This window comes from Salvelinus alpinus, chromosome 22, assembly GCF_045679555.1.
Source record: "Salvelinus alpinus chromosome 22, SLU_Salpinus.1, whole genome shotgun sequence".
Classification (NCBI taxonomy): Eukaryota; Metazoa; Chordata; class Actinopteri; order Salmoniformes; family Salmonidae; genus Salvelinus; species Salvelinus alpinus.
The window spans coordinates 27,656,030-27,900,663 of record NC_092107.1 but is presented as its reverse complement, the minus strand read 5'-3'; the positions used below and the strand labels follow the sequence as shown (position 1 = coordinate 27,900,663).

The window sequence follows — 244,634 nt, the reverse complement described above, 5'->3', positions numbered from 1 at the left end:
GGAGTGGGGGAGGGTAGGAGGAGAGGAGGTATTTTGTGCAAGTATTACTTAGATTACTCTCATTTTGCATTTAATTAAATAATGTGTAGCCAATGAGGTAAGATAATTAGTGTTACTTGCAGGAGGGAGTATAAGGATCTGATTTATTTATTGGATAATATAACACAAGGCCTACTTTTGTAGTTGGTCACCCAGTCGTAGGTCAACCCTATGATCTAAAAAGTAATCAAGTCCAAAACCTTGGATATGTACGGTTTCTCACTCCTGGCCTTTTGCAGCCTTTCATCACAGAACACAATGAAGAGCTTACAGTGTATGTATTTGACTGATTTGATTTGCTGTTCCAATAGCTGCTGTCTGCGCTGGGACAGTAAGTGACAGTGTGATTGGCAGACTCTGAATGGAGAGGAAATGAGGGAGAGCGTAGGATTTCAGCAGAACCAGAGCAGAGCAACATCTAAAGACAGCTAATTCCCTGAGCGCAGAGCTAAACCATAACAGGCACAATGCGATCTTGGGCATATTAGATTCCTCAAGACATTACACAAATTGACAAAGAGAAAACTATTTTTGTGGAAGAAGCCTCATACAGGAAAGGATTGTAGAACCTACAGTATTTAAATGTATCAGATGCTATGAAATAAGATTTCACTCTTGTGCATAATATTAAGGCAGTATGAACGCAATTATTCATGGTGTCGTCTTTTGATTCTAATCATATTGGTAATATTTGAGTATGCATGACCATATTTGTTTACAGTGTGTGTGTGTGTGTGTGTGTGTGTGTGTGTGTGTGTGTGTGTGTGTGTGTGTGTGTGTGTGTGTGTGTGTGTGTGTGTGTGTGTGTGTGTGTGTGTGTGTGTGTGTGTGTGTGTGTGTGTGTGTGTGTGTGTGTGTGTGTGTGTGTGTGTGTGTGTGTGTGTGTGTGTGTATGTGAATCCTTATAGTTTATTTTGTATACAAGGCCAGCATTGAGAATTTAAACCTAGTTTCTATGCCAGAGGCTACTTAGAGACACAGCATACATTTGTTTGTTTGGATTCTAATGTTGTCTCAGTAAAAACACCATACCACACAATGTTGTTGACATCATTCTCATGGTGAGACAATCGATAGCTGAGGGTCGACACATGCTGGGAGGACGGAACCAGAACTAAGGCAAACTAAGACAGTAGTTGTGACTGAAATGGCACCCTATTCCCTATCTAGTGTACTCCTTTGGACATAACCCTATGGGCTCTGGATTAAAGTAATGCATTATATAGTGAGTAAGGTACCATTCAGATATAGCCAGTGATGTAGCCAGTGAGACCAGTTACCCAGAGTCTGCTCTGTGTCAGCACAGTGGGCCACTCTTGTTCAGTGCTCATCACTCTCAGTTGTAGTAAAGCAAGGCATACCTATTTTACATTAATGTCTTCTGTCAGACACTTATCCAGGGCGACTTACAGGAGCAATCAGGGTTAATTGCCTTGCTCATGGGCACATCAACATATTATTTTCACTTAGTCAGCCTAGGGATTTGAACCAGCGACCTTTCAGTTACTGGCCAAGTTCTCTTTCGCAAGGGAGCCCTGCATACACAAAATGTACAAAATACAATACACACACACACACACACACACACACACACACACACACACACACACACACACACACACACACACACACACACACACACACACACACACACACACACACACACACACACACACACACACACACACACACACACACACACACACACACACACACACACACACACACACACACACACACACACACACACACACACACACACACACACAAAACGATTTCCCTCTATTTAGCCATAATTACCAGTTTCATTAACAGGCTTTGAATAGTCATGAATCTGAGCCAGTGTGTGGTCCCACAAACAGCAAAGAGGTTTCAGGAGAAAGAAAGCACGTCCCCCCAGAAACGATACACTCCAAGAGGAAACACAGTGGAGAGACGACCTGCATTACCATTCAATCAGTAGCATTCCCAATATCTTAGCACGGGCAGCATCACTTAACAATTCTATATTATGTCCATAAACCCCTCTGTCTACTGCCATGTTTGATTTGAAAGTGTTGCTCTCTCTCTCTCTCGTGCAGATTTAGCTATTTCCAGAGTGCAACATGCTAATGAGAAATAACTCACTGTATAGGTCATATCTGTAAAATATGTTTTTCAAAACGTTATATTTTCTTCTCCAATTTTTTTTTGTATTTTGGTATAATAATCCAGACATAAAAGTGTTAAAGGAGTGATTATGATGAAAGGTTTATTTTTCGAATACTTTTTCACTAATAACATAAGCAACCTATTTACAGTTCTACGTGTAGGAGCAATATGATGTTTTCATTGCAATGCTAGTGCTGCACCGTGCATGTTAACAAGACTGTTAGCGTTCACAATAATTGTTAGTGAGTTTGTAATGGATTGGAAACGGCTGTAATCGATTTGTCCGTTGATGTTGTTATCAAAGTTAAGGAACTAAACACAACCATTGTCATACGAAGGTCATTTACATGAGGGCAGTATTACATTATATACGGTAACGATACAAACTTTCCACAGTGCTGAATTCAGTTGTTCCAGTTGCTGTCGCTAGGAGCTGTCCGCGGTGCTGAAACGACGATGGTGAGCTGACTTGAAGAAAAAGAACGGCATACCCAACGAGAAATCGACTTAGCGAGCGTTGGAATTGAACAGTCTCTGTCTATCAGCTGATAACGACATCAGGACATAGCTCTCATAAGAGTGGAGCGCCCTTGCTGCTCAGTGTGCGATCCCGACGTCTCACGGCAAGTGGCTTTTGCAGAGCACGAGCAGTCTCTATTTCATTTTAAGGAAAAGTGTTGATCCCAAGGACATTATTTTCTGTTAGCAGAGGACCAATACTGAAAGGAAGCATGAGTGCGGCACGAGATTACAAAGTCGTTATGATGGTTCTCTTTGCAATGATGACGGACATAGGCGCTGAAGGTAAGATGCTCAATCATATAACGGAAGACTATTTGGTCGCTTGTGCACATGTTTATTGCAATGCAATTCTGTTCCCGACCCGCCGGTGTTATCTTGCCACTGTATCCAATTATGAGTGACTATTTTTGTTGGTAGGCCATCTGGGAAACTATGTGTTTGTGTTTGTGGGAGCACAGTCACAGTTGGCTATCGGTCGTGTTTCCTCCTATACTGAGGTTTAAATGGTCCCCGTACAGCAATTCTTCTCAAATAACTCATGTGGAGAAGAGGATATATCGTTCTATTAACGGCAGATGTTGTAGCCTACTATTATATTGTTAGGGTATATTATAGTGTTAGGGGATACAGTAGCCTATGTATTGCCTGCAATGAAGAATTCACCACAAGCCATACTAATTGCAATTGGCTATTCGGTTAGTTAAACAGATTCATTTCATTTATTTAAAGAAGTTATACATTAACTAGTGATAGTAATTTAGAAATCATTTAAGCAAATTCCAAATCCAAACTTTAAATAATTATAAGTATTGTAACAACTTAAACAATCGTAGACTAATAAAGTGTGGTAAACCTATCTTAATTTGTGTCAAATATCATGTCCTTTGAAGTGTATTTTAATCGGTAATCATTATAGGCCCATATATAACCTACATGGATTGAAAATGTAATTAATTCTTGCTTGGCAGTGGGCCAATCATTTTTAATAATTCATGAATATCGTGTCAATGTCTATCTCATATTTTAAGAAATGTGTTCAAAGGAGATCTAATCATGAAATAAGATGTATATTAGTTCTAAGAACGTTGGAATGACCTACATTGGTTTTACAGCTGGCTGCACTCTTCCTGCCTTTGATTTGACAACATTACTGAATAAAGTACTATCTTTTTGAAAATCCTCGAGCTGCGCACTGTATGGGTAGGGGGGTTAGGATAGTTTGGAATAAATAAACCTATAAAGACAACCAGACAATATTTTCTTGGCCTGCATCTGATAATTCTACCCACATAAATATTTGTTAAAAGGTTGGTCTTGACTTGCACCCACGGTGTACTTCACACGAGTCTCACGTAAACATGCATGTCACACAACGTCGATCATGGCAGACCCATCATACATGTACAGTATGTCCAATCTGCAGAATATGTTTGGTTCTGTTTTTCCCCCCATATTTGAGTGCCCCTGTGCAGGGGCTGGAACCTATTACATTTCAGTTTGTGTCACATCAGGAAGGATTGAAATTCCAATGAAATAATTAAAATCCTAATTGAAGATAAATACTGTGCAATATTTAAATAATTGGTCTTTCAATTCATATCCTGAATTTACTGAGAGAAAATAAATATTTTGAGGAGATGTTTAGAATAGAACGGTATGAACAAAGGAAGAAAAAAAGGAGCGTATCTATGTTGTGGAAAAATATGTCAGACTTCGGCAGAATCATGCACATATTTATCTGATAAAGTAATACTTCAACCTATTATAACCCCAATTTATACAGATTTTTAGATCCACGAATACATATCCGATATTATAAAGACTAATAGCTATTAAACGGCTCCTTCACGCGTGCAGCTGGGAAAACCTGGCCCCAGAGGGAATGTTCATATTCTGCATTGATCCCACATCACAGTATCAGCCTGACCTTTTGACCTCAGAAGTCCGTGGGCCTCCCTGTCCTTATCAGTCACCTTCTATTGAACCTCTGAAGCTGCAATTTACTGCAGAACAGAAGCACCTGTAAAAGCACTCTAGCTAATGTGAGGCTCCATCAGTCCAGTTTGAGCACTGAGCGAGAGGTTCAGTGAGCTAAAAGCTGGAGCCCATATTAAATTTATAGTATTGTGCTGTGCTAAAAATGGGTGACAAATTGATGAAGAATGGGTGAGGGTAATATAGGTTGACTTAAGGTTGGTCAGTAATCCTCCATCTTTTTTTGTTGTTGAATCAATGTACTGTACACTGAGTGTACAAAACATTAAGAACACCTGCTCTTTCCATGACATAGACGGACCAGGTGAATCCACGTGAATGCTATGATCCCTTATTGATGGCACTTGCTAAATCCACATCAATCAGTGTATATGAAGGGGAGGAGACAGGTTAAAAAATGATTTTTAAGCCTTGAGACAATTGAGACATTAATTGTGTGTATGCCAATCAGAGGGTGAATGGGCAAGACAAAATATTTAAGTGCCTTTGAACAGGGTATGGTAGTAGGTGCCAGGCACACCGGTTTGAGTGTGTCAAGAACTGCAACACTGCTGGGTTTTTCATGCTCAACAGTTTCCTGTGTGTATCAACAATGGTCCACCACCCAATGGACATCCAGCCAACTTGACACAACTGTGGGAATCATTGGTATCAACATGGGCCAGCATCCCTGTGGAATGCTTTCAAGACCTTGTAGAGTCTATGCCTCAATGAATTGAGGCTGTTCTGAGGGCAAATGGGGGTTGCAACTTAATATTAGGAAGGTGTTCCTAATATTTTGTACCCTGAGTGTATTTACAATCTGTCCATAAATCTAGTTATTCTCATAGGCTGCATTAATTGAGGGCGGGATGCAAAAGCCTGCGTAGTTGTGTGTCAGGGCCTCTAATGTCAACATGCTGTTTCACAGCACATTGTGTGTTTCTACTCGTTTTATGTTGTGTTTGTGAAAATCATAGGGGAGGAAGAAGTTTGTGTCTGCTCACAGCGAGAAGGCATAACCTCTGCTACTCCTCTCTAATTATAATGAAAATTACAATACAATCTCAGCGCTATCATTGATAGTGCAGGGTGCTGTGTCTTTATTGGCCGATAGGGGGCACATGAGGCCAGTGATGCTGCCGCTTTTGAGCGTCCCCTCTTGATATGGTCCTCAGGGTGGACTGTATTCATAATGGGAACAGGAGAGAATCAGTTCCCTCTCCCGGGAACATCCTATTCCTCTCTGCCCCTTATACTGTCCCTGTGCGATGGATCCCTGTGCGACGGATCCCTGTGCGACGGATCCCTGTGCTCGGACACTTCCCACAACTATCCGGCACCACCATGAGGTATGCGTGGGAGGACAGTGGACTGGAAAGGGGAGTTTTGATCTTATTTTATTAGGATCTTTTAGTCTTCATTTGGACTAATCTTCCAAGAGTCCTTAAACATTAAAATACAATTTATAATAGGATCACATTATCACATATAACACACTGTTACAAGCAGACATAACACACTGACATATTGACCAGATAAATACTCGAACTGTCTAAAAATATAGATTGATTCCTTCATCTACCATAGTCCCACACATCCTTCCAATATATTTTATTTAAATGGTTCTAAAATATTGTTTGAATTTATATATTAAAACGTTTCTGGTTTGCTCAGATACATTATTCAATTTCTTTATTGCTCTAAATCAAAATGTTATTTTGCCTATTTCTCTTTTCTGTCTGGATAACACAGATTGTGGACAATCTATTTCTAGTATTTACTGAATGTCTGCCTCTTACCAACTGAATACTGTTGTGAATAGAGTTTGGCCGTTTTAAATGAAATAAGCCTGTTCTTTTCAATGATCTTGTTGCTTGATGACCAACCAAGAGCATTGAGCATGACTACAAGAGAAGAACCATATCTCCACCTTAAAACAATCCTTGCTGCTTTGTTATGTGCAATCTGCAGCCTCCTATTTGAACTTGCTGATGCATGTCCCCAGACCACAGAACAGTAGTTCACCTGACAGCCAATTAATGCTTGGGTTGTTTGCTTAAGAATCTTTCCCAGTAAATTTTTAGCTATCCTTCTGATCATGCATGAAGTTTAATTATTATTATTTTTTTTACATACAGTGGGGAGAACAAGTATTTGATACACTGTCGATTTTTCAGGTTTTCCTACTTACAAAGCATGTAGAGGTCTGTAATTTTTATCATAGGCACACTTCAACTGTGAGAGACGGAATCTAAAACAAAAATCCAGAAAATCACATTGTATGATTTTAAGTAATTAATTTGCATTTTATTGCATGACATAAGTATTTGATACATCAGAAAAGCAGAACTTAATATTTGGTACGGAAACCTTTGTTTGCAATTACAGAGATCATACGTTTCCTGTAGTTCTTGAGAAGGTTTGCACACACTGCAGCAGGGATTTTGGCCCACTCCTCCATACAGACCTTTTCCAGATGCTTCAGGTTTCGGGGCTGTCGCTGGGCAATACGGACTTTCAGCTCCCTCCAAAGATTTTCTATTGGGCTCAGATCTGGAGACTGGCTAGGCCATTCCAGGACCTTGAGATGCTTCTTACGGAGCCACTCCTTAGTTGCCCTGGCTGTGTGTTTCGGGTCGTTGTCATGCTGGAAGACCCAGCCACGACCCATCTTCAATGCTCTTACTGAGGGAAGGAGGTTGTTGGCCAAGATCTTGCGATACATGGCCTCATCCATCCTCCCCTCAATACGGTGCAGTCGTCCTGTCCCCTTTGCAGAAAAGCATCCCCAAAGAATGATGTTTCCACCTCCATGCTTCACGGTTGGGATGGTGTTCTTGGGGTTGTACTCATCCTTCTTCTTCCTCCAAACACGGCGAGTGGAGTTTAGACCAAAAAGCTCTATTTTTGTCTCATCAGACCACATGACCTTCTCCCATTCCTCCTCTGGATCATCCAGATGGTCATTGGCAAACTTCAGACGTGCCTGGACATGCGCTGGCTTGAGCAGGGGGACCTTGCGTGCGCTGCAGGATTTTAATCCATGACGGCGTAGTGTGTTACTAATGGTTTTCTTTGAGATTGTGGTCCCAGCTCTCTTCAGGTCATTGACCAGGTCCTGCCGTGTAGTTCTGGACTGATCCCTCACCTTCCTCATGATCATTGATGCCCCACGAGGTGAGATCTTGCATGGAGCCCCAGACCGAGGGTGATTGACCGTCATCTTGAACTTCTTCCATTTTCTAATAATTGCGCCAACAGTTGTTGCCTTCTCACCAAGCTGCTTGCCTATTGTCCTGTAGCCCATCCCAGCCTTGTGCAGGTCTACAATTTTATCCCTGATGTCCTTACACAGCTCTCTGGTCTTGGCCATTGTGGAGAGGTTGGAGTCTGTTTGATTGAGTGTGTGGACAGGTGTCTTTTATACAGGTACGAGTTCAAACAGGTGCAGTTAATACAGGTAATGAGTGGAGAACAGGAGGGCTTCTTAAAGAAAAACTAACAGGTCTGTGAGAGCTGGAATTCTTACTGGTTGGTAGGTGATCAAATACTTATGTCATGCAATAAAATGCAAATGAATTACTTAAAAATCATACAATGTGATTTTCTGGATTTTTGTTTTAGATTCCATCTCTCACAGTTGAAGTGTACCTATGATAAAACATTACAGACCTCTACATGCTTTGTAAGTAGGAAAACCTGCAAAATTGGCAGTGTTTCAAATACTTGTTCTCCCCACTGAGATTAGTTATTTGAGACGACCATGATAAGCAGTTGTTTAGCTGCACACCAAGTAGTTTGGTTTCTGCCACTTCCTCAATTTGTACTCCCCCCATACTTAATTGTATCCCATGCTGTGTTGGACTTTTCCTGGTGGAACAGACCAACAAAACTTGGTTCTTGGTGTTCAAAACAAGTTTGTTCTGGCAAACCCACTCCCTGATATTTCCAAGATGTACTTGTAGAGCTTGCTGTACCTGTTATACTGATTGTCTCGCTGTATAAATTGTAGTATCATCTGCAAATATAGTAGCTTGAGTTTCAGATAAAGCATAAGGAAGGTTTTTGATATATATTAAGTAAAGAAGTGGTCCAAGGCAGCTGCCCTGCGGTATTCCACAGTTTAAAAGGGGAAGAAAATGACCCATTGATATAGGTGTACTGTTTCCTGTCAGTTAGATATGACTGTACCCAATTCAATGCTGTTCCTTAACATAATGCAATAATCTTGTCAAAATTATTTAATGATCCACTAAATCAAATGCTGCACTAAAATCTAAAAATAGTACACCCACAAACCTTCCATTATTCATAGCATTGAGGTACTGGTCAGTCATGTCAACCAATGCAGTGGTAGTGGAATGGTTGTTGCGATAAGCATACTGATTGCCTGTAATCAGACCATTCTTTTCCATCTACTCCTATATTTGTCTACTCACAATACCCTCCAATATCTTACTGAGTGAAGGGTCGATTGGTCGACTATTGGCAGGAGTAATGGGTTCTTTGCTGTCTTTCGGGATTGGACACAGTTTAGCATGCTTCCATACATTTGCAAATGTCCCCTTTTCCAGTGACCAATTAAATCAGTTTTTCAGTGGAGCTGAAATCTGGGGAGCATTATAGCAAAGTAAAAAGCAGCAAAATGATTGACAAAATCAGCTGTTTTTGTTATTGTTCTCCCGTCAACATCCACACTAGATGGGCATGATGAAATAGATGTACCAAGTCATGTCTGTGAGCTTTGGGGTCCCGCTCTGTGTCTGTTTTCTCCATATTGATGCCCTGATAAAAAAACTAGCCTAGCGCTGAGCTAGAGGTCTGGAGGTCTGGAGGTCTGGAGGGCTGAAGGGCTGGGGATCTGGAGGGCTGGAGGTTTGGAGGGCTGGCGGGCTGGTGGTCTGGAGGGCTGGAGGGCTGGTGGTGTGGAGGTCTGGAGGGCTCGTGGTCTGGAGGGCTGGAGGGCTGGTGGTGTGGAGGTCTGGAGGGCTGGTGGTCTGGCGGGCTGGTGGTTTGGAGGTCTGGAGGGCTGGTGGTCTGGCGGTCTGGAGGGCTGGTGGTGTGGAGGGCTGGTGGTCTGGGGGTCTGGTGGTGTGGAGGTCTGGAGGGCTGGTGGTGTGGAGGGCTGGTGGTCTGGAAGTCTGGGGGTGTGGAGGTCTGGAGGGCTGGTGGTCTGGTGGTGTGGAGGTCTGGAGAGCTGGTGGTCTGGAGGGTTGGGGGTCTGGAGGCGACTCCCTGCATTGCCACCTCTGCCATCTACTGACACAGGTCTGATAGGAGATTAGTATGGCTAGCTGGGGGGGGGGGGGAGAGAGAGAGAGAGAGAGAGAGAGAGAGAGAGAGAGAGAGAGAGAGAGAGAGAGAGAGAGAGAGAGAGAGAGAGAGAGAGAGAGAGAGAGAGAGAGAGAGAGAGAGAGCTGAGACAAATGGCTGGTGCAGGAAAGACTGGCTACAGCTAGAACAACATCAAACACATGCACACACACACACATGCACACCCTTGGAGTACACACACACATGGAAACACACACACATGTACACAGAAATGAATCCTCCTGTTTTAACTTATTGAATCGAGTAGATCTGAACACAGAAACATTTTCATGTGATGTAGTGAATTGAACAAAAGCGCCCGCCCATATTCCCCGTTGGTATCTGTGTGGGCACAGAGCACAGCTTTTCATTTTCAATGATCAATTACCCCAGACAACCATACGTGTGTGGAAGGGTATGTTTGAGAACAAGCTTTTGTGTGTGTGTGTGTGTGTGTGTGTGTGTGTGTGTGTGTGTGTGTGTGTGTGTGTGTGTGTGTGTGTGTGTGTGTGTGTGTGTGTGTGTGTGTGTGTGTGTGTGTGTGTGTGTGTGTGTGTGTGTGTGTGTGTGTGTGTGGAATCAGTTTGGGAGATGAATCAGTTTGGGAGATGATACATTTTCCAGATTTGAAGTCGTTGTCAATCACTCTGTATTGCAATATTAGAACAAGTGTCATCAATCGAAAGCCATGTGTGATGTCTGAGGCTTGGCACACAGAGTCCAATTATGAAGGCCTCATCTTTGCTGTCTTTTATGTTTTATTAAGTTAAGCTTTCCATGTTGGAGCTCTGAGCTTGACCTGAATATGCTACTATCACTACTTTCTTCTAATTGTAGCAGTTGTTTTTCTCCCTATAGCACACAAACACTGCATCTGTCTGTGTGTGTGTGTGTGTGTGTGTGTGTGTGTGTGTGTGTGTGTGTGTGTGTGTGTGTGTGTGTGTGTGTGTGTGTGTGTGTGTGTGTGTGTGTGTGTGTGTGTGTGTGTGTGTGTGTGTGTGTGTGTGTGTGTGTGTGTGTGTGCTTGCAAGGAGAAATCAGAATCAAGCTCTGCTCAGCTTTTTTAGCTCCCCCCTAATTACTGGCTATTAAAAATCTGCGCCCCCATTTATACAGCCCTCTTCTAAGCTTGTCTTTAAGAGTAACATTTTACTGCCATTCATGTTATATAAAAGAGTACGAATATAGATCTTGGAGGTTGTGATGAGAGGTGATGTTTCGTCCGAGAGGATGCCACGTTCCTTGACACGCTGCAGCTGGTGTAGATATTGTAGTGAAGATGACAGACCTTTTATGAAAACGATCAAGGCACAAGGCGAGACCCAGATGCAGACACAGGAGGCAAATGGTTGGAGTCTTGCAATGTTTATTCATCCAAAAAGTGGTATGCAAAGAGAATGGTCGTGTACAGGTAAAAGGTCAAAACCAGTTCAGAGTCCAATAGGTACCGAAGGGCAGGCAGATTCAAGGTCAGGGCAAGCAGGGTGATCAAGCAGGTGGGAAAGTAGTCCAGAGTCAGGCAGTGGTCAAAACCGGGAGGACTAGCAAAAGAGAATAGAAAAGGAGTACGGAGAAAAAGACACGTGACTAAACATACAAGATGAACTGGCACAGAGAGACAGAAAACACAGGGATAAATACACTAGGGAAAATAAATGGCACCTGGAGGGGGTGGAGACAATTACAGGGACAGGTGAAAACAGATCAGGGTCGTGACAGAAAACAAGGATATTGAATATAGGCTAAACAGGCTAAACTTCCACCCAGCTTCCTTCCTTCCTTCCTTCCTTCCTTCCTTCCTTCCTTCCTTCCTTCCTTCCTTCCTTCCTTCCTTCCTTCCTTCCTTCCTTCCTTCCTTCCTTCCTTCCTTCCTTCCTTCCTTCCTTCCTTCCTTCCTTCCTTCCTTCCACTCTCTCTCTCTCTCTCTCTCTCTCTCTCTCTCTCTCTCTCTCTCTCTCTCTCTCTCTCTCTCTCTCTCTCTCTCTCTCTCTCTTTCTCTCTCTCTCTCTCTCTCTCTCTCTCTCTCTCTCTCTCTCTCTCTCTTTCTCTCTTCATTCCTCTCTCCTTGTCCCCGCCGCAGAGAAAAAGCAATTTGCTCTGTGTGTCAGTGATCTGACGCAATCAGCATTACTTCACGGCATGTAGGGGGGGGAAAAAAGCTGGAAAGAGGGGACATCTCCTTTAATTAAACACCATAGATGCTTCGAGATTTGATGAAGATTATATAATTTGGGAGGTTTGAAAATGTTCAACACATGCTTTTCTATTACCGGTGATTAACCTGTCCCAACGAGCTCCTCCCTGTGCCATCAGAGGCTATTCAGACCATGTATACCCTCAATTGTTTCAGAGTTTCCCTTTTGACACAATCAATTGGAAATGAGTGTTATTGTAAAGCAGCCGTCTGATCCAGTCTCCCGGGGAAGGAAGGAAGAGGGCTCAGTCTGATCCAGTCTCCCGGGGAAGGAAGAGGGCTCAGTCTGATCCCGTCTCCCGGGGAAGGAAGGAAGAGGGCTCCGTCTGATCCCGTCTCCCGGGGAAGGAAGAGGGCTCCGTCTGATCCAGTCTCCCGGGGAAGGAAGAGGGCTCCGTCTGATCCAGTCTCCCGGGGAAGGAAGGAAGAGGGCTCCGTCTGATCCAGTCTCCCGGGGAAGGAAGAGGGCTCAGTCTGATCCAGTCTCCCGGGGAAGGAAGGAAGAGGGCTCAGTCTGATCCAGTCTCCCGGGGAAGGAAGAGGGCTCCGTCTGATCCAGTCTCCCGGGGAAGGAAGGAAGAGGGCTCCGTCTGATCCAGTCTCCCGGGGAAGGAAGGAAGAGGGCTCAGTCTGATCCAGTCTCCCGGGGAAGGAAGAGGGCTCAGTCTGATACCGTCTCCCGGGGAAGGAAGAGGGCTCCGTCTGATCCAGTCTCTCGGGGAAGGAAGGAAGAGGGCTCCGTCTGATCCCGTCTCCCGGGGAAGGAAGAGGGCTCTGTCTGATCCAGTCTCCCGGGGAAGGAAGAGGGCTCCGTCTGATCCAGTCTCCCGGGGAAGGAAGAGGGCTCCGTCTGATCCAGTCTCCCGGGGAAGGAAGAGGGCTCCGTCTGATACAGTCTCCCAGGGAAGGAAGAGGGCTCCGTCTGATCCAGTCTCCCGGGGAAGGAAGAGGGCTCCGTCTGATCCAGTCTCCCGGGGAAGGAAAAGGGCTCCGTCTGATCCAGTCTCCCGGGGAAGGAAGAGGGCTCCGTCTGATCCCGTCTCCCGGGAAAGGAAGGAAGAGGGCTCAGTCTGATCCAGTCTCCCGGGGAAGGAAGGAAGAGGGCTCAGTCTGTTCCAGTCTCCCGGGGAAGGAAGGAAGAGGGCTCCGTCTGATCCAGTCTCCCGTGGAAGGAAGGAAGAGGGCTCAGTCTGATCCAGTCTCCCGGGGAAGGAAGGAAGAGGGCTCAGTCTGATCCAGTCTCCCGGGGAAGGAAGGAAGAGGGCTCAGTCTGATCCAGTCTCCCGGGGAAGGAAGGAAGAGGGCTCAGTCTGATCCAGTCTCCCGGGGAAGGAAGAGGGCTCCGTCTGATCCCGTCTCCCGGGAAAGGAAGGAAGAGGGCTCAGTCTGATCCAGTCTCCCGGGGAAGGAAGGAAGAGGGCTCAGTCTGATCCAGTCTCCCGGGGAAGGAAGGAAGAGGGCTCAGTCTGATCCAGTCTCCCGGGGAAGGAAGGAAGAGGGCTCAGTCTGTTCCAGTCTCCCGGGGAAGGAAGGAAGAGGGCTCCGTCTGATCCAGTCTCCCGGGGAAGGAAGGAAGAGGGCTCAGTCTGATCCAGTCTCCCGGGGAAGGAAGGAAGAGGGCTCAGTCTGATCCAGTCTCCCGGGTAAGGAAGGAAGAGGGCTCAGTCTGATCCAGTCTCCCGGGGAAGGAAGGAAGAGGGCTCAGTCTGATCCAGTCTCCCGGGGAAGGAAGGACGAGGGCTCAGTCTGATCCAGTCTCCCGGGGAAGGAAGGACGAGGGCTCAGTCTGATCCAGTCTCCCGGGGAAGGAAGGAAGAGGGCTCAGTCTGATCCAGTCTCCCGGGGAAGGAAGGAAGAGGGCTCAGTCTGATCCAGTCTCCCGGGGAAGGAAGGAAGAGGGCTCCATCTGATCCCGTCTCCCGGGGAAGGAAGAGGGCTCCGTCTGATCCCGTCTCCCGGGGAAGGAAGGAAGAGGGCTCAGTCTGATCCAGTCTCCCGGGGAAGGAAGGAAGGAAGAGGGCTCAGTCTGAATAGATCTTTTGACACATCCCAGGCGGTGCGGCGAGGTACTGAGAGGACGGTGGAACTGAACGCTGTCATTCTCTTCTCCTCCGTCTTCTTCCCTCTGCTTGCGTGTCTCTCTGAATCGAGCCACTGCCCCTGAGAAATATTTACCCTAGCTTCTGTCAGTGAGGTTTCCTGAAGGCTGTGTTCATCTGGTTTACTATATCTCCATCTCTGAATGGAACAATACGTCTCCTTTGTGACAAAAGTCCTCGAGTTATAGTATATGAGGATAAAGTCACAAATATGAGTAGACATCAGAGTAAACATCCGAGTAAACATCCGAGTAAACATCCAAGTAAACATCCGAGTAAACATCTGAGTAGTTCTACCTGTTTACGCTCCATTACTGGGAATGCAGCCCCCTGTCATCTTCAAACGTAATTTATGAACATTAACGCTATTCATGTGTGAATGACTGGTGATGTCACATAGCAGCCTTTGGTTTCTCTCCCGGCTAGCTGGCTGCTGAGAGGCTTGGGGACGTTCATTACAAATCAATGGCCAATTTGGTCTGCACTATGGCCGTATGTCCCCATGCATTACTCTCCAGGCTGTCTCCGCCTGGCTCTACTCCATAATGTAAATAAATCCTGCCTCCCATTTGTATTGTGTTGCTTGGGCTAATGACCTGACGCACACAGTCAGTAAGAGACATAACATCATGCTTGAATTGAAATCCACTAGAAAAGTTTCCGGAGCTAGACGTTTTTTTTTTCTTCTTATGTGTTCTTATTAAGATGAAGTTTGGTGTTTCTTTTTTCACACACTCCTCATCTGCTTTTCTATTCCCTCCTCCCTCGCTACCTCAACCGTCCTCACCATGAAGCTCAGTCAGTCTATCGATCTGACCACTGAGGAGGAGAGCAAACGTTAGTGCAGGGAATCAGTACCAACCCATCCTCTCCTCTCCTCTCCTCTCATGGATTGGGAAACTGTGTACACCTGGCTAATTGGGGCTGGCGTGTGGTGAACATGCAGAGCTGAGGGCCTCTCTGGAACCATTAGGCCCTTGGACAGCTCTCTTTCTTTTCCCCACGTTTGGTTCACACTGCCAGGTCGTGTCTGGAGGGCTCTTCATCTAGACGGGCGAACCAGGATCAGACCAGACCTGGAGGAAATCAGCTGTGGTCGTGTGCACAGGCAGCAGGTAAGAACTTTCACAGGAAGCAGGTCAACACTTCCACAGGCAGCAGGTCAACACTTCCACAGGCAGCAGGTCAACAGGTCAATACTTCCACAGGCAGCAGGCCAACACTTCCACAGGCAGCAGGCCAACTCTTCCACAGGCAGCAGGCCAACACTTCCACAGGCAGCAGGTCAACACTTCCACAGGCAGCAGGTCAACAGGTCAATACTTCCACAGGCAGCAGGCCAACACTTCCACAGGCAGCAGGCCAACTCTTCCACAGGCAGCAGGCCAACACTTCCACAGGCAGCAGGTCAACACTTCCACAGGCAGCAGGTCAACACTTCCACAGGCAGCAGGTCAACACTTCCACAGGCAGCAGGCCAACACTTCCACAGGCAGCAGGTCAACACTTCCACAGGCAGCAGGTCAACACTTCCACAGGCAGCAGGTCAACACTTCCACAGGCAGCAGGTCAACACTTGCTTAACTCGTCTGAAAGTAAACAACACACTTTGTTTCTTCTCATCAGACATGTTTTGGACCTTCGTGCAGGAGAGGTCAAGTAGATAGTGGCAGTGCTGTTTGTTTGTTCTTAGTTGGTCAAATCCAGTCATGTTGTTTTATTTACCATGATGACAACCACAAGACTGACTGTCCTGAATCCATTTGGTGGAATATGGGCCCTCTACCACTTGTACTGTAATTGTAATTTACCACCATCACACCCACCTCACACTTGGCTTTTACCATAAAGTCTCTCAGTCCCCATAAAGATGTGATTAATGTGTTGCTGTGGATTTTGCTCACTTCACTCTATATGCTTTAAGGCAGTCCTACGGGACTCTTGCTCCTGCTCGGAGTACAACTTAGACGTCCATGGCTTACGTAAAGGACATCACATTGTTACTAGCAATAGGCCGAAATGCAAAAAGATAGTTAGTTAAAGCTGTTACTAGATAACAAGAGACCTTCCTCCCTCTCCATTCTCTCTCTTTCTGAATGAGCATTTTTAGTGAGCGTTATTAGCCAGCTCTGTTCCTGCCCTTCGTAGTGGGGATGTATGCAGCTCTGTTCCTGCCCTTCGTAGTGGGGATGTATGCAGCTCTGTTCCTGCCCTTCGTAGTGGGGATGTATGCAGCTCTGTTCCTGCCCTTCGTAGTGGGGATGTATGCAGCTCTGTTCCTGCCCTTCGTAGTGGGGATGTATGCAGCTCTGTTCCTGCCCTTCGTAGTGGGGATGTATGCAGCTCTGTTCCTGCCCTTCGTAGTGGGGATGTATGCAGCTCTGTTCCTGCCCTTCGTAGTGGGGATGTATGCAGCTCTGTTCATGCCCTTCGTAGTGGGGATGTATGCAGCTCTGTTCCTGCCCTTCGTAGTGGGGATGTATGCAGCTCTGTTCCTGCCCTTCGTAGTGGGGATGTATGCAGCTCTGTTCATGCCCTTCGTAGTGGGGATGTATGCAGCTCTGTTCCTGCCCTTCGTAGTGGGGATGTATGCAGCTCTGTTCCTGCCCTTCGTAGTGGGGATGTATGCAGCTCTGTTCCTGCCCTTCGTAGTGGGGATGTATGCAGCTCTGTTCATGCCCTTCGTAGTGGGGATGTATGCAGCTCTGTTCATGCCCTTCGTAGTGGGGATGTATGCAGCTCTGTTCCTGCCCTTCGTAGTGGGGATGTATGCAGCTCTGTTCCTGCCCTTCGTAGTGGGGATGTATGCAGCTCTGTTCCTGCCCTTCGTAGTGGGGATGTATGCAGCTCTGTTCCTGCCCTTCGTAGTGGGGATGTATGCAGCTCTGTTCCTGCCCTTCGTAGTGGGGATGTATGCAGCTCTGTTCCTGCCCTTCGTAGTGGGGATGTATGCAGCTCTGTTCCTGCCCTTCGTAGTGGGGATGTATGCAGCTCTGTTCCTGCCCTTCGTAGTGGGGATGTATGCAGCTCTGTTCATGCCCTTCGTAGTGGGGATGTATGCAGCTCTGTTCATGCCCTTCGTAGTGGGGATGTATGCAGCTCTGTTCATGCCCTTCGTAGTGGGGATGTATGCAGCTCTGTTCCTGCCCTTCGTAGTGGGGATGTATGCAGCTCTGTTCCTGCCCTTCGTAGTGGGGATGTATGCAGCTCTGTTCATGCCCTTCGTAGTGGGGATGTATGCAGCTCTGTTCATGCCCTTCGTAGTGGGGATGTATGCAGCTCTGTTCATGCCCTTCGTAGTGGGGATGTATGCAGCTCTGTTCCTGCCCTTCGTAGTGGGGATGTATGCAGCTCTGTTCCTGCCCTTCGTAGTGGGGATGTATGCAGCTCTGTTCATGCCCTTCGTAGTGGGGATGTATGCAGCTCTGTTCCTGCCCTTCGTAGTGGGGATGTATGCAGCTCTGTTCCTGCCCTTCGTAGTGGGGATGTATGCAGCTCTGTTCCTGCCCTTCGTAGTGGGGATGTATGCAGCTCTGTTCCTGCCCTTCGTAGTGGGGATGTATGCAGCTCTGTTCATGCCCTTCGTAGTGGGGATGTATGCAGCTCTGTTCATGCCCTTCGTAGTGGGGATGTATGCAGCTCTGTTCCTGCCCTTCGTAGTGGGGATGTATGCAGCTCTGTTCATGCCCTTCGTAGTGGGGATGTATGCAGCTCTGTTCCTGCCCTTCGTAGTGGGGATGTATGCAGCTCTGTTCCTGCCCTTCGTAGTGGGGATGTATGCAGCTCTGTTCATGCCCTTCGTAGTGGGGATGTATGCAGCTCTGTTCATGCCCTTCGTAGTGGGGATGTATGCAGCTCTGTTCCTGCCCTTCGTAGTGGGGATGTATGCAGCTCTGTTCCTGCCCTTCGTAGTGGGGATGTATGCAGCTCTGTTCCTGCCCTTCGTAGTGGGGATGTATGCAGCTCTGTTCCTGCCCTTCGTAGTGGGGATGTATGCAGCTCTGTTCATGCCCTTCGTAGTGGGGATGTATGCAGCTCTGTTCATGCCCTTCGTAGTGGGGATGTATGCAGCTCTGTTCCTGCCCTTCGTAGTGGGGATGTATGCAGCTCTGTTCATGCCCTTCGTAGTGGGGATGTATGCAGCTCTGTTCATGCCCTTCGTAGTGGGGATGTATGCAGCTCTGTTCATGCCCTTCGTAGTGGGGATGTATGCAGCTCTGTTCCTGCCCTTCGTAGTGGGGATGTATGCAGCTCTGTTCCTGCCCTTCGTAGTGGGGATGTATGCAGCTCTGTTCATGCCCTTCGTAGTGGGGATGTATGCAGCTCTGTTCCTGCCCTTCGTAGTGGGGATGTATGCAGCTCTGTTCCTGCCCTTCGTAGTGGGGATGTATGCAGCTCTGTTCCTGCCCTTCGTAGTGGGGATGTATGCAGCTCTGTTCCTGCCCTTCGTAGTGGGGATGTATGCAGCTCTGTTCCTGCCCTTCGTAGTGGGGATGTATGCAGCTCTGTTCCTGCCCTTCGTAGTGGGGATGTATGCAGCTCTGTTCCTGCCCTTCGTAGTGGGGATGTATGCAGCTCTGTTCCTGCCCTTCGTAGTGGGGATGTATGCAGCTCTGTTCCTGCCCTTCGTAGTAGGGATGTATGCAGCTCTGTTCCTGCCCTTCGTAGTGGGGATGTATGCAGCTCTGTTCATGCCCTTCGTAGTGGGGATGTATGCAGCTCTGTTCATGCCCTTCGTAGTGGGGATGTATGCAGCTCTGTTCCTGCCCTTCGTAGTGGGGATGTATGCAGTTCTGTTCATGCCCTTCGTAGTGGGGATGTATGCAGCTCTGTTCCTGCCCTTCGTAGTGGGGATGTATGCAGCTCTGTTCCTGCCCTTCGTAGTGGGGATGTATGCAGCTCTGTTCCTGCCCTTCGTAGTGGGGATGTATGCAGCTCTGTTCATGCCCTTCGTAGTGGGGATGTATGCAGCTCTGTTACTGCCCTTCGTAGTGGGGATGTATGCAGCTCTGTTCCTGCCCTTCGTAGTGGGGATGTATGCAGCTCTGTTCCTGCCCTTCGTAGTGGGGATGTATGCAGCTCTGTTCCTGCCCTTCGTAGTGGGGATGTATGCAGCTCTGTTCATGCCCTTCGTAGTGGGGATGTATGCAGCTCTGTTCCTGCCCTTCGTAGTGGGGATGTATGCAGCTCTGTTCCTGCCCTTCGTAGTGGGGATGTATGCAGCTCTGTTCCTGCCCTTCGTAGTGGGGATGTATGCAGCTCTGTTCCTGCCCTTCGTAGTGGGGATGTATGCAGCTCTGACAGACTCAAGCTATGATAAAGGAACAGATTGTGTAAAGTCCTAATAGTGTTCTGTTGGGGTTATTCTCAGTGTCCCTCTGTTCATTGCCACATATGTACATACTTTGTAGTCATGCTGTTTCACAGCTTTTGCTTATTAACAGTTAGCCAACCCATCATGCTCTCCTTGAGGATGATATGAAAGCAGAGACTGTCATGCAAGCTGCTGTGGGGAGATGTTGCCATATAAATACTACAGAGACCCCCCCACCCCCTTCTGGTTTTCAAATATGTACATCACAGTTATAAAACATGTTTTTTATTGTACATGGTTGTAAATGGTAAAGTGTAAGACATGGTAAGTTTAAATGGATGCTTTGCGCCTGTGAGTTTGATTCTTCACAACTGATTTAGGGAACATAACACAGAGGTTGTGAGTGAATGTTGGCCCTGAACCTTTTGAAGGATATTATTTTAGGAGGAATCACTCTGGGCTTATCAAGGTTGGCATTGGCAATTATATGAGTAGAAAGGGAGACTAAATGTCCCTTCTCCCATGCCTGTGGAGCAGAACAGTCTGTCTGTCATGAACTGACCATATGAAGCGCTCGTGTCAGATATCCTCGGAGCCCTAGTCTCTACGCTAATAAAGATGAATAATGCAAATCCTTGGAAATGGCGGCGGATCCCATCGGAAGGAATCAGCATCGTCGTTATTTACCTTGCTGTCAGGCTGGCTCTAGCTCAGCACAGAGAGGTAAACAGATGGCCACTGAAGGCCCCAAGAATGGAGATGCATAAGTAAGACAAATGCTGCAGCTCAGGGTTTAGGTGTTAATCTTACGACATACACTTTCAGTTCAGGTTGTATACAGAATAGTGGGGTTTTATACAGAGGGATTCATAGAGACACCTGAGGCTGGACTTTTAGCCTGTTCATTGAGCATAGCTTACCTAGTTTAGATAATGTGAAGAATATTTCAATGGCTAAAGTTTATTAATTTTAATCTTCCTTTTCAAAGTTGACACAAAAGCTGGCACTGCTAGTTATGTTGGGAAGACTGCTGCATTCCACGTCAATAATAGTTGAATTTCAAACAAGTTTTCTTTCATAGGACATTTCTGAAAGTCAATGAAAAGAGGTTATTTACCCAGTATGCAGGACACATTAACTCTGCAGAGAAAATGCTGTGTCTTGAGTGGTTAGAGGATGTGAATGAGCCACACGCAGAGAGAGAGAGAGAGAGAGAGAGAGAGAGAGAGAGAGAGAGAGAGAGAGAGAGAGAGAGAGAGAGAGAGAGAGAGAGCCCTACTACAGTGACAACCACCTGCATTCATCCACAGAGCATCGAGCTCTATTCCAATGTAGAAAATTACCGTCTGTCTTCTCTCAACATAAAGACACTCAAGCAGCCTTTTCAATCAATCCTCCATTTTCTCTGCACCACCTGGGCATGGATGGAGGAGAAAGGCAAATGAAAAGCACTTAGTTCAATCCGTTCCCCAAACACTTATTTATTTAGAATTATACAACAGGTGGGTCTAATCCTGAATGCTGATTGGTTAGGGTAATTTGCTTAATATTTGTAGAAAGGAGGCAGGCCTGAGGGACTGTACATGGTTATTTGGACATGGGTCTTTGTGTCTTTCTGCCTTGGTCAAACACCCTGTCTCTATTGGGCTCTCGGAAACCTGAATAATAGACAGGGAATCTCTGTTTTAGAGACATTTCCCTTCCTTGAAAGTAGTAATTTGAGGGATACAATTAATCTAGTACTGTAATTGAACATAACAATGGTGAGGTTGCCTGTTTGGTGGTTTATCCAACCCCCTCAGCAATAGTGTTTCTCTTAAATCTTCAATCTGAAGCTCTTCAGGGATGTTCATGGATCTCTCTGTAGCCTGGTTTGTTTCCTCGCTGACTATACACATCTATCTCATAGGAGACAGCTATTGACATACACTATGCTGTCTGAGATATTGATTACTTACCAGGGGACACATTGCTGTGCCCCTGTTGACCTCAGACTTCTGGATGTCTCTGTGAAACCTGTATTTCAGAGAACTGCTCACCCAGAAGAAGTGCTATATTTCCTCCAGCTCAGTCACCATCAAACTGGAAAAAACATTTCCTTTGACGTGACAAGCCATTTCAAGGTACATAAGTTGCTATTGGGGTATATAATTGTCAAAGCACACGACCTTCCATTTGAGATAATATCTGAACTAAAATACACAAATCAATTTGTGGTTAAAAGGCAAAGCCATAAACTAGCAGTGCTCTGGGTTTTGAGGAGCAGTGAAGCTTGCCACCCCTGATCAAGACAAATAAATGTCAGAATACATAATTGTTAGATCCATTAGAATACACAGTTTGAAAACACAACTAAATTAGGGATCTCCTCTGGAAACTCAGGGTCTGAACTGTGCAGCTCCCAGGGAAATTGACCAGCTGCTCACTGTGGCCCTGCAGCTCTGCAACCCTGCCCCCGGTGGAACCTCCATTAAACAACGTGTCGTCCTCAATCCCCAGCCGGCTCCACAGAGTCACAGAGCCACCATGGCCGCCGCAATGCAATCTACTGCCACCGCAGTCAGTTGACCGTGCTGAAACTGGCCCTAACCTCTGTCATAAAAGATTGGAGGCGTGTACGAGGGCCCTCTGTACTCTGATTTAAAGGGTTCTCGAGTGGAAAAGATGGAGAGCGCTGGAGAGATCGGTCCTCTTTTGTGAAGGCCATGACTATCGATTTTGAACGGGTCCACTGCATTCATTGTGCGGAGGGTTTAGCAAGTGAATTTTTATTCCCGTAGCTCATAGAAGTGGGCTGACCAGAACTTTTAGATTGAGATACTTGAAATCTGTGCTTGAAATGTTATTCTAGTGCACAGTCATTTCCCGATAGAAGATGCAGCTTCAGCTGTCAGTGTTTCATTTGTTTTGTGGTGATGATGGCCCCCACCGTCCACCCTGTGATTAAAAGGCAATCTGATTGTCAAACTTACGATATCATATGACCTTCTATGACAGGTTGAATTGCCAAATCTTATTGCTTTGACTTTAGTCCCCATGACAACACAGCCGGGTACAGTTAAATCACTGTGGGCGGATACTATTGTACAGAGGGATAGAAACACCTTTGAAATGACTGACAGGCACCCTCATGCCATGGAGAGAATGAAACAAGGATGCTATTGCTCTAAGGACAAATCAAATCAAATTCTATTTATCACATGCGCCGAGTACAACTGGTGTAAACCTTACAGTGAAATGCTTGCTTACAAACCTTTTCCAACGATGCAGTTTAAATGATTATTATATCTTTTTTATAGTAACTAACATAAAAAATAAAAGAATGGAGCTATATAGAGGCAGTAGCAGTAGCAGATCAACAGCTCTGTGAAAAGGAAGGATGTGCCAATTAAATATGTTGTTGCTAAGGGACTCTGTGTCTTATCCTTCAGCCTAATTTAATTTTGTGTGGAATTAATAACAGTCTTGCTTTATGTTTGTTGTATGGAAAGAGTTGAGACAAAATGTGTTGTGACAAAATATCATGCGCACTGCATCCACAAGACTGCTAATAGGTAGGAACTGATCAAAAAAGGAAGGATCTCTTCCATGAATAACACTTAGAAAGTCTTGTGCTTTCATGCAGGAAATCTGTGCATCAGTCCTTTGAAAAAGGCACGTTTTCATTCGTGAGTGAAGGGCTATAGCAATCTCCCTGTTGCAGGAGCCCTCTGTAAGGAAGAAAGGACAGGGGGTGAATAGAAAATGAAAAAGAGAGAAAGAGAGAGTGGAATGTGGTGTTTGAAGGAGAAGAGTTCCAGCCAGGAATTGCTTCATTCCATCTATGTAATTGTCCTTGGTTCCATTGCTGGTAGTGGTGATGGAGGACTGTGACGCACGCACGCGCGCACGCACGCACGCACGCACGCGCGCACGCGCGCACGCACGCACGCACGCACGCACGCACGCACGCACGCACACACACACACACACACACACACACACACACACACACACACACACACACACACACACACACACACACACACACACACACACACACACACACAGCCAGACAAGTGTTTAGATTTCCAAAACAGCCCTGCCTTTGACCTCCCTCCAACCCACTCTGGGAGCAGGCAGATTACATTGATAGTGGTGTATTGTTTTCATTGATTTGCTATACTTTGCAATATGTCACTCATCTGTGTTTAACTGGGCGCACTGAATGCTGTCCAGGGAGTACAGTGGTGGACCAGTGGCCCTCAGCAACAACACAGCCTGGCTTCAGCTCAATTACCCACAGTTAATTAACAGTCACTCTGCTGTTGGAACTACTGTGAACAAAAGTGACGAATGCATTGTTTATGTACTGTACTGGATGAATGTTTAGGACCTATTATGGATGTGGAATTGCTGAAAACATTATATTTCTAAACTATTAAACATAATCGATATGAGGCATTAGTGTACATCAGTGTACATTAGGCTGGAAATTAAATTAGAATCTGTATGCGTGAGGCATACCTATTTGGACAGTATAAGGTCTGTCGGTAATTGTATTGATTTAAAAAGTAAGCATAGCAAGCCATCCTTTTCCCCTACATCCCTTTTTATCTCCTTCCCTTTTTTTTATTTTTTTATTTATTTCACCTTTATTTAACCAGGTAGGCAAGTTGAGAACAAGTTCTCATTTACAATTGCGACCTGGCCAAGATAAAGCAAAGCAGTTCGACACATACAACAACACAGAGTTACACATGGAGTAAAACAAACAAACAGTCAATAATACAGTAGAAAAATAAGTATATATACAATGTGAGCAAATGAGGTGAGATAAGGGAGGTAAAGGCAAAAAAAGGCCATGGTGGCGAGTTAAATACAATATAGCAAGTAAAACACTGGAATGGTAGATTTGCAGTGGAAGAATGTGCAAAGTAGAAATAGAAATAATGGGGTGCAAAGGAGCAAAATAAATAAATAAATACAGTAGGGGAAGAGGTAGTTGTTTGGGCTAAATTATAGATGGGCTATGTACAGGTACAGTAATCTGTGAGCTGCTCTGACAGCTAGTGCTTAAAGCTAGTGAGGGAGATAAGTGTTTCCAGTTTCAGAGATTTTTGTAGTTCGTTCCAGTAATTGGCAGCAGAGAACTGGAAGGAGAGGCGGCCAAAGGAGTAATTGGCTTTGGGGGTGACCAGAGAGATATACCTGCTGGAGCGCGTGCTACAGGTGGGTGCTGCTATGGTGACCAGCGAGCTGAGATAAGGGGGGACTTTACCTAGCAGGGTCTTGTAGATTACCTGGAGCCAGTAGGTTTGGCGACAAGTATGAAGCGAGGGCCAGCCAACGAGAGAGGATGGCACTGTGATAGACTGCATCCAATTTATTGAGTAGGGTATTGGAGGCTATTTTGTAAATGACATCGCCGAAGTCGAGGATCGGTAGGATGGTCAGTTTTACGAGGGTATGTTTGGCAGCATGAGTGAAGGATGCTTTGTTGCAAAATAGGAAGCCAATTCTAGATTTAACTTTGGATTGGAGATGTTTGATGTGAGTCTGGAAGGAGAGTTTACAGTCTAACCAGACACCTAGGTATTTGTAGTTGTCCACATATTCTAAGTCAGAACCGTCCAGAGTAGTGATGCTGGACGGGCGGGCAGGTGCAGGCAGCGATCGGTTGAAGAGCATGCATTTAGTTTTACTTGTATTTAAGAGCAGTTGGAGGCCATGGAAGGAGAGTTGTATGGCATTGAAGCTCGTCTGGAGGGTTGTTAACACAGTGTCCAAAGAAGGGCCAGAAGTATACAGAATGGTGTCGTCTGCGTAGAGGTGGATCAGAGACTTACCAGCAGCAAGAGCGACATCATTGATGTATACAGAGAAGAGAGTCGGCCCAAGAGACTTTTGAGTCATTTGAGAGTCATTTGAGAAACCAAGGCTATTGAGTCTGCCGATGAGGATGTGGTGATTGACAGAGTCGAAAGCCTTGGCCAGGTCAATGAATACGGCTGCACAGGATTGTTTCCTATCGATGGTGGTTAAGATATCGTTTAGGACCTTGAGCGTGGCTGAGGTGCACCCATGACCAGCTCTGAAACCAGATTGCATAGCGGAGAAGGTGCGGTGGGATTCGAAATGGTCGGTAATCTGTTTGTTGACTTGGCTTTCGAAGACATTAGAAAGGGCAGGATGGATATAGGTCTGTAGCAGTTTGGGTCTGGAGTGTCCCCCCCTTTGAAGAGGGGGATGATCAGCTGCTTTCCAATTTTTGGGAATCTCAGACGACACGAAAGAGAGTTTGAACAGGTTAGTAATAGGGGTTGCAACAATTTCGGCAGATCATTTTAGAAAGAAAGGGTTCAGATTGTCTAGCCCGGGTGATTTGTAGGGGTCCAGATTTTGCAGCTCTTTCAGAACATCAGCTGACTGGATTTGGGAGAAGGAGAAATGGGGAAGGCTTGGGCGAGTTGCTGTGGGGGGTGCAGTGCTGTTGACCGGGGTAGGGGTAGCCAGGTGGAAAGCATGGCCAGCCGTAGAAAAATGCTTATTGAAATTCTCAATTATAGTGGATTTATTGGTGGTGACAGAGTTTCCTATCCTCAGTGCAGTGGGCAGCTGGGAGGAGGTGCTCTTATTCTCCATAGACTTTACAGTGTCCCAGAACTTTGAGTTTGTGTTGCAGGAAGCAAATTTCTGTTTGAAAAAGCTAGCCTTGGCTTTTCTAACTGCCTGTGTATATTAGTTTCTAACTTCTCTGAAAAGTTGCATATCACGGGGGCTGTTCGATGCTAATGCAGAACGCCACAGGATGTTTTTGTGTTGGTTAAGGGCAGTCAGGTCTGGAGAGAACCAAGGGCTATATCTGTTCCTGGTTCTAAATTTCTTGAATGGGGCACGCAGGCATTTAAAAAAAATAACCAGGCATTCTCTACTGACGGGATGAGGTCAATATCCTTCCAGGATACCCGGGCCAGGTCGATTAGAAAGGCCTGCTCACTAAAGTGTTTCAGGGAGCGTTTGACAGTGATGAGTGGAGGTCGTTTAACCGCTGACCCATTATGGATGCAGGCAATGAGGCAGTGATCGCTGAGATCTTGGTTGATAACAGCAGAGGTGTATTTAGAGGGCAAGTTGGTTAGGATGATATCTATGAGGGTGCCCGTGTTTACGGCTTTGGGGTGGTACCTGGTAGGTTCATTGATAATTTGTGTGAAATTGAGGGCATCAAGCTTAGATTGTAAGATGGCTGGGGTGTTAAGCATGTCCCAGTTTAGGTCACCTAGCAGCACGATCTCTGAAGATAGATGGGGGGCAATCAGTTCACATATGGTGTCCAGAGCACAGCTGGGGGCAGAGGGTGGTCTATAGCAGGCGGCAACGGTGAGAGACTTGTTTTTAGAGAGGTGGATTTTTAAAAGTAGAAGTTCAAATTGTTTGGGTACAGACTTGGATAGTAGGACAGAACTCTGCAGGCTATCTCTGCAGTAGATTGCAACACCGCCCCCTTTGGCCGTTCTATCTTGTCTGAAAATGTTGTAGTTAGGGATGGAGATTTCAGAGTTTTAGGTGGTCTTCCTAAGCCAGGATTCAGGATTCATTCTTTTCATGTATAGCAGCTGGTCCTCTCTGCCCCTTCTCTTCTCTGCCTCCATTACACAACCTCCTCATCTCTCTCTCTTTCTCTCCTCTCCCTCCATTACATGACCTCCTCATCTCTCTCTTCTCTCCTCTGCCTCCATAACGTGACCTCCCCATCTCCTCTGCCTCCAACACATGACCTCCTCATCTCTCTCTCCTCTCCCTCCATTACATGACCTCCTCATCTCTCTCTCCTCTCCCTCCATTACATGATCTCCTCATCTCTCTCTCATCTGCCTCCATTACATGACCTCCTCATCTCTCTCTCCTCTCCCTCCATTACATGACCTCCTCATCGCTATCTCTCTCCTTCTCTCCTCTGCCTCCATTACATGACCTCCTCATCTCTCTCTCCTCTCCCTCCATTACATGGCCTCCTCATCTCTCTCTCCTCTGCCTCCATTACATGACCTCCTCATCTCTCTCTCCTCTCCCTCCATTACATGACCTCCTCATCTCTCTCTCCTCTCCCTCCATTACATGACCTCCTCATCTCTCTCTCCTCTCCCTCCATTACATGATCTCCTCATCTCTCTTTCATCTGCCTCCATTACATGACCTCCTCATCTCTCTCTCCTCTCCCTTCATTACATGACCTCCTCATCTCTATCTCTCTCCTTCTCTCCTCTGCCTCCATTACATGACCTCCTCATCTCTCTCTCCTCTCCCTCCATTACATGGCCTCCTCATCTCTCTCTCCTCTGCCTCCATTACATGACCTCCTCATCTCTCTCTCCTCTGTCTCCATTACATGACATCATCTCTCTCTCCTCTCCCTCCATTACATGACATCATCTCTCTCTCCTCTCCCTCCATTACATGGCCTCCTCATCTCTCTCTCCTCTGCCTCCATTACATGACCTCCTCATCTCTCTCTCCTCTCCCTCCATTACATGACCTCCTCATCTCTCTCTCCTCTCCCTCCATTACATGACCTCCTCATCTCTCTCTCCTCTCCCTCCATTACATGATCTCCTCATCTCTCTCTCATCTGCCTCCATTACATGACCTCCTCATCTCTCTCTCCTCTCCCTCCATTACATGACCTCCTCATCTCTATCTCTCTCCTTCTCTCCTCTGCCTCCATTACATGACCTCCTCATCTCTCTCTCCTCTCCCTCCATTACATGGCCTCCTCATCTCTCTCTCCTCTGCCTCCATTACATGACCTCCTCATCTCTCTCTCCTCTGTCTCCATTACATGACCTCCTCATCTCTCGCTCTCCTCTGCCTCCATTACATGACCTCCTCATCTCTTCTCTCCTCTGCCTCCATGACATCCTCATCTATCTCTCCCCTCCCTCCATTACATGACATCATCTCTCTCTCCTCTCCCTGCATTACATGACATCATCTCTCTCTCCTCTCCCTCCATTACATGACCTCCTCAAGTCTCTCTCCTCTGCCTCCATTACATGACCTCCTCATCTCTCTCTCCTCTGCCTCCATTACATTACCTCCTCATCTCTCTCTCCTCTGCCTCCATTACATGACCTCCTCATCTCTCTCTCCTCTGCCTCCATTACATGACCTCCTCATCTCTCTCTCCTCTGCCTCCATTACATGACCTCCTCATCTCTCTCTCCTCTGCCTCCATTACATGACCTCCTCATCTCTCTCTCCTCTGCCTCCATTACATGACCTCCTCACCTCTCTCTCCACCTCCCTCTCCTCACCTCTCTCTCTCCATCTCTCTCTCCTCACCTCTCTCTCCACCTCTCTCTCCACCTCTCTCTCCTCACCTCTCTCTCCACCTCTCTCCTCTGCCTCCATTACATGACCTCCTCACCTCTCTCTCCACCTCCCTCTCCTCACCTCTCTCTCCATCTCTCTCTCCTCACCTCTCTCTCCACCTCTCTCTCCTCACCTCTCTCTCCTCACCTCTCTCTCCACCTCTCTCTCCTCACCTCTCTCTCCATCTCTCTCTCCTCACCTCTCTCTCCTCACCTCTCTCTCCACCTCTCTCTCCTCACCTCTCTCTCCTCACCTCTCTCTCCACCTCTCTCTCCTCACCTCTCTCTCCACCTCTCTCTCCTCACCTCTCTCTCCTCTGCCTCCATTACATGACCTCCTCACCTCTCTCTCCACCTCCCTCTCCTCACCTCTCTCTCTCTCCATCTCTCTCTCCTCACCTCTCTCTCCACCTCTCTCTCCTCACCTCTCTCTCCACCTCTCTCTCCTCACCTCTCTCTCCACCTCTCTCTCCTCACCTCTCTCTCCACCTCTCTCTCCTCAACTCTCTCTCCACCTCTCTCTCCTCACCTCTCTCTCCACCTCTCTCTCCTCACCTCTCTCTCCACCTCCCTCTCCTCACCTCTCTCTCCATCTCTCTCTCCTCACCTCTCTCTCCACCTCTCTCTCCTCACCTCTCTCTCCTCACCTCTCTCTCCACCTCTCTCTCCTCACCTCTCTCTCCACCTCTCTCTCCTCACCTCTCTCTCCATCTCTCTCTCCACCTCTCTCTCCTCACCTCTCTCTCCATCTCTCTCCAAATCTATACGGAAAGGCAATTTGGAGCAGCATTAACCATGACTTGACCTCTGATCCTGCTCCATGTTGTTAAGCATCCTACAGTAAAGTGCTATGCTGTTGTCCAACACACACACACACACACACACACACACACACACACACACACACACACACACACACACACACACACACACACACACACACACACACACACACACACACACACACACACACACACACACACACACACACACACACACACACACACACACACACACACATTAACCCTGTGGAGTTCTTCACCTGCCAACCTCACACAGAGACAGGGATTAACCCTTCCCTTGCTGTAAAACTTTTCTCTTTCTTTATTCTGTTTCCCCCTAAAACATGACCTTTTACCTGTTCAACAAGCGCTGACCACTGTATGTAGTTCATGTGATTGGGGTCCAGTTGATACCCCTTTCTTAATAAAATGTTGTGCAATGTCTCTTTGAATTACAGCAGTTATGGTGTGTCTACATTGACAACTACTGTGTAGACGGTAGCTATATAATCATTTGGAAGACAAAAGTAAACCTCAATATGCAATATAAAGTAATTTCTCAAAGCCTAATTTCTCAATGTTCACCTTATTTGAAAGCTGGAGTGTTTTGAAAGCAGTGGTGGAAAAAGTACCCAATTGTCATACTTGAGGAAAAGTAAAGATACCTTAATAGAAAGTTACTCAAGTAAAAGTGAAAGTCCCCCAGTAAAATACTACTTGAGTAAAAGTCTAAAAGTATTTGGTTCTAAAAGTAAAAGTAAATGTAATTGCTGAAATATACTTAAGTATCAAAAGTAAAAGTATAAATAATTTCAAATTCCTTATATTAAGGAAATAAGACGGCACCATTGTCTTGTTTTTAAAATGTACACATGCCCAGGGGCACACTCCAACACTCAGACATCATTTACAAACAAAGCATTTGTGTTTAGTGAGTCTGCCAGATCAGAGGCAGTAGGGATGACCAGGGATGTTCTCTTGATAAGTGCATGTATTGGACCATTTTCCTGTCGTGCTAAGGACATTTATCATGTAACGAGTACTTTTGGGTGTCAGGGTAAATGTATGGAGTAGAAAGTACATTCTTTTCTTTAGGAATGTAGTGAAGTAGAAGTTAAAGTTGTCAAAAACATAAATAGTCAAGTAGAGTACATTCCCCCAAAAACGACTTAAATAGTACTTTGAAGTATTTTTACTTAATTAAGTACTTTACACAACTGGTTGTAAGATTGTCCCTGCAGTAGTTACCTTCAAAAGCGGTCGCAGTAGGTAAACTGACGGGGGCAAGAAAGTATGTTTAACAGAAAACAAAGTGCGCTGACAATAACCTCTGGGTTTTCACCTTGTTATGAGCTCCTACTGCTTTCACTGATGCTCAGCTATCTTGAGGATTCTTCCTCAGAGAGTTCCGACGCGCGGTAACACATTTTTTTTTAACCAAATGCAATCTTTGTCAGTGAATGCATTAAAGCCACTGAAAAGAGAGAAATGCTTACTCCTTTAATTCAGTGCACTAGCCTTGGCCTCAAAATGTCTCGTATATTATTAATGGCCTAGCACTGAATTAAGGTAGAAATGTCAAGAGGAACCACCCATTGCTGGAGCATGTTTTTTTCAGGGTGTTCTTTAGTTTTTAATAAAAGACTACCAGCTTGCTTCAAGCAACTACTAACTGTAAATAAACAAAGCTGTGCTTCAGAATGAGTCACACTGTGTGGTGATTCATAACATGGTGGTGCAAACACATACCATCTATGGTTACTCCTCATTAATCTACACTTAGCTACTGACTTTCAATAAATGTCCTAACCTGCTCATCCTGTCCACCATCATGGTAGATGGTACGCCATAGTTGCATCTCGTCATAAGGTGTATAGCAGAGGCCCCAGTCAGCCCCGTGCTGAAGAGAAGGCAACACTGTGTAATAATGACTGTTTTCACACTCAGACCATATGAAGTAGAAACTGCAATTAGCGTGTTTCTCATGGCTCATTGAGTCCATTCTCACTCTGAGGTGGACTCCATAGAAACACAGACTGAATCCACTGAGGTTTGTCTCCAACAGTCCCCATCAGTTCCCCATTAAAGTGTCGTTAAGCCCAGGTCATGCTCACTGTCTCTGTCTTACTTGGTTCACTATGGCTGTTACCACCTACACGTCATGAGGACGATGCCACAGAGACTACAGCAGTATGAGTACATGTAATTCTTTGCCACGTCGTTTAATGACACTGCCAACAGACTGAGGCTGTAGCCAACATCTGACTGACTTTTATACATCTTAGGCCTACATATTTGACACTCAATCCCCTCTATTTGCCCAGAATTCTATGAAGAACACTATGTTGTCTCCTTGAAAAAGATGCATTTGACCTCAATGGGACAACCTGGTATTGTAAGAAATCATATTGTTTCCATGGAGTTTTAGGGTGATGAAATGTAATGGAAAGCAATAGGGAGGTACAACATTGCACAGACTTCAAAGGGAAGTGAAGTTCTGACCCGTGCTTTCAAAGTGATACTGCTGTTATAGGCTCAGACTCTCTCTTTCTCTCTAGCTGTTGCATCTGGTGGTTTTCCAGCTAAACCATGCTCCTTGATCTCAGTTTACAGAGAGGAGTGGAGGAGTGGACTCCTAACAGGAGAGAACCAGGTGGCTGGGAGATCAAAGAATTGCTCTGCCTCAGAGCAGAGGTGAGCTGGGGAGGCTGCTGTTTCACTCTGGGGCTGGTCCAGCTGGTGGGCTGGCAAGGCGGGGCTAGCTATGGAGGATGGTGTGTACACATTCATTACAGACACACATCCAGTACTACATGTTTTCTCACCAACTAGGAATACAAATCTATTTCTGTGTGTTGAAGTCACTGTTGATCCCAGGCCAAGCAGCCTCCTTGCTGTGAGGGAGACTGCCTTCTCTGCTCCTGCTAATTCAATCCGCTCCAGTTGAATGGACTGTGTAGACCGTTCTCTCAGAACATGATTAGTTTCTCCAGCAGAACGAGGGTGGATGAACGCTCTGCTAGGCTGATTCTACCATCGCCTTCTGGCATTACATGTTTTCACTGCTTTATTGGTGTGTGAATTTGTTTTGCTCTGTTTCTGTGTTTGTCTTCCTTCTTAGGGGCTCATTTTCCTCCTTAGTTCGGTTATATCTCCACTTGGGAGCGCACGAAACAACGCTCCATAGTTCCTTCAGAAAGGATGGTCTCAGTCCGATTCCATTCCTACTGTGGTGCGTTTTCTATTTTTATTTTTATAATACTTTTTTTATTGTCACACACACTGTGTTGTTTTAAAGTGTGAACCATAGTATTATGGCACCCCTGGAGCAAATTAGAGTTAAGTGCTCTCGTGTCTTTGGCTATGCCGGATTAAGTGATATGACATGCTTTTCTATAAAATAATTTCTCTGAATAAATATTACCTGATTAAGCTAATCAGGTAAATGTATTTAACTAGAAAGTCGGGGCACCACGAAATAATGTTTATAGAGCTGTTGTCTTCCGAATAAACTCTTAAAGACCTAGTAATCTTTTACATCAGTAGCAGTCAATATTTAATCATCACTTTATTCAGTCTCATCTGAAAGTTATAAATTCTTGGTTATCTTCACGAACCCTGGCTAACAAGTTGAATCAGCAATACAAAATTTGGTTTAATTATTTATTTACTAAATACCTAAATAATCAGAATCAGAATCAGAACAGAATTACATCTACACAGAATGGATCATACATTGATTACAAATTATGTCATGAAGGAAAACGTCCCTAGCGGACGGAACAGATATGACGGCTGGTTACACAAAGAATGGGGGTTGGGTTTTTAATGAAAGAGCGGGAAGTCTCTATCGGGCCGTAGGCAGCTATGCTATCGTAAATACAGTATCTTATGCATTCTAAATAACCGCCCATTTGAAAAAGGAAAATGCAATAAATATTTACTCTAAGCTGCGCTTTGGTAGATTGGTCGTAGATAGAATGCTGGGTTGTCCAGCATTGATCTCTTGTCCTCTGAAGAATGTCTAGTGGTGAACTGGAGCGTGGTAGAATGGATACTCTGTTCATCCTCTCCTAGCCCACGTTTACAGCTGCGGTTGCTAACGCAACGGCAAGGAGGTATCACTTCTTTAGTGAATAAGAGTTCAAAGTTCATACCAAGTTGCCATACGTCAAGCTCATGCTATATTCTGGCTGGTATAGTCGAAATTCATCCTTTCGGCGTGTTGATCGTCATCTTCACGTTAAAATTCGATGCTCATTGGTAGATTATTCACCGGCTCGGGTAATCAAACCTTTCGGTTACTGGCCCAACACTCTAAACGCTAGGCTCCCTGCCGCCCTACCAGAACCAGAGCTGCGCAGTATAAGGCCTATTGGTTGTCTGAATGCCAGTGTGTGATTAAATGCATGCAGTACCATACCTTGATTTCTCTGAAACATTATGTGAGTAACACTAGCAGCGCATTTATGAGTGCATCTGATGCAGATTAGAGGAGACAAGGGCTATACCGGGGATATAGGCTAATGAATATCTTCTATTCCCGTTGCAGTCAGAACGGCTATTTCCTCCCGCATGTTGTTGGAAGACCAAAGCGAAAGTAATATAAGGTTTGGGACACAAGTTATGCTTCATGATAATCATAGATGGATTTAACGTGAGGATATACAAATGACTTGGATGAACACGTGGTTTTGTTTAGGCATTTTAGTTTGGTAATGTGAAACCAACCCGGACCAAATAAAAAAATACAAAGTAATAAATAACCGAACTTTAGCTCAAAGCCATGTGTGAAAATGCTCTTAGCTCTTAGTTACATGGACTGATAAGTAAATGTCCGGAGAAGCATTACATTCTGGGGAAGAAGAGTCTCCTGTAGAGGGGAGAGAAGAGGAGTTAGGGGAGAGGAGGAGGTGGGAAGAAGAGTCTCCTGTAGAGGGGAGAGAAGAGGAGTTAGGGGAGAGGAGGAGGTGGGAAGAAGAGTCTCCTGTAGAGGGGAGAGAAGAGGAGTTAGGGGAGAGGAGGAGGGGGGAAGAAGAGTCTCCTGTAGAGGGGAGAGAAGAGGAGTTCGGGGAGAGGAGGAGGTGGGAAGAAGAGTCTCCTGTAGAGGGGAGAGAAGAGGAGTTCGGGGAGAGGAGGAGGTGGGAAGAAGAGTCTCCTGTAGATGGGAGAGAAGAGGAGTTAGGGGAGAGGAGGAGGTGGGAAGAAGAGTCTCCTGTAGAGGGGAGAGAAGAGGAGTTAGGGGAGAGGAGGAGGTGGGAAGAAGAGTCTCCTGTAGAGGGGAGAGAAGAGGAGTTAGGGGAGAGGAGGAGGTGGGAAGAAGAGTCTCCTGTAGAGGGGAGAGAAGAGGAGTTCGGGGAGAGGAGGAGGTGGGAAGAAGAGTCTCCTGTAGAGGGGAGAGAAGAGGAGTTAGGGGAGAGGAGGAGGTGGGAAGAAGAGTCTCCTGTAGAGGGGAGAGAAGAGGAGTTAGGGGAGAGGAGGAGGTGGGAAGAAGAGTCTCCTGTAGAGGGGAGAGAAGAGGAGTTAGGGGAGAGGAGGAGGTGGGAAGAAGAGTGTCCTGTAGAGGGGAGAGAAGAGGAGTTAGGGGAGAGGAGGAGGTGGGAAGAAGAGTCTCCTGTAGAGGGGAGAGAAGAGGAGTTAGGGGAGAGGAGGAGGTGGGAAGAAGAGTCTCCTGTAGAGGGGAGAGAAGAGGAGTTAGGGGAGAGGAGGAGGTGGGAAGAAGAGTCTCCTGTAGATGGGAGAGAAGAGGAGTTAGGGGAGAGGAGGAGGTGGGAAGAAGAGTCTCCTGTAGAGGGGAGAGAAGAGGAGTTAGGGGAGAGGAGGAGGTGGGAAGAAGAGTCTCCTGTAGAGGGGAGAGAAGAGGAGTTAGGGGAGAGGAGGAGGTGGGAAGAAGAGTCTCCTGTAGAGGGGAGAGAAGAGGAGTTAGGGGAGAGGAGGAGGTGGGAAGAAGAGTCTCCTGTAGAGGGGAGAGAAGAGGAGTTAGGGGAGAGGAGGAGGTGGGAAGAAGAGTCTCATGTAGAGGGGAGAGAAGAGGAGTTAGGGGAGAGGAGGAGGTGGGAAGAAGAGTCTCCTGTAGAGGGGAGAGAAGAGGAGTTAGGGGAGAGGAGGAGGTGGGAAGAAGAGTCTCCTGTAGAGGGGAGAGAAGAGGAGTTAGTGGAGAGGAGGAGGTGGGAAGAAGAGTCTCCTGTAGAGGGGAGAGAAGAGGAGTTAGGGGAGAGGAGGAGGTGGGAAGAAGAGTCTCCTGTAGAGGGGAGAGAAGATGAGTTAGGGGAGAGGAGGAGGTGGGAAGAAGAGTCTCCTGTAGAGGGGAGAGAAGAGGAGTTAGGGGAGAGGAGGAGGTGGGAAGAAGAGTCTCCTGTAGAGGGGAGAGAAGAGGAGTTAGGGGAGAGGAGGAGGTGGGAAGAAGAGTCTCCTGTAGAGGGGAGAGAAGAGGAGTTAGGGGAGAGGAGGAGGTGGGAAGAAGAGTCTCCTGTAGAGGGGAGAGAAGAGGAGTTAGGGGAGAGGAGGAGGTGGGAAGAAGAGTCTCCTGTAGAGGGGAGAGAAGAGGAGTTAGGGGAGAGGAGGAGGTGGGAAGAAGAGTCTCCTGTAGAGGGGAGAGAAGAGGAGTTAGGGGAGAGGAGGAGGTGGAAAGAAGAGTCTCCTGTAGAGGGGAGAGAAGGTGCCCGCTGTGATAAAACAGGAAAGGAACATTCCTTCATTTGTCGAGGTCATTATCTATGTGTAATTATCTATGTTTAACATGCTGTCAGTGGTTTAGGCAGCACTGCTTTCACTCTGCACTTACGCAAAGCTACAGTATTTGTAGGGCACAGGAGTCAACTACTTTTTTAGATTAGCTTCTATTGAAGACTCTGGTTTGAAGAGTTGTTTGTATAGACATCTGGCGTTAGAGTAAGCATTAAGCTCACTAAAGACGTTTTGGTTCTGAACCTCTTGTGGTGTATAGTTTATTTGTGTCTCAGATTGGGACAAGAGTGATGTGAGCCGTATGATCTCAAAGCTCCTGATTCCCACAATAGCAGAATGTGGAGATGGTTTCATAATCAGTTCACTATGATGAGTCCTTGGTTGCACTGTGGTGTTTTAAGCTCTATATGTTTGACCAGTGAAGCAAGTCCAGACTGTGGTTTTCTCACAAATGCTATCTACTTGCTGCATGTTTTCACAGACGTCATTAGACGCAGCAGCCCAAATAAATCATAACAAACATAATTGGGTTTTAATGTGCGTCTCTGGTTGTTTTTACCCAACGTTGCAAGAGCTTGTTTTTAAATGAGCACTACATGTTAATCAGTAGCATCTTGATTATGATTAGTTGAGCCACAGTAATGGTACACCCAGTCACGAGTCATTTCATTATTAATTAAGAAACACTTCCAAATTCTCTGGAAAGCAGAAGGATGTTGGGTGATAGCATCAGTTCTCATCACCCTCCCTCCCCCTCCCCGACACTCTGATGATGCATATTGAGCCGTCTACTAGGCAGAAGCCAAAACAAAATGAACACCCACATCACAATATCAACACAAGAGGGTGCATCCCCAGATGTATACATTCATTTAAGTGTTTGTATCAAATAATCTATACTAAATGATTAAACCCTATCACATTAACCCTAATAATCAGTTACAATAAAACTCAACAAAAAAATGATCAATGAAGTGTTGCTTTAATTTGTAATTTATATTCCCTTCAAAAGAGCTAGACTAGAGAATAGGCCTACAGCTCAGTCATCTCCAATCTGATTTAGACCACATTTTCTCCAACGTTTTGACTGGTGTCTAATAGCCTAATGCAAATTACATAAATAAAACTGATTCTTCCTGGAGATGTCAGGAGCTCCAATATTAATACGAGGGAGACAGGGAGGGAAACCTCTCTTTGCTCCAGGCAAATATAACTCTCTTATAACGTGCTCATACTGTACAGTGATATTGATTAGTCCAGTCAAACACATTAGCAGTGATAGAGGATTGCTGTATCTTCGGTCTCTACCTGTCATGGGGAACCAGCTCTGTGTCAGTCAGTCTATAGGGACCAGACTTCTCTGCATCAGTATCTACGTCTCTACTTCCGATGGGTTGTTAGATAGCAACCTTGACTCCAAGGACTAACGTTGGCTCTTCTGTTAGTTTGGGAGCATTAAGCCCCAGCTGTAGGGAATCCAGCCCTGAACACGAGCCAACATGTACACGAAGTATACTGAGTGTGTGTACTACAGTGTGTGTGTATGTGTGTCTGTACAGTGTGTGTGTGTGTGGGCAAAGTTATTGACTATTTTCTAACGTCTTCCAGGTTTATGGGTACAGATGGGAGGCTCTTTGACACTGAGCCATCACTCACTCACCGTTCCTTGGAAAGCATTCCATTAGGCTGCGGTACGGTGGTGAAATCCCCTCTCCCCTCCGCTGGCATGTTAGTTCAATCTGCTCTCTTGCTCAAGGTCAGGCCATTTCATTGGCCTCCCGAGAGCGGGCCTTGACAGCTGATCAGGAAGTGTATTGACACACAGGCACATAGCCAGGTTGAAGAAGAGAGCAGAGCAGAGCAGGTGTCTATAGCTCCAGCACAGGCAGATCTGATCTGTGGTCCATTTCCTCCAGGGGTCATGTGCTTTACGGCTTTGACTACCTGCCCCATCTATAATGTTGCCCCCTCGGGTCTTCTTTTCCCAATCTCATCGCTGGCTGCCTCTACATCTCTACATCTGTGAGGAAGGCTTGCAGGGGTAGAACTGAGGTCACGGGAGGCTCTCTCTACTGGACTATAGGTGTGAGGTTGAGTATTTCCTTAGGGAATGGTGGCCTTGCTAAACCCCACATGCCTCCAGGGATCTGGTGGGGTCGCTGGGCGGTATTCATAACATTTAAAGGGCTCCGTGGCTTCTGCCTCTGTCCCGATGTGGCTGGCCTCCTCCTGGAGAGACCAATGCTACACACTCCTCCTGGAGAGACCAATGCTACACACTCCTCCTGGAGAGACCAATGCTACACACTCCTCCTGGAGAGACCAATGCTACACACTCCTCCTGGAGAGACCAATGCTACATAGTCCTCCTGGAGAGACCAATGCTACACACTCCTCCTGGAGAGACCAATGCTACATGCTTGGCTCCACACACTCTTTAATTAAGGGAAATCATTGCACTGCAGACAGATCTAGAGGACTTTTCGTAATGCAGACAGATCTAGAGGGATTTACATGATGCAGACAGATATAGAAGGCTTTACGTAATGCAGACAGATCTAGAGGACTTTACGTAATGCAGACAGATCTAGAGGACTTTACGTAATGCAGACAGATATAGAGGACTTTACGTAATGCAGACAGATCTAGAGGACTTTACGTAATGCAGAGAGATCTAGAGGACTTTACGTAATGCAGACAGATATAGGGGGCTTTACGTAATGCAGACAGATCTAGAGGGCTTTACGTAATGCAGACAGATCTAGAGGACTTTACGTAATGCAGACAGATATAGAGGACTTTACGTAATGCAGACAGATATAGAGGACTTTACGTAATGCAGACAGATCTAGAGGACTTTACGTAATGCAGAGAGATCTAGAGGACTTTACGTAATGCAGACAGATATAGGGGGCTTTACGTAATGCAGACAGATCTAGAGGGCTTTACGTAATGCAGACAGATCTAGAGGACTTTACGTAATGCAGACAGATCTAGAGGACTTTACGTAATGCAGACAGATCTAGAGGGCTTTACGTAATGCAGACAGATCTAGAGGACTTTACGTAATGCAGACAGATCTAGAGGACTTTACATAAGTGCCTTAAACACAGCTCAATAGTGATTAGCCCTACCGTCTTTCACCTAGAGCTGTCTTTGGACATGAAAAACCCTGTAAACGATGTGTGTGTGTGCGTGTATGTGTGTGAGTGTGTGCAGTGGTGTAAAGTACTCAAGTAAAAATACTTAAGTAATTCTTAAGTTGTTTTTTTGGGTGTCTGTACTTTACTATTTACTTTACTTACTTTTACTTTCCAATATTCCAAAATAAAATATTGTACTTTTTACATTTTCCCTGACACTCAAAAGTACTCATTACATTTTGAATGCAATTCACACACTTATCAAGAGAATATCCCTGGTCATCTCTTCTGCCTCTGATCTGGTGGACTCACTAAACACATGTGTTGTATGTAAATTATGTCTGAGTGTTGGAGTGTGCCCTTAGCTATCCGTTAAAAAAAACATTAAAATTGTGTCGTATGGTTTGCTTAAGATAAGGAATTTGAAATGATTTATATACTTATATTCTTAAGTATATTTGACTAATTTCATGTACTTTTGATACTTAAGTATATTTAAAACCTAATACTTTTAGACTTTTACTCAGGTAGGACTTTACTGCGTGACTTTCACTTTTACTTGAGTCATTTTATATTAAGATATCTTGACTTTTACTCAAGTATGACAATTGGGTACTTTTTCCACCACTGTGTGTGTGAGTGGCTTTCAATGATAGAAATCAGAGGAAGCTTAGGAAGAAAGAAGGAAGAGCCTCTGGGACCTGTCTGAGACGTGATAAATAATTGTTTGTGGAAAGGCCTTGGCGAGTGGCGTGAGGCATGGAGGGAGGGTGGTGGTAAGGGGGTGGATAGCGGGGCAGCCTATTGAAATGTCAGCAGGATTATGTATTGGTGGCAGCCTAGAGGCCATGGAGCACAGCTAGCTCTTCAGGAGCAGTTTACTACCACTCATCTGGCTGTGAGGAGGAAAGGTCAGCAACACAGGGAGGGAGCTCTGCCTCCTCCTCCATCTCCTTGCTAACTCTTTATTCCTTCTGAGGAACACATCACTGCCCATGTGTGAATATTTAAATTCCTCATTACTTTGGAATGATTACTTTAGCATTCACGCCATCTGAATACATATGAGTTCCAGGTTTGGGGATGTGTGTTCAGGCGGATTCTTGAAATTCAGAAAATGCACCCCCTATTAAAACATATGACTTCCAGGTTTGGGCTGATTTGTATTCAGGCAGAGCAGGAGAGGCTTGGTGATTTCCAGGCATGCTAAGCAGACAGGTCCAGGATGAGGAAGAGTGCTCTCAGAACAGTATAATGAGATGATGATGTTCCACTGGAGAGGACGCGCTCAAGCCATGGAATGATTAGCACGGCCAAGTACAGCAGAGGCTCAATAAGTTACTGCTCAGTGAAGCACGCAAAGGTTATTTTCAGGCTGGTCTTACGGCTGCATACTATACATCATGGGCCAATTTAGGAACTGTTTGCACCTGTACAATGTCTGCTTTTTTCAGAGAGGACTGAAGAGAAAAAACAAAGAGAAAACTTGACACTTTTTCCGTTATTTCATTTGCACCCTTTCCTTGTAATCTTCATCAGACCTACACCATTTTGACTGCAAGTCTCCCTTGGTCTTGTAACAACGACTGGGGACCTATCCATCTGACACTGAAGCATGATCCAGCTTTTCTTCTCTAGTTTGTGTCATCCTGTTTTTTCTGCTTGAACAGCAGCAGCTAGTGTCTTAAATATAACTGGTCATTATCATTCAGGTCTTAACCATGGGGATGTGGAGGGGATTTGCAGTATCTGGTCCCGGATGACAACGGTGAAATCCCATTAAACCTCCTGTACTTCCTGAGACAAAATACTCTCCTTCCTAACCGCTTTCCTTTCCGTTTGGACTTGATATCAGCTTCCCAGATCCCGCTGCTGCTGTGGAGAGATACTTTGCTGTTGACATTCTGCTCTATTTCCATGCTCTCTGGTCTTCCGTTTGAACAGTGTCATAGTAATGATCTGATTCAGCACAAACATCTTTCATCACATCATAGATCTCAGGGACGGCATCTTCTGTCTGCAAAATAGTCCCAAAAATCTACTAAAAGAAGAGAAAATCCAACCCTGTTCTCTGATTTAAAGTTGTCTTGCCATAAATGTCACTTTAACGGGCAGTATTTGTCTCTCTCCTACCTGACCACCACAGGGTTCATGCTGGCTAATGCTATAGATCCCATTTTTGCCCAAGGGAGGGTAGATTTACTCACTCCACTTTTAACCTTTTAGCTGTTTTGTTTAGCAAAGGTAAGGAGCAATTCTGAGTATAAATATTACAGATGTATACACCACTGCCACCCACCATATTGGGTTAGTATGGAAATTGGCACCCAATCTTAAGAGAAACACTTGCTCAGTTGTCAGCTGTTTTCCCCCAAGCTATCCTCCAGTGTTTAATGAAGATATTAAGGTACGGTGTGGGAAGTGAGATTCTGATGAGTACTACTACCTACAGTCACTTTTAAATAGTACAGATCACAGGCTTGAGGGAATTTGTACATCAGCCTTCCCTCTCTGTTTTATCTCTGGCAGATACTTTTGTTTCGGCAGCATCAGTTTTTCAGATAAATCCTGCAATGTCCTGGATAAACATCTGAAGAGAAGCTTTGGAGTTCTAATTAGAATAGCGCAGTGAGCTACAGGCTAAGGGCCAGACAGACATATTTTCCTGCTTTCTTCTTCTGGAGTTTGACACCTCAAACAACAGCAGTTATCTTGTCGGCTACTGGCTGCAATACACAGTTTTGATCTTAAATGGTGCTCCAACAAAAGAGTGAAACGGCTAGTTATGTGAAAACGACACCTTCCTGTACCTGTGCTTGTATCATTAAGAATGATTGTCAGGATTGAGAGAGCCACAACTCCAGATAGTCTATCTGACAGTGTCTGGCTTCACATCTCTGTAGATAAAGCCAGTGTAGCTGTGGTACCTTCTCCCAATGATCTGATCCCACACTAAATACAGCTACATACTACAGTGTACCAAATCTAACCTGATGTTCATGTCTGGCTCTGGAAGACTGGGAGTTTTTGCTGCTCTGAGAAAATAGTGCTACTAGTAGTAAGCTACCTATGCAGAATTTTTGTCCTTCAAAAGTCACATTGAAGGATGAAGTTGAAATTACATTTGATTAAGCTTTAAGTTGTTTTTCAAATCCATTCTTGGGAGTAGATATTCACGAGTATTGCAGTGCTTCGAATAATACTTTCCATATCTCCATGTCACTGTGGCCGTAGGTTGTTGACAGAGTTTCTGATAAACAGATGAGCTTCTCTCTGTGCTCGCAGTAAACCTTTGAGTTTAGCTCTATCTGTTAAAGGTCAGTGTTTCTGTGAACAGAGTAACAGGCTGCAGAGGCTGATTACAACCTGGAGGACAGTACTCATAACTCTACAACACACACATACACACTCCTCTTTCTCTCAACTCCTCCACTCAGCACAGGAAGAACCCACTCACGTTACCTCACAGAAGAGCTGAGGAGAGAGGGAGAAAAGTGGATGGATTGAGTGGCAAGAGGAGGGCCAAGATAGATAGGCAAAAAGGATCGTAGGAAGAAATGAAATCGAAAAGGAATTGAAAGACAGGAATTAGACACTGTGAGCTTTGGAGGAGGGGGTGGAGTGGTGGATGCATCTGTGGCTAGTCTACACATCAGGAGAAACCAAACTGAAGCTGGAGTGGTTGTGAATAAGAGAGGGAGAGATGAGAGAGGGTGTAGGAACAACAGTTAGTGAACAGCATGGGAGAGCCCGGAGGCTGCAAATGAGTAAGGATGTGAGGAGTACTCAGCTCTGAGTGGACCCTGTAAGGATGCAAGGAGTACTCAGCTCTGAGTGGACCCTGTAAGGATGTGAGGAGTACTCAGCTCTGAGTGGACACTGGAAGGATGTGAGGAGTACTCAGCTCTGAGTGGACCCTGTAAGGATGCGAGGAGTACTCAGCTCTGACTGGACCCTCTAAGGATATGAGGAGTACTCAGCTCTGATAGGACCCTGTAAGGATGCGAGGAGTACTCAGCTCTGACTGGACCCTGTAAGGATATGAGGAGTACTCAGCTCTGATAGGACCCTGTAAGGATATGAGGAGTACTCAGCTCTGAGTAGACCCTGTAAGGATGCGAGGAGTACTCAGCTCTGACTGGACCCTCTAAGGATATGAGGAGTACTCAGCTCTGATAGGACCCTGTAAGGATATGAGGAGTACTCAGCTCTGAGAGGATCCTATAAGGATGTGAGGAGTACTCAGCTCTGAGAGGACCCTGTAAGGATGTGAGGAGTATTCAGTTCTGATAGGACCCTGTAAGGATGTGAGGAGTACTCAGCTCTGAAACACTGACCTGTGTTTCTTTTTATGCGTGTGTCTTTCATTTCGCTCTGTTTACTAAAAAGAGAGCACAAATTACAAAAATTTGAAAACATTTTGTCATGAGAAGTCTTCTTGCATTTTCTTCAAGTTCACAGTTTGTAGTAAAGCACTGTATGCCTACTTTAACCAGCCTCTGTGTGATATTCTGTGGTTTATCAGGATGTGTTTGATCCTGTAATGTTGGGGCTCCATTCAGTCTGTATCGCTGAAACGCTATAGATCGCGCAATAGAAATGTAAAGGTAATTTTCGAGTGAGCCGACAAGCAGAGAGCTCTTAGCGCAGCGAGCTGTCCATAATGCTTTATATGTGGAGTTAGTCTCTGGCTGGGCAACTGATCCTGTAATTCAGAGGACTGATTAGCTGCTACGTGGAGCACAGGGCAGCTAGCCTCTTTATCTTGTTGTTCTATTGGGCCCATGGGGAGGGAGAGGAGTGAGGATGAGGGATGGTCCTGTTGTGCAGCAGGATCCCCACAACCAGACTGCCTGTTGGGGAGTGTCTACAACCCATGGATGTCACCTAAGGGCCTGCAACTCAGACCCAGACTACGCCTACTCCTAGACTAAAATACATCTAATTTTAAAGTGCTTTTGAGACCGTTATTATGCTTCATCTGGGTCCAGGAAACCAGCCCCTAAAATGTTTCTTTTGTGGTGAGATTCCAGTCGGCTGAATCCTCAGTCTGCCTTCAACAATGATGTCTGCAATGTCCTCCCACTAGGGCTATAGACCGCACTTAGCAACATAATGGACTTCTCCATACTGTGATGGCAGATCTGCTCCCACCAGACGTATTACCTGCGTGTTATATTCTTTAGACCATTACTGCAGTCGTGTCACTAGGCTTATTATTCAAGGTGCAGGCTTTTGAAAGCGCTGTCAAACTGTGAAAATATTAGATTCAATGCCTTTGTCAAAAGACCTCTCCTTAATATGAGTGTCAACCTGAAGCCTTTGTTTGAACCAGGCAGGTAGAGATGTGCAGTCCTCAGATGACAGAAAAGGAAGGTGTTTAAAGTACCTGTCTCTGTTTGACTTTAACTAATGGAAAAGCCTGACTGACCCAGAGACCTTGAACTGGATATCAGTGACAGTCTATTAAAGAGGAAATGGCAAGGATTCTGCTTTCATATTCTCGTTCTCATATTCTCATATATTATTCTCATTCATGAGCTCATATGTTGGAGTGAATGTAGGAGCCCCCATCCTGCCCTCATATCCGGCAGCAGAACTGGATTGACTATAGCGACACACTGGATTGACTGAGTTTGTTAGGGTTGTGTTTTTCTCTCCAGTGTAGACAAATCCAACAGGTTTTTTATCAGTTTCACATCGCTCAAGGGCAATCCCGGTCAGTCTGTCTCCCAAATCAATCAGTTTATCAGCTCACTTGCCTCCCAGATCTCTTCTCCTTTAGGCTGGAGAGATCTGGAGAGATCTGGAGAGATCTGGAGAGATCTGTTGAGATCTCCACTCCACCTCAGAAAGTTTGATCTCCATCACAAGTAGCGCTGTTCCCATGTTCTCCACATGACTGATCTATCCATTTTATTGATCCTTTATTCATACAGGTGATCCCATTGAGATTGCTTGTGTTTAAAATAAAATAAAATGTTATTTGTCACATGCTTGGTAAACAACATGTGTGGACTAACAGTGAAACGCTTACTTGCGGGCCCTTCCCAACAATGCAGAGAGAAAGAAAATAGAGAAATAATAGAAAATGAATAACACATAATAATAAATACACAATGAGTAACGGTAACTTGGCTCTATACACATGGTACCAGTACCAAGTTGATTTGTGCCGGGGTACAAGGTAATTGAGGTAGATATCTAAGAATAGAGTGACTAGGTAACAGGATAGATAACAAACAGTAGCAGCAGCGTATGTGAGTCAGAGTTAGTACAAAAAGGGTCAATGCAGATAGTTAAATAGTTAGCCAATAGCTACACGGACTAACTATTTAGCAGTTGAATGACTTGGGGGTAGAATTGTTCAGAGTCCTGTTGGTTCCAGATTTGGTCCATCGGTACTGCTTGTCGTTTGGAAGCAGAGAGAACAGTCTATGGGAACAGTCTATGACTTGGGTGGCTGGAGTTTTTGACCATTTTTAGTGCCTTCCTCTGATACCGCCTGGTATAGAGGTCCTGGATGGCAGGGAGCTCGGCTCCAGTGATGTACTGGGCTGTATGCACTACCCTCTGGGCTGTATGCACTACCAGCCTTGCAGTTGGATGCCAAGCAGTTGCCATACCAAGCGGTGATGCAGCCAGTCAAGATGCTCTCAATGGTGCAGCTGTATAATTTTTGGTGGATCTGAGGTCCCATGCCAAGTCTTTTCAGCCTCCTGAGGGGAAAGAATTGTTGTCGTGCCTTCCTCATGACTGTGTTGATGTGTTTGGATCATGATAGATCCTTAGTGATGTGGACACAGAGGAACATGGTGTTTAAATGTGAGTGTGTCAGTTTCAGTGAGTTTAGGGGGTACAGTATGTTGTGGTACTATAGGAGAAATAGGAGCCTGATGGAACATCTCTGAGGACGTGCACTACCTGCACCTGCACAGCCATCACCCAGCTGCAAATAAACAGCTGCAAGCCACTATCACCGCCATGCACAAACAAGCTTATTGAATTAAGGCTAAAAGCCGACCGGCCTGCAAGCTCCATAATTATAAGCCAAGAGTAATCAGAGGAGAATAATTTATGCTTTCTTAGAGCCAGAAACTAAAGTTGGGTGGCTGAAGTGGTTGCTTGCTGTTGTCACAACAGACCCACTGGCCACTGACGTCAGTTCAACGTCTAGTTTTGATTTACAATTGGTTGAGTTGTCAACTAACGTGAATTCAAAGTGAAATCAACAAAAAATGTCATAATGTCTTTGTATTTAGGTTAAAAGTTGGATGAAAATAATAATAATGCACATACGTTGATGACTTTTTGCAAATCCAATCAGTTTTCCACATTGATTCAAGGTCATCACGTAGATTATTTTGGTTGAAATGACGTGGAAACAATGTTGATTCAACCAGTTTTTGGAATCATGCTATGCTGCAATGGGTAGATAGCTAGGTGCTAAAACAGCAGCAATCTGGAATCTGGAATCTTGACGTTTGCTAATTTTCCAAATCAAACATTTGTCCCATAACAATTGCAAATGATTATTTAGAGATGTTTCTCTGTGCTAGTTCATTCAATAGCACATGGCAACATTGGAGAAAGCTCCCCCAGCATGTACAGTTATGGTATACAGTCTATCCATCATCCCTCATCCCGCTCTTCCTCCCCCTCTCCCAGCCTGCTTGCCCAGCGCCCATGTCTCGGCCGGCTTGCCCAGGCGGGACGCTGGGTGGTGCCCCTAGAGGGGGGGGGGGGTACTGTCATGCCTGTTCCCGCTCTTCCTCCTTCCTCTCTAGGATTACGCAATCAAGCCACCATCAGTACGCACACCTGCCTTTCCCCATCACGCGCATCAGCTCTCATTGGACTCAGCTGAACTCTATTACTTGTGTTATTGCCTTCCCTATATCTGTCTGTTCCCTATCTTTGTTCCCTGCTTCGGGATTGATGTTTGTCATATGTCCTTGTTTACCCGTGTGCTGACGCTGTTCCTGTCGTGTTCTATGTCTGTTCCTGATTAAATATTTGACTCCCCGTACCTGCTTCTCATGTCCGGCGTCACTCCTTACAGAAGGTGGGTATTTGTTTTGGAAGATGAGGAGCTTGAGGGGGCAGGCAGGAGTGGTTGTGTGCCCATCTGTGATTGAATCACTGTTTGTGTGTCTGGTCTCAGTTATCTAGATGTGTCAGACAGACAGCCAGGTGGTGGTGGTGCTGTGGCCTGTCTGTCTGGCAGGCTGCTCTGATAAGACTGCCACATCTGTCTGGCACAGGATGCTATCACACAACACACAGTTTGATCCCAACATAGATGTTATCCTACCAGATCACAGGGCTCCTTCTCTCTTGTGATCCTGTAAAGGACACAAACAATGAGAGAGCGAGAGAGAGAGAGAGAACGAGTGAGCGAAAGTGAGTGAGACAGAAAGAGAGAGACAGCGAGAGAAACAGAGAGCACACAGATCCTGTGTTGTGAAACAAATTAGCCTTGACAATTGCATTTAATGGCATACTTTCTGTGGGAATGGCTCCATTTACAGGGACACTAGTTCTGGACCCTCAACAAATGTGAACAGTGCAGTGCATGGTTGGTCGGCAGAGCCAGTGGATGTGTTAATTCATTTGGTTCACTGTAACAGCCCTCTGCTCGGAGACTATAGGCCTACAGTAAACATCTGAAAGCAAGCTTTTTATCAGATTGAACAAAGAACAATAGTGTGTTTAGATCCCCAACAGATCAGTGTTGAAGCCTTCCAATTGGTATTGCAGAGCTCTCTAGTCTACACCCACTGGTGAAGTCGATATTTTGCCATGTCAAATCTTCAGTAAAAGCCACAGTTCTATTTCAGTCTCCCTCAGTCACTCTGCCCTCAACAATGATACCTGCTGTATACACTGAATTATTTATTTCAATATGACAAGTGGTGAAATACAATTCAATTGATATGAACTGGGCCTTTGGTTGCAATATCTTATTTACCATATAGGATTCATAATTTAACATAAGCCAAGATTCATATTGCATATAACTTTCTGTTTTTTCAGCTTTCTGTTGGAACTGTGAATCATATATATATAAAACATGTATAATGAAAACATGTTGTGGTATCGTACATCGCCCACATTAATGCAAAACTGCTGGGTGCATTCAGGGTCAGCCTGAGAGTGTTCTGCTCTGCAGACCTGTCCGTAGCCCGGGGCTTTGTGAGTTCTGTGTCTACTGCCTTCCCTCCCTCTGTCCTTGTCCATTGAATCTCATTCTGCCTTTTATGCTGATATGCAGAAAGCTTTGGTGGAATTTGAAAGTCATTATCAGCATCTAATACTTCCCTTTTTATTTAGCTCCAATTCTAACTTTTCTAATCACGAAAACCCCCATAGAATATAGCCCCTAGACAAACAGACTGCAATGTTTATTATTTTTCTAATGTTTTATCCCTTAAGTCAACTTTCCTCCCACACTCCCATGATTACAGCTTGCACTTGGGAAATCAAGAAAAAATCTTGCACTCAGGCAAGTCAGACAAACCACAAGAAATAACACAGGTGACTTGACTGCCTATTTTCCTGTTGAGTGCTCTCGCAGTGGACAGACACCACGTTTAGTTCATTAGTCATTCCTAGCCACAGGGTTTCCTCTAGGTCTGTCCCCTGTGTCAGACAGATCCTTGATGCCTTCTCTGTTTCACACCACTGAACACACACACACACTGCTGCACGCACACACACGTTATCACACCTGCTAGTCCGCCTCATTGCTCACAAGGCCTGAACGTCTACCAACACCACATCTCAGTAGGTCCTGCCATGTTGTGCTTACTGGGCCACTATCAAAGGTGAAATAGATTGACACGATAAGCCCTCATATTTTCTAAGCAACTTTACACACTGAAGGCTGGTTAACAGATTAGACATATCACAGGTATAGATATAGGATCTTAATTGGATCACCCTGTTGTTGCAGGAAATTCCTTGCAAACTGTAACATCTGCTTCCAACTCACACTCTCAAACACATAGATCCCTTGAATGCAGCTCACTCTCTAGATCCCAATCACCTGAATTCTGATCACCTGTTCACACACCTGTATGTCATTATCACACACTATTTAGTTCAGTTCTTTGCACACCATCATTGTGAGGTATTGTTTGTTTTGTGACACACTTCTACTTGGAGCACTGGGGTCACTGTCATGTTGTCCTCCAGTGGATGATAGTTTTTACCTTTCCCTGCCTGTACTTTAGCCTATCGGATTTTCTGTTATCAACATATTGCCTGATCTCCAGGACGACGTTACTAGCCTTTTCCCTGCCTGTACTGTTGCCTTTTTGGATCCCCTGTGTATGACCTTCTGCCTGCCCCTGGACCCAGCTACCTGCCTCCTCCTGTGGTCCTTTACAAATCAACACCTCCTGCGCTTGAAACCAGCTCTCTGCCTCTTCTTGTGTTCATTACTTGCGGTTAAAAGTATTTGTATTTGCGTTAAAAAAGCCACTTAAAAATGTCAGGCTTGATTTGCCCTAACAAGAAATCTATCAACCCCTACAAAAAAAGTCCATTAATTATAATGCACACAATAATTCACATTTCCTGTTGCTGCAGGATAATTTTCCTGCTGTGAGAAACTGTTCAAATGAAGATCCTACATCCTATGTGTATGGCGCGTACTGTACAGTATCTTACAGACCTCAGTAGAGCTAGTGTAGTGCGCCCGCTAAAGGGTAATTTATGGTCATGCTAACTGCACTAAGGAGATTTAACCTGCCAGATTGTAACTCATTAAAACCATGTTTTTCCTCTGTCTCTCCTCTCTGTCTTTACTTCACTTCCCTTATTCTTATTTGTCACTTTCACCATCCCTCCTCGTGTCCAGACTCTGCTCTATCTATTTCCCCCCTCTCTCACCCTCATTTGTGCTGTGATCTGAGACCTCTCTCAACCTGTCGGAATAGAGGCCCATCTCTAGGCTCATCTTGCTGTGCCTGAAAGCAGTAAACTCTCATGTTTGCGTCTGTTAGTACACTGAAGACAGGCAGCCAGGTGGAGCACCACTACACCAGTGACACTAGAGTCGGCTCCAAGGGTTTTGAAGCAGCACGCTCCACCCAGAGAACGATGTTATTCCTGTTTACGACATTCTGTCATATATTGATATCAAATCAAACTTTATTTGCCACATGCGCCGAATACAACAAGTGTAGACTTTACCGCGAAATGCTTACTTACAAGCCCTTAACCAACAGTGCAGTTCAAGAAGAAGAAAATATTGACCAAGTAGACTAAAATAAAAAGTAACACAATAAGAATAACAATAATGAGGCTACAGTATATACAGGAGGCACCGGTACTGAGTCAGTGTGCAGGGGTACAGGCTAGCTGAGGTAATCTGTACATATAGGTGGGGGCGAAGTGACTATGCATAGGTAACAAACAAACAGCGAGTAGCAGTAGTGTACAAGGGTGGGTGTCAATGTAAATTGTTCGGTGGCAATTTTTAGGAATTGTTCAGTAGTCTAATGACTTGGGGCTAGAAGCTGTTGAGGAGCCTTTTGGTCTTAGACTTGGCGCTCCGGTACCGCTTGCCGTGCGGTAGCAGAGAAAAGTCTATAACTTGGGTGACTGGAGTCTCTGACAATTTTATGGTCTTTCCTCTGACACCGCCTATTATATAGGTGCTCTATGGCAGGAAGCTTGGCCCCAGTGATGTACTGGGCCATTTGCACTACCCTCTGTAACGCCTTACGGTCAGATGCCGAGCAGTTGCCATACCAGGTAATGATGCAACCGGTCAGGATGCTCTCGATGCTCTCTGGTGCAGCTGTAGAACTTTTTGAAGTTCTGGGGACCCATGACAAATCTTTTCAGTCTCCTGAGGGGGAAAGGTTTTGTCGTGCCCTCTTCACGACTGTCTTGGTATGTTTGGAACATAATAGTTTGTTGGTGATATGGACACCAAGGAACTTGAAACTCTCGACCCGCTCCACTGCAGCCCCGTCGATGTTAATGGGGGCCTGTTCGGCCCGCCTTTTCCTGTAGTCCTTTGTCTTGCTCAAAATGTGTTGTCCTGGCACCACACTGCCAGTTCTCTGACCTCCTCCCTATAGGCCGTCTTATTGTTGTCGGTGATCAGGCCTACCACTGTTGTGTCGTCAGCAAACTTAATGAGTCGTGGGTGAACAGGGAATATACAGGAGGGGACTAAGTACACACCCCTGAGGGGCCTCAGTGTTAAGCGTGGCAGACGTATTATTGCCTACTCTTCCCACCTGGGGGTGGCCCGTCAGGAAGTCCAGGATCCAGTTGCGGAGGGAGGGGAGAGTCCTTAGCTTAGTGATGAGCTTTGTGGGCACTATGGTGTTGAACAATGAGCTGTAGTCGATGAACAGCATTCTCACATAGGTGTTCCTTTTGTCCAGGTGAGAAAGGGCGGTGTGGAGTGCGATTGAGATTGCGTCATCTGTGGATCTGTTGGGGCGGTATGCAATTTAGTGGTTATGCTGTGTGTTTTCTGTCTTGAAATGTGAGAAATTGATGTGTACTTTTGACGGGTAACCTTAATGTTATTCAATGATAATTCCCACATTTTTGGGGGGGATGATGCCTAACTTAATTATTTCCACTACTATTGGCACCACATACCCCAAACTAAAGTAGGGCCGTAAGGTGAGGAGAGGGTCAACAGTGAGATCTGTTTATTCCTCTAGTCAGAGCCCAGTCCAAAGCTGCATGGTAGTGATGGAGGTGGTGTTGTGTCTGGTGAGGCTGTGATCCTGTCTGTGGGTGTAGAGTGGCTGTGGCAATCTGGCAGGTGATCCATCAGGGGGCTGTATACAGGAGGCAGAGAGAGAGGCAGCAGCAGCAGAGGCAGCAGCAGCAGAGACAGCAGCAGCAGAGGCAGCAGCAGCAGGGTGCTTGATCTTACCTAACGCTGCCAGTCACTGATGGGTCCCTGGTCCCACCGTGTCTCCATACGCTGTCCAGCCCCCATACTTAACCATCTAATTACATTGCAGCCTGTCGGCAGCTCATTTGTATCTCTGACTCCCTTCTTCTCTTTCAGGCTCCTCTTTGGCTCAGGGTTCCCTTTTTAATGGAAGCAGAACCTAGTCTAGTGAGCTATCTTTGGATCTCCATCCTATCTATCTTCCAATCGCTATCATTAAGTATGCACCTCTTTCTTTCCCTTTACATCATTCCTTCTCTCCATCTCTCCCTCCTTCATTACCCTCTGCTTACTCTTGCTATCCTTAAGTCTCCTCACTAACGCTCCTCTCTTTCACGATTCTCACCCAGCCTCCATCTCTCTGCCACTCTCCATCTCACTGTCCCCCTTCTATCCTCTTCTGCTTTCTTTCCTCCCGAGGCACCCACTTGCTTTCAAAAGGTCTGTCATTGCTGAATGCCTCAGTGTGTTATATGGGTTATGATGGTGAAACCTGGGCTTGATTCTATAGCTTGAGGACTCTTTTCTGAGTGTATTTAACCAGCTTCTCAGGCTCCATCTCAGTGTTTTGTTGTTGTGGTCTAGTACTGTCTTTTTGCTAGCTAGGACCATCTCCTTTAAGTGCTGCCTGTCTTCCCAGTGGCCTACTTGGTGTGTGAACTGCTGACTGCTCATAACTTGCAGATAGTAGTTGACACATCAACCAGGATCAAGGGGCAGGGCAATTTGTGACTTGGGGGGGGGGGGGGGGGGGGGGGTTCATCTCTCCTAGGCAATCAGATATTAGTACAGGGAGGCGTGCTCTCCACCTCAGCTAGGCAATTAGCAATTATTGTTAGTTCTTAAGTCTCCCCTGGTTTCTCAGCAGCAGCTGTAAGCAGTGATTGTGTCAGTGGCAGTTTTGTTGCAAAAGTAAGACCGTCGCTGAAACAAATATGGTTCTGCCGAGTTGTTTGAGGACGGCTACACACCATTCTCTCTCTTGAGTATCTTACAGATTATCTCGTTATTTTGTAGCTTGTCAACTATGTGTGTGTTTTCTATACCTGTTCACACCTCTCCATGTAGTCTTTACAGACACTCCCCACCCCTTGGTTGCAACCCTTCTAATTTAGTACCCTGCGTGCACAACCCATATGGAATTCAGGGTCTATGGCAGCGTTTGGAACTGCCGATCTGCGGTCAAGAACGCGGCGTTCATCTCAGCCTATGCTGCCCTTCAGTCCCTTGACGTTTTGGCCCTGAGGAGACATGTATCACCCCAGAGAACACTGTTACCCCAGAGAACACTGTTACCCCAGAGAACACTGTTACCCCAGAGAACACTGTTACCCCAGAGAACACTGTCACCCCAGCCGCTCTCTTCATCTGACTATGTTTTCTCATATTCCGAGATCATCTGGTCATTGCGGTAGTGGTATTGGTCTACTAATTTCTCCTAAATGTAGATTTTCTCCCTCTCTCACCTGTCCATCTCCTCATTTCAATTCCATGCTGTCAATTTTCCACTAAAGCTTAACATTGTCATCCATCCCCCACCAGATGCCCTGAGAGTTCCTCAATGAGCTTGACACCTTGATAAACTCATTTCCTGATGGCTCACCGCTCTTCGTACTTCAACCTCCTGACGTCTGCCTTCAATTCATTTCTTTCCAACTCTCTTTCCCCTCCTTGCCTCTTGACCTCACCTTTTCCAAATCCCCTCCAACTCACAAGGCAGGCAATACGCTTGACCTCATCTTTACTAGAGGCTGCTCACCTACTCTCACTGCAACCCCCTCCAGGTCTCTGATCACTACTTTGTTTACTTTTCTGTTTTCCTTTCCTCCAACCCTAACCACTCAGCCCCTACCCAGATGGCCGTGCACTGTCGCAATCTTTACTCTCTGCCACTACTTTCTCCTCTTCTATCCTATCATCTCTCCCTTCTGCTAAATCCTTCTCCCTTTCTCCTGATTCTGCCTCTTCAACCCAACTCTCCTCCCTTTCTGCATCCTATGACTCGCACTGTCCCCTTTCCTCCCGGTCGGCTCAGCCCTCCCCTCCTGCTCCGTGGCTGAGTGACTCATTGCGAGCTTACAGTACAGGGCTGCGGGCAGCTGAGCGACAATGGAGGAAAGCTACACTTCTAAACTACACTTCTAAAGTACCTATCATCCTTTCACTCCCTCCTGTCTACCTTCTTTTCCTCTGTAGCTGCTGCTAAAGCAATGTTCTACCACTCTAAATTCCACGCTTCTGCCTCAACTCTTTTCCACCTTCTCCTCCCTCCTTAATCCTCCACCCCCTCCCTCTTCCCTCTCTGCGGACGACTTTGTCAACCACTTTGAAAAAAAAAGGTTGACGACATACACTACTCATTCACTCAGCCTATTGAGTCCACTGGTCTCACCAACACAGAACTACCCTATGCCTTGACCTATTTCTCCTCTCTCTCCGCCCAACACCCTGCCCGCTCGACCTCATCCCCTTTTCCCAGACCATCACTGGAGACCTTCTCCCATTCCTCACTTCCCTCATCAACTCTTCCCTGACCACTGGCTGCGTCCCCTCTAATTTCAAAATGGTCAGAGATGCTCCCCTCAAGAAACCAACACTCAACTCATCTGATAAAAAAAAAAAACTATCTCTTTTCTTTCCAAAACACTTGAGCTTGCTGTCTCTGATCAACTTTTTTCATCATCTCTCTCAGAATGATCTTCTTGACCCTAACCAGTCAGGCTTCAAGATGGCCAGGACAGCTCTTCTGTCCTGACACCCCAATGGTGGAACCAGCTTCCCCCTGAAGCTAGGACAGCAGAGTTCCTGCCCATCTTCCAAAGCCCTACCTCTTCAAACACTATCTTAATAATCCTCCTCCTCACCTCAACCCCCCCAACAAAAACACTTAACCAGCGCTTGACCCCCCCCCCCCCCCCCCCCCCAGCAGCTCTGATTCTACTGACTACATTATTGAGGAACACTTTTACTTTCTATGCCTGTGATATGAGGTTGTTCCAACAAGCTATGCACTAACTGTAAGTTGCTCTGGATAAGAGCATCTGCTCAATTATTAAAGTGTAAAAAAAATGTTTGGTGACAGACAGGAGTAGAGACAGTACAGGTGCAGAAGCTTCTATTACAATTAAGGGCTCAGGACTGGTGCATCTGCTCCTGGCTCCTGATATCCCACTGCAGTACACCTGAGGGACAGGGCTTCAGGATGGTGAGACTGTATTTGATAGCAATATAAATAGTGAAATTGAGTGACTGTGACAGTCAGGCTCCGGGCTGGTTTACTTAGGGGGTCAACTAAAGTATCTTGTCAAGAAAAGGCTTACAGGTTCAATAACCTTTTCTGTCCAGCTTTGTATCTAAATAGAAACATACTTATACTCTTATCTCAGTCTCTGCAGCAGGGCTCTCCAACCCTGCTCTTCTGCAGCAGGGCTCTCCAACCCTGCTCTTCTGCAGCAGGGCTCTCCAACCCTGCTCTTCTGCAGCAGGGCTCTCCAACCCTGCTCTTCTGCAGCAGGGCTCTCCAACCCTGCTCTTCTGCAGCAGGGCTCTCCAACCCTGCTCTTCTGCAGCAGGGCTCTCCAACCCTGCTCATTCTCCAGGAACTGGGTTGGAGAGAACCTACACCACGGTAGCTCTCCAGGAACTGGGTTGGAGAGCGCTGCTGTACGGTATGTATTCACGGAACTAGATGACAACCATGACTGTGCTGATGAGATGTTGGTACATTTCACAGCACGTTAGTTCTTCCATTACATACCAGGCAGCCAATGTCTCAAACAGTGATGAAGCCAGATGTGGCAGCTGTTGTAAGTGGCTACAGTACCATTCAAACTCTCAACAGCTACAATAATCATCAGCATAATTATTGTAGCTGTTGAGTTTGATAACCCCCCCCCCCACACACACACACACACACACATTGAAGTAGAAATTTAAAAGGGTTAGGGTTTAGGGTCGTAACGTCCAAAGGATTCCAGGTAGCATAAACCTTTTTCCCCCCTCTCCTTCACTAGTGCTGTAGTTGACTTTTTTGGGGGGTGACACCGTCTACTTTACCTTTGTTTTAAAGACGTAACAAGTATTTATTCAGGCAGACAAGCAAACCCATTCCCAAAGAAACCTTTGGCATTTCTGTCTTTGTTGCCAGTGCTGTGTTGTGTGTTTAGCGAGAGGGGCCTCTGTAGTGTGATGTGGGGGATACATGGAGCTGTATTGACAGACAGCTGCATTATGGTGTTGTTACCCTAAAGCGTTCTCTTTCTACACTGACTTTCCATCTGTTGGCTGCTTGGCTTCCTTTCAGCTCCACTCATCCTTCAACCAGTCAGCTCCACACAAACAGGTTTATCAGCAGATTTGGCTATCACGCTAATTTGCACCTGTGGTCCCTCATCTGGAGTTTTTAGAGTACAGCACCCTGTGTGTGTGTGTGTGTGTGTGTGTGTGTGTGTGTGTGTGTGTGTGTGTGTGTGTGTGTGTGTGTGTGTGTGTGTGTGTGTGTGTGTGTGTGTGTGTGTGTCTGCACTGCTGACATGGCCTTGCCATAACTCCACTCTGATCCCAGCCCTGGCTGATGGAGTAATCACTCTACCCCACAGTCCTGTTTCCTGAACCTGTCAGGCTCTTGGCATCAAACAAACTGCAGTGATGGACTAAGTGGTTTTTATGAGCCACAAAAGCCCATCTGAGCTAATTGCCTCATTGACCACATAATGGTTTGGACCACTTCTATGGTATTTAACACCAGCTAATCAGCATTGGCTTTGAATCAGATGCTAATTGATCATGTGGCTATAATTGTTTAAATTATGTATTTTTTACGTATGTCCTCAAGCAAGAAAAATATCAAACCAGATAATTTAACTGTGCCTACAGATGTAGGATCTTAATTTGATCATCAGTTTGCGATATAACTTTCTTGCAATGGGTAACATGTAAAACTTGTAGAGTATTTGAGGTTGTACACCCAACAGTGTACATTTTCATTATAGCCCTGGACAAACACACCTTATTCAACTCAAAGGCTTCATGATGAGTTGGCAAGTTGAATCAGGTGTGCTTGTCCAGTGTTACAATTAATAAAACATGTACTGTTGGGGGGTACTCGAGGACCAGGTTTGGGAAACACTGGGTTAGATGAATCTCCAATCTCCCCAACACACTAACTCTTGAGGGACGTTTTGAGTTCCAGTGGCAGGCAGACAGTTGTTGGCTGTAGAAGTGACTGAGCTTAGTTGAGTATGAATTCTCCTAGATTGCTCCACTGTGAGCGCTAGCCTAGCAGGCCCGTTCTGTCGTTCTCTGTGTTTTGGCACAACCAGCCAGCGAGGGGAAATTTAAATGAAATGAAAGCGTGTCTGGATTAGAGCTTGTTAAGGCAGAGAAGAGCCTTTAATTGCCCTGGCTTTGTGCAGCTTCACAAAGAGCCAGCATCGCTAATCTGGAGCTCAGGGGTGAATGTTTGCAGCAAACAAAACAAAGACGTACATTAGACAGGGCTATCTAGAAGAAGAAAAATAACATTTCCTGGAAGACGATTTAGAAGGAATTGGCATAAAACTGCAGGATTTCAATTAGAGAAGCTGCTGATAGCAGAAAAACATTTTTCCTTTTAAGGATTCCAGGAGGGTCTGGTTTTATAATGATATAAAAGCACCTGGTTCTTTGAGGAGTGGACAGTTCTTTGAGGAGTGAATGAACGTCATTCATTTCGAGAATAGGTTAATTTAACGTCTTAATTTTTGCTCTTTGGACATAGTGTATATCTCTCTGCAGTATTTTCTTAGTGTATACTGGTAATCTGAGATTATTTTTCATAATACATTATTACCTTACTGCCATAGCGATGGCAGATATGTTCCCAGCCTCTCCAGTTGTGATGTGGTGGTCTGGTCATCCAGTTTCTCTGAGTTCTTAGAGGCTGCGACACAGAAGGAAGAGGGACTTGATAGGGCGGCGCACACAAAATAATAACGTGGTTTTGATTAACCACTTTAAGAGTAAGCATTTGACCAATGGGTCCACTTTATAACAGTGTCCTGGCTACCACAGGATTCAATATGATGCCTTCTCTGATTTACAAACATCACATTGTGTCTTCTCAGTCAATGGGATTGTGTTTTGTGGTACATTCTCCCTGATAGAGATGTTTCAACATACAGTAACAAAAATATAAACGCAACATGTAAAGTGTTGGTCCTATGTTTTATGAGCTGAAATAAAAGATCCCAGTAATTGTCCATACGCACAAAAAGCTTATTGCTCTCAAGTTTTGTGCACAAATTTGTTTAAATCCCTGTTAGTGAGCATTTTGTCCTTCACCAAGATAATCCATCCACCTGACAGGTGTGGCATATCAAGAAGCTGATTAAACAGCATGACCATTACACAGGCGCAACTTGTGCTGGGGACAATAAAATGCCACCCAATGCCACAGATGTCTCAAGTTGAGAGGGAGCGTATATTTGGCATGCTGACTACAGCACTGTCCAACAGACCTGTTGCCAGAGAATTAAATGTTAATTTCTCTACCATAAGCCTCCTCCAATGTCATTTTAGAGAATTTGGCAGTACATCCAACCGGCCTCACAACTGCAGACACGTGTGACCACGCCAGCCCAGGACCTTCACATCCAGCTTCTTCACCTGCGGGATCATCTGAGGAGGGGAAGAGGGGGTGCTGAGGAGAATTTCCCCCTCTCTGGCGCTCAAGGGTGCCAGGCTGTCCTTCATTATGCACACCTGTCACCATGATTACTCACAGCTGCGCAATATTGGACTCCCCTGCACTCTATTACTTTGTTGATTACCCCCTCTATATCTGTCTGCTCCTCAGCTTGTTCCCTGTGTTAGCCTTGATGTCTTTATTTTTCCCCTGTCCAGACGCTGTTCCTGTTCTGTTTCATGTCTGTTGTTTATTAAATGTTCTCCCTGTACCTGCTTCTCGTCTCCAGCGTCAATCCTCACAGTGGGGAAAAACTCATTCTGATTGGCTGGGCCTGGCTCTCAAGTAGGTGGGCCTATGCCCACCCATAGCTGCGCCTCTGACCATTCATGTGAAATCCATAGATTAGGGCCTAATTTATTTATTTAAATTGACTGATTTCCTTCTATGAACAGTAACTCAGTAAAATCAATAGTCTTTCCTTGTTTTCCCATGTCCTCCTCTTACCACCATCCTTCACTGGCTACTACAGTGCCTTGCAAAAGTATTCATCGGCCTTGGTGTTTTTCCTATTTTGTTGCATTACAACCTGTAATTTAAATACAACTGTTCTGAAATGCCCCAGAGTCTACAACACCAGTAAGCAAGGGACACCACCAAACAAGAAGCACCATGAAGACCAAGGAGCTCTCCAAACAGGTCAGGTACAAAGTTGTGGAGAAGTACAGATCAGGGTTGGGTTATAAAAAATATCAGAAACTTTGAACATCCCACGGAGCACCATTAAATCCATTATTATAAAATGGAAAGAGTATGGCACCACAACAAACCTGCAAAGAGAGGGCCGCCCACCAAAACTCATGGACCAGGCAAGGAGGGCATTAATCAGAGAGGCAACAAAGAGACCAAAGATAACCCTGAAGGAGCTGCAAAGCTCCACAGAGGAGATTGGAGTATCTGTCCATAGGACCACTTTAAGCCGTACACTCCACAGAGCTGGGCTTTACGGAAGTGGCCAGAAAAAAAGCCATTGCTTAAAGAAAAAAATTAGCAAACGCATTTGGTGTTCGCCAAAAGGCTTGTAGGAGACTCCCCAAACACATGGAAAAAGGTACTCTGGTCAGATGAGACTAAAATGTAGCTTTTTGGCCATCAAGGAAAATGCTATGTCCGGCGCAAACCCAACACCGCTCATCACCCCGAGAATACCCTCCCCACAGTGAAGTATGGGGGTGGCAGCATCATGCTGTGGGGATGTTTTTCATTGTCAGGGACTGGGAAACTGGTCAGAATTGAAGGAATAATGGATAGCGCTAAATACAGGGAAATTCTTGAGGGAAACCTTTTTTTTTATTTTTTTTTTTATTTCACCTTTATTTAACCAGGTAGGCTAGTTGAGAACAAGTTCTCATTTGCAACTGCGACCTGGCCAAGATAAAGCATAGCAGTGTGAACAGACAACACAGAGTTACACATGGAGTAAACAATAAACAAGTCAATAACATGGTAGAAAAAAAAAAGAGAATCTATATACAATGTGTGCAAAAGGCATGAGGTAGGCAATAAATCGAATAATTACAATTTAGCAGATTAACACTGGAGTGATAAATCATCAGATGATCATGTGCAAGAAGAGATACTGGTATGCAAAAGAGCAGAAAAGTAAATAAATAAAAGCAGTATGGGGGGTGAGGTAGGTAAATTGGGTGGGTAGTTTACAGATGGACTATGTACAGCTGCAGCGATCGGTTAGCTGCTCGGATAGCAGATGTTTAAAGTTGTTGAGGGAGATAAAAGTCTCCAACTTCAGAGATTTTTGCAATTCGTTCCAGTCGCAGGCAGCAGAGAACTGGAAGGAAAGGCGTCCAAATGAGGTTTTGGCTTTAGGGATGATCAGTGAGATACACCTGCTGGAGCGCGTGCTGCGGGTGGGTGTAGCCATCGTGACCAGTGAACTGAGATAAGGCGGCACTTTACCTAGCATAGCCTTGTAGATGACCTGGAGCCAGTGGGTCTGACGACGAACATGTAGCGAGTTTCAGTCTTCCAGAGATTTGAGACTGGGATGGAGGTTCACCTTCCAGTAGGACAATGACCCTAAGATACTGCTAAAGCAACACTCGAGTGGTTTAAGGGGAGACATGTACATGTCTTGGAATGGTCCAGTCAAAGCCCAGACCTCAGTCCAATTGAGAATCTGTGGTATGACTTAAAGATTGCTGTACACCAGCGGAAGCTGGAGCAGTTTTGCCTTGAAGAATGGGCAAAAATCCCAGTGGCTAGATGTGCCAAGCTTATAGAGTCATACCTCAAGAGACTTGCAGCTGTAAGTGCTGCAAAAGGTGGCTCTACAAAGTATTGACTTTGGGGGGGGGGGTGTATAGTTATGCACGCTCAAGTTTTCTGTTATTTTTTGGTCTTATTTCTTGTTTGTTTCACAATAAAAAAATATTTTGTATCTTCAAAGTATGTAAATCAAATGATACAAACCCCCCAAAATTTATTTTAATTCCAGGTTGTAAGGCAACAAAATAAAAATGCCAAGGGGGTGAATACTTTTGCAAGCCACTGTACTCAAAACATTAGAAGGAAGCAAAAAATATTGCTGCATTCTTGGAGCTAGAAACATAAGCATTTTGCTGCACCTGACATAACATCTGCAAAACTGTGTGTGAGACCAGTAAACTTTGATTTGATGATTTCAGATCGAAACATTGAAACAACGCTGCAACAAGCACTTGTAAGAAAGGAGCATGTCCTTGCCCTCTCCTCTCCTGCCTGGGTAAACTAGCAGGCTCAGTTCACCTCAGCAGAGTTCATCAGTGTTCTCCTCTCAGATCCACAAATCAATACAGCTCCACTGATAGCAGGTGTCCTTGCATTGATCTAACTTGCTTGGGCTTTGTCCCTGGTCATTATGGAGATGAGAGATAACCTGCTTGGGCTTTGTCCCCGGTCATTATGGAGATGAGAGAATGACCTTTTCCAAAGGTGCCTGGCTGGGTGTAATTGGGTGAGTGTAAAGGACATGGTTTTACAGGACCAGAGGGAAAATGACCTCTGTGTGAATGTGTTCTGGCCTCAGCCTCTATTCTCTCCTGTAGAGTAGCACAGTATGAGTCATAATACCCATAAACCGCTAGGTTTTATGGGTATTATGACACCTCCACTGTGGGGCTCTATTAGTTTGTGTACTACCATAACTAATCAATATGAGCTATCCCCTAGCCCTATATTGTCTGAGTTTTGTTAAGTCAATATTACATTTCAGACATGCAACTGTGAAATTGATGGTTGATACGATATTATCTACCTACTCCTCATATACTGAGGGTGGGATTTGAGCTCCAAAGACAGAGAGAAATCTAATCAGAAGGTCTTATTGTGCATGTTGCCATGCAGAACACACTATTTTGACATCTTTGGTTGGTATTTCTTTTCACACACCACTTGATTGATTTGCTCAAAGCTTGGAAGCTTCCCATCATTTCCTTCTCACTTCCTGTTTGCATGTTGAATCAGTATCTCATGCCGGTGCTGTAAGTGACCTTTTGTTGTATGTGATAAACTGTAACATGTCAAATATGTTCTATGTGCTTCCAAGACAAACAGATGATCATACTTTGACGAAGTAAGGCTGGAGATAAAATGTCTCTGCTATTCTGAAATCTAAAAATGTATTTGGATTATTGCCTCGCGAAACTGCGGTACGGCACTGTTGTGTGTGTGAGTCTAGTGCCCTGTTATGCATGCTGTCTGTAGCTCTGCGCTGTGTGGAAAGCTTGGTCTGTGTAATGTAAATGATAACTGGGCTACAGCACAGCATCTCTCTGATTTCTCTGCCCACGTAATTAGAGTAGACTAGCAGCACATCGTTATCGCTGTACCATCTCAAAAGATTCATTATCAGGCCCTGTGTGTGTTATACTTAAGTGGGTGAAACAATCTAGCAGGACACAAATCAAAGACATTACATTTGAGGCACAGTCAGAGTTTTCCCTTTTCCTCTTCATTCTTACTGGTTTTATATCTCTAGTGCACTTTTAATATGTCCTCCATAATAGGAATGCATTGGTCAAGATGCTCCTCACGATAAGTGTGTGTGCGTGTGTGACTTTGTGGGGTGATTGATAAGGAGGAAAACTGTGCGGTTCAGGAGGAGGTGCGAGAGAGAAACCACTGTCTGAAACAGGGTTTGGAACCGTTCCACTGTTCCGACCAGCAACATAAAGTTTTGAACCGTTTCAAAAATATATTTTGTACAGTTTATGTCGTTCCTTTCTGTTCCTTTTTAAACTTCTGAAATCATAATTGTTTTACATTTAGCTCTTTATTAAATTACTTCACAAATCAGGCAGTGTGGATAAAGCAGCTTGCTATGGAGCTATGGCAAGCTATATCTCAGTGAGTTGTTTACATGCGTGATGGAAAGACAAGTGTAGGGCGTGACAGACATTTTGCGGGAAGGGAGAGAGCGAGAGAGGGTGGAGGAGGAGGCTTTGCTTGAAACGCTGGACATCTTGGAATGACATGAATTATCTGAATTAAAGGCGCTGCATGTTCAATCTTCTGCAGAAGTCAGGGCATTCATACTTCTTGCGTTTCGCGGAGCAGAGCTGTTGTGAAGGAAGTTATCAAGGAAGGGAGTTTGTGTTTATACAGGACCCCTCCCCCCTACTGTCAACCAATCATGTCAATGCGGAGCTATACAGAGCCCTCCGCACTGTTACAAAATTTGGGCGGCGCACGGCCTCTGCGTGCCTCCGGAGGCATCACACCATCCATACAGCGCCTCCCACCACATTTTCAGATGAAGCATAAATTGGCTTTTAGGCCCACATAATTATACCTAATGAGGAGCGGCTTCTATGGAGGAACTTTAAATGTCTTTGAACTTCAGAGTTGGCTTAACGTTGGACCAGAGAAGCTAGCTAGCTTCACCAGGATTAAAAAGAAACCTTACATTTTTTGTAGTTAAAAACCTCTTTGGACTAGGTGGGACACTAGCGACCCACCTCGACAACATCCGGTGAAATTGCAGAGTGCGAAATTCAAAATACAAAAATCGTAATATTAAACATTCATGAAAATACAAGTGTCTTACATTGTTTAAAAGCTTAACTTCTTGTTAATCCAACCGCATTGTCAGATTTCAAAAAGGCTTTACCATGCGATTATCTGAGGACAGCGCCTCGCAACACCAGCAGAGACGTCACAAAAATCTGAAATAGCGATAAAATAAATCACTTACCTTTGAAGATCTTCCTCTGTTTGCAATCCCAAGGGTCCCAGCTACACAACAAATAGTTGTTTTGTTCGATAAAGTCCTTCTTAATATCCCCAAAAAGTCAGTTTAGTTGGCGTGTTTGATTCAGTAATCAATTCAGTTCCACTCGTTCAACATGCAGACAAAGGAATCCCAAAAGTTACCGGTAAACTTCGTCCAAACAAGTCAAACAACGTTTCTAATCAATCCTCAGGTACCCTAATATGTAAAAAAATTATACAATTTAAGACGGAATATACCGGAGATAAATAGCGAAGTGTGCGCCTTCATCCACGCGTGCCACAAGACTACAGTCCAAATGAGAGCCACCTTGAAAAACTACAACTACTAGCTCATTTTTCAAAAAACAAGCCTGAAACCCTTTCTAAAGACTGTTGACATCTAGTGGAAGCCATAGGAACTGCAATCTGTGAGGAATTTCTTTGAATATCCCATAGACAAGCATTGGAGTGGCCTGTGACATCAAAAAAAATAATTCCGGATGGATTCTCCTCGGTTCTTCATCTGCCATATCAGTTCTGTTATACTCACAGACTTTATTTTAACGGTTTTAGAAACTTCAGAGTGTTATCTACCCAATGCTACCAATTATATGCATTTCCCAGCTTCTGGGCCTGAGTACCAGGCAGTTTACCTTGGGCACGTCAGTCATCCAAACTTCCGAATACTGCCCCCTAGCCTTAAGAAGTTTTAAAAATCCAATGTGAAATGTGATAACTATAGTATATCTAGCTAGCATTGAAAAAGTTAATCCATTAATCTCTAATAAAAAATCTCTCTCCCTATCGTCTGAATCATGCTTGTAACTTCATGCTGCAGCTATGCTTCGAAGGGGGAGGGGCAGGTAGCCTACATGCACACACTGGCAAAGATTTTCAGCTGGTAGGTAGACGCTGGAAGAAGTTCTGGTCGACAGAGGGAGGGCTTTGCATAGGTGCTTCGTTGCTTTTTTAGTGGGACTGGAAAAAAATGCCCGGAACGTAAAATAACGTTATTAACCGGTTCCCATGCTTTTAAAATAACAGTTCTGTTCCGGAGCCATATAGATCACTTTCTTTCCCTCTTCTGAAAATCTTGTTATTTTCCGGTTTTCGGTTCTGTTCCCTGAACCGGTTCCAACCTCTGGTCTGAACACATTCCCCTGTGTACTACTGTTGATTCAAGAGCGAGAGCACTATTCAGCTTTAAGATCCTCACCCAGGCCCAGACCCAGGCCCAGACCCAAGGGAGACCCAGGCTACTCAGATTAAAATAACACCATGGTGTTCAATTATTCATGGTACGGCGTAGAGATGATGTAGCCAACTTTCAGTCAATGTGTGTGCGTGTGCATAATGTAGTTTCAAAACAAAATGCAAGAGTATTGGTCTTTTCTTTCAAAAGGAATCTACTGGATTTCTTTCAACTGGATTGACCGTGCCTCCCTAAGAAGGAGTTTTGCTTCCGTGTTTTGTGAAGCCTTGAGCCCAGACCTCATAGCCACGATGTTAAAGTTTCTCAGAACTTTAATCAATGGAGTTTATATTGAATTCATGGTTTATTCAAGATAAGCCTATTTTTTTTCTGGCGGTGCCTTTAGAAAACTAAAATGATAAACATCAAAGTACCGCTGAAGCTTATTCCCTTCTCTGTGAATCTCTCTGTGCCTGTGTCTCCTGAAGTATTGGCTTCTGACAAAGGGAAAGGAGAAAGGGGGAAAGAGGGAGATGTGCAGAGGGTTTATAACAAATACCCTGTGGTTATACAGGTTATTCCATATACAGTGGGGAGAACAAGTATTTGATACACTGCCGATTTTGCAGGTTTTCCTACTTACAAAGCATGTAGAGGTCTGTAATTTTTATCATAGGTACACTTCAACTATGAGAGACGGAATCTAAAACAAAAATCCAGAAAATCACATTGTATGATTTTTAAGTAATTCATTTGCATTTTATTGCATGACATAAGTATTTGATACATCAGAAAAGCAGAACTTAATATTTGGTACAGAAACCTTTGTTTGCAATTACAGAGATCATACGTTTCCTGTAGTTCTTGACTAGGTTTGCACACACTGCAGCAGGGATTTTGGCCCACTCCTCCCTACAGATCTTCTCCAGATCCTTCAGGTTTCGGGGCTGTCGCTGGGCAATACGGACTTTCAGCTCCATCCAAAGATTTTCTATTGGGTTCAGGTCTGGAGACTGGCTAGGCCACTCCAGGACCTTGAGATGCTTCTTACGGAGCCACTCCTTAGTTGCCATGGCTGTGTGCTTCGTGTCGTTGTCATGCTGGAAGACCCAGCCACGACCCATCTTCAATGCTCTTACTGAGGGAAGGAGGTTGTTGGCCAAGATCTCGCGATACATGGCCCCATCCATCCTCCCCTCAATACGGTGCAGTCGTCCTGTCCCCTTTGCAGAAAAGCATCCCCAAAGAATGATGTTTCCACCTCCATGCTTCACGGTTGGGATGGTGTTCTTGGGGTTGTACTCATACTTCTTCTTCCTCCAAACACGGCGAGTGGAGTTAGACCAAAAAGCTCTATTTTTGTCTCATCAGACCACATGACCTTCTCCCATTCCTCCTCTGGATCATCCAGATGGTCATTGGCAAACTTCAGACAGGCCTGGACATGCAATGGCTTAAGCAGGGGGACCTTGCGTGCGCTGCAGGATTTTAATCCATGACGGCGTAGTGTGTTACTAATGGTTTTCTTTGAGACTGTGGTCCCAGCTCTCTTCAGGTCATTGACCAGGTCCTGCCGTGTAGTTCTGGGCTGATCCCTCACCTTCCTCATGATCATTGATGCCCCACGAGGTGAAATCTTGCATGGAGCCCCAGACCGAGGGTGATTGACCGTCATCTTGAACTTCTTCCATTTTCTAATAATTGCGCCAACAGTTGTTTCCTTCTCACCAAGCTGCTTGCCTATTGTCCTGTAGCCCATCCCAGCCTTGTGCAGGTCTACAATTTTATCCCTGATGTCCTTACACAGCTCTCTGGTCTTGGCCATTGTGGAGAGGTTGGAATCTGTTTGATTGAGTGTGTGGACAGGTGTCTTTTATACAGGTAACGAGTTCAAACAGGTGCAGTTAATACAGGTAATGAGTGGAGAACAGGAGGGCTTCTTAAAGAAAAACTAACAGGTCTGTGAGAGCTGGAATTCTTACTGGTTGGTAGGTGATCAAATACTTATGTCATGCAATAAAATGCAAATTAATTATTTAAAAATCATACAATGTGAGTTTCTGGATTTTTGTTTTAGATTCCGTCTCTCACAGTTGAAGTGTACCTATGATAAAAATTACAGACCTCTACATGCTTTGTAAGTAGGAAAACCTGCAAAATCGGCAGTGTATCAAATACTTGTTCTCCCCACTGTATATCTATGGTAATACCATCTGATCCTTACAGTATGCTGTTTGCTACCTCTTCAAATACATTTGTCTTTGATAGTACTACTGCAAATTCTTATTGTAGATCTGATTCTGAGACCCTATTATCAGTCAGACATTTGATGTAAAGCCTCAAATACTAATTTAATTTTAACAATACTATTAGTATTTGAAATGCAGTATTGTTTAAGATGTTTTACTTTTAAGGATCTACAGTACCTACAATCTCTGTGTGTGTATTTCCAGTCTTCTCTCCCCTGGCAACAGCTTTCACATGTCATTGCCATACCGAGTGTGGATTTATTTAATACCAGCCAAGGAGTGGATTATTTTACAAAACTCATGCTGCTCCTGTAAGAAGAAATGTGTACATTGTGCTTTTTTAAATGTATTTTATTTTTTACACGTCATAGAAAAGAGGGTATATAAATATAGTCAGTCAGTTCAGTTCAATTTGTGGTATGCATTTGTTGTGGTTGTGTTTCAGATGTATTTTGTGCCCAATAGAAATGGTAAATAATGTATTGTGTCATTTCAAATTAGAATATGTTTCTAAACACATGGATTCTCCCATGATTACGTCTAGTCCTGAATGAATCGTGAAAAATTATGAGTGAGAAAGTTACAGATGCACAAATTTCATACCCCCAAGACATGCTAACCTCTCACCATTACAATAACAGGAGGGGGGATGATGTTTATGTCTCTGTAACTTTCTCACTCATCACTATTCAGGATTATCCGTAATCATGGTAGCATCCACATTAATGTAGAATGATTTAGAAACATATTTGGCCTTTGGCCAGTCATAGCTGGGTAATGTTCTTTAATACGGTTAAGTCAGTTGAGCCTGATAGGCTCCATTCTCACCCCAGAGGTGGTTCTCATCGAATCTTCCTTCCACGTCTGCCCATCACAGTCCCATCTTGATGCGGCAGATGTGGGCAACCTCAGCTGTAGATGCTTTGTACAGCTTGACCAGATTAAGCAGCTGTGTGGTGAAATCACCTGCGTCCTTGGTGGGGTGAGGGAGGTCCTTGGCAATCTCCTTCATCTTGTCTTGTCTTCTGGATGTTGACCTCTGGGTGCCAATCAGCATGACCAGGATCATCAGGAGCTGGTCGAGGTTGTGGATTTGGGAATGTTACCAGGGGTGCCTGGATGAGAAAGGTTATGTCGGGTCCCCTTTTGGGCCAATTCTTGTTGTTTGTTGGGAACTGGCCCCTACCCCCAAGTCAATCAGGTTCAGGTCAGGATAGATAGGCGGTTGGACCGTTGGAGCTAGGGCCGGAGCAGGAACAGGAGGCACTGGCTGGGGAGGTGCAGGAGAAACAGGGGTGGAATATGTGGGTGGAAAATCATTGTCGTCGTCATCCCTATTTCTTATTTTTCTCTTATTGATTCCATCTATCCTTCTTTCTTACTTTCTTGTACCATTATGCCTTTAACTTTCCTATTAGTCCTGTGTTCTGCTTCTCTTTCCCATTTCCTGAAATCATCCCAATCTATCCTATTTGCTTTGCCATTCTTGGTTGTCTCAAAATCCTGCAACTTCTTCCTACATTCTGCTGCTTAATGCACCTTTCAAGGGAAAATCTTCTATCTTGTGCCTGAGCGGTACCTGTTCCAGAATGTCCCTGCCCCACTTACCCGCCATTACCTCCAGTCAGCAGGTCAGACAGGCAAGGCTCTCCCTTGCTGCTCTTGGCTCCCATTGTGGAAAACTCTGTCTACACACACATGCTCAAAAACAAAAATAAACAACAATATTTGTTTAGGAACGACTTCCTTTTCTAAGAATTGGTTAGAAAAAAATAGGCACTTGTTCTGAAAAATATGTTTTTGCTTGTCTATGTAACACAGGGTTTTGTTCCCAATAATGTGCATTTACCCGGGAATATCTCTGCTATAAAACAGGGTTTTCTCCAGACACAGTAGAGCCCTCCTTGCACTAAGACATGGTCTTCTTCACACATAGTGAAAACTCACACACAGTGAATTCTCCTCTGCACACAGTAGAGTATTCTGTCACAAAGACAATATCTATGTTTTAACGTGCACTTAAGTTGCTCCACCCTTCATTCTATTGTTTGGGGTGGCGTATCCGTCCACTGACGCTCACTGGCAGGTTGAAGGGGGGTCCCTTCTGCTCCACTCAGGAGGAGTGTGGGCTCCCTGAGCTACGTCTAATGCGGCCCCTGTACGTTGCTAACCTTGGTATCCCCGGAAATGATCGGCAAACGGAGTCAGCCATCCCATCCTCGTAGCCAAGAATTGTAGTGGAAATTCAAACCAGAAAAGAAGAGACTGTCGATTCTTCAAACAACAGATTTGCACTATAAACTCAGCAAAAAAATAAACGTCCCTTTTTCAGGACCCTGTCTTTCAAAGATAATTCATAAAAATCCAAATAACTTCACAGATCTTCATTGTAAAGGGTTTAAACACAGCTTACAGACGGTAGGCAATTAAGGTCACAGTTATGAAAACTTAGGACACTAAAGAGGCCTTTCTACTGACTCCGAAAAACACCAAAAGAAAGATGCCCAGGGTCCCTGCTCATCTGCATGAACGTGCCTTAGGCATGCTGCAAGGAGGCATGAGGACTGCATATGTGGCCAGGGCAATAAATTGCAATGTCCGTACTGTGAGACGCCTAAGACAGCGCTACAGGGAGACAGGACGGACAGCTGATCGTCCTCGCAGTGGCAGACCACGTGTAACAACACCTGCACAGGATCGGTACATCCGAGCATCACACCTGCGGGACAGATACAGGATGATAACAACAACTGCCCGAGTTACACCAGGAACGCATAATCCCTTCATCAGTGTTCAGGCTGTCCTCACAGCATCATCGGACTGAGCTTGTTGTCATTGCAGGCAATCTCAACGCTGTGTGTTACAGAGAAGACATCTTCCTCCCTCATGTGGTACCCTTCCTGCAGGCTCATCCTGACATGACCCTCCAGCATGACAATGCCACCAGCCACCCTGCTCATTCTGTGCATGATTTCCTCCAAGACAGGAATGTCAGTCTTCTGCCCTGGCCAGCGCAGAGCCCGGATCTCAATCCCATTGAGCACGTCTTGGACCTGTTGGATCGGAGGGTGAGGGCTAGGGCCATTCCCCCCAGAAATGTCTGGGAACTTGCAGGTGCCTTGGTGGAAGAGTGGGGTAACATCTCACAGCGAGAACTGGCAAATCTGGTGCAGTCCTTGAGGAGAAGATGTACTGCAGTACTTAATGCAGCTGGTGGTCACACCAGATGCTGACTGTTACTTTAGATTTTGACCCCCCCTTTGTTCAGGGACACATTATTCCATTTCTGTTAGTCAAATGGCCGTGGAACTTGTTCAGTTTATGCCTCAGTTGTTCAATCTTGTTCTGTTCATACAAATATTTACACATGTTAAGTTTGCTAAAAATAAACGCAGATGACAGTGATAGGACGTTTCTTTTTTTGCTGAGCTTATATGTCTTATACCAGTATCCGCCTACACTCCAATCATAGCCCACTACTCTTCTTCTCCATTGATCAAATTGGCCCTTCTATGGTAATGCTCTATTCTGCAACTATATCTTCTAACTTCTACCTCAGGACCCTGTCCTGGAACAACATAGATAATGTATTTACATCTGACGATTGCAAACCATGGCATATCAATTAATATGAATTTAGTACTTTGCCAATAATTCTCATTTACCTCGGAATACCTCTGTTATAAAACAGGATTTTCTCCACACACAGTAGAGCCCTCCTTCTCACTAAGACAAGGTCTTCTTCACACACAGTGAAACTCACACACAGTTAATTCTCCTCTACACACAGTAGAGTATTCTGTCACGAAGACAATATCTATACTTTATTGTGTACTTTAGTTGTCCCTAAAGAAAGTCAGTCCCACCCTTCATTTTATTGTTCGGGATGGCGTATCCGTCCACTGACGCTCACTGGCAGGTTGAAGGGGGGTCCCTTCTGCTCGACTCAGACGGAGTGTGGGCTCCCTGAGCTACGTCTAATGCAGCCCCTGCGCGCAGTTAACCTTGGTGTCCCCGGGAACGATCAGCAAACAGAGTCAGCCATCCCATCCTCGTAGCCAAGAATTGTTGTGGAAATTCTTACCAGAAAGGAAGAGACTGTAGATTGTTCAAACAACAACTTCTTATCATAAGATATGCAAATCTGGAGCAGTTAAAACTTCTTATGGCTGCAATCCCGTTAACGGGATCGATATGACAACAACCAGTGAAAGTGCAGGGCGCCAAATTCAAACAACAGAAATCTCATAATTAAAATTCCTCAAGCATACAAGTATTTCACACCATTTTAAAGATACACTTCTTGTTAATCCCACCACAGTGTCCGATTTCAAAAAGGCTTTACAGCGAAAGCACCACAAACGATTATGTTAGGTCACCGCAAAATCACAGAAAAGCCATTTTTCCAGCCAAAGACAGGGTCACAAAAAGCAGAAATAGAGATAAAATGAATCACTAACCTTTGATGATCTTCATCATATTTATATCCAAAAACCTCAGTTTACATTGACGCCATGTTCAGAAATGCCTTCAAAATATCCGGAGAAATTGCAGAGAGCCACATCAAATAACAGAAATACTCATCATAAACTTTAATGAAAGACTTGTTCTTAATGCAACCGCTGTGTCAGATTTCAAAAAAGCTTTACGGGAAAAGCACAATATTCAATAATCTGAGAACAGCGTTCAGCCACAAAAGGAAGCCATACAGTTACCCGCCAAATTGTGGAGTCAACAAAGTCATAAATAGCATTATAAATCTTCACTTACCTTTGCTGATCTTCGTCGGAATGCACTCCCAGGACTCCCACTTCCACAAGAAATGTTCATTTTGTTCAGTAATGTCCATCATTTATGTCAAAATAGCTACTTTTGTTAGCGTGTTTGGTAAACAAATCCAAAGTCACGAAGCGTGTTCACTGAAAGCAGACAAAATGTCAAAAGGTTCCGTAACAGTCAGTAGAAACATGTCAAACGATGTATTGAATCAATCTTTAGGATGTTTTTAACATAAATCTTCAATAATGTTCCAACCGGAGAATTCCATTGACTTCAGAAGTGCGATGGAACAGAGCTCCCTCTCATGTGAACGCGCATGGTCAGAGCATGGTCAGCTCATGGCAGATCTTACTCATTCCTCTCTCCTTCGGCCCCACTTCACAGTAGAAGCATCAGACAAGGTTCTAACGACTGTTGATATCTAGTGGAAGCCGCAGGAAGTGCAAACTGACCCATATCCCACTGTGTATTTGATAGGCGATGAGTTGAAAACCTACAAACCTCAGATTTCCCACTTCCTGGTTGGATTTTTGTCTCAGGTTTTTGCCTGCCATAGGAGTTCTGTTATACTCACAGACATCATTCAAACAGTTTTAGAAACTTCAGAGTGTTTTCTATCCAATACTAATAATAATATGCATATATTAGCAACTGGGACTGAGGAGCAGGCAGTTTACTCTGGGCACCTTTTCATCCAAGCTACTCAATACTGCCCCTGCAGCCATAAGAAGTTAACAATCCACTCAACAGTGCGGAGTTAAGAGCCCAACGAACAAGAGTTGGGTCTCAGCTTTTATAACCTTTGTCTACGTGGCAGTTTAGCAGGTGTGTGAGATCACGATGGGAACATAGTGTACAAACAAATAAGAACGTCAGTTTTATTACTTCTTTCTGCTGATAGAATTGTCGCTGCAGCTCAAGCTAGCCTCTGATCTCTTCATGTCTCCACACAGCTGTGCCCTTGAAAGATACGAAAATAACAAGATGGACTCAAAAACTGTGGTCGCTCTCAGAGGCTCTTTGTCTTTGGTTACGTGACCAAGTTACTTAAAAACAAGAGAGGAAAAACACTGGCTTCTTCTTACATGAGAGAAACAGACAGTGGAAATGTACAGATTCAAGGCTCATACAGCGCATTACAAAGTTTGTAATTTCTACCACCATGCTGTCCCAATACTTTTGGAACTCACTGTATGTGTTCTGTCTGTGTTGTTCCAGGCTCCTATTCTGAGGATGGGACGTCCGTCACACAGAGGGGACAGTCTGAGGGTGGAGGCCCCAGCCCGTATCCCAACACACGGGACACTGACAGAGGGATCCCCCTAGTGACAACCGCCCCTCCCCTGAATGTCCCCAACCATCACACTCTCTACAAAGGCTTCCTCCTTCAGGAGTCCCTCCAAGGACAGCGGCATTTCTTTGAGGACAGTGGGGGTGTGGATACCCACCCCACTATGCCACCATCAGGTCCCCACTTTGCCAGAGACCCCTCCTCCACTCACACGGTGCCACACAAGGAAGCGCTGGCTTTCTCCGATGTTGCCTCAACCACTACCACTGTGGCAACAGCCACGTCACCGTTGGCAACACAGGGTAGCTCTGTTCCAGGGGGGCGTGTCTCTGTGACTCAGAGAGGGGCGTTGACCAATAGCAGGGGGAGGACAGAGGAAGAAGCTGATGCCATGGATACCCTGACCACTCCTGTCATGCACACCTCTGCCCTTCCTCCCCACTCAAACACCCACAACCTGCCTGCTCCTATGGGTGACAGGCACTCTGAGGTCCCTTCCCCATCCACCATGACTCCCCCAGCCTTGACCACTCTAGTGGAGAAGGATAAAGGGAAGTCAGCAGAACACAACATGAGCCATGCCAGTGATGGTGCAGCGATGGACACTTCTGCAGTATCTGGTGATGTGGATGATGAGACCACTACGACCACTATAACCACAACCACCACCATCACCACCAGCCTGCCCAACCCAGGTAATGTAACACATCCATGTAGCTACACACTTCTAATGATCACCTACTCTTAACCAGAGACATACAGTGTACGAATTACTGTCAAATACAATATCCTGCACCACACCCAACACCAGTTTCCATGATTCTGTCTTCATTGTGAAGATACTGTATAATGAACAGCATGCTCAGATTCTCATTATACAGTTTTAGAGATAATCCTGGGCCTTGGTGGGTTGTAAAGTGGCTGAATTTCACTCTCTCCAACACAGCAGCTCTGTGTCTGTCTGTCTGAGACACCACTGTGCTCACACTCTCAATCCTCTCTGTTTGCAGCTCACATATCTAAACAGCCAAGGGGCTTAAATGAATTACAACATCAGTATTCCTGCTCCTCTCACACTCAATCAAGAGTGGAAACCAGATTGCAAACATGAGATATTGAGACACATTTGTGTTATGGTGGGAGTGAAGGAGAATTTTCAGCCTGGTCTCATAGACTAGATAGACGTAACATAGTAAATGTAAATACAGGACACTCAAATTATTATGATATGTTACGTTTGGTATGGTTACATAAGACAGAAGGGAAGGGAAAGGGTTACCTAAGGCAAAAAACAAAAGGAGGGTGTTTGATTGGAGTCGATATGTTGAAGCATAACATGAACTTCTAGCAACCCAAAGGTTGCATGTTCAAATCTCATCACTGACAACTTCAACATTTTAGGAAATTAGCAGCTTTGCAACTTTTTACTTACCACTTTTTAGCTATTTGCAACTACTTAGCATGTTAGTCAACCCTTCCCCTAACCTTAACCTAACCCTAACCCTTAAAATATATCCCTAACCCCAGCCTAGCTAACGTTAGCCACCTAGCTAACGTACGCATTAGCCATCTAGCTAACATTTGCCAAGTATTGCAAATTCATAACATTATTGTACAAATTGCAATTAGTAACATATCATACGTATTGTAATTTGCAACATGTCATACATATTGGAGGATGGACATCCACAAATGAATACATACCATACGAAACGTAACATATCATAACCACTGGAGAAAGACAGATTTACGTTTACTATGTTACATCTACTCCTAAATCTAGGTTGGAATCTTAGAGTGGAACGCTCCAGACACAGGCTTTGCTTCATTTGTGCTTTACCCACAGGGACCCCTTCACAACTAATGAAGGGCAGGATGGGGAAATCTCCCAATATGTCTGAGACACACACACACACATAGGTACACACACACACACACACACACACACACACACACACACACACACACACACACACACACACACACACACACACACACACACACACACACACACACACACACACACACACACACACACACACACACACACACACACACACACACACACACACACACACAGGCACACACACACACACACACACACACACGCACACAGGCACACACACACACAGGCACACACACACACACACACATAGGCACACACACATAGGCATTCACACACACACGCCTATACAAGCACCTACACACGCACCTACATACAAGCACACAGTAACTTCCTGTTGTCATCCCTATCTCTGGAGGAAACTAGGAAGACAGAAATCAAATAAAGCTGTCGAGCGGAAACACCTCAAGGCGACCAGAAAATTGTCTGTGGTTATTCCCTCCAACTGATCTGTCCCTCGAGCCACACAACCAAAGAGGATAGAGTGAGAGGGCCTCTGTTGATTCGGGCAGAAGATTTGAAAACCTTGAAACACTATTAACGTAGGGGGGCTGGTGTGAGTGAGTGAGAGAATGGGACCAGGGAGGGATCAGGGAGGGTTAGTCTTACTTACTTAGGCCAATCGCTCCTTTGGGAGCATAGGCCATTGACGACTCCTCTCCATCAAACTCTGTTCTGGGCAGCCTTCTCCAGCTTGCTCCACTCCATGCCAGTTAATGAAGGGGTGTCACTGGTCTTCAATGTTTTTCCTTCTGTCCTTGCAGTTCCCTGTATCTTCAACCTGACAGCACCAGAGGGCTACATAGAGACGCCCCAGCCGTCCAGCTCTCATTACTACTCCTCTGTGGACTGCACCTACACCGTCACGGTCTACATGGGCTATGGAGTAGAGATACAGGTCAGATCGCCACTATTATTGCCAGAAGCGTGTTAATTTTGTACATCAAAAACAGTGATTGTCTATAAAAATATGGTGGATTAAACATAGGAACACACAAGACTGACACATCCTGTCGAGAAATTACATCAGATACCCAAATGCAACATCCAAAATGGCAATTTTGGCTCACGGGCAATACCACACTAGTGCTTCAAAATTATGATGATGTTCACTCAGTTCCAAGGTATTTACTGTTATTGTGCAGCGACTGACCTTTGGAAGCTGACACAGTGATTTAAACAGGGAATCTACCTCCACCTGAAGCCCCTCATCCACATGATTACTTCTCCAGCTCAGCTTCTTTCTCTCATAAAATATACAATAGCCATTACCCCACTGCTCTTCCAGATGCTTGATCTAATATATTTTGGATGAAATTAATATGTACCGCAAATCATTCTCAATGATGTATCCCAGCTGCTCCATGTCTTCTGTGAAAGACCAGAAAATGAGGAGGAGGAGGGTGGAGAGAGGTGAACTATCTTCCTCTCCACTGTTCTTCCTATCATTGCCTGCCTGCGCTTGCTAACACCCGGGACAGCAGCACATGTATACCCTGAGTGTACATAAAATTAGTGTAAAAACATTCCTAATATTGAGTTGCACCCCGTTTTGCCCTCAGAACAGCCTCAATTATTTGGGGCATGGACTCTACAAGGTGTCTAAAACGTTCCACAGGGATGCTGGCCCATGTTGACTCCAATGCTTCCCACAGTTGTGCCAAGTTGTCTGGATGTCCTTTGGGTGGTGGACCATTCTTGATAGACAAGGGAAAACTGTTGAGTGTGGAAATCCCAGCAGTGTTGCAGTTCTTGACACACTAAAATCGGTATGCCTGGTACCTACTACCGTACCCCGTTCAAAGGCACTTAAATCTTTTGTTCCTAATGTTTTTTCCACTCAGTATACGTCTCTCTTCTCTGATCTCCTCGTCTTGAATTATTCAATGTGACTTAGATGTAAGGAAGCTTCTTCTCTTAATGAATTACTTATGGATTATGTCCAGTCTTTTTGCTTGTTTACGAGACTCTTTTAATGCCTTCCTGTTAAAATGTCTCCACAGCTCCTCTTAACTTCGTTAAAGATACCTTACCCTCAGGTTGATTGACTAAATAATGTGGCATTCAGACAATGCGTGGATCACCCCTCAACGCCCCTCTACGCCCATCTACACCTCCCCTATGCCCCTCTACGCCCCCTACGCCCCTCTACAACCCTCTACACCTCTTTACACCCCACTACACTCAGTCTACACCCCTCTACACCCCTTTCACCCCTCTACACTTCAGGTGGTGTCATCCTGTTTCTAAAAGACTGGGTTGATAATTCCTTTTATCTGGAAATCTTTTGGATTAATCTACTTCAAAGGACTTCTCTAGACCAGGGGGCTTTGTAGAATGTGGGTCTTAACAACTCCAGTCTATCATTCATTTTAGCGTAAGCTGGATTTAAATGGTTGCCTTGATGTAGGCAAGAAGATAAAGACTGATGTGGACTATTCCTTGAGCAGCATTTGTTTATTTGCCCTGCTTTGAGGTCTACGGCCCACACCTGCCTAGTCCACTGCTCCATCAGACCAAAGGGTCTCCAGTATTTACTGCTCCGGCCCTGCCTCAGGGCAGAGGAAGGGAGGGACGGTGTCGTGGCTGAATCATAATTAGTTAGGTAACATAGATAGATAAGATGTTATTTTCATCATATGCTTGTGAGATACTTGTCATTAGAATGGTTCCCTTTGGACTATAGGGTTGGCAGTGCATTTTCCCTTCTGAGCTAGGGCTTAGTCACTTGGGGCCCAGAGAGGGGAGAGGTCAGGCTTGTCTTCATATGTCAATGTATCTGTTAAACCATGTGGTGCTATGCAGAATATCAGAAGGGGAGGAGGACAGAATGGAACATTGTCTTCTTATGGGAATGTGTCTGTAACTATTCCTAAACCATGTGAAGGGATGGCGTTATTAATGGGGAACCAGTTAGTTATCTCATACAATGTCTGTCCGCCAGTCACTCCCTACTTTTCTCATTGGGGGAAGGAGTATGGCAGTGTCTGGAACCATTGTATGTCCCCTCTGAGGTTGCCCTTATCTTGACCTAGTATATGACCTAAGAGGCTCACTGTCTTTCCTGAGCTTATCCAGGAGGGGGTGTATTTTAGATGGGAGTATCTAGAATTGACAATTGATATATGCCATTGGATGAGGTAATGTTTTGGTACCAAGCATGAGATTGAAACCTCGTCTTAGGAGACCAAACTGAACGATAATTTATAGCTAATGCTATCTAGCTATGGGATACTCCTCTTTCAAGTAAAAGGTTCTTTGTAAGTTGAGAGGGGTGTATCTTGGCTATAAATGATACTAAGAATTGTTTTGTAGACTCTCAGAGAATTCATTTATAGACACTGAATTGATCTGAGAGTCAAAAAGGGCTATGGTGAAGCTCATATATTATTAAAGATGGACTTTATAATATAACTCTGACTTGTGTGTGGTTGGCTCTTATTATTGAGTAATACAGGAAATTACCACGACAACGGAGAGAGACATTTGCTTGAAAAGTGTTTCTAGCTCTCAAACTCCCCAAGTCTATATAGTATACAGTACCACCCTCACAACTCCACACAAAGGCAAGACCCATCAGGTTTACCATGTGCCGTTATATACAGTGTGTTTAAGCTGCAGTCTGGGAGGAGGAGTGGGAGGTGGTTGAAAGTCAGAGACCCTCTGTTAACCACCCAACAGTGTTGTCATGTGAAAGTAGGATAGTCAGGATTGATTCACTTTCCGCTGTAGTCCCACATGGCTGTGTCAGTTCATAGATCAGTGCACTGTAGGCCAAGCTAAAACATGTCCAGCCCAGTAGTTCTGTCCACTCCAGAAGTGTGCAAGTGGTGAGAGAGGACCTTTAAGCAGCTCACTGAAGCCATGGTGGGTAGAACTGAAGAGTATCGACTGATGGGTCAATATTCCCAACTACTCTGGCTTAAGTGGACCTCGGCACAGTTCAATAAAGTACAGTTCTATCTGCAGTCTCTGTCTGGGTTGATGGCAGAGATTGATTGGGATGCATTGGTCACTGCTTGGACAATTTAACAAAGGGTGGCGCAGTCTGTCAATTCAATATTCGGTAAGAAGTGTCACCCTGATACTGTTTGGAGGGCTGAGGAAGAGTGCTTCACTAAAGAGTGACTGTCTGGGATGATATGGCATATTTAAATATATGGAACTATTGACATCTTGACATACTTTACAATTAGGGCTACAACAAAATTGCTAGAAAATATATACATGTTCAAACACATTTGTTTCTCCATTTTCTCTCTGTGTGAGTCGAGGATTTGTTTCTCTCATATGCAAAATAATTATCCACTGTGCACACACTTCGTAGTGAAATGACATACGTGCGCCAAAGACTGCAGAAGATTACATAAACCTGGGAGCAGAGGATCATTGATTAATCACTCTCAGCCATGAGCCACACACAACTGGAACATGTAGGCTACATATTGCATGTAGATCCTTAATACCATAAACATGACGTGTGTCCTGAACCTTTGACACATTTTTTAGGTTACGGTGTGTCAGAGGGGAAGAGGAGGCATGCAGCGTTCAGTCGCCTGCAACGTGCTATTTGCACATTGGCTCCCTCCCTGACTGAACAGCAGTAGAGTTCAGGCTCTAGCCTACAGGGCTTTAGCTGTTCTTAGCCAGACGCACTGACTCCCAGTACACTAAAGCACACGGCTCAGACCTTTTACTGCTGGAGGGACAAGAATCAATACCCTGGCCCAATCCACTCTCATCTCCTGATAGGTAGTCCACAACTCAATCATAACTAGGGAGCTGGAGGTAAGTAAAAACAAGGGCCTGTTAATGACCTGTCATCATCTGTGGGAGAGAGCAGTATCTTCAGCACTGAGTGCTCACCAGTAATATGTACTGTACAATAACCCAGTCTTAGGAGTAGCATGTGTGGTGTGTGTCAAAACAATATCTCTATCCCTGAAATGTCTGCATACACAATGGCTCTGGTGTTTCAGCTCAGGTAGAAAAAGCTGTCAAACAGCTGCCTCCACACCTCCACATCCTATAAAACATAATTTCTACTTCAATCCAGATTTTGGAGAAGCTGGTGTCACAGAGGCCTCTCCTCTCCTCCCCTCGCCTCTCCCCTCCTCTCTCCAGACCAGGCCTCTCCTCTCCTCCCCTCGCCTCTCCCCTCCTCTCTCCAGACCAGGCCTCTCCTCTCCTCCCCTCGCCTCTCCCCTCCTCTCTCTGGACCAGGCCTCTCCTCTCCTCCCCTCGCCTCTCCTCTCCTCTCCTCTCTCTGGACCAGGCCTCTCCTCTCCTCCCCTCGCCTCTCCCCTCCTCTCCGCTCTCTGGACCAGGCCTCTCCTCTCCTCCCCTCGCCTCTCCCCTCCTCTCCTCTCTCTGGACCAGGCCTCTCCTCTCCTACCCTCGCCTCTCCCCTCCTCTCTCTGGACCATGCCCCTTGTGTTTTTCCTTTGTCACAGTGTATGTTCTCCTCCTGTTGTGGGCTGACTGATGCCTGTTAGGCCCTCCATGGTTCCACAGAGGAGCTGGGAGAAGTGCAATTAGCAGATTCCACATGGGCTCTGTGAATACAACACTGGGGGAAAGAGAAACAAGGAGATGCACTTAGTGGCAGTGAGAAAGCCCAGCTCTCAGTGATCTCACTGTGCTTGTTTGTCTTGTCAGCACTACTGAGCACCGGTACTTTGCACCACCTGGGTGACGGTGTGAATAACTCGCTGTGACTACGTTGACTGTTGTTCTCTCACTGCTCTTTCCTCACTGAGACAAGAGGGGATTTGAATCACAATTTATAGTCTGTTTCAGCCCAACAGCAGCCCAGATACTTAAAAAGTCTCTCAGACACCCAGTTTGTGAATGTGGGCTTTCCAGCTAAGCCAACAAAGGTCCTTACAAGACTGTAATGTCCTCTGACTCAGAGTGAAGTGCTGGTTATTTTCAGCATTATTTATTTCTATCCCTAACACTTAACTCAGCGGGACAAGTGGCAGTGATGGCAGCCATGTTAGTTCACATTCTGAGTTTCCTCTCATTTTGTGATGTGCACCTGCTGTCTCCAGGCAGACACTGACAGGATCAGGCAGTAGATGAGATGACTGACCGGTGACTGCTCCCACATGGTGACACTCACGACACCACAGCCACTCTCTGGAAGTGGCTATAGTCACAGTCACACCTGCTGCCACACAGGCCAATCTCCAGTGCCATGGCTGATAGTCAGAGAGTCATAGAGGGAGTGTGAAATGAAGGAAAGAAGAGAGGGAAGGAGGGAAAGTCCATTACTCATCTCTCCTTCTGCACTCTGTTTGCCTCTTTTGTACTTTGCTATTGTTGGGAGAGGATTTGAAGTTCACCAATGTGACTGAGGCAGGGCTTTTAGATGTGGAGAGTGCAGTACAGCACTTTAGAATCCTTTCTGGTGTTTTCTTTTAAGATGCATTTTTTCCTGGTCAAGGAGTCAGTGTTGGTGGGTATCATCAGCCTGCTCACCTGTCTTGGATTCAGTCTGCAAAGCAGCTCCTCTCACTCTCCTGTACCTACCTCTCCCACGTCACCTTGTTGGAGACTTAACAGACGATTTTCAGAGAGGACATAACAACAAAGAGACAGAGTCGATGAATTAAGAGATCAGAAAGGGATTCAAGAGGTCTTCTGATATTTAGAGACAGAACAAGGAGGACATAGAGAAAGAAAGGAAAGAAATAAGGGAGGGAGAGAGAAAGATGGAGAATTTGGAAGCAGAGTTGGCTTCCAGAGTGTTTCAGTTGGATGACTAACAGGATCAATGTGACACAATGTTAATAAATACTGCCGTAGGCTCCTTCCTCCCTGTCAGGAGTTGTTCTAATGTTCGATCAGAATGTTGTTCTCTTAATTCAGCTCATTTGGACAATGAGATCTGGAAACAGCAGCTATTAACATCAGTAACACAGGCCAACAATGAGAATAAGTGGACAGCTAATGCTTTTCTGATGCTCTACTCTCCACCTTCTAAATAATAGTGTAGAGGAGATGCAGATTTACCACTACAGTACATGTACTTCATACAGAAAAAGCAACTTTCAATGAAAAGTTTCTGTGTGGAACAGAGGTGGATTATTGGACATCTATTACATGAAACAACATTTGCCACTGAAATGCTGTCACACTGAATATAAAGTATTCCATATTTATTAGGTACACCTGCTCTTTCCATGACATAGACTGACAAGGTGAATCAAGGTGAAAGATATGATCCCTTATTGATGGCACCTGTTAAATCCATTTCAATCAGTTTAGATGAAGGGTAGGAGACCGGTTAAATAAGGATTTTTAAGACTTAAGACAATTGAGACATGGATTGTGTATGTGTGTCATTCAGAGGGTGAATCACCAAGACAAAATATTTAAGTGCCTTTGAACGGGGTATGGTAGTAGGTACCAGGCGACGCTGCTGGGTTTTCCATAAGCAGCAGTTTTCCCTTGTCTATCAAGAATGGTCCACCACCCAAAGGACATCCAGACAACTTGGCACAACTGTGGGAAGCATTGGAATCAATATGGGCCAGCATCCCTGTGGAACGCTTTCGACACCTTGTAGTCCATGCCCCGACGAATTGAGGCTGTTCTGATGACAAAAGGGGGTGCAACTTAATATTAGGAAGGTGTTCTTAATGTTTGGTATACTGAGTTTATTACGATAGTCCTCTCACAGCATGGCTACAAATGATTTCCATTCACTCCATATAACCTAACTCTTATTTTCACGTTGTTGCTGGCTTTTCCTTGCCCTACGACTTTTTGTCCCTTGTCTATAATTTCCCTGCTTAATTCAGGCGTGCTGCATAAAACCAATTTTCCGACAGGCGTGTAGGAATTGTGGTGATAATGAGATCGAAACGGCTGAGGTGAATGTTAAAATGAGATAAGTGCAGACGCGGAAAGCGTGTGAATGTTCCATCTCTTAGGAGGATGAGTGAAGCTTAGCCTGTGGGTTTTTTACCTTCGTTGCTCTTATACCCTCTGTGGGATGGGAAAGCTAGCTGATAGGATACATTCAGTAGGAGTTGTCTGAGCCTGGACCTGAGTCTTTCGAGGCCACTGGATTTCCCCTCCCCGAAATGTTCCATACGCAAAAAAAACTTGCTTATTTCTCTCAGATTTTGTGCAAACATGTTATTTCATCCCTGTTGGTGAGAATTTCTCATTTGCCAAGATAATCTATCCACTTGACAGGTGTGGCATATCAAGAAGCGATTAAACAGCAGGATCATTACACAGATGCACCTTGTGCTGGTGAAATTAAAGGTCACTCTAAAATGTCCAGTTTTGTCACACAACACAATGCCACAGATGTCTCAAGTTTTGAGGGAGTATGCAAATTGGCATGCTGACTGCAGGAATGTCAACCAGAGCTGTTGCCAGAGGATTAAATGTTCATTTCTCTACCATAAGCCGCCTACACTGTTGTTTTCGAGAATTTGGCAGTACGTCCAACCGGCCTCACAACCACAGACCACATGTAACCACGCCAGCCCAGGACCTTCACATCCTGCTTCTTCACCTGTGGGATCATCTGAAACTGAGGAGTATTTCTGTCTGTAATAAAGACCTTTTGTGGGGGGAAACTCATTCTGATTGGCTGGGCCTTGCTCCTCAGTGGCCCTGCCCAGTCATGTGAAATCCATAGATTACTAATGAATTTATTTCAGTTGACGGATTTTTTATATGAACTGTAACTTAGTGAAGTTGTTGAAATTGTTGCATAATTTTTTTTGTTCAGTATAGTTTGGTCCCTGCTGTCCAGTTTGCTTCCACATACTGTAATCTCTTCTCTCTGGAGACAACTACTCAGCTCTTCACCTTCAGCCGACCTTGGCTCAGCAGGAACAACCTCAACAGATTTGCATTCAACCAGCCCCTTGAACCAGGATTACACAGCCATCAAATAGAAACAGGCTTTAAGGAAGAAAGACTCGGCTCAGGGTGACACTGTGTTCAATTTCCTCTGGAAGAGCTTAACTTTTCTGCGCTACGGATACCGAATACGGGTTCACTTTCCTAAACAACTGCTGAATTGCAGGGCGCCAAATTCAAAAATATTCCTAAAAATATTTATAATCATGCAATCACAAGTGAAATATACCAAAACACAGCTTAGCTTGTTGTTAATCCACCTATGGTGTCAGATTTGGAAAATATATTTTACAGCGAAAGAAATTTTGTGAGTGTAGCTTTCAATGCTACATCAGCTAGCCCCAAATTAGCATGGTCACGAAAGTGTGAAAAGCAATAAAATGAATCGCTTACCTTAGATAATCTTCGGACGTTTCCACTCACGAGACTCCCAGTTACACAACAAATCTTCTTTTTGTTCGATAAATATTACTTTTATCACAAAAAAACGCCATTTGGGTTGCGCATTATTTTGAGAAAACAAAAGCCGTGTTCCGTTCGACAAATCCCAAAAAGTATCCGAAATGGTCGTAGAAACATTTCAAATGTTTTTTACAATCAAACCTCAGGTTGTCTTTAACAAACATAATCGATAATATTTCAACCGGAGCATAACCTATTCATTAAGAGGGAAAAGGAAAATGGTGAGCTCCTCCCACGCGCGCAGGAAATATTCAGAGGACACCTGACCTCTTTTGAAACATCTCGCTAGTTTTTCTAAATAAAAGCCTGAAACTATGTCTAAAGCCTAGTCACAGCCTGAGGAAGCCATTGGAAAAAAAATCTGGTTGATATCCCTTTAAATGGAGGTTAGACAGGCCAGGAAACAAAGATTTTAAAAAAAGAAATCACTTCCGGGTTACTTTTTCTCAGGATTTCGCTTGCAGAATAAGTATTATTTTTCTCACAGACAATATTTTGACAGTTTTGGAAACTTTGGAGTGTTTTCTATCCTAATCTGTAAATGATATGCATATTCTACGATCTGGGCCAGAGAAAATGTCAGTTTACGTTGGGTATGTTATTTAAAAAAAAATAATAATAATCTGACCCCTAGCGCTAATCACTGCTTCTCTCTTACCATTGAGTGGCCTCAGGTCTCATGTAATAGCAACTGTCGTCTGTGACAGCCTTGCCAGACCATTTCAAGGACAGGCATATGAATGCACACAGGAAATCACACAAAGTATCCCTTTTTCAGTGTGTGTGCCAGGATTTGTACCTTGTGATTTACACAAATCTTAGTTCTTTTGTGTATGGTATTATGTGTGTTGTATATGGTCTGTATGTTGTGTAGCAGTGTGTTTTGTGTCCAGTGTTGGACCAGGTGTCACTGTGTCAAGTGGCCCAGACAGAAATACCTCAATATTAACCAGCAGAACCATGGCTCTCCATGGCCCTGACTGTCTCTTTATCTCCCCACCCCTCCCATCTCCTCCTCCCTCTCCTCTCTTCTCTTCTCTCTCCTCTCCTCCTCATGGCCCAGTTCTCCTGTCTGGACCAGATGTTAGTGCTGGTGCTCTATCACTTCCCTACCCCCTACTTAATCATTGTCTATAATTAGCTAGCAGCCCACATACTCTAGTACTCTCACAGACACTCACACAACGTGGGACCATTTGAAGGAGGGAACGGAGATACCTAATTAGAGGAGCTTTCTCCTTTATTCTCTTTCTTTCATTCCTCCCTCCTCCCTCTGTTCCTTCTTACATCTGTAGAGATAGAAGGGCAATCTCTGGAGAGGGGGTGTGGTTTGCTGCACGGAGAGATACAGAAAGCAGAAAGCATTCATCTCGCCCCACATGCTCTCCAAAATCTGGTGTTTATTTTATTGGAAAGTGTCACTTGAATTATTTAGAGTTATTTCATTTTCATGTGTTGCTTTTAAATATATAGTAAGCAACACAGAATGTTGTGATTGGGACATAGTTGTTTACTCTGGGGGAGGAGCCTAATTAGTATTGTAGTAATTCGACTTTAAGGGATTATGATGCTTTTAACCTTAACGTGCTGTTGACCGCCTGTTTGCATATCAACAAAACAAACCATGTCCGTGTTGTCAAACAGACGTGTGCTGATCCAGGGATTAGATCAGTGTTAGGTAGACAGTCGGGACTAATGCCAACACAAACTGGATTATCCCAACAGTATTCTGGAAGTATTCCATTGACATGGGGATTTCAGGATAATGTGATTAGGTTGTGATGACCTTTGTTTAATGGGACTTTTGTCCAATGCTGTAGCCATGAGTTAATTAAAACTACATCAACTTGTTGTTGTGCATTCGGAAAGTATTCAGACCCCTTGACTTTTTCCACATTTTGTTACGTTACAACCTTATTCTAAAATTGATTAAATTGTTTCCCCCCCCCCCCATCAATCTACACACAATACCACATAATTACAAAACTAAAACAGGTTTTAGACATTTTGCAAATGTAAAAAAAAAACAACTTTAATACCACATTTACATAAGTATCCAGACCCTTTACTCAGTACTTTGTTGAAGCACCTTCGGCAGCGACTACAGCCTTGAGTCTTCTTGGGTATGATCCTCTCACCTCTCGTCACTGCACAGCATTTTCAGGTCTCTCCAGAGATGTTTGATCTTGTTCAAGACCGGGGCTCTGGCTGGGCCACTCAAGGACATTCAGAGACTTGTCCCGAAGCCACTCCTGCGTTGTCTTGAAACTGTGCTTAGGGTCATTGTTAGGTTTAGGTTTCCTCCAGACGTGAAGCTTGGCATTCAGGCCAAAGAGTTCAAACTTGGTTTCATTAGACGAGAGAATCTTGTTTCCGAGTCCTTTAGGTGTTTTTTGGCAAACTCCAAGCAGGCTATCAGGTGCCTGTCTGGCCACTCTACCATAAAGGCCTGATTGGTGGAGTCCACAGAGGAACTCTGTAGCTCTGTCAGAGTGACCATCGGTTTCTTGGTCACCTCCCTGACCAAGGCCCTTCTCCCCCGATTGCTCAGTTTGGCCGGGCGGCCAATCCGGTCTCGGAGCTCTACGGACAATTCCTTTGACCTCATGGCTTGGTTTTTGCTCAGACATGCACTGTCACTGTGGGACCTTATATAGACAGGTGTGTGCCTTTCCAAATCATGTCCAATCAACTGAATTTACCACAGGTGGACTCCAATCAAGTTGTAGAAACATCTCAAGGATGATCAATGGAACAGGGTGCACCTGAGCTCAATTTCGAGTCTCATAGCATAATACTTATGTAAATAAGGTATTTCTGTTTTTTAAATGAGCAAACATTTAAAAAAAAGTTTTTGCTTTGTCGTTATGGGGTATTGTGTGAGGAAAATGTTGACAGTTGTTGCTATAGCAGCACTGTCCTCATAAGAGCACAATCACAGAGACTTGATATAGTTACGTGTTTAATAAACCCGTCAGACGACACCTCATCATTTCGTGCTAGCTTAGAGGCCCCACACAGTGCACCATGCACCTCTCACCCTTTCTCTTTTTATCTGGTCTCTCATTCACGTTAGGGCAGTTTGGTGTTTTTTGTTCTGCTGTTTTTCATTTTGCTCCTTCTATCTGACACGTCTATTACGCTTTTGGAACAGAGCTTTCACAGGTCAAGGCCTGGAACCATCTTCTGTCACCCAACGTTCACCAATCATACTCTGGAGTTCCAGCTGATGGGTTCTGACATATATTGGACTCTGTGTTAATTGTCTGTCATTTAATATATACAGTCTTTCCTTTTTCCATGTTAGATTAACAGCCCGGAAAACTGACTTCTGTTTCTTCCCTTCCTGGGGGAAGGTACTGTAGTTGATAAGATTTTGTATGGAGGGACATGGAGGCATATCTTTTAAGTGTTTTTATATGAGAGTAAACTCAGTGAAGTGACATTGAGACATATCTCTGGATTTTTATATGAGAATAAACTCTGCAGAGTGACATGGAGGCATTTCTCTTAGGTGCCATCGTATGATGGTAAAACCTCAGTGAAGGAGGCAGGTGGCTTCATCGGACCACATTTCTCTGTCATCCTCTTTACAAGTCTAAGTACCTGTATGTATTGATGTGTGTCCTTTATTGAACTGGTCCTCTCTGTGTGTGTTTGTCCATGCAGGTGATGAACGTGAGCCTGTGGGAGGGGGAGCGGGTGACGTTTGAGGAAGTGGGGGGCGGGGAGCCCTCTGTTCTGGCCAACGAGTCTATACTGTTGAAGGGCCTGGTGGTACGCAGCTGGAGCAACCAGATCACCATCCACTTCCACAGCCAGAGACAGGCCCAGCCTGGGTCCTTCCTGCTCAGATACCAAGGTAAGACCCGAGTGCAACCAAACGCTAAGCACTAGCACAACCACCAACCAAGCACCACAGCACAGCACTAGACCATCAACCTATTCAAATACTGCACAACAACAAACCAAGTTTCAGAATGTGACTTGTAACCAATGTGAAGTGACAATATAGACAGGGCCTGAGAGGTTGATTTATCCTCTCCTCCCTCCCCTCCTCCAGCAGCCTCCTCCTGTACACTGGGGCTCACCCTCCTGTAAACTGGGGCTCACCCTCCTGTTATCCCTTGTCAACATAATGTGCTCATGTTAGCCACAAAATAACACCGCTGTCAATTGGCAGTATAATCAGGTGGGGAAATTGCTGTGATGATGCTCTTCTAATTGTCATTTACCAGAGATGTCAGAAGGAGACTGCATGCAGTTATGAGCCCTGTTGCTTACACATTGTGATAAAATAGAAAAGCAACTTTACAAATATTTATTTCAGATTCTTTTGTTTTTGTGAGTTAATGAACTGTGGCAGGTTTGTAAATGGGGTAGTACCATTCCGAACAATGCCTAGATTACCGGTTGAATAAGAATTGCATTTCCCGCTCACCCATCCCTCTCTGAATCATGCTATGCCCCCCCTCCTCTCTCTCTTATTCTCTCGTTTCCTCTCTCTCTCTCCTTTGCGAGTTGTGTGGGTGGTATTCACCACCCAGTGAGGGGGACCTTCATGGCTTTCTGTGGCAGGCTTCTGCTGCTCTATTAAATAGCATGGCAATCATACGGCAGGGCGCGGCGCAGCGCCACCGATAATAACTTTCTGCTTCTTTACAAAACTTCCAATTACCTGACACAGTGGTCCCCCCCACCCCATCCCCCCACCCCCTCCTCTGCTCGACCTGTTTGATATTCTCTGAGCAGCGCGTCGTGCTGATCTGGGCTGGCTATATGAGGGTGGCCTATAACTATTTCCCCCTGTCTGTGACGTACAGTATGGTGCATTCTGTAGCTGACAGAAATAAAATAACTTAGGGGAGAGTAATTTGATGACATCTGGTATGTTCATAGAGGGAATCTCTCTCTTTTTCTTTTTCTCTGACTCTTTATCTCGCTCTCTTCCTCTCTCTCTCTCACTCCCTCCCTTCCTCGCTCTCGCTCAATGTTAATAATAAAAAAATTGGTTCTCGGGGCATGCTGAGTAATTAGCATATAATGGGGTCACCTTAATCACAAGTGCATTAAATCTCAATGAAACACTGCCTGGAAACAAATTGACTTCCCATTAGAATACATCAAATGTAAGTTATGGATCCATAAATCAAGTTGTCAGCCATCTTTCTGCATGCCTCTGGCAGAATGAGAGTTATCCTACACTAAGACAGTGCTTGGTTAGGGGAATTATTTGCTCAAATACCAATATTCATGATTTTCCACTTACTTTGGCCTTTGCAGTTTTTTTATTTTGGTATAGGCTGCCTATACAAGCTCTGAAGGCAAAACATTGCTCTTCTAATTGCTTTGGAGTCACTTTGAGGACATCGCCATGCTTTTAAGAGCATACTACAATGTTCCCTGTTAGTTTCCATACATTTCTAATCCAAGGAGCCTCTTGATTTGTTCAGAAAGATATGTAATTTGATATTTAACACTTAAACACCAACGTCTATGTTAATAACATTTCATCTCAAAGTAAGATAAAGTCTGATTATCTGCCAGGTGACATAAGCAGGAGAGGGAGAGTGATAACATGTTCATTTATACACCATGACAGTTTACCTGTATTGAGATGATTGCTCTGATATTACAATCTCTTTGCTCTGCAAAGCACCTTGTCCCGTAATGAGGTGTGGAGAATGTGATCAGACAACCAGTGAGCAGGAGACTGATTTGTTTTAAAGATGGAAACCAGGCTAGTGTCTGTGATTAAATCATGATTCATCATCATCTCCTCTGGCTGAGGTGACCGGTAATGAATTCAATACTGTCTTACTAGATCATTCCTGGAGGGAGATTGATCAAACAGTGAATTTGAGGGAACTAAAGAGTGAGTTGTGTTGATCATTGTGGGTGCTATGAACATTTGCTCAGTATTTATGAAGCACACATACTGTATGTAAATGAGTTCTATATTGGTATTTTTCATTTAAATCAACTAGCCTAGGATAATTGTAATGCTTGCTCTCCTGTCTTGTCTTATCTTTTTGCTTTCACCATTTTGAGTACCTTAAATACTTCTCTCTCTGTCTCTCTCTCTCTCTTCATGTAGTTTGCTCTACTTCATCATACATCATTAGAGCTGTATGTTAGTCATCTAGTGTAGAAGGCCAGTTCTGAGCATCCATCACTGACACAGTGTCCTGTAGCTCTATTGGCATGGAAACACACTAATGGTTATCAAAGCTTCAGCTACCATCTCCCATTTGGCCAACAATGATAAGAGCAGTAATTACCTGTGGATAGATTTTAAGCAGCAGGTAATGATATGGTAATATCATCATCATCTATCAGTGGAGAGAGTCTTTATTTACCAGCTGCTCTGGGACTAAGATCAATGAAACAAGAGGAAAACAAGAATCAAGTGGAGGAAAACACTCTCCACACAGATTTGGGATAAAAGTTGGTGATCAAGACCTTGTTCCAACACCTCCGCTTGGCAGCTGTTTAGTAACAGCCTTTCAAAGACTTGGGAGAAAGTGTGAAACTCAGCACGAAACCTTCCCAACACTTGTTTCCCTTCTTTGTCTCCTTTTCTTCATAACCACTATCTGAGAGTATTGGGGCATCATCCTCATCATTAACATCAAGTTACTTGCCTGGTAAGTTTAGAAGTTAGACACCTAAGAGAGTTAGAGAGGGAGAGAGAGAGATGAAGAAGGAGAAGAGAGGGAGAGAGAGAGAGTGAGTGTGTGTGTGAGTGCCATGCGTGTATACACATACACAAGTTAAAGTAGAGGGCAGTCGGCAGAAACATGTCCCTTCCCATGTCCTTCCAGCTCCAAGGACTTCCTACCCCCTGGGGTACCACTCCAGCTCCACAGGCTTCCTGCCCCCTGGGGTACCACTCCAGCTCCACAGGCTTCCTGCCCCCTGGGGTACCACTCCAGCTCCACAGGCTTCCTGCCCCCTGGGGTACCACTCCAGCTCCACAGGCTTCCTGCCCCCTGGGGTACCACTCCAGCTCCACAGGCTTCCTGCCCCCTGGGGTACCACTCCAGCTCCACAGGCTTCCTGCCCCCTGGGGTACCACTCCAGCTCCAAGGACTTCCTGCCCCCTGGGGTACCACTCCAGCTCCACAGGCTTCCTGCCCCCTGGGGTACCACTCCAGCTCCACAGGCTTCCTGCCCCCTGGGGTACCACTCCAGCTCCAAGGACTTCCTGGCCCCTGGGGTACAACTCCAGCTCCAAGGACTTCCTGCCCACTGGGGTACCACTCCAGCTCCACAGGCTTCCTGCCCCCTGGGGTACCACTCCAGCTCCAAGGACTTCCTGGCCCCTGGGGTACAACTCCAGCTCCAAGGACTTCCTGGCCCCTGGGGTACAACTCCAGATCCAAGGGCTTCTTGGCCCCCTGGGGTACCACTCCAGCTCCAAGGACTTCCTGCCCCCTGGGGTACAACTCCAGCTCCAAGGACTTCCTGCCCACTGGGGTACCACTCCAGCTCCAAGGACTTCCTGCCCCCTGGGGTACAACTCCAGCTCCAAGGACTTCCTGGCCCCTGGGGTACAACTCCAGATCCAAGGGCTTCCTGCCCCCTGGGGTACCACTCCAGCTCCAAGGACTTCCTGCCCCCTGGGGTACCACTCCAGCTCCAAGGACTTCCTGACCCCTGGGGTACAACTCCAGATCCAAGGGCTTCCTGCCCACTGGGGTACAACTCCAGATCCAAGGGCTTCCTGCCCCCTGGGGTACAACTCCAGATCCAAGGACTTCCTGCCCACTGGGGTACAACTCCAGATCCAAGGGCTTCCTGCCCCCTGGGGTACAACTCCAGATCCAAGGACTTCCTGCCCCCTGGGGTACAACTCCAGCTCCAAGGACTTCCTGCCCCCTGGGGTACAACTCCAGATCCAAGGACTTCCTGCCCCCTGGGGTACAACTCCAGCTCCAAGGACTTCCTGCCCCCTGGGGTACAACTCCAGATCCAAGGACTTCCTGCCCCCTGGGGTACAACTCCAGCTCCAAGGACTTCCTGCACCCTGGGGTACCACTCCAGCTCCAAGGACTTCACGCTGCTGTCGGTCTCTCACACAATTGTTTATCAGCCCCTCCATCGCTTCCCCACTGAGACAGTCCCTCTGATGGTGCAAAGACTAGGTCAGATCAGGGCCAACCCAAGACCCATCCACACACATTTTACATATACAGTAGACCCATCCACACACATATTACATATACAGTAGACCCATCCACACACATATTACATATACAGTAGACCCATCCACACACATATTACATATACAGTAGACCCATCCACACACATATTACATATACAGTAGATGGGTTTAGAATACAAATAACACACTTCTCATTTTATGATTGAACATTCATGAGACTGTAGTCCACACAGATCAGATCAGTATTATCTGTATAGTTCTTGTGATTTAATGTGGAAAACAATATTTGTTTCACCCTTCACTCTCCCCTACACCACATTCCCCAGTGTTCCTCAGTCTCCTGCCAAATGCTGCTGTTAGCCTGCCTGCCAGGCATTAGGTCTCTACTGCCTCTCCTGTCAACAAATACATCTCAATTAATCCACCGATGAAATATGGAGAAGGGCGGAGTGGTTGCCGAAACGATCAATAGTGACTTAACTCAGCTTAGAAATTCCTGCCCAATTTCAGCGATACAGCGGTTATAGTTTTGGCACGCCCTCTAAGGTCATGTAAGACTAGATGACACTGGTTTTCATAAACAGTGTCATTGGCTTGAACCCACTATCTCTACTGACCAGATAAATGTCAAAACAATTAACTGTAATTCAGAACAAACCATGAAGCTTCCAACAATTGACAAGAAGGTCACAGCAATCTTCTATAGACAATTTGGGTCCCGAGACAAAACCAGTTGAGAACCACTGCTCTAGAAGATCATTTGAGGTTAAAAACAGACCCTTTTCCATAAGACAAAGCCCTTCAGGTCCAGCCTCCATTGCCATTGAACCCTGAATGGCAGTGATAATGCAGGACCATAATGATTGGGCTAATGATTACTTGTGGTGGACTAGGGCGTCCATTGTAGTGTATATGCGGTGAGTGATTAGAAATACGTAGTTAGACAAAAGGCCAACGGTGTCCTCCCATATACCATTTATGCATTTGATTATTGCAATCACACATAGGCCTATGTGGGCACATACACACATATACACTGAAATACAGATAAATATACAACTGCTTTCAGACAGCGACAAAAGGGATGCCAGAAGCTCAAAACATGAATCCTATCTCCACCCACACATGTACCACTTCAAAGTTTAGTCTGCTCTTTCCTTAATTATATCCTAAACTCTCCTGTACACATCAACTAAACATTTTGGATTTGTAAAAACCTGCATTTACAGAACCAGGTAATCAGGCAGGAAAATCTGTTTTTGAGATGGAATTGGAGTCTTTTCACCTACAGTTGAAGTCAGAAGTTTACATACACTTAGGTTGGAGTCATTAAAACTCATTTTTCAACCCCTCCACTAATTTATTGTTAGCAAACTATAGTTTTGGCAAGTTGGTTAGGACATCTACTTTGTGCATGACACAAGTAATTTTACAACAATTGATTACAGACAGATTATTTCACTTATAACTCACTGTATCACAATTCCAGTGGGTCAGAAGTTTACATACACTAAGTTGACTGTGCCTTTAAACAGCTTGGGAAATTCCAGAAAATGATGTCATGGCTTTAAAAGCTTCTGATAGGCTAATTGACATTATTTGAGTCAATTGGAGGTGTACCTGTGGATGTATTTCAAGGCCTACCTTCAAACTCAGTGCCTCTTTGCTTGACATCATGGGAAAATCAAAAGAAATCAGCCAAGACCTCAGAAAAAAAATTGTAGACCTCCACAAATCTGGTTCATCCTTGGGAGCAATTTCCAAACGCCTGAAGGTACCACTTCATCTATACAAACAATAGTACACAAGTATAAACACCATGGGACCACGCAGCTGTCATACCGCTCAGGAAGGAGACATGTTCTGTCTCCTAGAGATGAACGTACTTTGGTGCGAAAAGTGCAAATCAATCCCAGAACAACAGCAAAGGACCTTGTGAAGATGCTGGAGGAAACAGGTACAAAAGTATCTATATTCACAGTAAAATGAGTCCTATATCGACATAACCTGAACGGCCGCTCAGAAAGGAAGAAGCCACTGCTCCAAAACCGCCATAAAAAGCCAGACTATGGTTTGCAACTGCACATGGGGACAAAGATCGTACTTTTTGGAGAAATGTCCTCTGGTCTGATGAAACAAAAATAGAACTGTTTGGCCATAATGACCATCGTTATGTTTGGAGGAAAAAGGGGGAGTCTTGCAAGCCGAAGAACACCATCCCAACCGTGAAGCACAGCATCATGTTGTGGGGGTGCTTTGCTGCAGGAGGGACTGGTGCACTTCACAAAATAGATGGCATCATGTGGAAGGAAATTTATGTGGCTATATTGAAGCAACATCTCAGGACATCAGTCAGGCAGTTAAAGCTTGGTTACAAATGGGTCTTCCAAATGGACAATGACCCCAAGCATACTTCCAAAGTTGTGGCAAAATGGCTTAAGGACAGCAAAGTCAAGGTATTGGAGTGGCCATCACAAAGCCCTGACCTCAATCCTATAGAAAATTTGTGGGCAGAACTGAAAAAGTGTGTGCGAGCAAGGAGGCCTACAAACCTGACTCAGTTACACCAGCTCTGTCAGGAGGAATGGGCCCAACTTATTGTGGGAAGCTTGTGGAAGGCTACCTGAAATGTTTGACCCAAGTTAAACAACTAATTGAGTGAAGGTAAACTTCTGACCCACTGGGAATGTGATGAAAGAAGTAAAATCTGAAATAAATTATTCTCTCTACTATTATTCTGACATTGTACAATCTTAAAATAAAGTGGTGATCCTAACTGACCTAAGACAGGGAATCTTTACTGGGATTAAATGTCAGGAATTTTGAAAAACTGAGTTTAAATGTATTTGGCTAAGGTGTATGTAAACTTCCAACTTCAACTGTATATCTGCATTAAATACACAAATGGCTGTCATTGAATTGCACATATTTTCCACACACGGATGCCTAAGTGGGTAAAGTGTTGAATGAACAGGAGAGCATTTTAGATTGACATGAATTAGTAGCAGACTCAGTAGTGTGGCTGATGTGTGTGTGGTGGCAGAGGGAGCAGTGGGATTGAAGTGGAGTGTATCTCTGTCAAACTCTTTCAATCGTGGCCTTAGTCCCTTGTGGCCGTCTTCAGACACACTTCACATCACAGCCACCAGGCGTGCAGTACGTTAGACAAGCGTCCCCCGACACCCTGTCAGACAGACACGTCAGAAATGCTGCCACTGGACGACGCAAGATTAAGACCCACTGACCCTCAACACCAATCTTTGTTCTCTCATCTAGTCCCCTCTCTCTCTCTCTCTCTCTCTCTCTCTCTCTCTCTCTCTCTCTCTCTCTCTCTCTCTCTCTCTCTCTCTCTCTCTCTCTCTCTCTCTCTCTCTCTCTCTCTCTCTCTCTCACTGTTTGGTAACCTACAAGTCTGGTTGCTTATCATTCCCTTGTAGTGAGAACCCCATGTTTAACTTAATCCTTTTTAATGAAAACCATTAAAATGGTGGCAAATTGATTTCAAACTTACACTGATATAATGATATTTTTAAAATTAACTTTGTCCTCGCCCAGTTAATAGTGATCCATCTCCTTATTATTAAACTATCGTTGAGAAGTAATTACAGCCAGAGGATTTCACGTTAACTTAATAGTAGAACAGAATAGATTCTTACTAAATTCAATTACCACCATATTAATGTTTAATAAGAAGGGAAATAGCATGAAATTTAACGGCAGCAAACATAATTACGTATTCAAAAGAGCCGGTCAAGCATAAACAAGGCATGGACTGATAAGAACCAAACCCTGCTTAACAACAATAAACAGGGCTTGTCAATGAACACACAGCAGTGTAATTATGAATTAACTACTGTTAGGATTTGAGTCATTTCGTTTTGTAAGGTAAAGATAATAAAATGCACCAAATTCCAAAGTACCGCCAAACTGCTGACTCTAATGCTCTAATTTGTAAGGCACCGATAAAATAGAACAAAAATAAGCGGAGGAGTCACAGAGGAAAGTTCATGAGAATGTTTGTCATTGCAGTTCCTTGTCAGGGTTGATTAACAGGCCATCTGTGCATCCTGATTCTGGTCTACATATTTCCACAGCAGAGCAGAAGTGAAGACATTAACATGTCCGCCACGCATTATTATGTCTAGCAATCATCATCCCACTCAGAGAGGTAGCATGACCGATTCTCCTCTACTGCGTTTCATGTGTTTGCATCCTAGTGATTCTGTCCCCACAGGTTAGTCTGTGATGATGGGATGTTTTAAGTCTATTGGTGATAGTGATCCATCCAGGCCAGCACAGAATAACCCAAACCTTTGGCTAAGCATCCAGCTAATCATAAAATAAACAAAATATAGGGTTCATTTGGTGACTTTTTCTGTGTGAGACTTGAACTCTGCTCGATGCCCAGTGAATGTGGAACAGACATCAATCAAACCCCAACATTTCACAGACCCACACCCTCTGTGTGTCCAGTCAGTCTGTCTTTCAGTCATTCGATTGTGAACCTTTGAAGTTCTGCTGTATTTCAGCCCCTCCTCTCTCTCTTCGGTCCTTTTCTTTATAGACCCCACATCACAATCTCATTAGCATTAGCAAAGACATATAAAAACTGAGGACCGTGGGTTTTTAACTGCAACGGCAACCGATAGTCTATTCACTTTTAATGAAGTTATTATATTTGCTGGCAGTTAGCTCCTATAGCAACTCCATGGTGCTCCATGGTGCTCTGCTGTAGTGAGACATTTCATGGATTCACATTATTACACCATACGCCCATTACCGAGAGAGCATGAAAGCATGCTGTAAATTTAATGAAGCAAGAGCTTTTTATTGCCTTTGTGCTTTTGGCACCTGAGGTTTGAGTGGGATTGAGAGGTGTTTTGCTACTGTAGTATTTCCATGGGAACGAGATAGACTTGTGTGTCTATGAAGTCTCTGTATGACCAGGGTACAATGTAAGAGTTTGAAGCTATGCAATCAGAAAAAAATTATTTCTGTTCGTGCCTAAAACTTTCTGCCATTATTTTAAGTGTACAGCATAAATATGGTACCCTATTTCCCAACATGGGAATATGGCAGAGAGATGCATGCTAGTTGCCAGGTAGATTCAATGTCATTCTCGCATGTGTTTTCTCCTTTCTATGACGGGCAGAAGGACGCCCTTTCCACACCACCACATCATTCATATCCCTTAGGTGCCTTCAGACTCACAGTCACAGGTCTGTAAGGTCATTTTACCCTTCCTTTGCTTTCGCTGCTCCGTGGAGGTTAATGTGAGGCAGCGTTTAATCCAATCTAAACACTGAAACAGATTTCCCATATGCCCCTGTCCTTTCTCCTCAGTGAGCCTGTCACACACGGTTATTCTCAATAAGGCCTGATGAGCCTGGCTGCAAATGAATCCCCTCTGTGTTTCATAATTAATGCCCGTGGATGGTGTGGAGGAGGATGCATCTTCCATTAGGTCATGTAAAATACAGGAGTCGTAATAGACCGTCTCTGTTAGCGAGCTAGCGCTGCTGCGTTATGAGGACAGGCCTCTCTCCGATTGCAGGCAGAGAAGAGTCAAATGGCTGAGGGGACTGAGGTGACCGCTGTGACGGCAAACTGACACCCGTTCTGCATTTCTTCTTCTGTGCTAAGAGACGACAACGTGTCTGGAATTAGTAATGAGACTGGGTGCTTAGCAGCATCTTCAACGTTTGGTTTGATAGGGTTGTGAATGCATAAATTGTGAACATGTTTAAGTTCTGGCAGAGCAGGTACATGAGGAGGAAAAACTAGCCTGAAAATCCTGCTAACATTTCATTATAAATAGGTTGTGAAAAGGTTGGTAATGTCTTTACCTAGTGGGTAGCTTGGGACAATAAAGTTCTATCTGCGTTTCTGTCTAAATGTAGTTATTGACATAGCTTGGTTTTGTTCAATGTTCTCTACCTGTATAGTACTCTAAATATCCCAGTTCATGTTGTTAAGTTCAAAAGAACACAATATAACAATTGTTGACACCATTCAAACCAATGAGGGTTCATAACTTTAAAGTCAATGATCTCAGAATCAACTTTTTGTAGATAGAACCTTATAGTCCGAAGCTCTCGTAGTGACAAAGTTTTACAGACAACACTGTAAAGTCACAATTGTGGTAAAAACGTGGTGATATTTTGTAGGCTATATTTGGTTCCACTGTCCCTGTGTGGTGCCCTGAATGTGGACTGAGCGTGTGACTGAGCTCTATGGCCCAGTGTACACCCTATCATACCTCTCCGGGGTGTTGAGGGCTACTCAGAATATAAAGATGGCCATTGAATCTGCTAGTGCTACTTAGCCGCCAGCTAATCTCCCAAGCCAGTTGTTCCAACGGTATCGTTACCAGTTGTAGTGAACCCATCTCATTTTATGGCCTCTATAACACAGTGGGAGGAGAAAGCTGTGGAGACAGTGGAGAGGAGGAGGCTGGCTGCCAGTGTGATTTAGTACCTGGTTGGGAGCAGCTCCACGTTAGGCCAGCCTCCAGTGCCCCCTCTGTATTAGTCTAATTGAAACAGAAACAGCAGGGTGATGATGCTATAACAACACCCCCACGCCTCCACCCCTGAGTCAGGCCCTGCTGTGCTGATACACTGCACCCCACAATAAACCATAAATAAAATGGATAGCCGAGGGGCGTGTCTGGGCCCTGCTCATTGGCTCATTGACTCAGAGGAGCGCTTTTAGCTTTCATATTGCATGCACTAGAAAGATTAGACAGCCGTCAGCAGCAGGCCTCTCCTCTATCTCTGTACGACCCTCTCCTTCTGGCCTTTTATCGCTGTTGGTTTTTAAGTGGGGGAGGACGGAGGGGAGGAGGCGGTATCATTTAGCCTAGGTCCAACAGGCTGTCCTCAGGACAGACAGGCTCTTACCCAGCCAGTAAGGCCCAGGGAGATAGACCTGGACCCAAGTTTTACTCTCAGAGGAGCTCCTGTGAAGCGTACTGTGACTTGAACTGAATGGTCTGAACTGTACAGTATGTGGCATCACTTCCTCTATGGGTACCCTGTTACTGTCATCATATCCTCTATGGGTACCCTGTTACTGTCATCATATCCTCTATGGGTACCCTGTTACTGTCATCATATCCTCTATGGGTACCCTGTTACTGTCATCATATCCTCTATGGGTACCCTGTTACTGTCATCACTTCCTCTATGGGTACCCTGTTACTGTCATCACTTCCTCTATGGGTTCCCTGTTACTGTCATCATATCCTCTATGGGTACCCTGTTACTGTCATCACCTCCTTGGCTATGTCTCCTTGAGACAGAATCAATGGTGGAGTGCTGCACTGCCTTCCAACCGGATAACAATGAAGCTGCAACAATTACAGTCAGACAGACAGACAGCCTGGAGCAAGAACCACACATATATCTGTTAAAAATAGCTGGGGATGAGGGGAAAAACACTACCAGTTCTTTGTTAAAGATCCTCTTGTGGGTCATTCTTGATTTACAGACAGTACTCCAGGTCCCTATTACATGTTCACAGTTTGAGTAAAAAACAGTACTGTTATTGATCTACGTCCCTCAGTGGGTATTCAGCCAAGCAATGCGTTCTGTTGAGCATGATACACATTAGGAAGCCATAGTGTATGTGTGTGTAGTGTGTCATGAATGTACCTGTATGGAGAGGCAGGGAGGAAGGCAAAAAGGCCAGTTTTATGGCCTCCATTAGGTATATGGCCAGACCAATCCATCATCCTGAGACACTAAGGTTATGCTCTGGAATAACACAGGTCCTATAGACATGTACTGTACTCTGGTAGGATAGGGTCTATGACCTGTCAGTGTTCATCCTCACACTTCTCTCTCTATATTCTTTAGGTTTGGTTCCCCTCCCTCTAAAATGCTTTATGATGAGCAATAAAGTATTTTTCTGTTGTTACACTTTTATTTTGAGTCAGCTTGGATGCTGTTAGTCGCCGTTTGTGTCCAACTCTCGTTCTCTCTCTCTCTCTCTTCTCCTCCCTCTCTCTCGTCCCATAGCCTTTGTGTTGAGCTGTACCTTTCCCCAGCGGCCGGCCTGTGGGGATGTGTCTGTGAGCAGCCTCCACTCTGGGGGAGAGGCCTACTTCTACTGTCTGACTGGGTACCATCTGCAGGGAACCAACACACTGACCTGTCTCAACGCCAGCACCCCCTACTGGAGCGGCACAGAGCCGCAGTGCCATGGTGAGGGCTGGGGATAGCTAGCTACACACCTCTCACATCCATTTACCACAACGGGACCAGTACACCTTGCTATGCACACAGACTTTCTCCACAGTTGTTGAACATATTAATAGACCAAAACACTCTTCCCCTCTCAATCCTTATCACAGTCTTTCAAAATGAATTCACATTCCCTGTGATTTGTCCTGTAACTATTCCTACCAGAGCATCAACACAGTTCTTCCCTTTGCAACAAGTGAGGCGTATAAGTACATAAACACGTTGTCCTCGCTGGAGCAATTAGTTCCACTAGAATGATCTCACACTTACTCAGTTTGGTGTTGCTCAAAAGTTAATTGGGGTTTATTAATCATTGATTTGGGCCTTAATGGTGTGAGCTGCAGTGTATGTTGTACTGGGGTGGTGAATGTTAAACAGACAATCCTATTCAGTCAGACCTCTCCTAGGAAGTAAAGAACTGAACAAAACAAGCCACGAGAACCAGAGACTGCATCATATTTTCTCTTCCAGGAAGTTCACCTCTTGAGTCTGCTTGTATTCATCTTGCATAACAAGCACAGATTCAGACAGGGTTCAATCCCCAGTGTAGGACAGTTCAGAAGCAGACAGTTTAGATGTAGGATCTCATTTTTCTGCTCAGATGAGCTCCAGTGATGAATAGTGAGTGAATGTTTTAGCCCTAGTCAGATAAGATAAACATTTGGAACAGTGGATCTCTCCATTGTTTTAACAGTGAATGGACAGCAGGGAGGCTCCCTCCGAGCGTTGGACATCGTAAAGGCATAGTTTCGAAAATGTGTGGGGAGAGAGTATAAGGATTCTCTCTCCTTATATTGGGTGACCAAACAAACCATTTAAACTGTGTGTGTGTGTGTGTGTGTGTGTGTGTGTGCGTGCGTGCGTGCGTGCGTGCGTGCGTAGGTGCGTGCGTGCGTGCGTGCGCGTGTGCGTGCTTGCGTGCCCCAGACAGTGGTCCCACAGCATGGTGTCTGCAGGTGTGATTACTGATGGCAGGGCAGAGTGCCACAGGGAAGGTTAGGGCTGAGGCTGCTGCTCTGCTTTAATTAAGCTTCGTGTCTACCTAGCTGACCTTCACCTCGTCTGTTGTGATACACTGATATCAATACCAGACCCACTCTCTCTTTTATTCCCTTTACACAAACTCAGAGCTTGCTCTTACTCACCACCTCCACTCATTGTGTTTTCGTGGTTTATCTCTAGCCATTGTTCCCCAAGGTATTCTCTGTCGTTACACATTCTGTTTGACTGGGATTTAAGCAAATGTTTTTCCCAGACTAAAATACCTCTCTCTCTACTTCTTCTTCCTCCTCCAATCCCATCCTCCTTCTCTCCTCCCATCTATCCCATCTTCCCCCTTCTCTCCATCCTACCCTCCTCCTCCCATCCTCCTTCTCTCCTCTCCTCCCATCTTCCTTCTCTCCTCATCCTCCTTCTCTCCTCCTCCTCCCCCATCTTCCTTCACGCCTCTCCTCCAATCCTCCTTCTCTCCTCCCATCCCTTCCTCCTTCTCTCCATCCCATCCTCCTTCTCTCCTCCTCCCATCTTCCCTGTCTCCTCCCATCTTCTTTCTCTCCTCCTCCCATCTTCTTTCTCTCCATCTCCCATCTTCTTTCTCTCCCCCTCCCATCTTCTTTCTCTCCTCCTCCCATCTTCTTTCTCTCCACCTCCCATCTTCTTTCTCTCCTCCTCCCATCTTCTTTCTCTCCATCTCCCATCTTCTTTCTCTCCCCCTCCCATCTTCTTTCTCTCCTCCTCCCATCTTCTTTCTCTCCCTCTCCCATCTTCTTTCTCTCCTCCTCCCATCTTATTTCTCTCCATCTCCCATCTTCTTTCTCTCCATCTCCCATCTTCTTTCTCTCCCCCTCCCATCTTCTTTCTCTCCTCCTCCCATCTTCTTTCTCTCCCCCTCCCATCTTCTTTCTCTCCTCCTCCCATCTTCTTTCTCTCCTCCTCCCATCTTATTTCTCTCCACCTCCCATCTTCTTTCTCTCCTCCTCCCATCTTCTTTCTCTCCATCTCCCATCTTCTTTCTCTCCCCCTCCCATCTTCTTTCTCTCCTCCTCCCATCTTCTTTCTCTCCCCCTCCCATCTTCTTTCTCTCCATCTCCCATCTTCTTTCTCTCCCCCTCCCATCTTCTTTCTCTCCATCTCCCATCTTCTTTCTCTCCTCCTCCCATCTTCTTTCTCTCCATCTCCCATCTTCTTTCTCTCCCCCTCCCATCTTCTTTCTCTCCTCCTCCCATCTTCTTTCTCTCCCTCTCCCATCTTCTTTCTCTCCTCCTCCCATCTTATTTCTCTCCATCTCCCATCTTCTTTCTCTCCATCTCCCATCTTCTTTCTCTCCCCCTCCCATCTTCTTTCTCTCCTCCTCCCATCTTCTTTCTCTCCCCCTCCCATCTTCTTTCTCTCCTCCTCCCATCTTCTTTCTCTCCTCCTCCCATCTTATTTCTCTCCACCTCCCATCTTCTTTCTCTCCTCCTCCCATCTTCTTTCTCTCCATCTCCCATCTTCTTTCTCTCCCCCTCCCATCTTCTTTCTCTCCTCCTCCCATCTTCTTTCTCTCCACCTCCCATCTTCTTTCTCTCCATCTCCCATCTTCTTTCTCTCCATCTCCCATCTTCTTTCTCTCCACCTCCCATCTTCTTTCTCTCCTCCTCCCATCTTCTTTCTCTCCACTTCCCATCTTCTTTCTCTCCTCTCCTCCCATCTATCCCATCTTCCTTCTCTCCTCCCATTCCTACTTCATTCTCCATGGGCATCCCAGCTGCTTGTGGTGGCATTGTCCGGAATGCCACGGTTGGACGCATTGTGTCACCCGGTTTCCCTAGCAACTACAGCAACAACCTGACATGCCATTGGCTGCTGGAGGCCCCAGAGGGACAGCGAGTGCACGTCCACTTTGAGAAGGTGGCCCTGGCAGAGGACGATGACAGGTGTGGTGTCAGTCAGGGGGTTCACTTCACTACAGTGTTCAGTCAGACCTGGGTTCAAATAGTGTTCATTTTCTTCCAAATATTTTGACCTTTGATTAAGCGTGTCTTGGGTGCCAGATGAGTGGGGTTTGCACTTAGAGGGATATTCCATTGGTTGTATTGCACCATGCTAACTCAATAAAGTACATAGCTTTAAAAGAAAGAAAATACTGTCTGAACCCAAGTCTGCTACAGTGTTCTGACCTTAGTGCTCTACTCCAGTACACTATCCAGTTCTAAGTGTTCACTTGAGTTTAATAATCATTCAACAAGCAGCCAACAGAGTCCTACTGCTGGCTCTGTGACAGTTGGACATGATTCTCACTGCAGGCTCATGGTTCTGTTGTCACACATGTCATATTACCAGTCCATTCCTCTGCTACACTTCAGGGCATCGCCTCATCATCTGAGATAGAGATTCAGTGGAACATCTGTGTCTCTGTGTCAGAATGGAAATCCAATTTTGAGAAAATGGTGAGAGAGGAAAGGAGAAAGAGAGAAATACTGAAATAATCGGATACATTTCACTTCAATCACCTTCCTACTTTGTTTTTTGACTGTCTATTCATGTTCCTTATTGGAGTCTTAATGCTCTATGATTGCATCTATAAGCTGTTGTGAATGTTTGTAAGGCAATATAACACTTCACAAGAAGGTGCTTCAAGTGAATTAATTGAATTGACAAGGACACGCATATTTGAGTTAAGATAACGTTGTTTTTATGAGCGGTAGCAGCTGTGTCTGGAGACAATAACAAATGTACTTTTAATCAGGTCAGTAGGCTAGCTGCTCAACTGTACTGAATGATATCATTGGCCATTTGTGCAGAACAGTCCAGCCCAATGCTTTAATACTGTATAATTTTCCTTCCTGTTGCGTCATCTCATTAAGGGCTTCCGTCCAGGTAGCTGAGTTAACTCTGAAAATGTGCCCACAATGCATATTACAAAGTCTTAGAAATCCAACCAGGTACTGATGTGTTTTAATTTCTCTTTCAGGCTTCTGATCAAAAATGGGAAGAACATTGACTCTCCTCCGATGTATGACTCATATGAGGTGGAGTACCTGCCCAACGAGGGCCTGGTGAGCACCTCCAGACCCCTCTTCATAGAGCTCACCACTGACGGAACAGGCACCTCCACCGGCATCGCCATCAGATACCAAGGTAGACACATCCCCATGGGCGCTAACGCAACTCTTCAGGTCTCGGTTACACCTGACCCCCCTTTGACCTTCTCCATCTCACAGAGACCCATCCAGGTCATGGCACCAATGTTACTGACTGGGTTAGAACCAAGGTTCACTTTAAACTGCGTCCGTGCACGCCCACGCACTTCCTCCATGACTGCCACGCAGAAGAAAAGCAATGCTGCGCAAAGACGCAAGAGATTGAACTTCATTGAGTTTGCAATATATAGATCAATGTTTTTTTCTGTGATCGAATCAACATTATATTAGCCCTAAAAGAAATCTAACTTTACAAGATTGAGTCTGTGATTTTGTTATAGACAGAGTTAGGGTGCAACGGAGTAAAATGCTATTGGCGGGGGTAGCCCACGAGTGGTCTTTCAGTCAACCGCGTGTGAAAACGCTTTTCAGATCAGTTTAAGATCAGAGTCGCCTGTGTGCACATTTGTAGATATTCTTTGCTAGTTATTGAGTTATTAGCCCAGTTATAGATAAGTATAGGTCAGCAATGGGGAGTTACTGATTAAGAGATTCTTGCAAGAGCACAAAACGTGTCGGCTACATTTCAAGCCGGTTTTGAAAAGCCAGTCAGTTTAAACGCTTATGTCTTAATTAATTGAAGGGGCAGTGTTGTATTTTGAGACATGCAAATACTTTTTGAGATATGCAAATAAACCAATAGGCAGAGGGGTAGTCTACAGTGTCTAATTCTCTGTATGGTAATAATTGTATATTTCATTTTGTAAAGTGGTTTCTTGCATCATACAACACAATACAATGCAATTTACATTCACCTATTTGGCCCATGGTGTTACAGACCAAGTCAAATCATGAATTAATGTCAAGCCCTTCATAATGTAAAACCATTTTTAAAAGTCTCCTGCAATGTAGGTCTGCATTGAACACCACATATAGGCTACTGTAGGCAATATCATAGAAATCAAAAGCTCCATTGGTTTTGTTGGTAGTCCTACATTCAATCAATCAATCAATTTTATTTTATATAGCCCTTCGTACATCAGCTAATATCTCGAAGTGCTGTACAGACACCCAGCCTAAAACCCCAAACAGCTAGTAATGCAGGTGTAGAAGCACGGTGGCTAGGAAAAACTCCCTAGAAAGGCCAAAACCTAGGAAGAAACCTAGAGAGGAACCAGGCTATGAGGGGTGGCCAGTCCTCTTCTGGCTGTGCCGGGTGGAGATTATAACAGAACTATGCCAAGATGTTCAAAAATGTTCATAAGTGACAAGCATGGTCAAATAATAATCATGAATAATTTTCAGTTGGCTTTTCATAGCCGATCATCAAGAGTTGAAAAACAACAGGTCTGGGACAGGTGGCGGTTCCATAACCGCAGGCAGAACAGCTGAAACTGGAATAGCAGCAAGGCCAGGCGGACTGGGGACAGCAAGGAGTCACCACGGGCGGCAGTCCCGACGCATGGTCCTAGGGCCCAGGTCCTCCGAGAGAAAGAAAGAGAGAAGGAGAAAATTAGAGAGAGCCAAGATTTTCAAAATTTTCATAAATGACAAGCATGGTCAAATAATAATCAGGAATAAATCTCAGTTGGCTTTTCATAGCCGATCATTAAGAGTTGAAAACAGCAGGTCTGGGACATGTAGGGGTTCCATAACCGCAGGCAGAACAGTTGAAACTGGAATAGCAGCAAGGCCAGGCGGACTGGGGAGAGCAAGGAGTCACCACGGCCGGTAGTCCCGACGTATGGTCCTAGGGCTCAGGTCCTCCGAGAGAAAGAAAGAGAGAAGGAGAAAATTAGAGAGAGCCAAGATTTTCAAAATGTTCATAAATGACAAGCATGGTCAAATAATAATCAGGAATAAATCTCAGTTGGTTTTTCATAGCCGATCATTAAGAGTTGAAAACAGCAGGTCTGGGACAGGTAGGGGTTCCGTAACCGCAGGCAGAACAGTTGAAACTGGAATAGCAGCAAGGCCAGGCGGACTGGGGACAGCAAGGTGTCATCATGCCCGGTAGTCCTGACGTATGGTCCTAGGGCTCAGGTTCTCAGAGAGAAAGAGAGAACGAGAGAGCATACTTAAATTCACACAGGACACTGGATAAGACAGGAGAAGTACTCCAGGTAACCAACTGACCCTAGCCCCCCGACACAAACTACTGCAGCATAAATACTGGAGGCTGAGACAGGAGCGGTCAGGAGACACTGTGGCCCCATCCGAAGAAACCCCCGGACAGGGCCAAACAGGAAGGATTATGCTACATTATGCTCAAATAGCCACAATAGCCTATTGGCTACTGTCTAAAACTGTAAGGGTACAGCCTCAGTGTTCACTGTAAACTCGCGCCGGAAGTTGGACAAAATCCTCCCAATATTCATGTTTCTGCTCACAAGACCTCAGATTTGCTCAGTGCCCCCAAAAATGAGAAGGAACAGTGGTTAGAACGTAGGTTCCCTGTGTGCCACAAGACCAGGCATGGGGATCTAACACAAGTCTTCAGGTCTCTGGAAAGCGTACTCAAGGACACTCAAACTTCCCTCACACACTCCAGCAGTGTAAAATGTGTGGAGCTAAAACCTGTTGTTTATGAAACGCATCATGCCCTGCAGACTAGTATAAACAAAAGACACTGCCTCAGGCCCTCTCCTCATCTTTCCCTCCTCTAAATAATTGGAATGGAAATAAGTCAAACATAAGAATCAATGAAAGTCCTCTGCTCTATCTAGTTTAGCTACAAACTCTCAAATGTTTTATTTTTCTCCACGCTCATGCTCAGTCATCCTCTCCACGTGTGGCAACTCATTCTTATAGGTGCCTTTTCAAAAGGCTGTTCAGAGCTTGGAGTCAGAGCCACATCACAGGTCCTGGAGTCATTATCCAATCAGATCAATTTAATCTGATTAGAGCTTCAATTTACTGTAGCAAATGGGATTACGCTGTGAGAGAGCAGCGCTGCTTATTCTAATGGACCGTGTGTGGGTTGTCTTTAACAGCATTACCCTCATCAATCTGACACAGGGTGTAACTGATTTAATAGTGCTCCTCTCACCCTGATTTTAACCATTACATGTCAGTCAGTGGGTTGACGCAACAGACTTCCAATAAAAATTAACCTCTGGGTCTGCTCAGTCCCTGATAGGAGGCGAGCTAACGGGCAACGTCAATGACCCACTGCATGGCAGACATGGGGCTCAGTGACACAGTCTGGCCTTTTTTCTGTGACTGATCCACATATCCTCTCCTTCATAGCGTTTGCAGTGGGCCACTGCTACGAGCCGTTCGTCAAGTACGGTAACTTCACCAGTAATGACAGCACGTGGGCAGTGGGGACGGTGGTAGAGTTCACCTGTGACCCTGGCTACACCCTGGAGCAGGGCTCTGTCATCATTGAGTGCATGGACCACAACAATCCCCAGTGGAACGAGACTGAGCCCGCCTGCAGAGGTATGCTGTGTGTTTTTGTTCTGTGTAGGAAATGAGCTGTATCATATTGTTGAACAGAGTATTTTTGCTTACTCTGTGTGTGTGTGTGTGTGTGTGTGTGTGTGTGTGTGTGTGTGTGTGTGTGTGTGTGTGTGTGTGTGTGTGTGTGTGTGTGTGTGTGTGTGTGTGTGTGTGTGTGTGTGTGTGTGTGTGTGTGTGTGTGTGTGTGTGTGTGTTACAGCTGTATGCAGTGGAGAGATGACTGACTCTGCTGGAGTGGTCCTGTCTCCTAACTGGCCAGAGGCCTACGATAGCGGCCAGGACTGCATCTGGGGGATTCACGTGGAGGAAGACAGGAGGATCATGCTAGACATCCAAGTGTACGTATCTTAACTATCTCATATAACATGTTATACAGATGCAGAAGAAGGATGTTAGCTATGGGAACCCTTTTAGCAACGTCCTGGCGTCACATTCCCCTCCCCATAGCAGTTCAAGTGGAGGACGCCCCACCACAGAGTAGCTCTAACCTTTCTAAGAATCTTAACCCGCGCATGAGCTCTGCAGCACATCTCTGCACTCAGATCATTAGGAGAAGCTTTACAGCTGATGTACAAACACAGGCCTGACTTCAAACAGAAATTGCCAGTGCAAAGGACTACCCCACTGTGACTGGTTAAACAAATGAAAGAGAAAAGGGCTGAAGATAAAATAATATCTTGCTCTTGGATGGGACACATAAGTGCCAGCAGACAAAGGTTAATTACCAACTGGAGCGGAAACTAATTATTTAACGGGGGTTCGGACAGAGGTGGTGTGTGTTCTGCTGAATCAGATAGGTTGAGTTGAGCAGAGCAGGGGAGAGGAGTGAGTGTTTTCCGTGATAGTGATGTCAGGTGAAGGCTGGGAACAGAAGACCCTGCTGTGTCAGACCCTGATAGATTAACCATGCGTACAATCATTTGGCTTCCTTAATTAAGAACTGGCTCATTTGCATATGTTGTCTCTCTTGCTCTTCTCTCTCTCTTCGGAACGCCTCAGCTGTGGTTGTACATTCTGAAGCATTGTAATAAATGGCATCCCCCATGTTTGGTACAAGAAGCTGTCAACATAATTAATTTCCTATTCATATAGAGGGGAAGCGATTTGGGCAGATATGACTTTCAGGGACAACGGTGAAGCGCGTTCAGCTCAACTTCGGAGCGTTGATGAGAATTTAGCCTGAGTGTGCATGTGAGTGAGACAGAGAGAGGGCTATCTAAGGATAATCTACAGGATTTCCTCGCCATTTCCTTCAGTTTTGATGTGAACATCAATATCAGCATATGCTGAACAAGGGGAAATATGAGAACCTAACATCTGAAATCTCAGTTTAACGACATCACTCAAACCACTGTTATCCTTCACTACATCCTCAGGGAAAGCATTCAGTCTCTGATCATAGTGATGAAACCAGTGCTGCACAAGGAGTGATTATGCTTTGAGTCCAGTCACTGATAATCTGAACACACAGACTCTCGTGCCATGAACCTGCATGTTCCATGTCTGATGCCTCCCTCGTGGCCCACTAGTCACGCCAGCGTTCTGGAACACAATTGCATGGTGTGCCTTCCTAAAGCTCATTACCATGGTTTAGGAACATTTTACCATGGTAATGAGAACACTCTCATTCCTCTATAATCATTCATCACCGCCCAGCGTCCTGTTCACCGCTCCCACAATCACACAGGACCTAATGACGGCTGGGACACTCATTCAGGGGCCCTTCTAATGACGGCTGGGACACTCATTCAGGGGCCCTTCTAATGACGGCTGGGACACTCATTCAGGGGCCCTTCTAATGACGACTGGTTCATCCCAACCAGGAGGGCTAGCTAGGTGCCCGTTAAGGGCTCAGGTGCAGGAGGAGGTGCTGTGAACGACATGCAGGTGTGGAGGATGGTACACCTGGGGTGTAGTTCAGCAGCCTAAGTTCAGATGCTCCAAATGTTGACGGAGTGCTCCAACGCCTAAATAGTGTTTAGGAGTGTATGGGAATGGGATTTAGCTGTGTCTCTGCCTTGATGCTGTGTCTCGGCAGTTCTAGTTCATGTAAATAATTTGTACACATGCATGCATACATTCACGTACATACCAATATACACACACTGTATATACCACCCCAGTAGTCCTATGGCGTTAATAAGGGAGGAAATAGTTTGCAAGTCAAATATGATGTAATAGACAGACAGTGATTTTGGTAGTTTCCATATTGGCTTCCATTACAGTGTACTTTGCCTTTGGTGAGAATTTAGTGAGAAGAGCGACAGGATATTTGATGCATTGATGCATCAAATATTAGTTATAGCACTTATCTTGATTAGGTTTGTCTCCCAGGGCTGGAAGTTGGCAGGAGAACTCATTGACTTATTCCATCACTAGTATCGCTGATAAGTGTGTTGACTCTGAGCCTGCTTGTCTGGATATGTTAGCCTAGCACTGGGAGTTGAGGCGGAGTGAAGGGCAGTGGATCTGGATCCCCGTCCAGCCAAGATCTTACAAGCCAGAGAGGAGTGGATTAGAAATGGGATATTCCATCAGAACATTCATTCAGGTTAGTCTGTGGGAATTAAGAGGTGCAGAGGTGAGATGAAAGGAGAAGATTCTAATTATCATTGAGCAGCCATCATGACTCACAAATGACTGCGTTTAATTGAATTGAGGGGTATTCATTTTGCTCAAACTAGCTAGAAATGGGCAGGTGGTATTTATATTTTACTTGTCCTGGACATGAATGTCAAGTTTTCTCAGAGGTGGAGAATAGAGAATGCCGTTGCAGATGAGGAGTTGTCTGAGATAATGCATTCTGAAGGAACATGGTGGCAGGCAGCTGGGCCTGTGGGCCGAGTCAATCTGAGCCTGTGTTTAAATTACACTAAATCAAATCACTGCCACACAATAGAAAGCATGATTAATTTTCGCTGCAGATACGGCAGCACAGCTATGCAAAGGCTTGTTTAACTTCATCACAACAAATTTAATGCAAGCTGATACAATTTCTCAATCTGTCCCGCTCTGTTGAGGTGTGATGCATTTTCAGGTGTCAATTAATTACTGCAGGTTGAGCTTTTTCTGGAGCTGTAATACAGATGCATCAGCAGAAAATACCCACCGGGCACACACTGGTTGAATCAATGTTGTTTCTACAGCATTTCAATGAAATGAAGTTGAACCAAAGTGGAATAGACGTTGAATTCACGTCTGTGCCCAGTGGGTAGGCTAAGCTGTACTGACATTTAATTAGTCTGAAACACCTGATCTTTGCCAAGTCGTATGTGCATCATATCTTTAATGTCTGGATTCTGAACTCAGTTTACAGAGTGCAAACAAGTTGATGAGATTGAGACATTTTTACACTCTCTGTTATTCATGTCATACAATACACTACTGAAACACGACTGTATTACAGAACCAACTCTCTTTATCGTTCAAATTTTTCAGGATTCTTTTCTGTTAGGCTCCAGAGTGATTAATAGTTCAATTGCTTGCCTTGTAATGAGTTTTATCATGAGCCACTGGTGATTAATTTGAGACAGGAAAGAGTAACAGGTCACTTCCCTATTCTGGCGGAGTGTGATTTCCTCCCTACTTTACATCCTGTCCTGGTGCTTAAGCAGAGGGCTCTGTCTCAGGTGACACATTTAAAACAGGAGATTTTTTTAAAGTGATAAATTACCACATGGTTTTGTCACTTTCTTTTCAGTAGAGCTATGGTGCTCCAAAGTAAATGGAACATTTAAACGGAACGTCTCAAAGCAAGAAACGTATTTTAGTGAGGATGCTTTCAAGTTTTTAAAACAGATACAGGAAACAATGACAAAGAAACTATATGACAAATGAGCTAGTAATGTGAGAGTGTGCATGAAAACCAAATATATTTTCCTTCTGTCTTTGTGCTCCAGCCTCAACATAGGGAAGAACGATCTGCTGACGTTCTATGATGGAGATGACCTGACTGCTACGGTGCTGGGCCAGTACGGCGGCTCACGGCCACACTTCAAACTCTACACCTCCATGGCCGACGTCACCATTCAGTTCCAGTCTGACCCGGCCACCAACATCTACGGCTACGGCAACGGCTTTGTGGTGCACTTCTTCGGTAAGGCCCCGGAGTGAGTTAGGAGAGAGTGTGAACAGAATTAAAGAGTTAAAGAGACAGAAGAGCAGTGAAGAGGGGAGATGAGTAAGGAGGAGGAGAGTTCTAGAGGGTTCAGGAGGAGGAGACTCTCTTAAACATAAAAAGGAAGGGGCCCCTTCCATCAGCACGGTCGTCACGACACCGGAGCGGAGCCAGCCCATAAAGCAGACATCTGATAAGACGTAATGAATTCCATGTAGAGAGAGGGAGAAAGAGGAGGCAGCGGAATACTGATGACTGGGAGAGAGAAGCAAGAGAGAGAAGAGTGAGCGAAAGAGAGAAGCGAGAGAGGGACAAAGGGAAGGCAGAGAGAGAGAGAGAAAAGGCAGAGAGAGAGAGAGATTTATAGTCTGTTCATGCCACTGACAGAGATGGAAAGCAAGGCCCAGCCAAGTGGTGCAGCTGTCTGGTATTGTGCCCGTCAGAGACCCAAACACAATTACTGCGTGTGTTTGTCCACATTAGCCTCGTCTGCAGGGTGCCATGCCCTCTCTGGCTTCTGCTGTGGCTAGAACGGGCACCGCCAGGCTGCCTGGCTGTCAGACCTCCTATTGCATGGCACTTGTCACACTAGATTGAAATTGCTACAAAATGGATGTCCTCTATTGTGTTTGTCCTGAGGTTCATTCATTTGAATGCAAAACCACACCACTCAAGCTCTGTGCGCTCTGTGAAGTCAGTGCCTTTTTCTCTGGCTTCCTTTCTCTCTCCCTCGTTCATGGATACAGAGGTGCCTCGTAACGACACGTGTCCAGAGCTCCCAGAGATCACCAACGGCTGGAAGAGCACCTCCCACCCTGAGCTGGTCCATGGCACTGTGGTCACCTACCAGTGCTACCCAGGTTTCCAGCTGGTGGGTACAGAACTGCTCATGTGCCAGTGGGACCTGACCTGGAGTGGAGACCTGCCCAGCTGTGAGAGAGGTGACTACCACACACACACTGGCACACAGAAGGTGCATTTTAGGTGTGAGAAGCAGTTTCAGTTAAGGACAGGCTAAAGCAGAGGCTGATGGGTTAAAGCATTCACTGCTTTTCTGAAAACACACCCCTTTTTACTGTATAGACCAATGTATCAGTGAGGTGAGTAGGCTCTGTGTTCCAGCTCCTCCACACATTACTCCTGTTCTATCCAGACGACCTGGATGCTGCAGAGTAGAGACAGGATAGTGTGACAAAGCCCTTGGTCTTGGTCACGTCCCACACAGTGACAGGCACTGCATCACTGACCGGTAACAAGACACAGGGGTTTGGAGACTCATTTGGACGTCTGTCACGTGAACATTGTTACCATGCTGACCCTTATCCTTCTAGGCCCAGGATTGGGTTCACGGTTTGCTGTTGTGTGGGACTGAGACACAGAGATAATCTCTTTATTTTCCAGCTCGGTGGTTTTGTGTCTGCAGGCTTTAATTAGAAAAAGGCCCAGGCACCACTCTGGCCCCATCGGATAACCACAAATAAGCATTGACAACTGCTAATGATTTAAAAAAATAACTAATTGTATTCCCTGCACATGAGTAAACCTGTTTTTTTCTGTGTCTGTGTGTGTGTTTGTGTCTGTGTCTGTGTGTGTGTGTGTGTCAGTGCTGTCGTGTGCCGACCCAGGTACTGTGGAGCACAGTCGCAGGGTGATGTCCAGCCCGCGTTTCACAGTAGGCTCCACCATCCAATACATCTGTAACAAGGGCTACACTCTCTCTGGAAACAGCCTGCTCTCCTGCTACAACCATGGCTCCTCCGGACCTAAATGGAGCGAGAGGCTACCCAAATGTGGCTGTACGTACCCCCTGGGCTTCAGCCTGCTAAAACATCTCCATCATACACACTTCCCAGCAAGCACGTGGTTCCTTGGACATTGTGGGTATATACGTATTGGTTTCCCATTGGTTCTGGGAACAAAGCTGGTAAAACAGATTTTTTTTTAAAGTTCTGAGAACGGAAGTGAAAATTTCACCTGTTCTGGGAACATACATTTTTAGGTTGCAGGGAGGTTCTGAGAACGTTTTGCTATGTTTCCCTGAATGTTTTCCTTGGAGATTTTATTTCTGTTCTGAGAACAGAAATTATAGGTTATTTGAAGGTAATTAAATAACATTATGAGAATATGTTTCAATAAGACTTTTAATAACACAACTGGCTTAGTTTGGGTTAACCCGTTTAACTCCAAGCAGAGATAGGACACATGTCAATTAATTTGTTTAGGACTCCCTATTGTTATTTATAATAAGGGTTACATGGAGAAAATCTGACTTCTCTGAATTGAAAATGGATGACCCTCCCTTCAGCAAAATATATTTTACCTAAACCATCACTGAACTCTTGAAAAAAAAAAACAAGTGACCCTCTTCTACAACCAAAATAATGAAAACAAAGTGGATAGCAGAGGACATGTCTACTGTTTACCCTCACTTCCTGGACAGAGCAAAGCCTTAGATCTGCAGTTTTATAAACTGTTCTTCATCCTGTAAACGGTAGATGGCAACGCAGAAATTTTGATAGCGCACAGGGATGCGGGATAAAAGGTTGTGGGTTCGCAGACCACCATGGACAAGAGTAGGGGTAGAAAGATCTTATACCGCTGTGAAATACCTTTTCAATAACCCCAACTATTGTATTTTCAGCTGTTTGAAGCTAGTGTACAAAACTGAAAGTAAAAGATGCAAAAATGAAACTTAAGAATGAGAAGCATAGAAATACTGCACATAGAACTGATCTACCGCTTTTTAGACTTGCTTTCAATGAGAATGGCAGATCTATAACTCACATTTCTATGTGAATTTGGTCAGGTTACCCAAAAAGTGACATATTGTACCTTTAAAATCAGTTGTGTCCAATTAGTGGGCAGCCCAACACACCTATCAAGATAGAGAGAGTTTTGTTGACTGACACTGAGAATGGAATGTATATGTTTTTAAATAACATTCTTAGAGCTTTCTATGAACTTAACACATTTTTTCTTGTTCTGAGAACATGACTTTGAATAGAATCATGAGAAAACCTGCAGAAAACGGTATGCTTAAGTACTGAAATTCCCATAGAAGAACGTTGTTTCTTAAAGCTAGAATATGTAACTTTTTTGGGGCGACCTGACCAAATTCCCATAGAAATGGGAGATAGATATGTCATTCTCATTAAAAGCAAGTCTAAGAAGCTGTAGATCTGTTCTATGTGCTTTATTTCTATGCCCATTCTTGCATTTTTGTTTTTACTTTTGTTTTTGTACATCTGCTTCAAACAGTTAAAAATACAATAACTTTGGTTATTGAAAATATATTTCACAGCGGTTTATATGGTACAATGATTCTCTACACAATACAATGCTTGTTTTTTCACAGAAATTGAAATTAGGCAAACTATTATAACGTTCGGAGAACATGACTTTAAATAGAACCATGAGGAAACCGGCACAAAACATTATGCTGCAGTACAACAATTCTCATAGAGAAATGTTTCTTAACAATACTGAACAATTTGAGAGCATTACTTTAAATAGAACCATGAGGAAACCTTACGCTGAAGTAGTACAATTTCCACCTGGTTTTCAGAACGTTATGTGCTAGCTGGGAATCCTGCACCATTCACAGAATATTGTGGGAAGGTTGTATGCAAAATAACCATAGGACAACCACACTCTCACCAAGCTCTAAGAAACATACGGTTTTCAGAACGTTATGTGCTAGCTGGGTATCCTGCACCATTCACAGAATATTGTGGGAAGGTTGTATGCAAAATAACCATAGGACAACCACACTCTCACCAAGCTCTAAGAAACATACGGTTCTCAGAACGTTATGTGCTAGCTGGATTGGCAGTGTTTCCAATTCATACAATACACCAAGAGTTTTACTAGCTGTTTACAAAAATACATTATATGATGTCGACTGTGTGTGTGTGTCCTGTCCTCTCCTCTCTCAGCGGTGACCTATGAGCCTTGCAGGAACCCTGGTACCCCGTCTTACAGCACCCAGATCTCAGAGAAGCCTCTCTACCAGGCCGGGGAGACGCTGAGCTTCTCCTGCCTCAGAGGCCATGAGCTGCTGGGGGAGCCTGTCCTCCGCTGTGTCCCTGGACACCCTTCACAGTGGAGCAGCCTACCCCCTGTCTGCGGAGGTAGGAACTGCAGACACATACTCCCCTGTGTGTGTAGTTCACTCTAGCATTGTTCACAGTAGTTCATGATGAACAATATATCTGTCTGTATATTTTAACATCTGTGTTCTGATGTTCTCCATTTCTTTACAGCCTCCTCAATGGAGTTTATAAATGAACGCAGGTTAGACGGTAAGTGCCGTCAAGTCTGCACAGTAATCGTTAGATCTTTCAAATTAAAATATCAAGTCAAGACCAAATAAAAAAAACTAAATACAGTACTTCACAGCAACTTCAAGTGTGCCACATTGCAGTGTGCATCTTTAGGTTATCATACCAATTGAGTGTGTCCCTGTTGATTCCTCTACCTCTCTGCTCACCAGCTGCCAGTGCAGACTACATCATGGAGCGAGCCAACATAGCTCTAACAGTCTTTATACCAGTGGCCCTCATCATGGTCTTCATCATTGGGATCTACCTCTACTTCTCTAAGTAGGTCTAGTATTCTTACTTTATATAGATAAAAAAATACTTTGAAAGTATGAAAGCTGTCATCATCCATAGTACCTAGTAGTCTATCCAAGGGTTGACTTGGACTGAAAATAGGTGCCGGTACAGATTTTAGGTGCCGATACTGTTTATATTTAGGTGCAGGAGCTCCACAATAATTTTGAGCTCAAGCAGTAGAACATTTGAGGTGCTGGTACTCGGTGAGCTCCTGCCCAAGTATACTATGCTGCCCTTGTGACACTACAGTGTCTTCGGAGAGTATTCAGACCCCTTGACTTTTTCCACATTTTGTTACATTACAGCCTTATTCTAAAATGTATTAAATGTTTTTTCCCTCATCAAGCTACACACAATACCCCATAATGACAAAGCAAAAACAGGTTTTTAGAAATGTTTGATAATTCATTACAAATAAAATAAATATTTAGACCCTTTACTCAGTACTTTGTTGAAGAACCTTTGGCAGCGATTACAGCATAGTTTTCTTGGGTATGACACTACAAGCATGGCACACCTGTATTTGTGGAGTTTCTCCCATTCTTCTCTGCAGATCCTCTCAATCTCTGTCAGGTTGGATGGGGAGCGTCGCTGCACAGTTATTTTCAGGTCTCCAGAGACGTTAGCTTGGGTTCAAGTCCGGGTTCTGGCTGGGCCACTCAAGGACATTCAGAGACTTGTCCCGAAGCCACTCCTGCATTGTCTTGGCTGTGTGCTTAGGGTCGTTGTCCTGTTTGAATGTGAACCTTCGCCCCAGTCTGAGGTCCTGAGCGCTCTGGAGCAAGTTTTCATCAAGGATCTCTCTGTACTTTGCTCCATTCATCTTTTCCTCGATCCTGACTAGTCTCCCAGTCCCTGCCGCTGAACACATCCCCACAGCATGATGCTGCCACCACCATGCTTCACCGTAGGGATGGTGCCAGGTTTCCTCTAGACTTGAAACTTGGCATTCAGGCCAAAAGTACAATATTGGTTTCATCAAACTAGAGAATGTTGTTCCTCATGGTCTAAGATGTCTTTACTGTAGGTGCCTTTTGGCAAACCCCAAGCAGACTGTCATGTGCTTTTACTGAGGAGTGGCTTCTGTCTGGCCACTCTATCATAAAAGCCTGATTGGTGGAGTGCTGCAGAGATGGCTGTCCTTCTGGAAGGTTCTCCCATCTCCACAGAGGAACTCTCGAGCTCTGTTAGAGTGACCATCAGGTTCTTGGTCACCTCCCTGACCAAGGCCCTTCTCTCCCGATTGCTCAGTTTGGCTGGGCGGCCAGCTCTAGGAAGAGTCTTGGTGGTTCCAAACTTCTTCAATTTAAGATTGATGGCCACTGTGTTCTTGGGGACCTTCAATGCTGCAGACATTTTTTGGTACACTTCCCCAGATCTGTGCCTTGACACAATCCTGTCTCGGAGCTCTACGGACAATTCCTTCGACCTCATAGCTTGGTTTTTGCTCTGACATCCACTGTCAACTGTGGGACCTTATATAGACAGATGTGTGCCTTTCCAAATCATGTCCAATGAATTTAATTTACCATAGGTGGACTCCAATCAAGTTGTAGAAACATCTATCTCAAGGATGATCAATGGAAACACGCAGCACCTGAGCTCAATTTCAAGTCTCATAGCAAAGGGTCTGAATACTTATGTAATTAAGGTTTTATCCATTTTAAAATAAGGCTATAACGTAACAATTTTTTAAAAAGTCACTGCATGTGTGTGTGTTCTCTAGGGTTCAGGGGAAGTGTCTTCCCATGTCCACCTCCTTACCATATGACCACATCCCAGGAGAGTCCACCTTCGACAACTCCCTCTACAAAACAGAGACTACGGTACGTTCTGATACAGAGATATTCACTGGTTCTTTAAGATGCCTGTTGGAATTAGTAAGCCCCCCAAAAGGTTGAAATCAGGTGCTGTCATCCGTGTATGAGATGATGCACTTAAAGCACCATCTGGTTTGCCATATTGCAGGTTCATTCACCAAATCTAATGTACCATTAGGTGATGTTATAGAAATAGGTTTGAGGGGTGTAAATCTATACTCCGTTCACCTTCAGTCATTGACAAGGGCCATTTCATTGCACCTGATGCAAACAAAAGGTTTCCTAGTTCATTTGACAAAGCATAGCTTTATTTTTGTGCAATGACATTGTTCAGACATGGGTTCAAATAGTACTTGAAAGATGTCAAATATTTTACCCAGGTCTGATGCTTTCATGCTCATGCTTTCAGATAACTAACAATTGTCTCTCTGCCTGTTTGTTTCTCTATCCTTTCATGACTGCACTCCTGAAGAATAACGAGGTGAGACCAAGCGCTAGGCTACAACCTGCTTATTTAGCCTCCAGTCTGTCTGTCAATCAGTCTTCATCAATTCCACACTCTGATTCTGCAGCCGGAACCTATTGCACACTGTGAGCTTATTGAACTAAAGCCCACAGTAGGTTGAGCACATTTCAATGGGTCAGAGGAGAGGTACAAACCTCTCAAATAAAATAAAAAATAGAGTCAAAGTTTATTGGTCTCATACACAGTTTTGCAGATGTTATCGCAATTGCAGCAAAATGCTTATGTTTCTAGCTCCAACAATAATGATCAATACAATACAATACACACATAATCTAAAAGTTAAAAAGAAATATCAGAACGAGCAATGGAATATAAATAAATATACAGTATACTGTATGTATGTGAATTGTATGTATAGACAATGGTGTGTGTATATAGACAATTTAAAGTCATTGTCCCCTCAGGTGAAAATGGAAAAGCCTCACAGTTTGGGCTGACCACTTCCAGACACTAAACGTATCCCTGTGATATCCCTATCATAGTCTACAAACAGATGTCAGTTATCACATGGCTCATTCACAAAAAGAGGAATGGCCTTTGTGATCATAGGAGGAATATGATCTACTCTACTTCTGTCTCACTATACCTTCTTGTGTACAAGCTTGTACCTAATTCAGAACTATGTCCTCATTTCACAGGACACACGAGAGTATGAGGTTTCCATCTAGAGGCACAACTACGTGTTTCAGCATTGACAGGTCTGGTCTCAAGATGGTTTGCCTTGTGGAAGTTTGTCTGCACTCCTCAGACCCCCCCCCCCCCCCCCCTTCACACGCTTGCCTCCACCACCTTTCCCTCTGTCTGCTGAACATGTCTCTGCCCAGCCCACATTGGCCATCACTGCAAAGACTGGAAAACATTATTATTTTTGTAGAGCTTTAACAGCAATGGCCTAACAGCAGTGTTTGTACAGTTTTTATCCTGAGATGATCAAACCCTAAAGACGTCAGTCCAATGTCGACCTCACAAATGGGAAAGCTGAGTTTGTATCTAGTCCAAAAAATGGAATGTGTAAATACAACATGATATGTTTGTCACACAGCTTGTTGGGAATTTTTATTTTGAGGCAAGACACACCACAAAAGAGCTAGATTGTTCAAGTGATGATTGGAGGGATATCATAATAACTTGGACTCTTAAACCTTTCAAATACAATGGACAATTTAAACATCTTTTCAATTTTTTTGTACAATAGCTGCAAATTGTAAAGTTGACCCTCTCAAAAACATGTAAACACACCTCTTTTTTATGCAACCTATGATTAAAAACATCTGAATGTGCCTTAAAATGAAGGCCCTTATTAAGCAATGTTCATATCATGTATATTTCTGATACTGCATTGATTCATCTGAGATTATTACATTGTTGATTTCATATGGATCATAAAATAGAGATGTAGTAATGCAAAGAAAAAGTAATTTAATTTCTTCTCATTCACTTTGTTCACAATTGTATGTGTGTCTTTAACATGCTGATTGAAAGGTATTCATGAATGATATTGGATTGGCAAATCTCTGAAAAAGTCCATGGCAAAGTGTATATAAGTTCTAGTGCCATTAGTTTTGTGATGGAAACCAGGGAAGGTTAAATCTTAAGAAGTCACTGTTGTGGATTGGGGATTCTCAAAAACTGATGCAATGTATTTGCCTAAAATAATATAGCTTATTCTATAGGAGAATGCATCACCATTCAAACTCTCTTTTTATCATTGTCACATGATAATATTTATTCACACAAACAGGTGTGATGACAATGATTATAATTCTATAATCTATTTTTGATTCATTGTATATATACTGATTAACTCAGTTCATTAACAAAACGTCCTCAATAAAGTTACTATTCAGAAAAAAATTGACACACAATCTCATTAAATCATTTATTAAGGATTACTGGTTCACTTCGAGATGCATTTAGCCTTTTTGCCCTCTGAGTCGTTCATCTGAATTTGCCCTGATATGTATACATGAATAAAGAAGAGCTGAAGGAAGCAAGAATGTCCTTCAAAGAAGTGAAGAAAACCGCATAACACCAAGCACACTGGAGGAAGCTTTTGTCAGATGACCCATGCTGCTCAATGAGTCAAAGTAAGTCAAGTATACATGATTGTAGCTACCTCTGACAGTGTAGAGGTTTTGGGGTTGGAGGTGTAGCAGACTCATGTCCGGTGTAGTGCACTAGTTTGTAGTTCAGAGAGTAGCAGACTTACGGCCAGTGTAGCGGCGAAGGGGTGGTCTTCCCGTATAGGCTACATAAATGTATACTGTTCGCCATACATTATCTTTATCCCTATAGAGCCCTATACCCACCCTGGGTAAGATTACCAGTGTAGACAAGACCAACAACACGCACTGTGGTCTGGTACCATCTATAGTTAGGTAATTTATGTTTGAATAATAGTCTAACATGTTCTGATATAAGTAGACATTTATAACACACAGCGATGGGGAATAAGTGGCGTAAATATATTCCGGACTGCTGGGGAAACTGTGACTCGCTGTATACTTGTGCCTCACACTTTTGTCTTGTCATGTAGTATCACCACCATCTACTGGTCACCAAAAAATACTGCAACCAGGGAGGGGTTTAACTGGCATTTCCTTCTAAACAACTTCATTTTTTTAAAAGATTGACAATGAGTCAGGTCTAGAAAACTTAGTGGACTCTGTTCGTAACAAATTATTGTTTTGGGAACAGAACCCTGTATAGAGATTAGATGTTTCCTGATCTGTGAGAAAAATAAGCAGAATGTTGTTGACTCAGTTTTATCTTGCTCCATCGTTTTCCTCTGCCCTGCCAGTGAACTTTCACTTCTAACCAAATATGGTAAGGAGAAGAAGCATCGATATAGATAGAACATTTGACAACAGAGCAGACACACTGGCACCCAGTCTACTAAAATGGGGGGACTGAACCAAAAAATGCTTATGGTAAGATATGCTGACAAATACTCCTCAAATAAGACAACATTATGTACAGTACTAGCTATCCTCATTCAAATTCAGTCCAATTTTTTCGAGTAGCCTAATAGCAACAATAACTTTGATTAGACCAACCGGCCGCCAGATGGCGCCATTATTCATTTTACGGCGTTTACCCTAATAATACTGCCATCAGCCGACGTGTTGGGCAAAACTTTGATCTAAGACAGCGATTCTAAACTGGTTTTGCCTGGGGGCCCAAATTTGACAATGACAATTGAGTCGCGACCTATTATCATGGACTGTTGATGATAACATTTTATAATGTTGTATTGCAGCTGCCTTCTTGGGCAAGTTTCATTTGCAAAATAGACTCTGTTCTCAATTATGGTATTAAAGAAAGTCATTAGGCTACACAGCCATATTAACTGAGAACACATGTATTATCAATTCAAGAGAATAAGCCATTTAATTAGGCGACCAGTTCAGGAATGGGGTGTAATAAATTATCAGACTCAGAACATGACATCAAAACCAGGACAGTAATGTTAATGAACAGTAACACATACCAGTTCCATAATGTTAAAGAACAGTAACACATACCAGTCCTGTTTATTTTGTGTGTGTGTGTGTGTGTGTGTGCGTGCGTGCGTGCGTGTGTGGCCTATCAGTGGGAAAGCTGGGGTGTTTCTTTAGTTAAATAAGTTTATTGAAGTCTGGTTGACAGGGCAACTCGGAGGTCATGCTGGCTGTCCAGTTAGTTTTTGCTTTTAGGTTTCAGCATGGCCATAGCAGAGAAGCCACTTTCACACAGATAGGTAGTGCTGAAGGGTAGCATGATTCTGATTGCGTGACAGGCGAGAGCAGGATACTCTCCCATTACGCTGCTCCAGAACTTTGGCAGTGTCATTTCCGGGAAGGGCATGCTCAGTCCGCGATCAAACGACAGCTCCACCAGAAGAGCCTATTCGATGCTTGGCAACGTGACGCTTCCTATCTCAACTCGAAAGGGTCCGGTATCCAGTCGTCTTGTCTCCTGTTCTCCTCTGGGAAAGAGTCGCAAAACTTTCCCAGCAGTTTGACAAGATGCTATTTAACGTTTTTTTTCAGTGCGTCGCTGTGCGCTTTGTTGATCAGATTCTGCATTTCGAAATCAGCATTGGGAAACATGTCAATCCTCCCGTTAGAAACATGATTAAACTTAATCTTGAAGGCATCCACTTTGTTCATCTGTTCAAATCGATTGTGCCCCCTCCCCTGTATATAGCCTCGTAATTGTTATGTACATTTCTAGTGTTACTTTTTGATTTATTGGATTTTTTAAACTTTAGTTTATTTAGTAAATGTTTTATTAACTATATTTCTTGAACTGCATTGTTGGTTAAGGGCTTGTAAGTAAGCATTTCACGGTAAGGTCTACACCTGTTGTATTCGGCGCATGTGACAAATAACATTTGATTTGATTTGGATATGGGGAGCGAGCACCAGCAGGGGCTTTATCATGCAGAGGCCCGCTGGCTTTCCAGAGGTGACGTGTTGGGTCGCTTTTATGAGCTTCGAGTGGAGAGGTTTCAGCGTTTCTTTCGGAAAACAAGTAATCTCTGCCCGAACATTTCGATTGTGAGGATTGGTTCGCGCAAATCGCCTATCTGGCGGATATTTTGATCATCTGAATTCTCTCAATGTGTCTCTGACAGCTAACCTACATGAGTTAAATGACAGCTAACTATCCAAATGTGCAATGCCTGCAGAACACATCTGCATAGTTAGCTGTCAAGCAAGCTAGCTGTCAGAAGAAGATCTGTATTATCTGATTGGACGTGTCACATTTAAAACTAAACAATGTTGCAGAATGACATTTTTATTGGATCAGTGTGTGTGTGTGTGTGTGTGTGTGTTTCGTGAAATCTGTCATTTCATTGGATTAGTGTGTGTGTGGGGGGCGATAACATTATTGTATTGGTCAGTGAGGGAGTGCAGCGCGAAAACCCTCCGAGTCCGAACGTCGCTAGACATTTCACAACTGCGACCCTACTGCACGTGTAAAGTCACCAACAATAAGCGGTGGAGTGATATCCTTTCAAAATAAAAGTTTTGGTGCAGCAGTTGCTTTTCAAAATAATTTATACAAATCAAATTGTATTGGTCACATACACATGTTTAGCAGATGTTATTGCTGGTGTAGCGAAATGCTTGTGCAACAAGTAATATCTAACAATTTCTCAACAAATACCCAATACACACAAATCTAAGTAAAGGAATGGAATTAAGAATATATAAATATATGGATGAGCAATTTCAGAGCGGCATAGACTAAGATACAGTAGATAGTATAGAATACAGTATATACATATGAGATGAGTTATGCAAAATATGTACATTTTATTAAAGTGACTAGTGTTCCATTTATTAAAGTGGCCAATGATTTCAAATCTGTGTATGTAGTCAGCAGCCTCTCTGTGCTAGTGATGGCTATTTAACGAGGTAGAATCTGTTTTTCAGTCTCCCGGTCCCAGCTTTGATGCACCTGTACTGACCTCACGAAAGAGAAACACACACACACGCACACGCACACACACACACTGCGCCGATTACAACAGGTGTAGACCTTACCGTGAAATGCTTACTTCTGGATGATAGTGGGGTGAACAGTCAGTGGCTCAGGTGGTTGTTCTCCTTAATGATCTTTTTGGCCTTCCTGTGACATCGGGTGCTGTAGGTGTCCTGGAGGTTTTCCCCCGGTGATGTGTTGTGCAGACCGTACCACCCTCTGGAGAGCACTGCGGTTGTGGGCGGTGCAGTTGCCGTACCAGGCCCAACAGGATGCTCTCAATTGTGCATCTGTAAAAGTTTGTGAGGGTTTGAGGTGACAAGCCAAGTTTCTTCAGCCTCCTGAGGTTGAAGAGGTGCTGTTGCACCTTCTTCACCACACTGTCTGTGTGGGTGGACAATTTCAGTTTGTCAGTGATATGTATGCAGAGGAACTTCCACCTTCTCCACTGCTGTCCAGTCGATGTGGATACGGGGCTCCCTCTGTTGTTTCCTGAAGTCTATCTCCTTTGTTTTGTTGACGTTGAGTGAGAGGTTATTTTCCTGACACCACATGTCCTGTTGTTTTTTGATAAAGAGCAAATACCTACGCATTTTTAACAGAAAAGTTGATTTATTTTATTTATTGGTAGTTTGTTCCGTTTTTGGGGAATCCTGTTTCCGTCCTGCACAGTAGGATGCGGGATGCACATTACATTGTGTGATCGCCAATATACCATATAATAAGAAAACTCTGATATGATTGTCCATATAGATGGAGGGCATAGCAAAGGCTACATTGAAATGAGGGTAGTTTTGCTTGCAAGCTTCGTCGGTGGTCAGTCACAAATAGAGGGGAAGATAGCTCGTTAAAGTTGATCAAGACAGGCAAACTGGTGTAGTTGTCTAGCTGTTATTTGACAATTTACCAGCTCTAACTAATTATTCAAGTTAGCTAGCCAGCTGTCTTTGAGGGCTTCCCAAGCGCATGCATTTTTATTAGTTTAGTTGTCGTCGTCTCTAGTTACCACAGCCACAAAGTCGTAATTATAGCTCAACCCGCCTATTTTTACAATTTATCTACCTAAAATCTGCAACTTTAACCACACTGCTAAACTTTTGCCTAACCTTAAATTAAGACCAAAAAGTACATTTTAGTTTTCATGAATTTTTACGATATACCCAATTTGGACTTTATGGCTTTGGTAACTAGTGACAACTGTTTATGTGCTGCGGCGGCCATGTTTTTCAACAATATTGAAACGCGCATGCTCAAACGTAATTTCACTCGCAGTTGCGCCAACTCGGAGAGGATATTGCCGCTATCAGCATTGATGCATTTGATTTTTCATAACAAAAATACTTTTCTTGAGGACCCTGCACTCTTGGAAGAATAACAACAAAACGCATTTTGCAACCCTTGGTTGGAAATAACGCTTAATTTGCCATCATTTTACATGTTGTGTATTCTGACTGTTGACAATGCAAAGTGGAAGCGAGCGGGTTTGCAGAATTTTCAAGCGTCTTCTCTTAGCTAGGAGCAGAAACAAGAACCATGGCTAGGCCTCACAAATATATTCACAGTTGTTCACCAACCTGACAATAAGACAGTTCAGAATAGGCTCAAAGTTAAGGTTTGTGAGAAACTCATAACATTCGTGATATTCTTGCCATTAGTTAGCAAGCGAACATTGCTTGATGGCTGGCGTGGCAAACTAACGTTATAGTAGCTAGCTAAGTTACCGAGGGTACAAGACAGTTGGCTAAATAGGTACTTTGGCTATCAGTCTAGTGTGTGCCTATATCTTATTCAGATACAGCAGCTAGTGTGGGGGGTCGACAGCCACACTGGGCGTGGAACGAAACTAGCTAGCTAAGCTGGTTCCATAGCATAGGATTCTTTGCAAGAAGTCGTCGACTGCTTTGCTGGGTGAATGTGGGACAAAATGGAGACGCCAACGATTGTGTACGACTTGGATACCTCTGGGGGCTTAATGGAGGTGAGGCATGTCACCACAACGTTACTAATTTCAGTTAAAATGCAACCTTTTAAGTTTGTTAGCTATCTAACTAGCGAGCCAAATGGACATGGTTAGCTAGATAGCAAGATGGAAGCAAATAGCTATATTTTGAGGCTGTAATTCTGTCCTAACGCCGTTGGCTAGGATGAAGTTGAAGACAAAACACCTATCTTTGCAATGTGTAACTAGCTAGTTTATGGGAAACGTGCTATTACTCGAACTATAGCTTAACTACAGTAAAATGTAAAACTATTTAGTTGTCAGCTGTTTTGATCACTGCTGCAGACTCAAACGTTACAGTAAATACCCTAGCTTCCATCAGTAGGCGATTTATAGTTTACTGACCTAACTAGCTATTATCAACAATTATGTTACTGACATGATACTGAATCATACACATAACTTTATTTGTTTGATGTGCTAGCAACAACGTCAATAAACCTAAATGGGCAGTGAAGGTAGTTCAATTTGGCGATCCAGATTTCTCATACGTGTTCAACTTGTTACAGCAAATTCAAACACTGCTCGCACCCCCCAAGTCAGAGGATGGCGAAAAGAGGAATCGGAGGAGTGAAAGGGACGTTCGGAGAAAGAGCAGGGCCACCAACCACGACACCTGTGATAGTTGTCATGAGGGAGGGGACCTTCTGTGTTGTGACCATTGTCCTGCTGCCTTCCATCTACAATGCTGGTATGTGTGAAAATGATACTTGTATCCCACTAGCTTGGTAAGGATCGTGCATGGTTTGCTGGATTCAGAATGACTCTGCGGCTGTCCTGTTTAGACAATCCAGCTTCTTGAAGAACCGTGCCGTTGTGCAAAATTCCACACATGAGATGTGTTAAGTTAAATGGGGGGGGGGGGGGTTGCTTTTCAACCATGCTACGAAGATGATTGTGACACAGGAACCAGGACTTGGTTAAAATTAGCCGCTAAATGGTTGCAGCCAGCCCCCGCTTAGGTCTGCTTGGCTCCAGGCGTCGGCTCTCACCAGCTCTGACTGAGAGAACGCTGGCTGAAAATGGAGTCGAGGCTGCTCTTCGAGCGTGTGCCTATGTTTACAATATGGCGACCTAAAAAGAAAAACGTTTTATTCCAGCGCCATTTTACCGACGTTTCGCTTGACATTTAACAGGAATATAATTATGGTATTACAGCTGATCTAACGTGCTTATAACTCGATTTGAGATGAGCATATTATGTGCATTTCGGGGACATCCATTTAGACATTTCCAACACACTGTTGTGCAAGATCTGGATATGTGTCATGTTGGTTGGTAGCTACAGTTTTTATCATATGAGCCAATAGTGCAGGTTTTGGTTGTGAGCTAGGCTACAGTACAAGGCTTTCCACATAGAAGACTGAGTATAATCTGTCTTTGCAAATAGAACATTTGCATATCCCCTTGGGTGGTCATTGACTGTAAAATGTGACATTGCTGGTAACTTTAGCTATGTGATTTTAATTTCAGTTCCATCATACAATCACATTGACAACTTCCAATGCAGTAGCTGTATATCTTCTAGATTAGAAACAACAGAAAGCATTCCAACAATTCATTGTGGTGTCTGGCTGTATAAACGGTGTAGTAGAATAGAATCATAGAATAGAGTTTATGAGCATCACAGCTAGGTGTTGTTCGTAGACCACCTAAAGCGAGACCAATTCAAGACCATGATTGTAGTTGTGTGAAATCGCCATGATAAGTTAAAAATGTTCTGTGTTCATATTTCAAGAACATGTTCTTTAGACATTCGGAATGATGAGATTAAATGCATGCTTATGGCAAATAGAGAGCCACTCTACATATTACCAGTAACCCAAGTCTATAATAGATAAAATATACAAAATATGTTACAACTTCCCTGGTCTCCCCTTACTAACAGTGAGCATGAAACTTTCAAACAATTTCCCATTTTTCAATGAATGTAAAGGACACTAATATTACCAGTAAAGTAGGAAGCCCAGGTTTCAATAGGCCATAAGAAATGAATGTGTCAAGAAAGGAGTGTGGATATTTGCGTTGACCGAATGGGAGCTGTCTCTGGAAGCGTTTGAGTCTTCATTGACCGAGCAAAACATTTTCTGACACTAGTCTTGAGTACAACAACATTGTTGTTGGGCATGTTAGTAAGTGCTTAATTTCCCTGTGTTGGTGATTTAAAAGAAAGTTAAAACTGTTTTCAATATTGACTCCTGTTTTGGCAAGTGGGCACGCCAGGCAGTGTCACATTAATCCCACTAGATGGAGACAGGCATTTAGAAAAGAAGCTCTTCTAACAGTAAACACTCAAGCGTTAAAGTAAGGTTTGGCGTTAGGTATTAAAAGGTGTATTTTGATGTGCTATGTTGTGGTATTTCGAAACATAGACCTGTTCCAGCACAGGTCAATTACATCATCACAATACAGTACTCTCTGAATTGATCTCTATTTTGAACTGATATGCAGACAGGACACTTCATTTGTAAATTACCGCAATAAGAAACAATATTGTTGCTTTGATCATATCAGAAGATATCCTCCTCACAATCTCCAAAACACAACAGCCACAACAGCCATTTGTTTGGATGTCGTAAAGGACCATTCGCCGAAACTGAAGAGATATAGCTGGCTAACAACCACCTCTTCCACGTGGAAAAAACGATGGACAGAAACCTGCTAGCTATCTGGGATTTTCTACAAGGAATCTGCCTCCCCCAAAAAAGCTTCTCCCAAGTGGGTGTGACACCTACTTCCTTTGCCTGCTGCACTGCTGCTTGGATTCCACCTGGCAATCTGTTCACTGTCTGCCCTGGCCTGTCGTCCCCCCCTTCTCACGAGCTTTCGCTCGCCTCCAGCACACACGCACTGTTGGGGTGAGTGACTCTGAACTTACAATGGCTAGCCCCAAGTCGTTCGATTATTTTATTGTGCTTTATGCTCTTTGCCTCATGAGTCCTGGAGGCTTTCTTGACTGTGAACGTGCTTGTTTACCCGACTGTGGGACAGACTGTTTGTTCCCACACTCGGGACTCTGACGCTATTGGTTACACAGACTCTTGGCCTCCCATCCTATTCTAACCACCTCTCTCCGGGTTTGTATTCACATTGCCTGATGAAATTACTGTACAATATGATCTTGTTGCCATCTAATGCACATTCAAATGTCATTAATCAACACTGCAGAGCTCTCCCTGTCCTCTGCTGTGCCCTGATTTGTATTACTGTTGATGATATCTAGAAATGTACATGTACACCCTGGCCCATGTACTGTTGCTAGAGCACAAGTCAGATTTGGGGCTATCTGCTTCACTGATTTAGCTTATTACCTAAAATCTAACCTTTCTGGTTATAACCTTTTTCGGCAAGACAGATATTCCAACGGTGGTGGAGTGGCAATCTTTACCAGGGAACACCTTCAGTGCTCGGTTGTCTCCACCAAGTCTGTCCCCAAACAATTTGATTAGCTGGTTTTAAGCATTAAACTTTCAAATAGCTCTTTGTTGACTGTTGCTGGGTGTTATCGTCCTCCATCAGCACCGGCCTGTACCCTAAATGCCCTAAGCTCTCTCCTGGCCCCTTACACTAAGTCTGAATTTGTACTGCTAGGTGACCTAAACTGGGACATGCTTAAACCACCTGACCAAATCCTAAAGCAATGGGACTCCCTAAATCTTTCTCAGATTATTACCAATCCCACAAGGTATGACTCCAAACACCCAGAAAAGGTTACTCTCTACTTGATTTTGTCCTCACAAATAAACCTGATAGGTAACAGTCTGGTGTTTTCTGTGATGACCTTAGTGATCACTGTTTTACAGCCCGTGTTCGTAATGGCTGCTCAGTAAAACGACCTGTACTGAGTTTGTCATATACTTGCTAAAATACTTTAATGAGCAAGCCTTCCTTCATGACCTGGCCTCTGTAAGTTGGTATAAGATGCTTGGACCTTCTTTTTTGATATTTTCAGTGTTATTGTTAGGAAACACTCACAAAAAAGAAAATGAGAATGAAAAACCGGTTCAGCCCCGGGTTTGTCCGTGATCTTGCAGAGTTACTCCACCTCAAGAATTGCGTTTGGCGAAGGGCTCGGCACACGCATACTCAGGCTGACTGGCTCTCGTTCAGGCAAATGAGAAATAAGTGCACGCAGGCTATCCGGAAGGCCAAAGTTAGTTACTTTAAGAAGCAGTTCTCTCTCTGAGTCTAACCCCAAGAAGTTTTGGAAAATGGTTAAAGACCTGGAGAATAAACCCTCCTCCTCACAGCTGCCCATGTCCCTTAATGTTGATGATGGGGTTGTTACTGACAAGAATCACATGGCTGAGCTCTTTAATCACCACTTCATTAAGTCAGGATTCCTATTTGACTCAGCCATACCTCCTTGCCCGTCCAACATTCCCCCGATGCTCCTCCCTCTGTTCCCCCTGCCCGGCTACAACATTTCTCCTTGCAGGCGGTCACTGAATCCGAGGTGCTAAAGGAGCTCCTTAAACTTGACCCCAAAAAACCATCTGGGTCAGATGGTTTAGACCCTTTCTTCTTTAGGGTTGCTTCCCCTATCACCGCCAAGCCGATCTCTGACCTTTTTAACCTGTCTCTCCTCTCTGGGGAAGTTCCTATTGCTTGGAAGGCAGCCACGGTGCGTCCTTTATTTAAAGGTGATCAAGCTGACCCTAATTGTTATTGTCCAATTTCTATGTTGCCCTGTTTATTAAAAGTGTTGGAATAACTTGTCAATAATCAACTGACTAGCTTTCTTGATGTCTATAGTATTATCTCTGGTATGCAATCTGATTTCCACTCAGGTTATGGATTTGTTACTGCAACCTTAAAGGTCCTCTGATGTCACCATTGCCCTTGATTCTAAGGAATGTTGTGCTGCTGTTTTAATTGACTTGGCCAAAGCTTTTGATACGGTAGACCTTTCCATTCTTGTGGGCCGGCTAAGGGGTGTTGGTGTTTCTGAGGGGTCTTTGGCATGGTTTGCTAACTATCTCTCTCAAAGAGTGCAGTGTATAAAGTCAGAAAATCAGCTGTCTCAGCCACTGCCTGTCACCAAGGGAGTACCCCATGGCCTGATCCTAGGCCCCACGCTCTTCTCAATATACATCAATAACATAGCTCAGGCAGTAGGAAGCTCTCTCATCCATTTTTATGCAGTTGATAGTCTTATACTCAGCTGGCCCCTCCCCAGATTTTGTGTTAAATGCTCTACAACAAAGCTTTCTTTGTGTACAACAAGCGTTCTCTGCCCGTAATCATGTTCTGAACACCTCCAAAACAAAGGCTGTGTGGTTTGGTAAGAAGACTGCCCCTCTCCCCACTGGTGTGATTACTACCTCTGAGGGTTTAGAGCTTGAGGTACTCACCTCATACAAGTACTTGGGAGTATGGCTAGACGGTATACTGGACTTGGTTTCCTCTATTGTAATCGCTCCTCTTTCACCGACGCTGCCAAATGAACCCTGAGTCAGATGACCATCCTACCCATGCTAGATTACGAAGATGTAATTTATAGATCGGCAGGTAAGGGTGATCTCGAGCGGCTAGATGTTCTTTACCATTCGGCCATCAGAATTGCCACCAATGCTCCTTATAGGACACATCAGTACACTCTATACTCCTCTGTAAACGGCTCATCTCTGTATACCCATCGCAAGACCCACTGGTTGATGCTTATTTATAAAACCCTCTTAGGCCTCACTCCCACCTATCTGAGATATCTACTGCAGCCCCAATCCTCCACATACAACACCCGTTCTGCCAGTCACATTCTGTGTAAAGGTCCCCAAAGCGCGCACATCCCTGGGTAGCTCATCTTTTCAGTTCGCTGCAGCTAGCGACTGGAACGAGCTGCAACAAACACTCAAACTGGACCGTTTTAACTCAATCTCTTCATTCAAAGACTCAATCATGGACACTGACAGTTGTGGCTGCTTTGTGTGTTGTATTGTTGTCCCTACCTTCTTTCCCCAATAATGTTTGTGCCATGTTTTGTGCTGCTGCCATGTTGTGCTGCTACTATGCTATGTTTTAGGTCTTTCTTTATGTAGTGTTGTGATGTCTCTTGTTGTGATGTGTGATTTGTCCTATATTAAAATTGTATTTTTAATCCCAGCCCCTTTCCTTGCAGCAGGCATTTTGCTTTTTGGCAGGTTGTCATTGTAAATTAGAATTTGTTCTAAATTGACTTGTCTAGTTAAATAAAAAACACCCTCCTATACTCTGATTTATAGCCTATGCCTCAAAATTGAATAGATGCTCTGACCCATGGTAAGTTGTTTGGCATTAGCCCTTATACATTTTACTTAGCAATTGATCCACGTTGGACCTATGAATAATATGACAAGCAGGAAAGTCCTTTTTTTTATGGCTATTTTTTTGTGGTTCCTACAGTAACCCACCATTGAGTGAAGAAATGCTGCCTCCTGGTGACTGGATGTGTCATCGCTGCAACTTCCGGAGAAAGGTGAGGTTTCAACATGAGGTTTCAACAATACACGATACTCACAACAGAGATGTTATGCTTCAGATGTGTTAGCCTGTTAACACCCATTTTCAATGTATCAATTTGAGTCAAAGTATTGCAACAACCCTAGTGGTGGTGAATACTGTCTGATCCTAGCTGGTCTCTGACTGTCATCCCCAGAAGCGGGAGCAGAAGGCTGAGCCGACAAATGGCCTGCTGGAGAGGGAGAGGCCCCTCTCCAAGCGCTCCCCCCCCCCAGCAGCTGAACTGGAGCGGGGCACCACCACCATTACTACCACTATGTTGCGCCTGGACAGGCTGCCCCCCGGGGTCGGAGCAGCAGGACCCGGCCTGCGGGTGGCTGCTGTACGTCTGGAGCGCCTTGAGCGGCAGGCCAGCAGCCGACCGGGCACGCCCACATCCAACGCCTCATCCACGGACATGGCCACCCCCTCGGAGGAGCAGAACGAGGCTGACGCGGAGATGGCCAAGGCAGAGGAGGTGGTGGTGGAGGCCCAGGGCTCGGAACCTGAGCGAGCCACCACCACCCATACCCCCACACCACGGCTCCTCAAGAGGCCCTTTCAGCTGCTCATTGCCGCTGCCATGGAGAGGAACCCCTCGCAGTTCCAGCTGCCCAACGAGCTCACCTGCACCACAGCACTGCCAGGCAGCACTAAACAGAGGAGGAAAGAGGAGCTGATCATGAAGACTTTCAGGAGGCCACAGCATGAGATGGACCCCAATGGCCTCGTTCCTCTGCCAGTCAGGGTGTGCTTCTCCTGCACCAGGTATGATTAGTCAATCAAACCCAGTTATATCAACACAGATTATTCAAATACAATCTGTATTCAGGGAATCCAAATGGACTCCACCACTTATATTTTCTGAGTTTGTCTATATGTCTGCGTGCAGTAGTTGGTTGGCTGATTTTGCTAATCCAAGCTTACTCTCTTCTCTGTGCTCTTCTCTATCCTATAGGAACTGCAGAATGGCCCCCCTGGTTCAGTGTGATTATTGCCCCCTGCTCTTCCACATGGACTGCCTGGACCCCCCACTCACTGCCATGCCCACAGGCAGGTGGATGTGCCCCAACCATATGGAGCACTTGGTGGTAAGTGGTGTAGCCAACCCCCCGGTGTCATCTGGTGGCCAAGCATCCTCATGCATGGAATTGGGGTTCAGTATTTTGGCATGCTTAAAAACAATACGGATATGGTGATATTTAGACAGGAATGGCTCTGTTTTCGCTGTACAGGGAAAAGGGTTTGTAGTTGTGTTTGGGTGATATCAAGAATCACCCATATGCAATAATATTGTGATATCTCTCAACCCTAGTATGTAGAAGTTATTCCGTTACTGATGTGACCTGTTCTCCAGCTGAGCTTTAGGGTCTGTAGACGTGTTACAAGTGCATAGTGTCTGGCTAAGGTTTGATTTGGGGTTGATTCAGGAGTAGACGTCGCTCTGTTCCTGACATGGCCTCCTGTCCTGTTCTCCAGCTGAACCGGCGGAGCCTGTCCCTTACCAGCCGTTGCAAGCTCTTAGACCAGTTCCAGGACAGAATATCCCAGCATGCAGTCAAGGTGGACTTCCTGCGATGGGTCCACCGACAGAACCCGCCTGTCCTCAGCGGTGTCCACCACAAGACGAAGGCGCTCAAGGTAGCTTACGCCCACTGAGTCTGTAAAAGCCATATAATGTTATGAAATCCGTTTTTGCTTTTCACTTTGAAATACTGTAGTGGTGATGAAAACAGATTTTCAACAAATGTATTGATTTGTCAACTAATCTGCATTAAGAATGAATGTGAAGAACCACAATGGGACTTCACTGCTCCTGTAAATAATATTGTGTGTGGGGGTGTTTGTTTGCCCCTCCAGGTACCCGACGCTATTAAGTCCCAGTACAAGAACCCCCCGGCCATGTTGGCTCCTGCAGCGGTGCGTAACGGGGAGCTGATCTGTAATGGCATCCCAAACCAGGACTGCTCCCCTCAGCATTTTACCAGCCAAGCGGAGCAACAGGAGGTAGGCATGACAGACACACAGCACAAACTCACCCACTAGTATCTGTCTACTACACTGGGATTCAGTGGTTCCTTTGGGCTGTGCCTGAGACGGCACTAAAGCACTTGATAAACAAATCACTGGACTCTGGCCCAGCTAGAAGACATGGGTCCAGACATGCTAGGAATTAACTGCCAATTATTGAATGTGTAATAACTGTAAATTGATGTTTATTTGGAGTTGCTGGATGGGTGAAGGTGCTTATTTTCACTGAAATGTTTTTTTCTTCGTTCAGTGGCTTAGAGACGTCATGGCGCTCCAGTGCAGCATCATGCGACATTTATCGGGCAAGCAGAAGTCCTCGTCAGACTGGGACTCTGAACAGGCAGACGTTAAGCCCTGTGTGGCTCTAGAGGAGAACAGCACTCTGCCCCTTGCAGAAAGGACAGCTTCTGCCCTGCCTGCCCCCTGCTCTAAGCCCTGCAATACATCTGATGGCTCCCAGGGGGCCCCTGTACTGAAGGAACTCTCGCAGGGCCAGGAGAGCTGCTGCTGCACGGTGAGGCCCTGTCTGAAGTGCAGGAAACCCAACGGACCCCTGATGGAACAGCCTGTACAAGCCAACGGGACGTTAGCGTGTGACGCTGCCTCAGGTGCCTGCAGACAGACAGAGCTCCAGCTGCACATACTCACCCCCCAAGCCTCACTCCCAATCTCTGCTCTGGGGCTGCCCAATCACCTGAGAAGAGGGGTTGTGGTTAAAACGGAGAGGGGCAGCCCCCTGGAGTCTTGCACCCAGAGAGGTTGTTCCCCATCGAAGTGTGCAGCTACAGGGCAGGATGTCAAGAGTCAGGCTTACGGGACTCCTCCAGGCAAGGCAGGGGCTCAGGCCACCCCTCTGAGCTGCTGCAAGGAGCTGAAGCTCGGCCCCAACCTGGGTATCCATGTCTTTACCCCACCCAGAGCCGTTAAAGACTCCAGCACAGCAAGCGAGCCCACCACCACACCTCCCTGTTTCTCCCTAGGGCCAGATCTAAAGGGCAGCTCCATGTTCCCTAGCTCCCTCTCCTCCTCCATAGCAGACCTGTCTGGTGGCATGAAGGCCATGATGGAAGGGGATGGGGGTATGTAGATACCTCAACACCGTTCTACTTGTACCGCTGTTTATAATTAGGCCTAGGTGATGAGCACCTCTTGCTGTCTAGTTTAAAAACATATACTTTATTCAACAACACAAAAGTTAAAACAGTGCATTAATGTATTGGCCATGCTGATTAAATGGCCTGTAATGCTGCTTACAGATGGCTGTGATACAGGATTGCTTCAAGCGAAGTCTATGATGATGTTGAAACATGTTATTGTTCATACAGAGATGGAGCTGAGTAACCTGGATGAGGAGTTGGTCAAACTCCTGGCCTGGCAGAGGATACAGCAGCTGTTTCCCCCCAAAGTGCCCCCAACCCCCCAAGGCAGCGGTCTAACCGCTCCTCCCACCACCACCGTCGCCCTTAAACCTCAGTCTCCCGCGCCACGCACAGAGGGTAAGACCCCGCCCCACGTCTGGCAGTTTCATTTTAGGGTCATAGGAATGTTACACAATAAAATGTGTCATTCCTCCAAAGTAATCCTCCAAAATCTGTTCCGATCACAGAAGAACAAAAGGTGCAGGCGAGAGCAACGTTCTATCCACTCATGGGGAAGGGAGCAGCCATTAACATGTCTTATAGGACCCTGTACATAGGAGCTGGTAAGGACCGCCCATGCTGTATTATGAAATACTGTGATCTTTACTCAACATGGAACAAAGTCTCATCAGTCTTTCTCTCTCTGACAACCCACTGTAGGTGCTGACATGGATGTGTGCCTTACAAACTATGGTCATTGTAATTATGTATCTGGAAAACACGCCTGCATCTTTTACGACGGGGTAGGTTGTCTAGCCTGTTTGAAACACTGATAGATTGCCGAACAAAGTATTTTACGCCTTGCTATGAGCTGAGCAGTGAGCAATATTTGAAAGAAAAGTAGCACTACAGACAACATGACTGATGGTTATCTTGTACCTGTGTGTAGAACACCAAGCACTACGAGCTGCTCAACTACAGTGAGCATGGGACCACGGTGGACAATGTACTCTACTCCTGTGACTTCTCTGAGAAGGCATCCCCCAGCCCGGTTAGTGGCCTGGTCTCCAAAGTGCAGGGCATTGTCCGTAAGTAACACACACATCTCAGCATATATACACACACACTTACCAATTTTGCTGAGTTTGAAACGCCCTATCTCCTGTGTGCAACATGTGGTTGGTTGTTTTGCCCCATCACCTTAAACCTGTAGAGATGGGGTTTGGCCAGCGCTGTGTGTCTGTAGGAGACTTGAGTGACGGTGCCCTCTTTCTTCAGGCCATTGTAAGATGAGAGAGCAGGAGGAGGGGGCTGAGGCAGTACCCAGCCCCAGGACTGGCCTGATTCCATCAGGGGGAGTGATGAGTTGCCAGCCCCAGGGAGGACCCAGGCTCTCCTGCAACTGTAAGGCCAGCAGTTCCAGCCTGATCGGTGGCAGCGGGGCCGGCTGGGAGGGCACAGCGCTGCTCCACCACGGCAGCTACATCAAACTGGGCTGCATGCAGTTTGTCTTCAGCATTGTTGAGTTCACCAGCAAGCAGCCCAAAGAAGAGGGAGCCACTGGCACCGCCAATACCACCCCTGGCAATACCACCCCCAGCCAAGAGGAGGCAGACAAACAGACTATCAAGCTCCACCAAGTGCACCTCGGTTCCATAGCCCAAACTCTCTCTCTTTCACCTCTTTGCAGTCAAACCTAAGGGAACCCTACAGAGCTGGTTGTTATATTTTGTTTATACTTTCGCATTAAATTCAATCTCAAATCTGTTATTTAGATGTCAATTCCTCTCGAAGATCATTGGACTTCAAATATTTCACTCATTTTTGCCAGTCTAGTTATACATGTTATGTAACATTTCCTTATTTTTCAGCCAGCTCATGTAGCCCAAACATTTAATTTTGTGATATTGAAATTGTAGTACTCACACATTTTTGTTGATGTGGCTAAGTTAGCACCACAGGTAGCAAGCTATACATTTATGCTCCCTAACATGCTTATACACACATTTGTATGTACAGTGTATTAATGTCAATATGATTGGTGCTTTTCAATTGGATATCCTGTACATAAACCATTGTGCAATTTTTTTTTTAGCATACAGTACTTCCCATTGACTCTTTCTTTTGATATTTGGTAGGGTTGCAGAAAAGTTTGTTGAAACCCGAGTCCTGTGTGCTCCATGCTGAAATCCATGGTGTAAATAGTGTCGAAACGTTTCAGCTCTCGTTTTAACACTGTAAATAAGTGTTGTTTGTCGGTTTCTGTCTGTCTGGTAAATACAGAAAGATTTTTTAAGAACAAACTTAAAAATGCGTCGTGCTGCATTTTTGATAACTTTGAGACATGGGTTCAACAGTCTAAAATGCTATTCAGTAATAAATCTTGAGTGAACTTTCCAGTAGGTGGTGGTCATGTACAGCTAGCTCTGGCAAAGAGGAGTTGCAATTTACACTATATATACAAAAGTATGTGGACACCCCTTCAAATTAGTGGACTTGGCTATTTCAGCCACACCCGTTGCTGACAGGTGTATAAATTGAGCACACAGCCATGCAATCTTCATAGATAAACATTGGCCATAGAATGGCCTTACTGAAGAGCTCAACTGACTTTCAACGTGGCACCGACATAGGATCCACCTTTCCAACAAGTCAGTTCGTCAAATTTCTGCCCTGCTATAGCTGCCCCGGTCAACTAAGTGCTGATATTGTGAAATGGAAACGTCTAGGAGCAACAATGGCTCAACTGCGAAGTGTTAGCCCCCACAAGCTCACAAAACTGGACCGCCGATTGCTGAAGCATGTAAAAATCGTCTGTTCTCGGTTGCAACACTCACTACCAAGTTCCAAACTGCCTCTGGAAGCAACGTCAACACAACTGTCGGGAGCTTCATGAAATGGGTTTCCAGGGCCGAGCAGCCGCACAAGCCTAAGATCACCATGTGTTGGCTGGAGTGGCGTAAAGCTCGCCACCATTGGACTCTGGAGTGATGAATCACACTTCTCCATCTGGCAGTCCAATGGACAAATCTGGGTTTGCTGGATGCCAGGAAAACACTACCTGCCTGAATGCATAGTGCCAACTATAAAGTTTGGTGGAAGATGAATAATGGTCTGTTTTACATGGTTTGGGCTAGGCCCCTTTTTTCCAGTGAAGGGAATCTTAACGCCACAGCATACAATGACATTCTAGACAATTCTGTGCTTCCAACTTTGTGGCAACAGTTTGGTGAAGGCCCTTTCCTGTTTCAGCATGACAATTTCTCTTCCACCAAACTTTACAGATGGCACTATGCATTGGGGCAGGTAGTGTTCTCCTGGCATCCACCAAACCTAGATTCGTCCATTGGACTGCCAGATGTAGAAGTGTGATTCATCAATCCAGAGAATGTGTTTCCACTGCTCCAGAATCCAATGGCGGCGAGCTTTACACCACTCCAGCTGACGCTTGGCAATGTGCATGGTGAACTAAGGCTTTTGTGCGACTGCTCGGCTATGGAAACCCATTTCGTGAAGCTCCCGACGAACAGTTCTTGTGCTGACGTTGCTTCCAGAGGCAGTTTGGAAATCTAGTGAGTGTTGCAACCAAGAACAGACCATTTTTACGCGCTTCAGCAATCGGTCCCATTCTGTGAGCTTATTTGGCCTAACACTTCGCAGCTGAGCCATTGTTGCTTCTAGACGTTTCCATTGCTGCCACTTACAGTTGACCGATGGAGCACCAGCAGGGCAGAAATGTTATGAACTGACTTGTTAGAAAGGTGGCATCCTATGCCGGTGCCACGGTGAAAGTCGCTGAGCTCTTCAGCAAGGCCATTCTACTGCCAATATTTGTCTATGGAGATTGCATGGCTGTGTGCTCGATTTCATTCGCCTGTCAGTAACGAGTTTGGCTGAGAGAGCGACTCCGGTTTGTCCAGTTGCGCAATCACCAGATAAACAAACTGAATCCACTGTGAAGCTGATAAGGGTGTGTTTATATTTTCACAGGAGCTCTCCAATGAGTACAAATTAGCTTGCCTACACTCTTGAAAGCAAATGTGTTTTCACACAGGAGAGACAAGGATGTATACTTTTTTGCTTGTTGTCGGTTTGGTAGTTGGTATTGCATATATTTATCACAGTGTTGTGGTTAAAGGAAAGAGATGCAAAAGTAAAGCAAAACTGCATGGGAAAACTGTCATCGTAACTGGTAAGTCCTTTTCCAGTGATTTCATTCCTATTTTATTAGCAATGTTGGATAATCAAGACCAAAGATGAAAAGAGCATGTTTTTTTGATCTTCCCACCTGCATAAATGTAAGAGTAATATCATAAACTTATATTATTCACCTTCCCATATAAGGTTTTCCTTTAATACTTTTTGATGTCCACTTTCTCCAGGAAGTAACACAGGCATAGGGAAGATGACAGCGCTAGATCTGGCCAGAAGAGGTGCCAGAGTCATCCTGGCCTGCCGCAGCAAACAGAGAGCTGAGGCCGCGCTCGCTGACATCAAGAGGGTGAGAGGAGATTGAACTCTCTTTGACCAGTTTAGCCCCTATAATGGCCAGTAGTGTATGGCTAGTCATTTTTTGTTTTTCTGCAGCGGTTTTAGGATTTCTCTCTTTGTGTGTATGAAAATAGTACAATAACATAGAAATGTGTTCTATAGGAGAGCGGGAGCAATGAGGTGGTGTTCATGCAGCTGGATCTGGGGAGTCTGAAGTCTGTTCGCGCCTTTGCTGAAACCTTCCTAAAGACTGAGCCCAGACTCGACCTACTCATCAACAATGCAGGTGTGGCTTGTAGTGGTTGTTTGCAGCAGCGCTACGACCCTCTTTCAATACACGCAACCTTGTACGACACTATTAATGACATTGCATTTAGTCATGTACAGACCAGTGGAGGACCATCCTCAGTGAATTTCATAAAAATATATTTTTAACCATTTAAAAAGTAATCCTTTTTAGATAAAACTTTACTAAATATAATCACATCTCACCTAATAATTGATTAAAACACACTATTTTGCAAAGAAGGTCTACAGTAGCCTCCACAGCGCTCTGTAGGGCAGCACCATGTTGTAGCTTGAGGACCGCTAGCTTCTGTCCTCCTCTGGGTACATTGACTTCAATACAAAACCTAGGAGGCTCATGGTTCTCACCCCTTTCCATAGACTTTCACAGTAATTATGACAACTGCCGGAGGACATTATCCAACCTATCAGAGCTCTTGCAGAATGAACTGTTGTCCACCCAATCAAAGGATCAGAGAATTAATCTAGTAATGAAAGCATAAGCTACAGATAGCTAGCACTGCAGTGCATAAAATGTGGTGAGTAGTTGACTCAAAGAGAGAGACGACAGTTGAACAGTTTTGAACAAATTAATTTATTCCAAATTGAAGGAGAAGCAAGAGAGAAATAGTATATTTTTTTCCAATGTCACTTAGCTAGCAAATGCAGCTAATTAGTTTAGCCTACTGAAACGCCCTGCTCAAACAGAGGGATGCTATTTTAGCCAGCTGGCTATGACTATCCAACACAACACTGGAACTCTTCCAAGTCAAGGTAAACTTCTGGATTTACAAATTTACTGCCACCGGGGCCCACCGGTGTAACTGCTCACTGACTGTATACTGTAACGTTACTGCATGATTGTAGCGGGTTTACTAACGTATTAGCTATGCAGCTGTCTATGACGTTACTTTAGCAAATATGGTGACAACGATGTAGGCTGTATAGCGGTTTGGCTTGGAACGTTTATTATTTTTTATTTTTTTTTACAGGGATTAACATACCTGAATTTGTCCAATAGAAACTCTTGTTTGCAACTGTTGGACTAATGATTACACCCTAGATCAGCTACATGCAGGCAAGAGTGTGCAAGGCGGTATTGAATGTGTCACTGTCTGTCCATGTGTCACTGTCTGTCATAGGCTAGGTTGTAGCCACCTCATGACATGATGGGTATAGGGAAAATGTTAGTGTCATGTAGGTTCTTAAACCTATCGCCGTTACATTGAACTGGGAGTCATCCAATATGCTGTAATAGAAATAAGGCCATGCTCATGTAAAAAAAAATCATCCTCCCTCATCTTAAATGGCGCTGACCGCTACTGGTACAGACAGCCTTTTCCAGATGGACTTGAAGTTAGTGCTTAGTGAGGTGTCACAAGAGCCTGTGTACAGAGCTGGAACATTTCATAGAGCTGGAACATTTCATAGAGCTGGAACATTTCATAGAGCTGGAACATTTCATAGCGATTGAACATGCAGCCAAGGTGTTGTAGGCTACAAATTATGCTCCAGCCAAAAGAGCTCGCTGGACTGCTGTCTCAAATAACCAAGCCCGCCAACCATGGCACATGGTAATATCCTGACACCAGTGTAGACATTTTGGAAGTGAGGCAGCTGGTATCAATCTGAGTAAAACATGTTTTGTAGTATTTAATGAACCAAAATGGAAATAGTTACTTCCCCTTTGTTTCAGGTATTTACATGCCAGGCACCACAGAGGACGGCTTGGGGATGATGTTTGGTGTCAACCACATCGGTCCCTTCCTGTTGACCAACCTGCTGTTAGACCGTATGAAGGAGTGTGGTCCGAGTCGAGTGGTCAACGTGTCATCCATCGGTCATAACTTTGGCACCATCGACTTCAACTGTTTGAGCACTCACAAGGAGTTAGGAGTTGGAAATTCTGCCACAGATGTTTTCAACATCTACACCAACAGCAAGCTGTGTAATGTTCTCTTCACCCATGAGCTGGCCAAGAGACTGCAGGGCACAAATGTTTCCTGCTACACCCTTCACCCAGGTGAGTGCACTATATCCCAATTATGTATGAAATCTTCATTGTGCCGAAGTATGGGTTCGAAGGACTTGTCCTGTATTGATTAGTTGAAACGCAGTATTTGTATGCATCCCCCGCAGTGTGGGTGGAGCTATAGGAGGATGGGCTCATTGTAATGACTGTAGTGGAACGGTGTCAAACACATCAAGCATATGGAAACCACATGATTGGCTCTGTTCCATTTATTCCATTCCAGCCATTACAAAAAGCCCATCCTCCTATAGCTCCTCCCAAGAGCCTACTCTGATCCCCATGTGTCTGAATAATAGTACATTTATTGGTTTGCAAGTTTTAACCAACATAAACGTGGGTTTATTTTGTTTTTCAGGAGCCATCAACTCTGAACTGTTTCGCGACGTCAGCAAGGTGTTCATGATTCTGATGAAGCCTTTCCTCATGTTCTTCTTCAAGGACACTGTGGCGGGGTCTCAGACCACCCTACACTGTGCCCTGCAGGAGGGCCTGGAGCCCCTCTCTGGATGCTACTTTTCTAACTGTACAGTCAGGAGCCTCTATGCTAAGGCCAGAGACAACGCGGTGGCCAAGAAGCTATGGGAAGTCAGTGAGAGTCTGAGTGGCCTATCCTCTTAAGAAAATCACTCTGAATCTCCAGTTTTAACTGGACTTCAACCTACTAACCAATATGCTGTGTTCTTTCAAAACAAAACTGTAATTCTTTCAGTTTTGCTTTATAAAATGTACATGAATAGAAGTATATGGATGAAGCGCTTGCTTTTTCTTACCTAACATTGATTTATGGGACATTTAATTAGAGACGTTTTTATTTATATTTCTTACAAAACAGTAAATAAACCTAAACTGTTAAGAATGTTTGTCTTGATTGTTTTTTGATGGCTCAAACTACTATTCATAGCTTCTGCCTAAGTATGCTCCTAACCATTTATCAGCTGAATTAGAATTTAAAGATAGCACTCATGCCTGCCCTGCAGAGAGAGAGAGAGTGATGAGCATGAAAGCTTCAGTAGAAGAATCCAAACAAAGCTAAAATGTCCCTGTGCAGTCCAATAGGGTGTGGTTTAAGCTTTCCCGCAACTCAACAGAAAGTAGAGCTCTGCGCAGCAGAGTAACCATGAGAATAACTGGACAGTAAGGAATTCTAGACCATGAGAATAACTTTACGGTAAGGAATTCTAGAGGGAGCAGTGTGCTCTATGGGTTATATACAAGAAATACACCTGTCCAGTTCCTTTGCATCAATGCAGGATGAAAGAAAGGCTGAGGAGATGAAGCTACTTAAGACTATTGAGATGCACCCTGAACTCCCATCAACCCATAAAGTGATTACGGATGAATGATGGCTCGTTTCCTCTCAGCTATTTACATTCAGGGCAACACAGAATACTGCTTGGGGATGATGTTTGGTGTTAACCACATCGGTCATTTCCTGTTGACCAACCTGCTTCAGGACCGTCTGAAGGAGTGCAGTCTGAGTGGAGTGGTCAACGTGGCGTCCCTGGGTCATAATTTTGGCACAATTTATTTAAACTGCTTGAGCACTCAAGGAGTTAGGGAGTTGGCAAGTCTGCCATGGATGTCTTTAACATCTACAGCAACAGCAAGCTGTGTAATGTTCTCTTCACCCATGAGCTGGCCAAGAGACTGAAGGACACAGTCTCTGTTACCTACTTCAGCCTCCACCCTGGTCAGTGCTGCTAAGTCAGGTGTATAAAGCTTTTGAATGTAATGGTATCTACAGTTTTCAAGTTAGTTCTACCTTGGTTGAATGTAAAGTAGAATAAAATGCCTAATGTTCCAGTCCAAGCTCTCCTCTGTCCTGGCACCCCAATGGTGGAACAAGCTTCCCCCTAATATCAGGACAGTGTAGTCCCTGACCATCTTCCGACAACGTCTGAAAACCTACCTCTTTAAAGAGTATCTTAAATAAATCCCACAACGATATGTTGTCTCACCTAGCTATCTTAAGATGAATACACTAACGTAAGTCGGTCTGGATAAGAGCGTCTAAATGACTAATATAGATTTTTTTAAATATATGTTTTATGAATGGATAACTCGACTTTAGTGCTTGTGTTTTTATTCTCCTGGGTTTAATCTAACCTGAGCTGGGCCGTTACGCAGACACTGTATTATTAATGCTGTTGAAGGTCATGTCCATGTTGTTCTTCAAGAACACTATGTTGGGGTGTCAGACCAACCTGGATGAATGAAGACAGCTTGTCTGTTGAAACATTGGTTATTAGGTTATTAAATTATTGCATCTGACCTCCTAGAGTGTGCGGCTCTCCTTTTCTTTTTCAGGGGTGTCAGACCAACCTGGAGCCCCTCTCTGGACGCTACTTCTCCAACTGTATAGTCGTGGCCAAAAGTTTTGAGAATGACACAAATATTAATTTTCACAAAGTCTGCTACATCAGTTTGTATGATGGCAATTTGCATATACTCCAGAATGTTATGAAGAGTGATCAGATGAATTGCAATTAATTGCAAAGTCCCTCTTTGCCATGCAAATTAACTGAATCCCCAAAAAGCATTTCTACTGCATTTCAGCCCTGCCACAAAAAGACCAGCTGACATCATGTCAATGATTCTCTCGTTAACACAGGTGTGAGTGTTGACGAGGACAAGGCTGGAGATCACTCTGTCATGCTGATTGAGTTCGAATAACAGACTGAAAGCTTCAAAAGGAGGGTGGTGCTTGGAATCATTGTTCTTCCTGTCAATCATGGTTACCTGCAAGGAAACACGTGCCGTCATCATTGCTTTGCACAAAAAGGGCTTCACAGGTAAAGATATTGCTGCCAGTAAGATTGCACCTAAATCAACCATTTATCGGATCATCAACAACTTCAAGGAGAGTGGTTCAATTGTTGTGAAGAAGGCTTCAGGGCACCCAAGAAAGTCCAGCAAGCGTCAGGACCGTCTCCTAAAGTTGATTCAGCTGCGGGATCTGGGCAAAACCAGTACAGAGCTTGCTCAGGAATGGCATCAGGCAGGTGTGAGTGCATCTGCACGCACAGTGAGGCAAAGACTTTTGGAGGATGGCCTGGTGTCAAGAAGGGCAGCAAAGAAGCCACTTCTCTCCAGGAAAAACATCAGGGACAGACTGATATTCTGCAAAAGGTACAGGGATTGGAATGGGGTAAAGTCATTTTTTCTGATGAATCCCCTTTTCGATTGTTTGGGGCATCCGGAAAAAAGCCTGTCCGGAGAAGACAAGGTGAGCGCTACCATCAGTCCTGTGTCATGCCAACAGTAAAGCATCCTGAGACCATTCATGTGTGGGTTTGCTTCTTAGCCAAGGGAGTGGGCTCACTCACAATTTTGCCTAAGAACACAGTCATGAATAAAGAATGGTACCAACACATCCTCCGAGAGCAACTTCTCCCAACCATCCAGGAACAGTTTGGTGACGAACAATGCCTTTTCCAGCATGATGGAGCACCTTGCCATAAGGCAAAAGTGATAACTAAGTGGCTCGGGGAATAAAACATCGATATTTTGGGTCCATGGCCAGGAAACTCCTCAGACCCTAATCCCATTGAGAACTTGTGGTCAATCCTCAAGAGGCGGTTGAACAAACAAAAACCCACAAAATCCAAGCATTGATTATGCAAGAATGGTCTGCCATCAGTCAGGATGTGGCTCAGAAGTTAATTGACTGCATGCCAGGGCGGATTGCAGAGGTCTTGAAAAAGAAGGGTCAACACTGCAAATATTGACTCTCTGCATCAACTTCGTGTAATTGTCATTAAAAGCCTTTGTAACTATACTTCAGTATTCCATAGTAACATCTGACAAAAATATCTAAAGACACTGAAGCAGCAAACTTTGTGGAAATGAATACTTGTGTCATTCTCAAAACTTTTGGCCACGACTGTACAGTCAGGAACCTCTAAGGCCAGAGACGGCACGGTGGCCAAGAAGCTATGGGAAGTCAGTGAGAGTCTGTGTGGACCAGTGAAAACCTCCCCCTGTGACTCAAGCTCTCCTTTGTGTGCAAAATGATTTTTGACATTTGAGTTGACTTACCCTTTAAATCAACCAACAGTTTCAGATATTCTAAAAGTGCTTACTCATGTGTGATTCGTATCTAGGATTGATCTTGTGCATTAACTTCTAAGCTCTTAGGCCTACCCCACGTGACTTAGGGTGTTCCACTCTGCCCCAGTAGGTATCATATCTGGAACATAATGAAAGGACCCACCCAAAACTGTGGATGTTGGAATCAATTCAATCATGAAGTGGCAAACGGAATGAAGAAGCATAGGCTTACTGGGCAATTCAAGACTGATGCGAATAAAGTACATGTTCCTCAATGAAGCTGTTGTGTATTCATTGGTGGTTGTATAATAACTGTGCCAGCACCTAACAGTGCATCCATTCATATTTCAGATCATGCATTCTCATTACTCACCCAGCTCTCTACATGTGTGTCAATTGAGCCTTGGGAAGAGCATTTATAGATCATGTGGATATAGCAGAGGAGCTGATGCTGTTTGTTGCCTTGATCATATGGATTGGAGTAAAAAAACGGGTGAAGAGTACTGAAATATCCTACTTAAGTAGAAGTAAAATTACTGGTGTAAAACAACTACTCAAGTAAAAAGCAGCTCATTTAAAAAGTACTCAGAGTAAAAGTAATTGAGTTACTTTTAAAATATAAAAATGGACCTTGATAATTAGCTAAGAGTACCTGAACGTTGTTACACATGATCTTTTCCATGCATTAAATTGAAAAAGGAAGAGGGAATGAATGTTCAGTAGTAACTAAGTACATTTTTTTATTTATTTATAACAAAGTACTGAAATATCCTACTCGAGTAGAAGTACTGTTACTTTAATTACATTTTACAAAAGTTTCTGTAAAATGACTGACTGAAAAACACTCAAACTACAAGTACTCGGATAAACGACTCAATTACAGTATAGAGAGTAGTTGGAAATTAGTTACTTTACACCTTTGCAAAAAAACATAGGCTAGCAAAATATGTAATGATGCCTGAATCGTTTGTGATTGGGAATATTTAATTATTCAGAGTGATTCACTTGAATGAATTAGAACGCCTAAAGAGGAAATAAACTACTACACTGCCCACAAATGGTTTAGATTAGAATGTATACCCTCAATATGGAGCCGATTTTCATGCAGATTACAAATACGACATCTGGTGGAATACTTCCGTACAGCAAGTATAAATTAAACCCGGAAACGCTTGGCGTAATAAAACAAAAACGGCGCATGCAGCAGCAAGTTAGACTGCTGAACTTTGATAGCTTGCAAACGACATTACCTTACCAAATTTAGAAACAACGGTCGGTGCTGTAATAATATATATTTTTTAAATTTGCGTTGTATTTGATACTTTATTACTACTTGTTCAGCGGGTCAAGATGCTGCTGTGTGACACTGAAAGGGAAGACTGCTTTTGTAACAGGTTAGTTAGGCAAATTTTGTTGCCTTGCTACGTGATGGGGACTGTTTTAGTGTGCTCACGTTTCAAGTGCGTTCATGCTGAAGACCTTTACATTCAAATGTGTTTTGTTGTTCCCTAGAGAGCAACACTGGTATTGGAAAGGCTACTGCTTTGGATTTGGCCAAGAGAGGTGCCAGGGTCATCCCTGCCTGCCGCAGAAAACAGAAGGCAGAGGCGGCTGTCTATGATATCACAAGGGTTAGAGGGGAGCCTTATAGATAAAATAAATAATGTAAATATAAGATTGTGGAGTCGGCATCTCAATGCATACTGATCAGAGATTTGTTTAACCTGTCTGAAAATGTATGGTGTTTGAAATCCACTGTTTGATTCCTCCTCTGTTCTATAGGGAGCTGGGGGAATGAGGTGGTGTTTATGCAGCTGAATCTGGGGAGTCTAAAGTCTGTTCGCTCCTTTGCTGAAACCTTCCTAAAGACTGAAACCAGATTGGGCCTGCTCATCAACAATGCAGGTGTGGCAGAGGGAATGTAAACATTAATTCCCAATACATAAAACATACATTCTCTATTAAATTAACCCTAATGAATCATGGATAAAATAATTCTCATTTGAAGACAACTACATAAATACTTGGCCATTATGTGTTTCCTAACTCCGTCTGATCTCACTGTCACCTTGTTTGCCTAGTCACTTTTACCCCTACCTACGTGTACATACTGTATTACCTCAACTCCCTCTTTTTTTTTAGCAAATATGTCTTTTTAGCTCTGCATTGTTGGTTATGGGCTCGTAAGTATTTCACGGTAAACTCTACACCTCATGTATTCGGCGTGTGTGACCAATAAGATTTGATTTGTTTTAGGAATGCTGGGGCCTGGCCACACTGAGGATGGGTTCGGCATGGCGATCGGGGTCAACCACCTAGGTCACTTCCTGTTGACCGGCTTGCTGCTGGACCGTCTGAAGCAGTGTCAACGTGTCGGCGCACCTACACCGGCTAGGCTCTGTGGACTTTGCCCTCCTGGGTACCCACAAGGATCAGTCCAGGCCAGTCCACCTGGCTTAACTTCACGGCCTACTGCCACAGCAAGCTGTGCAACGTGGTCTTCAACCAGGTGCTGGCCAACCGCCTGGATGGGACAAGCTTTCCACCTACAGCCTCCACCCAGGTCAGTAGCTTTCCACCTACAGCCTCCACCCAGGTCAGTAGCTCTCCACCTACAGCCTCCACCCAGGTCAGTAGCTCTCCACCTACAGCCTCCACCCAGGTCAGTAGCTCTCCACCTACAGCCTCCACCCAGGTCAGTAGCTCTCCACCTACAGCCTCCACCCAGGTCAGTAGCTCTCCACCTACAGCCTCCACCCAGGTCAGTAGCTCTCCACCTACAGCCTCCACCCAGGTCAGTAGCTCTCCACCTACAGCCTCCACCCAGGTCAGTAGCTCTCCACCTACAGCCTCCACCCAGGTCAGTATCTCCGGCTTGGAGAACCTAGAAGGGATTCTTCTTACTTTGTTTTACATTTGAGCTTTTCTGTTCGCTATATACAGGCTGTTTGATGGTTAGTATTTGTCAAGTGTGTTTTTATACAGCAGTACGGAGTTTGCAAAACACTGCAGACAATGCATTTTATTCTATTCCATCCTATCCCATAATAAACCACCATTTCTATTCCATCCTCTCCCATAATAAACCACCATAGGAGTCATTCACACTGAGTTTGGTCGCAATCTGAAAGAATGGCAGAGGCTCTTTCTGGATCCCATCACCAAGCTCTTCATGGATATTGAGAGGGTAGCTCAGACCACCCTGCACTGTGCCCTTCAAGAGCGTATCGAGCCGCTGAGTGGAAGCTACTTCTCTTCCTGTGCACTACAGGATGTCGGTGCCAAGGGGCAGGATGATGCTTTGGCCAGGAAGTTGTGGGAGGTGATTGAGAGGCTATCCGACCTGTCCTGAGAGACTGATTCTAGCCATGGCAAAGATTTTGGAATATACTGACAAGATTTTGGACACTCCTTCCTCTCTAATGATGAATCAATGTCCGTGAAGGCAAACGCAGGCGGGAGGAGGTGGGAGCAGGCGTCTCACTCTCTCACTCACATCATGCCTTGACTAATGCCTTGTTATCACCAAGGATAGCTTGTAACTTATGATTTTGCCTTGTATATTGGAATTCATTCCTTTTGCATTGTTATGAAATACTTGCATTTATATTAGTTTAAATGACCATTTATTGATCTTAGTCAGCAATAACTCACATCATGCCTAGACTAATGCCTTGTTATCACCAAGGATGGCTTGTAAACGTATGATTTTACCTTGTATATTGGAATTCATTCCTTTTACATTGTTGTTAATTATTTGCGTTTATATCAGTTTCTAATGACCATTTCTTGATCTTAGTCAGCAGTAACTTATACTTGCTTGCACATTGCTATTTATCTTTATGGAATCAGTTAATAGACTGTTAATAAACACATTTCTACAAAGTATGAGGCCAGGTGAGTAATATAACGTCCCCCTACACCACTGATTCAAATGTTATTTTTGCATGGTTAGAAGAAAGGGAGGAGTTATTTCTGTCGCTTTGCCTACTTCTCTATGGCCACGGTTCCCAGGGGCCTTTAACAACACGGAGTGAAGGCATGTAAAGTGAACAAAATCACTTTCTACACTTTTAATCTACACTGGTTTTGTAGCACAATACCATAGAAAAGGAATTGATGACTAAACTTTCCCACAGTTATCAGTCCAACCATTCATTACATTCACTGAGACAGGGTAGCTACACTTAAATACTCACCATGAACTTGCAGAAACTGAAGGAACTGCAGTTATGGTATGTCATGACACACCTTGTGTTCAGCACAGGGTAAACAAAAGATGGGACCCAACCCAAGTAGTGCTCCTAAGGATAGATGTTCTTCAGAACTTACTAATAGTATAATCAACAAACACACGGTTTATGTATAGATATCTGTTGAAATGCACGTGGTAAAACATTTACGGGCTATCTAGTCTTAAATTTTTCACTGGTCAATGCGAAGATATATTACACATTTCAGTTCAGCATTGATACACACAAAATTCTACTAACCATTTTGTTGAATGGCTGTAAAGTTCTGTTTTTGCTTCTGAATGAAGTTAAGCTACTGGTAAATGGATGTGTTGTACAATGTACAGGTGTGTTCATACCTGTGTGGCTGTCATGTTTTGCTTGTACACCAGGGGGCAGTAGCGCATCACCGGTCATGCCTTGTAACATGAGTTTGCCTCGTAAAAGGCATGAACTGTAATAAACAATGTTGTTAAATACTTGCATTTATATTTGTATCTAATGACCATTTCTTGATCTTAGTCAGCAGTAACTCATAATGCTTTCTTTATGGAGACAGATAGTATACATTTTAATAGACTTTGTTAATTAACAACTGACAAAGTCCAAGTCTGAGGCCCGGTGAATAAAAGAACGTCCCCCTACACCACTGATTCAAATGTTATTTTTGCATGGTTAGAAGAAAGGGAGGAGTTATTTCTGTCGCTTTGCCTATTTCTCTATGGCCACGGTTCCCAGGGGCCTTTAACAACACGGAGTGAAGGCATGTAAAGTGAACAAAATCACTTTCCGATGAATGATGTGCCTTTTTAAAGAATGTCCTACTACAGGTCCAAAGATGGACATATGATGTGCTTATTGTCTCACAATATTCAGGGAAGGAAAATGAAGAAAAGGCTACAGAAGAAATCTGTTTATATTTGTGTGTTGGATGTGTGTTTTAATGAGAATAATCTACACTGGTTTTGTAGCACAATGCCATAGAAAAGGAATTGATGACTAAACTTTCCCACAGTTATCAGTCCAACCATTCATTACATTCACTGAGACAGGGTAGCTACACTTAAATACTCACCATGAACTTGCAGAAACTGAAAGAACTGGCAATTATGGTATGTCATTCTGCTCTGTCATTATGACACTCCTTGTGTTCAGCACAGGGTAAACAAAGACAGGAGCACTAGGTGGGTTCCATACAGAACAGATGTTCTTCGTGGTTACTCGTTCAACAAATACAAGTGTTAGGTATACATTCTGGATGAAATACACGCGGTGAAACATTTACAGGCTTTTTAGAATCTTCAGTTTTCTATTATCTATGTGAATTGTGAAGATGCACTACATGACCAAAAGTATGTGGACACCTGCTCGAACATCTCATTCCAAAATCATGTGCATTAATATGGAGTTGGTTCCCCACCCTCTTCTGGGAAGGCTTTCCATTAGATGTTGGAACATTGCTGCGGGGACTTACATCCATTCAGCCGCCAGAGCATTAGTGAGGTCGGGCACTGTTGTTGGGCGATTATGCCTGGCTCGCAGTCGACGTTCAAATTAATCTCAAAGGTGTTTGATAGGGTTGAGGTCAGGGCTCTGGGCAGCCCAGTCAAGTTCTTACACACCGATCTCGACAAACCATTTCTGTATGGACCTTGCTTTGTGAATGGGGCATTGTCATGCTGAAACAGGAAAGGGCCTTCCCCAAACTGTTGCCACAAAGTTGGACACATAGGATCGTCTAGAATGTCATTGTGTGCTATAGTGTTAAGATTTCCCTTCACTGAAACTAAGGGGCCTTGCCCAAACCATGAAAAACAGCCCCAGACTATTATTCCCGAGTGCCGAGTGGCGCAGTGGTCTAAGGCACTGTATCTCAGTTCCAGAGGCGTCACTACAGACCCTGGTTCGATTCAAGGCTGTATCACAACCGGCTGTGATTGGGAGCCCATAGGGAGGAGCACAATTGGCCCAGTGTCGTCCAGGTTTGGTCGGGGTAGGCCATCTTTGTAAATAAGAATTTGTATTTAACTAGGCAGGTCAGTTAAAAAAGGTTAAATAAAATAAATACAAATAAAATTCCTTCTCCATCAAACTTTACAGTTGGCAATATGCATTGGGGCAAATAGCGTTCTCCTGGTCCACCAAACCCAGATTAGTTTGTCGGACTGCCAGATGGTGAAGTGTGATTCATCACTCCAGAGCACGCGTTTCCACTGCTCCAGTGTTCAATGGCGGCGAGCTTTACACCACTACAGCCGATGCTTAGCATTGCGCATTGTGATCTTAGACTTGTACAGTTGAAGTCGAAAGTTTACATTCACTTAGGTTGGAGTCATTAAAACTCGTTTTTCAACCACTCCACAAATTTCTTGTTAACAAACAATAGTTTTGGCAAGGCGGTTGGGACATCTACTTTGTGCATGACACAAGTAATTTTTCCAACATTTGTTAACAGACAGATTATTTCACTTATATTATTCACTGTATCTCAATTCCAGTGGGTCAGAAGTTTACATACCCAAAGTTGACTGTGCCATTCAACAGCTTGGAAAATTCCAGAAAATGATGTCATGGCTTTAGAAGCTTCTGATAGGCTAATTGACATCATCTGAGTCAATTGGAGGTGTACCTGTGGATGTATTTCAAGGCCTACCTTCAAACTCAGTGCCTCTTTGCTTGACATAATGAGAAAATCAAAAGAAATCAGCCAAGACCTCAGGAAAAAAATTGGAGACCTCCACAAGTCTGGTTCATCCTTGGGAGCAGTTTCCAAACGCCTGAAGGTACCACGTTCATCTGTACAAATTATAGAATGCAAGTATAAACACCATGGGACCATGCAGCTGTCATACCGCTCAGGAAGGAGATGCGTTCTGTCTTCTAGAGATGAATGTACTTTGGTGCGAAAAGTGCAAATCAATCCCAGAACAACAGCAAAGGACCTTGTGAAGATGCTGGAGGAAACAGGTATCTATATCCACTATATCCACAAATGTATCTATATCCACAGTAAAACGAGTCCTATATGGACATAACCTGAAAGGCCACTCAGCAAGGAAGAAGCGATTGCTCCAAAACCGCCATAAAAAGCCAGACTATGGTTTGCAACTGCACATGGGGACAAAGACTGCACCTTTTGGAGAAATGTCCTCTGATGAAACAAAAATATAACTGTTTGGCCATAATGACCATCGTTATGTTCGGAGGAAAAAGGGGGAGGCTTGCAAGCCGAAGAACACCATCCCACCCGTAAAGCACGGGGGTGGCAGCATCATGTTGTGGGGGTGCTTTGCTGCAGGAGGGACTGGTGCACTTCACAAAATAGATGGCATCATGAGGGAGAAAAATTATGTGGATATATTGAAGCAACATCTCAAGACATCTGTCAGGAAGTTAAAGCTTAAAGCAAATGGATCTTCTAAATGGACATTGACCCCAAGCATACTTCCAAAGTTGTGGCAAAATGGCTTAAGGACAACAAAGTCAAGGTATTGGAGTTGCCATCACAAAGCCCTGACCTCAATCCTATAGAACATTTGTGGGCAGAACTGAAAAAGCGTGTGTGAGCAAGTAGGCCTACAAACCTGACTCAGTTGCTCCAGCTCTGTCAGGACGAATGGGCCAAAATTCACCCAACTTATTGTGGGAAGCTTGTGGAAGGCTACCTGAAACGTTTGACCCAAGTTAAACAATTTAAAGGCAATGCTACCAAATACTAATTGAGTGTATGTAAACTTCTGACCCACTGTGGTGAAAGAAATAAAAGCTGAAATAAATCATTCTCTCCAATATTATTCTGACATTTCACATTCTCAAAATAAAGTGGTGATCCTAACTGACCTAAAACGGGGAATTTTTACTCGGATTAAATGTCAGGATTTGTGAAAAACTGAGTTTAAATGTATTTGGCTAAGGTGTATGTAAACTTCCGACTTCAACTGTATGTGTATATATATATTTCATCTGTATGTGTGTATATATATATATATATATATATATATATACAGTGGGGAGAACAAGTATTTGATACACTGCCAATTTTGCAGGTTTTCCTACTTACAAAGCATGTAGAGGTCTGTAATTTTTATCATAGGTACACTTCAACTGTGAGAGACGGAATCTAAAACAAAACTCCAGAAAATCACATTGTATGATTTTTAAATAATTAATTTGCATTTTATTGCATGACATAAGTATTTGATCACCTACCAACCAGTAAGAATTCCGGCTCTCACAGACCTGTTAGTTTTTCTTTAAGAAGCCCTCCTGTTCTCCACTCATTACCTGTATTAACTGCACCTGTTTGAACTCGTTACCTGTATAAAAGACACCTGTCCACACACTCAATCAAACAGATTCCAACCTCTCCACAATGGCCAAGACCAGAGAGCTGTGTAAGGACATCAGGGATAAAATTGTAGACCTGCACAAGGCTGGGATGGGCTACAGGACAATAGGCAAGCAGCTTGGTGAGAAGGAAACAACTGTTGGCGCAATTATTAGAAAATGGAAGAAGTTCAAGATGACGGTCAATCACCCTCGGTCTGGGGCTCCATGCAAGATCTCACCTCGTGGGGCATCAATGATCATGAGGAAGGTGAGGGATCAGCGCAGAACTACACGGCAGGACCTGGTCAATGACCTGAAGAGAGCTGGGACCACAGTCTCAAAGAAAACCATTAGTAACACACTACGCCGTCATGGATTAAAATCCTGCAGCGCACGCAAGGTCCCCCTGCTTAAGCCAGTGCATGTCCAGGCCTGTCTGAAGTTTGCCAATGACCATCTGGATGATCCAGAGGAGGAATGGGAGAAGGTCATGTGGTCTGATGAGACAAAAATAGAGCTTTTTGGTCTAACTCCACTCGCCGTGTTTGGAGGAAGAAGAAGTATGAGTACAACCCCAAGAACACCATCCCAACCGTGAAGCATGGAGGTGGAAACATCATTCTTTGGGGATGCTTTTCTGCAAAGGGGACAGGACGACTGCACCGTATTGAGGGGAGGATGGATGGGGCCATGTATCGCGAGATCTTGGCCAACAACCTCCTTCCCTCAGTAAGAGCATTGAAGATGGGTCGTGGCTGGGTCTTCCAGCATGACAACGACACGAAGCACACAGCCATGGCAACTAAGGAGTGGCTCCGTAAGAAGCATCTCAAGGTCCTGGAGTGGCCTAGCCAGTCTCCAGACCTGAACCCAATAGAAAATCTTTGGAGGGAGCTGAAAGTCCGTATTGCCCAGCGACAGCCCCGAAACCTGAAGGATCTGGAGAAGATCTGTAGGGAGGAGTGGGCCAAAATCCCTGCTGCAGTGTGTGCAAAACTAGTCAAGAACTACAGGAAACGTATGATCTCTGTAATTGCAAACAAAGGTTTCTGTACCAAATATTAAGTTCTGCTTTTCTGATGTATCAAATACTTATGTCATGCAATAAAATGCAAATTAATTACTTAAAAATCATACAATGTGATTTTCTGGATTTTTGTTTTAGATTCCGTCTCTCATAGTTGAAGTGTACCTATGATAAAAATTACAGACCTCTACATGCTTTGTAAGTAGGAAAACCTGCAAAATCGGCAGTGTATCAAATACTTGTTCTCCCCACTGTATATATACAGTTGAAGTCGGAAGTTTACATACACCTTAGCCAAATACATTTAAACTCAGTTTTTCACAAATCCTGACATTTAATCCTAGTAAAAATTCCCCGTTTTAGGTCAGTTAGGATCACCACTTTATATACATATAAAGTACATATATATATATACATATATACATACATACATACATACATACATACATACATACATACATACATACATACATACATACATACATACATACATGTATGTATGTATATATATATGTACAGTGGGGAGAACAAGTATTTGATACACTGCCGATTTTGCATGTTTTCCTACTTACAAAGCATGTAGAGGTCTGTAATTTTTTAACATAGGTACACTTCAACTGTGAGAGACGGAATCTAAAACAAAAATCCAGAAAATCACATTGTATGATTTTTAAGTAATTCATTTGCATTTTATTGCATGACATAAGTATTTGATACATCAGAAAAGCAGAACTTAATATTTGGTACAGAAACCTTTGTTTGCAATTACAGCGATCATATGTTTCCTGTAGTTCTTGAACAGGTTTGTACACACTGCAGCAGGGATTTTGGCCCACTCCTCCATACAGACCTTCTCCAGATCCTTCAGGTTTCGGGGCTGTCGCTGGGCAATACGGACTTTCAGCTCCCTCCAAAGATTTTCTATTGGGTTCAGGTCTGGAGACTGGCTAGGCCACTCCAGGACCTTGAGATGCTTCTTACGGAGCCACTCCTTAGTTGCCCTGGCTGTGTGTTTCGGGTCGTTGTCATGCTGGAAGACCCAGCCACGACCCATCTTCAATGCTCTTACTGAGGGAAGGAGGTTGTTGGCCAAGATCTCGCGATACATGGCCCCATCCATCCTCCCCTCAATACGGTGCAGTCGTCCTGTCCCCTTTGCAGAAAAGCATCCCCAAAGAATTATGTTTCTACCTCCATGCTTCACGGTTGGGATGGTGTTCTTGGGGTTGTACTCATCCTTCTTTTTCCTCCAAACACGGCGAGTGGAGTTTAGACCAAAAAGCTCTATTTTTGTCTCATCAGACCACATGACCTTCTCCCATTCCTCCTCTGGATCATCCAGATGGTCATTGGCAAACTTCAGACGGGCCTGGACATGCGCTGGCTTGAGCAGGGGGACCTTGCGTGCGCTGCAGGATTTTAATCCATGACGGCGTAGTGTGTTACTAATGGTTTTCTTTGAGACTGTGATCCCAGCTCTCTTCAGGTCATTGACCAGGTCCTGCCGTGTAGTTCTGGGCTGATCCCTCACCTTCCTCATGATCATTGATGCCCCACGAGGTGAGATCTTGCATGGAGCCCCAGACCAAGGGTGATCGACCGTAATCTTGAACTTCTTCCATTTTCTAATAATTGCGCCAACAGCTGTTGCCTTCTCACCAAGCTGCTTGCCTATTGTCCTGTCGCCCATCCCAGCCTTGTGCAGGTCTACAATTTTATCCCTGATGTCCTTACACAGCTCTCTGGTCTTGGCCATTGTGGAGAGGTTGGAGTCTGTTTGATTGAGTGTGTGGACAGGTGTCTTTTATACAGGTAACGAGTTCAAACAGGTGCAGTTAATACAGGTAATGAGTGGAGAGCAGGAGGGCTTCTTAAAGAAAAACTTACAGGTCTGTGAGAGCTGGAATTCTTACTGGTTGGTAGGTGATCAAATACTTATGTCATGCAATAAAATGCAAATTAATTACTTAAAAATCATACAATGTGATTTTTTGTATTTTTGTTTTAGATTCCGTCTCTCACAGTTGAAGTGTATCTATGATAAAAATGACAGACCTCTACATGCTTTGTAAGTAGGAAAACCTGCAAAATCGGCAGTGTATCAAATACTTGTTCTCCCCACTGTATATATATATATATATGTGTGTGTGTGTGTGTGTGTGTGTATATATATATATATATATATATATATATATATATATATACAGTACCGTCCAAAAGTTTGGGGTCACTTACAAATGTCCTTGTTTTTGAAAGAAAAGCAATTTTTTGTCCATTAAAATTACATCAAATTGATCAGAAATACAGTGTAGATGTTGTTAGTGTGGTAAATGACTATTGTAGCTGGAAACAGCAGATTTTTTAAATGGAATATCTACATACGTGTACAGAGGCCCATTATCAGCAACCATCACTCCTGTGTTCCAATGGCATGTTGTGTTAGCTAATCCAAGTTGATCATTTTAAAAGGGTAATTGATCATTAGAAAACCCTTTTGCAATTATGTTAGCACAGCTGAAAACTCTTGTTCTGATTTAAAGAAGCAATAAAACTGGTCTTCTTTAGACTAGTTGAATATCTGGAGCATCAGCATTTGTGGGTTCGATTACAGGCTCAAAATGGCCAGAAACAAATAACTTTCTTCTGAGACTCGTCAGTCTATTCTTGTTCTGTGAAATGAAGGCTATTCCATGTGAGAAATTGCCAAGGAACTGAAGATCTCGTACAACGCTGTGTACTACTCCTTTCACAGAACAGCGCAAACCGACTCTAACCAGAATAGAAAGAGAAGTGGAAGGCCCCGGTGCACAACTGAGCAAGAGGACAAGTACATTAGAGTGTCTAGTTTGAGAAACAGACGCCTCACAAGTCCTCAACTGGCAGCTTCATTAAATAGTACCTGCAAAACCCCAGTCTCAACGTCAACAGTGAAGAGGCGACTCTGGAATGATGGCCTTCTAACTTTTGAACGGTAGTGTGTATATACTATATATATATATATATATATATATATATATATATATATATACAGTACCAGTCAAATTCATGAGTGTTTCTCTATTTTTACTCTATTCTACATTGTAGAATAATAGTGAAGACATCAAAACTATGAAATAACACATATGGAATCATGTAGTAGCCAAAAAAGTGTTAAACAAATCAAAATATATTTTGTATTTTCGATTCTTCAAAGTAGCCACCCTTTGCCTTGATGACAGCTTTGTACACTCTTGGCATTCTTTCAACCATCTTCTCCTGGAATGCTTTCCCATCAGTCTTGAAGGAGTTCCCACATATGCTGAGCAGGAGGCCTGATGCAGCACTCCATCATTCTCCTTCTTGGTCAAATAGCCCTTACACAGCCTGGAGGTGATAGTCCCACTAAGCGCAAACCAGATGGGATGGCGTATGACTCCAGCTTCGCCTCTCCCGAGCCCGTTGGGGAGTTGCAGTGATGAGACAAGATCAAAATTGTGGAGTTTTTGTCACACAACACAATGCCACTGATGTCTCAAGTTTTGAGGGAGCGGGCAGTTGGCATGCTGACTGCACGAATGTCCACTAGAGTTGTTGACAGAGAATTGAATGTTCATTTCTTTACCATAAGCGGCGTCCAACGTCGTTTTCGAGAATTTGGCAGTTAGTCCAACCGGCCTCACAACCACAGACCACGTGTAACCACGCCAGTCCAGGACCTCCACATCCAGCTTCTTCACCTGCGGGATCATCTGAGACCAGCCACCCGGACAACTGATAAAACTGAGAAGTATTTCTGTCTGTAATAAAGCCCTTTTGTGGTGAAAAACTCATTTTGATTGGCTGGGCCTGGCTCCCCTGTGGGACCTATGCCCTCCTCCCTGGCTTCACCTGTGCCCAGTCATGTGAAATCCATAGATTAGACCCCAATGAATTTATTTCAATTGACTGTTTTCCATACATTCACTGTAACTTAGTAAAATTGTTGCGTTGTATATTTTTGTTCAGGACGTGTGTGTGTGTGTGTGTGTGGTTCAATGTACAAGTTGGTGTTCATGCCCCTGTGTGTTCTCTTGTTTTCCTTGTACACCAGGGGGCAGTAGCATATCACTGCTCTTGTAGAAACTGCAATTTACCATGCTGTTCCTTCCTTGCAATTGTTGCTTGGAGCAAGGTTGTCGAGGACCTTAACCTATGGATTATTTTCATTATGAACACTGATTATTAACACTGGTACACTTGAAAGCGAGGTCAGTTTTGTACGTTAAGAGCTTCACTCATGTAATTACTCAGGAGGACAGTCTCTGGTGCAGGCTTCTCCTTTCACCTCTGCTATGTGTGGGGAGACATGCAACTACTATCGATTCCTCTCCCTTTCTCTTGCTTTCTCTCGCTCTCTCTGTCCTTTCCCGGGTGAATAGAGCATGGGACGACAGACAGTGGCACAGCAGATTGGAGGAGAGTTGTGAACTTCTTGTCCTGTTCTGTTCACCTCAGATCCAATTGTTATCAAGCCCCTCTCTGCAGCCGTTGTATTATATTACCCCAGTCCACAGAATAATTAATTAACACAACTAGGTAGTTCCTGAACACATTTCTCCTTTTTTAGGCCTCTTTTCTAGTGATGTCGTGCTCTCAGCCCCATTCAGTGGCATTCTTTTTCAATTGTAATTACTTGAATCATGTAGGTGCCAGGCTGGAACAAACTCCTGCATACCCAGTAGCTCTCCAGGACTGGAGCTGGAGACCCCTGTCCTACACTCTGCTCTCCTCTAACAGAGTGGTCTGTCTGTAATATAGTTCCTTTCAGTCTCAGATCTGTAGCTAGTTGATAGGTATTCTATAGTTGATAGGTATTCTATAGTTGATAGGTATTCTATAGTTGATAGGTATTCTATAGTTGACAGGTATTCTATAGTTGATAGGTATTCTATAGTTGATAGGTATTCTATAGTTGATAGGTATTCTATAGTTGACAGGTATTCTATAGTTGATAGGTATTCTATAGTTGATAGGTATTCTATAGTTGACAGGTATTCTATAGTTGACAGGTATTCTATAGTTGACAGGTATTCTATAGTTGATAGGTATTCTATAGTTGATAGGTATTCTATAGTTGATAGGTATTCTATAGTTGACAGGTATTCTATAGTTGACAGGTATTCTATAGTTGATAGGTATTCTATAGTTGACAGGTATTCTATAGTTGACAGGTATTCTATAGTTGATAGGTATTCTATAGTTGATAGGTATTCTATAGTTGATAGGTATTCTATAGTTGACAGGTATTCTATAGTTGACAGGTATTCTATAGTTGATAGGTATTCTATAGTTGATAGGTATTCTATAGTTGACAGGTATTCCATAGTTGACAGGTATTCTATAGTTGATAGGTTCACTATTCTATAGTTGACAGGTATTCTATAGTTGATAGGTTCAGTATTCTATAGTTGACAGGTATTCTATAGTTGATAGGTATTCTATAGTTGATAGGTATTCTATAGTTGATAGGTATTCTATGGTTGATAGGTATTCTATAGTTGATATAGTTGATAGGTATTCTATAGTTGATAGGTATTCTATAGTTGATAGGTATTCTATAGTTGATAGGTATTCTGTAGTTGACAGGTTCAGTATTCTATAGTTGACAGGTATTCTATAGTTGACAGGTTCAGTATTCTATAGTTGACAGATATTCTATAGTTGATAGGTATTCTATAGTTGATAGGTATTCTATAGTTGATAGGTATTCTATAGTTGATAGGTATTCTATAGTTGACAGGTATTCTATATTTGATAGGTATTCTATAGTTGATAGGTATTCTATAGTTGACAGGTATTCTATATTTGATAGGTATTCTATAGTTGATAGGTATTCTATAGTTGATATAGTTGATAGGTATTCTATAGTTGATATAGTTCATAGGTATTCTATAGTTGATAGGTATTCTATAGTTGATATAGTTCATAGGTATTCTATAGTTGATAGGTTCAGTACTCTATAGTTGATAGGTATTCTATAGTTGATAGGTATTCTATAGTTGATAGGTTCAGTATTCTATAGTTGACAGGTATTCTATAGTTCATAGGTTCAGTATTCTATAGTTGATAGGTTCAGTATTCTATCATTCATAGGTATTCTATCATTCATAGGTTTTCTATAGTTCATAGGTATTCTATAGTTGATAGATATTCTGTAGTTGACAGGTATTCTATAGTTGATAGGTATTCTATAGTTGATAGGTATTCTATGGTTGATAGGTATTCTATAGTTGATATAGTTGATAGGTATTCTATAGTTGATAGGTATTCTATAGTTGATAGGTATTCTGTAGTTGACAGGTTCAGTATTCTATAGTTGACAGGTATTCTATAGTTGACAGGTTCAGTATTCTATAGTTGACAGATATTCTATAGTTGATAGGTATTCTATAGTTGATAGGTATTCTATAGTTGATAGGTATTCTATATTTGATAGGTATTCTATAGTTGATAGGTATTCTATAGTTGACAGGTATTCTATATTTGATAGGTATTCTATAGTTGATAGGTATTCTATAGTTGATATAGTTGATAGGTATTCTATAGTTGATATAGTTCATAGGTATTCTATAGTTGATAGGTATTCTATAGTTGATATAGTTCATAGGTATTCTATAGTTGATAGGTTCAGTACTCTATAGTTGATAGGTATTCTATAGTTGATAGGTATTCTATAGTTGACAGGTATTCTATAGTTCATAGGTTCAGTATTCTATAGTTGATAGGTTCAGTATTCTATCATTCATAGGTATTCTATCATTCATAGGTTTTCTATAGTTCATAGGTATTCTGTAGTTGATAGGTATTCTATAGTTGATAGGTATTCTATCGTTCATAGGTATTCTATCATTCATAGGTATTCTATAATTGATAGGTATTCTATAGTTGACAGGTATTCTATAGTTGATAGGTATTCTGTCACCCTCTCCCCTCCATGGGTTGTGAAACGAGGCATTGATGACTTGCTCTGTTGTTGCTGTTTACTTTACTTACTCCCAAGCAGAGGCCAGACGGCAGTACAGTACTTAGTGACTGGATTAGCTAGCTATCAATTAACTTAGAGGGCACTGATTGATTTAGATACTACAGGTCTGATTTACTGATTGCATCTGTTATTTTCAGAAGGCAATAGAACATTTAAAAAATGGCAAAGGTGGAGAGAAGACATCCTACAGTTTGGTGCAAAAACAAAAACAATTGTGTTCTCTCTCTTGCTCTTCTCTTTTGAAAATAACTGGTGGAAACATGCACAGGGTGCTCTGCAAATCTATCTTTGTGTTTGTAGAAGGTACTGTTATATCTGGGGAGTGGTGGATGCATAGTGTGGTGTGTTCTATGGCAGAGCATTCAGGACAGAAGGAAGAAGGAGGATGAGGAAGAGTAGCGGATGACCCCTGGACCTCTGAACCGTGGCAGCCACATCACTCTGGATATCCGCGTGGCAACGCAGAGCAGCGGTTTCCTCTGCAACTGCAGGGACCATTTTGAAGTAACAGGAGACATAAATGCGTGCTACTGTCTGCCTTTTATGAGTTTCTCAGATCTAGCATGGATGGATAGCTTATGCTGAGGAAATGTGTTACTCTGGCTGTTGTTCTGCCGCATACGCTTTATATTTTGCACACCTCAGTACCTAGACGTCCAGTTATTTATGATCTTTATGTTAAGAGGTTCCTTATTGCCATGTCAGGGACTCTCCTGGTTGATTTGAAGTATTTATTAGACCCAACTGAACCCTTATTGTTAGCCTTCTCTGGGCACTATGCAAACTATAACATGTATAGAGAGAGTACAATATTGGTTTGTGTGAGTATGTAACATTTTGTGTGTGCATGTCTGGTTTATCCATGTTTTTAAGCTTTTGAGTTATTTGTTTGACTTGTGTGTGATCGAGGGAGAGATGTTGTGCTGAAGTATTAAAGGGAGTGTATGGTACTGGGAACAGGTGGTGTGGACTTGGCACTGCTAGTAACTGTCAGGTAGGAGAGTAGATCTGGGGATGGTGCTGGGCCTCGGTTGGTGGATTGAAGCAACACAGGGGATTGTGGGTGGGTGGCAACAAAAGAGTGGTGTTGGTTTATTCAAATTTAGACCTCTCTTCCTCAGGCAATGTGTATCCCATCTCTCTTTCTCACACACACACACACACACACACACACACACACACACACACACCCTTTATCAGTAACAGTGGAAGTCGATAAATAGAATCATCCTCTGGGTCTCGTTATTTCCTCCAGTGCAATTAACGTCCCCATCTGCTAATCTGTGATTAACGATGTTTACAAATATGCTGCGACATGCTGGAAAGTGTCAGAATCGCTGCTCACAGTCACACCTTCTTCTGTCACACATACCCCACTCCACCCCAACATTCTCTGAGGAGTCCTACAACTATACACAGCGTCATCTCCCCACTGAGAGTCTCTATTGTCCAAACACCAATGGTGGCATAATTGAAATGGAGACAGAAATAGGTAAAGTAGGACATAAGCAGTAATACGAATGGAGATCATGGAGGTCTGATTCTTTGTGAGGATGATAAGTAAAAGGTAAAGTTGGCTTCACACCAAGACACCTAAAATGTTTTCAATAGTCGCCAGTGTTTTGAGGTTGTACTGTAGCTAGACTTGATCAGAGTTTGGATCTGCCATATCATGTTAAAAAAGTTTCCCTGTTCTGTTCACGTTGTAATTAGGGTAGCTGTTACCTACTGTGTCTGGAAAGCAGCAAGAAACAGACGTGGCGAGAAGAAATGTTGATTTCATAAAAGCTTCATAAACATACATTCAATCACACCACTTAGGTAAATGAACACATTTTCCAGTTTCTGCAATTTGCAGTAATCTAATGAGGTAAAATGTGGCTTGCTGCGTGGGACTGCCGAGGCGAAGGCAGCCTACCAGGGAGGTTATTGCTGTGAAAGCTATCAATTAGGGAGAAACTATAACATTTTGCAATTGGGTTACTAATTGGCAATTAGATACTCTAAAATAAGTGCATTGTCTTGTTTTCTTTATGTGATTTGCTATGAGCTATTGAGGGTATTTACTAAACGTGAACAGTCAAGGCCATTGCAGGGCTGATTCTCTGTCAATGTGTTGTTCTATTGCCATTCAAATTGAAAAGGGAAAACTGGAGTCCCTGTTCTACACTGCTTGCCTATTTAGTTGGCTTGCTAAAGAAGAGCGGGAAGAGATACCTCAGTCATCAGGGCATACTATACATGATGGAGAACAGGATTAAGAAGCTGAATCACCTTGTGTTGTGTGTATGTGTGTGGAATCTCTAACATGGACACTAAAAGTTTTTGGATCGAACTGGGTTGAATTGTATAATGATACACTATATATACAAAAGTATGTGGACACCCTCTCAAATGAGTGGATTTGGCTATTTTAGGTGTATAAAATCGAGCACACAGCCATGCAATCTCCATAGACAAACACTGGCAGTAGAATGGCCTTACTGAAGAGCTGTGACTTTCAACGTGACACCGTCATAGGATGCCAACTTTCTAACAATTCAGTTCATCAATTTCTGCCCTGCGAAAGTATTCATCCCCCTTGGCATTTTTCCTATTTTGTTGCCTTACAACCTGGAATTAAAATGTATTTTTGGGGGGTTTGTATCATTGATTTACACAACATGCCTACCACTTTGAAGATGCAAAATATTTTTTATTGTGAAAAAAAAAGACTTCATCGTGCATAACTATTCACCCCCCCAAAGTCAATACTTTGTAGAGCCACCTTTTGCAGATATTACAGCTGCAAGTTTCTTGGGGTATGTCTCTATAAGCTTGGCACATCTAGTCACTGGGATTTTTGCCCATTCAAGGCAAAACTGCTCCAGCTCCTTCAAGTTGGATGGGTTCCGCTGGTGTACAGCAATCTTTAAGTCATACCACAGATTCTCAATTGGATTGAGGTTTGGGTTTTGACTAGGCCATTCCAAACCATTTAAATGTTTCCCCTTAAACCACTCGAGTATTGCTTTAGCAGTATGCTTAAGGTCATTGTCCTGCTGGAAGGTGAACCTCCGTTCCAGTCTCAAATCTCTGGAAAGCTGAAACAGGTTTCCCTCAAGAATTTCCCTGTATTTAGCGCCATCCTTCAATTCTGACAAGTTTCCCAGTCCCTGCCAATGAAAAACATCCCCACAGCATGATGCTGCCACCATGCTTCACTGTGGGGATGGTGTTCTCGGGGTGATGAAAGGTGTTGGGTTGATACCCCTTTAAATGGAAGAAAGACGGTCAAGGAAACACAGTTAAAAAAAATAAAAAATCACTTCCGGGTTATATTTTCTCAGGTTTTCATCTGCAGAATACGTTTTGTTATACTCACAGACAATATTTTGAGTTTTGGAAACTTTGGAGTGTTTTCTATCCTAATCTGTAAATTATATGCATATTCTACGATCTGGGCCAGAGAAAATGTCCGTTTACCTTGGGAACGTTAAAAAAAATATATATATAAAAAAAAAAAATCTGACCCCTAGCGCCAAGAGGTTGCGTCAGACAAAGCGTTTTCCTTGATGCTCAAAAAGCAAAATTTTTGTCTCATATGACCGGAGTACCTTCTTCCATATGTTTGGTGAGTCTCTCACATGCCTTTTGGTGAACACCAAACGTGTTTGCTTATTTTTTTCTTTAACTTTAGCTACGGATCCCTTTTACGGGATCACTTTCCTAAACCACCGCTAGAATTGCAGGGCGCCAAATGCAAAAATATTACTAAAAATATTTATAATCATGCAATCACAAGTGAAATATACCAAAACACAGCTTAGCTTGTTGTTAATCCACCTATCGTGTCAGATTTTGAAAATATATTTTACAGCGAAAGAAATCCAAGCTTTTGTGAGTGTAGCTTTCAATGCTACAACAGCTAGCCCCAAATTAGCATGGTCACGAAAGTCAGAAAAGCAATAAAATTTATCGCTTACCTTTGATAATCTTCGGATGTTTGCACTCACGAGACTCCCAGTTACACAATAAATGTTATTTTTGTTCGATAAATATTACTTTTATAACAAAAAACGCCATTTGGGTTGCGCGTTATGTTGAGAAAACGACAGCCTTGTTCCGGTCCTGAAAGGAAGATGAAAATTTCCAAACGTATCAGATTAAAAAATATTACAAAAAATATTTATAATCATGCAATCACAAGTGAAATATACCAAAACACAACTTAGCTTGTTGTTAATCCACCTATCGTGTCAGATTTTGAAAATATACTTTACAGCGAAAGAAATCCAAGCTTTTGTGAGTGTAGCGTTCAATGCTACAACAGCTAGCCTTATATTAGCTTGGTTAGCTTGGTCACGAAAGTCAGAAAAGCAATACAATTAATCGCTTACCTTTGATAATCTTCGGATGTTTCCACTCACGAGACTCCCAGTTACACAACAAATGTTATTTTTGTTCGATAAATATTACTTTTATAACAAAAAAAACGCCATTTGGGTTGCGCATTATGTTGAGAAAACAAAAGCCGTGTTCCATTCGTCAAATTCCCAAAAGTATCCGTAATGGTCATAGAAACATGTCAAATGTTTTTTATAATCAATCCTCAGGTTGCTTTTAACAAACATAATCAATAATATTACAACCGGACCATAACCTATTCATTCAGAGACGAAAGGAAAATAGGGAGCCCTTCTTTCGCGCGCAGGAAACATTCAGAGGACACCTGACTACTTATGAAACATCTCGCTCATTTTTCAAAATAAAAGCCTGAAACTATGTCTAAAGCCTGGTCACAGCCTGAGGAAGCCATTGGAAAAGGAATCTGGTTGATACCCCTTTAAATGGAAGAAAGACGGTCAAGGAAACAGTTAAAAAAAAAAAAAAAACACTTCCGGGTTATATTTTCTCAGGTTTTCATCTGCAGAATACGTTTTGTTATACTCACAGACAATATTTTGACAGTTTTGGAAACTTTGGAGTGTTTTCTATCCTAATCTGTAAATTATATGCATATTCTACGATCTGGGCCAGAGAAAATGTCCGTTTACCTTGGGAACGTTTAAAAAAATATATATATAAAAAAAAAAAATCTGACCCCTAGCGCCAAGAGGTTATTAAGCAATGGCTTTTTTCTGGCCATTCTTCCGTAAAGCCCAGCTCTGCGGTGTGTACGGCTTAAAGTGGTCCTATGGTGTCACAATCGTTAGAATAACTGGACCAAAGCGCAGCGTGATCTGGTGTCCACATCTTTTTATTTCTAAGTGAAACTCACAGCAAAACCAAAACAATAAATCTCAAACGAAACGTGAAGCTAACAATAGTGCTAACCGGCAACTATCCATAGTCAAGAACCCACAAAGCACAAAGGGGAAATGGCTGCCTAAATATGATCCCCAATCAGAGACAACGACAAACAGCTGCCTCTGATTGGGAACCATACCTGGCCAACATAGAAACATAATCACCTAGATGACCCACCCTATTCACACCCCGACCTAACCAACATAGAGAATAAAAAGCTCTCTATGGTCAGGGCGTGACATATGGATAGATACTCCAATCACCGCTGTGGAGCTTTGCAGTTCCTTCAGGGTTATCTTTGGTCTCTTTGTTGACTCTGATTAATGCCCTCCTTGCCTGGTCCGTGAGTTTTGGTGGGCGGCCCTCTCTTGGCAGGTTTGTTGTGGTGCCATATTCTTTCCATTTTTTAATAATGGATTTAATGGTGCTCCGTGGGATGTTCAAAGTTTCAGATATTTCTTTATAACCCAACCCTGATCTGTACTTCTTCACAACTTTGTCCCTGACCTGTTTGGAGAGCTCCTTGGTTTTCATGGTGCCGCTTGCTTGATGGTGCCCCTTGTTTAGTGGTGTTGCAGACTCTGGGGCCTTTCAGAACAGGTGTATATATACTGAGATCATGTGACAGATCATGTGACACTTAAATAAAGTCCACCTGTGTGCAATCTAACTAATTATGTGACTTCTGAAGGTAATTGGTTGCACCAGATGTTATTTAGGGGCTTTATAGCAAAGGGGGTGAATACATACGTATGCACACACCACTTTTCCCCCCATTTTTTTTTTTAATTTTTTGAAACAAGTAATATTTTTCATTTCACTTCACCAATTTGGACTATTTTGTGTTACATGAAATCCAAATAAAAATCCATTTAAATTACAAGTTGTAATGCAACAAAATAGGAAAAATGCCAAGGGGGATGAATACTTTTGCAAGGCACTGTAATTGTTGTTATTGGGAAGTGGAAAGGTATAGGAGCAACAACGGCTCAGCCGTGAAGTGGTAGGCCACACAACTGCCTCTAAAAGCAACATCAGAACAAGAACTGTTCATTGGCAGTTCCATTGGACTCTGGAGTGATGAATCACACTTCACCATCTGGCAGTCCGACGGACAAATTTGGGTTTGGCGGATGACAGGAGAACACTACTTGTCTTAATGCGTAGTGCCAACTGTAAAGTTGGGTGGAAGAGGAATAATGGTCATGTTGTGGTCTGTTGATCATGGTTTTGGCTAGTCCCCTAAGTTCCAGTGAAGGGAAATCTTAATGCTGAAGCATACAATGAATGACATTCTAGACGATTCTGTCCTTCACTTTGGTGAAGGCCCTTTCCTGTTTCAGCATGACAATGCCCCCGTGCACAAAGCGAGGTCCATACCGAAATGGTTTGTCGAGATTGGTGTGGAAGAACTTGACTGGGCTGCACAGAGCCCTATGATCCCAACTTCGGCCAGAGTAGAAGTTGACCTCTTGCCCTGGATGAAAGCCACACTGCGTTGAATATCTGTTTGTGTCCGTCTAAAAGCACAGCCTACATTGCTAGAAGGGTTTTCTTTTCTTCCCCGAAGTTGTTTTATTTTGGTGAAAAGGTTAAATATGAATATACAGACTTGAGATACTTTTCCTCCGAGTCCTTTATGCACCAACACCATTTATATGTTTACTGTTCAGTAGTGTTGTTTTGTGAAAGGGTCCACTTAAGTAGTTTGTACAGACTGTCTTTCTACTGAAAGACAATGAAAGAATTTCAATTACGCGACGTAAACAACTTCGACTGGAGTGGGGGGAGTGAACGGGCCTTTTTTGACACCTCAAGGCTGCTGTTTTTGTGCGTATTTCATTGGAAATTGATAGAGAAATTCCGAAGGAAACATCGGTATTGATCAGGCCATAATTGCACCTCTCTCTGGCTCGCTGAAGAAAAGCCTCCATCCTGGCAGGCCAGCGCAGATCAAAGCCAACCGTCATCTGTGCAATTAACATCGAGCTGTGTTCACAATGCACCAAATGAACGTCTCAGCAGCAGCCGCTTGTGTGTGTTTACCGCAGCAGCGCAGGAATCTGGGATATCTCAGTAACGTTAGTTTGTTTTGCAGAAGGTCATTGCTATTTATGTTATTTACTCGCTTCACTTTTGTGAAAAAGAGGGTCGCAGTTGGGTGGGATGGCGATATGCAGAAAGATGTCTAAAAACCACACAACCTCCAAACAAGACTTTAAGCATTAGCTGAGTGTTGCCTTGAAAACACATCCCGACAGCACAAGGTTTCTCAGGGGGTGCTCAGACATTTAATTACCGACAACGGTTAACTAACTCTCCTTGGCTCGGAGAGACTGAGACAGCCAGGCCCGCCAAGGCAAACGTTTACCAACAGATGTGTGGAGCACTCAAATGTAGAAATAAATCAATAGAAAGGGTCCCTCTTCGGAAAACACACAATAAGGAATGTTTCTTAAACTTCCCATGCTTCTCTTAGTTCCCCTTTAATTCACAGCTAATTGGCTATAATTGCTGCAGCTGCTGTGGTCTCACTGGCTGGATCGCCACGCCGCTGCTGCTGCCCCTCAGTTTATCCACAAGTGCTTTTCTATGGAGATTCATTCACCGGCGGCACAGTGCTATGCCTGTCTCTTACATTTTTCAAGCCTATCTCGTTAGGGGGAACGTCCTCGACCATATGTGGCGAGGGGGCTGGGCGTAGGGTGGAGGGGAGTTGAGAGGGGGACTGCAGCTGAGTGGCCTGACATCCATCATGCCTGTTTGCGGGTCTGAAGTGCCCCTCAGGTGGGGTTTTGTAAATCTGATTAACTGTGAGGCCTGTTTACAGAAACAACTATATAGGAGTGGTATCAGACCGGCTACCACAGCAGCTGATCCACTGAGTCTATGCCCACTCTGCTCACCTGCTGCCCCAGAGACACAGCAATGCTCTTCATGTCTTATTGGAAAAAAACATCTAGTTTATCCCTGAAATGAAAGATCAGGTGGTTTTAAATGATTAGATCTGCATTCTTTCTGTCTTAATTAAAGTGTTTGTGTGTGAGAGAGATAGCGAGAGGACATGGCAGAGTTTGTGTCTACGCTCATGTCCAATACTAAACATCTGTCTGTCTGTTGGGCTATACTCAACAAGTGAAGGGGGAGGGTAGAGCCTCCCTCTCACGCCAACCCTGTGCTGCTGGCTGCTGGGAAGGGAACAGGCAGCAGACAGGACAGAGTGATCAATATTGGTCACTGGCTATTGATCGGGTCCTTATTGATCAGGATGGGCAGTGGGGGCCCAGTGGGGGCCCAGTAGAGGCCAGGGAAAGGGAAGTTTGCTTATCCTCGTCCCTGCAATTGTTTAGGGTCACTGACAAATTCAATTGCCTATCAGGAACCGATCATGGGAACAAACGTCTGCTGTCGATACGTGGGCCGTGCCTTGTGGCAGCTGTCAATCAGAATTACCTCTGCTTTGAGAGTGGGACTGAAGCATGGGGCTTGGTCAGTAGGCCAGGCCAGAGGCCAGGGTGGGGGTTAGGAGGGACATACTCTGGATGTATAGAGTATGGACCCTGCCAGGCAGCCTTTCTCCTGGACCCAACTCCAGGAAAAGGCCAGAAGTGCTGATCTGATCAGATCTGATTTGAACATGTAGGCTATAGCAGTGTGCAGACTTGAAAACATGAAGGGGTCAAACGTCTTGCTTGTAAACTCAGAGATTTTGATTTTCTTGGTTGAAGCACAAGTTGTACAGTAATATTAGCGGTGACTTCCCTGAGCTGTAGCATAACATCTCCTGGGTCCAAACAGGGCAGGTAATCACACATAGTTACAATGTTTAAAACCCCCACCAGATTGACCTCTCAACTCGTCATGCACCTCTTTCTCCACCAAACCTCCTACATGTAATATCACTCTGTACATCACCTTCAGCTTTTGTTAAATTCTGTGAATGTCAGAATGGGAAAAATTGAGTTTTGTATTGTAAACTGTACAAGTATCTAGTAAGGACTCAGCAATATAAAGCACAGGACTCTCACAAGCACTCATGTGCAGTCAGTTTTTTCAGGTCATATTGATGATTAGTTTGACTACTGTGTCGCCACGTGATAGCTCTACTGTCACGTGACTGGCATACGTCTGACTGTTGCCGCTGATGTCTGTCCAACCTAGTGTATGGATCTCAAACATACTGTACACCTCTACAATACGTTATGTTTAAACACAGAGGCTGTGTCCCAAATGGCACCCTATGGGCTCTGGTCAAAAAGGCTGTGTTTACAAAGGCTGCCCTATTCTGATCTTTTGCCCAATTTTTGGCAAAAGAGCTGATCTGATTGGTTAAAATACCAATTAGTGGAAAAATATCAGAATTGGGCTGCCCATGTAAACACAACCATGGTATTATACTATACATCTGGGACACAGTGATGTTTATATGACTTCTACGTCTGGTCCCCAGCTGGGCTGACTGTCCTGTATCCCCTGCCAGCGGAGAGCGGCAAGCAGACAAACACACAGTGATGTTTATATGACTTCTACGTCTGGTCCCCAGCTGGGCTGACTGTCCTGTATCCCCTGCCAGCGGAGAGCGGCAAGCAGACAAACACACAGTAATGTCGCGGCTCGGAATTAAGTGTGACTTGGGGCACTTCGTTAACTAATTACTGAAAACAGAAGCCCTCGGTTTTTGCTCCTCCCCCCACCTCCTTTCACACACACCCAAACATCCCATCAACATCCCCTCCTCCCCTCCCGCCTTGTGCTTTTGATAAGGCTTGCACCCTTGTCAACAAGCGCGTATTTAATTAGTGTTGATTGTTGTTAGCATGTTCAATAGTTATTAATTAGGCCGGGGAGGGGCCCCAGCTCGTCTTGATTGCATGCCTGGAGCTGTATAACACATTGTGCTGTTTCACACTCCACAGTGACACAGACATACGCTACCAACGCTGTGAAAATAGAAAAGAGAGGGAAAGGGGAGAAAAAGAGTGGGAAATGGAGAAAGGGGGTCATTTGCAAGGATTAGTGTGCTTAGTCTAGCACCTAGCGCCTAGCTATGTTAGCCAGAGGAGGCTGGTGGCAAAAGATATAGGAGGACGGTTCATTGTATTACCTGGAATGGAATAAATGGAACGACATCAAACATATGAAACCACAAGTCTGATGTAAACAGAAGGAAAGCTGCATTACAGAGAACAAGGGCATGATGCTGGAACATAAATGAATCCCAGTTATTTGTAGAGGAGGGACCCGCCAACATCTACAACCTAGGCTTCCACAATCTACAGTCACATTTAATTTATCTGGCTATTTTCATAAGATTATCTCTCGAAAGATCAACATACATAAAAAAAGTGATAAGCTACTAAGAAAATCCAACAACCACCAGAATCTGATGACAATTTCAGAAAACAAAAAATGCTAATTACTCTATGTTTGTATTTATTGGTTGAGATCATGAATTTGAACAGAACAGTCAATTCAACTTAACTCCTAACGTCCAATGCAGCCATTCTTTATCTCGTTATGAAAGGATTGTCTGGGATTGGTCTGAGGGAGGGAGATAGTTGGAGGAGCCTAATGGGAGGGATATGTAACCTGAAAACTAGCTGTTATTGGCAGAGAGTTTTGAAACTCTCTTTCTTATTGTTCTTTTAACTTACACTGCCTAGTGATGTCGCAGGCCAAAACGCCAGCCTTGCAAAACGAGCGGAAATTTCAGACGGTCTTTTCAAACAGCTCCTACACTAAAAGGGTATTATCATCATTTTCACAATTTCCCAGTGTACAAAACATTAAGAACACCTGCTCTTTCTATGACATAGACGGACCAGGTGAATCCAGGTGAAAGCTATGATCCCTTTACATTTTACATCCCTTAATGATGTCACTTGTTAAATCCACTTTAATCAGTGTAGATGAAGGGGAATCGACCAGTTAAAGAGGGATTTTCAAGCCTTGAGGCAATTGAGACATGGATTGTGTATGTGTGCCATTCAGAGGGTGAATGGGCAAGACAAAAGATTTAAGTGCCTTTGAATTGGGTATGGTAGTACGTGTCAGACGCACCGGTTTGTGTCAAGAACTGCAAAGCTGCTAGGTTTTTTACGCTCAACAGTTTCCCGTGTGTATCAAGAATGGTCTACCACCCAAAGGGAACATTTACTCAACTTGACAACTATGGGAAGCGTTGGCGTTAACATGGGTCAGCATCCCTGTGGAACGCTTTCAACATCTTGTAGAGTCCATGCCCTGACGAATTGAGTCTGTTCTGAGGGCAAAGGGGCAACTCAATATTAGGAAGGTGGTGTTAATGTTTGTTATACTCAGTGTATAGAAAACACAGGAAAGTCTCGTCCCCTTTTAACAAAATAAAATCATGACTTTTTCTTTCATAGTGAGGTACTGTCTCTCTATGGCCCCCAGTGACCAGTGGTACAACATGCTAATCATCTCCACAGTGCTCTAGTTTCCATCCATCCCTCCAGAGCTAGCACTGTGTTGACCTCCCCCTGTGCCCCCAAGCCCCTGTCTGACAGTCAGAAGTTAAGATGAGCCTCCTCTTCTCTCTTCTATATCCTATGGACCCACATCCTTTCCTTTGTTTGGTGGCTAATGACAGCGTTGTTGGAACCGCTACGGTCCCCTTAGCATGGGCAGGCTGAGAGCCAAGAGTTAAGGCTTCTATGCTGCTGCAGTCATCTGCCACTGACTTCATTGCCCGCCCCAGCCACAGTCCCAGTCCCCCACCAGGCTGGGTCAAAACAATGCTAAGAAATCTAGTCTACACCTATCTCCCAAATCTAAGGTAGCACTGCAGTACCCAACATTCAGTTTCTCTCTGGATGTTTGTTTATGAACAAATAGCCCTTCCACAGCCTGGAGGTGTGTTGGGTCATTGTCCTGTTGGAAAACAAATGATAGTCCCACTAAGCGCAAACCAGATGGGATGGCGTATTACTGCAGAATGCTGTGGTAGCCATGCTGGTTAAGTGTGCCTTGAATTCTAAAAAAATCACAGACAGTGTCACCAGCAAAGCACACCAACACAATCACACCTCCTCCTCCATGCTTCACGGTGGGAACCACACATGCAGAGATCATCCATTCACCTATTCTGCGTCTCACACAAATCTTATATTTGGAACAGATTTCTACCGGTCTAATTTCCACCGGTCTAATGTCCATTGCTCGTGTTTCTTGGCCCAAGCAAGTCTCTTCTTCTTATTGGTGTCCTTTAGTAGTGGTTTCTTGGCAGCAATTCAACTATGAAGGCCTGATTCACACAGTCTCCTCTGAACAGTTGATGTTGAGATGTGTCTGTTACTTGAACTCTGTAAAGCATTTATTTGGGCTGAAATTTCTGAGGCTGGTAAATCTAATGAACTTATCTTCTGCAGCAGAGGTAACTCTGGGTCTTCCTTTCTTGTGGCGGTCTTCATGAGATTCAGTTTCATCATAGAGCTTGATGGTTTTTGCGACTGCACTTAAAGGAACTTTCAAAGTTCTTGAAATGTTCCGTATTTTTATTATTATTTTTATTTTCACCTTTATTTAACCATGTAGGCCAGTTGAGAACAAGTTCTCATTTACAACCTGGCCAAGATAAAGCAAAGCAGTGCTACACAAACAACAAAGAGTTACACATGGGATAAACAAACGTACAGTCAATAACACAATAGAAAAATCTATATACAGTTTGTGCAAATGTAGTAAGATTAGGGAGGTAAGGCAATAAATAAGCCATAGTGGCGAAATAATTACAATTTAGCAATTAAACACTGGAGTGATAGATGTGCAGAAGATACATGTGCAAGTAGAGAAACTGGGGTGCAAAGGAGAAGAAGAAAAAAACAATATGGGGATGAGGTAGTTGGGTGAGCTATTTACAGATGGGCTGTGTACAGGTGCAATGATCGCTAAGCTACTCTGACAGCTGATGCTTAAAGTTAGTGAGGGAGATATAAGACTCCAGCTTCAGTGATTTTTGCAATTTGTTACAGTCATTGGCAGCAGAGAACTGGAAGGAAAGGCGGCCAAAGGAAGAGTTGGCTTTGGGGATGACCAGTGAAATATACCTGTGGAGCGCGTGCTACGGGTGGGTGCCGCTATGGTGACCAGTGAGCTGAGATAAGGCGGGGCTTTACCTAGCAAAGACTTATAGATGATCTGGAGCCAGTGGGTTTGGAGACGAAATGAAGTGAGGGCCAGCCACCGAGAGCATACAGGTCGCAGTGGTGGATAGTATATAGGGCTTTGGTGACAAAGCGGATGGCACTGTGATAGACTACATTGCTGAATAGAGTGTTGGAGGCTATTTTGTAAATGACATCGCCGAAGTCAAGGATTGGTAGGATGGTCAGTTTTACGAGGGTATGTTTGGCAGCATGAGTGAAGGATGCTTTGTTGCGAAATAGGAAGCTGATTCTAGATTTCATTTTGGATTGGAGATACTTAATGTGAGTCTGGAAGGAGAGTTTACAGTCTAACCAGACACCTAGGTATTTGTAGTTCTCCACATATTCTAAGTCAGAACCGTCCAGAGTAGTGATGCTAGATGGGCGGGCCGGTGTGGGCAGCGATCGGTCGAAGTGCATGCATCGACTGACCTGCATGTCTTTAAGTAATGATGGACAGTCATTTCTCTTCGCTTATTTGAGCTGTTCTTGCCATAATATGGACTTGGTCTTTTACCAAATAGGGCTATCTTCTGTATACCACCCCTACCTTGTCACAACCCAACTGATTGGCTCAAATGCATTAAGCAGGAAAGAAATTCCACAAATGAACTTTTAACCAGATACACCTGTTAATTGAAATGCATTCCAACCTCATGAAGCTGGTTGAGAGAATGCGAAGAGTGTGTAAAGCTGTCATCAAAGCAAAGGGTGGATACCTTGAAGAATCTCAAATCTAAAATATATTTTGATTTGTTTAACACTTTTTTGGTTACTACATGAGTCCATATGTGTTATTTCATAGTTTTGATGTCTTCACTATTATTCTATAATGTAGAAAATAGTAAAAATAAAGAAAAACCCTTGAATGAGTAGGTGGTTCCAAACCTTTGACTGGTACTATATATGATGAGGTAGCTCCACAGATATCATGTGTGTTTATTTATATATACATGATGAGGTAGGTCCACACATATCATGTGTGTTTATGTATATGATGAGGTAGGTCCACAGATATCATGTGTGTTTATGTATATGATGAGGTATTTCCACAGATATCATGTGTGTTTATGTATATGATGAGGTATTGTAGGTCCACAGATATCATGTGTGTTTATCTATATGATATGTTAGCTACACAGATAGACGGCTGGGCAAAAAATATAATTTTCCGTCTGTGTGACTCAGGAATTGTCTCGGGGTTCATTCTAAACTTCTGCAGTAGGGTGCATTTCCTGCTGTTCAGCTGAGCATATACCCTCATTCAGAGGCGGTGAGCAGCTCTGCCTATTAAAATGTAAATTCCCTCTCGGTGCAGTGGTGGCAGCAGCAGCAGCAGGCCCAGACTGTGGAACTCGGGTGGGGTGGGGGGTTACAGGCAGGTTCTATATTCCTGTATTTCTACTCCACTCTTCAGATAGGTAGGTTGACTGTAGAAGGTAAAGCTGCCATAGCCAGTGTGTTCATTACAACATGGCTGATAGACAGGTGACACATTTATGTCTCTATTTCTATGATAAGTTGTTTCCAACTACTTTCTCTGGGAGACATCAAGACACAGGGAACCAGAATACCATAATGAAAAATGTCCATTGAAGAGTGACCAACTTTTCTTAGAAAATCAGGCATTTTTCTTTAATAAAATGTTTGCTATACTTGCCAGTGTGTTGTGAATATTGGAATATATTTTCGTATTTTCAAAATGTATTTAATGTTTATTTCTAGTGATTGAGCTGTCCATATTGTGTCATGATGCCAGTGCTTTGTGTTCAGGTGCTTCATTGAACTCAATTATTTGCAAGTCTTGTATTAGATACAGCCAGCTGAAGTTTTCCGTACATTTAGAAATAGCATGATGCCTCATGCTAGTCACTAGATGGAGCTGTGAACCTATAGGACCACGTAGAGAAATGTTGCATTGGCTCTCCATTATTTTATTTTCAGAGCTGGGCTCTCCATGTCCCTGTGTGACAGAAGCACTACATGATTTGACATGACTAGAAGCAAATACCTTATAGCACAAAAAAAGTGTAAAAACGAATGCTTTAGCATGTTTCTGGACACAGGATGGCATTTATTTATTTCACCTTATCTGTGACGACAAAACACAATGTGTCTCCAACACACACATATTTACAGCATTCATGACTAACTTAAGCATATGAAAAACCTTTCAAAATGACTGTTGTATTATCATTAATGTTTATCTGATGTAATGTGCTTTTTTTGTCTATATCTCTGTGGTTCTCCTCCACAGTATCTGTGGTTCTCTGTGGTTCTCCTCCACAGTGTCTGTGGTTCTCTGTGGTTCTCCTCCACAGTGTCTGTGGTTCTCTTCCACAGTGTATGTGGTTCTCTGTGGTTCTCCTCCACAGCGCGTCTGTGGTTCTCCTCCACAGTGTCTGTGGTTCTCTGTGGTTCTCCTCCACAGTGTATGTGGTTCTCTGTGGTTCTCCTCCACAGTGTGTCTGTGGTTCTCCTCCACAGTGTCTGTGGTTCTCTGTGGTTCTCCTCCACAGCGCGTCTGTGGTTCTCCTCCACAGTGTCTGTGGTTCTCTGTGGTTCTCCTCCTCAGTGTATGTGGTTCTCTGTGGTTCTCCTTCACAATGTATGTGGTTCTCTGTGGTTCTCCTCCACAGTGTATGTGGTTCTCTGTGGTTATCTGTGGTTCTCCTCCACAGTGTGTCTGTGGTTCTCCTCCACAGTGTCTGTGGTTCTCTGTGGTTCTCCTCCACAGTGTATGTGGTTCTCTGTGGTTCTCCTTCACAATGTATGTGGTTCTCTGTGGTTCTCCTCCACAGTGTATGTGGTTCTCTGTGGTTATCTGTGGTTCTCCTCCACAGTGTGTCTCTCTGTTTACAGTGAGGAGTAATGGAGCTAATGAACCAGGACAGCTTTTACACACCCCGACACCCGGCCCACTTTGATTGACTGTTGTTGTGCACCTCTAGGCTGAAGGCAGCATCTACCAGCTGACAGTGCTGCAGAACTGCTGGAGTAGACACTGGGCTTTGAGCACCAGTTTACTGCACACACCGTATCTAGCCGGTGTGTCATAGGCCTCTGCAGCGTTTGCGTTGTGCTCAATTCATTTAGTAGAAAAGATGGTTGCGCTGAAGTAGTAGCCTTGTAGGTTACGGACAAATCAAATCAAATTGTATTGGTCAGGTATACAGATTTGCAGATATTATTGCAGGTGCAGGGAAGTGCTTGTGTTTCTAACTCAAACAGTGCATTAATACCTAGCAATAATAAAAATAAAAATATAAAAACAATACACACATAATCCAGAAATGAAGAAATATCAGAACGAGCAATGTCAGAGTATAAATACAGTGAGGGAAAAAAGTATTTGATCCCCTGCTGATTTTGTACGTTTGCCTACTGACAAAGAAATTATCAGTCTATAATTTTAATGGTAGGTTTATTTGAACAGTGAGAGACAGAATAACAACAAAAATATCCAGAAAAACGCATGTCAAAAATGTTATAAATTGATTTGCATTTTAATGAGGGAAATAAGTATTTGACCCCCTCTCAATCAGAAAGATTTCTGGCTCCCAGGTGTCTTTCATACAGGTAACGAGCTGAGATTAGGAGCACACTCTTAAAGGGAGTGCTACTAATCTCAGTTTCTTACCTGTATAAAAGACACCTGTCCACAGAAGCAATCAATCAATCAGATTCCAAACTCTCCACCATGGCCAAGACCAAAGAGCTCTCCAAGGATGTCAGGGACAAGATTGTAGATCTACACAAGGCTGGAATGGGCTACAAGACCATTGCCAAGCAGCTTGGTGAGAAGGTGACAACAGTTGGTGCGATTATTCGCAAATGGAAGAAACACAAAAGAACTGTCAAACTCCCTTGGCCTAGGGCTCCATGCAAGATCTCACCTCATGGAGTTGCAATGATCATGAGAATGGTGAGGAATCAGCCCAGAACTACACAGGAGGATCTTGTCAATGATCTCAAGGCAGCTGGGACCATAGTCACCAAGAAAACAATTGGTAACACACTACGCCGTGAAGGACTGAAATCCTGCAGCGCCCGCAAGGTCCCCCTGCTCAAGAAAGCACATATACATGCCCGTCTGAAGTTTGCCAATGAACATCTGAATGATTCAGAGGACAACTGGGTGAACGTGTTGTGGTCAGACGAGACCAAAATGGAGTTCTTTGGCATCAACTCAACTTGCCGTGTTTGGAGGAGGAGGAATGCTGCCTATGACCCCAAGAAACCATCCCCACCGTCAAACATGGAGGTGGAAACAATATTCCTTGGTGGGTGTTTTCCTGCTAAGGGGACAGGACAACTTCACCGCATCAAAGGGACGATGGACGGGGCCATGTGCCGTCAAATCTTGGGTGAAAACCTCCTTCCCTCAGCCAGGGTATTGAAAATGGGTCGTGGATGGGTATTCCAGCATGACAATGACCCAAAACACACGGCCAAGGCAACAAAGGAGTGGCTCAAGAAAAAGCACATTAAGGTCCTGGAGTGGCCTAGCCAGTCTCCAGACCTTAATCCCATAGAAAATCTGTGGAGGGAGCTGAAGGTTCGAGTTGCCAAACGTCAGCCTCGAAACCTTAATGACTTGAAGAAGATCTGCAAAGAGGAGTGGGACAAAATCCCTCCTGAGATGTGTGCAAACCTGGTGGCCAACTACAAGAAGCATCTGACCTCTGTGATTGCCAACAAGGGTTTTGCCACCAAGTACTAAGTCATGTTTTGCAGAGGGGTCAAATACTTATTTCCCTCATTAAAATGCAAATCAATTTATAACATTTTTGACATGCGTTTTTCTGGATTTTTTTGTTGTTATTCTGTCTCTCACTGTTCAAATAAACCTACCATTAAAATTACAGACTGATCATTTCAATGTCAGTGGGCAAACGAACAAAATCAGCAGGGGATCAAATACTTTTTTCCCTCACTGTATATACAGTACCAGTCAAGAGTTTGGACACACCTACTCATTCAAGGGTTTTTCTTTATTTTTACTATTTTGAACATTGTAGAATAATAGTAAAGACATCAAAACTATGAAATAACACTTATGGAATTATGTAGTAACCAAAAAACTATTAAACAAATCAAAATATATTTTATAGTTGAGATTCTTCAAATTAGCCTCTCTTTGCCTTGATGACAGCTTTGCACACTCTTGTTTCTTGGCCCAAGCAAGTCACTTCTTATTATTGGGGTCCTTTAGTCGTGGTTTCTTTGCAGCAATTCGACCATGAAGGCCTGATTCACGCAGTCTCCCCTGAACAGTTGATGTTGAGATGTGTCTGTTACTTGAACTCTGTGAAACATTTATTTGGGCTACAATTTCTGAGGCTGGTAACTCCAATGAACTTATCCTCTGCAGCAGGTGTAACTCTGGGTCTTCCTTTCCTTCCTTTCCTCATGAGGACCACTGCATGGTTTTTGCGACTGCACTTGAAGAAACTTTCAAAGTTCTTGAAATGTTCCGTATTGACTGACCTTCATGTCTTAAGGTAATGATGGACAGTCATTTCTCTTTGCTTATTTGAGCTGTTCTTGCCATAATATGGACTTGATCTTTTACCAAATAGCGCTATCTTCTGTATACCCCCCTACCTTGTCACAACACAGCTGATTGGCTCAAACGCATTAAGAAGGAAAGAAATTCCACAAATTTACAAGGCACACCTGTTCATTGAAATACATTCCAGGTGACTACCTCATGAAGCTGGTTGAGAGAATGCAAAGAGTGTGCAAAGTTGTCATTTTTAAAATTTTACCTTTATTTAACTAGGCAAGTCAGTTAAGAACAAATTCTTATTTTCAATAGGAACAGTGGGTTAACTGTGTTGTTCAGGGGCAGAACAACATATTTTTTTACCATGTCAGCTCGGGGATTCGATCTTGCAACCTTTTGGTTACTAGTCCAACGCTCTAACCTCTAGGCTACCTGCTGCCCCAATGGCATCATCAAGGCAAAGGGTGGATACTTTGAATAATCTCAAATCTTTAATATATTTTGATGTGTTTCACATATTTTTGGTTACTACATGATTCAATGTGTTATTTAATTGTGTTGATGTCTTCACTATTATTCTACAATGTAGAAAATAGTAAAAATAAAGAAAAACCTTGAATATGTAGGTGTGTCCAAGCTTTTTACTGGTACTGTATATACATATAATGTATATAAATATACAATATATATATTTAAAGTGGGTAAAACAGTATGTAAACATTATTAAAGTAACCAGTGTTCAATGACTAGAATGCAGTATATACTGTACATATAAAGTGGGTAAAACAGTATGTAAACATTATTAAAGTGACCAGTGTTCAATGACTCTATGTACATAGGACAGCAGTCTCTAAGGTGCAGGGTAGAGCACCGGGTGGTAGTGGCTAGAACTGTGACTAAGGCTAGTGGTGACTGTTTAACAGTCTGATGGCCTGTAGGTAGAAGCTGTTTCTCAGTCTCTCGGTCCCGGCTTTGATGCACCTCGGTGGCTATGGAATCCACTTGGCATGCTCTGCTGTCCATTGTTTTACAATAAGTAGCATTGATTTAGCAGTTACTAGCTGATTTATGCATGGCAAAGGACAGTGTAATGTCTCCTATGCCTCCTGCTCTTTGAGTGCCATTGGACATGGTAGAGTCCTCACTTTGACATTGGTAGACATCAAAGACTGGCTTCTTTGTTGAGGACATCCTCTTACCATTTTACTCCAATGCATCCCCCAAAGCCTGATAATGTCTGGGATGGGAATATCACTGACCCAACTAACATTTCTATCATTTTTCTGTTCAGTTAACATTTATGAAAGCTACAAGGTGCCACTGATCCAGTTCCATACAGCTTTGAAATAAAACTGCCCTGTTATGTGGTCTTGGTCATCATTAACTGTTGCAAAAGTTTGTTTAAAGTCACCATAATGTGGAAAGATCTGTGTGAGAATGTTTTTTTCAGGAGTGATTAGCCTACACTTACTGGCCATACTGGGTTGTTCAGAGTGGGCATTCGATAAGCAGAGAAATGACTCTGGTCAATCAAATTCTTATCATTTCTGTGCACTGCAGATGTAGTATATCTAGCCTTAGATTGTGTGTAAGGAGATAAGAGACACAGCAGTTGTAGACAATAGACATAACTGCTTCTAGGAGTGGGTTTGAAGCCCCCATGCCCCATCACCAGAGGTAAGTGCCCCACAAAATGCTGTGCATCCCTCTTAAAGTGAAATGGTTTATCACCTTTCAGGGAGACAGAGGAGTTCAAAATTGTTTGCCTGTCTTCTCTGGCAAAAATAATTCAGGGTCCAGCCAATTGACAGACCCATTGTAATTTAAAAGACGACTCAAAACATATTTTAAGTAATAAGAAGTCATTTTAGAAATAGCTGTTAGGCTAGGCCTATTTTGAAAGGGCCTCCATTGTGTGTGAAATGGTGCATTCAGCAGGCAGGAGAACGTGCCGACCTAAAAAAGAGAGCCTGAATGATTCTCAGGCCTTTTGAACCTGGAGATCAAATATCATTGTGAGAGCATCTCTCCGATAGGTAGTCACCAAATACTGCTGTTATTGCTGATTGAAAAACCACAAGGACCCTCATAAAGGCAGTGCTAGTGCCCTACAAAAATGATACAAAATGCTCCTCTGTCCTTTTACACTACATGACCAAAAGTATGTGGACACCTGCTCATTGAACACCTTATTCCAAAATCAGGGGCATTAATATGGAGTTGGTCCCCCCTTTGCTGCTATAACAGCCTTTACTCTTCTGGGAAGGCTTTCCATCAGATGTTGGAACATTGCTGCGGAGACTTGCTTCCATTCAGCCACAAGAGAATTAGTGAGGTCGGGCACTGATGTTGGGTGATTAGGCCTGGCTCACAGTCGGCATTCCAATTCATCCCAAAGGTGTTCAATGGGGTTGAGGTCAGGGCTCTGTGCAGCCCAGTCAAGTTCTTCCACACCGATCTTGACAAACCATTTCTGTATGGACCTCAATTTGTGCATGGGGGCATTGTCATGCTGAAACAGGATAGGGCCTTCCTCAAACTGTTGCCACAAAGTTGGAAGCACAGAATCGTCTAGAATGTCATTCATTGTATGCTGTAGTGTTAAGATTTCCCTTCAATGTAACTAAGGGGCCTAGCCCGAACCATGAAAAACAGCTCCAGACCATTACTCCTCCTCTACCAAACTTCATAGTCGGCACTATGTATTGGGGCAGGTAGCGTTATCCTCGCATGGTGATCTTAGGCTTGTGTGTGTTGCTGCTTGGCCATGGAAACACATTTCATGATTTCAACACATTTGATTGTGCTGACGTTGCTTCCAGAGGCAGTTTGGAACACATGGTGTGTGCTGCAATGGAGGACAGACGATCTTTATGTGCTACGTGCTTCAGAACTCGCCGGTCCCGTTCTGTGAGCTTGTGTGGCCTACCACCTTGCGGCTGAGCCGTTGTTGTCCCTAGACGTTTCCACTTCACAATAACAGCACTTACAGATGACTGGGGCAGCTCTAGCAGGGCGGAAATTTGATAAACTGACTTGTTGGAAAGGTGGCATCCTATGACGGTGCCACGTTGAAAGTCACTGAGCTCTTCAGTAAGGCTATTCTACTGACAATGTTTGTCTATGGAGATTGCATGGCTGTGTGCTCAATTTTATACACCTGTCTGCAATGGTGTGGCTGAAATAGCCAAATCCACTAATTTGAAGGGGTGTCCACATACTTTTGTATATATAGTGTATTTCATATAAAAAGAGAACTGGACAAAGCCATTTGATTTAAAATGACAGATACTAAGGCACCACCTATACACTCCTGAAAGACCTTTGAATAATATTTTTGTACGATGAACCAGTTCGACCACCTTTTGTCCAACATTCTTTGTTGCTGTAGTAATTTGTGTGTGTTGTCATTTGTGGATCATCTAGTATATTGATTGTGTTGTCTGGTATGGGACAGGTTTTCATTGACTGCTACCATTATGTTAAAGTGCCCCTCTACATTCCTGTTATTGTTCATCAGTTTACACCGATCAGGTTTTTTTGTACAGGTTTGTGTATCATCTCCCAGTTCAGCACTTAGTTGAGGCCACTGTTGTGGCCAAGCATTTTATCGAATTGAAATTCAAATGTAATGTTTCAGAAAGAAAGCCCTTATTCTTGCATGAAAATCACAGTTAAGAGAAACCTGGAGTGTCACAATCAATGTTCAACTGTTCCCAGTGTAGTTGTGGAAGTGTTTGTGGTTGAATCTGGTTTGAGGTGGACGCAGAATAAGCCTTTTCTCCCATTATGAGCTTTTCCTCAACCCGTTCCCATACTGCTGTGTGTGGGGTGGGATACTGTCATTAGTCCCCCCCATACCCCAACCCCAGCACCTTCACACCGCGCCCCTCCCCCCCACACACATGCTCCTTCACCACCCTCACCCCACTCCTCCAGAATGAGGCAAGGCTCCCAAACGCTCCGCACAGTTAAACACGTTGTGATTTATTGTGCTTTAATTTGGACTCCCCCGCCATTGTTTTGCGGCTCGCAGTGCGGGGCTGCCCCGCTGACAGTAATTTCTGTCGGTCGGGGTGGATTCTGCCTGAGCTAATGGCACTCTCTTTTCTTACTCCCCTGTTTAGCCTGAATACGACAACCGAGGTTGTGGATGTGTGTGTATGTGGCTGTGTGTGTACAGTATGTGTGTGTGTGGTAGTGGGAAATAAACAGCAGTTCCTATTTACCCTGCCAATTTCACTTGACGGCGCTCGGCACGGCGTATTGAAATGAACCGGGCCCCTGTCTAATACGTGTGTAAGGCTGGTGGCCGGCGGTGGCAGAGATAGATTGTAGCAGGCAATTACGCCGGTCCGGCTTCTGATTAGAGAGCGGCCCACTCGCCGTTCGCTTCCCCAGCCAGCCAGCCTTACCGCTGCCTCTTATCGTGATGAAGGCGTAGATTGGGCCAGACATTGTTTGATTGCTTTCAGACACGTTTGCTAAATCCAACCTCCACACAGCAGCGGTGGCTAGTCAGACCATTTCCTCACACACTACCTGCCTGCTTGGCTGGCTCACCGTAATGTAACCCACCCTCATTGTTCTACTCCTCCTGACCACTCTGTTTATTCTGGTTCTCTTCTCTGTTCTCCTCTCTCTTTGTTGGTGTGTCTCTCTCTGACTGTTTACAGTCAGTCTCTGGTGCGCCTCTCTCTCTCTCTCTCTCTCTCTCTCTCTCTCTCTCTCTCTCTCTCTCTCTCTCTCTCTCTCTCTCTCTCTCTCTCTCTCTCTCTCTCTCTCTCTCTCTCTCTCTCACTTCCCCTACTCTTGTCTCCCTTTGAACACCTGGTTTGAATTCCATGTTAATAGGACATTGAATGACCAATGATGTGGAGCATTGCTGTGTCTTCATAGGCGAAGAGTTCAAAGTGAACACTCCCTGTCATCACTATAGGCCCTGAGTGATGCACATGCAGTAACACAGTAGTCTATGTGCTGTAAAATGCCACAGGACTCATGAGACAGGCACTGCTGCATATCTGTGCATTTTACCTCTCATTTCTCTCTGTCCATATGTGTGTGTAACCAATGCAAAGCTTATTTGAACGTGACCTTTGCGAGTGGGAGTAATGCGGTGCACTGCGGTGCGGTTCAGTGGAACCGTGCTCTCTTGATGGTTCCTGAGCCTGTCCACCACTTTATCTCTGGCCTCGGGGGAGCCAACTGCCGATGTCTTCAGTGTCCTATTACATCATAAAAAAGCGTCAGTTATTAAGAGCGTTAGAATAACATTCAGGTGAAAATGACTTTGAAATGGATCCTTTATGTTTTTTCCTCCCCGCACCGCATATTTGATTTACCCCTCAATAGTATTTCACTTTGATATCGTTTTCCACATAAAACAAACCTTTTTGCTGGAAGCAAGCTGCTGTCTGCTGGAGTGTGTCGGCTATAAGAGAGACCATATCACCGTTGCTCTGGAGCCTTTCCTACAGAAATGGATACGCTGCCATCAGCATTATAGAAACAGACAGATGATAGGTCTAGTCGTTTGTGTGTGTGCCTGTATTTGTTTTTATGTGTGTTTGTATGTATGTGTGTGTTTTATGTGAATGTGTGTGTTCAAGCTGAAGAGGCCAGTGATAGCTAGTCTGGTGCAGTTGACTGGTGCTCAAAGCCCAGTGTCTACTCCAGCAGTTCTGCAGCACTGTCAGCTGGTATATCTGCAATTCTGGGCTGAAGGCAGCAACAACCGTCAAAGTGTGGTGTTGGGGTGTATGAGAGCTGGCCTCATTCATTAGCTCCATTACTCCTATCTGGACAAAGAGACACACTGTGGAGGAGAACCACAGAGAACCACAGACGCTGGAGGAGAACCACAGCGAACCACAGACACTGGAAAAGAACCAGATGGAACCACAGACACTGGAGGAGAACCTCTAGTGGTAGACTGGTGTGTTAGTGCTGAACTACAACAAAAATGTGCATGATCTGGGTCCCCTAAAAAATGTGCTGTATTTTTAGACAAAAGTGCAGTTGGTAGAAAAGCTCCTGTTCTTTTTCTCCACACTGTGTTATACTGTAGTTATCTACACACATCACACTGTGTTCTACTGTAGTTATGTACACCCATCACACTGTGTTCTACTGTAGTTATGTACACACATCACACTGTGTTCTACTGTAGTTATGTACACACATCACACTGTGTTATACTCTATTTATTTACACAAATCACACTGTGTTATACTCTATTTATTTACACTGATCACTCTGTGTTGTACTGTAGTTATTTACACTGATCACACTGTGTTATACTGTATTTATTTACACAAATCACACTGTGTTAAACTGTAGGTATTTACACAGATCACACTGTGTTAAACTGTAGGTATTTACACAGGTCACACTGTGTTATACTGTAGTTATTTACACGGATTATACTGTTTTATACTGTAGTTATTTACACTGATCACACTGTGTTAAACTGTAGGTATTTACACAGGTCACACTGTGTTATACAGTAGTTATTTAGACAGATCACACTGTATTATACTGTAGTTATTTGCACAAATCACACTGTGTTATACTGTAGTTGTTTACATAGATCACACTGTGTTATACTGTAATTATCTACAGAGTCACACTGTGTTATACTGTAGTTATTTACACTGATCACACTGTTTTAAACTGTAGTTATTTACACAGATCACACTGTTTTATACTGTAGTTATTTGCACAAATCACACTGTATTATACTGTAGTTATTTGCACACATCACACTGTGTTATACTGTAGTTATTTACACAGATCACACTGTTATACTTCAGTTATTTACACAGATCACACTGTTTTATACTGTAGTTATTTACACAGATTTTACTGTAGATATTTACACAGATCACACTGTGTTATACAGTAATTATCTACACAGTCACACTGTTTTATACTGTAGTTATTTGCACAAATCACACTGTTTTATACTGTAGTTATTTACACTGATCACACTGTTTTAAACTGTAGTTATTTACACAGATCACACTGTTTTATACTGTAGTTATTTGCACAAATCACACTGTTTTATACTGTAGTTACTTGCACAAATCACACAGTTTTATACTGTAGTTATTTACACAGATCACACTGTTTTATACTGTAGTTATTTACACTGATCACACTGTTTAAAACTGTAGTTATTTGCACAAATCACACAGTTTTATACTGTAGTTATTTGCACAAATCACACTGTTTTATACTGTAGTTATTTGCACAAATCACACTGTTTTATACTGTAGTTATTTACACTGATCACACTGTTTAAAACTGTAGTTATTTACACAGATCACACTGTTTTATAGTGTAGTTATTTGCACAAATCACACTGTTTTATACTGTAGTTATTTGCACAAATCACACAGTTTTATACTGTAGTTATTTACACAGATCACACTGTTTAAAACTGTAGTTATTTGCACAAATCACACTGTTTTATACTGTAGTTATTTGCACAAATCACACTGTTTTATACTGTAGTTATTTGCACAGATCACACTGTTTTATACTGTAGTTATTTACACTGATCACACTGTTTAAAACTGTAGTTATTTGCACAAATCACACTGTTTTATACTGTAGTTATTTGCACAAATCACACTGTTTTATACTGTAGTTATTTGCACAAATCACACTGTTTTATACTGTAGTTATTTACACTGATCACACTGTTTAAAACTGTAGTTATTTACACAGATCACACTGTTTTATACTGTAGTTATTTGCACAAATCACACTGTTTTATACTGTAGTTATTTGCACAAATCACACAGTTTTATACTGTAGTTATTTACACAGATCACACTGTTTAAAACTGTAGTTATTTGCACAAATCACACTGTTTTATACTGTAGATATTTACACAGATCACACTGTTTTATACTGTAGATATTTACACAGATCACACTGTTTAAAACTGTAGTTATTTGCACAAATCACACTGTTTTATACTGTAGTTATTTACACAGATCACACTGTTTTAAACTGTAGTTATTTACACAGATCACACTGTTTAAAACTGTAGTTATTTGCACAAATCACACTGTGTTATACTGTAGTTATTTACACTGATCACACTGTTTTAAACTGTAGTTATTTACACAGATCACACTGTTTTATACTGTAGTTATTTACACAAATCACACTGTTTTATACTGTAGTTATTTACACAAATCACACTGTTTTAAACTGTAGTTATTTACACAAATCACACTGTTTTATACTGTAGTTATTTACACAAATCACACTGTGTTAAACTGTAGTTATTTACACAGATCACACTGTTTTATACTGTAGTTATTTACAGTGGGGCAGATACATGCAAGCACAGTACGCTTCACAACCAAAGAGGGAGAGTAAAACCCTTACGTTTTGGGGAGAGCTCAAAAGGTTTAATTTCCTTATCATTTTGTACACTTATGTTATTATTTTCTAAATACCATTTCAAGTTGCACCGTCGCCTTCGGCCATTGAAAAATATAACACTTAAACGGAGCAGCCCAGTGTTAATAAAAGTGTGGCAAGCCCAGTAGTAAGGAGCTCCACCTCCGAGGAAGCTGTATGCACTGACCCCAGCTGTGTGTTCACAGGCCCCCCCAAATTAATCCCAAGCAATTTTTCTGCACCACTTGTGCCACTGACAAAGGAAGCATTCAAATGGGATGGTCCCCGACAGCATGAGGTTCTCAGTGGATTGGGCTGCAGTCAGGCCTGCACTGTGGAGGGACTGGGACCATCTCTCTACCCCACTACACCCACCCACTCTCCCTATCCCTCTGATACAGCCACAAACACAGCGCATGGAGAGTCTCAAGACTGCTGTTTATCATGACAAAGTGGAATGTTCATGGGTAACTTACTCTCTGCGATGTAGCCTAGTTAGTTAGATTCACACCTGTGCTAAAGTCATTAGCTTTGAGATAATTCAAGTGGTCATATTCTTAACGGCTGCTTAGGGCTTTTTTGGTATCTAGTCTCCTTTTTCAATTTCACAGCTTGGTTCCCCGATTTGAAGGGCACTTAATGCGTTCGACGTGGAAGTTGCGGCATTCCTTTTTTTGAATTTAAGAGGACAGCAGGGGGTTTGAAGGGTTACAGTGGAAATCTAAAATGACATCAAGCTGGCCTAGCACATGCCTCAGGTTGATAGTTCCCCTGTTCTCTAGATGGGCCAATATAGAGCCAGAGACCTGCCTGGGCATTCATAGATCTCTTTATATTTATTTATTTTACCAGAGGACGGCGTGTTCAGAATCACCAGATGGTTTGGGAGAGGAAGGCAGGCAGCGTGGTTAAAGGCAAGGTTTTAAGAGCACACAGAATAGTAGCTATCACATGTGCCTACAATCAGCCATGGAGGGGTGACGACTGGAACAATCAGCCATGGAGGGGTGACGACTGGAACAATCAGCCATGGAGGGGTGACGACTGGAACAATCAGCCATGGAGGGGTGACGACTGGAACAATCAGCCATGGAGGGGTGACGACTGGAACAATCAGCCATGGAGGGTGACGACTGGAACAATCAGCCATGGAGGGTGACGACTGGAACAATCAGCCATGGAGGGGTGATGACTGGAACAATCAGCCATGGAGGGGTGACGACTGGAACAATCAGCCATGGAGGGGTGACGACTGGAACAATCAGCCATGGAGGGGTGACGACTGGAACAATCAGCCATGGAGGGGTGACGACTGGAACAATCAGCCATGGAGGGGTGACGACTGGAACAATCAGCCATGGAGGGTGACGACTGGAACAATCAGCCATGGAGGGTGACGACTGGAACAATCAGCCATGGAGGGGTGATGACTGGAACAATCAGCCATGGAGGGGTGACGACTGGAACAATCAGCCATGGAGGGGTGACGACTGGAACAAAGCCATGGAGGGTGACGACTGGAACAATCAGCCATGGAGGGTGACGACTGGAACAATCAGCCATGGAGGGTGACGACTGGAACAATCAGCCATGGAGGGTGACGACTGGAACAGTGCGTCATGGTGCAGCCAGACAGAAACAGTATAACATCACTCCAGCAGGCCCCATTATACCCCCTGTAATAAACACCAATAGTCTGATAGTGCCTTTCCTCCCACTACCAAGCCATGAAAGTCACCAATGAGTGCCTCGCGCACCACTGCAGGAAATGTATGGCTGAGCAGTTTATTTGTCCTTTCCCTCTCTTTTAAAAATAAATGGGTCTACTCTTTCTAATGCGGGGCTAGAATCTTCAACTCTTGTTGTATTGGATTAGACTGAGTTTTCTCCTGCTTTTGTTTACTGAATTGAAAGCTGTCTGCTTTCTCTGTTCCACTGTAACACTCTGTCCTTGATCTGTTTCTGATAGCTGATTCTGTCCATTGATGATGGCTTTGTAATAATATTAAGGGAAGTCAATGCTTTCTCTTAGCACTACGACACTACTTCTGTCAATGCCCTGTCTTGGTGGCTGTCACGCCCTGACATTAGAGAGCCTTTTTATGTCTCTATTTGGTTTGGTCAGGGTGTGATTTGGGGTGGGCATTCTATGCTTTGTTTTCTATGTTTCTTTATTTCTATGTTTTGGCCGGGTATGGTTCTCAATCGGGGACAGCTGTCTATCGTTGTCTCTGATTGGGAATCATACTTAGGTAGCCCTTTTTCTCTCCTTTCGGTGTGTGTAGTTATCTTTGTTAGTGGCACTAAAGCCCTGTTAAGCTTCACGGTCGTTTCTTTGTTTTCTTGTTTTGTTGGCGACATTTACTATAATAAAAGAAAATGTATGCTCACCACACTGCACCTTGGTCTCCTTCCGACGACGGCCATGACAATGGCTCATGTCCATGGACAGTGTCTTCGAAGCTCAATATTTGTTATTTTATACGAAGGATTCTTGCCTTGAAGGTTGGAACTGAATTCATCTGTTGAGTAAATAGCGACACAGATTAAAACTAGAAAACCCAACCTTGCTTTCATTGAAATTCAATTAGCTGGACACATAGGGTTTCTTGTGGGGGCCATTGATTGGCATTTTCTTAGGGTCACATGTATGCTGCTGTAGCTCCCAGCTCACTAGCCCAGTAATTAACACACTGCAGCATCACCCATCATCCGGCATCACCAATGTTAAAAGTCAACCTCGGCTTTAAGTTACATGTATTTAAAAAGCCATTGATTTCACCTTATTGTATTTGTGCTCATAGTATTAAATGTATGCACAGAAATAATGAGTGGGTGAGAGCAAACATTACAAACCTTAGTGTGACTCTAGTGCATTCCTCCAGCGACTGAGCCAGAAAGAGAGTCCTTGACGCTTTGTGTTCAGAATGCATTCCCAGCCACCATGGTTTCATGATTACATACGAATGACCAACTCTGGTTGTATTGTGGATGACGGCCATGCCTCCTCCCTGCCCCCTCACGGTTCCCCTCGGACAGGGTTAGGGTGACTGAAGGTGGTGGGTGTCCCTCCCAGACCGCTGGGCTGGCATGTTGGGGGGGGGGGGGGGGGCAGGCGGCGCCTAATGGCCTGGTTTACAGGCAACACTGATCGGCCACTTAGAGGAAAATGAGCCAGCTCTTTTAAAAGATAATGGTAATAGGGCATCGATTGAGGCTTGGGCTATACGCATCACAGTGATTATTTGAAGCCGGAGTAACACGCTCTGTTGTTGGGCTCGTTTGACAACACATACCATTCCCCTTACATGTCTTACCTCTGTCACCTGTCTGTTGAGAGCAGGGACAAAAAACACAGATACTCACGCTATTCATGCTCACACAAATGAATTGCAAATTCAGTGTCACACAACAAAAAACTCAATCTTTTTCAACTGGAATCAACATCTATATTGCTTCTCATCGGCTGCACCTATTGTCAAAACAACAACGGTACTATTAGATGACATTAACATATTTGTATCATTCATGCACATTTTGACTGAATGTCAAAGTGAGGAAGTCCCTGACCAGTCAGCAGCAGCCCAGCAGACCCCAGCAGACCAGTCCTTCAGAAGGAGGGAGACCTGGCACCTGTTTTAGAATAATCTGCATGACTAAAGGTTGCTGTGCTTTTCCTTTTTCTAGCCTCCCACCCTCCTTCCCTACCTTCCACCCTTACTCCCTGCTGGCTGGCGTGGTTTTGACAGAGGACCCCACCTGAATGACATTTACAAATTACCCAGACGAGAGTGCTCCATCCTCTGACCCGTGGGCCTCTATTCAGCACCCAGAGAGATTCGCCAGCATTTTGTCATATAATTACTGCAAATCCCCTGAAAGTACCCTCTCCCTCCTTTTCCACACACACACACACACACACACACACACACACACACACACACACACACACACACACACACACACACACACACACACACACACACACACACACACACACACACACACGTTAATGTGTGATGAGCTGCTGTCCAAATGACTGTCACCTCGACAGGATGGTGGGATGCAGAGCAGTGTCAGCCACAGAAAAGGGGGAGGAGACAGGGAATCACAGCGAAGTGTGAGATAGGAGACTGATGTGTCTGTGACGTGTGTGTGTGTTTATTACTGTGTAAGCATGAGTGTCCTGGAAGTGATTGTTATTTTTGCACAGACACACATACAGTGGGGAGAACAAGTATTTGATACACTGCCGATTTTGCAGGTTTTCCTACTTACAAAGCATTTAGAGGTCTGTAATTTTTATCATAGGTACACTTCAACTGTGAGAGACGGAATCTAAAACAAAAATCCAGAAAATCACATTGTATGATTTTTAAGTAATTAATTTGCATTTTATTGCATGACATAAGTATTTGATACATCAGAAAAGCAGAACTTAATATTTGGTACAGAAACCTTTGTTTGCAATTACAGAGATCATATGTTTCCTGTAGTTCTTGACCAGGTTTGCACACACTGCAGCAGGGATTTTGGCCCACTCCTCCATACAGACCTTCTCCAGATCCTTCGGGTTTCGGGGCTGTCGCTGGGCAATATGGACTTTCAGCTCCCTCCAAAGATTTTCTATTGGGTTCAGGTCTGGAGACTGGCTAGGCCACTCCAGGACCTTGAGATGCTTCTTAAGGAGCCACTCCTTAGTTGCCCTGGCTGTGTGTTTCGGGTCGTTGTCATGCTGGAAGACCCAGCCACGACCCATCTTCAATGCTCTTACTGAGGGAAGGAGGTTGTTGGCCAAGATCTCGCGATACATGGCCCCATCCATCCTCCCCTCAATACGGTGCAGTCGTCCTGTCCCCTTTGCAGAAAAGCAGCCCCAAAGAATGATGTTTCCACCTCCATGCTTCACGTTTGGGATGGGTTCTTGGGGTTGTACTCATCCTTCTTCTTCCTCCAAACACAGCGAGTGGAGTTTAGACCAAAAAGTTATATTTGTGTCTCATCAGACCACATGACCTTCTCCCATTCCTCCTCTGGATCATCCAGATGGTCATTGGCAAACTTCAGACGGGCCTGGACATGCGCTGGCTTGAGCAGGGGGACCTTGCGTGCGCTGCAGGATTTTAATCCATGACGGCGTAGTGTGTTACTAATGGTTTTCTTTGAGACTGTGGTCCCAGCTCTCTTCAGGTCATTGACCAGGTCCTGCCGTGTAGTTCTGGGCTGATCCCTCACCTTCCTCATGATCATTGATGCCCCACGAGGTGATATCTTGCATGGAGCCCCAGACCGAGGGTGATTGACCGTCATCTTGAACTTCTTCCATTTTCTAATAATTGCGCCAACAGTTGTTGCCTTCTCACCAAGCTGCTTGCCTATTGTCCCGTAGCCCATCCCAGCCTTGTGCAGGTCTACAATTTTATCCCTGATGTCCTTACACAGCTCTCTGGTCTTGGCCATTGTGGAGAGGTTGGAATCTGTTTGATTGAGTGTGTGGACAGGTGTCTTTTATACAGGTAACGAGTTCAAACAGGTGCAGTTAATACAGGTAATGAGTGGAGAACAGGAGGGCTTCTTAAAGAAAAACTAACAGGTCTGTGAGAGCCGGAATTCTTACTGGTTGGTAGGTGATCAAATACTTATGTCATGCAATAAAATGCAAATTAATTATTTAAAAATCATACAATGTGATTTTCTGGATTTTTGTTTTAGATTCCGTCTCTCACAGTTGAAGTGTACCTATGATAAAAATTACAGACCTCTACATGCTTTGTAAGTAGGAAAACCTGCAAAATCGGCAGTGTATCAAATACTTGTTCTCCCCACTGTATGTGTTGCATTGGTAATTGGTAATTTAGAAATGAATAGAATTATTTACAGTCATTCCCTCAAATGGTTTATCATTTCAGTTTTATAAACAAGTATTATTGTTATTAATTGTACTCATCCTGCATCATAAGACACAATTCTTCCATATTAACATTTCAAAGACTGGACAAACTTGCAGTATCCTGATCTGCTGCATCGATTGGTTACAGTCTCAGTCTCTCTCTTTCTCCCCTCCTCTTCCCTCCCTCACCCTCCCTGTGTGTGCTTGGCAGCATATGCACCAGCGTGTTTGGTTGTTGGTGGTGTGTCTGTCCCTTGATTGCACACTAGAAGAAAGAAATGAAAAGGATAATCTAATTGAACAACTTTAAAGCGTACTGGCTGTTTCATGTAGTCCTTTGGAACGGACGTAATTTGAGCGCTGTTACCCACCCAAGCGTGTCTGTGCTGAAGGTCAGCTGTCTGCCATCGGGAACATGCAGAAAATGTCAAATTAGTCTCTCTGCCTCTCCTTCTCTCCTTCTCTCTCCTACATGCACACCATCCAAGCACAACCATATATTTACACATTCACAGGCTCAAATATCTTAGCAGTCTAATTTTTACTCATATCCCTTGAATATAGCGGAAGCAAGCAATGTTTGGAGTTTGAAAGACCTCTAGTTTCTTGGAAGAACCCAAAGGGACATGGTTCCCTCCAAGGAACACAATACTCTATTGATGATACTGTATATGGCACCTTAAGACGTACAAACTTGATGTAATGTGGTGCATTCTATGGGCTGGGAGTGAGAGATTATTCATCTCTGCAGAGCCATACCCACAGCAGGCGAAGTGAAGCCTCTGTGTTTGTTCAACGTGAAGGCAATGAGAATAGGACGGAGCGAGGGTGATTCCCTGCCCTTGATATGCAGGGTGAGTCATGGACGTTTACTGGAGCAATGCATCACCTTAGCTCTCTCCCGTTCTATTTCTCTCTCTTATTCTTTCTCTCTTTCTCCCTTTCTCTTTGGGCTTAAAGTCCATCCAGCGTCCCCCTAAATGAGATTCTCCCCCAAACAGAGTTAACAAGGTCTGCCAGAGAGACAGGCATTCAGAATGGAGGGTTCTCCTCTCAGCCTGGACTGCCTCCCAAATAACAACATTCTCTCCTCTCTTCTCCATTAGCATCTAGTCCATCTCAGAGAGATAGAGAGGTAATGAGAGAGGTAGGAGGGAGAGAAAGAGAGAGGTGGCCTGCTTCAGTTGACAACCACCCCGCTCACTTGGCTGTTGATGGAGTCAAAGTGTCAGGGTCGTCTTCTTCATGCCTGTTTCATTTCATTATCTCCTCAGCATATACATGGTTTAGAGGAGAGCAGGGAGAAAGTAGCACTCTCATTGTCTCCTCAGCATATACATGGTTTAGAGGAGAGCAGGGAGAAAGTAGCACTCTCATTATCTCCTCAGCATATACATGGTTTAGAGGAGTGCAGGGAGAAAGTAGCACTCTCATTATCTCCTCAGCATATACATGGTTTAGAGGAGTGTAGGGAGAAAGTAGCCCCCTCAATATATCCTCAGCATATACATGGTTTAGAGGAGTGCAGGGAGAAAGTAGTACTCTCATTATCTCCTCAGCATATACATGGTTTAGAGGAGTGCAGGGAGAAAGTAGCACTCTCATTATCTCCTCAGCATATACATGGTTTAGAGGAGTGCAGGGAGAAAGTAGCACTCTCATTATCTCCTCAGCATATACATGGTTTAGAGGAGTGCAGGGAGAAAGTAGCACTCTCATTTTCTCCTCAGCATATACATGGTTTAGAGGAGTGCAGGGAGAAAGTAGCACTCTCATTATCTCCTCAGCATATACATGGTTTAGAGGAGTGCAGGGAGAAAGTAGCACTCTCATTATCTCCTCAGCATATACATGGTTTAGAGGAGTGCAGGGAGAAAGTAGCACTCTCATTATCTCCTCAGCATATACATGGTTTAGAGGAGTGCAGGGAGAAAGTATTACTCTCATTATCTCCTCAGCATATACATGGTTTAGAGGAGTGCAGGGAGAAAGTAGCACGCTCATTATCTCCTCAGCATATACATGGTTTAGAGGAGTGCAGGGAGAAAGTAGCACTCTCATTATCTCCTCAGCATATACATGGTTTAGAGGAGTGCAGGGAGAGAGTAGCCCTCTCATTGTCTCCTCAGCATATACATGGTTTAGAGGAGTGCAGGGAGAAAGTAGCCCTCTCATTGTCTCCTCAGCATATACATGGTTTAGAGGAGTGCAGGGAGAAAGTAGCACTCTCATTATCTCCTCAGCATATACATGGATTAGAGGAGTGCAGGGAGATAGTAGCACTCTCATTGTCTCCTCAGCATATACATGGTTTAGAAGAGTGCAGGGAGAAAGTAGCCCCCTCAATATCTCCTAAGCATATACATGGTTTAGAGGAGTGTAGGGAGAAAGTAGCACTCTCATTATCTCCTCAGCATATACATGGTTTAGAGGAGTGCAGGGAGAAAGTAGCACTCTCATTGTCTCCTCAGCATATACATGGTTTAGAGGAGTGCAGGGAGAAAGTAGCACTCTCATTATCTCCTCAGCATATACATGGTTTAGAGGAGTGCAGGGAGAAAGTAGCACTCTCATTGTCTCCTCAGCATATACATGGTTTAGAGGAGTGCAGGGAGAAAGTAGCACTCTCATTATCTCCTTAGCATATACATGGTTTAGAGGAGTGTAGGGAGAAAGTAGCCCCCTCATTATCTCCTCAGCATATACATGGTTTAGAGGAGTGCAGGGAGAAAGTAGCACTCTCATTATCTCCTCAGCATATACATGGTTTAGAGGAGAGCAGGGAGAAAGTAGCACTCTCATTATCTCCTCAGCATATACATGGTTTAGGGGAGTGCAGGGAGAGAGTAGCACTCTCATTGTCTCCTCAGCATATACATGGTTTAGAGGAGTGCAGGGAGAAAGTAGCACTATCATTATCTCCTCAGCATATACATGGTTTAGAGGAGTGTAGGGAGAAAGTAGTACTCTCATTATCTCCTAAGCATATACATGGTTTAGAGGAGTGTAGGGAGAAAGTAGCCCCCTCATTATCTCCTCAGCATATACATGGTTTAGAGGAGTGTAGGGCGAAAGTAGCCCCCTCATTATCTCCTCAGCATATACATGGTTTAGAGGAGTGCAGGGAGAATGTAGCACTCTCATTATCTCCTCAGCATATACATGGTTTAGAGGAGTGTAGGGAGAAAGTAGCACTCTCATTATCTCCTCAGCATATACATGGTTTAGAGGAGTGCAGGGAGAAAGTAGTACTCTCATTATCTCCTCAGCATATACATGGTTTAGAGGAGTGCAGGGAGAAAGTAGCACTCTCATTATCTCCTCAGCATATACATGGTTTAGAGGAGTGCAGGGAGAAAGTAGCACTCTCATTATCTCCTCAGCATATACATGGTTTAGAGGAGTGCAGGGAGAAAGTAGCACTCTCATTTTCTCCTCAGCATATACATGGTTTAGAGGAGTGCAGGGAGAAAGTAGCACTCTCATTATCTCCTCAGCATATACATGGTTTAGAGGAGTGCAGGGAGAAAGTAGCACTCTCATTATCTCCTCAGCATATACATGGTTTAGAGGAGTGCAGGGAGAAAGTAGCACTCTCATTATCTCCTCAGCATATACATGGTTTAGAGGAGTGCAGGGAGAAAGTATTACTCTCATTATCTCCTCAGCATATACATGGTTTAGAGGAGTGCAGGGAGAAAGTAGCACGCTCATTATCTCCTCAGCATATACATGGTTTAGAGGAGTGCAGGGAGAAAGTAGCACTCTCATTATCTCCTCAGCATATACATGGTTTAGAGGAGTGCAGGGAGAGAGTAGCCCTCTCATTGTCTCCTCAGCATATACATGGTTTAGAGGAGTGCAGGGAGAAAGTAGCCCTCTCATTGTCTCCTCAGCATATACATGGTTTAGAGGAGTGCAGGGAGAAAGTAGCACTCTCATTATCTCCTCAGCATATACATGGATTAGAGGAGTGCAGGGAGATAGTAGCACTCTCATTATCTCCTCAGCATATACATGGTTTAGAAGAGTGCAGGGAGAAAGTAGCCCCCTCAATATCTCCTAAGCATATACATGGTTTAGAGGAGTGTAGGGAGAAAGTAGCACTCTCATTATCTCCTCAGCATATACATGGTTTAGAGGAGTGCAGGGAGAAAGTAGCACTCTCATTGTCTCCTCAGCATATACATGGTTTAGAGGAGTGCAGGGAGAAAGTAGCACTCTCATTATCTCCTCAGCATATACATGGTTTAGAGGAGTGCAGGGAGAAAGTAGCACTCTCATTGTCTCCTCAGCATATACATGGTTTAGAGGAGTGCAGGGAGAAAGTAGCACTCTCATTATCTCCTTAGCATATACATGGTTTAGAGGAGTGTAGGGAGAAAGTAGCCCCCTCATTATCTCCTCAGCATATACATGGTTTAGAGGAGTGCAGGGAGAAAGTAGCACTCTCATTATCTCCTCAGCATATACATGGTTTAGAGGAGAGCAGGGAGAAAGTAGCACTCTCATTATCTCCTCAGCATATACATGGTTTAGGGGAGTGCAGGGAGAGAGTAGCACTCTCATTGTCTCCTCAGCATATACATGGTTTAGAGGAGTGCAGGGAGAAAGTAGCACTATCATTATCTCCTCAGCATATACATGGTTTAGAGGAGTGTAGGGAGAAAGTAGTACTCTCATTATCTCCTAAGCATATACATGGTTTAGAGGAGTGTAGGGAGAAAGTAGCCCCCTCATTATCTCCTCAGCATATACATGGTTTAGAGGAGTGTAGGGCGAAAGTAGCCCCCTCATTATCTCCTCAGCATATACATGGTTTAGAGGAGTGCAGGGAGAATGTAGCACTCTCATTATCTCCTCAGCATATACATGGTTTAGAGGAGTGTAGGGAGAAAGTAGCACTCTCATTATCTCCTCAGCATATACATGGTTTAGAGGAGAGCAGGGAGAAAGTTGCACTCTCATTATCTCCTCAGCATATACATGGTTTAGAGGAGTGCAGGGAGAAAGTAGCCCTCTCATTATCTCCTCAGCATATACATGGTTTAGAGGAGAGCAGGGAGAAAGTAGCACTCTCATTATCTCCTCAGCATATACATGGTTTAGAGGAGTGCAGGGAGAAAGTAGCACTCTCATTATCTCCTCAGCATATACATGGTTTAGAGGAGTGCAGGGAGAAAGTAGCACTCTCATTATCTCCTCAGCATATACATGGATTAGAGGAGTGCAGGGAGATAGTAGCACTCTCATTGTCTCCTCAGCATATACATGGTTTAGAGGAGTGCAGGGAGAAAGTAGCCCCCTCATTATCTCCTAAGTATATACATGGTTTAGAGGAGTGTAGGGAGAAAGTAGCACTCTCATTATCTCCTCAGCATATACATGGTTTAGAGGAGTGCAGGGAGAAAGTAGTACTCTCATTATCTCCTCAGCATATACATGGTTTAGAGGAGAGCAGGGAGAAAGTAGCCCCCTCATTATCTCCTCAGCATATACATGGTTTAGAGGAGTGCAGGGAGAAAGTAGCACTCTCATTGTATCCTCAGCATATACATGGTTTAGAGGAGTGCAGGGAGAAAGTAGCACTCTCATTATCTCCTCAGCATATACATGGTTTAGAGGAGTGCAGGGAGAAAGTAGCACTCTCATTATCTCCTCAGCATATACATGGTTTAGAGGAGTGTAGGGAGAAAGTAGCCCCCTCATTATCTCCTCAGCATATACATGGTTTAGAGGAGTGTAGGGAGAAAGTAGCCCCCTCATTATCTCCTCAGCATATACATGGTTTAGAGGAGTGCAGGGAGAAAGTAGCACTCTCATTATCTCCTCAGCATATACATGGTTTAGAGGAGTGCAGGGAGAAAGTAGCACTCTCATTATCTCCTCAGCATATACATGGTTTAGAGGAGTGCAGGGAGAAAGTATTACTCTCATTATCTCCTCAGCATATACATGGTTTAGAGGAGTGCAGGGAGAAAGTAGCACGCTCATTATCTCCTCAGCATATACATGGTTTAGAGGAGTGCAGGGAGAAAGTAGCACTCTCATTATCTCCTCAGCATATACATGGTTTAGAGGAGTGCAGGGAGAGAGTAGCCCTCTCATTGTCTCCTCAGCATATACATGGTTTAGAGGAGTGCAGGGAGAAAGTAGCCCTCTCATTGTCTCCTCAGCATATACATGGTTTAGAGGAGTGCAGGGAGAAAGTAGCACTCTCATTATCTCCTCAGCATATACATGGATTAGAGGAGTGCAGGGAGATAGTAGCACTCTCATTGTCTCCTCAGCATATACATGGTTTAGAAGAGTGCAGGGAGAAAGTAGCCCCCTCAATATCTCCTAAGCATATACATGGTTTAGAGGAGTGTAGGGAGAAAGTAGCACTCTCATTATCTCCTCAGCATATACATGGTTTAGAGGAGTGCAGGGAGAAAGTAGCACTCTCATTGTCTCCTCAGCATATACATGGTTTAGAGGAGTGCAGGGAGAAAGTAGCACTCTCATTATCTCCTCAGCATATACATGGTTTAGAGGAGTGCAGGGAGAAAGTAGCACTCTCATTGTCTCCTCAGCATATACATGGTTTAGAGGAGTGCAGGGAGAAAGTAGCACTCTCATTATCTCCTTAGCATATACATGGTTTAGAGGAGTGTAGGGAGAAAGTAGCCCCCTCATTATCTCCTCAGCATATACATGGTTTAGAGGAGTGCAGGGAGAAAGTAGCACTCTCATTATCTCCTCAGCATATACATGGTTTAGAGGAGAGCAGGGAGAAAGTAGCACTCTCATTATCTCCTCAGCATATACATGGTTTAGGGGAGTGCAGGGAGAGAGTAGCACTCTCATTGTCTCCTCAGCATATACATGGTTTAGAGGAGTGCAGGGAGAAAGTAGCACTATCATTATCTCCTCAGCATATACATGGTTTAGAGGAGTGTAGGGAGAAAGTAGTACTCTCATTATCTCCTAAGCATATACATGGTTTAGAGGAGTGTAGGGAGAAAGTAGCCCCCTCATTATCTCCTCAGCATATACATGGTTTAGAGGAGTGTAGGGCGAAAGTAGCCCCCTCATTATCTCCTCAGCATATACATGGTTTAGAGGAGTGCAGGGAGAATGTAGCACTCTCATTATCTCCTCAGCATATACATGGTTTAGAGGAGTGTAGGGAGAAAGTAGCACTCTCATTATCTCCTCAGCATATACATGGTTTAGAGGAGAGCAGGGAGAAAGTTGCACTCTCATTATCTCCTCAGCATATACATGGTTTAGAGGAGTGCAGGGAGAAAGTAGCCCTCTCATTATCTCCTCAGCATATACATGGTTTAGAGGAGAGCAGGGAGAAAGTAGCACTCTCATTATCTCCTCAGCATATACATGGTTTAGAGGAGTGCAGGGAGAAAGTAGCACTCTCATTATCTCCTCAGCATATACATGGTTTAGAGGAGTGCAGGGAGAAAGTAGCACTCTCATTATCTCCTCAGCATATACATGGATTAGAGGAGTGCAGGGAGATAGTAGCACTCTCATTGTCTCCTCAGCATATACATGGTTTAGAGGAGTGCAGGGAGAAAGTAGCCCCCTCATTATCTCCTAAGTATATACATGGTTTAGAGGAGTGTAGGGAGAAAGTAGCACTCTCATTATCTCCTCAGCATATACATGGTTTAGAGGAGTGCAGGGAGAAAGTAGTACTCTCATTATCTCCTCAGCATATACATGGTTTAGAGGAGAGCAGGGAGAAAGTAGCCCCCTCATTATCTCCTCAGCATATACATGGTTTAGAGGAGTGCAGGGAGAAAGTAGCACTCTCATTGTATCCTCAGCATATACATGGTTTAGAGGAGTGCAGGGAGAAAGTAGCACTCTCATTATCTCCTCAGCATATACATGGTTTAGAGGAGTGCAGGGAGAAAGTAGCACTCTCATTATCTCCTCAGCATATACATGGTTTAGAGGAGTGTAGGGAGAAAGTAGCCCCCTCATTATCTCCTCAGCATATACATGGTTTAGAGGAGTGTAGGGAGAAAGTAGCCCCCTCATTATCTCCTCAGCATATACATGGTTTAGAGGAGTGTTGGGAGAAAGTAGTACTCTCATTATCTCCTCAGCATATACATGGTTTAGAGGAGTGTAGGGAGAAAGTAGCCCCCTCATTATCTCCTCAGCATATACATGGTTTAGAGGAGAGCAGGGAGAAAGTAGCACTCTCATTATCTCCTCAGCATATACATGGTTTAGGGGAGTGCAGGGAGAAAGTAGCACTCTCATTGTCTCCTCAGCATATACATGGTTTAGAGGAGTGCAGGGAGAAAGTAGCACTATCATTATCTCCTCAGCATATACATGGTTTAGAGGAGTGTAGGGAGAAAGTAGTACTCTCATTATCTCCTCAGCATATACATGGTTTAGAGGAGTGTAGGGAGAAAGTAGCCCCCTCATTATCTCCTCAGCATATACATGGTTTAGAGGAGTGTAGGGAGAAAGTAGCCCCCTCATTATCTCCTCAGCATATACATGGTTTAGAGGAGTGCAGGGAGAATGTAGCACTCTCATTATCTCCTCAGCATATACATGGTTTAGAGGAGAGCAGGGAGAAAGTAGCACTCTCATTATCTCCTCAGCATATACATGGTTTAGAGGAGTGTAGGGAGAAAGTAGCCCCCTCATTATCTTCTCAGCATATACATGGTTTAGAGGAGTGCAGGGAGAATGTAGCACTCTCATTATCTCCTCAGCATATACATGGTTTAGAGGAGAGCAGGGAGAAAGTAGCACTCTCATTATCTCCTCAGCATATACATGGTTTAGAGGAGTGCAGGGAGAAAGTAGCCCTCTCATTATCTCCTCAGCATATACATGGTTTAGAGGAGAGCAGGGAGAAAGTAGCACTCTCATTATCTCCTCAGCATATACATGGTTTAGAGGAGTGTAGGGAGAAAGTAGTACTCTCATTATCTCCTCAGCATATACATGGTTTAGAGGAGTGTAGGGAGAAAGTAGTACTCTCATTATCTCCTCAGCATATACATGGTTTAGAGGAGTGTAGGGAGAAAGTAGCCCCCTCATTATCTCCTCAGCATATACATGGTTTAGAGGAGTGTAGGGAGAAAGTAGCACTCTGATGTCTTTCTCAGACAGTGTATTTAGACGTTTTGCACTTTTCACCATACAATGTTTCAGGCTCGGTTGCAAATTCACAGAACAGCTCACAATCTCATGAGAGCGTGTTCCTTTTTTATCTCAAACTTGTTTAATTTGCCAATATTGTTTGAATGCATTTTTTCTCAATTCAGATTTATTAGTAACTCTTTGATCTATTTATGTTCTGCTAAAGCATGTCACTTTCTTAAAGATGAAATAATTGAAAGCTGCGCTGCTAAGGAACTATTTGTTTTTACATCAAAAGTTTCATTCATTATTCCATTAGCTGAGGAGAGAGAGAGAGAGAGAGAAAGAGAAAGCAAGCAATATCAGCTGTCTCCAATGCGTGGCGGTATACTTCTCTCCTCCAGCCCATCTGAAGAAAGGAGAGAGCTAGAGAGAAAGGTGTGTGGAGGACAGGCTAGTTAAGGCCCAGGAGGGGGAAGAGGGAGAAGGAGGGATGAGCAGGGGAGAAAAATCTCATATGAAAATGTAAATGGGGTGTGTGGAGGGGGTACGGGGGGTACAGAGCAGCGAGCGGTTTCTCCAGCTGGCCTAATCTTGCCTCCGCGCGGTGGGGCCCAGATAGCGATGGCTAACAGGAGGCTGGCGCTGGGGCTCCTTTGAAATATAGAGCAGCGTTGTGTGTAAATTGGAGGCACGGCGATGGAGCCACCAGATGACACGTGGAGCTGCGACCCTCGCGCCTGATCAGGGCCAAGCGTGGCAAAGGTAAATCTTACACATCAGGCAATTTTATTTTCAGCACAGAGGGGACGAAGCCACACATTCAGGATCTTTTCAAATGATAACGCCCCCTTTTGAGGCTATCAACACTTAGATGTGTTCCTTCTCTCTCGTCTCAACATGGAAACTCATGCCTGAACAACAACTTTAGTTTGGCATACAATTTGTTTAATTATATCCCACACATTTCTGTGGCCTTCATTTATCCTCTTCCCTCAGCTCCACCGAGACATTTTGTTAAGGTGATTTGGAAAATAATCTGTAGTATAATTCCTCTTTACATATTTCCTTGGTTTAAACACGGTTTAATCCACCACTGTGCATACTTTGTCCGCATCCCACAATACTTTGTTCCACTATGAAGCCACGCTCACTGTGGCCCCGGTGTGCAGACGTGGTTGTTTTGGTGGCTTACAGAACGGAGCCTACTACTCCACAGTCTATGTCCTGAAACCACTCTCTAAGTCAGTCTATTTCATGGCAGCTCATGTTCTAACATGTGTTCCCAGAGTGCACAGCGTTTCATTGTATTTCACACTGGCTTACGTCCTCCTCCCACATGTGCCACGTCTGACAGTAACAGTCATGAAACTGCCTCATATTGAGCAGGCCGTGAAATACTATCCTGTGATTTTCCCCCGGTTTATGTAATTGACTCGCCTGGAATCTGGAGACGCCGGGATGGACACTGTAATCTATTGCTATGAATGACTGAATGAATCCTCTCATAGTGGGAATGGTCTTTGGAACTGCAGCTCAACACCAACCAATTGGATGGCGAGACCGCACAAAAAAGAGAAAGCCCCTGCTTCTCCAACTCACATGTCCCCACTTCAAAATCTGCATTGAAATGAAAGCCCAAGACTAACTGGCATCAAATGGTATCCTTTTTGTAGTTGGTGAAACAGAAAAATTATTTTCTGGACCAAAGAGAAAGCATGCAAGTTAGTCTTTGCTGTCCTGCAAAACAAACAAGTGTGTGTGTGTTAATCTGTGTGTGTTGTCAGGGGAGTCCTGGCTGTGACCTGTGCAGCACCACAGCTAAGCTAACCCTCCTCTCACCCGCACACCCCTCCATTCCCCCACTCCACCACCAACCAACCACCAACCCACCCACCCGCAGTCGCATATTGATGGGAAGTGACACTGTGATTGTGTGGGGCTCGGCCATGCTCAGATCAGGGTGTCACTTCTGCCTAGCCTGATTGCCACTTTCTCGGCACGGCGCGGAGGAGTTATATTGAGGGAGAAAAGGTCAGAAGCCATTGGTCATCTGCTCCCCTCTCTCCCAAATGACTTGTCCTCTCAGAGGGGAATGAAAACAGACAGGGCCAGCCGGGCAGCCCGAGCGGGCGATGATCCAGGACCCAGCCCAGGAGAGGAATGCAAACGAGGGACGGAAGGAGGGAGGGGAGGAAGAAGAGGAGGAGAGGGAGGCCAGCTCAGAGAGTGAGGGATAGGAGGGGGTCTTGAGGTGTGCGTGTGTGTGTGGATGGGGAGGGTGTCACACTCAGAGGAAGAGAGCTCAGAGCTCTGGGATGGAGCAGTAGAGGGCATCCATATGAAGGTCAAGATGGCGGAGACAGACCCCAGGACAGGTCGTATAGAAATATTAGAAGATCCAGAGCCACCTGTTTCGATCAAACTCTGAGGCTAAGATTCCTTCAGCTACATCTCACAGTCTCCCATCTTCAGTACTGGAGAATTCACACTTCCTTTGGGGAATGCAAGAACCTACACCTGATAACTAAGAGTATCGTGTACCGACTGAACCAACTTGTGTGTTTGTGTGTATATGTTTAGACCGAGGTGGTTTGTCGAGGAGCAAAGCTATTGACATCTCCCTCCTTTAGGTGGCGCTGTGTGTCAGCGTTCTCACCCCGAGCACACAACCCGCTCAACCACGCATAGTCACATACAGTCAGTGAGACCCCTACCTTCCTGCATGCCTCTGTGCTGCCCCTGGTACTGACTGGCTGCCCGTCTGCCTGCGAGCCTGCCTGCCTGCCTCTGTGCTGCCCCTGGAATTGACTGGCTGCCCGCCTTCCCACCTACCTCTGTGTTGCCTGTCAGTCTGCCTGTGTGCCTGGCTGGCACGGAACAGAACAGTACAGGGTTACAGAATGGGACGGTTTACAATGAACTGAAATGGGCTCCTCTTGCTGTGATCCAGCCAGTCTCTGCATCAGGGCAATTAACCTGCTTATACACTGGGCTACTGCCTCCCTCCTCTCCCCCCCGCTGCCCCTCCTCTCTCTGAGCTCATAGCCTCAGGATGTGGGAGAGCCATTGGATTAGAGGATATTAGCCAGGATAGTTTAATGTAATGAACCATCTGATGACAACTATTAAAAATGATTTGCAACATCCGCACTCACAGAGTGAGATCAGTACTGTACCTGCGTTTTGCTTCTGCTTGATTTCTGTCACATTTTGTTAACTCTATTGTCTAGATTCAGATCCGTTTTGTTGAAGATAAATCAATGAGATGAATGCTAAAGGGTTGCAGGTTTTCATGGTTCTCAATGGTGATTGTTGAAATGGGTTGAGTTTATGATACACTACATGACCAAAAGTATGTGGACACCTGCTTGTCGAACATCTCCTTCCAAAATCATGGCCATTAATATGAATTGGTCCCCCCCTTTGCTGTTATAACAGCCTCCACTCTTCTGGGAAGGCTTTCCACTAGATGTTGGAACTTCCATTCATCCACAAGAGCATTAGTGAGGTCGGGCACTGATGTTGGGCAACTAGGCCTGGCTCGCAGTCTATGTTCCAATTAATTCCAAAGGTGTTCGATGGGGTTGCGATCAGGGCTCTGTGCAGGCCAGTCAAGTTCTTCCACACCAATCTCGTCAAACCATTTCTGTATGGACCTCGCTTTGTGTATGGAGGCATTGTCATGCTGAGACAGGTAATGGCCTTCCCCAAACTGTTGCCACAGAATCATCTAGAATGTCATTGTATGCTGTAGTGTTAAGATTTCCCTTCACTGGGGGGCCTAGCCCAAACCATGAAAAACAGCCCCAGACCATTATTCCTCCTCCACCAAACCTTACAGTTGGCACTATGCATTCGGGCATGTAGCGTTCTCCTGTCATCCGCCAAACCCAGATTTGTCCGTCGGACTCCAGAGAACGCATATCCATTGCTCCAGAGTCTAATGGTGGAGAGCTTTACACCACTCCAGTTGACGCTTGGCATTGTGCATGGTGATCTTAGGCTTGTGTGTGGCTGCTCGGCCATGGAAACCCATTTCATGAAGCTCCCAATGAACAGTTATTGTGCTGACTTTGCTTCCAGAGGCAGTTTGGAACTTGGTAGTGAGTGTTACATCTGAGGACAGATTATTTTCACGCGTTAGGCGCTTCAGCACTTGGCAGTCCGGTTCTGTGAGCTTGTGTGGCCTACCATTTCGCAGCTGAGCCTCTGTTGCTCCTAGACGTTTCCACTTCACAATAACAGCAGTTACAGTTATCTAGGGCAGCTCTAGCAGGGCAGAAATTTGATGAACTGACTTGTTGGAAAGGTGGCATCCTATGACGGTGCCACGTTGAAAGTCACTGAGGTCTTCAGTAAGAACATTCTACGGCCATCATTCTACAGTGTCCACATACTTTTGTATATATAGTGTATATTGTTCCCTCTTCCCAAACAGAGCACTTTTACTTCATAGAATATGAGGAGAGAATATATTGCTTCATCTGCCAACCACCTCTTTGCATCTTTGGCCCAATCACACAACACAACACAACACATCACACACACTGCTTGCTCTTTGTCTGTCGTGATGTGGGCTTTGTCTTCTGCCTTTGTCTGTCTCTCTCTGACTCTCTCTCTCTGACTCTCTCTCTCTCTGACTCTCTCTCTCTCTGACTCTCTCTCTCTCTGACTCTCTCTCTCTCTCTCTCTCTCTCTCTCTCTCTCTCTCTCTCTCTCTCTCTCTCTCTCTCTCTCTCTCTCTCTCTCTCTCTCTCTGACTCTCTCTCTCTCTCTCTCTCTGACTCTCTCTCTCTCTCTCTCTCTCTCTCTCTCTCTCTCTCTCTCTCTCTCTCTCTCTCTCTCTCTCTCTCTCTCTCTCTCTCTCTCTCTCTCTCTCTCTCTCTCTCTCTCTCTCTCTCTCTCTCTCTCTCTCTCTCTCTCTCTCTCTCTCTCTCTCTCTCTCTCTCTCTCTCTCTCTCTCTCTCTCTCTCTCTCTCTGTCTTTGAGTGCCATGCCTGTGAATCTAAAGACAGGAGTGAAGCCTCTCGGGTCTCTGTAGACCTCACTCAATCTCCCAGTATCTCGCCCAGAAACAGACTGCTGCACCAGATTGAATTTCTCACCAATCTCACAGGATGAGACCGAGACGTCTCCTCCTTCACCACCAGGCACAGCTTGGCCCACAGATCCATTCCTCTGATATATATTCCTTCACATCAGAAAAGAGAGGATGGAAGAATGCAGGGAGGCACTCTGGATTTGCATTGAATCAACAGAGGGCGATGTCTAATAATTGCAAAATAGTGCATCTGGAGTAAAAGGAGAATGTAGATTGTAGTTTATCCAAGTAAGCCATAAAATACTGACTCTCCTGGTGTAAGGGAAGGTTTGTTGGATTCTTGCTGTTACAATGTTAACTTTTGTGTTTTCTTCCTTGTTGAGCAAATGTTCCTTCTTGTCATTCTGGTCACCACAGTAGCAGCTCTGTTTATGAATGTGTGTGCGTGAATGAGCGTACGTCTGTATGTGTACTTGTGTGTGTCCGTGTGTGTTCAGTAAGCAGGATAGGAGAATAAATATTTACCAACTGTGTTTTTCCATCCGTCCGTCCCTCCCACCCCCTTTCTCTCCACGCAAGATTCCAGCGCCTTTTTATCAGTGCTGGAGTTCAGCCATGGGCTTTTTTAATTTTCTGCTTTTGTGTTTTTAGCCGAGATTGACAGGCCGCTCCCTCCCTGGAGCATTGTTCTATTAATCTGTTTAATATGCTACAGAAACACTCGAGTGCTGGAACAGGCAGCCTGCTAATGGAATCGCAGCAGGTAAAGCAGGCTAGCATATCTGACAGCGGAGACGGAGGAGGAGGGCGACCGGCCGTATTACCAGGGCTCTGTGTGGTGCGGCGGCACCGGTCAGCACATTGGAGCGGGTGTCACCACCACTCAACACCCCTCCCATTGTGACCCTCTGTAGATCAAGTTTCAAATCAAGTTTATTTATTTATTTATTTTTATTTTTTATTTATTATTATTTTTATTTTATATAGCCCTATATAGCCCTGTAGAGACAGACAGATGGACACACCCACCTCCTGTGTGGTCCCGTGTTGTGAAAAAGCCCCCCATGTCCTGTGTGGTCCCGTGTTGTGAAAAAGCCCCCCATGTCCTGTGTGGTCCCGTGTTGTGAAAAAGCCCCCCATGTCCTGTGTGGTCCCGTGTTGTGAAAAAGCCCCCCATGTCCTGTATGGTCCTGTGTTGTGAAAAAGCCCCCCATGTCCTGTATGGTCCTGTGTTGTGAAAAAGCCCCCCATGTCCTGTGTGGTCCCGTGTTGTGAAAAAGCCCCCCATGTCCTGTGTGGTCCCGTGTTGTGAAAAAGCCCCCCATGTCCTGTATGGTCCTGTGTTGTGAAAAAGCCCCCCATGTCCTGTGTGGTCCCGTTTTGTGATAAAGCCCCCCATGTCCTGTGTGGTCCCATGTTGTGAAAAAGGCCCCCTACCTCCTGTGTGTTCCCGGGTTGTGAAAACGCCCCCCATGTCTTGTGTGGTTCTGTGTTGTGAAAAAGCCCCCCACCTCCGTGTGATCCCATGATGTGAAAAAGCCCCCCACGTCCTTCTATTACATATTGGTGTGTCTTGGAGTCCTGCTATGCAAGCTGTGTGCATTGCATGGTGGTTTTAAGATAGTCTTTCTGTCATCAGTATTGGACAGAGCTCCTATAAGCGGCCATCAAAGGAAAGCCTTTGTGTGTGATCAAATGGCTTCTCCCAAAATACAGTAAAGCTGTATGAAAGGCTGCTCTTTTAATGAATCAAATCAAATCAAATGCTATTTGTCCCATGCACCGAATACAACAGGTGTAGACTTTGGCGTGAAATGCACAAGCCCTTTGCCAACAATGCAGAGTTGAAAAGTTAGAAAATTTGCTAAATAAATTAAAAAGGAAACAGTAACACAATAAAATAACAATAACAAGGTTATATACAAGAAGTACCAGTACCGAGTCAATGTGCAAGGGTAAGAGGTAGATGAGGTAATTTAGGTAATATGTACATGTAGGTAGGGGTAAAAGTGACTAGGCAATAAGGATAGACAATGAACAGAGTGGTGGCATTGTGTGTGAAGAGCAAAAACCATCCTTCTATCCTGCCAATAGAGTGTATAACCCGCCAGCTGCATGTTATTAATGTCGTCGCTCAGCCACGACTCGGTGAAACATAAGATATTACAGTTTTTAATGTCTCGTTGGTAGGATATTCGTGCTTTCAATTTGTCCAATTTATTTTCCAGCGATTGAACGTTAACTAACAGTACAGATTGCAAAGGAAGTTTGGAGTATATCCTTCCTGTCCGACTCATTAAAGAAAAATTCTTCATCCAATTCGAGGTGAGTCATCGCTGTTCTGATGTTCAGAAGCTCTTTTCAGTCATAAGAGACGGTAGCAGCAACATTATGTACAAAATAAGTTACAAACAATGCCAAAAAACAAACAAAATAGCACAGTTGGTTAAGAGCCAATAAAACGGCTTCCATCCCCTCCGGCGCCATTACTTGTGTGTGTGTGTTGGAGTATCAGTGTGGTATGTGTTAGAATGTGTGTGGGAATAGAGCCAGTCTAGTCTATAGAGCCAGTGCAAAAAAAGAAGGAGGTCAATAAAAAAATAGTCTAGTTTGCCATTTGATTAACTGTTCAGCATGTCTATATGTGTATGCATGTGTGTGTGTGTGTTTGCAGTGTGTGTGTGTGTATTGTGTTACCAGTGTGGTAGATTTGTTGTAAATGGCAGGCTCAGGCCCCCTGCTGAGAGAATGAGTTGTGCTTTAATTAACTCTGTGTTAATGGCGGCACAGCGAGTGGTCACAGGTTGAAAACAACGCTCTGAAAATGCCCGGCTCTGTCCTGTCCCGGGGAGATAACGTGGACCGTTTCGCCGTCCGACCGTAAAGCCTTTTTGACATCCCCCTCCTGCTCCCTGTTGTAACTAGGCTGGAGACAGAAGAACACTGGACTCATTTGAACCCTACTTGCTTCTATCCTGAAGAATAGACTTGGGGGTAATAACATGCAAAGAGCTTCATTGTGACTCCCGGGAGATAATGCTGGCCTACTGGGAATGTCTTCCTCAATACAGTATCGGGGTGAGATAGACTAACCTCTGTCTGTCTGTTTCCTTCATGGGATTTAGTTACTGGAATAATGCAGTCATCCAGTCATATGTAGGTTAAGACTTTTGATCAGATGGGGGGTGTATCACAATAGAATTTGCTGTTGAAAAACAATGTAGCCATGTAACATATATGCTGGATGATTGAGGATACGCCAGTAAGAGCAGAGATAGTTTGGGAGAGGATTTGTCCATTTCACTTAGTTTGCTTCTGAACGAACAAAGAGCCGTTAAAATGATTTCCCAGCTCATCCCCTGCCATCCCCTGCTTTGAGACGTCTCCTACAGCATGTCCAGTGTGCTATACAGTACACGTTAATGCTGTGATTGATTTGGGAGGCGCAAAATTACAGAAGCACTTAACATCAGCCGGCGTAGACGAAAACTTCCTTAACCCTCCGCTCCAACTTTTAATGAGGTAATCTCGACTCGGACGCCAGAGCTAATCCGTTTCCAACCCCCGCCTCCCCCAGCAGCTCCACCTCTCGTTTCTCCCAAGCCCCTACGGACCGTGTTTTGGAACCGCCCAGCACATATCCGACCGACGTGGGATGGGAAAACTACATGACATGCAGCACTCCGACAGAGTCCCTTTTTAAAAAAACAGTTCTATGATATACAACATACCGCTTTATATCTCCCTCCCTCCTCTGTAACTGAAGCTGGATCTCCGAAAATAAATAGCACGCCAAAAAGAGACGAAGAGATGAGGCTCCTTAATGAAATGAGATCCCAGGGAAGCTGGAGTCAGTGTATAGTGAGGAGCAGGACTCAGATAAAAGCGAGCCACCGGTAATTAGAATACATGCTGAAGCATGAAGGAGCCTGTGAGAAGAGAAAACAGCATTTTGAGGGAAAATGACGTTGAGCCGTTAAATAAATTAGAGACGTCTTGAGGAAGAAACGGGTTGAGCTTTGCGGAGTCAGGCAGAGTCAGTCGCTCGGCTCTCCCGAGGCAAAAAATATATAATTTGTCATATTTTAGACTTTGGCTCTGTATCTTATCAGAAGTTGTGAAACTCTTGATCCCCCTAGAACAACTACCTCTCTTTTCAGTTCTCGATATCTTTTGTAACCATCTTATTTTTAACTCTTTCGAATACAAGTTCTGTAGCTAGCAGGGATGATGACGACTTCAGAAAGTTTTACATTTCTTCACACTTGCAGTTTCTGTCATCTTTTCAAAATGTACTACATTCTTTTAGCATAGGACCACACGTGTCCCTTCAGTTTCTGTGTCCACACACACACACACACACACACACACACACACACACACACACACACACACACACACACACACACACACACACACACACACACACACACACACACACACACACACACACACACACACACACACACACACACACACACACACACACACACACACACGTATTTCGTTGTTGTAAGGGGATATGAAGGTAATATGGCTGCCATTGCAGAGCTGCTGTTGACTTGTGTGTGCTTCCTGGGCGCTGTGCTGCTGTCTGCAATAGCACAAGGCCACAACACTGCTACGTGGTAAATGTCACCCATCATCAAGCGCTTGTGCGACGGCTGCCCTTGCAGAGGGAAAAATGCCGATGTAGCAGATCCAGCCTTTGATTTAGACACTAACGGCAGCCGAACAGCAAAAGCACTGAGGCATGAAGGTAAATTCCCATAATTCACTGCTGAAAGGTTAGCCAGTGGCATACCTCCTCTCCAGTGTTCGTTAACGACAAATGTCACCCGATTGAAATAAGCACAGCTATATCTGTGGTGTGTATGTGTGTGTGACCGTGTTTGTCTGTGTACGTGTGTGTATGAGAGAGAGAGTCTGTGTGTGTCCTTGTGCCTTTGCTTTGAGACTGATATATACTGTGTTTTTACAGTGAATCTAATAGCAGTGTAACTCTTTTGCTGATACTCTACATCACTTCAAGTTCTGTCAGCTCTTCTGCTGTGCTCTTTATCAGGCCAACATGGGCCCACTTTACACCACTCTAGCCAACGCTTGGCATTGCGCATGGTGATCTTATGCTTGTGTGCGGCTGCTTGGCCATGGAACCCCATTTCATGAAGCTCCCGACGAACAGTTCTTGTGCTGACGTTGCTTCCAGAGGCAGAATCCACTCATTTGAAAGGGTGTCCACATACTTTTGTTTATTGCAGACGACTGTAGTTATGTGAAATGACACCTGTTAATAATACTGTACAGTGTTTAGTGTGAGTAGTAGGTCCCACACTAGTGGTAATATTATACTGTTTAGTCTGCCTGTTGTCAATGTAAGCCCCCCCCATTCACTCCCAGTGTTAAATGAGTCCCTCACACATAATTGTTGACAGCTCTTTGGTTCATTATGGTTCATGAGTTATTCGCCAATTTGCTCCACGAAATGTGTTGCCACTTTGAGTAAGCAGGGTAGTCAGGAGTACGCTAAATGTGTAGCCACTTTTGGTGAGCAGGATAGTCTAGTCAGGAGTACGCTAAATGTGTAGCCACTTCGAGTGAGCAGGGTAGTCAGGAGTATGCTAAATGTGTAGCCACTTCGAGTGCGCAGGGTAGTCAGGAGTACGCTAAATGTGTAGCCACTTCGAGTGAGCAGGGTAGTCAGGAGTACGCTAAATGTGTAGCCACTTCGAGTGAGCAGGGTAGTCAGGAGTACGCTAAATGTGTAGCCACTTTGAGTGAGCAGGATAGTCAGGAGTATGCTAAATGTGTAGCCACTTCGAGTGAGCAGGGTAGTCAGGAGTATGCTAAATGTGTAGCCACTTCGAGTGAGCAGGGTAGTCAGGAGTACGCTAAATGTGTAGCCACTTCGAGTGAGCAGGGTAGTCAGGAGTATGCTAAATGTGTAGCCACTTTGAGTAAGCAGGGTAGTCAGGAGTACGCTAAATGTTTAGCCACTTTGAGTAAGTAGGGTATTCAGGAGTACGCTAAATGTGTAGCCAATACAGTACATAATGTACAGACAATCCCGTTACCTTCAATAGGGATCTTACTGACCTTGATCCTTAGTCTCTGACTTTGGCCCATTGGCTTGTCTAACCACTCTAACATTGTGTTGTGTTCAGTGTATGACACAACACACTACCGGCTGTGTGTGTGTGCATTGTGGGGTTTGGAGACCAAGGCTGTCAGGGTCTCTGCTGTAGGAGCCCTGCTCTGACAAGGTCTGTGGTATATTTACACCTGGCCACAGACTCCCCCAGCCTTTCCTAATCTCCCCTTTACCTACCTCTACCTCTGTGCCTCCCCGTGCTTCCCCGTGCCTCCCCGTGCCTGCAGAGAATCATCATTAAGTTCTGTTGATTACTCATCATTCAAGCATCCAATATGGTCAGAAGAGGATCCGGTCAGTGGATGTGTAAACAGAGAGTGAGAGGGAGACAGGGCGGGAGAATGAGAGAGAGAAAGAGAGAGAGAAAGAGAGAGTGTGTGAGAGTGTTTGTTTAAGGGAGGGACAGTGTTGAAGAAAGAGATGGCAGCTTATAGTTGATGTACTGCGCCTCATGTTCATGCTGGGGCCTTTCTCCTTTTCTCTGTCTGATGAATTGGAGGCAGAGAGACTATCACTTCTCTCCTGCTGCTCTCTCCTCTCACAGGCCACAGACCAACGCACTCTGATGCACTGCTCTGTTCTCTTTCCTCTCCTGGCTACTGAGCCCTAACAGTGTTTTTTGGAGGGATATTTTTCTACTTGTTCTTATCATGTTCATTATTGTTCTTTCTTCATGTGAACCCGAAGATGTAATGTACTATACAAAATCAAATAAAAAATGCATCAGTTGGTGTATGTGTGCTGTGTGTTTGTCCAGTATTCACACGGTGCCACTACCAACGAGGGAGCAGCTTAGCTCTCACAGAAGGTCAGTGAGGTGAGTGGTTCAGACCCTGATTGGATGTCTGCTCCACAGCAGAGCCAGCCACCGTAGCTGTAGCCCACGGCAAGGCAAAATCCTGCTGCCTGCCAGGAAATTACAGCAGGGACCTGGAACCAGCCACACAGTGTCACTTTCACTCGCAAGTCTTTCTCTCTCGCTCTCAATTTCATTCGCAGGTCTCTCTTTTTCGCTCTCTCTTTTTCACACACACACACACACACACACACACACACACACACACACACACACACACACACACACACACACACACACACACACACACACACACACACACACACACACACACACACACACACACACACACACACACACACACACACACACACACACACACACACACACACACACACTTGTGAATACAGGCTCACTCTTGCATTGGTTTTACAGAAAAGCTGCTCGCACGCAGGCACAATTGCACACACACACACACACACATTCTGCACACTGTCACTGAACCACACTTCTACAGTCATTACACACAAAGCCTCAATGAACAGTCTCTACACACACAGCCTCAATGCACAGTCTCTGCACACACAGCCTCAATGTACAGTATTGATGCTCTGTTTATTCCGTGCTTATGGAACACTGCCTCCCAAACTGTCTAGAGCCTTTTGTTTTTCAGTCAGAAATCTTTCCCCTGGCAAAGTCATGCTCCCTCACTCTGTGTCTTTCCACCACAGCCCACTGCTTATCTTTGTCTCACATGTTTAAGAGGGGCCTTGCAGCTTAGTGGCTTCCTTTTGAATACGCTGATATTAAAGGGAGGAATGCAGAGAGAGAAAGATGACTACTTTTTCCATTTACCCTGCTTGAACCCTCTGTCTTGTTAGAAGGTACACCGCAGTACATCCACCATCACACACACAATCTACACTCTCCTCCCTGTCTCCCTCCTGTCGCACGCACGCACGCACGCACGCACGCACGCACGCACGCACGCACGCACGCACGCACGCACGCACGCACGCACGCACGCACGCACGCACGCACACACGCACGCACACACACACACACACACACACACACACACACACACACACACACACACACACACACACACACACACACACACACACACACACACACACACACACACACAGGGACATTAATCCCCCAATCTGCATAAACGCTGGGCACCTCAGCGGCCAGGGGCTGCCGAGCCTCGCCACCGTGCCGTGTGATCTCACATTGTTTTGTGAAAATTGCAGCCTCTGATGATGGGAATCTCATTCCCTGTAGAGAAAGGAGGAGGAGGAGGAGGAGGAGGAGGAGAAAGGAGTGCAGCCTCAGTCTCAGCAGCTGGCCCACAGCCCACCATGCTGATGTGTACCTGCTCCGCACGCCACCGCTCACACAGCGGGAAGGAGGGGTGAGGAGGGGGGATGACAAATCGGAATTGACCAAATTGCTGATACACATGTAAGCAAATATCCTTGCAAATGATTGCCTCTCTTCAGGCTCGAGCCCTGCATTGATGCTGGTTATTTAACATGGAGGAGGACACATGGTTGTTCCTCCACGGCATCTAATTTGCATTGCGTGCCGAAACACATGAACCAGGTCTGATAAGTGGAGGTCTTCACCAATATTTAGATTTGATGTTTTGTGATAGGCTGATATCAAAACAGTGGTGGGTTTCCAATCAATGGAACCTGTGGTTTATTTGGGCTAAAATTCTATTTTTTATTGGGGTGTCTCCATCTCTGTGTAATTTGCCATCTTTAGTCGCCTTGCTTGTTTTTACAGTACATTTGTCATTGGACGAATACTACGTAAGAAAATTAATATAAATACAGGCATATATTCACTCATTTACCACATTCTAAAATTATAGTAGATATCATTGTAATGCGCAACATTTTTTGTACGTCTAAATACTGTATGATTATATGACTTTGATGAAAATTGGTACTCTGTTATCTATAATTAAATCCATATTTTCTGTTGTGTTACAGATGCAGGTCTGAGGTCCTGTATCGAATTAGGTAAGGTATATCACACATTGAATTTCCACAGGAACAGAGAGAATAATAGAACAAAAAAAGAAGAGAGAAAGAGAGAGAGAGAGAGACCACGATATGCAGAACAAGGCTGTGTATTTTGTCACCGGGGGCTGGGAGAGAGAGTGAGACCACGATATGCAGAACAAGGCTGTGTATTTTGTCGCCGGGGGCTGGGAGAGAGAGTGAGACCATGAGGTGCAGAGCAAGGCTGTGTATTTTGTCACCGGGGGCTGGGAGAGAGAGTGAGACCATGAGGTGCAGAGCAAGGCTGTGTATTTTGTCACCAGGGGCTGGGAGAGAGAGTGAGACCACGATATGCAGAACAAGGCTGTGTATTTTGTCACCAGGGGCTGGGAGAGAGAGTGAGGCCATGAGGTGCAGAGCAAGGCTGTGTATTTTGTCACCAGGGGCTGGGAGAAGTTGTCAGGCAGAGTGTGTGAGCCAGAGATGATAATGTGGCATGACACTTCTGAAATGAGACACTGGTTGCCATGGCAAAGAGGCAGGAGGAACAGTCCCTCAAGAGGCCCAAATAAAACAAGCTGTAAATGATGTTTGATTAGAATTTAGATGATGGAACCGTTCGGGACAGGCCTTGGCTTCTGCAATTCTACATCAGGCTGCCTTTCCCTGGCAATACACAAATATTCTCTTTTTCTCTTTCGCTCTCTATCTCACGCACCTGCACACGCACCTGCACACGGACCTGCACACGCACCTGCACACGGACCTGCACACGGACCTGCACACGGACCTGCACACGGACCTGCACACGGACCTGCACACGCACCTGCACACGGACCTGCACACGCACCTGCACACGGACCTGCACACGGACCTGCACACGGACCTGCACACGGACCTGCACACGCACCTGCACACGGACCTGCACACGGACCTGCACACGGACCTGCACACGCACCTGCACACGGACCTGCACACGCACCTGCACACGCACCTGCACACGGACCTGCACACTCACACTAGCTCTGGGAGATTTCAGCCGACTGAGGGGAGACAATGCAGAACACAATTTTAGGAGATGGAGAGGAAAGATAGGAAGGGAGGAAGAGGGGGAGAGACCCTATAGTGTTTACTCACCACCGTGAGGCTCGGTCCACATCTCACCCCCCTCCCCACCCCCCAGTGTTTTACCAAGAGCTTAGTGCCGGGAGGGTTCTGTGTGCCGTATGGCAAGTAGAACATTAGAGCACATGATTGAATCGCCACCCGCCTGTTTGCCCTGTGCGGAACGCGTGCATTTTCTAATTTCAAACTACCATAAGTTATTTGCCCAGCGGCTGCTGTGAGCATCTCTTCACCCACCAACCCTTCTACCCCCCTTCTGAAATCTCCTGCTATGGTTTACTGATCTTGTAGTGTGTGTATAGGCCCACTAACAAGTCTGTCTGCTGCAAGCTAACCACATCACACTGCAGCTCACTCCCTCTGTCATGCACAAGATCTGAAGATCCAGATCAGTACCAGTACCAGTACAGACCAGTACCACATTCTATTCCACAGTAACTACAAGGAACCCAGAGGAGAACAGTGATCGCACAGCGTAAAGAATATATTAAAGCCAGAGGAGTAATCAGCCATGTTGTGATGACCCCTGTCTGTATTCTCTAATTATGGGACACAGTGGCCAGGCTCAGCCAACATCTCTTCACATCTCTTCCTCTCCTCTTCCTCTCCTCTCTTCTTCCCACTTTCCATCCCACCCCTTCAATCCCAGCTGGTAATGAACTGCTTACCAAGCCTGAACTAATCAGGGCTGACTGCTCTCTGTCACTGTCAATTACACAGCCGACAAGCCCTCTCTCTCCTCTCCTCCTCCTCCTCCTACTCCTCCTCCTTTCTTCCTCCTCTTCCCTCAGAAAGGGCCGGTACCTACTCTCCCCCTCGGTTACAAATTTAAGAGTAACTTGTGAAAGGGAGAACAGAATGGGATCCACCCAACACCCGAGTAGCGTATCCCCCCTTTAGAGTCTCCTCAGTGGTCAAAGCTGTCACAGACTTTATAAACAAATCGAATGAGTGGGAAATGTACATTGATTACATGACAGTCAGTATGGTCGCTAAGGCTGTGTGTTGCTGTGGCTGAGGGTGTCTTGGTATCAAAACAAGCCTGGAAAACAGCATCCTTTGTTAGTATTAGACTCAGTAGTAAATCTGCAGCATAAAGTTACTATACTGTATGAATTGGCATGACTGTATGAATTTGAAGTGCGTGAAAGCCTCTGTATTCTTGATGTATTGGTATACAGACAAGAATAGATTTGATGTATGCGTGTCTTGTGTCTGAGAGGAAGATGTGGACTGTTGAACCAACTTATGTATGAGTATAGTGCCATACAGTGAGTGTATTTGACTCTGTGGTTTGTGAATGTGTGTGTAAACTCACAGAGACCTGTAGCAGCTGGTCCCAGCTGTGTCCCTTTATAACCATCCACTCCCCCCTCTGGTGTTTGACCAATCAATGGGCAATGGCAGACATCATCAGTAATCACAACAGTGTGACACAGAGCTATGGGGCTCGCCGGACCCTGGACTCACACACGGGTATATGTTTTTTAAATGTGTGTATATATTGTGTGTGTTTGTGTGAGTTTGTGTGTGTGTGTGTTTGTTTGTGTTTGTGTGTGTGTGTGTGTTTGTTTGTGTGTGTGTGTGTGTGTGTGTTTGTGTACTGTATGTATGCTTAACCGATAATTACCTGCCGTGGTATTCTCAGCCAGACGAGCAAGGCCCATACTCTATCCTAAATGTCCTGAGAATAAAACATGTGTTTTTTAGTGTGCTCCTAGCCATGTTATTTAAAGTAATTAACCTTAATTTTCCCCAAAAAGAGACAAATCGTTATTAGACCGTTGCCTCTTAAGTAGCGGTGCCGTCGACCCGTGTCCATCTCCCCACGCTCCTAATGGAGTCCTCACTTAATCAAAATTCATCCATCAGATCTCGCTGTTGAATCATCTTTTAATTGGAAGTTACATTCTGGTTAATAGTTTTATAATTCACAGGCTGTAATAGTTTCACCCTGGGATCTGCTCTATTTTCACCGCCGATGTGACACCATCTCTTTTCTTCTTTCCTCTCTCCCATCCTTCCTCCTCGCCAACAGTGTGGTAAAGACTTTAACGCTACCCCCCCCGCTCCACCCAATGCAACACGGCACATCCTCTCTCTGACTGTACCAGCCTGTAGCATCACCAACCAACCCTCACTTTTAATAGCCAGTAATAAATTAGATCAAACTGTGGAATAGCAGCCTCCTGGCGGCCAGCCCGAGAGGCACGGACCTCTGACTCTGAGTGTCACAGCCCTATATTTAGCCACACAGAGATGAGCTCCTGATTATCCATGTACTGAAGGGGCTCTACTTTACATTGAGTCAAAATCTTTCAAAGCACCTTTGGGTTTGGATAGACAGTATAGCTCTACTATACCATAGACACTGCTGAGCCATATAGACGGGCGGGTTGTTTGCCAACAAAATCGATGCGTGCGCAACTTGTTGTCTCTCAAATAAATTGTTACAGTTGTTGGTTAGCTAGCTAGCAAATATCTGCCAAATTAGCATTGATGTGACATAAGTCTCCCCAAAACACCTCAAGACAAGCTATCAAGTAGCTGAAACGATTCCCCACATGGCAGCTTCTTGTCATTGTTACTAGCTATCTGACCCTTCAGAATCATAACAACACACTGCCTTTAGCCTCCAAGATGCGTGTGTATCATTGTCGTGACGTTGTCAACCCACCTGTCTGTCGTGTCTGTCGTGTCTGTCGTGTCTGTCGTGTCTGTCGTGTCTGTCGTGTATTTCACCTCCCATTGGGCTCCAAATAACCACAGCTATTGTATGTGAGCATCTCCAGCTGGAAACTATAACATGACTTATCACTAAACATCGTGCCTTTCTTAAGTAAAGTGCTATCCGGCGCCATGTGGCGCCACTCTACTAATTGATGAGGTGGGTAACATTATCATCACAACACAACATGTCCTTGCTTTTACAAACACATACTGTAACGTATACTATTCTTTAACAAAGTGCTAGCTGGAGCCTTTCTCAACTGTCCACCCATTAAGGTGATGTATGTCATCGGCATGCATAGTTCTATATTTACAGTTGATAGCTGACACTGTGGAGGCATGTTTTGAGCAGCAGAACAGCTAGCTTCCATTGCAGCTCTTATCCCAGACACTATGGCTAGCCGAGTGTCACTATATCACTCTCATTCAGTTGGCACAATTCCCACAATCCAGCCTTTCAAAAAATTCCCTGGATTTTATGACCAAATCTTCCATTTGAAATAACCGTCTATTCCTTAGTATCCCTCCAACCACTTCATTTCTGTGATCTGAAAGCCGGTGGTGTGACGGACAGAATAAACAGGAGGAGAGATGAGGCAGCAGAGGATGGTGTAGAGTTGAAGGACAACATGGAGGTAGAGAGACATTGGAGGGACAGGAAAGGCTGTCTAGATGCCTGTGTTTACTTGTAGCCACTCATACTAGACACTTTTAGAAAAAAACACATGCACACATGGGATGGATGGGTGGGTGGGTGTAGGTGTGAGGGATAGACAGTCAGACATCCTCATGCTATAGACAGGGTGTAGGAACAGTCCTTTTGTCCCCTCCATTCCTCTCTATTCTTCCTACTCTCTCTGGTGCTGCCTGATTTGTTATTGATCGGTGAGGTAGGACTGACCCTGGTGCTGCATCTCAGGCCAAATGTTCAAGGCTGGCACAAACACGCACACGTACGTACACACACACACACACACGTACACACACACACACACACACACACACACACACACACACACACACACACACACACACACACACACACACACACACACACACACACACACACACACACACACACACACACACACACACACACACACACACACACACACACACACACACACACACACACACACACACACACACACACACACACGCCAGGGAGGGAAAGTGTGTTGGGTAGATTTTCTGTTTGTTTGCCTGTATATTTTCTATGTATTTAATATTTTGTAAATCTGTATCAGTATATTTTGTATATTTTCTGTATGAACTCGTTAGGATATAATTTGTGTGTGTGTGCTCTTGTGACCCCCCCCCCCCCCCTTCTCCCTGAGTAAGGGTGTTGCGCCCCCGTCGACTCGTGTGCTGTAGGGTAATCTCTTACACAAGGCAGAGGAAGGCAGTGGAGGGTGGAAATGAGGTTTTCAGCCCCGCTCCCTCCCCTGTCGTCCCTACCTTCCCCCCACAGCCTCGCTTTTGTACCCAGTGCCCCTTGTGCGCTCCACATCTATTCTTCTACCTCTCTCTTTCTATTTCTCTCTCCCTCTGTTTATTCAGTCCTACCTGCCTGTATCTCTGCCTCCCACTCTCTCGCATCCGGAGAGAAAATAGACGCCTGAGATCATTTTCTTACCCTGCCTCTTTTCTTTTGTCTTTTTTCTCTGGTAAATAAGTTTATTTATTTTAGAGTGTGTGTGAGTGGTGACCTAGTCTTACTCTCTCGGGGCTGAGACAGATAACTGCGATGCCCATCCTCAAATGTTGCTGAGATGTAGACTCAAGTAGTGGTTGGACACAATAGACGGTAACACCACCCTCTCCCCTCCCCACCTCCCTTACCCCCAGTCTCATTCACACGGCCACACATTAGAATAGTTCACAGGGCGCCCCTGCCTCACAGGTAATAATGAGACTCCGTTCCAAAGGCTGCCTTCCACACTAAGGTTCCTCTTGAATAGCCCACACAAAGTGGAGCAACGTGCACTACGGATGTCTTCTGGGTGTGCTGTATCGCTCATCGAATTTCAATCTCCCCTACTTTTCTTCTTCTTTTTTCTTTTAAGTGGACCAGAGGTGATATGGAAAAGATTGTCATTGCATTAACATGTTTTTCATTCCTCTCCCTGTATTCAGTTCAATGAGCTCCATAATAGCTTTAGTTTTTGAATGTTGACCAATCGGTAATTGAAACCAAGCACAAGGACATAGAAATGAACGCTGAGAAGACTTGACCCCATTCAGTGGTGTTTCAGATATCCTTGGTTCTGCAAAGAATAGGACAATGTTGACTGTATTCAAAAGAGGCGAGAGACTCTCAGCAGACTTCTTAATATGTACTATTATTATCTCTATGTATTATTATTTGGATATAATATTGTACTGTAGGACATTAGTGAATGGGTTGCTTTTAGCATTCAGTTGAAAGTGATATTAAGGTTGAGATATTTTACAGTTACAGGTCCTCTGTCATGACAGACGTGTATGTTGTGTCGTGGTATGGTTCTTTCTTCAGGCTCACAGACAGACTCACATCACTGAGTTGTCTCTACGGCCTGCCACAGCCAGGGCATGACAGAGGAGACAAGCTCTCCCTCTCCTTTTGCTTCATTTCTCTTTCCGTCCCCCGCCATCCAGGCCTCTTCCATCTATTAATTCCCTTCATCAGGGTCCCTCTATGGCTCTGTCCATCTCTTTCTCTCTCTCCCTTTCTCCGCCTTGCTTCCTCTCTGCCGTGCAGTGTGGTGAGTGCTGACAGGCCTGGCAGAGACAAAGTGCTGACGTCCATTTTAAAAGTGACCGCCCCTGTCCTGCAGCCCCACGGCTGGGGAGCCAAGAATCCATCACCCACACCATGCACAGCCGAGAGAGAGAGACAGAGAGAGAGCGAAAGAGAGAGAGAGAGAGAGAGAGAGAGAGAGAGAGAGAGAGAGAGAGAGAGAGAGAGAGAGAGAGAGAGAGAGAGAGAGAGAGAGAGAGAGAGAGAGAGAGAGAGAGAGAGAGAGAGAGAGAGAGAGAGAGAGAGAGAGGCGCACCTTCTTTGTACATGAAAGGAGACCTGTGAGGGAGGGGAAAATATTGAAAAAGGGGGGTGAGAGAGGGAGCGAGGGAAGGAGAGGGAGAGCAGTGCAGGCTGGGTTGTCTCCGGGGACCGAGAGTGGGCATTAATCATTATTGGCGCACACCTCCGTCCCTGACGCACCCTGACGGCCCTTCCACCCCTGACATAAATCATAATTCCTCCACAATAGATCCACTCTCCGCCATGCCGGGGATAAGTGTGCTGCTCCTATCGATTTTTCCCTTTTCTCCCTCTGCCTTCTCCGTCGCCACCCCTGCCCCCCATTACCCTACGCCTACTGCCTCCCCCCTCTGCAAACCGCACTGCTGTGTCATTATGAAACATAACTGATCTGAAATTCATAGAACACTAAATAAAGTTTTGGAGCGTGCTCTACTGTATTCACTCCTTCCCCCTGCCCTCCCCTCTCTTGATGCATGAGAGTAAGCGCGTATAAAAAGAAAACTAATGATATAAAAATGACAAAGCGTGAGCAGTGCTATTATAGCTCTATTGATTTGTTTAGAACAGTCGCTGGAAGAGATTAGAAATGGTCCAGAAAAGGAGCTGGAGAGAAGTGGGGGAGAGAGGGAGAAAACGAGGGCACCATGGAGAGAAGTGGGGGAGAGAGGGAGAAAACGAGGGCACCATGGAGAGAAGTGGGGGAGAGAGGGAGAAAACGAGGGCACCATGGAGAGAAGTGGGGGAGAGAGGGAGAAAACGAGGGCACCATGGAGAGAAGTGGGGGAGAGAGGGAGAAAACGAGGGCACCATGGAGAGAAGTGGGGGAGAGAGGGAGAAAACGAGGGCACCATGGAGAGAAGTGGGGGAGAGAGGGAGAAAACGAGGGCACCATGGAGAGAAGTGGGGGAGAGAGGGAGAAAACGAGGGCACCATGGAGAGAAGTGGGGGAGAGAGGGAGAAAACGAGGGCACCATGGAGAGAAGTGGGGGAGAGAGGGAGAAAACGAGGGCACCATGGAGAGAAGTGGGGGAGAGAGGGAGAAAACGAGGGCACCATGGAGAGAAGTGGGGGAGAGAGGGAGAAAACGAGGGCACCATGGAGAGAAGTGGGGGAGAGAGGGAGAAAATGAGGGCACCATGGAGAGAAGTGGGGGAGAGAGGGAGAAAACGAGGGCACCATGGAGAGAAGTGGGGGAGAGAGGGGGAAAACGAGGGCACCATGGAGAGAAGTGGGGGAGAGAGGGAGAAAACGAGGGCACCATGGAGAGAAGTGGGGGAGAGAGGGGGAAAACGAGGGCACCATGGAGAGAAGTGGGGGAGAGAGGGGGAAAACGAGGGCACCATGGAGAGAAGTGGAGGAGAGAGGGAGAAAACGAGGACACCATGGAGAGAAGTGGGGGAGAGAGGGAGAAAATGAGGGCACCATGGAGAGAAGTGGGGGAGAGAGGGAGAAAACGAGGGCACCATGGAGAGAAGTGGGGGAGAGAGGGAGAAAACGAGGGCACCATGGAGAGAAGTGGGGGAGAGAGGGAGAAAACGAGGGCACCATGGAGAGAAGTGGGGGAGAGAGGGGGAAAACGAGGGCACCATGGAGAGAAGTGGGGGAGAGAGGGAGAAAACGAGGGCACCATGGAGAGAAGTGGGGGAGAGAGGGGGAAAACGAGGGCACCATGGAGAGAAGTGGGGGAGAGAGGGGGAAAACGAGGGCACCATGGAGAGAAGTGGGGGAGAGAGGGAGAAAACGAGGGCACCATGGAGAGAAGTGGGGGAGAGAGGGAGAAAATGAGGGCACCATGGAGAGAAGTGGGGGAGAGAGGGAGAAAACGAGGGCACCATGGAGAGAAGTGGGGGAGAGAGGGAGAAAACGAGGGCACCATGGAGAGAAGTGGGGGAGAGAGGGAGAAAACGAGGGCACCATGGAGAGAAGTGGGGGAGAGAGGGAGAAAACGAGGGCACCATGGAGAGAAGTGGGGGAGAGAGGGAGAAAACGAGGGCACCATGGAGAGAAGTGGGGGAGAGAGGGAGAAAACGAGGGCACCATGGAGAGAAGTGGGGGAGAGAGGGAGAAAACGAGGGCACCATGGAGAGAAGTGGGGGAGAGAGGGAGAAAACGAGGGCACCATGGAGAGAAGTGGGGGAGAGAGGGAGAAAACGAGGGCACCATGGAGAGAAGTGGGGGAGAGAGGGAGAAAACGAGGGCACCATGGAGAGAAGTGGGGGAGAGAGGGAGAAAACGAGGGCACCATGGAGAGAAGTGGGGGAGAGAGGGAGGAAACGAGGACACCATGGAGAGGTTGAGCAAAAGGATCGGGAGATTTTGAGAAAAAGGGAATAAGAAGATAGGGAGAAATGGAAAGAGAGAATAAGAAGATAGGGAGAAATGGAAAGAGAGAATAAGAAGATAGGGAGAAATGGAAAGAGAGAATAAGAAGATAGGAAGAAATGGAAAGAGAGAATAAGAAGATAGGGAGAAATGGAAAGAGAGAATAAGAAGATAGGAAGAAATGGAAAGAGAGAATAAGAAGATAGGGAGAAATGGGAAAGAGAGAATAAGAAGATAGGGAGAAATGGGAAAGAGAGAATAAGAAGATAGGGAGAAATGGGAAAGAGAGAATAAGAAGATAGGAAGAAATGGAAAGAGAGAATAAGAAGATAGGGAGAAATGGGAAAGAGAGAATAAGAAGATAGGAAGAAATGGAAAGAGAGAATAAGAAGATAGGGAGAAATGGGAAAGAGAGAATAAGAGGATAGGAAGAAATGGGAAAGAGAGAATAAGAAGATAGGGAGAAATGGAAAGAGAGAATAAGAAGATAGGAAGAAATGGAAAGAGAGAATAAGAAGATAGGAAGAAATGGAAAGAGAGAATAAGAAGATAGGAAGAAATGGGAAAGACAGAATAAGAAGATAGGAAGAAATGGAAAGAGAGAATAAGAGGAAATGGAGAAATGGGAAAGAGAGAATAAGAGGATGGGAGAAATGGGAAAGAGAGAATAAGAAGATAGGAAGAAATGGGAAAGAGAGAATAAGAAGATAGGGAGAAATGGAAAGAGAGAATAAGAAGATAGGAAGAAATGGAAAGAGAGAATAAGAAGATAGGAAGAAATGGGAAAGAGAGAATAAGAAGATAGGGAGAAATGGAAAGAGAGAATAAGAAGATAGGGAGAAATGGGAAAGAAAGAATAAGAAGATAGGAAGAAATGGAAAGAGAGAATAAGAAGATAGGGAGAAATGGAAAGAGAGAATAAGAAGATAGGAAGAAATGGAAAGAGAGAATAAGAAGATAGGGAGAAATGGGAAAGAGAGAATAAGAAGATAGGAAGTAATGGAAAGAGAGAATAAGAAGATAGGGAGAAATGGAAAGAGAGAATAAGACGATAGGGAGAAATGGAAAGAGAGAATAAGAAGATAGGAAGAAATGGGAAAGAGAGAATAAGAAGATAGGAAGAAATGGAAAGAGAGAATAAGAGGATAGGAAGAAATGGGAAAGAGAGAATAAGAGGATAGGGAGAAATGGGAAAGAGAGAATAAGAAGATAGGGAGAAATGGAAAGAGATAATAAGAAGATAGGAAGAAATGGAAAGAGAGAATAAGAAGATAGGAAGAAATGGGAAAGAGAGAATAAGAAGATAGGAAGAAATGGGAAAGAGAGAATAAGAAGATAGGAAGAAATGGAAAGAGAGAATAAGAGGATAGGGAGAAATGGGAAAGAGAGAATAAGAAGATAGGAAGAAATGGGAAAGAGAGAATAAGAAGATAGGAAGAAATGGGAAAGAGAGAATAAGAAGATAGGATGAAATGGGAAGTCTATGGTTGCCTGATTTGGTTCTCAATCAGAGACAGCTGGTTATTGTTGTCTCTGATTGGGAGCCATATTTAAGGTAGCCATAGGCTTTAGGTGTTTGTGGGTAATTGTCTATGTCTATGTGTAGTGTTTGTGTCAGCACTATCTGTATTATTAGCTTCACGGTCGTCAGTTTTGTTATTTTGTTAGTTTGTGATTAGTTGTTCGTTTCTTGTTTGTTTTTTCTCTCTTCTAAAAATAAAGAAGATGTATTTTGCACACGCTGCGTCTTGGTCCGTCTCTCCACACGATCGTGACAATGTGAACCCCTAGACCTCTCCAAAAGCTAATTGGAGTCGGGAGTCAGCTAACCTGGAGTCCAATCAATGAGACAAGATTGGAGATGTTGGTTGGAGCTGCCCTGTCCTATAAAAAACACTCACAAAATGTGAGTTTGCTATTCACAAGAAGCATTGCCTGACGTGAACCATACCTGAAACAAAAGAGATCTCAGAAGACCTAAGATTAAGAATTGTTGACTTGCATGAACTTGGAAAGGGTTACAAAATTATCTCTAAAAGCCTTGATGTTCATCAGTCCACGGTAAGACAAAATGTCCATAAATAGAGAAAGTTCAGCACTGTTGCCACTCTCCTAGGAGTGACCGTCCTGCAAAGATGACTGCAAGAACACAGTGCAGAATGCTCAATGAGGTTAAGAAGAATCCTTGAGTGTCAGCTAAAGACTTACAGAAATTGTTGGAACATGCTAACATCTCCGTTGACAAGAATGATTATTCACTAAATACACTAAAACAGGAATGGTGTTTATGGGAGGACACCACGGAAGAAGCCACTGCTGTCCAATAAAAACATTGCTTCACGTTTGAAGCTCCCAAAAGAGCACCTGGATGTTCCACAGAACTACCGGAAAAATATTCTGTGGACAGATTATACTGAAGTTGAGTTGTTTGGAAGGAACACACAACACTATGTGTGGATAAAAAAAGGCACAGCACATCAACATCAAAACCTCATCACAACAATAAAGTATGGTGGAGGGAGCATCATGGTTTGGAGCTGTTTTGCTGCCTCAGGGCCTGGACAGCTAGTTATCATCGACGGAAAAATGGATTCCCAAGTTTATCAAGACATTTCCCAGGAAAATGTAAGGGTTATCTGTCCGCCAATTGAAGCTCAACAGAAGATGGGTGATGAAACAGGACAACGGCCCAAAACACAGAAGTAAATCAACAACAGAATGGCTTCAACAGAAGAAAATACACCTTCTGGAGTGGCCCAGTAAGAGTCCTGACCTCAACCCGATTGAGATGCTGTGGCATGACCTCAAGAGAGTGGTTCACACCAGACATCCCAAGATTATTGTTGAACTGAAACAGTTTTGTAAAGAGGAATGGTCCAAAATTCCTCCTGACCGTTGTACAGGTCTGATCCGCAACTACAGAAAACGTTTGGTTAAGGTTATTGCTGCCACATGAGGGTCAAACAGTTATTAAATCCAAGGGTTCACATAATTTTCCCACACTGCACTGTGAATGTTTACACAGTGTGTTCAATAAAGACATGAAAACATATACAGTTGAAGTCGGAAGATTACATACACTTAGGTTGGAGTCATTAAAACTTGTTCTTCAACCACTCCACAAATTTCTTGTTAACAACTATAGTTTTGGCAAGTCGGTTAGGACATCTACTTTGTGCATGACACAAGTCATTTCTCCAAAAATAGTTTACAGACAGATTATTTCACTTATAATTCATTGTATCACAATTCCAGTGGGTCAGAAGTTTACATACACTAAGTTGACTGTGCCTTTTCAGAGCTTGGAAAATTCCAGAAAATTATGTCATGGCTATAGAAGCTTCTGATAGGCTAATTGACATAATTTGAGTCAATTGGAGGTGTACCTGTGGATGTATTTCAAGGCCTACCTTCAAACTCAGTGCCTCTTTGCTTGACATCATGGGAAAATCAAATGAAATCAGCCAAGACCTCAGAAAATAAATGTAGACCTCCACAAGTCTGGTTCATCCTTGGGAGCAATTTCCAAACGCCTGAAGGTACCACGTTCATCTGTATAAACAATAGTATGCAAGTATAAACACCATGGGACCACGCAGCCATCATACCGCTCAGGAAGGAAACGTGTTCTGTCTCCTAGAAATGAACGTACTTTGGTGCGAAAAGTGCAAATCAATCCCAGAACAACAGCAAAGGACCTTGTGAAGATGCTGGAGGAAACAGGTACAGAAGTATCTATATCCACAGAAAAACGAGTCCTATATGGACATAACCTGAAAGGCCACTCAGCAAGGAAGAAGCCACTGCTCCAAAACCGCCATAAAAAAGCCAGACTATGGTTTGCAACTGCACATGGGGACAAAGATTGTACTTTTTTGAGAAATGTCCTCTGGTCTGATGAAACAAAAATAGAACTGTTTGGCCATAATGACCATCGTTATGCTTGGAGGAAAAAGGGGGAGGCTTGCAAGCCGAAGAACACCATCCCAACCGTGAAGCATGGGGGTGGCAGCATCATGTTGTGGGGGTGCTTTGCTGCAGGAGGGACTGGTGCACTTCACAAAATAGATGGCATTATGAGGAATGAAAATTATGTGGATATATTGAAGCAACATCTCAAGACATCAGTCAGGAAGTTAAAGCTTGGTCGCAAATGGGTCTTCCAAATGGACAATGACCCCAAGCATACTTCCAAAGTTGTGGCAAAATGTCTTAAGGACAACATACTCAAGGTATTGGAGTGGCTATCATAAAGCCCTGAACTCAATCCTATAGAGAACTTGTGGGCAGAACTGAAAAAGCGTGTGCAAGCAAGTAGGCCTACAAACCTGACTCAGTTACACCAGCTCTGTCAGGAGGAATGGGCCAAAATTCACCCAACTTATTGTGGGAAGCTTGTGGAAGGCTACCCGAAACATTTCACCCAAGTTAAACAATTTAAAGGCAATGCTACCAAATACTAATTGAGTGTATGTAAACTTCTGACCCACTGGGAATGTGATGAAAGAAATAAAAGCTGAAATAAATCATTCTCTCTACTATTATTCTGACATTTCACATTCTTAAAATAAAGTGGTGATCCTAACTGACCTAAGACAGGGAATTTTTACTATGATTAAATGTCAGGAATTGTGAAAAACTGAGGTTAAATGTATTTGGCTAAGGTGTATGTAAACTTCCGACTTCAACTGTAATTGTTTGTGTGTTATTAGTTTAAGCACACTGTGTTTGTCTATTGTTGTGACTTAGATGAAGATCAGATCAAATTATATGACCAGTTTATACAGAAATGCAGGTCATTCCAAAGGGTTGACATACTTTTTCTTGCCGCTTGTATCTCCTGTTGCTATGTCCTGAACGGTGTGTCTGTTTCAGTGCCGTTGTGTATCATCCCAGACGGATAGCACCACATCACTACACTGCTCTCAGTCTCACAGCCTTCAGACTGGATGTGGTCTCAATGACCTCTGAACTCACACCTCTCTGTGACCCTTCCTTCTTACTAAAGCATATTGGATTTAGCTACAAGGATTACCACTTGCCACAAATGGTTCCCTACTCCATTCACTAATGTATAGACAGAAGGTCTCCTTTTAAATAATTATTTTAAATAATGTTGACAAAATCGGTCTTTGATGATTTACTTAAAAAAAATGTTTCTAGTGTTATGTGTTTTTGTTGTTGTTACAAAAACCTTGTTTCATTTCCAAAATGTATGTTATTAGTCTTGTTTGATGATCTTATTGTCCTTCGTCAGCAAGTCAGTTAAGAACAGGTAGTACGGAGCGAGGACCCCCGCCTGGAAGTTGGAAAATTTAGCATTTTGCAAGCACCTGAAAGAGATTTTTTTTCTGCAATCTAAGCCATAATCATTATGCTTTATTCTATGTTTAAAAAAGTATATTTTTCTGCAAATCTTAGCATACCTCTTGAGCTGTCTGTATGTTGTTGACTGGTGGTTGGCATTCTCTTTCTCTACCTTCCTGGAAACTAAATATGCTTCTCTGCATCTCTGATAAAATCTGTGTAAAAGATGGAAAGGAATGTGAGCCTTATTCAGTACATTTTGTTATTGCTTGCTCTACCAACCATACCAGCAGGTATGCCAGCTAAGATAGTTAGACAAGCTAGATATATTTTAACTTCATTACTAACTTTTTTAAACAGGAAAAATCTGAGGGGGCACGTGCTCCTGTGCCCCATATGGGCCTGATGTCTCTGGGTGGAAGTGTGTGTGAGAGGGAGCTGGTCGGAGGGAGCTGGTCGCTGGTCGGAGGGAGCTGGTCGCTGGTCGGAGGGAGCTGGTCGCTGGTCGGAGGGAGCTGGTCACTGGTCTGAGGGAGCTTGTCACTGGTCTGAGGGAGTTGGTCGCTGGTCGGAGGGAGCTGGTTGGAGGGAGCTGGTCGCTGGTCGGAGGGAGCTTGTCACTGGTCTGAGGGAGTTGGTCGCTGGTCGGAGGGAGCTTGTCGCTGGTCGGAGGGAGCTGGTCGCTGGTCGGAGGGAGCTGGTCGCTGGTCGAGGGAGCTGGTCGCTGGTCAGAGGGAGCTTGTCGCTGGTCGGAGGGAGCTTGTCACTGGTTGGAGGGAGCTGGTCGGAGGGAGCTTGTCACTGGTTGGAGGGAGCTTGTCGCTGGTTGGAGGGAGCTGGTCGCTGGTCCGAGGGAGCTGGTCGCTGGTCGGAGGGAGCTTGTCGCTGGTCAGAGGGAGCTTGTCACTGGTCGGAGGGAGCTGATCGGAGGGAGCTTGTCGCTGGTCGGAGGGAGCTTGTCGCTGGTCGGAGGGAGCTTGTCGCTGGTCGGAGGGAGCTGGTCGCTGGTCCGAGGGAGCTGGTCGCTGGTCGGAGGGAGCTTGTCGCTGGTCAGAGGGAGCTTGTCGCTGGTCGGAGGGAGCTGATCGGAGGGAGCTTGTCGCTGGTCGGAGGGAGCTTGTCGCTGGTCGGAGGGAGCTGTTCGCTGGTCGGAGGGAGCTTGTCGCTGGTTGGAGGGAGCTGGTCGCTGGTCCGAGGGAGCTGGTCACCGTTTGGGATTAGAGTCGTGGTGGAGGGATATTAATGTAAAGTGGAGGGGACAAGCGTGCTCCCATCCAATTACTCAGCACCCTGTCACTGCCATCCGGGCCTAAACAACAGAGAAGGAAAGGATTAATTGCCTTGGACTCTGCCCCTGTTACAGGCCCAATTATGGAAACATATTGGCTCCCAGCACTGCTGCAGCCACTGCTGTGCAGGGAGATTGTGTGACATTTTCTAACCGGTTTCAGAGGTCAGGACAGGGGGAGGCTGGGATAAGGGACTGGGCTGGGGGAAAGGGTTGTATGTGTGTTTGTGTGTGCGTCTGTGTGTGTGGGAAGGGGGTCACATAGGTTTTCCCCCCCTGTGTTGGTGCAGATGTCTGTGGTGCATTTTGTGCATTTGTGTCAACCACCCATGTTGTTTGTGTTGTGTAGACTTGTCCTCTAGTTGTTGTGGTCGTAGGGGATTGAAGGCTCCAGGTAAGGTTGAACGTTGCTTTGACCACAAACAATGAAATAAAGACATTCTGGCTGTGGTACTGAGAGTCTCGTCAGTTGGAAGTGACACAGCCCATTGAGGGAGTGGAAGCACCAATGATCCCATAGCTGGCCTCGTGATGAAAGCTCCTGTGTAGACTGTCCTGTTCTAGTGGACACCACAGTCAGGTTGTGAATGCATATTGATCCCCTGTGTTGTGTCCTGTAGATTTAAGGTTCCCTCAGCTATAATTGGCATCCTCTCTCTCTGCCATTACTCTCCTGGCTGTTTCTGCTGTACACCATATTGACACCTGCAACTGTCAATAGTTCTGACAGTTCATAGCTTATGGTCCAGCTCCTCACAAAGCACAGGAGTTCATCCCCAAGACTGAATATAGAAGAAGTCTAGAGCTTCATTCAAAAGGGTAGTTGATGTTATAGTTAGCCATCTTTTTGGGGGAATGTGGGGACAGTTATAGATTCAAACGAGTGAAACAAAAAATGTAGGCCAGATGTATAGTAGTGATGGACACAGGGTCCATGGAACACTCCTCACTTCTATGGACAAAGTGTAACTTTGTCAATATTTTATTTTTTATTTCACCTAATTCTAAGATTCTGTCATAAAGAGCACATATTCAACTTAATAAAAATCAAGCTTTCATTTTTTCACTATATTACTAAAACAAGAGTTCAGTTCATGTAACAGGGTTGAGCTTAAAATCGGGGACAGACATTTCATGTGATTAGATGAATCACTAATCACATTCAATAAATAGTTATCTTCAGAAATGACTTTGTCAAAACAAAAAGGCTTTACAATGATGGTTCCATTTTTGAGAAATGTTGGGCTTAAGTGGGCTAAAATCCTCCTAGAAGTCACAGAGTGTGCACAGAGGGACATTTCAAAATGATACATTATGACACTTTAACTTTGTCTTAATTCCTTAATTTTTTTAATATGAATATTCTTTGTCGTCTATATTAAAGTTCACTTTATTTAATTTATATGGCTCCATAAATATTTGTGCACAATATCTACTTAACATATCAAAGTGACGCAAAATGCACTGTTTTCGTGGAATGACCCAAATACGACCTCAAATGTATGCTGTAACTCCAAGCCACAGAGTAAGATGAGCCAACGGGTCCCGACAAACTATGTACTGTATATGTCCAAATATTAGCCAGATCTGCACAGAGCACCCATTAGAGGACTGATGAATAGTTGAAACTATTTTTCTCACCTTGCAGGGCTGGCAGTGGTAGAAACCTGGGTAATACTTTCTGTGAGCCACAGAAAAGCAGACATGGAATTCTATAGTCTGAAGAATGTATGGTGAGTGAAGGTTATTAACCTTGGTGTCCAGTCTCCCTTCACCAGTAGATTGGTGTCTGGATCTAAAGCAGGAGTCAGACCTTATGAGATAGGTGATATCTTTTTTTAGTTTAAACCTGATATCGAGCATCAGAAAACCACCGGTATTTTCTAATCAGGGAGGGAAATGGGCCTGGAGGTACTGATGGAGCGGGATGCACCGTAGAGAAGGAGCTTAGAGAGAATGCACAGGGCACCTTGGAGCTGGCACCTTGACGGATGCACACTTCATGAATTCTGAATTAAATTGTCCCTTGATGAATCTGGAATGTGTTTCTCCTGTTCCAGAGCAATAGGAATCCAATAAGACTCCAGCGCAGTACAAATAAAGCCATACATTCCCCCGGAACTGGCAATGAGCCTCAGGTGAGGAAAAATGACTGCAGCACTGGGAAGTAGCATGAGAGGGAGAGAGAGAAGAGGAGAGGGGGAGGGAGGGGAGAGCAAGTGGAGAGTAGAGGGGGAGAGGGAGGGGGCGTGAGATGAGGGGCGAGGAGACAAGATGGAAAAAAAGGTCCCGATATCAGGAGAGAGAGTGGTAAAGAGAGAGGGAGTGAGCGCAGGATAGAGGTCTGATATGAAAAGGAAGAAAAGCAATGGGCGAGAGAGAGAGTGAGATAGATAGCGAGCAAAGGATGTAGAGATAGAGAGGGACTTTAAAAGAAGGAGAAGAGCGAGCGCGTGGCCAGGGTTCCTGTAGCGTGTTAGCCCTGTCCTTTAGACTGGAAGGGAACATATTGGCCAGAGCCAATCCCCTGGTGGCGTGGGCCCCAGCAGCTAGGAGCCTGGAGCTCATCAGCCAGACAGACAAACCAGCCAGGGGCCCAGAGTAAATCACAACTCCACTCTCAGGGCCCAATTTCCCCAGAGGAGACCAGCCAGACCTATTCAAATCAGCCAGCTCTCTCAACCGCCAGTCGGTCCGTCCGCTCGCACTAAAGAGCTGTCTTTACTCCTACCCCAATACCCCCGTCTTCGCCTCTGTCTCAGCCTCTGTTTCACCCTCTGCTCTGTCTCAGTGTCTGCCTCTGTCTCATCCTCTGTCTCAGCCTCTGTCTTGGTTCTCAGCCTCGGCTCAGCATCTGACTCGGTCTCATCCTCTGTCTCAGCCTCTGTCTTTGTCTCTGTCTCAGCCTCGGCCTCAGCCTCGGCCTCAGCCTCGGTCTCAGCCTCGGTCTCAGACTCTGTCTCAGCCTCAGCGTCTGTCTTAGACTCTGCTCTGACTCAGCCTCAGACTCTGTCTCAGCCTCTGCTCTGTCTCAGCCTCAGTCTCTGTCTCAGCATCAGCCTCTGCTCTGTCTCAGCCTCTGTCTTAGCCTCAGCCTCTGTCTCAGCCTCAGCCTCTGTCTCAGCCTCTGACTCAGCCTCAGCTTCTGCTCTGTCTCAGCCTCTGCCTCTGATCTGCCTCTGTCTCAGCCTCTGATCTGTCTCAGTCTCTGATCTGTTTCAGTCTCTGTCTCTCTCTTAGCCTCTGATATGCCTCAGTCTCAGCCTCTGATCTGTCTCAGCCTCAGCCTCTGATCTGTCTCAGTCTCAGCCTCTGTCTCAGTCTCTCATCTGTCTCAGACTCAAGCTCATTCTCAGTGTCAGTCTCAGCCTCTGTCTCAGCCTCTGTTTCGGTTCCGGCCTCAGCCTCAGCCTCAGCCACGGACTCAGTCTCTGTCTCGGGCTCAGCCTCTGTCTCGGGCTCAGCCTCTGACTCAGCCTCTGTCTTAGCCTCTGTCTCTGTCTCCGTCTTAGTTTCTGTCTCAGTTTCTGCCTCTGTCTCAGCCTCTTTCTTAGTTTCTGTCTCAGCCTCTGTCTCAGCCTCTGTCTCAGCCTCTGTCTCAGCCTCTGTCTCAGCCTCTGTCTCTGCCTCTGTCTCAGCCTCAGACTCTGTCTCAGCCATTGCTTCTGTCTCAACCTCGGTCTCAGCCTCTGTCTCAGCCATTGCTTCTGTCTCAACCTCTTTCTTAGTTTCTGTCTCAGCCTCTGTCTCAGCCTCTGTCTCTGCCTCTGTCTCAGCCTCAGACTCTGTCTCAGCCATTGCTTCTGTCTCAACCTCGGTCTCAGCCTCTGTCTCAGCCTCTGTCTCTATCTCACTCTCTGTCTCTGTCTGTTTCTGTCTTAGTTTCTGTCTTAGTTTCTGTCTCAGTTTCTGTCTCAGTTTCTGCCTCTGTCTCAGCCTCTGTCTCAGTCTCAGCCTCAGCATCTGTCTTAGCCTCTGCTCTGTCTCAGCCTCTGTCTCAGCCTCATTCTCTGTCTCAGCATCAGCCTCTGTCTCAGCCTCTGAGTCGGCCTCAGCCTCTGCACTGTCTCAGCCTCAGCCTCTGTCTCAGCCTCTGACTCAGCCTCAGCCTCTGATCTGCCTCTGTCCCAGCCTCTGATCTGTCTGTCTCTGATCTGTCTCATTCTCAGCCTCAGCCTCAGCCTCATTCTCATTCTCAGCCTCTGATCTGTCTCACTCTCAGCCTCTGATCTTTCTCAGCCTCAGCTTCTGTCTCAGCCTCTGATCTGTCTCAGTCTCAGCTTCTGTCTCAACCTCTGATCTGCCTCAGACTCAGCTTCTGTCTCAGCCTCTGATCTGTCTCAGACTCAGGTTCTGTCTCAGCCTCTGATCTGTCTCAGTCTCTGATCTGTCTTAGCCTCTGATCTGTCTCAGTCTCAGCTTCTGTCTCAACCTCTGATCTGCCTCAGACTCACTTTATGTCTCAGCCTCTGATCTGTCTCAGACTCAGGTTCTGTCTCAGCCTCTGATCTGTCTCAGACTCAGCTTCTGCCTCAGCCTCTGATCTGTCTCAGACTCAAGCTCAGTCTCACTGTTAGACTCAGTCTCAGTCTCAGTCTCAGCTTCTGTCTCAGCCTCTCCACCCTAAAATAGCAATTTCACTCAACATAGAAATATCTTATACACTTTATATGTGGACCTACTCAGTGTTGTTGTTCGTCTTTTTAGATGCCATGTGCACTGAAACCCTGGCGACATTACAGCACAACTGATACAGCCTGATAAAGTGTGCAACAATCATGAAAGAGCTTGAAATAATTTGCTGCCTGACATTATTAGAGTGAAGTGACCAAAATATTTCCTTTGGATAGGAAATGTTCACCACAATCAACATAGTCATTTCTCATCAAGATTAGTAAGAGACAGAGGAACATACTGTATTTTGACTCTTGTATTGTATTGTCTGGATTGCCTGTATTTTACCATGGCCAGGCTGTGTCTGGACAAGTCAAGCAGGCCTCGCTTGGCTGCTGGCTGCAGCGGTGACTAAGCACCCTCACCCCCTCTCCCCCTCCCTGTGCCTCACCCCCACCCTCCCCCTAACCTCTGTTCACCGTGCATACTCTAATGTGAATAACGTTTCTCCTCAGAGTCCCCTGTTAATAAATGGAGTGCCATTTCACACAATGCCAAAGTCAGGCCAGTATTGATTAACTCTCATCATCGACTCACGCCTGCTTCCTTGATTTATGATTGGCTGTTACGTTTACATTAGCTGTCAAATTCATGTTGTCTCTCCCCTGGCCGGGGTCAGGCTGGGTTGGGCAAAACAGTAAACATTCTCACCGTAGGCTAGACCCTAGACTACACTCCCGCAGGGACGGGTCATGTTAACCTTACTGCAGGGAGAGAGGAGAGGACACCTGTTTAGGTAGCAGGTTTGGGAAAGAAAGCATCTACTCTGGCTTAGGACCCTTTTCACAGAGAGTTGTGTACATACATGGAACCTAAAAGGGTTCTCCTATGGGGACAGCTGAAGAACCCTTTTGGAACTCTTTTTTTTAAGAGACCAGGGTTGTGGGTTTCATTATTTTCATTTCATACAACTGTAGTGTTGGAGTTTGCCATTCGATTAAACCAAGGACATGGAGACAAGTAATAACCTCTGCAAATGCATACATACTTTGCATACATGTTTTTTTTTTTTTTTACGTTGAAGGTGACCGTAAGCAAATGATTGTTATTGCATGTTATTGAATAACATTTTTATGCAGAGAAGCATGCGGTACCATCAACTTTACAAGGTCAGGTTCCATGTGAATGTTAAACATTTGTTTACATTGCATTGAATTTATCATCTATTGCTTCTATTTTGCTGATAGTCATTAATTTGCATATTTTATGTTTGATTTCTTTGGACATATGCTTAAAGCTTTCAAAGGGCAGAACGACGACCCAATGTTTATGAACAAGAGATAACAGCACAACCTTCAATTGCAGCACACCAATTTCACCTGCAATTTCCCAAGATATGGAACATTAATATAATTTGAATAATTTCAACTCAAAGACCGCGTTTTTTTTGCTCTTTTCCCTGTAAGGAGAAAAAGAGACACTTTAAATTGACAGCCAGATAGACACCTATGTTAAATATATCCATGCCTTCTCTGTCTATTTATGAATCAGGGTTTCAAAATAAAATTGGACATCAGCGCTCCTCTACGATCAGCCATGAATTTAAACATAGTGTCCGGCTCCGTCAGTTTAGAAGGCTGCTATTTGGCCCCCCTCCCCTACCCAACTGGATCTGGAGAATGTCAAGGTACATGGCTGTAAGTGATGGTAACCTCCTTCCCTTTGATGCTGTTTCTCCCCCCTCAGACCTCCTGGCTCCTTACCCAGGATGGTTGAAGTGATAATAACAGGAGTGAGCGAGAGGTGTGAGAGGTGTGCAGCGGGTGAAGGAGGGTCCTTGGCTGTCTGCCTCTGGCGGACCCAGCGGCATGGGGGTTCATTGAGATTCCATTAGGGCTTGTAGAAGAGAGGTTTCACTGCAGCAACCCCCTTTAGTTTGCCTGTCTGACACTCATACAGGGATCACTACAAATTGGCTCTGTCATAGCAGACCATTTTTTTTTTTAGATGTGAAGTAAATTAAACATGTAATCACACAGGAAGCGGGTTGTTGCCAGGGCCCCTTCACTAGGCTACCTTTAGCGTGGTGGTAACCAGAGATGACAAGCAAACCCAGTTTTCTGCCCCCTCTTTGTACCACCATTTCTCCATCACGATCGAATATCTCTTAATTCTCTGTGTGCCAATGAGGGCCACCTCATCTGCTGACCTTTGACCCCAGACCTAGTGCCAGGATGTGGCATTGGACTCTGCTCTGCTTCCCTACACAGAAAAAAAGTCCCCATAGGAGAACCATTTGAAGAACCCTTTATGGTTCCAGGTACAGCCCTTTTGGGTTCCAGGTAGAACCCTTTCCACAGAGGGTTGTACAGTACATACAGCGCATTTGGAAAGCATTCAGACCCCTTTACTTTTCCAGATTTTGTTACGTTATAGCCTTATTCTAAAATTGATTTAAATAAAGGTTTTTCCTCATCAATCTACACACAAAACCCGATAATGACAAAACGGAAACAGGTATTTATACATTTTATGATATGTATTTAAAATAAAAAGGTATTCAAACCCTTTGCTATGACACTTGAGCTCAGGTGCACCCTGTTTTCATTGATCATCCTTGAGATCAGTGGCAACCCATCATTCAGGGCAGGTGGGGCTTGTTTCAGCCCCACATTTTTAGCAGAAAGAATGCCTGTTTTACATGTTATTTTGGAATTAATACGTGTCACATATCAGTTTGTAAACAAAGTAATAAAAATATATACAGTTGAAGTTGGAAGTTTACATACACCTTAGCCAAATACATTTAAACTCAGTTTTTCACAATTCCTGACATTTAATCCTAGTAAAAATTCCCTGTCTTAGGTCAGTTAGTATCACCACTTTATTTTAATAATGTGAAATGTCAGAATAATAGAAGAAAATTAATTATTTCAGCTTTTTTTTCTTTCATCACATTCCCAGTGGGTCAGAAGTTTACATACACTCAATTAGTATTTGGTAGCATTGCCTTTAAATTGTTTAACTTGGGTC

General features: G+C 44.4%; 3 protein-coding genes and 2 pseudogenes across 8 annotated transcripts; all 5 read left to right on the top strand.

The window, feature by feature from the left end:
* The first annotated feature begins 2,589 nt into the window (after window positions 1-2,589).
* On the top strand, window positions 2,590-122,141 carry LOC139549364 (seizure protein 6 homolog). The gene is made up of 16 exons (XM_071359804.1): window positions 2,590-2,994; window positions 73,879-74,646; window positions 76,619-76,752; window positions 88,875-89,067; window positions 101,394-101,579; window positions 104,365-104,533; window positions 105,571-105,737; window positions 108,989-109,183; window positions 109,404-109,542; window positions 113,104-113,300; window positions 114,068-114,262; window positions 114,926-115,117; window positions 117,257-117,451; window positions 117,584-117,622; window positions 117,814-117,922; window positions 119,664-122,141. Exons 1-16 carry the CDS (start codon window positions 2,922-2,924, stop codon window positions 119,836-119,838), a joined length of 3,126 nt encoding a protein of 1,041 aa, XP_071215905.1. The 5' UTR covers window positions 2,590-2,921; the 3' UTR covers window positions 119,839-122,141.
* Window positions 122,142-127,002: 4,861 nt separating this feature from the next.
* LOC139549340 (PHD finger protein 12-like) lies at window positions 127,003-139,652 on the top strand. Of its 6 annotated transcripts, none has more exons than XM_071359737.1 (13): window positions 127,003-127,733; window positions 128,264-128,445; window positions 134,136-134,208; window positions 134,392-134,999; window positions 135,190-135,322; window positions 135,711-135,872; window positions 136,092-136,238; window positions 136,513-137,341; window positions 137,588-137,758; window positions 137,869-137,964; window positions 138,062-138,144; window positions 138,291-138,429; window positions 138,620-139,652. In XM_071359737.1, the coding sequence occupies exons 1-13, from the start codon at window positions 127,668-127,670 to the stop codon at window positions 139,039-139,041; spliced, it is 3,111 nt and encodes a 1,036-aa protein (XP_071215838.1). In that variant the 5' UTR covers window positions 127,003-127,667; the 3' UTR covers window positions 139,042-139,652. The 6 variants fall into 6 exon arrangements, with proteins under 6 accessions (XP_071215838.1, XP_071215835.1, XP_071215837.1 ...); XM_071359734.1 differs by having other exon boundaries at window positions 134,365-134,999; XM_071359736.1 differs by having other exon boundaries at window positions 127,004-127,733; window positions 134,389-134,999.
* Window positions 139,653-140,693: 1,041 nt separating this feature from the next.
* Window positions 140,694-145,005, top strand: LOC139549341 (dehydrogenase/reductase SDR family member 13-like). The gene is made up of 5 exons (XM_071359741.1): window positions 140,694-141,533; window positions 141,724-141,842; window positions 141,995-142,118; window positions 143,814-144,140; window positions 144,505-145,005. Exons 1-5 carry the CDS (start codon window positions 141,380-141,382, stop codon window positions 144,765-144,767), a joined length of 987 nt encoding a protein of 328 aa, XP_071215842.1. The 5' UTR covers window positions 140,694-141,379; the 3' UTR covers window positions 144,768-145,005.
* Window positions 145,006-145,491: 486 nt separating this feature from the next.
* Window positions 145,492-148,163, top strand: LOC139549645 (retinol dehydrogenase 14-like; annotated as a pseudogene).
* A 1,333-nt stretch (window positions 148,164-149,496) lies between these two features.
* Window positions 149,497-153,075, top strand: LOC139549644 (dehydrogenase/reductase SDR family member 13-like; annotated as a pseudogene).
* The last annotated feature ends 91,559 nt before the right edge of the window (window positions 153,076-244,634 follow it).

What these genes read in the sequence shown, in the direction of transcription:
- LOC139549364 (XM_071359804.1), top strand. Translation starts at nt 2,922, where the DNA reads ATGAGTGCGGCACGAGATTACAAAGTCGTTATGATGGTTCTCTTTGCA. An exon ending in CACCAGCCTGCCCAACCCAG is followed by an intron (nt 74,647 to 76,618) that starts GTAATGTAACAC and finishes CTGTCCTTGCAG; the next exon opens with TTCCCTGTATCTTCAACCTG. An exon ending in GACTGAGCCCGCCTGCAGAG is followed by an intron (nt 109,184 to 109,403) that starts GTATGCTGTGTG and finishes TGTGTGTTACAG; the next exon opens with CTGTATGCAGTGGAGAGATG.
- LOC139549340 (XM_071359734.1), top strand. Translation starts at nt 127,668, where the DNA reads ATGTGGGACAAAATGGAGACGCCAACGATTGTGTACGACTTGGATACC. An exon ending in ACCATATGGAGCACTTGGTG is followed by an intron (nt 135,323 to 135,710) that starts GTAAGTGGTGTA and finishes CCTGTTCTCCAG; the next exon opens with CTGAACCGGCGGAGCCTGTC. An exon ending in GCCAAGCGGAGCAACAGGAG is followed by an intron (nt 136,239 to 136,512) that starts GTAGGCATGACA and finishes TTCTTCGTTCAG; the next exon opens with TGGCTTAGAGACGTCATGGC.
- LOC139549341 (XM_071359741.1), top strand. Translation starts at nt 141,380, where the DNA reads ATGTGTTTTCACACAGGAGAGACAAGGATGTATACTTTTTTGCTTGTT. An exon ending in CGCTCGCTGACATCAAGAGG is followed by an intron (nt 141,843 to 141,994) that starts GTGAGAGGAGAT and finishes TGTGTTCTATAG; the next exon opens with GAGAGCGGGAGCAATGAGGT. An exon ending in CCTACTCATCAACAATGCAG is followed by an intron (nt 142,119 to 143,813) that starts GTGTGGCTTGTA and finishes CCTTTGTTTCAG; the next exon opens with GTATTTACATGCCAGGCACC.